Consider the following 288358-nt stretch of genomic DNA (forward strand, 5'->3'; position numbering starts at 1 on the left):
TAAAACCGTATTTCTAATAGAATTTGAAAATGATATAAAGAAGATTGCTTTTCGGGCACCGGGATAGGTCGTGTAGGCTGAGAGTATCTTGTGTACTTTAACTGCAGTACTTGAATGACGCCAGTCGTTAAATGTGATAAAATAAATATTTCAAAGGCTTCGGGCACAAACTTCAGAGTTACTTTATTAGAATCCCGTATTATGCAAATATCCCCTTTTGGATATACATCTGTTTTTTCGCACTTATCATGAGCGGTGGATGTCTTCCAGATTTCCCCACTGATATATCCCGCTAAATTTAGTGGGAAAGAAACACAACACACAACCTATTTTAAACATTTTCGTTCTGTAGAGAATCACAATTTTACATGCCAACTTTGTGATAAGTTATAAGAATAATTATAAACTTCTGATTCTTTATAGGCAGCATGCGCCTTTCTTTTTATCTGAAACCGTTGAAGATAGATTTATTGTGCGTTGCAACAATTAAAAACAGCTTAGTGAAGTGATACGGCACGTGACGGGAAGTTTCTTGGCACCGCAGGCTCGCCGCTGTTATCGAACCGGCAAACAGACTGCAATGATTAAGCTTCATTGACCTAAACGCGGTCGAATTGCCGCGCCTTAAGCGTTGCAAGCCATATTAGATACGTTTTGCGTGTGTTTGAATAGGAGGGTGTTAAGAGGAAACCTCTTGACTCGTTTTCCACATCAACGAGTTGAAATTGTAGCACAAAGTCGCTACTTATTTTGTCATCCGTACGCACCTGTCTTCCGAAAACAGCCTGGAGGAGGCATGGCGGACGGCGTCTAACAGCACCCACAACGTTGCCACGGCGACCGACGGCTTTGACATTGTTTCCCTGTCAACAGAAGCAGACGGCGAGAAGAAATGGTTGTCGTCCACGGCGAAAGCAAAATCGGCTGGCGATGGCTCCAAGGAAACAGACGATGAAGGCACCAAGTTGAAACAAGGAAGACACTCCGATTAGCGGATAGCTTGGCGGCTGCAAGACTTACTCTCAGCACTCAGCGGTAATTGATAATTCCTAAGAATTACATTGCGATACTACGCCCTAACCAATGAAGACTTCTTGACACTACACCACACGTTTAGCTTGCTTCAAACTCGAGTGAATTTTATTGGTCATAAAAGCTATCGCACGCATTACTACATTTGGTGAATGAACGCAAAACAACTTTCCTTTGATAGTTATAATAGATTACGTTCGCATATGCTAGATGTGCGAATGTCGGCACGCCGCATTAACTTACGCATGTTTTGCCCATAATCAATGCACAGTCAAAATACGCACAGTCATTTTCGCGATCATTTTTGCGATCATTTTGCGATCAGTCATTTTGTGAGGCTTACACATTGCTGAATAACGGTCAGGTCCGCTGCTACAGGGGTCTCCCGGATAAGAAGCAATACAGGGTTGGATTCCTAATCCGTGGCGAACGCTGTAGTCGAAGCCAAGCTTTATGGTTCGCTTTTCCCCTGCACGGCCAGCGCCGCTGACGGCGTGGATGCGCTGAGCCGAGCGCCATCTGGTGCTCAGCGGCGCACCCAGCGCGCGCCTTCCGCTGTGAATGGTTGATTTGTCGGCCCACGCAGACGGAGAAATCCCTGCATTTTAGTCATATACAGCTTCGATTTAAAATTAGAAGTAGGTGAGGTTAGACATGGCGGGGCCACAGGGGTCTATTCTCTCGCCCGGCCGTTGGTTCGCTGCAAAGTGCGCGGCAAGTCACAGCCAGACGGGCCGGACTCCAGCCGTGATAGCGTATCGCCCAATTCGCTCTGGTGGCATCGCATTCCTGCGTGGCTTGCCGCTTCTACACCATGGCCGCCTCCTCACGTTCTCCTTCTTCATGACAAATGTAGCATGCGACTCCTGCATAACAGCATTGCTGTCGCTGTGCCAGAAGAGTTTTCTGTCGTCTACTTCGTGGCGTCCGACGTTGGGACGCGCGAAGTGTCTCGAAGCTGATGCATCACCGGAAATGATTGGTCGCGCATTCGGGCCTTCTATACATCTTGCCTTTGTGTTTCGTGCGCCATCGCGGCTTACCGCCCTTATCGTCACCCCTGGAAAGCACTTGGCAAGTATGTCTTGCATGAGTCACTGGGCTCGTGAAAGGCTCCTTCTGCAGCTTTCTCAAGCGCAGTTTACATGCTTGGTGCACGTTGGCTGGTCCGCGTCGCACTTAGCTGCTGCGGCGTGGTGCATGCTGGTGCTCTGAAACCTGGGTCAGGAAACATGTGGTCGGCCTTTCTTCACAAAGAGCTGTGTACTACACAGCAATTGGTCGTGTTCGAGCTCCCGACGGCCACGCAACGCGTAGGCATTCGGGCAAAGTTTAACAGCTCTAATCCCGTGCGCAACGAGAAAGCACGCGAAGAGAGACACCCATCGACTTGCAAAAGTTGAGCGAGCGACGACACCTGGAAGCCAAGGCACAACTGAGAAATCAGCTGTCGTGTATGGTTCTCAAATTGAGCTTGAAAGTTGAAAAAAGGTTCCGAACTTGAGTTTGCGGGGCTGGATTCAACACGAAGAAAATGAGGCAAGACTAGAGGACAGCTCCTGTCCTGTCCACCTTACTTGTCCCGATTTTTCACCATGTTTCCCCGTAATGAAACGGTTCTGAAACTGACACCAAAAAATTGGAGGACGCTTAAGCTTCGCCTTCAAGAGTGGAACGCGACAGCGTTCCCATCGACCCGCCAAGGGGTGTAAGACAATGCGCTACGGCGCAGGGATCACTTACGAGGCGCCCCGCATCGGACTTTGCGCCCACCTATCACACGGAGAGCGTCGAGCAACGCAGCGTTCGGCGCGCCAACAAAACGTGCGCCAGAGCAAACGGAACGAACAAAAGAACTCGGTGTCTCGGAGGCGGAAACGATCTACGCCAGCCAAACGTCGTGATCGGCATGGGCAGAGAGATAGATAGATAGTAATCTAAAGAAAGGAACGGCGCTTGATTCTGCAACCCGCGTGGGAGCACGGCGAAGCGTCTTCAGGGGAGAGGGAGTCGGGGCTGCGACGCGCCTGGTACCGGTCCGCGCACAGCCCCAATGCGCGCATGGCGCGCCACATGTCGGGGCAGCGCCGTATATTGAGAGGAGGGGGTCTTCTGTGTTTGCCGCAAGATGGCTCTGCGTGTGCGGTAAGCGCAGAAGAAATGTAGAGGAAACGTACTTCGCTACTCGTGTAAATGCGACTTCTGTAAGTTACATGCTCATAGTTACCGATATACACCGCAGTATAACTTTCTACGGCAAGTTTTTAAGGCAACACCGCGTTCAGTAGAAGCGCGTTTGTACCGCTTTCAAGCATCGAACTCGTGGCTCAGTGGTAGCGCCTCCGTCTCACACTCCGGAGACCCTGGTTCGATTCCCACCCAGCCCATCTTGGAAGTAGCTTTTTATTTATGAAGTGCCTGCCGTGATTTATCGCTCACGGCCAACGCCGCGGACACCGACGCCGACACCGACGCCGACGACACCGGCTTTTCTGCGACACGAGCTCCTTAACGCTATCGCGTTAATACGCAATCACTACAGCTCACAGACAGGTGACCAATAAGAAAATTAGCCATTTACCAGGCCTGCGGCTTTGCCAAGATTATATTGAGAGTAGATGATGAGCATATATAGGTAGTTCAGACCTAGTGAAATTTCATTGCACTTGGCCTTTACTATGTGACGCTTCACTTAAATTCTGGTGCGAATATTTTGAAGTAGGTGTACCGCAACGTCTACAGAATTTGTCCGAACCGCTTGATGGATCCTCTAACACTCTTATCTATATCGGTATTCAATGTGCGAGTCTGCTTCTTTCAGGAAAAGTTGAAATCATATGTTGCTGTCTTTCCACCGCGATGACATGTCCACAATGGTACACAGTATGTCTTTCGACATCCGTCTATCTTCCGCGGGCTTGTTCGAGGCGCTATCACAATTTGAGAACTACGAGGCATTTAGCGCTTGCCATGATAGGAGACCTTATTTAGCGTTAAGACTGAAACTGTATCGACTGTTTCGTCGTGCTGTCGCTAGGTGGCGAGCGAGAACTTGTAGTCGCGAATAAGTGAATGCCAAGTGATGATTTAGAAACTGTGCTATTATGTGGTTCTGACTTTGCATGGCATACATTATAAATAACGTACCGTTATTATAAACGAAGTATATGGCGTTCTTCTCATTGTCCTTCCAGAAAAGTTTAAATGAAAATAAAATGTCTTGTTACTTAATATTACTTCGCTGTATATAGATATTGGTATTTTCTTATTTAGAAGGTTCTGCACATAAAATTTTTTTTGTTCATTATTGTTCATTTCCTGCTGGTAGTTTAAAGCAAACACAACCATTTTTAAATGTTTGAGGTTTTCAGTCACCGTAAAAGGTAGTAGTGCAGTTTACGCGTGAATGTTTTGAACGAGATATAATTAGGTAGTCACTACAATCATACTAAGTGTAGCATGTTTCTTGTGTCATAGCTAGCTCATAAACCAAGCTTATATTTTATCAGGGCAAAACGTCAGGGAACTTCAAGATGCTACAGGACATACTTGAAAGCGAAGCTCTACTATTACAACAACAATTCCGAAACACACTCGTGTTTTACTCTTTGATATTCCGCCGCTTTTAAGGCGAAAGCCTTAGAGCTCCATGTTTTGAGCTCGCATATTCACGTACAGAAATTCGGAGTGCTCGTGCCACTGCACCCACGTTCGTCGTCGTGTCCTTCCACATCTATGCCGCTAATCACGCAAAATAGGCACAGTTAATTAATACAGAGCCAATTAGGGCACACAAACCCACGACCAAAGGTGGAAGTCGAACCCGCAACCTTTAGTGTTAATTACGGTGAGGTTCACTAAGGCATAGTTAATTCATATAGAGTTAACTAAGGCACTTGACCTACGACATTTAGGGGGAGAAAGCAATTGATAAAGACTAAGGACGCGTTCGAATTAGAATGTCAAGTAATTTAGTGTATGTCTCTTGAGCGTGCAGGCTTTCGTGTTCGGTTTCTTTGGTTCTCAAGCAAATGCTCAAGCAATTCATTATTTGTAATATTCGCCCTCTTTTCCGAGCCCATTCTATTACCTCTTTGACTAGAGCATTCGAATTGTGCCCGTTCTCCAAGAAGATCATCTCATCCCTGTTCATGCATAGTATATTTGTGTGTTCGTGTATATGGGTGTATAGTCAGTGTACACATCAAAACACAGATGCAAGACGGGAAAGCTTTTTGGCCGTGTGAATAGACTCCAGACATCGAGCATGTAACGCCTTCTTTAGCTGCCAATATGATGGCACAAGTAAACTCAGATAGCTTCGGAGAAAATGCCAAGGACAATGAATACAACAAGCTTGTTACATGAGGGAAGCTGTACTGATTCGTGCTCTTTGCCATCCTCGTGTTCTGAATTATTTTTATTTTGGTTCGCCGTGTGGATGTCGTACTACATTACAGTACATCACTACTTCCAGGCGGAAGGTGTGTTGCTCTCAGCGGTAGTTAATAACACATTTCAAATTCTTCAGTTTCCTTATTCGCAACACTAATGAACAAATCAATCGTTAAAACATTCAGGTAGAACATGTTGTCTTCGGTATTCGCGCAGTCGGCAAAATATATAAAGATACATTCATGGAATATCAGAAAATAGACAAAGCAGCCAAATATGGTGTCTGCCCAAGCGATACGTCGTCACTCAGCTGTACACAGCCCGAAAAAAACGAACTGAGGCCTCACTTTATAAAAGTCCAATCTGATCCTGATGCACACCCATGTGGGAGACTTCCGGTTTAATTTTAACCACTTGGACCTCCTTACCATGCCTCTTAATGCAAGTGCACGAACATTTTTCTTATTCGCTGCCATAGAAATGCGGCCAGGGCCCGAATCGAACACACCACTTCGATCTAAACTAGGTACCGTGGCAGATCGCAAGGTAAATGGAGGTGAAAACTGTATGTAGAGAATATTACCACGAATAATAAAGACAACAGTGGCAACGAACTGTTGGAAACGCATGGAGGTGCATATAATATGGTGGCGCAGGCTGTAATTGTAGTAATCAGATGTGACCAAACCCCGGAGGTGGGACTGACGCGAAGACGTCCTCCTGTGCACGGTCTGGCTTCGAAATCATAGTGATGTACGCCGCGACAACGACTGTCAGGATCAATATCGTGGCACCGGCGATAGCCAAGCTCAACCGTACTGCGGACTCCCAACCAGGTGGATCTGGCTGAGGCAGGAAGGAAGTGTGCAGTTGCCTCTCCGAGTACCAGTAAGGCCGCCGCTCCGGTCGGATCACCTTGAACTGCGTGCAGGTGGGCAACAGTATCGGCACTTGCACCTGTGGTACCACCGATAACACTGCAGGGGCCTGGACTTGGCCGACGGAGCTCGGCTGGTAGTGTCCCTCCACTCCGGCGTCGGGGGCTGCGAGAACCCGAAATTCTACAGACATTCTGCGCGCCTACATGCACGACGGTCCACTGGCTATCCTTGAAAAAAATAATTTTAAATATCTCTCGCAGTTTCTTCAGGCTCGCAGCAAGAGCTTATTTCCTCTTTACGAAAAAAGTGTTTTTGTCGTTTGAGTGTGTGCGCATTCAGTGTTCGTCAACCTCGTCACGCAGTTTTGTCCATATGCATAGTGTGGATCATAGGCGTGCAAAACCTGTTCGCGTTACTTCTACAGGAATATAAGCTTAGTCTGGTGTCATAGCGCCTCCGCCATAGGCAATGAGCATGTCATGCACAAATGTTTTGAACATTATACTGCTCCGACGTTTCGTGGCTTCTGTTAAAATTGGTGTCAAGGACTTCAGCAGGTACGCAAAGCAAAATTTATTACTTTTACATTATTTTTCGTAAAGCGTGGTTTCTTGCGTCATAGAAATTTTATGTCCCTATTACAGACCCAGGTTACTTTCCTGTGCCAAGCCTAAATTAGTATGCAAACACATTAGTTCAAGTCCGTAACACTGCCGCGAGCAACGTTTTCCTGAAACACGGCGCTGGCGTTAAATTCTGTCCCCAGGTTTACAAACCTCGCGAAGAGATAGCGAACAGTGCCGAAATCGCGCTCCACGTATGCACCCAATGCATAAAATACGGCGCATTGTAGGCGCAAGGTGGAATCAACCTTAATCGAAGCTTTCGCCATTGTTTTCTTTAATGCTCACGGAAATTGACAAACTATGTGCGCACTACGAGCATCTCCGTGTCCTGTTAGGCGCACCGTATTATTCATGTTTTTCTCTCATCAAAGAAGATTTATCAATGCACTTCGCGCGCATTAGAGGCCCTCTGATTTACACTCAGCCGTCATACCGTCATACAATTATACATTTCATAAGTAGCGCATTTCGCGGCATTGTAGGGATACAGAGGACATGCTTACACATGAATCGCAATGTTCGTGTTTTAGGAAAGCTCCACGTCTTTCGTGAGCACGTTGCTCTGAGTAGCGTCCGAGGCGCGGACATAATTAAAGATATGGTGTGCAGTCACAGTTTCTGCAGTGATCTGCCAGGTTAACTTCTTACTCGAACCGAGCCCTCAGCACTCTGTACATTCTCTCTTCATTAGACCTGTCCTTCGCACTGTTTTTACCCCCTTCCTTCGAAACTCTTACCTAAAACAGGGCTGCTGGGTTGTGGAGGATACTGGGGACTGGAAGGCGAGCCAAAAGCGTAGCGGTAGATCCAGCCAGAGTCTAGTCCACTGTAATCCATTTGTCTCAGTTTCGCGGGTCGCGATCGCCTGCGTCGCACCTTTGGAGCCTTAAAGCTTTGAGAACCGGACCGTCGACGGGGAGATCTGGCTCGCCGACTGGTTCTGGCTCGCTTCGCAGGGCTGGCCCGTCGGGATGATCCCCGTCGGTTAGAGCTGGATGGTAAGGAAGATGAGCACTTCGCAGAGCTAGCCCGTGGGGAGCGTACACGTGGCAAAGAGCTCGCTCGTCGGAAAGATCCTCCGGTGGCTCTGAATTGCCGTGAGGTTACATATATTATGGTCCAGGGGCTTTAACCGTCAACGGCAAGGAAACATTGACAATATTTCTTATTAATGATTAGCATATACCACTGCTGCAATCTCGGTAAATCCGTCGGGCTTGTAATTGCATAGTTCTCTTATAGCAAACATCAAATAGCCCTTAAGCAGGTGACCCGTTCACGGGGCAGTTGACGTTATGGCGTACATTTATGTCCCAGCCCTCCGCCGCGTATAAATTTAATCGTGCCGTGGGCAACCGAGGGTGCTACCATATCCCAGAGGTCATACCCCAGAACCACGTGCTCTACGACATGAGTCATTTTCAGCTATCAGTAATCGCAGCGTTTCTTTTTTTAGTTATCCTACAAAAAAATTGTGATATCTGTGAGCTTCTCGTGACGGTTACGCTGGAATTTCAATCGTCAAGTTTTTACTGCGACTACTATACATATAAACTATCCTAAACAAGGCTTTTCACGCGATCCGAAACTTTGTTGCAGTTAGCTTTCAGAGATACAAGTCACCGCTAAAACCAGAGTACCTGCCATCGTGTCATGGCAATATTCCTTCACTTGGAATACCCCAATTATGAATACCAAATTATGATCAAAATCAAGTAGTAGGAATTCGTTTTTTTGTTATGACTTCTCTATGTATTCAAAGTACCCCTAAATCGAAGAGTCGCTTCACAGCGTTCCAGTGCGGCACCATGGCACTTGTGAGCTGCGTTCTTTGTTGGCTACGTTCTCCTGCAGCTTTTGCATCTTTCCTAGAAAACTTGCCAACCCAGTCTTCCTGAAGGGAGTTCTACAACGATAAAGCTGTGTGACCCTCATCGGCTCCTTCTATAGTGCATTAAAAATTAAATTATGGGGTTTTACGTGCCAAAACCACGATCTGATTATGAGGCGCGCAGTAGTGGGAGACTCCGGAAATTCGGACCACCTATGGTTCTTTGACGTGAACCTAAATTTAGGTAGACGAGTGTTTTCGCATTTCGCCCCAATCGAAATACGGCCGCCGACGCCGGGACTTTTATTGTGCACATGGGCATCTTCCGGGCATCAAAAGGTTGGAACATTCTTTATAAGACGGTGCGAGCAGCTCCGATTATTATTATTATTATTATTATTATTATTATTATTATTATTATTATTATTATTATTATTATTATTATTATTATTATTATTATTATTATTAATATTATTATTATTATTATTATTATTATTATTGCAACATATACAAACGCAAAACAAAGAGAAAAGTAAGCGGGATACCAATCTCCTCATGAAAGAGACGCCATGTTCACAATCCTAAAGAGTAAGCGAAAAAATGGAAATAGGAGGAAGGTACAACCCAGCACATCCTACTACGCGCAGAATATGAACACTGGGTACGAGAGTCGAGTCCCATAGCTGAAAATTCGATAACAACGTATCGAGATAACGTTTGTCTTTTCGAAAAATAGAAATAACTGAGTGCCGTTCGGACGCGGGGCAACAGCTGGAACTCGCCCAGCAGCACAGAGCTGCAACTCTCGAAACGTTGGGCAATCGAAAAAAGAGGTGCTGAAATCTTTCCGCATATTGGCCACAAGCTTACACAGCAAGGAAAACAGATGTTACGATATAAGCTTACGCAGCAAAAGGCAATTACTACGTAACATGTTAAAGCGAAGCTTTCTTTGCCTACACCGTAAAGTTTGCCGCGCATAAATGCGTGTACATGCGTTTTTTTTTTCCACATAGACAAGTTGGCCTTCTGGGAACGTTCCGTTTGGTACATGGCCCTGCTTGTGCGCCATTTTTTCCTAGTCTTCCAGAACGTATATGCTTCATTGTGCAAAATCTCACATAATGTTTACACATCGTTGAGGCACTAGTCTAGAATCCAGAATTGTCTTTAAATACATCGTAATCTGCTGTACATAAACGTCACTTCGAGAATAAGGTTCACATTCATTACACATTAATTCCACCTCACCCCGCACTGCTGTGTTCAGGTCGAAAGTAAGGGCTGTAGCTTTGTAACAACTGCACTGATTCGCGTGTTTTTTTTTTATATGGGCTAACCTGGGCAGTGACACCGGAGCTTGGAGTTCTTCTCTAAAGCAGGCGTGACAGCCCTGACATGCGACGGCCGACGTGCGTAGTTCGTTGCTGGCACCGAGAACAAGGGAACCGCGCCTGGAGGCGGTTCGGCGTGTCGGGGAATCCTGCCCCTTCGAAGCACCACACGTGCAGACGGGGGGCAACTTTTCGTATTGCCCATTCATAGGTCGACGTCCAGAGCTTGGCTATCTGAACGTGAAAGAGCGGAGCGCGAGACTTCTTCTTCTTCTATCCTACCGTTTTTACGTCTCCTGATGCACACGGGCCGCACGTAATGTTGATGGCAACCTGGCTGGCCATGGTGGTAGTCAAGTATGCCGCGCGCGTGCAACGGCAAAATAGGCCAAGAATGCCGAAGCAGGGAGGAACACTACGCTAACAGGGACTGGGACTCACTTTTGCTTATTTTACTGTGATAGCACTTAAGAGCCTAAGGCTGCGAGTGTGTTCCAATTCTGGCGAGCATCGCAGGCAGTCTACGTAGACAGCTAAGGAGACAGCTGAGAGGCCACGTAATGGAACGTGTTTCTAGCCGTCTGGAAGAATCACGGAAGGCATTTCTGCGACGTAACGCCGACTAGCGGCGACAAGAAAAAGTTCAGAAAAGCACACATTATTTGAAGTATTTGTGCTTGAAAACCTATGAATAACACGATGTAGCTTACATTAAGGGCGTACTTTCGCGTGTCTACGTTTTCTTACGCGCAGACTACCTTCCTGTCGAGTTTCCAAGCAGCCTGCTCAGCTGCCATCTTGTTTGGACCGGAAAGTATCCTGCATCGTTTTAGAATTCCATGCTGTCTTCGCGAAGCTGTCTACGTTGAAGTCTTCGTGAGAAGTGGAACGAGACTTAAGTAGCCGGCCGTTGTCAACATAGCTGTCTACTTAACCGTCTACAGCGAGTATTGGAATTCAGTCTTGGTTTGCTTTGTCGCCCGTTATTTTCGTTGATGGTGATAATAATCTTCCTCCGTGGCTTGTGCCCACTAAGGGGTATCACCCAATAGCCGAGTGGCAGGAGGAGAGAAAAATGCTTATCCTAACAGGAGTAATGAAAGATGCAATGATACAATGCAAGAATGGTTCCCAAGGAAGCAGTCACTCAAATAGTTGAAACAAGCTTATGAAAGAGAGATTATCGAAGGAGATATCAAAAAGCACATTAAAAGATGACAGTAACTTTAGCGTACACTAAAGAGAATGAAGGCGAAAGCTTATGCGCTCGCGATAGATTCATTACACTAGTTGACAATTTCATTCGAATGCGTTGTTACTGCCAATTACTTGCTTTCTCCCACCAAAACTTGCCGGTTCGAGTGTCTTAATTATCTCAATCTAAAAACTAGGCTTTTATTAACTTCGCCCTAACAAGAAAGGCATGGGGTTCGACTCTCGACTCCCACATGCCAATTGGTGGGTTCGCCCTCATCTCTAGTTGGTTCCCTTCAATTTTGGTGCGATAATGCTGGACAACGGATTTTTCGACCAATGGGCCACCTAAGGCTTTTGCCTTACTAAAGAATCTAGAGATTCAATTTGAGTGAAATAAATAGTGAAAGAGTGAGTGAACTAAGACGAAAAGTAGAGTTATGAACTTGCTGACTAGGTCATTGTTCTCATTCCAAAGATGTCATGTTCAGGTGACCTCCTGGACTTGATGTTCGCCATAAACTGGAGACAATCACCCTATTCATCCCTCTAACAAGACATCGCTGAAAGTAGGCTAAATTGGACGCCATCTTCCCCGCATCTTACCAAGGTTCCAGACGCAAAGAATTAGCTGACTTTTCATTTTTCTTTATTGAAGTGCGTAAATGCTGTAAGCAGAGCCACGTGGAAAAAAGCCTTAAAGTATAGGTAATTGCCCCACGTTTTCTGGGTATATCAGAATACAGAAGACAGCTTCAGAAACAGCGCTTCACAATACGTCCAGCTTTTCAGTTTTCTTTCCACCTGTAAGACAATTCATGGAGCACATTCATCAACTTCGCTGCGACAGTTTCGATGCGTTAACGCACTACGTACTCGCCTATCACCTGGCAGAAATATCGAATATCAATAGAGTTCATGAACACGCTATGTCGGCCGGACAACTCCGGCTTGTCACAGCAGCGCCGCCGTGTCTCCCTCTTCTTGGTCATAGTTCAGAAGGCCCTCGGGCTTGACAAAAGTGTCGGTGGCTCCGCTGAATTAAAGTGAGGTGTCGTTCATGTCGTAAGCCACCGCCACGGTTACTCCCTTCTCGAGCGCAGTAGGACGTCTGCGAACACATTTGATTCGTTAGTGGCGAAACGTGCTGATTCTCGGCGAAGGTTTGCAGCAGATATATATACTGGTAGGGGTGGTCAGACAATCTGAATTTCAACACATGTGGCATAAAATGAGCCTTAATACATCTCCCGTGCGACTGCCTCTCACAGGGAGATGAGAGCTTAGCCCTGCGGTATGTTTTTCTTGTACGCATGTTTGCGTAACACGAGATCTTGCGATGGTGGCCTCGTGTGCGTGCGACATGTCGTGTCGAAAAGACCCTGCTGGGTTTCACGAGATGCGCCAATTCTATGTCGTCGCTTGTGAAGAAATGCTACAGCTCTGGGCACTTTGCACTGACCGGGAGCTCTACGACACTCCCGTTCAGTTGTCAACACAACGTCACCCGGCACGACACCCGCGCGTAGTCGACCGTCTGTATGTTGGCATCGCGCTTTGCCGAGTTGTAGATCGGGAAAATTCACACATCCTATCTCAACCGCAAGCATTGCAAAATCATGCGGAGCATGCCCAATTGCACACTTTCGCAACTTGGACATTGTCAACTCGTGATAAGCAATCGAAGAAGTCCCGTCAAATGTTTATTACGTGCCTCCCATTCTGCTTCCACCACTCGCTACGCAATACGACTACGATGTCAGCTGGCAGGTCAAAAGCAATTTACGAGTATACAACTATACACTTGCAACGGCACTACCGTGAAGCTACGACGAGGAAATGACTTATGTAGCGAAGTATCTTAAATACAAATGACAAGCATCGTGTATCGGAGACAATTGATCTGCCGGTATCGTGTGTCTGCCATCTCAAATACTTATCGGCTCTGTATCTTGCATCTTTATCATGATACAATTGGAAGGTACCTTAGCACAGAACAACTAAATTCACGTACAATCATGTACACTTGTTCTCGTGCACATTGCTGAATCGCTGTTCGAGTGAGCGTTTAATTCAAAATCTACGTCAAGTGTGGTGCCTCTCAGCGGGGTAACGTGCTTTTCATGCGGTGCGCACTCCTGGTAGGCCTTCCCTGGACATCCTTCCCTCGTCTGTACCTATATCCCCTAATCAGTGGATGAAAGCCAGGAAAATAGGAGGCGACATGACGTCAGGCAACTCAAACGTTAGTCTCCTCAAAGAAACTTGCTCTGACGCCGTTCTCTCGCCGCTTCTACTCGCCAAATCCGCGCATCGCGCGTTGAACCCTGGGAAGAGCACGCCATGATGAGTGGCGTGCTTGGTGATAAGATTGAGTGCCACTCACCGCCGGAGTTTCGACCGATTTCACCAGCCCGCGCTGCTCGTTTACTAAGCGCCGCAATTTGAGACATTTATCTCAAGGCTTAGGTAATTCAAAAAAGAAAAAAAACTACTATCGCAACAACAACTCTAAATACGGAACATACGTACAATCAGCGCTGCGTTATGACTTCCGAGCGGCGCCGCAGACAAGGAGACGACGGACCTAGCGCAGCCGCCCACACCTACACAACTGCACGTCATCATTTTTTTTTATTTATTTGATTGTATTGTACCCTCAAGACCGAAGTACTACAGAGCGGAACGGGTAATGGGAATGGGAAAGGGTAAAGAACATACACGCGTAAATAACAAACCAGTGCTTGCTTGGCTGTTTGCTCCCCTATTTCTTATTTAATTGTTTCAATGACTACACAATTATTGCCGTCCGCCCGCTCAGTCATAGACGCATTTTTTTTTTATTTTCTACCTCCACGCTGTAATATTGCGAAGTGCAACGTAGCGATTCCGGAAGTTCGAATGAGTTCAAGCTCGCCGTAACACTTGTTGGTGCACTCACGTGCCGTCATTGGTGTTAATGTTGTCCCAGGGGAGAAGCATGGTCGTCTCGAAGATGTAGCCGAGCACCATGACGAGCGAGAATAGGGTGCCCGAGAGGATCACGGCCGCGGTGAAGCGCACCGCTGAGCGCCAGTTGTCGGGCGGTGGCTGGGGAAGGTTCCGCTTCTTCATCATGAGGATCACGTGCGCAGTCTCCAATGAGGAGGACAGAGGCGACGGCGAGGTTGCGCTCCTGCGATAGGATGTGACAGGGCATATTGAAGCGAAGTGACTGACAGGGCGAGCTGGTGATTCGTCACGAGCCGGGAAATGTGCAGAAATGCTGAAAAAGAAACAAATTGGCAGTGGCTTAGCTCGGCTATTGCAGGCCTGTCGGTGCATATATTAGGCATATCGGTGCTCGTGCTGTGACAGGAAATGCCGGGTGCACCCGCGTATAATTAAGGAATACGTACGGTGTCCCGTGGCATAGCCCCTTCCGACGCTTGTTGTGGTTCTCTGCAATACTCTTGCGTATGCTTCACCAAGTAACATTTCTGTAAAAAGGCGAAGCCGGCTTTCGGTAACCGCCACTATGCAGCGTTACGTGCTTTCCAAGCTTCTAAGCCAGTAGCGAGGACAACAAGGGCGATGTCCGTGCCATTGCTGACCGCGGCGAATACTTTCAATAAAAAACTCGGCACCCAACGGCAAGAAGGTTTATAGCGAACGTCGAAGCAGCTAGGCCTAGCGTTGCCGCAGCAGTGCCTACGGCTGCCAGTGGATCTGCGTGCGAGAGCGCCGGTTCGAGGCGGCGAGGTTATCAAAATAGCAGTGGTGATTGCTTTGGTTAATGCCGTTTCGGACGTGCTGTCACGGCAAAACGTCCTGAAAATCGCACGACGAAGAGACCTTGCGTCCGAAATTTCAGACGTTCTGATACATTGACTCTATGGGGTACGTGGTGGTGCCGCAAGCCGTCCAAATTATCGAGAATCCGGAAAGTCGGTCATTGACTGTACCCTGGCAACTCCTCCAGCCGACGAAAGGGCATCAAAGACGATTTATCACGATTTCTGTCTGTTACTCGAGCAAGCATTACCGCGACTTTCGATCCTTTCAATAAAATTGCTGCTAATTTTCCCTGATAGAGGCCTAAATACCCATGTTTTCCCTGAGTTTTTCCAGACTACTCAACATCCCTGAGAATTCCCGGTGTTCCCGGTTTTCCCGGTTGGTAAACACCCTGCTACTACTTATGAAGTCAGACATACGTCGATTCGTTTTGCGCGTGCTGTCCCTATGTGCGACCTATTCGGCAAGACAGAAGTAGCAGCTACAATTGCAGCCAGCGAAAATATTGGGGGTTCGCCTTTAAATGAAAAGCCTCGCTTTGTAAAATAAGGCACTAACCTTGCCGTCGTGGCACGCGTGCTGGCTCTGGTGGTCGTCGCCGCGGTCTTGTAGCGGGACTCCGCTGTGGTCGCCCCAGCTGACGTCCGGGCGTCGCTCTCAAAGCCCGACACGGTGCGGGAGCCTCGGCGACGGTGGCTTCGGCGCCGCCTGCCGCAGAGATGCAACGAAACATCTCGCAACAGTACGCGACATTATCGCGATCGTATATAGGCATTCCCCGCCCTGAAGTCACTGTACGATCTGTACGAATATTCATCTGCCATGCGCCCGTGTAACTGTAGCAAAATATTAAAATGTGCAAGTGTCACACCACTCAACAGAACCAAGGTAATGAAATCAAGTGTTCGACGAATACTCGTCTTGTCGGGATTGCTCATAGTCAATGGTAAAAAAGACGCCGCCAAAAATATTACAAGAAAAGAAACCAAGAACAACACGGCTCCCATACGGGGGCCCTTTTGCGGCCCTCGTATGGGAGCCGATACGTCTTGGTTTCTTTTATTATAATGTTTTTCTGGTAGGCGTCCGTTTTCTCCTTGACTAGAACCATGGCGGGAAATACCAAGCGCCGACCAATCGCTGAAGAAAGGAAAAGAAAAACGTTTCGGCCCCACTACGTGCCTCACTCGCAATGAAGGGAATGAAGTGAAGGTTGGCTGTATACGCTTCCCGGTGTGACGTACGCATCGGGTGTATATCGGGGGCAGGTTACCTAAGTGGCAGTTGAGCCTGTGTGACATCGTCTGGATATGAAGAGATTCCAGATAAACCCTTGCCGTCTTCTCGTTTTTTCGAATTATCTTCGCGCTATACCAGTCGATGTCATGGCACATGACCACTACGGTTTCGGCCAGTGCGTTTGTTGCCACATGCTTGCTGTTAACATCAAAGTTGTACTGTTTGAATCTTTTTTTTTCGAAATTGCCCATTTTACCGTTGTACACGTGTTCGCAACCAGCTCAAGAGATCTTGCACACGACACCCAGGAACGTCTTTTTTGCTCGCTTGTCTTTCGCCGTCACCATTGCGTGTCTGAGCCTACGCGTAGACGCATGTGGAACATCAACTTCGTACGAGCGAAACATTCGGGAGAGGCTTTCGGTGGCGCCGGGGCCTTAAGGTAAAAACATTATGGGGTTTCACTTGCCAAAACCACTTTCTGATTATGAGGCACGCCGTAGTGGAGGACTCCAGAAATTTCGATCACCTGGGGTTCTTTTCAACGTGCACCTAAATCTAAGTACCCGGGTGTTCTCGCATTTCGCCCCTATCGAAATGCGGCCGCCGTGGCCGCGATTCGATCCCGCGACCTCATGCTCAGCAGCCTAACACCACAGCCACTGAGCAACCACGGCGGGTGGGACGTAAGGCATCGGAATCCTTTTCTCTTTCTCTTGTCGCACGGGCTCTTGTGACACCAGGTGAGCCAAGTGGGTTGCGACAGTTTCCATAAACGAACTGGGGTAGCCCGAAGGGAATAGATTACAGCGTATGGTAGCTCGATCAGCCGCTCGGTTGTTCGAGGTTGAACCGAGTTCTTTCTGCAGGGCGTACAAGTGAGGCGACCACTGACTTCTTGTGACAGGTCGAGTGCACGGAAGTAAAGTTTAGGCGCATGCCGGTGTTCGTTTCCTTTCTAAATATGCTGAAGGACATCCCATTGCCGTCGCGTTTTACTAGGGTGTCTAGAAAAGGTAGAGGGCCATCGGATTCTTCCTCTGCCGTGAACTGAATGGCCGGTGCTGTGCTATTAAGATGCAAAACAGTGCGCTCAAGGCCGTTTTCTAACCTCAGCAAGCTCAACTGGAAGCACTATTTCAGGCAGATTCTAGAAGAACTAATCTTCACGCTCAGCTGCGAATACACTCCGAATGGTGTTGCATGAAAAATGAGTGCAAAAAAGGCACCATGTGAGCATCTTGTTGATACGTCACATTTTTTATGAGAACCGCCATAATAGAAGGTACAAGTGCCACGAGAGCTTTGTACCGCGTTGCCAGTTTGAGGGCCTAAAGTATTGCACAATTTATTCGGTTAAGGGCCAACTGCAACAAAATCTCACTTCGGCTAAATTCATTGTAATTGAGTGGTGCATTCCACTGAAGCAATCTTGGCCAAGCCGCAGGACCGGTAATTGTATAGTTCTCTTATTAGGAGCCTTTAGACAACTACTAAGCAGACGACGCCCCACCTGGTGGTTGGCGCTATCACGTCATTCCCAGCTCGCCATCTCCGAGATCTTCCAATGTCATGGCGGAGAGCTGGACGTTCTCCAGAGCCTCACTTCCGGAAAATGGCAACGATGGCGTTTTTTAATTCTCAATATAGAGAATGTTTGCTAGCTTTTCATAACGCTTCTACTCGTAATCTAACGTCCAATTTTTCCTGCAGGCTCCTCTATTTCTACGCTAGGCTTAAAGGCGGTCAAATATTTCGTTGCAGTTGGTCTTGAGATCTGTCTCCTACTGTTTCTCCTTTTGATCTGAAACGCAGTTCTTTTGTTGCGGAGGGCTTAACCAGTCTAAGGCTGATATTAGCAGCTTTACGCATTCTCACCTTGGTGAGGATGCTTTCGAAGTGGTCACCATGGAGTGCTCGTGTGTGCGCCGGGTCTTTGCCTTCGAGGTCTGCTCTTGCTTGGGCCGTGTGCCGAAGGGAAGCGCTGCTGGATACTGCGGCGTTGCCCCACCATATTGCTTCTTTAGTGGATTGTTTTGTTTCGTGCACATATTTGACTGTTTGCAGAGTCATGCGTTCGTTTTTGTTAGAGCCTCTTATTCCATTATTCCGTACTGCAATTTGAAAGCTGTAATGCATAATGGTAAATTATTGTGCCGCAGGAAACTTACTAATAACACCCTTTAATAATACTCGGTCATAAAATTCAATGCTAAATGCCTGTTTCAAAGCCAGCTTGCCGGGAGCTGATGCGCTAAGTTAAAGCCACATTGTCGCTTGCCAGAGATGTAAGCCAACAAACTGCGCCAGCCGCTCACATCAACAGACAAAAAAGAACAAGCGCGACACTAGCCTTGTGTCAAGAGTGACCGACAACACACGTACAATTATACGAAGACGACAACAGCGGCCGGCGAAACAAAGTGGAAGTGCACACGTGATGCGCGAGAGAAAATATAGAAAAAGGAGGCGAAGTCGTATTCGCTGGCATTACTGTTTTGGACGAGGAGCTGGGCAAACACATTTCCAGCCGTGCTCTGGAGGCGCGAAGTGGCAGCTCTCCTGTGCCACAGAGTGCAGCCATCCTGCCGGTCGGACAACCCCCTGCCCAGCTGCCCACTTGTCTACACAGCATCCACGCTGCATGGACGTCCAGCCATGTCGCTGCCCTCTGCCAAGAGCCACTTGCCCTGCACGAGCTCCAGGCGCCTCTGAGGCAAGGGAAACGCCGCAGCGCACAGGAGCAGACGGTGTAACGCCACAGACGCTCCGCAACCTGGCTACCAGTGAGCAACAGCGCCTGCTCGACTGCTTCAATGAGATCTGGCAGTCAGGGCAGGTACAGAGGCATGGCGCACAGCCATTGTGGCACCCATCCTCAAGGTCAGAAAACCGGCTAGGGAACTGTCATCCTATTGACCGGTCTCCCTCACCTCCGCTGCCTGCAAGGTGACGGAGGCCTTGGCTCTAGCACGACTGGACTCGGTGACCCGTGCACGCGGCTTCCTGGCAGAGTAAAAGACGGGCTTCCGGCGGCGGCGGTGCACTGCAGACTCCATCGCTGACATGGTGTTCATCCTGGAGGACGCCAAGGCCGGCGGGGACATCGTGATGTTCTTGCCGATCGACGTACAGGGTGCGTTCGACAGCCTCTCTCACGCAGTTGTCCAGCAGGGCCTGGACCTCCTCGGCATCTGTGGCAACCTGCGGGATTTCCTCTTGTCGTTCCTGCACAATCGCGCGCTCAGGGTTCTTTTGGGTCAATCGAAGAGCACCCCCCGTCCATTCGCTGCAGGTATACCACAGGGGTCAGTGGTGAGCCCCTTCCTTTTCAACCTGGCCATGGCACGGTGGCCTGCTGCCCTGCCCATCGACCCTCACTTCCCCGTGGAGTCCTCAATCTGCGCGGACGAGATCGCCCTATGGGTGCGGGGACCACCGCAACACATCAGCAAGGCACGTGCGGCCCTACAGAGAGCCCTGGACACTGCCGCTGCCAACTTGTGCAGCATCGGCCTCACCATCTCCGCCAGGAAGACCAAGGCCTTACAACTGCATCCCAGAGCATCAGCCCACCGCTCAGCTGCCCGGCTGCGCTTGGAGGGCGTCCAGATCCCATGGAACGGGCTACCTACCTAAGGCTGCGCACTGACCACCGGCTGACCTGGCGGCCGGCTACCGAGGCCCTGTGCGCCCAGACACTTCGGGTCCGCAAGGCGATCTCACAGCTCCTTGCCCTTGGACAGGGCTGTACCACCTGGTGGGCCCTGCAGCTATTTGAAGCTGCAGCCACTTCACGGCAACTGTATACCCTCCCTCTTGTGGCACTGCCCCCACCCCGCCTGCGGAAACTCGAGTTGCGGCACCGGTCAGCAGTACGGCTCTGTCTTGGCGCTCCCCGAACCTCACAAGTGGCCGCCACTTTGGTTGAGGCAGGTGCCCGCCCCCGGTGAATACTCTTCCTGCAACAGGGGCTACGATACATTGATCGCCTCCACCATGCCGCAGATGGTCAAGCACTCCTGACCCGCCTACGCTCCCAGCCAGCATTACACATAGAACGGCTGTGTGGCCTCTATAAGGAAGTCATAGGGGACACGCCTTCAAACGCTGTACAGGATCACCCACCACATCGGCCACCAATCCCTTTCTTGCCGGAGCTGCCAGGTATCTTGAAGAACCGTTCCCCAGCATATGCCCTACAGCAGACGGCAGCCTCTCTCCACCAAGGGAGACTTGGGGACCACCTTTACATCTTCGTCGATGGCTCCGTGATACCGGAGACGGGCTCATCCACAGCAGCCTGCGTTGCACTGGCCCTACAAAAGAGCAAGCTGTGCCATCTCCCGGGACATGCAGGCTCTACCACAGCAGAGCTAGCAGGACTCCACCTTCCTGTGGACGTACTTACAGAGGAGCTACCAGCGACCCCGGCAGCCATCTTCTGAAACTCGAAGGCGGCGCTGCTCTGTCTGCAGGACCCCGACAGGGCTAGCCTTGGGGTTGCGCTGCTCTCTTCAAGGCTGACGGCCCTTCAGGACGAAGGATGCTCACTATCCCTGCATTGGCTACCGGAACACGTGGGGATCCTGGGCGATGAAGAGGCGGACACTTGCAAAAAGTGCCCACCGCTCAAGCGCCCCGCCCCCCACAGTCCTGCTGTAACGGCCGCAGACTTCTCGAGACACAGGCTGCACCGGCACATCATCGCCTGCCACCCGGACAAATAGGTGTCCCTGGGCCGGCCTCCACGGCCTCTTCGACAGCACGGCCTCCTACGAAGGGATGCCTCATTGCTGCTCCGACTGCGAATTGGCTGCTACTGGACGGCAGACCGCTAGCACCGCCTTGGGAAAGCCACCTCGCCAGCCTGCGCCTCTTGTGGTGAAGCAGAGACTCTGGAGCACCACCTGCTGGCCTGCCCTGCTCACCTGTAGCACCACGGCCGACTTCTGCAAGAGTTCCACCGCCTGGAGCTCCCATGTTCACAACAGGAAGATATCCTCTTACCCTGTCGTAATCACCTACCAGCCTTCCTAAGCGTCGTCGAGTACCTCGACTCCTCGGTGCTCTCGGCGAGACTATAGGAAATTTCTACAAGGGTGGATGGCCGTTAGGCCATTCCACCATCTCGGACTCGTCGACGCCCACACCGCGTCAAAAATTCGCAGGTCAACATCCTACGCCAGCACGGGCGAAAGCCCGACGCAATGGGGGAGAGTCAGAACATTCGATTCATAGGGACCACGTGTCACTTGACTAGTCAAACTAGAAACAGTATATAGCTTATATCTATTTTCCTTTTCATGTAGATTGCTAGTTTTCGGAAGTTTTCCAGTGTTTATAAAGTTTATGGTGAGTGAGTTTACGTTTCCCTTCATTTTCATTCATCAACATCTTTTCTTGAGAATTCTTTTCAATATGTTTGCACCGTGTTTCTGTCTATTTCTCAAATGCAGAAATTCATGACCCTTTGCCTCGCTTGTTGAATCTTTTTCGCCCATGAAGGCTGCAACAAGTAGGCAGCATAAATGTCGCGTCTTTCGTACACCCGCCCTACACGTGAATACATGCTCCATAAACATTATTCTAGTTTATGGGGCTCAGAAAGTCAGCGTATAACATCTTAATAGAGATGCAATGCTTGCTCAGAGTGGAAGAATTACTTAAAGCGTGCGATTTTTCAATGAGCTGAAAGCGTGCGAACCTTCACAATTTTTTAATGAGCGTTCTCGTATATCAGCTCTGCCGCCAAAGTCAATATCAGTGATATGCAACATGTCATTCTAGCAGCCGCCCGATGTAGGAAATACTACAGAAAACATGGTGTCTGTGGTGATCCCCTCACAGCATTCCACGAAGAGGGTAAACCAGGGCAATTCTGGAAGCAGCATTCGACTGTTACAGTAAATACGAGTTTAACTCTAGTAAACCAAGCTCAAACAGGAAAGATCTGGTTGGCATTAGATTGTGTGAGAAGAACGAGTATATTGGGAAGTGCGTCGTTACACACTCTATTCGTCAAGCTTACGGCCTGTTCAAGAAAGCCTACCGTGACACCAGAATCGCGCAGACAAAGTTATATCCCATGTGACACAAATGGATCATGCCAACGCCATAGCAAGAAGTGTGCTTATTGAGCGAACGTAGAGTTGGACCTTTGTGCCCCGAAAAACATTATTCGGCCGCCGAAAGCAAACGAATTTCACGACCTTTGCCTATACAGTCTTTTTCTTTCATTGGGTGCGAACTTGCAGACTGCTCAGCGTGGTCGAAAGCCAGCATTAATATGACAACTTACCTTGGGATTCCTAAAAATGATGAAATGTGGTATGCGGCTTTGGCGAATGGTGAGATAATTAAGAAAGTGTGTACGAGAAGTGCATTTCTGGCGCACCTTAAAAAGTGCTCAGAGAAATAAGGAAGCCACAAGTGCATAGGCGCACTGAAGGCAAAGAAATCAGCGACTAAAAGAGACCTTTACCGAAAACTAGCCTCCTCCTGCATTATGATTTCGCAGGGAACTGGACTATTACGCTACCGGACAAAATTCCGCGATATCCCTGCAGTGAAAGTCAGCTCTCCATATTCACGAGAGTGGACACGTTAAGGAATGATACCCACGTTGTTTCTGTTTCACTTGATCTTCATTTTCGTTATTACGCTAACAACGCTTATCGCCTTAATAAACGGCGGCGAAGCTGTCCTTTCAGGCACATAGTCAATGTCACTATTCTCAGCGACCCAAGTTGTGTGCTAGGCCTGACTGCAGGCACAAGTAATATGTCAATCCTGCGATATAGGCAGCAGCCAATCCTTTCTCCTCGGCAGACGGCAGCCTGCAGCTATCTACTGGTGCAGGCTAGTTGCCAACTACGGTCACTGTGTGTGTGAAAGAGATAATTCACATACCACAAACTGCGTGAAGTTTCCAAAGAAAATTCTCTCATTAAAATTCCTAATCATTATATACTTTGACAGACTACCGTCTGGTATGTAAAATCATTGTAAAAATTAAGCAGTTTACTGACCAAGGTCTAAATAAAAAGCTCTTCAGATCATTGAAGGAGCGTGTAATCATTCAAGAGGACCTAGCAAGGAATGGGTACTCCGAACATTTTGTTGGGAGGACAACCAAGTTCCAGATGAATAACTAGCGGACTGAACGACAAGCCTTGGATGCTTCAGCATCGAGGCAGAAGGGCGCTGCTGTATCGTATATTCGAGGTGCGAGAGAGAGGCCCTAGCTCGTGTTTTTAAGAAACGTGGTCTAGAAATCCCACATTTACCAGCAAACAAGCTCAAAGGTGACTTGATGAACCTGAAGGATCCTCTGCTTGGGATACGTTTTCTTGGCGTGACATGCAAGGTTCCACGCGCCGACAGCGAATCGGTGTATATTGGCGAAAGCGCAATTTCGGCAGGCGTCATAAGGAGCACAAGAATGATGCCGCCAGAGTCTCCACAATGACGAAGGCCCGGGCAGAGCATGCCGAGAAGACAAATCGTGAGATAAACTGTGACACGAGATAGCTATACTGGGTCACAATATAGGTAATCACTGAATACTGAAGGTTTAGTTAAACCGTAAGAGCGCCAAGTTGTCTTTCACCAATGGAGAGGCATTCACCATGCAGGAGCCTTGTGACCCCAGAAGTTCAATCTGTTTCTTTCATATGGCTCGAATGCGTTGATCAAAATGTAAACACTTAAGCTGACTACTGCGACGGCAATCAGTAATCTTCCAAAGTTTCTTCTCTTATTACCTCTGTAGACGTACTTACGGAACACGTCAATGTGAGGAAAAATTATCAAGTGTTACAACTTTTCGCGTAATCTTCATCAGTGTCTCCACCCTGTTTCGCCTACACGGGAACTTTAGCTAAACACAAAGGTACGCGACACGCTCTCTTTGGTTACGTTTCTTTAGTTCCCATCGCGGGCGTTATTTAGTTTCATATGTTACAAACTGGCGTAGCTTTCTCTTCTCCTCAGGCGACAGCTACACAGTAATGTCGGCTGTCCATGGTATCATGCAGAGGGATCAAGCCCAAACCTGATACGCAGGCTCCCAGGTTGCGGCCGGCTCTGGGGGTGTGGCTGCAGTAATTGCAGGAGCAGGCTTTGGCGCGGGAATAGACGGCACTCTGGTCGCTTGTAGGGGCCAAGCCGCTGAAGCTGGCATAGACCGCGCCGCAGCCACTTGAGGTGCTGAGGCGGCGTGTGGTTGCTGGTGATGGGATTTCCACGTTATGGTAGGCGCTGCTGGTGTGTATGGAGGGGTCGGAGGAGAAGGTGCCTGCTTGTACACGAAAGGCAACGGCCGCGGGGCTGTCTCTGCGTCAGAAGATGAGAGCAGTGAAAAGACGTCTATAGGATAAACGCCAACAAAGACAGCAGTGCAGCATATTACTTAAACGGTGACTGGGTTACATTCGCCATGCCTTTTAGCGTGGAACTGGAAAGATGATAGTAAGAAAGACAGTTCTTGTCAAGCAAGGCTGCGTAGCTTTACGAGTTTTCTTATGCAGAGGCCTACCTCAGTATTTTGTGATATCCAGAACAATGGAGAATGGAATTCCTTTAAGAATTTTATGAAACAGACCTTATGAAAATATCACAAGCACCTTGATGAAGTCGCTGAATATGAGTGCAATGAAAAGCACTGAGGCATTTGTAAACTCCAGGAAGCCAACCCGCACGTAGTAACACTTAAAGTATAATCTCGGAAGCCACGCCAGAGCAGACGAAATCGCAGACCCCTGAAGATGCTGCAAGAATTGCATAGGCTACATCACAGGTGCCAATACAGACGCTTTGGTTCCACAAAAAGGTATCTTCCAAAAACGAGATTCTTGATAACCAGGCATGTGAAAACTGTTCCAATATTAAACTACATTCGCCACACCTGAAGCCCAAAGCTTGAATCTCTGCGCTTTATTTTCTCGCGCGAACGTGTACGGTGACATGAGGCGCGCGCGAAACCAGGGTTATCGCCATTAGTTTCGAGAGAACACAGAGAGATCAAAGTAAAAGTAAATTTAGGCAAGCCTATCAGTGAGAGGTGTGCCAAGTTCGCTGAAATCTAGGAAATGCCTGCTCGGTATACGCAGCAGAAAGACCACGGCGAAAAAGATGTGTCGTTGATAAGTACTCATCATTTCCTCTCGTCCTAAGCGAAAGGATGGCCAAACGTCTAACACAAGTCAAATGGACCTTCTTGCGCTTAGCGCTCTTCTCTTTGTTTTGACATTCGTTTACTACCCGGACAGACCACGTGTCGTCAAACCATCTATTTCACCTGCTCGGCGAGGAAGAACTGCGGAAGGACGAGGAGGAGCTTGGTACGCGGAAGCCACATTAGCTCCATGACGGGCCATGGGTTGTGGTTCCTGGCGCACCGCGTAGGGCTCTCTAGGAGCGGGCCGCGGAACCTCGTAGTACTGGCCACGGCCCGGAACTCCTGCCATGCCGCCATCGTGGAATCGCCGCTGACCAAGCTGCGGGTAAGCAGGATCCTCTCTCCACATGTCCTCGCCAGCAAACCTTCGGTCAGCCGGAACATGGTAGTAAGGGTGAGGCTGGGGTCGACGTCTCCAACGATTCCATTCTCCCGAGTCATTCATGTTCTGCGATCAAAAGGGACGTGGGTGGAATCGGTGTCTACGCGACTGGAGGAGGCGTACTCCTGTGTTACGTGTGTAACGCCTGTGTCAGCCGAGTGTCTTGTTGGCGAATTAATGTCACTCGGCTGGCAACAGAGAGATTGGAACAGAAATAAAGGTGCCACTTATATGCGCCAATAGAATAAGGAAACCAAAGGAAGGAGTGCGCCTTTCTTCCCCTTAACCGTGCGCGGACGATTCGACAATCGCGGAGTTTCAACTAAAAATAATAATAAACAAGCTTGCTCAAACGAAACCTGTGTGGAACTACGGCTAGTACTGTGACTTAGCTCAGCTGGTCTAGCGAATGATCCTGGGTATTGTAGCAGCGGTAAGAAAGCCAACAAATGTTTGTTTTTTGGCAAGCTTCGTGCTCCTTCTTCAATTGGTTACTCACATTTTTTTTTGTGAAAATAATTCCGCTATTTGATTGCAGCAGGGATTACTTGCTAAGTTCATCTCTCGCGGCGCCGTTGAGTAGACTGCATGCTTATTCCATACAGTGGCTGAATCTGCATTCTCTTTTGCTCCACTAACGTCACTCAACAGAGGTATGGCAACATCGCTGAAATTCTATTTTCCGGTGTAAACTATCTAGCAAAGCTTTAGCGTCCCGTTTTAGTGCTTGAAGAGAAAACAACGGTCACTTACGCGTCGTGATATCGGTGTGCCTGTTCTCGTTCGTTATCACGTTAGTGACGTCGGTGCTGAGCAAAAAACCTCTTGGCGAAATCCTCTTCCTCTTCTTCCTCGACGACCTTGTGTCGTATGTTATTCAAGTGCTATCTGCAGAGCTGCAGGCCCTTTTTCTTATAACGACAATGAGGACGAGGACTTAAAATTGGTGAAGAATGAGGCAGTGGGAACGAAAACGCAATGCATCAACAATTTAACTCAGAAACTAAACAAAGAAGCACTAAAATCAATATTTTATTCACTCTACCAAAACCGTTACGAAAACATACAAACAGCTCTTATATAGTCACAGTAGCTCTGGCGCGTGATATGTGACTATGGTAGCCACATCAAAATTACTTTCTATAGTTTCCATGTTTGCCTTATTCTAAAAAGCTAAAAAGAGCCTCATGTCATTAAATATTGAACATTTGCTTCGCGTAAGCAGCTAATGCCTGTGCCCCAGTACAGGTAAGTGTATTTGTCGCGCACTCTAGGATGGTTCTCATTCTTTGTAAGCGTCAACAAGAGGCAATGATAATATTATTATAGTTATCGGAAGTGCTAATGGCGCACACCTGAAAACCTGACAGCATTTGCATTGTGAGAAAAAGTTATTATTTTACTGACATTACCGGAATTAAAGAAAGGGTCTGCACTTGTTTCGTTTAAACTGCCAATAATCACAGCTCGCGCGGTTATTATTTCTGCGTACCACACCCTCACCTAACTACCAGCTGCTTTGCTCAACATAAAAGCAGGTTAATACTCAAAGATTGAAAAAAAAAAGAAAGACAAAGCTGCTTCATTGCGATTGTGTGTCCATCTGCGGCAGCTAAGATATTTGCTGCTCTCTTTAAAAGACCATCATGAGTTCCGTTTACATATATTGCGAACCAAGCTACAATGTTACATAATAGCTTTCAGGGTGGTGATTGAGTACATTGGCAAAGTATCATTTTTAGGGAATGTGGATAATCCTGTTGTTTTCTATAATCAATTTTCCCGCAAATAAAGCGTTAGAGCATGTTGACGTTCTGCTGAAATATATAGTGGCATAGTGATTCGTTGAAATCAATATAACGCCAGCCTGTGGAAGTCATGGTGATGGCACGTTCAACTCAAGGTGTGGTTATTAAAGAGAACAAACAAAATGAACGAGGCCCGTTTTCCTGAGCTGCGAAGGCTTTTTTCATTGGGGTGGGTGGCATTGGGGTGGATACCAAATTTACTTTTCATAAATGAAGGATATCAGGCAAAATATTATCTTTGCTACGCTGATGTACCGACGCATCCCATATAAAATTCGACCTAGAAGTATTTTTCTTCGGTAAATGAACATTGTCTCTCTTCATAGGGAAAGGGATAATATGTAGGGTTAACTTTTTTCATTCAAAACGCACCCAGTTTCTCGAGCACTGAGCGCAGCTTCTATTACCCCAAGTGTCACATTGTTTCTTTACAAATTGCGCCACGATCGCCAAGCTCCGAGATCGTAAGACATGTCTTACGTGTCGGCAGATAAGAACGCGTGGTTTTCTGAAAATAAACTTCACTTTGAAGTTAGCGCTCGTCCTGTTTGGTCTTCCTTTCCCCTGTGCCCCTTTTTTTGTGCTTGATGTATTTATATTGTAATCACATTTATCGCTTATCACCTTTGTGAGAGTAATTTTGTAGGTTCGTTAGGTACAGCAGGTCCCAATTCAGTCTGACTGTGGGACCTCCATCTGTATATTATGGCTTGTAAAATATTTCGTAAAATAACAAAAATTGATAGATAGATAGATAGATAGATAGATAGATAGATAGATAGATAGATAGATAGATAGATAGATAGATAGATAGATAGATAGATAGATTTATTATTTATTTATTTATTTATTTATGCCCTTACTGTAAAATTACACACATGCTTACATGCATATAATGATTGAAAGATAAATAGCTCATATTGTGTACTTTTATTTAATTTAGAAGTGAAGAAATGATCATTATCACCGAAGTATAGCTCACAAGATATAGTTCGTAAATGAATCGGGAAAATAAATTAGGCGGTTTGGAATCGGGATACTCTTCAGTGAAATGACAAACTGTTGCAATATGCAGAATGCCTACAAGTACGCCAAAAAAAGAAGCATTGAGAGGGGTTTTGTATTTGTATCCTTGGACTGATGTTTCTACACTGCTTTCAATTGGCCAGCTGGTTGTGACCGCTTTCGACACGGTCCAGAAGCAACGCTCACGTTATTCCTTCGCACGTGAGCAAAAGGAGCTCACACGCGCATTTAGTCGCACGCTCTCGAATTGCCAGACCGACTTATGCGACAAACTGCGCTATCGCGATCGAAACGCGTTGCCGGAGGTTTCGTTCGTGGAAGATGCCGCTGCCGCTTCCAGCATGGCCCGGAAGCTGACCGAGTCGCCGTCCTCGGTGTCCAGAAAGTACGCGGCGCCTACGACCACGGCGAACAGGAAGCCGACCAGGAAGACCACCACGAGCATCCTCTGGTGCAACTTGGACCACGGAGTGCGCGTCCGCCTAGGGTTCTGGACGGGGTCATCGCTGTCGCCAACGTCAGTGCAGTCGCAGTCCCCGTCTTCGAAGCCGCCGCCTCCGCCGCCCGCCCTGCGACGAGAGGCGCGGGGCGGCGTCCTCAGCTTCGTCGTCGAGTCGAAGCTTGTAGAATCGCTACTACCGTCCGTCGCTTCGATGTGCAAGGCGCTCGTGCTCGACGTCATGTCAGGCTCACCCGAGGGCTGCATCTGCCGAGTACGTACGCAAGGCGTGAGAAGCAGTTGCAGTGAGACTGTTCGCAAGGAAGCCAGTTAATGTGGCTATACTAGGCTAACGTTCGTATCGCCCAGTTTTGAAGGAGGCGCCCAGTACTTATTTGACGAATAGTCGCAACTCAGATATTGCATGAAGGCTCTGAAAGTGTTTGTTAATGCATAGATGTTAGCCTAATGGCGTCCGATCAGGCCTTATTTTCACTAGATAAAGCGGAAATAAAGTTGACTTTATTACCAGTTGGGGGCTACATTTAACACTGGACCATAGTGTTGACTAGCACACGCATTGAAAACGGGTAATGGAATCATATATACTAAGCAGAAATCCATGGTTCGGAATCTGTCTCCAGATGGATGTCCATAAACGACAATATATTTTATTTTCGTGTTTCAGCTAGAGTGTCCACCAGAACGAGAATGAGTCCTGTGGGAAACATTACTCAAGCCGTATTTTGCATTCATGTATATGCCGCCGACTTGCACGTTCCTTGTCAATCGTTCTCCGTGTGTCCTGCCCAGAACCCCATAATTTGATTTTATGCAGGACATGACCACCAGGGAAGAATATTAATCTGGTCAATTTGTGAATATTCGTGAATATATGGGAATGACCTAATTGAATATTGTCTATCATCACACGAGCTACGTCGACGTTTTGAACGAACAGGTATGAAGAGGCAGAACATTGCATAATGTAGATGGCTTTATGAAACATCTGATTGAGGTATCGGAAACGAGCCACTTGTTTCCAGCCAGTTGATCGCAGGTTAAACCACGTTGACAGGCTAGCTGGTTTGAATCCACGATAGAATATGGAAGCGCGACTGAACGAGGACGTAGAAAGAAGCAGATACACAGATACAGCTCTAACTTTCAACTATAGACCACACTTCAAGGTATAGCAGAACTACAAAGTAACAGAGTAGGAAAAAACAACAAGACGTTCTAGTTCAAATTATCTTAACGGGTGTAATATGCTTAACAGGCCTACGTCAAATGCAGCTAAGGGAAGGTTGCCTAGGAAAGTGAGAGGTGGTTGAGAGCTGCTGAGAGTTAACTGGAGAGGTTGTACTGAGAAACTTGAAGGCTGCTAACACACGTCCACGCGAAGTGTACATCCATCCGAGGGGCTTTTATCTTGTAGGAGAAATAACCAGACTGCCGACGGTGACACTGATGCGCTAATAGAATGCGTGACAAGTGCGTAAAAATTAACAACGCCCCTTATATACTCAGATATGGATCACACCGTGAGCCGTATCCTGAATGCAGACGACCACTTGCAGGTGCTTATTTCTGCTGTGCAATGGATAATGATGCTCTCTTGTGTGGACCTTTACATTTTTGGTTGCAGTACAGTCTACCACGCCCATAGCCCAACGCGGATAGCACTCCAGACAGCACAGAGTTGGATGACCTGGAGAAGTGACCAGTGGCTTTACTTCGTAACTAACCCTTTCGGTGGCTGCGTGAATCCAAATTTTTGACACTCACTTGTCGAAAGACAGCGCGATAACCCTAGCACCAAGGTGTCGAAGGCAATTTGTTGCATAGGGGTAATTATCTTTTTACACCAAAAATCATGCGTTTTCCTTATGGGTGGTAAGTTCTAGAGTGTGAAAGAGTCTCCGCTTTATGCATTTAGTTTATTTTCGTCTTTGAAAAGAAAACGCCGGCTACTCCAATGAAAGATCGGACTTACGAATTCGAAGCTCCTCTTCTTCTTCTTAAACTGCACTAAAGAAGGTGGAGCGCGCGGAGGATTTCCTGGATTCGGGCAGAAAAATAATATGGGCGTTTAGGATGGAAGTAAGTACCTCTTTTTACTTACATTTATGCCGAGTTGTTGGTAAACACTGCTAAGCTATGTACAGCTTGACGGCTTAGAAATTAGAAACTGGAAATCTTTCAGGTTGCGCTATACCCTACGTGATCAGAGCCAATAGCTGGGGTGGCTGTAGAAGTTGACAAAGATTTCTATTTTGATTCTGACGTCATTTAAGTTATTGAACTTTAATATCTCTCCCTTCTTAAAAATGCAATTGAAGCAAGAATGCACAACAAAGAACTTAAAAAAATAATTGTCCAAAAATTGGCCTTTTCCGAGCTCCCATACCGAAGTGCGAAGTGGTGTTCCGACACATCAGGGAAGGCTTATCTTTCTCCACATGCTGTATGATAAGCGTCAGTCGATCAGAATAAAGGTTGCCACTTTTGCTGTCGTATAGGAATTTAGGGTACACACCACAACTAGCCAGGTCGTGAAAGAACAGCACAAATAATTCACGTTAAGTCTAAGATTTCGACTGTCATTTCACACTAGCTTGAAGCGTTGGTATGGTTCAAGAATGAGTTTAATGTAGCACGAGTGACAGATTGTCGCTCTTGATTTTTGTATTACAACTGTGAGATCTCTTAACGCACGCATACGCCTGTCCATTAATGGAGATGCGTCTGGGTCGACCTGTGTGGTGAGACTGGTATTGATACGAATCCGTGGGCACCGATTGAAAGAAATGTGCAGAAACCACTGACCGTGATTGTAAACATTATGTAATGTAAATGTAACGTAATGTAACTGACTGAGTCTTTCTATGAGGTTTCTCGCTTTATTAAAGCAATGGTGCACTTCAAGGCATACTTATTGAATCGACTCGGTTTAGTTAGGATGTCTTGTTTCACCGCGTAATCTCGTAGAAAACAGAGCGGTTAACTAGCACATGTGTACGGCCAGTACAGATGGCTACACATGCGTAAGCCGATTTGTCACATATGTGCAGTCTTTTGCGGTGCGGGTTACGAAGGTGCCACCCAGTATGCGTCGTTGTGCTATCTATTACGCGTACATGTGGATGTTAAATGAAAAACAAATCATAATATTACCGAAATAGCTATCGAGTGCCGGCGTTGAAGGAGCCCTCTTCTTAGCCACCACATGTGGAGAGGGTGGCTGGATGAAACAGGGGCTGTCCTTCCACAGTTCACCACCATCATCAGAAACCTTCCGGTGCTTCAGAAGTCCAGCAGAGCTCTTGCCCAAGAGCGCGTACGTCTCAAGGAGCTTTAACAGCTGTCGTTCGGCGGCAAACGCTCCGCGCAACACCGCTGCGCGAGTGCGCGTCGCCTTTGTACCGGTGGCTTAATAGCGATGCACAAACTCCGACCACCACCAACACCCTCCCGCCATCCCCTCGCCGAAAAAAAAAACACGTGAAAAAGCTGAGCGAAGCTACTTCTTTAAAAAAAAGAGAAACTCTTCCCCTACTAGAAAATGGAGGTAAGCGAAGCTTCTCCTGCGCACACCTGGCCTTCGTCATGGTTAAGTGAGCCACAGGAAACCGGTGCCAGATTGCAGCGGCCTCCCGCTCCTTCAGTTCGGGATCTTATTGTCACATTGCCTCGGCTCACGCAACTCTAAAGGCGCGTTTATTGCCCGACGTTATCAGCGCGCGCGTGGGCGTTGGTCAGGCGTATCAAACGCGTTGGCCGCGTCTGGTTACGTTGGTGGCGTCGGTAAGTCTTACCACCGGTCAAACAATAGATGCTGCTGTTCTCGCCAACGTGACGTAACGCGAGCGCGCGTTCACGCTACCTCGGACTATAGTTAGGCCTTAATGGCTCGTTCCTCACTGTGACGGCGAGCTCTTTCACGGGCGAGTAGTCGCCGCCGCTCGTCGAACGCTGCCACTTCGTCGGGGGGAACGCACAATGCGTGGACGTACCATCCGTTTTGCGAGAATGAACTGAACGGAAACGAAGCCGGGGCAGCGTGCTAGAGACCCTTTCCTGCCCTTTCCCTCCCAGGCGGAAGCGAAGCGGCTCTGATTGGTCGCGGAATCCTTGCTAATGGCTCACGCTCCGCCAGCGGCGCAGCTGTCAACCCATCCAATCGGCCTTTCCCGCAGCTTTATTTCCAAGGATAGCTGAGCTAAGCCGCAGCCAATTTTTTGCGTTGCCAGTATAACGTCACTAGTGAGGCAATCCAAGTTTCGCTTGAAAAATAAACCCCCGTGACAACGATTGATAACTGTGATTAGTTTCGCAACTATAACGAGCGCAACGAGCATGAAAATACTCCTAGGCTCATTTGCACCTCAGAAACATAGCATGGCCGTTGTCAACCACCGAGAGATTCCACTCACACATTTATTGCGAAATCGTTTATATGCCTAATTACGATAAAACCCGTCTGCGTGATGGATAACATTGCACAAATATGGCTGGTGGCGGAAATGGTAAAATCACGCAAAAAAATCACCTACAATCGCGATACTCCCTAATGCGAAATTTCAGCACAGCTCTACACGTGTTTTTGTTTCGCGATATATTGAGGAAAGGAATTTGGCCTAGATGTATATACGTACGGTTACAGGCGACCCCTAATTTTAGACGACGGCGCTTAGCTTGTGCTACGGCGGCGCGTAGCTCTGGATTCACCTCATTTATCAACTGCGGCAGACGAAGCACTTCCACCGGTTGCGTCGCTCATTGTTCAGAAAGAACTGGCGGACACTACTTTCTAGTATGTGTATATTGTCACGTTGTATTGACAGTGAAAAACGACCCAGTGACAAAACCATGAGGTAAAAATTTAACTCCTTATTGGGCGTACGTGTGCCAAGCAAAACAATTGCACTAAGCACAACGGTAGCGAAGACCATGGTCGGCGATCGTCGAAATTTTATCTGCTGATCAAGCGCGTCTTCTTTGTTACAGTACTCGTAGATTGTTTCAGCGTATTCGCTTAGCTTTCAGTAAGTACGCGTTCTAGAGATTTCGCGTTGTGCGTGCAAACAGATTACAAATAATATGGCGCCATCCCATAGAAGGTGGCGCCACGTCATGTGTGCATAACATAAGCGCGTTCTTCCTAGGTCTAAAAACCGTATAATGCATCCGAATTCCCACACGTACGCAGCCTTAACTGTCTCTGCCTCTATTTCTTTTCGTACTTTTAATCTTCTTTTATAACAACTTACACTGGTCAATATATCGGAGCTAATGAAAGTCACGTCGGTGCCATGCACATGAGCACACACACACAGGCAGGCACGCCTGTACAAAGCCTCGATTTTTGCCACGTGTCTTTCGCAACCACTGCTTTGCATCTCTCCTCCCTTTCATCATGCTTTCGTGACTTCTTTCTTCCTTTCGTCTCCGCTCAGACGCAGCCTGCCACGTCCAAGGGCTCTGTGAGTACTGCAACTCGATAGTGCGTCGCGTTTCTTAGAGGCCCCCTTCTTTTATTTCCCTGAAGCGAGTCGCCTTATTTGGCCCTTTCGACCGTTTTCGTTGTAGCTGGTGGTAGGTCGGTCATTGGTGGTCAGACTGAAGGGCGCCTTCCCATACGCAGCCGCAGTTGCAGCGCTTCGGCGAACGCCAACTAAGCTTTTTTTTTATGGGGTTTAACGTGCCAAAACCACTTCCTGATTATGAGGCACGCCGTAGTGGAGGACTCCGGAAATTTCGACCACCTGGGGTTCTTTAACGTGCACCTAAATCTAAGTACACCGGTGTTTTCGCCTTTCGCCCCCATCGAAATGCGGCCGCCGCTGCCGGGATTCGATCCCGCGACCTCGTGCTCAGCAGCCCAACACCATAGCCACTGAGCAACCACGGTGGGTCTACTAAGCTTCTGAAAGCTTAGATTCTGTATCGCTGTATTGAAGCGCTCCGGTAAGTACAGCCCGCATCTTTGCCCGCCGCCCCCTCTCCTGAGTGTCAGTTGCTAAAGGGCTCACGCGCAGCAGGAGAGGTGCATGGAAGCTGCGTTCCATATCGGTGCTGTAGATGACACCAAACACTTGACGAAATGGCGTATATGTGAAGCCACCTACACTACCCCTACGCCTGGCCTGCTTCACGGCTCTTTTATCTGCATTATTACGAAGCCAAGCAACAAGCCGCACCTAAGCATTCCATTTGCAACAAATATGCGACTTCAAGCACACCATTCCATTAAAACAGCGAATCGCTTTCTAGCAGCGTTCGCTTAGTTGACAATCATGGCCGATCGCTTCCCTTAATATTTTGTTACCTCGTTTTGCCTCCCGGCCGCTGTCGACAGCATAAAACTGCTATTACGACAGCGGGCTCGTAAATAAATCTACACGCGTCGTATTCATTCATTTACAACTATACTTAAGAGCAAACGTAAATATCGTAAGTAGGCATAATCTGCCAAAGAAACTACAGTATTTCTTCTCTGGTATTTCATCAAGCGGCTTTTTCATGCTAAGAAACTTCCCTTCCTACACGCGAATATCCATATTTAGAGCCAACATAGGACTGATGTGTCTCTGTACGTGTGTGCGCATGCGTGCGTGCGTGTATGGTTGCAAATTTTCGGCCGTTATAAAATTCAAATAACCCTCCTTAATACTATAAGCCCTCTTCGTATTTCCTTACGCGGACACAAGGGAAAAGGCAAAAATACCACAGAAGCTAAGCAATGTGAATATGCGAAATTTCAAAAAGAAGAAAGGACACTTTAAGATATACCCCTCTAGAAAACCCTTCAGAATTATCAAAACTGGCGAATTTCGTTTTACATATTTTCAGAAAAATCACTTCTTTTTGGTTATGTGTATGTGCGCGCATCGTATTAAGACGCTTCCATCAATACATGAAGGTCTTCAACATATCAAATTGCATCAAAGGGTTCTTCCACAATACTTCTGGCCATTCCGCCCCCACGAACAATGGTTAGATACTCGGTTTTCCTGTGAATGCGGCTCATGGCAAGTAAGAAGCATTGGTTGAGAACTGGATGGCATTCTAAATGTCATTAGTGGAGACTTGAACAAAATCCTGTAAACATTTAGAGAAAATCAAATGAAGAGCAAAGTAGCAAAAGTTCCAAGAATTTAGCAAGATAATTGTCAATAAAAATGTAATTGCTCAATCACAAATGTATTGGTCGGTTGTTGCCCTCGTATCTTATGCATAATATTGCTTATCCAAGTTTTTTAAGTGCAAAATGTTTCTGGTTACAACATTTGTCGATTCCCTGCTCTATTACGTCTGAAAATATTTCTACCTTTCATTAGCGCCTCTTTTCCCTGTGGGTGCGCAGTTTTTTGTGCCTTTTTATTTCATTTTGGGAAAACCACCCCATGTTTGCCCGATTCCGCAATGTGACTAAGTCCTTTGTGCCCAGGAAACAATAATACCAAAATGTTTTACCTTCGTATCTTTTTTTAAATATTACGACCCGATTCTTGTTCTATATCTCCCATAGTAGGATTCGACGATTCCTGAAATGACCGTCATCATCATCAAAATGGGATTTCTAATCGAAGAAGAAGCAGAAGAAGAAAAGCGTCCGTCGAGCTTCTCGTTCTATGCAAGCCAGAAACGTTTTTCTGAGCAAAACCTCGTAAGTACGGACTTCAGGCGCTGGATAAATTTTGTCATAAATTATTAAAGGCATCACTAAATTTGTTTCTAAAGCGTAGCGCCAGCACCACAACAGACTAATTCATGCAGTCGATTGCATGTGGAGCCTCAGAGTTCATCGCCTAGGAAAAGTTCTTTGGACAGCTTTGTATTACAGCTGCTGACAACAGCTAGTATCTTTATGCCACGAGATAGGAAATCTGGTATTGGAAGGACAGTCGTCTTTTTAGATAACCACTTGTCGTAGCACAGAGTGTGCATGCAAGAATAACAGAGGTGCTTTCACAATTTCCTGGGTGCGGAGAAAACATGCGTAGGGATCATCGCTGACATGATCGCTGTTTTTGTTAGCAAGGGTTCTTAACAGCTTCTTCCAACGATGACTCGTAATCTTAAAGAGCCGCGGAAAAAGAAAGAAAATACTTGTTTGGTGCACTAATGCTGATTAAATGCAAATATAACTGGTAAAATGCACCGATTGTGTTCATTCCTTCATCATGTTTGAGCTTAGGCACAGAACGAGGTAACGCAGTGCAGGTGTGAGAGCATGCTGGTGCCTGAACTAGCTAACCACGTGCTTCAAGCCCAATGCTACATTTACTACGCTTTGGCCGCTTTGCACGATTGAACGGGCAATACCTGCATTATTACTATCACTCACAGTAGCGAACGTCCCATGTGAGCAAAATCCAAAGCGTCGAAGAAAATATTCATGTCTGCAATCAATAGTGCGACGTTAATAGTCCCTGTAGCAGTCTGGAACAGTGGTTGTGCATATTTTTCTCCACGGTATTATCTACAGCCCCATTACAAGGGCGTAAATAAATTTGGCGGGCTTTGCTAGGGATTGTCTCGTCACGCCGACTGGCAGAGGCTTTTATAACCTGAGGTGTTTTGAATGCCCTGCCTGCCAATCGATGGCGCTATGGGCAGCTTGTGTCTCCGGGTCTGCATTCATGCAGCATGTTGCTGCCTCAAGCCATACGGTAGACGAAGCTGAAGCCTGCGACAGTCGTGTCCCCTGCGTTAGAATGTTGCGGTAAACAATATTTTTTTTGGTGTGCCGTGCACCGTCTGAACTTTGTGCATGTAGTTGCACAACTATCAAGAAACCCACGTTTCACTTACGCATATAGTTAATGCATCGCCGTTTTTAAGGAGTTTGCGGGAGTTCGTAATTTCTCACAAGAGCTCTACAAATTTTGTATTTGCACTGTCCATGTTTAGCTGCGGTCGTGTAAAAAAATGGATAGGTACCAACTTGCTTAATTTGATATCCTGTTTTGTAGCAGTATCTTATTTATTTATTTACTTTTGCGCCACGTCAGAATCTCTAGGCGTAACGAACAATCGGGTTTCACAGCATCTGTGCATACTATTTGAGTTAAGGAAATAAATTTTACTAAAGGCAGCAGAACCTCGCACTTTTCATTTCGTTCGCCCAGCCTTAACAAACCATACTCGCGACATGTGCTCCAAAGGAATCGCAAGAATTTGTATAGCATGTTGAAATCTCGTGAATGCATGTCCTTAGTATAGTCCGCGAATATGGTTTTGTTACTAGAGGTACTTACTGCTCCATACTAACAATGAGACAACACTATTGTGGAAATCGCCTGTTGCGACGACGAGGACGGGTTTCAACGACCTGACGACAAGCAGACGTACTAATTCTGTTAACTAAGCAAATACACACATTGTATGCTCCCGCTTTCAATGTTGCCTCCTGTAAACAGATAAAAACATTATTCGCTCTATTTCCCACAAGACATGTAGAATATCTAGACAGCGAATTTTTGTAGTGTGTATCTACCACATAGAGGATGTTTCAGCGAACACTTTCAAAAATTCTTTAAAGGTTGCCTGTAGCATATAGCACAATTCTAGTTTATGAGCAGGTCTACTCGAAGTGGCGGACATTACTTCCAAAAATATGAATTGAAATGCATGACTGACGAATTACCAAAAATTCCCTAATTAAGTTTTTTTACGAATTACCTTATGGCTCATGTTGCAATTCACAAATTCCAACTGTGGAGTTCTCAACGCGGATCCGCTTGGAACGAATTCTCAGGAGCACACCACTTTTGACATAATAATTCTGGAACTTTGCACAGGAATGCATTGGCGTTCCGGTTACCTCTATGCTTGAATGCATAAAACGACGTTTTCTTTTAAAAAAATAACTGACAGGCCAATGCATTTCTCCACTAATTTCGGCAAATATTATCTTGAAACTAGTGACAGCCTGAGAATTCGTAAGTTGCAATGTGGGTCAACGGTTTTAGCGAAAAAGTGACTTGGTGAATTTTTCTCAATTGGTCGGGTATGAATTTCAATTTTATGTGCAAGTAATCTCCTCCTCGTCGTGTAGACCTGCTCGTGAACTAGAATTGTGCTATATGCGACAGGCAACGTGTAAAAAGGTATTGAAAGTGTTCGCTGAAACATCCCGTATATGTTGCCACGCATATTCGTGGTCACGTGATGCTCTTCAGGTGCAGCGATGGCCGGTGCCACGGTGAATTTCATCGAAGGCACTGAAGAACATCCAGGTCAACGTTCCGAGGTAAGGACCTCCTATTAGTGCCTGACTAATTACATATCGTGTCTTGCGAGTCCGCGGGCAGTGACGAATGGGAAGCTCGCTTACAAAGCCATACGGATTACGATAGCTCACGCTTTTTTTTTTTTTCGCAGACCTACGAGTTCGTTGCCGGTACAATTCGCATAGCTTGTCCCCTGCTAAAGTTATGGTCAGTTGGCCCATTTTCTCGCAAATTTGATTGTCACTGCGTCCTCTACAAAGAAATGTCGGCTAGTATATTCGAAGCATTAAAGTATGCGCTACACGCTTCTCCTAATCAAATAGGCTACCATTATCAAGTGTGGAAGTAGGGATAGATTGGACATTTTTATTCGATACAGAAGTCGTCTGGAAGTGCGTTGCCTTATTTTGCGACGTTACCGTGACGACCTCGGCACCATTTTTTTACTTAGTGTAGCTGCGTCCCAGCTGCTCGGTTTGCACCCGAATTGACTCAGTGAGGCTCAGCGGCGGCTATGGCGTTGTGCTGATAAGCTCGAGTGAGGTGGCGAGTCTGATCCCGGCCCTGGCACCCCCTTTTCGATGAGATCTGAATCCAAAGTCGCTCCTTCACTTGGATTTAGGTGCACATAAAGAAGCGGATGTAAATCAAAAACAATTCCGGAGTCCACCGCTACCAATGTGTCTCATGATCAGATTGTGGTTTGGCCAAGTCGAATTCCACAGTTAAATATTTTGTTCTCTCTTTGCTTCAGATTGTGCGACAAGGTAGCAGTTCCTGGTCTCTATCGTTAACATAACGCTTGCTGATGCTACTAGCCTAATTTTTCAACCCGAAAAATGAGAATTCACAACCGCCTGCGCCTCTGCTGCTGTTGCCATCGTCGCCACCCTCCTTAACCAAAAACCGGAAACCCATCCTGAAAAGCCGTACAGCAAACAAGAAAAAAATCGAAAGAAAAACGACCAGCTAGGTGGCTTTCAAGTGCCATGTGAGAGATCATAGACGAAGGCAGCATGGTATTTCGTTTTCTTCAAAACCATAGAGGTAACATGCAGGACCACGTGTTATGTATCGAACAATTTCTATGATGAAAAGCGATCTTGCTGTAAAATTTCAGCAAGATCCGGGCTGCGGAAACATCAAAACTGATTTTGGTGTCTACGATGTCAGGGAAAAACGATCATCTGCTAGAACGTAAGGCTGCTGTGGGAAATTGTAGCTTTCACCATACAGTTGTAGGCGCTTAGAACAAACTGGCTTATGCGCTAACCAGTTCGTTACATCAGACACCTCGGTAAACCCAAACACCCTTATTGCGTTCTTATGTAAACTTTTCTGATAAATTCGTTATTTATGGATTTGTTATGCATATAAAAATAAAATTCTTGGGTGTTACCTTCGAAAACCGATCTAATTTTGAGGCATGTGGCAGTGGAGAACTCTGGTACATTTTTTTATTGCATCTGGTACTTTGAGGGCACCTGAATTTATGTACACGAGCACATTTTTAAAATTCTGTTTGGACTTCGCTCATCCAAGTGCGGTTGTCTAGTCGGGAATAAATCCGCAGCCGTCTAGCTTTTGTCCAGTTCAGAGGTCGCTAGGTTTATATAATTGGAATGTCCTTGATTTCCTAATGATTACGTCCACTGCACATGTCGCTTGCATTATATAAACTCCTAGTAATCGTTGTTATTGTTTTGCGCGTGTACCCCACACCCCTCTATAATGCCTTGGCGCTTGAGGGTCTGTGAAATAAATAAGCATCGGCACGCTGTAGCCACAAAGCTACCGCAACAAGCGAATGACATTGCAGGGCTGGTAACTAAATGAAAGGCAAAGTTATAGTTTAATGCTAGCATTTAGTTTGCCGTGCAGGTTTATAGCTTTAGTTAGGTCAGAAATACAGTTTTAACTGGTTAAGCGATGCTCTCGAGTAAAAAAGTACGTCACGAATGCCAACCCCGATAAACGCGGCAAACGCACATTGGTACAGGAGAGTCCGTCGGCGGAGGTGCGTCAGCCATCGCCGTCGCAGGACCAGACCGACCTAGACGCTCGCCTCCGAAACGCCATCACAGTGGGCGTGGTGACCATGGTGATCCTGACCCTGTTCGCCATGGCCTACTCTTTCAATGAGGCACAGCGGCAGCTGGATTACCTGCAAGACTCGGACCACGTGAAACCCAATGAGTGCGTCAGATGCGCCGAAACTTTGTTGCACAAATCGCATTTCACGCTGGTGCTCTTTTGCAACGTAACGTGCCAATCAATGTCGCTTGCTTGACCGGCGCGCAATTCACGAGCAAAGTCATCAGAAATGATGCGATTATCACTGTGTATTTAACGTAAGTGCATCATTCCCTAAGTACCTCTGGCTGGTAATTGGAAGGAAGGCACTAGAAGCCGGCACATCTGCTGGTGCAGAGCCAAGCTGAGAGGCGTTTCAGGCCTCAAAGATAAGCAATTTCGTTTTACGGTATTTTGTGCTGCCTACAGGAAAGTTAAGATCAAGGTCGTCTTGGCACGTGTCATGTATTCTCAAGACGCACACCTAGCAACGGAGTGCTGTATCTGTAGTTTTTCATGTTACTCCGCAAATGTCTCATTGAAGCTTCTCATGTAATTATAATATTTCAGAAATTGAGTAATTAATGAAGACTAATTATGCAGTCAAGCGTATAGCAAAACATTGAGTATCTCCATATGACGCAAACAACATTACACTGGTTGTATCCAGCTACGTGGCACTTGCATGTCTTTAACTCTTGGTGCATGATTGCTTGTACACCCCATATATATCTCTGGAAAAATCATTGCTGCGGATTCAAGTTATTGCAGTAAAATTTAGAGGCCAAGGCGTTTGAGTTTGCCTTGTTTTTCAGTACTTATTTCTATAGGCGCACAATGTTGCTTATTATCCCGTTAAAAATACTTACTCATCAGTGCACGAGATAACATTATGAAAAAGAAATATGTGGTGGTGGTGGTAACGATGATGATTATGTTGCTGCTGCTGATGATCATGATGATGTTTGGTGTTTATTGGCGCAAAGACCAAGTCTGACCACAAAGTACCACGCGAGTGATAAGCAAAACGTGAACACCTTAAACAACGTATATGACGGCAGACAGTCTTGTGTTATGGATGGCGGCAACGGTAGCCAGAACATATTTCCAGTGGGCGCAAGGTCTTAGAATAAGAGAATTATTATACATGCTATTATGTAAATATTGTACAAGTCCGCTTTATCTGTGTTCTAAGAGAGGTGGAATGTTCCGAGTGGATGAACAAAACTATTTTGGAGACCGTGTATTTAATCAATAACGAAGGAAAGATTCCGATGGCTTTCGATATTAAACATCAGAGTTACTTTATGAAAATACTGTACTATGCATATTCCATTTTGGTTGTACATCTGTTTTTCTCGGTTGTCATGAGCCGTCGATGTCTTCCATATTTTCCCACTTACGTACCCCGCTAAATTTAGCTAGTCAGAGAAGTATTAGCCTCCTCCGCCAAATTTAAATATTTTTGTCCTCTAGAGTGTAGATAATCACAACTTCGCATGCGAAATTTGCCGTAAGTTATAAAAATAACATACTGTAAACTTACGATTCTCCATAGGCATCATGCGCCTTTCTTCTTGTCTAAAAACGTGGAAAATAGACTTATTGTGCGTCGCAAAATTAAAAACAGCTTACTAAAGCGATAAGGCACGTGACCGGAAGTTTTTCGGTGCCGCAGGTTCGCCGCTGTTATCGAACCGGCAAACAGTCTGTAATGATGACGCTTCATTGACGTAGATGCAGTCGAATTGCCGCGCCTTAAGCTTTGCGTGCCATTTTAGATACTTTTTGCGTCTGTTTGTATATGATGATAATAAAAGGAAACGTCCTGACTCGTTTTCCACATCAACGAGATTAAATGGTGGCGCAGAGTCGCCGCGTATTAAGTGATCCGTACACACCTGTCTTCCCAATACAGCCTGGAGGAGGCGTGGCGCATGGCGTCTAACAGCACCCACAGCGCTGCCACGACGACCGACGACTTGGACATTGTTTCCCTGTCTACAGAAGCAGACGGCGACAATAAATGGCTGCCGTCCACGGCGGAAGCAAAATCGGCTGGCGATGGCTCCAAGGAAACGGACGATGAAGACACCAAGTTGAAACGAGGAAGACACTCCGATTAGCCGATAGCTTGCTGGCTGCAAGACTAATTATCATCACTGAGCGACCATTGATAATTAAAAACAATTTCATTCCGATACTACGCCCTAATTCAATAAAGACTTCTTTCAAATATACGGCTGAAATCAGCCTATATTTACTATATATTTGAATTACTATATTAATATGGCTGAGTTTGCTTCGAACTCCAACAAAATTTACTGGCCATAAAAGGTATCACCCGTATTTTTCGATTAGGGGAATAAACGCAAAATAGCTTTTTTCTGAGTTGTTATAATAGATTATATTCGCATATGCTATACGTGCAAATGTCGGCGTGCCGTATTAACTAACGCATATCTTGCCCATAATTAATGCACAGTCTTTTTCGATAGAAACACAATATCATTCATTCAGTTTCTTTCATACCTGAGAATTATTTAGTCTGATATGCACCGGGTGATATGAATTATTGCCTATAAGGAATTATAGGGAATAGTTATGATTGGAATAGGTAAGGCGAGGATAATCTTCAGACATATCCAGCTATGACCTTAGTAGACCCAGCTGATTAATACTGTCTTCAGATTCTTTAGTACATTCTGCAGGCGGGAAGAATTATGGAGGCATAGTACAGAGCCTACACATGTACGGTTTATAATTTATTTGTTGCTTTCCTTGGGAATAAATTAGGCACTTGTTTAAACTGGCTTCCTATACACTCTTAGGCAAAATTACACCATTTTGCCACCACAGTATTCGTCATCTGTCTTGTCCACATTTCCTTTCTTTAACGCGGCGAGCCCAGTACTTTCCAGTAACGAACGGCATCCGCGTTATCAGCATGACATAGCATTCCCGACAGGAAAGTATCGGGCGCGGCGCTTCCAAGAAAGGAAACGCAAGCAAGGCAGATGGCGATTCTCGTTGTGTGGAAGAGATACACCCTAAAGCGTGTAACTTTGCCTAAGAGTGTAGACAGATAATTTCTTTCATCGGCCTCAACACCAGGTCGCTAAAAATCTTCAGCATTGCTTTCACTCGATTCTGCTCCTTTGTTTACAATTGCCGTTGGCGCACGACCGTTACCGATGATAAAGCGCAGCTCGGACGAGAAATCGCGAAAAGGAATAGAGTTGAAACAGAATCGTTACATTACCCAGGAACGACTTGGCTTTACGTACATAAATACATCATAGGCGTCCTACCTCTCACTGTTTCCAGTCGTCCCTGAAAAAAAAGAAGGAAAAAGCAAATGCATATTTCCTTGGCAAATTACCTTTTAGAACTTTTAGCACCGATGAATTCACTGAAGAAGGGTATAAGAAGCGTGGTTACCAAAACTGTGTTGCCCAGTCGGCGACTGCGGCACCGGAGAACTCTAATTAATGCGCGGACGAGGGAAAAGCGCACTGCTGATGCAAAGTAGAAAGTGAGTACTCCTTTCTATACAAGTCCACTACGTCTGAATATATCCAAACTCAGATGTCCAGCCCCGTATAGTGCAAAAACGCTTTAGCTGGCCATCAAATAACGGCTAAGCACTTTGCGCATAACCAAGCATCTAGTTGAACGTGTTTGGAGATTGACCAACTCCGCGAATCAACAATATAGAAATAGTCGGGGCTTTCTTGACGTCGTCCTACCTTTGTTTCCACAGAATTGTTATTTCCATCATTATGTTATGCGGGAAAAATACTGTGAGTTACAGATTGGCAAACGGCTCCGGAAAATACGCAAACCGCGAAATTCCGGCCACCACAAGAGTATGGCGAGGTAAGAAGTATAGGAATGCACGGGAACCAAAACGGAGCACTAATTCAGTTACTTAAACGCGTGGCACATGCTCGGGTCTCTGCAGAGAGATAGTGCTTAAAACAGAATGCTTCATAATGAGAGAAGCTAACATAAGTGTGGAGATCAGAAGATGGCGTTGGAGCTAATAACTTCGCGAATAACTTGCACTGACTGTAAAATATTGCTATCCGTGATTTCACTGCATAGTTGAACAGATTTTTTTTAAAAATCTGTATTGATGGGGATAATGTGCCGCGCAAGAAAGACAAAGAAGAAGACCACACTCTAGGCACCGTAAGTGCGTTTCTATTACCTCATTGCGTACAAATGTGGTATTCAGTAGTGCCCGCAGTGTCACTTCTGTATCTCTCAAAGCTTTCAGCGGAGCGCTAGCTATACCGATTCTGAGGTTATTTCCCCAAATGAATGCGTGAGGTATCATGTTTGTAAGCAGTGTAGGACTTAGCACATGAACATCTGCGCAGATGCCATAGATCTAAGTGTAAATTTGTTAAGGCTGAAAATCATTTTTGTTTCTTAAGTAAAGTTTACTTTTCCCATCTTGGCGCTCGAATGGTCAAGCTAAGTGAGCATTTCGTTGACAGCTTTCCTGCTCACACACTTTATACATGTAAAGGAGCACTAAATATAAACATTAAATTATTTTTGATTGATAAAGTGACCTTTCGAAACACTTCCTTCGTTAACTTCGCGGCCATAGCTTGTTTATTAGAAGAAAAATTTGAGATCGAAATGCAATATCTTTTGAACTGCAGCTCCAGTACAAGTACGCTATAGCGTGACGTCCACAAAAGGTTTGCTTCTTTTTTTTTTTGCACTTGGGCAGCTCAGGTCCAGTAAACATTCTTGAAACATACTGAATTTAGCCTTTGCCTCATTTCAATTTCAATCCACGATAGACTGTATAAGAGCCATTGTACGAGGACGCCGAAAGAAATGCACTATATCATGGATTCTAACTAACTAGCCCGCCAACGTGTTTTAATCAAATTCAATGCAGTCCATGTTTACCGTTAACAAGTTACACGAGTATCGACATTATATTTTCGATTCTTCATTTTTGTGAAGTCCCGGGATTGCTAAAGGTTCGAAAAACAAGACTCGCAAACATAAGAGCACCGTAAATAATCTATCACGACAGCTTTTCTCCAGCTAGTTTTGGTTTACTTTCTACTGCGTCGTGACGTCATTAGGCGCAAGGTAGTAATGCGCGAGCAGGACACTGTGAGGTTTCGGCACTCGCTCCCACTCGGCCGTCAACTAGGGCTCACCTCATCCGTGAGGTTCCATACGTTCAATGTCCTGCTACTGCGTCACCACATTTTGCGTCTTCACGGCACGATGCAGTAAATACCTGGGTAACGTAACCAAAGAAGGCAGTAGAAAAACGACAATATAGAATTATTTGAGGCGCCCTGAGAATGGCGAACATATTTTTATAGGGTTTACCGGTGCAATGTCTTAATTTAATGCGCCAAATTAGCAGTCCAAGATATCGCATCATTTCCGGTTTAACTAGGCCGAAGAGGCGCCATAGATATTCATGACGTCATGGCCGGCAGATGCGAGTTCAATGTGGCGTCGCTGGCCGTGACGTCATAAATATCTATACGTCCATAGGTATCCATGAATCCCGACATGTGCTTCACCTACTTCATCATGGTTGCTTCTTCTTCTTCCGCTTGGAATTAGTGACTCAAGAAATCCAGGAAAGATGTCTCGGAACGACTACGCTTTTTCGCCGAAATATCAGCAGCCAGGGGTCCTCCGGTGCGACCTGCCTCGCTACACTATCGGAGAGTATGGTGTGCTTGAGGTGGAACCCCTCAGGACAGAAGATTTACCCGAAGTACGTTGAGCGCAGCTCGCGTACGCTAGTTTGCGAAACATCCGGGTACTTTGATACATAGTTAACGCTTACTGTTAGTTACCGTGCCAACTGTGGTCGCGGTTCTATTTTCTGTGGCACTGAAGAGAACGCTTCAGGTGCGGAGCTTCCGCACATGTCTTATCGCGCCTAGTACTGTGACAACATTGGACAGTGCTATATTACACTACACCACCGCATTTGCATTTTTGGAAGAGACACTGAGTCGGCGCGGCTTCCACCTTCGAAGGTATCGCGTTTGCCCAAACGAGAAGAAGAAATGCAGAGAAAATAGTTGAAAATCAGCATTCAATGATGTACGTTGTCCTATTTTGAGCGTTGTCCTATTTTGAAATGTTTACGTTTACTCTTACCCGGCTCCAGCTAATGTGGACGTCAATGTGGGACTTTTTGTAAGACGCCCTTTTTTTTTTGTAAGACGTAGCTTTCCCTTTGATCATTGTCTCCGAAAGTTTTCCGCGATTATGAGCCTGCGACAACGTTGGATAATCCGGTCTCTGCTCCCGTCAGGTAGACCCACAGGTGCAGATTAGCGGGGGTGTAGATCAGCCGGGCTCACAGGCGGCCGGTGTAGCAGTGCTTGCAAGAGTATGATTCAGCATTATTTAAAGCATCGCATTGTGTACAAGGAGTGGCGTGTTTTACGTAATAATAGACTGCGAAAAAATATTGCCTTAATTATGCGTGAGCTACGCATGGCGAAAAACCGGCGTCCAAGCGACGAACTTCGTCCGGCGGCGAGCGCCGGACGGTCCCAGACTCCCGGTGTCGACCAATTCTGAGGCCTGTCTCGCCTAGAAATTTCGCCCGGCGAACTACGTTGCCAACAACATCCACCACGGGGCGTTGGCGGAGAAGAGCCAATGAGCACCTATAATGTCACATCCAGACTTCCACTCCGTTTGCTTGCAATGGCGGACAGCCTACTGCCTGAAACGACAGGCAATGTAGCGAGCGCAAAAGTTACTGATTATCGCGCAAAAATAGGCTTTGTAAGTAATATTTCAGACTGTACTTTTTTTTTCTTAGGAGGAGGGAGAGAGTGAATAATCTTCCCGGATATAAGCAGAAAACAATGGTGTCAATCATCGAGGCGGTGTACATATTGTAATGTAACGGGTTTATAACGCCAGCTTCAGTTTTTCTTCCCTGTAAGCGTCGGTATTGTGACGTCATGACGCAATAGCTGGTCACATGGCAGCAGCTCACTCGGTCACCTTATACGCGGCTACGCCTCGCGAGGCCCAGTATAGCAGCGTCGGAGCGACTGTCAAAAAGTCACGATAGCCCGCTCCCACGTGACCCCCTGCTGTGCCATGACGTCACGACATCATCGCGTTCTGGAAAGCTAAACAGAAATTGACTGTACCAAAGTTACTGTACCGAATTATTTGGGGTACCTTAAGCCTTGCATGCGCGTTTTCGACATGTTTTTGAGGTCCCACACCTTTAATTAGCGCGGAAGCACGGGTCGAAATTCACATCTCAATGCTAACGCGAAATTAAATTTTAGCGACGTACAAATATTCGAAACTTTCCTATAAGGAAACCAGTATTCTCCTATCGGATTGGGTGCTGGAATCAAATACTTGCCATTCGATACGTACGCAATTACCTTAGAAAAGTTTCGGAATACTACTGAATCTTCAACTGTGAAAAATCAGTAATTAAAATTTATTGAAGGTACGATAGCTTTAATGCTGGCGGCCATGGTAGGCGTAAAACACGAGAAGTTACGCACAGGAGCAGGCTTCATCCCTCAGTGAGGCAGGCTTTATCGACTGAAGGTCGTGCTTATGCGAACTAACAACTCATTTGTTCCTGATGATCCGTTCGTTCTTTTAATAAAGAAGTGTTCATAACGTGTAACGCGATGAAAGAAACTCGCCAACGCAACAATGCTACGATGCGAGCATTACTTCATAATAACGGCAAAAACAGCTGCTCAGTATTGAAGCGCGGGTCGCAGAGTATCCTAATATCGATTCGCTTCTGGCAATGTCTGATCGGAATTTGACGTGGTCTCGAAATGGTACTGTTCGCGCACCCGCGATTAATAAATCATTCCGCGTTCCTTGAATACCTGCTGCGCTGGCCGCCGCTTGCAGCCTCCGCCGCGGAGCCCTGGCATCTGGGACACCCGACTCGTACTCACGCTCGGCGGACTCACGTTGCTCGTCATCAGCACCGCCACAGCGGTGACACTTATCCACATACGCTCGGTCGCCATCTTCGGCATCGCCGATGAAACGAGCGCGACCATAAGGGAGCGAACCGCAATCTTGTAAGCGCGCCCGTGCAATCAATATCGGTGACGAGGCCGATTTACAGTGCCACAACATCTTTTATTTGGACATCTTTTATAGACTACTTTTATGTGTGTCTTGACACGCCGCCATCGTGATTTTTTTTTTACGTGGGCGTTTTCTGGTGGTAACAACCCGTTCACGCTAAAGCGGCTCTGCATGAAAAATGGTCACCCACGTCCTATCACTGCGTCACCCTCGAGTAAAAGCCATGACCGTGCAGAAAATTTATATATATATATATATATATATATATATATATATATATATATATATATATATATATATATTGTTTTTCAATTACAGCAAAGGATGGCGGCGCCAGTGGACCGAAAATAAGATTGGTTATGGAATGCAATTATTGAAATTGTGTGGAGTTGGACAGTATGTAATGTAGACAACGGACACCGTATAGTTAACCGTGCTGAAGACAGTGTGCAGGCTATAGACGGCATGTAACGCTTTTTTTTTCGGGGCAGCTTACACATATAAAGAACAATTTCAAAATTCCGGCGATGTAGGATCGCTTCTCGTTAATCTAACAGGAATAGGCCAGCTGGCAATTCGAGTCTAGTTTGGACGTTTGCTGTTTAGATTCAGTTTAATTATTTAGTTCAGTTTGATTTATTAGTTTAGGAATAGTTGGGCCAAACACTCAACGCCAAGACCTCAATCGACATATACTACAGTCAAGAATACAATCTCCATAATCACAACGCCCCCTCTTGTCATGGGCAAATGCTTCATCTTAAGCTTCGGCACCTCCCATGAACGAGCGGCTTTCAAGTTTACTTAAGACCGATGTGCGTGGAGTCGAAAGAAAAGTGATTAATATAAGATTTATATAATTAGGTATTTCAATTGAGCTATACATTTACATAACTTTTTCGATTTGCCTTTGAAGGGTCAAATGTCTTGACAAGAGCTCTCAGAGTTAGCCCAATATTCGACCTATTTCATTCAAGATAGGCATTTGTCCCATCAGAAGGCAATTTTCGAGGTGTCAATACGAGTTTAACTATCAGCTTCATGGACACAACCAGCCATTACACTGTGGCGCTCCAGAAACGCTCATTAGCCAGGAAGTATATAACCGCCGCACTGCAAGCATTGCCATGCGAAGAATATATGGGTTTTGCAGTACAAGTGTAGTAAAACGCATTTAAATGGTGCTAGAGGCGGTGAAATCTCGAGTTTCGGAGACTCGTTGAAGAGAGAGACAAATAGGAGCGTTTTCTCCCCTCTGTCTGCGCTGTTCACCATGTCAGCATTGCGACACTTAGTGTGCGTGATCATCGTGTCAGATATGTACGTGTTTGGCTGTGAGCGCGTGAAACCCTGTTTGTTGATTTTATTAGTTAGCGATTGTTTACGCCATTCTTAACAGAGGATAAAACTAACAAGCTGTCTTCGTGTATTTGTCTAATACCTCGCTATCGCTATATATGTTTCGCCTTGCGGGTGACCCTGCGACTTTTTTTTTCCATTTGAACGTATTGGTTGTTGCCAAAGAGAGTCCCTATGTTGGTTTGTCTGTGCAGCTACAAGGTAACACGGGAACCAATTAGCGCAACTTCGGATGCGCCAACCTTGGAATCGAACAGCACTTTTATTGCAACTGAAGCCCTGAACGAAACCGGGTCCGTCGAATCACGCCGATGACGCTGGTTCGTCTACGCGCCCACGCATCAGTGGCCGGCAACGCTGACACTGACCGCTAGGCACGTGTCGGAAATATGAATCTTATCGTTCTTATGATGTACTAAAGTAAAATATTTTTGCGCTACCCAAACACATTTTCTCTGTACTTTCACTCTCGAGTTTATGAATGAACTTTTCGTCTCGCACCAACTTAGATGTCTACAGATATAAAGTTTAGTCTACGAGAGATAACATCTATTTAAATTTTTGGCTTCCGTAACCAAGTCCCGTTAAGAGAGCGGGGCATGTCCATGCACCTCTATAATTGGGGATTTATTCGCATGCGAGACAAATGTAGAAGTGTATCTAGGCTTGCAAAAAAAGTCTTCGATAGATAACATCTATTTAGATTTTTCCTTTCCGTAACCAAGTCCCATTGAGAGAGAAGCATGTCCACACATCTCCATAATTGGCGATTTCTTCGCATGCGAAATAACAGTGGAAGTGAAAACGGGCCATTTTTACTGAGTATCAACAACATGAAAACAAGTGAACCAGCGTCAGCAACATTGGTACACCGAAAAGAAAAAAATAGGATCAATTGCAATAGTAAGACACGAGTTTACAATACCAAGAAAGCAACTATTACCATGTCAGGAGGTTTGATGAAGCAAAAAAGATGCCTCCCCCCCTCCCAAACAAGGAAATGTAAATAAAAACAAAAAAAACATATACGGAGAGTGTTTCTGGAAAGTGAAGCATTGAAAACAGTGGCAAGGTTAAGCGTGACGCTCGCGCTTCTCCCGCAGTGTTGCCGAAACACGCGAGGAGCAACTCGGCGTCACGCAGAACGTGAGACAAATACTTTGGCGGATATTTACTCGCGGACAACTTCCTGTGACAATGAAGGGAAAGCTACGGAGGCAAAGGGAGCACATGTGACAGCGCTTCCGAATGTAGTCCCACGTTTTAATCCACGTTCGTTGAGGCCGGGGAAGACAAAACATAAACCCCTCACTAGCAACAGGTAAATAAGACAGAACACCCCACTGAGTGTAAAGGTTTACTTATTTTGCCGCTTTTCCCTTCCGCGCATAGGGAAAAGCGAAACCGTCGCACGTGCAAGCTGCGTCGATTCAGCGTCTGTCCCGAGCAACCAACGGCACTCACATGTGCATCAGGCACGCGCCCGTAACTTTCCCTTCATTGCCGCAGAAAGTTGTCCACGAGTATAGACTGTTTCACACGCGCGATAACAGCAGCGAGAAAGCGGCCCCAAGAAACTTCCCGCGACGGACCTTACCAGTTTGCTGCGCCGGAATACAGAGCGTGTTCTTGAAGTTCCTACACTGTACTAAAAGTACATTCTTAAGTTTTGGTATAAAGGACATACGGATTGCGCCTTAAAATTAATACGCAACAGTTCTCGTATAATTTGCGGCGACCTCGACTTGTAAAATTATCGCCATGTACAGATTTGATTGGATTGGAACCAACTTATTTTGTGCCTGAAGTTGCGCGCTCGCGCGCCCTGACAAGAGCCTACGTCATCTACGAAGTCGCCGTTACTCGGTGCGGGTCTCCGTTCACCGTTGCCGGCTCGCTGGCTCCCTGCATTTCGAGCGCCCCGAGGGCCTGCTGGACGGTCCAGAGCTGTTCGTCTCGGTCGTAGCTCTTCGCGGCTGCCTCGAGCCGCGGTGGGATCATTCTTGATTTTGCTTCTTCCGGATTTTTAGTGCAGTCCCACTAGATGTGCACGTAATCTGTCGTCTCCCTCCGGCAGACTCTGCCCTTATCGGTCGGATATGTCTCGGGCTACATGCGATGAATAAGTCCCGGGCTCTGTAGCGATCTGGTCTGGAGCTGTCTCAGTAGTACTGCCTCCGCTCGACTCAGCCTTGGGTGCGGGGGTGGGAGAGTCCTGCGAGCCAGGTGGTAGGCCTTCGTTATTTCGTTGTAGTCCGTCATGCGGTCCTTGATTCCGAACCACGTCGGACGGTCATGAAGCAAAGTGTTTAAATCTTTAACGCTTAGATTTTAACGCACTCCAGCTACTTGACATAGCCGTCACTGCTTTTCTTGCGCGCTAGATTTAGCGGACTATGGCAAAACCGGAACCCGTCCCAACGAAAGGGTCTGTAGACGGGTTGCAACGCTAAAGAGTGACGAGGAACACCGGCAGCCTCGTTGTAGGCGTCATAACGTTGTTGGTACTTGAACTCAGACCGACGGAAAAACTGTCGGCGTTTGTCGGCTGCGTGTCTCTGGAGCTTCGCAAACGCGGGTCGTGACTGCGACGTCGATAACGCGACAGTACAAATTCGCCTCTAGCGTCCGTACATCTGGTGCGTGCTTCGCAGTTCTCATCTTGACGCCGTACACTTTGACAGTGCCTTCTCGGGCCATCATAACTACTTTATTGGTAAAGAGATACTTCGTTGTATTCTAATGCGTCCAGAGAGAGCTTAGTGAGTTTCGTGAACCTGTACTGCGTTACGACGGTCAACGCGTAGAGGGTAAAAATCGGGAGCCATTCCGCTCTGGGAAGATGGATCACCAGCGAAGCTGTAGCACATCACACAGGGTTAGACAAGGTTACGTGTATTAATTTCCACAGTTTGGTAATGGTAGTGACGACAGCTTTGTGATTACTGTGATGTGCACTGATTGGTTTGGTTACAACAGCAGATTACTGGCCAAAGTAAAATCTATGCGCGACCGTTGACGAGTAGTTGAAAGACTTGCAGTAGGGCACCGCTTCAAACCAAATTCTTCCAAGACAAATCGATTGAAGCATTTCTCCTTGTGGGGTTTTGAAGTTCCCACGCTGAAGTGTCAAACACTGATCACAGCGGTAGTGTCGTCACAGCTAACCAATGCCAAATGCGTGGCCATGAACTGATCGGTAGTACACTTTGATGTGCCTGGAGATATACATCGACATCAGACATCACAATTCCGTCTTTCGATTGTACGGCACAGGCATCGTCACAGTCAGTGGCATTACCCTCTTGCGAATCAAGGGTGTACAGTTTTACAGGCACTTTGTCCTTTGCGTGTATGGAGGCGCCTCCACCTCGTGAAGTCCATGTGCTGTTCACAAACGATTCCGGTATACCAATCAACTTGAAACTATGCGTCTTCATTTATTTCGTTTAGTACTATTTATTATTACTTTTATTATCTAGGGGCTCAGTGCTTGAGGCCTGCTTCACTTCCGCCACGGGTCGGCCCGTTATTGGACTATCTCCGTGATCGGCCCCCGTTCACCTATTTTTTTGTTGTTGGCGCACAGACACGAGGAATACACGCAACACTAGGCATATACAGATTCGCTGTAAAAAAAGAAGTTACCAGTTTTACCGAAGGGCGAAGCACTGACGGCGATAAGCGAAAGCAAGGGTTCAGTGTTGCGCTTGGCCTCCTTGGACGGTGTTCTGAGTTCACGCGGGTCCGACTAAGGCGGACGTAGCATACGCGGGTGCGCCGAAATTTGTGGCACCCTTAAAAGCTTGAATATGCCATGGAGGGTCTGCACTGACTTCGGAACAAGTCAGTAAACTGCCGGTGGCCAGATGGCCCTTTAACACAGCCCCACTTTCAGGTTTGGGCATTGATAAGGGTTGCTGCTTTTAGCATTGGTTAGTCCCAGAAAACCTAAGATAAAAGCCATGCGCTCATGATATTTTTAGTGACGTTTGTCGCGCGATGTCCTGCTTAAAACTTCTGACCAATAATTCAGTCAAGGACCTAAATCCTTGTCACAGCAACTGTGGCGCTTGAACAGAGTTGCACCTACCTGAAGTATAGGGCACGCATCAACATGTAACACTAGGGCCTTATTCTCGTATGCTCGCCTTCCGCGACAGTTTCGCCGCTGCGATAGTCGTGTTCAATAAATCAAGTCACTGCTTGCCCGTGACATCAGCGTGCACTATCAATACGCGCTGTTGAGCGCTTCACATCGCATGAGAGCGCGAACCGTGTGAGTGCAGAGCGGCGAGAATGTGTTGTTTTGCCGCAGTACGGGTTCCGCGCACTGACGCCGCTTTAGGTTACGGCCGTTTTAGGTTGGTTGCGGCCGCTTTAGGTAAAATAAATTGAGTAAAGAAGTGCGAGATGTTTTATTTTAAATGACTCAACAAATATCGCTGCGAAACAATGCGTGTAAGACGCCACCAATAAGGCTACTACAAACTACCACCTACCTTATCTCCACTACACTCCACCACCAACCGAATGCCAAAAGACGCCAAAAGAAGTGTTCGTTAATTCAATATATGTCAAGAGCACTCGTCGAGACCATGACGTTAAAATGACATAGGCCGGAACTACTAGATGGCGTTCTTTACTTTCCTGTTTTGCTAAAACTTCCAATCAGCGCGCACCGTTGGCGAAGGCGTGGCGAAGGCGTGGCCAAGGCGCCAGTTTCGTGGTAGGCGAACGTTGCAGAATACGAGCCATGATTTCGATAAAATATATTCGGTTCCTCACGGCAATCTCGACGGTGGTCATGACGACGAAAATTGCTACCGTAATAACACTTTGAAATCGATGACGTCAACTTGACGCACCGGTGTTGGCACTTTAAGAGACCAGAGTATTGGCCTTCATATTCTTCGACACTAATCAGCCTCTTTCTTCGAAATTATCGAGAGTAGAGTTTCAAGGAAAAAAAACGCGAAACATTGTTTTGGGACGAAAATGAAATCATGTAACGGTGCGATCCAACGACCAACGGTGCCTTTCCTCTGTATGCCTCCTTTTGTGCCCCAAAACAATTCTTAGCAGACCCCCGCAAACTGGCCCAAGAAGAATAAATTGTTTGATCTGACCTAATTCATTCTATGCTTAGAAGAAGAAGATTGGTTGATCTGACCTAATTCATTCTATGCTTCTTATAATTTACCTTTAATTTAGATGAGAGTGCTGTTAAAGAAAGCATCCTTTTAGAAGAATGCAATCGCTACAATTTTATTGATCATATTCCCAGGAGAACACATAATGCAGCCTGTCCGAAGCCAGTTAAGGCTTCTCAAGAGAGGCTGGTCAGGTAGCGACGAAGATACTATAGTTTAGGAAGACTGTTTCAAGGAAAAATGAAATGAGCTTTTACTATTTTGTCGAAGCAGTGCGAGCTATTTTTTCTTTCTTCTTTTTTGCGACAGTAGTCCTTAGGAGGCCGACATATTGAAGTTGAGCAGTAATCATGGCACAAGATGAAGAAGCGCGGCGCAGGAGAAGTTCCAAAAGGAAGCTTCGTGAGGAAAAGAAGAGGTACGAAGTTTCACGTACAATGTATGTGCTGCGACTTTCTCCTTGGGTTGTACGTATAGCTACCGGTTACACGCACAGCTATTTACTGCCTTACACTTTGGCGTTCCAGAAGGCATGGCCTTGGCTAAAGGTGCAAAGTTAGAAAAAAAAAAGATAGCTGGCGCCGTAAATGCTTAGGTCCAGTGTCCACACAGTGACACGTATGCTCCGTGTACGTTTCCACGAAGGACTGACCCCAATGAACAACTCGCAACCAGAGTCAGGCAAACACAGTTTTTGTAAGAATCCATTCAATCTTCAAAAATTATTGAATTAAGCTTCCAAAAACTGACTAATCTGTAACGTGGCGTAAGAATTATTATTGCCCCACGGGTAAGGCTTCTTCCAAAACGCACTGCAGAAGTCCCAGTGGAGCTATCGGCAGCAGCCGCAAGAAAGGCGGTTGCAGAGTTGAAATTTACATAAAAATATCTTGAGCTGTGCGATGAAGGGCAGGGACGGCTATGGGCGACCCGTTTGCAGCAACTGCATGAATGGAATGAAACAGAGTGACATATTGAGAAAGTTATGTCTTCTATTATTTTTTAATTTGGTTGTTTGCGTACTTACTTATTAGGTAGTTTATGTAGTCAGTTTATTAAATAATGACTAAACAACTAGATAAATAATTAAATGATTAGTTTCCCACGCTGTAGCCTGTATCGTTAGTGGTGCAATAGAAGTGCAGAAAATTAAAACCTGCAAAGGACAATTACATGAATTCAGCATTTGTACTAACAGAATCAGGAATGGTCGAATCGATAGCGCACGTCAAGGGGGAAATGGGAGGAGCAGCGGGAAGAGGAGGCTGCTGAAGACAAGTGTCTCCCACAAGACCATTACATTCCGGGCAATTTCACGCTCTCTAGGCTGATCCGCGAATTTAGAACGGGACCATCGCCAAGAACGGGGCGGGAAAGGGGGAAGTCACAGCGCTCGTTTCTCGTTCTTAGACCCGTTGATCGCGCTGTTTCCGTTATAAAATAGTATGAACGGGTCACTCCAATGGGACACTTTCGGCCAGTGAACTCCTCCAACCCCTCTTCCCTTCCCTTAAACGCTGTTCTTCCTTTCTTTCTTTCTTTCTTTCTTTCTTTCTTTCTTTCTTTCTTTCTTTCTTTCTTTCTTTCTCTCTCTCTTTCTTTCTTTCTTTCTTTCTTTTTTGCGTTGATAATATAGAGAAAATAAATAAAGCGAAGCGTTAGATGGCTATAGCACGCGCGTATACGTCGAAAGCGTCCATCGTATGGTGGGCGCTGAGTACCCACCGCGTGTGTCCACTGCTGCCGTCAGGGTCCCGACCTAGGACGGCGCTTGCGGCGGAGGCTTCAACGCGGGCGGCGCGCGCCCACGGCCGAGATACCGCCTGCGGTGCCGCTCCCTGCGAACCTCGACGGACGCCACCAGTGGAGGACCCTGGCCCTGACGCGCCAACTCGGTGCCCAAATTCATGTCCAGTTCAGGCGCCTTCATTTTGTTCATGCGAACCTGGCCACGGTACACGACCTGTGGTGCGCAGGGATGCGGCAATGCGATGTGTGGCGCGTGTTCACATGCGGGTCACTCGCAGAGCGAGCTGCAGACAGATGCGGCGTGCGGTTCGATGTTGGTGCAGATTACAAAGTGGCCTGGCATACGTCGAGGTGAGACTTGTAGTTTCGATGTTGGTGCAGATTACTAAGTGGCCTGGCATACGTAGAGGTGAGACTTGTAGTTTCGATGTTGGTGCAGATTACTAAGTGGCCTGGCATACGTAGAGAGGAGACTTGTAGTTCACGTGGCAAGTGCTTAGGCGATGCAGCGCGTATTAGATGGTGGATCGTAAGGCTTAAGGGAAACGTTCACACCGTGGTGTCGTCTCAGATTTCTCGATTCGCGTGCACGTGAAAGGCAGGAATGCTGTTATCAGACGATCCGCTGGACGAATTTCGATGAGACTTGCTGCATATTTTTTTTTAAAAAGGAAGCTTCCCCTCGGCGCCACCTATGTAAACACACGGAAAAGGAGAAATCGTTTCTCCCGACAACCACTGCACAAAACTTGTCGAGGTTTGCTGAATTTGTCGAGTTTTATGAATGTTTGTTGAAAGTGTGGTGACTTACGGAAGGGAGTGTGTGATTTAGGCCACCACTTTTTTTTATAAGAACGGTGAAAGATGCACATTTTGACTCCCCGTAACTATCAAGTTTTCAACTCTGTAACTCAATCATCAAAAATTATATCCAAATTTTGTACATCGCAAATAAAATACGTCTAATGCGAACAATATTGATGTATTTTACATGTGTATTGCTCCTAAATAAACCACTGATATGCCAGCAGGACATTTGCATACCGTTGTAAACAACGTGATAAATTACTATATTTTAATATATCAATTTTATCCGTTTTGGAAGTTCTAACGGATGAAGTTTCCATATCTGTGATACAGTACACAATGAACAGGTAGGCAGTTACAGATTTGTAAACGCTGTGCGTCTGTTATTTTTTAAAATTAACAATTTTTGGCAAGCCTTGTAAAATATTCAGGTCCTACAGCAAAAATCCGCTTCCAAGAGCCACTATAATTTAACTTTCTCTCTCACATGCATATAATTTCAATAAAATCGGCGAAGGGATTATATCAGAAAAGCATTTCTGTGTTTTTTGCATGTATTTGAATGGGCGGTATCGGATTTGCGCTAGAGCTAAAGCTTGCTCTTAAGAGCGAAAGCTGTAAGGCGAGATTAGGAAGCTAGATCTAGATAGTTGGCTTTTCATCTTTTACGAAAATTGTAAAGAGTTGGGAAGGTAAAGAAAAAAAAGAACAAAGTTTACAAATCCCTAACTCTGCACCAACAACCGATATTGCAGTTCTGTAAGATGCGCGTACTAGACGATCAAAAGCTAAAACGTTTCCATGTTGTTTACACCTTACGTGCAGTTCTTAACGTATTTGCGCGGGTTTTACAAAAGTAATAGAAACAAATAAGTGGTACATTTCAGAGTTGTGTATAACACGTCAATTTCACCTGATTCGATTCTCGCATTTGGCGCATCTCCCGCAACTGTGATATGGCTGCTCATTGATCAATTACAAAGTTGTAAACCTTACTTTTAAGCTTTCTTCAGTTATGCGATTTTCAACGATATAAATAACTTTCTAGATAAGATAGAGATCGTGCAAGTCCTCCACATGGTGTGGACCGGTCCAAGCGAAGGTGTGGCAAGCCGGTAAAATTAAACGGCTCATTTCGAAGGGAGATTCGCCTCGGACATCGGCAATGAACGCATCTCACAACCGTCCGCCAACGAAATTGGGTTGATGATGAATATTACGATTTTTATTGCCAGCTTCTTTAAAACCGGGCGGCAGGAATTAGTCAGCTGGCCTGCTCGATCTAATCATGTGCTACTGCGTCTTGCAGTCTAGCATATTGTCTATCGTATATTTGCGTCACAGGTATTTATGAAAACGTTTCTCGCTATTATGTACAGTTACCTATGCCCGCAATGACCGTGGCTCTGTCTACCTCTACACGACATTTTTTTTTTCCTAACCGATACTCGAAACGTGTCTTGCTTATTACAACCAATAATCAGCCAACAGCCCCGGCAGGTTTGAATCCCAACGTTTCGAGGAGGAGGACGTTCCTTAGGCAGTTGGTTCCATTAAATCACATTTGGGATCGCTGGTGTCATGGTAGGGGGGGGGGGGGCGGCGAGTGCGTATTCACGCGTCACTTTTTGTATGCGGTTAGCTGCGAGTAATGCGCGGGAACCATATTTAACCAGTTCTTAGCGCACTGAAAATGACTGGACGAGCTCTGTTAGGAGACATTAAAAGGTTTTCGATGGACTGTGACTCGCTTAATTAATTATTTTTTACCGTTTAATCAGTCTTGGCGGTATAGGCGTCTTGGTGGTTTGATCAGACGTTGGTGGTACAGGAGTATTGGTGACTTACACCGTAGGTGTCCTCATGGTATATAGTACTAGCCTTTTCATCGTTTATTTATTTATTTATTTATTTATTTATTCATTTAATTATTTATTTATTTATTTATTTATTTATTTATTTATTTATTTATTTATTTATTTATTTATTCATTGCGTGCGTGGTGCAGGTGGCAACGTACAACAGTGGCCGCGTTCACACGAAAGCAGCCGTTGAGTGTCGTAGCAACCATTTGAACGCATCGCGTTAATTTAAACGGGGATGATGCGCTAGAATGACGCAATGTCTCGATGCGCCAGCAGGGGGTAGGTAAAGTTGGTGAAGTTGGAGCGACCGAAAGAGACCGGACGGTAGACGATCAGATAAATCACTCTATTTTTACCACGAACAACTTTTAGCGTCTTGTAAAGGTTACACCGGGTGTGAAAATCTACGCCCAAGCGGTGGTTGTCTCTGAGTAACAGAAAGTGATCGAATGTCATGATTTTGCTAACAGCACCCGCCGGATGCAATTGGAGAGCCGGAATCACGTCACGGACGTCATGTTAACGACGTGACTTACTAATACTTGCCTAAACGGGCGAGAGGTCTGCGAAATGAAAGCTTACCCGGTAGTACTTGTCGTAGACTTTTCCTAGTGCACGAATCTCTCCCTTGACGGCGATGGAAAAGATCATGATGGTGAGGTGGAAGAGCATCAGAAGCAACGTGTACAGCACCACCTCTACGACGCTAGATTCAAGGTAGTGGAATATGGCGTAGCCACAGCCACGAGTGTAAACGCGCTGCGAGAAATAGCGAGACATCGTGAACACAATCTAATGCAATGCAGGAGCAAATATATTTCATGTAACCTCTCCACAGAGTTCAAAGTCTATAGGCACACCTGCACATTCGTCAAGGCAATTTCGCTGAACAAACTCTGACCCGGCTTAGGAGTGTTGGAGATTCTGACGCCCTTCAACGAAATGATAGGCCATGCCCAAATCCGCGGCCCAGTGGGCCTCTTCGATTATTCGTCCCTCACAGTCCCCGACCGCCAGAGGCGGTGCTGTCAGCCAATGAGCGTTGCGCATGCAGTGACTTGGTCACTCCTGGGCAGTGCGGGACATCGAATCGAAGAGTCCCAGTGACGGCTCTCTCTGGCCGACGAAAACTCATCTCGAAAGTCATGCTTTTGTGCACTCCAAGCGCAGGAAGCGATCGCAGAATCGCAAGGACATCATGGTCACCTGCTTATGGAGCACGCACACACACACGCACACACACACACACACACGTATATATATATATATATATATATATATATATACGTGTGTGTGTGTGTGTGTGCGTGTGTGTGTGCGTGCTCCATAAGCAGGTGACCATGATGTCCTTGCGATTCTGCGATCGCTTCCTGCGCTTGGAGTGCACAAAAGCATGACCTTCAAGATGAGTTTTCGTCAGCCAGAGAGAGCCGTCACTGGGACTCTTATATATATATATAGTGTATTTAAACAGGGCACGTCAGCTGTTTCGCGAAGCCCTGATCATGATCTTTTAGCTAATATGCTAATATGCCGCGCAGGTGTCCGGCCTGCCTGTCAAATGCGCGGACCGCGCCGAAGAAATCTGAGTCCCATAGTTGACAGCCGAGAGTGAGTACCGCTTATAACACGCTGACTTCAGTGAAAGAAGGTACGTGTTCATACTAGCGGCGTTGTATTACACACGCGAACGCATACGCACACACACACATACGCACGCACACACACACACACAGACGCACGCACACACGCACTCTCGCACGCACAATGTGCCGGTACGATGCCTCTTGTTAGTGATCAAGCGCGCAAAGAGCCACGCATAGCTATTTGCTGTAACACTATCTTGCATTATACTATTCTGTTAGGCGATATAACACAAACATCGATGCGGCATCCCGGCGCACCTTCCAAGCGTCAGCGTGCGCGAGCTTCATTACGCCACGTCCGCAAAGAGTTGTCGGGACAGCGACGTCGTCGACGTGATCACTAGTAGCCTTGGCGGCTCTCGACTTATCTGCGCCGGCTCTTGCACTCGCTTCTCCTGGCACAGCTACATCGTCGTAAACGTCGGGTGCGGCGACCTTGCAACAAGATGAGGGCACGGAGCAGCGCTCAGCACTCGGGTTAGTGGGGCTGCAGTTGAAGTAAGCGTTCGCGTTCCAGTCCAAGTAAGACTCGTCCGTCACACCGCAGCAGTGCAGAGACGACTGCACGTAGTCGATTTCCTGCGATCATAAATAGAGACAAAGAGACTGTTGAGATATGATGCGCACGACAACTGTAGAGCCGGACACAAATATTACGGCACAGCGCCTAGAATGGGCGCACGACGCACTCGAGAGATGGCTAGAGACTGCGCCTGTTGAAATCCTATTGAAGACTTGACGCATCTTTTTTTGTTTGTGCCACTAGTCGTGCAGCGTGGATCACGCTTTTCTGTAGCGGTCAGTCGGTCGATTTGGTGGGTCACCATATGCTCCAGAATATAAAATCACATGCTTATGCAGTAATCAGACAGCAAGTGGCCAATGCCGCACGCTCGTTCCATGCTTTAATCTGGAACCCAGCAGCCACCGCTACCTAGCAGCTTCGACTCCCACGCAGTCGGCCATTCGAGTATAGCAGACAAGTGTGACTCGCGCTTTACATTACTCGCGCTTTTCGTCGCATCGTACACGAGACCGTGTACAGCCCAAGCGCGCAAACGAGGTCCGCACACATGAATCATGCGAATTGTCGTATGGCTTCTCGTACTAAGAAAGCATCCGGAAGTCTGTCAAGATCCGTGCAACGACTGGAAAACAGGTGTCGATAGTCCAAGCATTAATTGTATAGAGACGCGTTGCGTAGCGTATCGCATGCTTTCGGCGACAATGTGTGTTTGCCCTCTCAACTTGTGTCGGAAAATGGGCGTATGACGAATCAGAAGTATTCGATACGACGTGCGACGTGCGTATTCTAAATGTGGTTGCTCCGTCGTTTGGGACCTCTCTGCAAACAGTATTTCTCCGTACGAACACATTATAAATTATATTAGCGTCTCTGCTGCGCTCGCAGAAGGAACGGCAATATAACAAAGCCATCCAATTTGCCTGATGGCGCGCTGGAACTATTGCTGCCTGTCTGGTATTCCTGCAGTCTTTTCAAAACTTGTGGCGAATGCTTGTTGCGAATGCATGTTGAATGCAGTCTCGTTTTGCGGTCAACCCGAGTACCTCGCTTCGCTAGTAGATTGACGCTTGGACACGGCGGCGTAAAATTTGTGACGCACGTACAAGACGTCATCAATGTGTGAGCATCCAGGATCGTCATCTATGGATGTATTCAATCGGAATACAAAAGCCGACGACCGGGTCGTCATGCGTGAACAGTGTCACATTTTTCTCTGCATCGGGGCCTGCCTGTTATAGAGTGTGGGACATGGTGGAAACGGTTACGTGGTCAACATGGTTAAACATGGCTAACTGGTGGGACACGACACGACACGGTGCACGACACGACATGCGTTCAACGCTTCGGAAAGAAAGCTGTACCATCCACACACACACAAAAAAATGTATATATAGAGAACAAATAAAGTTTGAAAACATTGGGTAGTTGTTTCATGTGGCGACGAGGTACTACTCGTACTATAGTCGTTCGTCGAGCCGAACCATGTATCGAGCTGTTTCATGCTTATTAAGACTGGAGACACCACGTACAGCGCGATAGTCGGCGCCGTCCCGGTAGTGGACGATGAGGTCGGTGGTGATGTGCGACAGGACGAACTCACGGCCAATCAGCGGCAAGAAGGACACGACGAGCGTGAATACCAGCAGGCAGCTGATGATGGATCCCTGAAGCGACGCGTAGAGCTCCAGAAGCGGGATGTTTTGCCGCAGGGCGCCCAGGAAGCCGACGGAAGCGGTGACGAAGTAGACGACGGACAGGAACATAAACACCAGCTCCAGGTTCAGCAGCAGGTACACCAGCCACGTGTTGGGCGAGGCGGAGTGGGTTTCGGTCTTCTCTTGGCCGAAATACGCGTAAACGGAGCCCAGGAAGACGATGGTCGAAACTGTGCGCGGGGCCAGAGGAAGAAAGCGTGACTTAGCTTTTAGTCAGTGCCTTTCCGTGGTGAACGAGCGACAGCGCAAACGGAGGAGACGGGACAAACTATGCGACGACGACAAGCATTGCCAGGTAGGGATGTGGCGAATATTCAAAAGCTTTCGAATATTCGAAGCTTTCTAAATCGTACATTCTACTATTTCTATTCGGTCCTCGAAGTGAATAGTCCTTATTTGATTAGCTAGGTCCTCGAATCGAATAGACCCTCTGCAAAAATACTAACATTTCTCGAGTACTTTTTCGAATATTTTACATATTCGGCTGTATACATGATGAAACATAAAATTGAAGGAGAAACGCGTTATTTTTCACCGTACATACAGTGGTCATGCCATACTAAAGCGCGCTGCGTCACTTGGTCAGGCGGACTTTACGGCTAAACGCGATCCCTACAAACAAAATATTTTTTGGGGCTCGGCATTCAGCAGAGGATATTGTTTGGATACTATTTGTAATGTAGCGCATGTGTGCCCTCTTCGGAATAAATCAGAATACATTTCATTGCAACAAACTTTATACGATAGTGACCTCATCTGCAGCGACAATTAGAAATAGAGCAAAGTGGTTTGTTTTCTTTTTTCTTTCACTTGTCTGGTCGCGACGATATGCGGCTAATAATTGAGCCACAAGGTAACCATCTAAAACTTTACATCATAATTCATGATCATGCATTCTATTAAGAGACCTGCGTTCACGAAACACCTGCTGATATGTTACTAAGCTATCTTTGCGCTTTTCAATAAAGCCCGATTTATAATATGCAGTGAAATGACAAAATCTTTTAATACTGCCAGTAACACGGTGGTAAACGTGCTTGTTCTAATGGTGAGAAGGCTGTGCGTAATTCGCAATCTATACGACAAAATTACGACATTCGATTGGGGTCACATCTGGCACAATTCTATTCATACTCGATGATCTCGAATGCTGCTATTCGCACTCGCTTAATGGGCACCCAGTGCTTGTCCTCATCGCATATGTTGTTATGTGTCCCGCATTTGTGTTCTTACCTAAATAGAGAAGCTGTGCTTATGCGGAGGGTTGGACGGCTCTACTGTGCCCGGCGAGCAGTACATAGATCTTTGGTAGACGCGGAACTAGCACCAAGTCGCTGTCTCGAACAGACCCCCACCCCCTTATTTGCACAATTCATTTCTTTATCAGTATTATTTTGTTTTTTCATTTACTTATCTATAACGCAGCTCTCACAAGAATTTTTAGCCCGCTGGAAAAAGAGATAATTACTTTACATTTAGGAAAAATTCCGGCAGATCCCATGCCCTGTGGGAATAGATGTAATGCGAAGTAGTGTGCGGGGAGACGACCAAGTTAAGGAAACGACCATGACATCACCAAGATGTAGGCGGCTGTTTCATGACCCACATGACACGCATGTCATGATATTCGTCTCAAGACCGATCATTTATGTTCGTCATACACTGTTGTCAGAGTAAGCTAAATTTGATACACACCTAGTTAACGAAACGACCATGAGTGCCCCAAGACGTAGACGGTTGCATAGATACTGTCAAAGTGGCAAATGTTCGCCAGGAAATGCTTCGAATTTAAAAGCAGAAAGCAAACAGTAGAACAAAGAGGAGGACAAGCAATGTGATAAACACAATGACTAACACAATATTAAGGGAAAATCAGACATCCACCCGTTCGTAGCAATTGCTACGAACGTGTGGATGCCTCAGTTTTCTTTAATTAATTACTCATCTCCACCTTGAGGGTTTCCGCAGAACTATTACGTCAAACTCTTGCCTAAATTTGCTTCGAGTTGTTGACAAATTCGACTTCGCCCTGCTATCTCGTAGCCACCTGGTTAGCTCAGGTGGTAGAGCGGCTGCCCCGGAAAGGTGCTGGTCCCGGTTTCCAATCCCAGATCAGGACGAATTTTTCTTCAACTGCGAGGCTTTCCTTTCAGGGAAGCCGTATTGGTTTCCATTGTGGCAATTGCTACGAACGGGTGGATGTCTGATTTTCCTTTAATTACTACTCTTCACCTTGCGGGTTTCCGCAGAACTATTACGTCAAATAAGAAATGTTATAACAACACTTCAATATCATGAATCGACCGAGAATGCTATACGTTTGGCTTACAAGACCTGGCTGGCTGTTTGTGCATTGTAGTCATTGACAGAGGCAAGATCGAGTTGTATTCATACGTGAGAACTTCAAAAAATAACTCGCACTGCCAACTTCCGTAGAATTGTTTTATACAGGAAAAGGCCCAGCGACGTTAAGCCGCGATATTTCTAATTTCAATATAACGCATCTGTTTCTAAGCTTCGACGCGAAATTTGCTAATGAATGATCGCCCTTGTCGTTTTTTTTCTGGCGCTTGTAAATCTTTTAGAAAGAAAAGGAATGACAGTGAAATCAGAGGAGTGTGGCAGACAAGAATGAATGAAATGTTGAGACCACAAGCGCTTACTAACAATTGAATTGTAATCAGATAAACAGAATGGTAGGCGACCCTAATCTTTCACTTAGGTGTCTCTCGTTGGCAATGGCACCTCGGCGTTGGTTTTCTTTTGGTTAAATTTAGGCGAACGCAGCGCACGAACTGAACTCAGAGGCAAATGTTTTCCATTAATTAACCGGTTCACTTCATGCCATCTCCTCGTGTTTGACGTTATTAGTGACCCCATAACTTCAGCTTTCTAATTCCCATTTCTCAGGAATTTCACATAGTCATTCTAACGTGGCGGGGCTCTAGTGTCTACGTTCCTGTGCTTTGGCGTGCGTTAATCAGTGATTTATAATTCATGCTAATTATTCCAGACACTTCAGTAACTTAACGTGTAACTAAACTTATGCTGTGATATCGTATCTATGAAGAAATCCGTGAATTATGTACTGTACAGTTTTTTCTATTCTTTCCAACTTATCTTCAATTTCCTCTCCGGTCGTCTTAGGTCGTCAACCGAAAGTTCTACGCAAGAAACACTCGATGTTGGTGGCTGTAAAAAACCGCGCGTATTCTAGAGCAAGCAATACCAACTACGCAGGCACTATAATTGAACCAATTCAGAAAAACATCGTTTTTTCTTGCTATAAATTTCTTGCTAATTTTTTTTTCCTTTTTCTCACATTCACTTGTGCAACGGTTTCTTTTGTTACATTTTTCGGACTGAGAAGTTACTGCTTGCGTCCATTTACATGTTTTCGAATAACGCTTCTGTGCCGAGTGATAGAGTGACTCTGGTTTCCATTCTTTGTTCGTCCATCTGGCGTGCTACCCTCATTTCACTACGGATCACGCACTCTTAGTTGTGTTAAGTGGGTAGAACGTATTTGCAAGTAATATTCCGCCTGTGAAGTTAAACCTGCGCGCGACGAAAATGTCCTTTAGCATCCGCTCTTCTTTCGGCCGACCTTTTCAACATTGTTACTGTTATACATCATTCTTAACCCTATCACTGGCGGATTTTCTTGTAAGCGACGCATCCCCAGTGCCGAGATTTTTTTCTGGAATAATATAAAATGAGCAAAACGGTTTATTTTGCTTGTGTTGCGCAAAAGGGAAAACAACGACACATAGAATGGCGAATGCACATTTGGTATGGTCCTCACATTCCCATCTTTGATTACTATCTCCTACCTAATTATGTTTGGACTCACAAGCAGCAACGTACCCGTTGATCAGTGACAATGAAAAGCTTAGGATCGTTCCGCGCATGTTTCACCACAGCGGAACATCTTAATCTTGTGCCACGTAAGTGTTGCCAACAAAGTGGAACATAATATTCAGCGTACTTAGTCGAACGGTGAAACTTTCGTAGAAAAAGACTAACCGCCCGCATTCCAGAGCGTTCCTTCACTCCTCACTTCACCTCGACCAAGCAAAGTGGATGGCAGCGCCACCCCTTCTTAGAAGCGGTCACTGCTCTGCATTAACGTTCGACGCAATTCTAGAGGAGAGCAGCATCTTTTGCTAACGAGGGGCGGCGCTGTGTTCAACTCGGTTGACTGGAGTAACAGTGTGGAGTGGAGAATTGTTTGAGAATGGAGGGTGGTAAGTGTGTACCAACTCGCTGAAGTGCCCTACGGCACGCGCAGATTGAGGCAAGCTTTTTTTTTCTCTCGTTAGCGTCTCTTCAGCGGCAATTAGCTGTAAAATTCACGCGTATTGGGACAAAGCTAGCTCACCAATTATGATGAGGAAGTTACATCCCGATAGCGGCAGCAGGAGGCTCGGGTTGACGTCCAGTATGGTGGTGTCCGAGAGCTCGTACTCGGGCTGCTCGTAGGACTCAGACCCCTCAAAAATCTCCGAATTCAGCTCCGGTGAGTATGGCGTTATAGGAGTGCCAGGAATCGTTCGCAAGGCCGGAGGAGTAATAGCGGCGGGTGTCCTACCACCCGCCACCGAAGCAGCTGCAGACGAGAAAAAAGAAATACGCACATTTCATTCAGCATCGCCTATGTTACCCCTCGGTTCGCCATTCTGTGCACAATAGGTGTAGTTGCATTGAAGCGAGATCGAGCGGAGTCGCCCCCTGGCGGGCACTCGCTGACCCACGCATAGTGTGGATGGCGTGTCGCTTCGATCGCTAACGCCTCCGCGTTTACGTGTGCGCGTACCGCGCGCACATTCTCTAAACACTGGTTGTTTCGTGGTCATAGCGCAGTTATTAATGCTGGCAGCCATTTTCTCGGCAATGCACCGGTACCATGTTTTTTAGGCGTTGCACCGTATTCCTTGAGCTGTACATCAACGGCCACGTGCGTCGAGCGTGCCAAATGCCGTCGAAACACGCTCGGCTGGCCACGGCGACTAGGCCAAGATCATTTCAATTGTGTGGTTGCTTTGTGTTGCAAGCACGTCACCGAAAAGCATTTTGAGTTGTTCTAAACAAATGACGAGGTCGCAGCAAAACGCGAGCGCTGCGCTTTAGCGATTTTTGGTCGCGATGACTTGGTGATTTCGCAACCGTTGTGATACCACGTAACATGACGTGACGCGATCAGTTAATCGCAGACTACAAAGAAAGTATCTTAAGCGATCGTACCATATCGAGGGATACACTTGACCTTAGGCGTGTGGCTGCGTGAGTGTCGTTTAAGGGTTACGCGACCAGCCTTATTTGTGCCTTAGGTGTCATGGTAGAAATATAGAATATGAGGGCAATATATTAGGCGTTCGCCACAGTTGGCACGTTTTAAAAGCATAGAATTGGCTGAAGTCGCCAGAAGCGAAGCGCTATAGTTCAAATTTCAATCCGTGTTGCCACCCACTTATCGACACCAACGCGCAGACGGTGCTTATGTATGTATGTATGTATGTATGTATGTATGTATGTATGTATGTATGTATGTATGTATGTATGTATGCATGCATGCATGCATGCATGTATGTATGTATGTATGTATGTATGTATGTATGTATGTATGTATGTATGTATGTATGTATGTATGTATGTATGTATGTATGTATGTATGTATGTATGCATGTATGTATGTATGTATGTATGTATGTATGTATGTATGCACTGCAGTATCTAACTACCCGCTAGTGTGCCTGTCAGTCTATCGAGCCACTACTATGCTAAATCTCCATAATTCGAAATTCTAGCTAAGACAAAAAAAAAACAGTGATGCGAGTCACTAACCTTGCACCACCGGTGAGTTTTATTAGTGATATTAACTCGACGCTTGCGGGACCACAAGGATATGTTTGAATTATCCGAAGGCTTGAATTACCAAACAGCAGCAAAATTACAAAATCTATTTTTATTGCTTACGCAGCCTGTTACGTTATTTTGTTTTTTCTCTTGAAACACGAGTCGATCAGCACGAGGCGAAGAGCGCCGACGTGTTTCAACAAGAGCTCAGTGTGACGCAACACGAAACAAGCGGCAGTCGCTTCACAGGCGCAAGAAGTATCGACCAACAAAAGATAATGATAAACTTATAAAAAGCAGCTCCACACCAATAGAAGCAGTACCGTCGCCTCTCTGAATTTATTGTGCCTTCAAACTTACAATAAACGCAGCGCGCCTGAAGGTCGGTGCTGGTGCGGGTCGGTGGGAACCGAAGCGGCGGGCTTTCGAGTTCGAACTAAAAGAGTTTTTTTCTTCCATAGCAATGTGGAGTTTTTCGCATGGACTCTTTATTTGGTTAGAAATAAGTTAATAGCCGAATAAACAAAGATTGGCAGCAGACTGTCCACTGCTGTTAGAAGCCAGCCAGAGAACTCCCCTTACCACTCTTCGCGAAAGTGAACCCGCGACCATAAATCCGTAGGGCCACAGCGCAGATTGGTGTCTTTTTTTCAGCGCGGATATAAAACCCATCCACTGGATAATGTGAAAAGTCAATGAAACATATGCAAAAAGATTTCCTTAGTGACAACTTTAAAGCAAAAGTAATTAATACATAAAGACACTTATTCATTTCAGTAGTAATAAAGTTTAATTTTTAGAAAACCTTATGCAGGGCCTGGTTAGAATGTAATTGAAGCGACACTTTAGTGAAGCGTTTAGCTAAATGTTGTAGAACGAAAATACCATGCCCGCAGTTCTATTCATTTTCCTCATGCGCAGTGGCTAATATATAGCAGTATTTGTGCTTATACATCGCTTAAGTCCTGACTTCATTATTGTCACGTTGTTGCGACGGGGAAGAAACAGACTGTGCCATAACTGCGAGCGGCGAGTCTATCTCATTATCCGGCAAACATGTGCACAGGAAGAAACCAGTAACGCTGAAAGCACCACGATAAAGGCGAGCACAAACGTCTGTGCTCGAAATCCAATCTTGGGTTCAAGGTCAAACGAGGAGGTTTTTTTTTTTACAGATGACCCCACGTACCTTCCTGCGTAATGGCAGATTCTCGTGCACATTTCAGCGGGTGTATACGACAATATTCGTCTCGCGCACGCAGTCTTATTAGGCAATAGTTTCATTTCATATTAGAACCGGCGAGGTCACTTCAGAATGTCCCAATGCAAGACGGCGCGTCTTCCGCCAAGCTAGAACGCTGTATCATGCGTTACATAGTTAAAGACGGGCCACCGTGAAAAAAACACATAAGCAATGTGAGAGTGTCAATATGCGGTACACGAAGTTGCTTCTGTAAGCGTATTGCCACAAAAAACGACTTTGCTACTGTAAACGTATTGCTACAGCAAACGTTCCTACGGAAAACGTTGCGGTATGAGTTAGGCATTGCTTTCGTCACTGAAGCTTTACAGCACCACTCGCAGCCGTGACTCAGTGCCTAAGGCGATGGTTTAGGTTTCGATTCCCGGGCTTGAGCTACCACATTTAGATGGGCGCGGAGTGTGACCTTGCTTTCGGTGCACCATGGTCTAGGTGTACGTAAAAGAAATACCAGTGGTCGAAATTAGTGGCCAAATTTCATTGCAATACTATACTTGGTGCTTATTAAATATTAAAGTTATTATATATAAATATTAATATATAAACTATTAAAAGAAGCTGCTGTAATCACAGGAAAGATCAGGGTGCTGTGTACAAATTTCTTCTATGGCATTCTTTTTTCTATGTCTTCGTTTTCGTTCCAGTAGCACATTGCAATTTATCTCCGCAAATTTATTGGTGCTCCGTCTACAAGGCATATTTAAACTGAAAGAAATGAGTGCTGGCATCAATTCATTACCTCCACGTGATGGCGCCTTAGATGATTGCGGTTCTTCAAGTGACTGCTTTCGGGAAGTCGCAACTTACCTGGGGCTCTTCACCGAAGCTGGCTTGGCTGAGGGTGCGGGAGACTTGACTTTGTAGTCTTCTTCCTGACGCAAGGGTTTGGGAGTTCGAACACCCGTCACTAGGTCCATGACCAGCGGTTCCATGTGGAACGCGCTGGTCCAAGGCGACCAGACTTTCTCGAAGTTGACTGTACCGACCGTCGCTGGTGGCGCTGCATCTTCAGCATTGCGCGAGGGCACCTAGGTGTAAGGTACGAACGCGATGTCTATGTCTGGTGAAATTGTCATCTTTAAGGAGGTGCTTACGAACAAGACTTTAGTATAATTTATCTGAAGAAGTATTTTGTTCCAAGGACAAATTACTGAGTAAAACGTTGTTGATTAGGCAAGAGAGGAAAAAATACACGTTTCTCTTTGTGAAATTTTCAGGCCGGATGACCATGAGGCTACGTAAGCGAGGCATCACAGTTTTCGAAATATTTTCGGACATTTCTGGGCCTATTTCTTTCACTAACCATTCTAAAAATCTCAGTAGCCTGATTTTTGACGCCTTTAGAATGGAGCATAATTTTTGTTCATCGATAAGGTACAAAAACTGTCTCGAACAACCATTTCAGAAATCTCACGGTGGCACAAAGGGCGTGCACACATACAAAAACTTGTAAGCCCGTCCTTCGCTTGTGCTTATTCTTTTGGCCATATATATATATATATATATATATATATATATATATATATATATATATATATATATATATTCTCTCTAAACAGCTTTACCACAGCCGACCTGAGTGGTGTGACGACTTCTGTCATGACTGCCACTCTTCTCCACAGAACCCTCGTACGTTGCTGTTAATGAGGATACGAAGAGGCCTCGACAAAGCGGTTGCAGCGGTTGCCTTTTTGCCCTTGCAGACGCAAACGTATTGGTCGATTTCAAAGACAGCATCCCTCCAGACATCCGAGGATGCGTGGACCACTGCGGTCCCAATCGGGACACCACAGATAAGCTGGATTGGGCTAGAGATTCGAACTCGCATTGAGGTCCTGAACTTCGTAGCAACACCTGTCTTGGTACGGAGGCCGAAATATCGGGCACTGTCTTCACAGTCCGACATCGTCGGGCCTTCAAAGTGCTTCCCAACTGCGCCGGTAGGTCTTGAGATACCCGACCCAGCATGTTCTTCAAGCTTTCTGTTTCGCAAGAGGAGTGTCGTTTGAAGCATCCTCGCGTCGGCCTGTTAAACAAACCCGAATCCATCTTTTCGATGTATTCGAGTATCTCCAAAGGCGAAGGCCTCCTGGGAGGAATCGTCGAACGTGGAGGCCACATCAACGCGTTTCTTTCTCCTGCCAACGACACGGCGTTAGGCGTTCGCCGTGCACGAGTGACAATAGACCGGCACCGCGTTCGCGTCTCAGGGGCCACAGTCTCTGCCGCTGTTGCCGCTAGTTCACGTGGTTCTATGAGGACTCCAGTGGTCTCGCACAGCGCATCGTGCAAGACACGCCAGGGTTCCTCCTCGGTGTTGGTTCCTGCTATCTGAGGCGATGTGGCCGACGTCATCTTCCGAAAGGACGGTGCCGCCTGAGTGTTCTTGGACGCGGCTATACGCTGCACGACTGGCGTGATGGAGTGCCCTGTTTGAAACGCGATAAATTTTTGTATTATGCACAACTTATAGTGCGCGTTCCACGCTTCAGAAAAAAAAAGGATTACGCACAATGTAAAATAAAATAATCATTAGGACGGGCATGTTCCTTTAGTATTTAGCTCGACAGAGAACTATAGTTAAACGCCTAATAGAAGCTGAGTTGACCTTTCGTAATAAATTCCTGGTAAATAACTGCTGCGTCTGCGTATTATTAAGCTATGGTCTTCGAGCACCTGCCATTCATTAGTCTTGTTCTGGACGAATTATTTTTATTTGTAATGTCCTTCAGGTACAGCATCATCTGAGAAATTACGCTCGGGCAAATTGGCGGCAGCACTTGCAAAGCTATAGGCCCACCTGCAGCTGACACCAATCTTCTTCCTCCTGAAGTGAATGGCCTAAAGGTGAATCACCCGGACTTGGGTACTTGTGCGAATCAATACGCAAGTATAGCATTTACAACGACAGCATCTTGATGCGCATCAGTAATGCTCTTGGAGGGGTGCAAGTGCGGAGTTATGGGCGATTTTCGTAAATCTTTCGAAACGCTACAAAAGAGGGGTGGCATTTGAGCTGTGCCCAGACGCTTTACACAAACACTCTTGAAGGATCCTCCAACTGATTGCTGCTAATGATATGGTAGTACTCACGGCGACTTTTGTTTCCCCTTGATGCTGAGGGCGCTGCCCAAGGTCGCTGCAATGAGATCCCCTCAAAACGCGGTCGTCTCAACGTCCACCCCTCTTCGCCGCGTAGCTGGGTTCAGCTGCCCGATGCTGCAGAATCTGTTGCTTCTGTTGGCGTTTCCTAGTTTCACAACGGATTATTGTATGAGACCAGATAAAAGAACGCTTTCGCTGTACTCGCGCCTCACTTCTTCTTCTGGAGCTGACAGAACTGGCACGCGCATTCACGAGAAGCCGATCAGAGCGTGCATGAATTTGTTGCTTTGCACCAGCATCAGCCCTTGTTTAAAAGGCCTGTGGAACGAACCTGAGTATTGGTAAATACCTTGAGGTAGGGGGCCATAAAGAGGCCTGTCTTTCTGTTTGATTTATTTAAAGAATTATATTCCTCATTTCATGATACCTTGTGGTTAGTGGGTAGGTAGGTAGGTTCCTGTGTCGTCTCGTTTTGGCACTCTTTGATAAAAGGAAATGTGTGACCCAGAGCGGAATTAAACCTCGGCCTTCGGGTACAAAACCGTCAAATGCACTAACCATTAAATGATGATGACGATGCACTTTCAAAAGCATGGCTCATGGAAGATGATAATGACCATGACGAGATGTCCCAGTGTCAAACCGCAAGTGGCACATTCTCAGTGGCATATAACCAGCGACTCAAGTTCGTTCGACAGTTGACTTCGAACCCTGTTCTTTCCACAAACCAGCTCGATGTTGTATCCTTTCGGCCGCGGACCACCTAGCGACCCAAGTTCACGAGAATTATTGTTATAGACCCAGCCAGACAGAAAGGAACGCAGAAAGATAGCCCATAAATGCCCTTGAAGTTCTCAAATGATGCTAAGTGTATTCAAAAGCTCTCGACAAGACGCATTGCAGAGGGCGCGTCAAATAATTCCAGCATTCGCTATCCGCGGGCGTCGTTTGCAGTTCCCCAATAAATGTTTCCTGTTCCAAAAATCTCGTCAGTAGATAGATTTAAATCAACCGTATAGACCTTTTTTGTGGCGAGGAGGAACGTAGCGTCGAACAAAGTCGAATGGGTGTTCCAGTTGGCGCACTTTACTGGTTTAGCCGCCATACCGTTTTATTCCTTGCAGTGGTACGTGCGGACCTTAAGGCTCTCCAGCAGCCGCTTTTATCTTCAGTGGGGTCATTGTTGATTACGTTGATGCTAACATGTTTCCAGTGCAGTTATTGTGAAACGAAATCACTCAAGACTAAAAGCTAACTATGTGCTCCTTTTGTGACAAACAAAAATGAAAACCATTCCACTCTGTGAATGGGGAATGGCGGCGAAAGCTGACTACAATCAAAGCTCTCAAACGAAAAGCAAAGTGCTTTCGCTGCCATTCCATCTTCACAGAGTGGAATGGTTGTCATTTCTTGCGTTGGGAGTCCGGCGTCGTTGCTCCTTTGCAGGTGCTCAGGCTTGCGGTTGTAGTTTTTGTTCAGCATTGCGGGAACATTCTTCGTCGGTGGCCGTTTCCCACCGGCGCCATTTACATTCTCGTTGCTGTTCCCTCCGGCGCTCCTGGTACGCATGTTGTTCTTTGGGTGTACGAAATATACGTGCCCGCCCCATCGATAACCTAGCTGTGTTTAGCGTCGATGCCTCTCCTGCTTATAAACCGTGATAACCTTGACGTCACGCTATTGTTCACGGCGAGCGTTCTAATCAGTTCCGGATTTTGACATGAGTGCCGCCCCACTTTACCCGTATGGGTTTGAGAGAAATCGCTGAGTCCGGCTCTGTTATTGGACGCCGAAAAAGCTACGGAAGGTTCATCATATACAGCTTTCGCTGTAAAAGGAACAGTTAGAAGCGGAAGATAGTAGCAGCCTAACCACGTAGAGTTCTTCAGCCATAGCGGCCGTTTGAATTATTTAAGGTGTCAGTGCGCTCATCGATTTGGTGACGTGCAGGATGCAGTTCTGCAGCACTTGCTCCTTGGAAGTGCAAGTATCTGCTGGGCTGGCTGGTAATAAATCGCTTATGCATTGCTCGAAAACACGGGCCTACAGCCGTAAGAAAACTTTCTTCCATATTCCTCAGTCGTCCTTCATAATCAATTTTACTGTAAGCTTCCCTTCCCTCACTTCAAAACTTGTCCACCCCATATCACCCTGCACAGTTTCACTTGTAGTTTTCCCGTGGTCGCAATGGAGTCCTGATTGTACCCCTGATTTCAAGATTAACAACTGCATTTCCAAAAGTAAGTCCTGGAACCATTACACCCTTTCGCATACTACGGAGTACCTCGTACATAATGTATCCTCATAGCGCACTGTGCTTCATTATGGCTGCATGTCACTTCCCCTTTACTGCCATTGCTTTTTCCTGTGTTTCCATATATGTATTGCGTTCGTTTATCCATATGATAAGATATAGATATTATTTGAACCGAGGCATTTCCTGGCCCTGTATTGCCACTGTTTGTTCATTGTTTTCATTGAATACCATAACACCTGATTTTCTAACGCTAAATTTCAAACCTAAATTGTAGCCTTCCTGCCCACAGATATTTGCCAGACGTTGCAAACCACTTTGCTTCCAGCAAGCAACACAATGTCGTCCGCGTAAAAGAAAACTGGAAACAGCTGCTGTACTACTGTACCAGCCTCTTTGTATGAGAGGTGAAATCCTATATTACTTCCTCTACATCCACCACATTCTCACCATGTACATCATAAACAGCAGTGGGGATAAAGGGCACCCCTGATCAGTCCCGTGTTGATATCAACTTTCTCCTCCCTCCTCATCCTTTCCCATTCAATGCAAACAGTATATATTCTAGCTAAATCTCTCTCAAAAGCTGTAGGCAATCGTCGCCTAAGCCTTCCCCTTCCAGAATATCTCACAAAATGCTGCGTCCACAACTTCATACGCTCCTGTTATGTCTGTAACGTGACGTCAGTGCCACTTCCGTCGCGTACGCTCAAGGTGACGCCCAAGATTAAGACCTTCTTGACGCACACACACTCTAGACACGTAGGACAGGCGCTCGCGGCCTCGCAGACGTACCATAGCAGTTTTTTTTCTCATCTTCTATGTCTCATATACGACACAATTCGGCGGTGGGAGTGCTGTGTGTCGTTACATTGCGTCAATGCGATGTCGAGATACATATCGTGATCGGTTCTCCGACGGTTTGTCTGATGCTGTTTTTCTTCAATTTTATTGCTTCAGCAGTGTGATTAATATTTCGGGATCGCCTGCCCTTGGGAATCCTAGCTTTCAACTTCCTACATAAAAAAACACATGAACAAAACGACGCCAGCAAAGTCGACGACGACAACAGTAACAAGTCTGATTACAGACGACAGCCCGCCAAATATCTGGCCTAATCAGACGAGTAGCCACACGACACCGCGGTATGAAGGAGGCCGATACCTGCCATCTGACGCAGGCTTTCCTTATCAGTCGAATCGTGTATTCCTTCCCTTACTACCACCTCCCCCTTTCTGACAAGGAAAATGTTAACAGCGTCATTCGCACAGCTTATAAAGCTGCCCTTGGTCTCCCGACGTACGCGAACACTGAACGATTACTTGAGCTAGGTATATACAATACCCTAGACGAACTCGTGGAGGCCCATAATACAGCCCGACGTGAACGACTCTCCAGCACCGCAACTGGCAGGGTCATTCTAAGTAAAGTCGGGCTGAATCCCGCTATGAATTCAGCAGGAAGAACAACATTACTAGGTGTGGTCAAACGCCGTTTGGTTATAAAACCGTTACCCAAGAACATGCTCCCTGGGAGACACGACAAGAGGCGGTCTGCCAGAGCCAAGGCCCTTCAAGAAAGGTACAAAAGCAACCAGCACACCGCTTATGTCCATGCAGCAAAGCAAACTTACGTAGTGAGCGTCGTGACCAGAGAGGGAAGTATCCTCAATGCCGCGACCATAAAAACAGTGTCCACCGTGGAAGCGGAAGAGACTGCCATTGCTTTGGCCATCATGAATCCCTCCGTGCAAACTATCATAAGCGACTCAAAAATGGCAATAGTCAACTTTTCGAGAGGCAGCATAGGCGTCTGGGCAGCGCGAGTCCTACGGGACATTACAAATGAAAATACTGTAGAACTCGTATGGGTCACTGCCCATTCGGGCAATCAAGTGAATGAGGAGGCGCACTGGGTAGCCCAGGTCTAATCAACCGGGAGGTGTGCCCCTCGGACTCGGATCCCATGGATGAGGCACCGACGACATACCACGAGATAACAAACTACTACAAGCAAAAAAGGCGAATCTACCCGCCTCCAAACGCAAGCCTCAATCCTGCGTCGAATCCAAACTAAGTCGTTCCCCAGTCCACATTGGCTCGCCATAATTACCGACGAGCAATGGAACCCAATATGTCAAAATTGTACAAATCAAACATTGGCTGCCCAAAATCACATTCTTTGGGGGTGCGCGGGCTTACCCCCTCCCAGGTCGCTCCTGCCAGCTCCCTCACAACAAACGTGGGAGGAGCTGCTCAGAACGCCGGATGAAAAACGACAAAAAGCCCTCGTGGCCTGGGCCGAAAGGGTCGCTCCTCGTGAGGGGCCATTCTAGGACTCGGGCCTGCCAGGTCATAACTGAGCAGAGTGTCAATAAAGTTGTTACCACCACCACCGAGCGAGGGTCTTGGCCCATCTCCAGTAGTGGGCTTGTGGCACACGTTCGGAGCACAAGACGTAGAATAAGGAGAGTTTTTTGAATAAATTTACTTGATCACACTTGTTTGCTGTCTCTTGTGTTTTCTTTACTTTCCATCTGTTCCTTTTTGGAAGGTTGACCGCTGTATTACGCATTACTTCATTTGGCATATGCCCAGCTTCTTTTGTATTTACATTTACATATTTTGTCTAGTTCTCGTGCTACCAGCACATACCTTACCTATACACCACAGTGGGTTTTTACCCTTTTAGCAGCAATCATCACTAAGTCCTAGCAGTTGCTTGAAATCACCAGAAGAAGAAGGCGAAGCACCGGTAGCAGCCCAACTAGGCCGGCCCGCTGCAAAAATGGGTGAGTGTCGTGTGTATTCCGCGAGTTTGCCATGTATATATCGCTTGCGCCATGCCGTTCGCAAGCGTTACCGCCGGCAAGCGGCGCGTGTTCAGTAAGTGTGCTAATCAAAGCTGAAAACGTATCTGTTGTCCACCGAAGCTACCGGCCATGGACCATGGGTGTCTCGGGAACGATACTTGTGCGAATGCTTTGGCTAGGCGAACAAGCAGCGTTCTTACGGTGCTTCGTGCACTTTCCTGAGGCTGTCTCTGTGTCTGTCCGTGTCTCTAAACGTCATCCGGCATACTTAGGTTCATGGCAGGCACGTACCGAGGATTTGTTTCTTACTTTTTTTGGGGGGGCGGGGGGGGAGCAAACCGAGGTAACGTTTCTATACAAATGAGAGGTGGGGTACCTTAAGTTATACAAATGGGTATGATGCCCACCATTTGTAATAAAGACGCGTAAACCCGCAATAGAGAAATGAAATGAGGTGTCTCACAGGTACGCCTGTGAGATACACCTCTCCTTTATTTGGAAAACAAGGAACCACATCAAATGAACTCGCGCCTGAAAGGAGCACCGGAAGAACATTGCCAAGAACAAACAAACAAGCGAAAGTGTATAATAAGGATTTCTAGCAGCGTTGCTATTAAATAACGCTGCAAGAATTATAGAGAAATATATATTTGGGGAACAATCCGAGGGTATTCTTGGATCCCTCGTTTACTGCTCTACCTAGTTAAGTGCCTAAACTAACTTGTATTGTTATTTGCGAAGTTCAGTAAGGATTCGTGGGCGCCTGTCCCGTACAACCGCGTAGAGTGCAGGGCGCTGCGCTTCTGGACGTACTGCGCCCACTGCGGAAGGTTATAAAAACACCCACACCAACACAGCAGCCAATGGCTACGTCACGCGGAGAAATGTAAAAGCGTAATTCAAAACACACGGAATTGTTGTCCACTTCCGGCGGTGTTTTCTCTACTTCTTTTTTAATAAAAGGATGTTGATCCATAAATACTTTACCAACGATGTTGAGTTTGTTAATTTTCGCTTCTCCTTCCTGTTCGACTGTTGCCTTAGTTCTCTCCCTTACTATATCGCCTAATTTAGAAACTCTTTTGGAATCTTGATTTCAGGTGCCAATATTGCACGAAAAGTGCTGTACATTTAGGGAAAAACCAGACGAAGTAATGGGTTACAGTCATACTAGTTATGGGTAAAAGGGTTATTGCAGGGCGTAGATATGGGACACAGTTACGCATTATCTAATTTTACAGATTATCTAACCCACATCGAGGGTATATGGTTCTAAGGATCTGCCAGCGTCGCGGCAAGCCTTCACTCGAGGAAATTATGACGCAAAAGTAAAAGTTAAACGCAACTGGCGCTTTTTCCGGCCGCAACTCGTTCCACAAGTATAGAGACCAGTTCACTACGAGCCGAATCCCTTCCCTGGTCCCTGGATCAGTGTAACCAAAGAAGGTTGACCTAGCGAAGCAACAGAAGCAGGTGACCGCTGAATAGATTGTGATAACTAAACGCACCTCGAGTTATTCACGCGGACAACAAATCGGCGAGAAAACTGGCCTTCACACCCTAAGAGACGCTTATAACTACCGCGTTCGAAAAGCAATGAAAGAGCCAGCAAAATTTCCGCCGCCTAGCTGTCAAGTCTCAAGTGTCAAGATTAATATGGCGGCGCTTAAAGAATGTGTGTGAGAAGCGGTGGCGTGGGGGGCGAGGCGGGGAGGGTATGCCGCTGAATTTAAGGGAGGGGGAGGGTTCGGGATCCCCGGGCCCATTTGTAGGGCCAATTGTCGGGCCTAGTTGAGTGATGGGAATGTGGCATTGCGTTTGCGTCCGTTCGTGTCTCTCGTAAATTAAGCCGCTTCACGTGAACTTGTGTAACAGGCTATTTGCCACTCATGTGCTGCTTTTTAATTAGGAACTCAGTACGGAGACGGCGCACGCCTTAATAGTTATACCTTCGTGAGAGGAAAGCGCAAACCAGTCAGATTGGAGCGACCGTCTGTATACTATTCCACAGTAGCAACCACTAACTCCTTCGTCCTCGTAGTCCAGTCCTAAAGTAGAGAGTGGCCATATGCTATATAGTGGGGCTCCATCATCGTCTACTCGATAAACTCAGGGTCCCTCTTTTTATTCCGTCGCATGTTATGTGAACGTAGTTTTGCTAGTCAATGAAGGAAGGAAGTGTGGGAGCCATCTCAACTACGGGCAAAGTAACAGCGTGAAAACGCATCATTATTCTTACGTCTGAGGCCGCTAAAGCAACATCTACCGAAAGCCCCTACTCCCTTCTGCTGGGCTACGCATCAGGTTGATTCGCTGCCCTTGGTACAAGACTTCCGTGTCAGGCATGGTAGTGAAGCTCAGGACAAAACAACAAGCAGGTCGAAATTGAAATGACAAAAGAAAATGCAGCCATCCTTTAAAAAAACCACAAAGCGATCGAAGCCCAGAACCTCCCAAAGACAAACCAGAAGCTCTTCAGCGACGCCATGAAACCAAACAGTAGCGTTCGCTATTACAAAGGTTCTGGGTCGGCGGCTATGGTTAGAGTGAAGGGCCCCATCACTATAGTCAGTTTCTTTCATTGAACTTCGTTCGTACCAACATTGGCTAATGGGTACGTTCAACTATAGGTGTGCCCCATTTCAAAAAAATTATTCTTAATTTGGGTCACTGGACAAATGCAACTGGATATGTGCTGTTGTTCAACGGAAAATAACATGGCGTTTAAAGTGCCAAAAGCACTCTGTGATTATGAGGCACGCCGTAACCGAGGACTCCAGAAATTTCGAGCACCTGGAGTTCTTTAACCTGCACATTGATCTAAGTACAGAGGTGTTTTCGCATTTCGCCCCCATTGAAACGCGGCCCTCGTGGCGAGGAATTGACCCCGCGACCTCGTGCTCAGCAGCCCAACATCGTAGCCACTGAGTAACCACTGCGGCTGTTCTTCCATGAACAATTTTAGCAGAACCTTGGGTCACCCAGTGGTCCATGCTTTAATCTGACATCATCGGGCTGCTTTGTGAAGAGGGAAACCAGTTTGAAGCTAATGGTGGGACTAACTTAGGTCATGAGTACATGACATTTTATTTGTGTCGCTCGTAAGTGAAGCAGATTCACGGGAAGTTGTGTTGCTGGATATGTGCCGCTTCTTATCTGCTTCTTTCAATTAACCTCGTTCACCGCAAACATGGATTATTGAGTATGTGAATAAATGTGTGCCCCATTTCGATGAACCCTTTTGATGTCAAGTTATGTCACTGGGTAGGAGCAACTAAATATTTGCACTTCATGAAGCACATTAACGCGAAGGTAGGTCACTCGGTATGTACTACACGGTATACCAACAATAATAATAATATAATATTTGGGGTTTTACGTGCCAAAACCACTTTCTGATTATGAGGCACGCCGTAGTGGAGGACTCCGGAAATTTTGACCACCTGGGGTTCTTTAACGTGCACCTAAATCTAAGCACACGGGTGTTTTCGCATTTCGCCCCCATCGAAATGCGGCCGCCGTGGCCGGGATTCGATCCCGCGACCTCGTGCTCAGCAGCCCAACACCATAGCCACTGAGCAACCACGGCGGGTTATATACCAACAAGGCATATGTCGCTTTTCAATTATCCTGCTTAATTTCAACTTGGATCACTCGGGATGTGGGTTGCTTTTCAACGATCGTCTTTTAGACTGATCTGAATCTCTACCTCTGTGTAATTAGGTATTTGCCGCTATTCCATGATCGACTATGACGCCAAATAGAGTCGCTGTACCTCGGCCACTGTGCCCATCTTCTGTGACAAAAAAAAAATTAACTTGTGCTGTGGTCGGCGGAGTCGAACACCCGTCGTGTAAATTCAGCCAGTGTTGTCTGATTAGACATTCACAAGTTCGCCCCAAGGGGACTTCGGTGCGGCAGTGTTAGACGAGGCAGCATGTTCAGAGGGAAAGCGCGAGAGCTGGCTGCGTGTATGCAGCCTGGGTGCATACGCACTTCAATCGTGCCGCGTTTCAGCGTTTAAATATGTGTTTACACAGTGATCGAATGCTGATTGCACAAATGTAGATATCCACAAATATTCACAGCGACAGGGGTTCTTGCCATGTTTCTCTAAGGTAAAATCATAGTTTTCCGTCTAACGCGAACTTTTGACGCGTTGTCTTGCCGCGTCGACAGCTTGAACTGGGCATGTGCAACAACATACATGGGCAATTCGGAATATGCGACACAGCGATAGCCGGTCCGATGTATCACAAGACGACGCTGTTGAAACTCCGACGTGATGCAGGCCTTCTGTCGCTGTCACTTCATGGAGATCGTTTCTACAGTGGCGGCAATGCATCCGTGATCAACGTGGCACAGGTAGGGGTGGTATTCAGTTGTGCGCCGGCTGGACGATGTGGCCCGATTATTGCTTCCACCACAATGGGCGATGTCAGCTGACAGATTCACAGAACTGGACAGAGACCGTAGAGAACTGCCACGACAACGTAGCTGGGGCTCAACAGCCGGAGTTGTCGCCGGCGAACTCCCAGACTCTCTGGACTGGGTGTCCGGTGAACCCAGAGCACAGCTGGCGATGCGCCTGTACCACGTCAGCAATGGTCACTCATCTGCCCTTCGACTTCCCTTTTCCTTCATATTCCCACACTTAACGTTCTTCACGCATCACGCTTCCAAAACATGCTCCCAACTTTGTTTCACCGACTGCCGCCGTCGTCTTCGTCGCATATTCTGCCCAAGTTCGCAAGCGCTTTGCCCGTCATTCGTGACATACTTCTAATACTGGTTTGAGATTGAGTACCTTTACTTAAAGGAAGAAACATGCGCCTCAAATTGAACGTCAGTTGTGCTTCCACATTGCGATTTCCTATGGATGCAGAATTTGTGCAGTTCTACGTAAAGGTGATGCTGTTAAATAAATTTGAACGTGTGAATAAATAAATCTTACGAGTAATACCATTATTTTCTCGCAGTAGTCTGTACTACACTTCCCATATCAATCCTGGCTGACTGCATTTCCTAAACAGCGCGAACACAAAAGAACGACGTCTTTGTTGCACGAAGCCGTACTTTTAACTCATGTAGCAATGTTTTCCACCACACTGACAGGGACAATGGAAATGAATCCATTATTTATAGCTGATTGGCAACTTTTGTCGTATTAGCAATGTATCTGATGGCTGCTGCTTAATTGTTGAAAATATGCTTCACATTTTAATTATTATGAAAGGCGGCACATATCTAGCGATGCATATTTAGTTAACCTAACTTGTACAATGGTGGGTTTTGAACATGGCTTCCTCAGCACAGCAGCCCGATAGTCTGCCCATTTAACTTCGACAACCCATGACTCATGTTGGCGGGAGAGAGGTTATGTGCGGACATACTTATACATAAATAAGTATATACATACCGGCATACCACTAAGTGGGTGAAAATACTAAAGAATGCTAATAGCAATAAAAAATGGCCAACCCTGCCCCTACCGGAAAATAGGGGTGAGCGGAGCTTGTCCTGCGTGCACTTGACCTTCGTCACGGTTATGTAAGCCACAGGTAATGGTGCCGGATGGCTTCGGCCTCCCGCTTCCTCAGCTCGGGATCTCCTCGTTGCTGTCGGATTGCCCGAGTTCGGGGGGCTCCAACAGCTGGATCGGCGCTCTGAAGATCCAGCTGCTTTCACGGGCGAGTTCCCTTTCCAGAGACAGAGCCCTTTCACGGGCGAGTTCCCGTCACCACTCGTCGAACGCTGCCCGTTACTCGGGGTAACGCACTAAGGGTAGCCGTACCATCAGTTTTCCGCGACTGAACTGAACGGAAAGGAAGCCGGCGAAGCGCGCGCGAAGCCACCTCCGGCTCTTTCCCCCTCCGGCGGAAGCGAAACCGTTCTGATTGGTCGCGCGTGGCGGGAGCGCGCGCCTAGGCAGCTGGCGTGCTAGCTAATGATTCACACTCCGGCACCGGCGCAGCTGTCAACTCATCAAACCACCCTTTCCCGCAGCTACTCTGCTCTGGAGCAACTGTTCTTTTTTTGGCATGACCACGACAATGCCACAAGCGATCCAATACAAGCTCCGCTTGAAATGGGGAATGGCAGCACTCGAAGTCTACAAGCCGGGTTGGCGGTATACTCGCACAATTCCCGGCCCCCATTTCTATATATCTCTTTCCTTCATTGGTCGATGTCCTTGTAATTTGGTGTTGATGGCGAAAGTTAGGGAAGCGCGGCATTGCGCACTACGGCTTTGGGAAATTTTAGTTTATTCGCTATTGATTTGCCCATAATAAACGCTTGTTAGAAATTACTGGCTTTAGAATGCTTCCTCCAGAACGTCTTATATCGTCTAGTATAAAATTATATTGCTAACAGCACGTGGTCGGAGTTTTTCGCGGAAGCATTTAAGGCATCACCTCTTCCTTTTAAGCACTTTTGAGTCCAGCAGACCTCTGGCGGAAGTTGAATCCGCCATGACTGGTTGCTGGCCGTATGCATTTCAAGTATTGGAATTTAGATGCGATACACAAGAATCTAAAATTAAAATCTCAAACTTGCTAATGGTCACTTTCCTAAGAGAACGTTTTTCTAAATAATATTTAACGTTATTTGCATGCAATGTAGTTAGCAAAAGACATGAGTTTTATAATGTGCTAACGACGTTAAGTACATATGGCTGATCGTTTTCACATAAAATTATATATATTAATAATTCAATAACCCTGTCTTGATTAGACATTTTTCAGCTGCCTTTGAAGTATTCAATGCAATGGCTGCCTAAACAACTTTGCAATGCGTGATACCGCGAATAGGCACTGACCGATTTTGTTTTCTTTTTCCTTAGGGGAGCAAGTAATGCCGGAGGCGCCGCAGCCGGGTAAGTAAAACACACGTCGGTGCAGCAATTACAATTTCTACACGACGATTAATTAGTTCTGCTTTAAACTAAACATTGTCCTGCACCAGCAAGTTTTTTATATGCAACACGCGATGCAGGAATGCGGAAGTTGAATTAGCAACAATAACTTTGTAAATGACAGCAGCGTGAGCGTTATTACCCCACCCATCCATCCATAAACCTTTCTACCCGTGTTGATTTTGTCGTCGTTTCTGTAAGAAAATTGGTTATGGAAAACTCAAAGACCAGAGAGAAGTGGTGGTTTAGTATGTGACTAATTTAGGAATAATCCAACGAGACATAACATACGAAGAAGCACTACCACACTGCCCTGTCGTCTTCTATTTCTTTTTAGACAAAGTCTTCAGCAGTTAGCCTAAGCCTTCAACATAATAAAATGATTTTTTTTCACGTGCAATAGAGACACGCAAAAGAAATTCGAAATGAGCCACGTAACCTCACTTTCGTACGACCACTTTTTCTGGAGCTTTCATTCGCGCGAGATTTAACGTGACGAACGCAGGACGCCGGTGTGTTCAATGAAAGCCACACATTCATAAATGTGGCTCTACGAAGTCCCAAGTGACCGCTTTAGACATAAACTTAATGATTTCTTGAAGTCATTCAGTGGCCGATTTTTCAGCTTGTGACTGGACTCACAATGCTGTTAAGCCAATCAGCGGCTCAAGAGCTTGAGGTCGCAATACGGTTATGGTAAGTTTAGGTTCTAATAACTGATCGAGCAGCAGACGTACGAGAACGGTAACAAGGATGATGCATTTTCATTTCGGCGTTCGGACGGGCAGGCTGCTCTCGCCCCGGGTGATATCGGTCAAACTGCTCAAAAGTCAAAGTCGCGATATTTCAAGCGATTTCACCCAGTCGCCGGCCTAAGTGCCGCCTGCGAGCGGAATCATTCTTGGCGAAATGTCAAGCAAACCCTCTTATAACACTTTGTCAGGTACGCTGTAACAAGCTCACGCCGACGTAGATACCACTTGTCGCGCGAAATTTGGCAAAAGTATTCGCAAAGCTATTCGCCCGAAAATAACGCCTCGCAAGGCGAGAGCTTCAGTGTTTTCAGAGGAAATGCTTTTGGCTATGAAACCCTGCAGTGTTACATTCACACGTTTACGTATCTATTGTTTTTTTCCCGTCGACTGCATTTCACGCGCTAACAAAGTAATGTTATTTCTCGGCCCGAGACGCGCCAGCATTATATTGAGCTTACTCTAATATCGTACATTCTACCCGCTTTGTACGTTCTTGCCGCACGTTGTTTATACAGCTTATATGTGCGACACGAATTGTGCAGTACTTTCTGGAAGACACGCACGCACCACCGACTATGTTGGAACCTTTGACGAGTCATGTATAAAAGCCGATGTGCTTGACCTGCAGAGTCGATTTTTGACGATCGCCGACTTTTCTCGCCGCTATCGTTCTGCTTGAGCATTACTATTTTCGTTACTGGGAAGAAGTTCACGTAATAAAGTGTTAAATTCGTAACTCGGTTTTGGCAGTGCGTCGTTTTTCACCGTCACTACAATGTGACAAAATAGCAGAGCGATTTACGTCATATGTCTCACACATGCTTACCTCTCGGTCCACTCTAGGTTTTGTTTCTTTTTTTTTTTTCTGGTGATAACTCTTGGCGAAAACATCGAGTACGCGGTCGTGGGACCTTTGAAAGTACTCGTTGATTCGTGACAGCCCTTAGTGAGGCATCACTGAAGAGCTGTTCTACTCTTTTTCCCCTCCACCTTATGAAACAAATATTCTTGAAAATTCACTACCAGTACCCGCATCTTCACCAACTCATTGTACATCAACTACATGACAAAGGCCTCTCTCTACGATCTCCACGCAGTTACCCTGTCTTAGAAAAACTGGCAGTATCGCACGCCGGCTAATTTGCTAATTGCATCACGCCACCTAATTCCCTGTTGCCCTCGGCTGCCAGTTTTTTCCGTCGGCACCTATGAGGTAACTCTAATGGAATACCGCTCATCCGGCCTACGCATTAAATGGCCTGCGAACTCTGTTTTTATCTCAGTATCTCGACTATAAATTCGCTACCCTAATTTTTTTCAAAGCGATATGGCTGTCATTTTGTTTTCGATTTAAACTTCCACCTGCCATTTTTTTTCCTTTGCGTTGCTAGTTGCGTGGTCCCTCCCAACGAATAGACAGCAGCTAACTTGGCCGCCAGAATGTGTAAGGCGGTAAACTCCTACAGAACGCTGGAAACTGGCGGTGTTGGAGCCATAATGGACCGTAGTGTAGCGCGCCCAATAGAGCCAGCCCCGCTGTTAGTTTAACGGGAAGAAATCGTACCCCGAGCCTTACGTCCTACTGTCTTCACAATTGGCGTTTGTACATTCTTTTTCTTCTTCAGAAGTGGCCCCTTCGGGTGGTAAGTACCGACCATGTTTTCTTTTCCGCTTCTTAATGCACGTAGTTTGCAAACCTGTTCCTTCTCAGTATACGAAACAATTGCATATACTTAGACACCTTTGACAACCTTTAATCATTTCCGCGCCTGAGTTAACGACACAATGACGACACAATGACGGCACCGTGAAACCTGGCTGACTGACATTAATAACTGGTGAGGAGAAGTGCCGCGCAGCAAACTACAAATACATGCAATTACGTCATAAAATTGGGGAACTGTAATTCCAACTACGGATAATGTTGTTTTTTTTTTATTCCGTCGATTTAGTCTGCGGAAATCAACATTATAAAATACGAATCAAATAAGAATAGTAATTATCGAATGCGGAATAGTCAAACGCAGACGCGTTTATTTACAGCAGGAATATTTATTTCGGTATAATTAGATAACACGCTTGTACTGACAAGAGAAAAATAGACGGCCAACTATCACGGACAACTAGGATCTCTTTTAGGCACACGAGAGAGAGAGAGAGGTAAAGGGACATTTTGTTGAACGATTGGCAGAGAGCTCCGCCTGGGCTAGCGTGCTCTATATCCTGCTACTACTCTTTAGAAAGGAAAAAAGAAGGGGCACAAGATCGCAATAATGATTATTAAAATACCTGCAGGACCATCTGCTCCACATCTTCAGAGCCTGCTTGCAAACCAGGTTTCTAAGAATGACAAGTTGCTGCATGATTAGGTTTGCAGGAAAAAAGAACGTTGACGTTAAATAAATAGCTGGAAAATATATGGCAATTTGCAGGAGAAAAAATAGAAGAATGCTGCTGAAATATTTGCTTACCGTACACGCAATAAAGGACCCATTACAAGGAAAACGTTACTGGCAGTTGCGCAGAGGATGAAACTGCCACAATACTAAAGACTGTACTCCACACATGCCTTGGCAAACCAGAAGTAAAAAATAACAGCTTGTCATGTAAAGAAAGAGAGAGGGAAACAAGGGGCCTGATTTTCATAATTTACAACTTTCTGAAGACAACAAATAATGCAAAAAAGAACACATAGCGCAAATTATTTTTAATTCCGGATTGAAGTGTAAAAGTTATTTGCTCGAGATCAATAAAATTGAAGGAAAAATGTCGCAGTTTGCCCGAAAGGCACTGCATCGATTGCGATAGCAATTGAATGGACAGCTACACAAGTAATGACAGTAGTTTTATCTGCCTCGTAAACTTGTAAACGTAGGCATACTAACTAAATTACCAACTATACTGTCACGCGCGCAACCGCAAACATGAACAAATCATACTCGATGACCGCGGGAACTCGCTTTCAAAACGATGGAATGAGGAAACGCGGCAGTAGCAGCGAGCGAAGTGCCATTCTTGCTGTCTGTCGCTTCAACGCAAAGTGAGCGCCGAGAGCACGCAGCACGCTCGATGCTACGAGCCGCCGACGCACTTACACATTCTGCCCCCAACACAGATCGCTCAAGATACGGCCGTGCGACTGCGGGCAGCCCCCACATGCGCATTTGTAGCCGGAATAGAATGCCCCTTCTACCCTCTCTCTCCCCTCCCCCCCCCCCTCTGGTGCCTCGCAACGTTCGCTGTGTCGCGCACGAGGGCAGACTACGCGCTTCCTGCCCGCTTTCGCCTCTTTCGTGCAGACGAGATACAGCAGCGACCGTCGGTTCCCCGTTCCACACCTCCACGTGCACATAAAGCGTATAGGGCGCGCGACGACGGTGTTGTCGCCCTTGGACTGTATGCGAAACCTCACGGCGACGGTGGCGGCGACACCGACACCGACGGCAGAAGTGCGCTTGGAATGTCCGTATAATCGCTATCGCAATAAAACAAGAAAATTATTTTGCTGCCAGTGGAAGCCGAACCCGCAATCTCCGCATTACTCACACGTTGCATGATTAATTGCGCTACGCTGTCGATTTTCCCACTTCGATATTCTCGCGTATTTATGAATGACTGCCAGATCTAATCCGGAGAGTATTAGCCAGCACCACGCTTTCACTCTGACAGCCAAAACGAAGTTTGCAATAACGATTTTATGTCTGCTTTGCATTGAAAAGTTTGCCGTCGTTATACGTCTGATAGTTTACGATACCTTGCTTAGGAGACGGAGAACAGTAACTTGACTTGAACAGTCGTTTGTTGCAGAGTATTTGTTAAGTTTTGATCATTAGAAAATACCGAAGTGTTAAGTTTTGAAAGCAAGTGTAATTTTACACGCTATTTGAATTAATATTTCAAAATTTAATTATTCAAGCACCCCTATTATTTATTAAAATACACTATCGAAAACTGTCGTGACAAACAGGTTGCCCGAGTTGATTTTAGCCCAGCTTTAAAAATCACCTCAAGCACTCTACGCACCGAAACGTACGCTGTTGGCTGTTATTTGACGCAAGTCACACTATTTTTTGGTATTACGTCCTGCTGCATATTCAGTCCAGAATAATTGACGAACTTCACAGGAAATAATTTTAGGGCACAACTTCAAAACAAAAAACAAGTTTGAGAACGTTCTAGGAAACATCTAACTCAGCACGTTACAACTCCCTACTCCTTAAGCTGTCATTTTTATTGCGATAGCAATTATGGACACTCCAGGGGCTTTTTTTTTTTGCCGACACCATCGGCGTCGGCCTCGCCGTGAGGTTCCTTATGTGTGAAAGCGTGCGAGGGTGAATCGGCGAACGCGGTTCAATCTCGCGTGCGCAAGCGAGGAACGCCACCTGGATGCGCGTTCTCTCCGGTGGCGCGCGAGGCAAGGGGGGTCAGGCGATGGAGGAGGGGCGTTTTTCTCCAGCTGCTGCCGGGGTGTCTCGATGTTCCCCTCGCCCGCTGCTCCGTACAGAGTGGAGACATTGCGGCGTCTACTACGGCGTTGGCCACGCGAATCGCGGACGATGGCTGCCGTTTTGTTTTTGAATTAAACTTCAACCAGCCACTTTTTTTTCCTTTCCATCGTTAGTTGCGTGGTCTCTCCCAACGAATAGACGACACCTAACTTGGTCGCCAGAGTGTTCGGCGGTAAACTACAAGCCAGGAAACTGGTGGTGCTGCAGCCACAGTGGCCATGGTGTAGCGCGCCCAATAGAGCCACCGCCGCTGTTAGTTTAACGGGAAGAAACCTTACCCCGAGCCTTACGTCCTACTGTCTTCACACTTCGCGTTTGTACTTTTTCTTTTTCAGAAGTGCCTACTGCGGCTGGTAAGTACCGAAAATGTTTTCATTTCTGTTTCTTAACGCACGTAGTTTGCAAGCGTGTTCCTTCTCAGTATACGAAATAAATGCATAAACTGGACACCTCTGACAACCTTTAATCATTTCGGCGCGTCAGTTTGCGGACGCCGTAGGGACGTGTTGGTGGTGCTGACAACCTTTAATCATTTCGGCGCGTCAGTTTGCGGACGCCGTAGGGACGTGTTGGTGGTGCTCGTGTGTCTTGAAAGCAATCTGCGACTTGACCAAACTGCGCGCTCGGGCCGGCTTCATATTAAAAGCGATGTGCGAGGTTCGCGGAGTGCGCGTTTCAACGCATTTGAACGTTCCATTCACGTAGAAGCGACAGATGCACGGAGTTCAATTGGCTCGCGGCTGCGATTCCTAACTCCAGCCTTTCACAGACAATTTCCGCTGTTATTGAGCGATATTTGTTCATGTTTACCTGTGCGCTCGTGATACCGGGCTGGTTAATTTATTGTTAACAGGGTGAAGGGCTAGTTGATTTCAGTCGATGACGGAAGGGGTAAGCGCGTCTGAACAAGGACGTAGAAAGAAGCAGACACACAAAGACAGCGCTCTCTCGGTTTGTCTGCTTCTTTCTACGTCATCGTTGAGTCACACTTACATATTCTATCATTGTTAATTTAGTTGCTAAGCAAATGTTTACAAGTTTATACGGCCGATAAAACTACTCTCCTTACTTCGTACAGCTATCTACTAATTCTATCGCAATCGGTGCTTCGCCTTTCGGGCGGTACTGTGAATTTGTTGTTCGACACCTCAGGCAAAGCCCGCGAAACATTGAAAAAAAGTAAACAGTCGCGTGACATGCCCGCGTGCGAGCTGAGATTGCAGTGCTCTCACATGTACCACGTATGAAGGAACAGCAGATATTGCCTGCGGCTCTATCTCGTCTTATCGCAATTACGAGCCGCCCGGAGACAAGCTCATCGCTGCACTAAACCACACAGAGAAGTTATGTGTTGCTGACCTGTAGCTAATTAAGCGGCAACTCTCCCAGGCTAAATGCGGTGTTCGTTCACACGTGACGGGCTTGAAACCAATGCAATCGCGGCGCACACACGGGCATGTGATGTGATTTTTTATTGCGAGGGCTCTGCTTACGACTCATAAAAATTACTGCGCAAGAATATATAGGAAGTTGGATTTGGATTTGAGATGAGACCCGAGCAATAGATAGGAAGTTAGAAGTTGCTGAATTACATATTTTGCAGAACGTCCCACAACTTTCTCATTGAAAGCTTTGTTCTACGCTATACTCATGAAGTTGGTTATTTATGCTTGACAAGCGATGCAGCAAAGCAGAAGCGATGGAAAAAAATGTCAAATTGGCTGTGTGCAATAGACTTAGCGTGGAAGCTTGGGCTTGTTGGTGATTCATTGGAAGAAGGACACAGCGCAAAGCAGACAGGGACACGAGATAGCGGCACCCACACAGCGATGACTTACAACAGTTTACAATAGTCTACGGTAGTTACAATAGTTACAGCGGTTACAGTAGTCTACAACATGAATTTGGTAGGGTCCTCCCAGAGTGCTCCGGAATAGTTTTTATACGATGGATAAGAGTCAACTGCAACACCCTGTTTAGGTATGCATGGCTCTGTGATCGAAATACCGAGGCTGTCAGTGTGCGCACTTGTTTTCCTTCATCCAACGGGCAGAGTGGACTCGAACGGTATACAGCTCCCTCGAACATTCGGCATGAGTTGGGCCTCCTTCAGCATCGTGTGCGTAAGATTACGGAAGCTAGAACTCAAGCACAGGGCATTTGCAGTGCGCACACGGAAGGAGACGAGCCGGGCAATTAGAATACAGAAGCTTATCAATATACGTGTGTCAGCTTGTACATGGCAGCGATTTAAAATTAACACGCTGACCATTCCCCTTCCAGGTTCCAGCGTACCGTTTCAAACGGCACACCCAAGCGAATAATTATCACCCTAATTACGCTGTGTGCCTTGCAATTTCACAAATACTTTCCTCAGTGTTTCGACTAGATTAACGCTAAATACTTTCTACTTTAGTACTCTGAAGCAACCCACAAGGATGAATTAATTTCTGGCCGTATTTGGCCATGCTCAAGCTGGTTTCATTTGGGCCACACTTCGGCGCTAATTAAAATAGTACTCAGAATCCACGTCTGCAAGAGGACTGACAATTTTTCTGGCTCGAGGGGCGCTTAGGACACAGCGCATCAGGGCACGTTGAGAAGGAACGTGCTGGAACCGTCAGTATCTTCGTCGCAGTAACAAATGCCGGCGGCGATAAACGCGATTCAAGGGCGGAACAAGTCTTCCAGGAAGTAGCGAAATTATGTAAAATACCACATACCTCATGTTTTCCGCAAGCTAAACTAAACTATCAAAAGAGTACATCGTGCTTAATTGCGACCAGCGGAATACTGTTCGTATTCATCCTTAGTTAATTACAGTTCATTATGAAGTGCAATTACACGTGTTTACCTATTCAAATTTCAACATTGTTTTAGGCCATGAATGTCATTGTCAAATCTATAGAAATAGTTCAGAAATGCTTATTAAAGTTCTGTCCATGACGTAAACATTTAAGTGGTTCTTTTCTCTGGGCTTTGACGAAATCCCACTAAATGAAAAAAAGTTACGTCACTGAGTGCTTGCGCAATTGTACGCAGAGTTCTTCCTTTTTTTAGAGTAGAAGTTTTCTGACAAATCGAGTAAAAAAATTGCATAGTCAAACTGAGCTAATTACCGAACAGATCGTATTTCAAAAAACACGATTGCTGAGTTGCTGAGTTTGTCATTGCTGATATTACCTAAGACGTACCACTTTCTGTTTAGCTTGGTTAAACTTGCTTGAAACACACTCGAGGTCACTTCCTAAAGTGCAATTAGCGTCAATTTTTTTTCGCATTTAAAATTTGCCGAGCATCTCAGGTAGCTCGAAGCATTTCTTCAGATTGGAGTGGAACTCTTGTAGAAGACCCCTCCTTAGAAAAACAGAAACATATTTCGAAAGCTATGCTTTTGCAGACTGCATGCGCCCCAAGTGATCGTAAGCCAGAAACCCGTCACGGCTGATATATTTCCCACACGACCTACACTTGAAGCTATGCTTCAGTTGCTTCTAACTAAGTGCATGAGAACGTAGAATTCGTTTTCCTTGGGATTCGCACAGCGGCAGACATAACGTCAGACATAACATTCCAAACCAAAATGTAATATCCACTGACTCTAGGATGACATCTATTTGATGCCATGAGGTCCTTGTTAACGGCACTTGGAGCGACATTAAAAAGCGGACAAAACTCATTGGTTGCACAGAGATTTCAGACCTGCCAGTAAACCGGGACTAGAAATTTTTCAAAACGTTTGTAAAGGTAGCCACATTCTCGGTTAAGCGTCAAACTCACAAATTGCTACTGAGGCCCTGGCTACGTATGATGGGGCTAAGCGTGGCCACACGTGCCCTACCTTCAGAATTATCTGGGGGCGAGTTCGAAGGCTACCCACGCGAGGCAGATGATGGCTTCGTGTACGCGGCATTTTCGCGCATGTAGTTTGCAATGAAGCGATGGGAACCAAGAAAAGGAATTCGCTCGCCGCTTCTGCCGCATTTCATCACGACATTGTTGCGACAGCCAGTGCCGGCATTCATCGAGTGAGGTGCGTTTATGTTTGCCTATGCGCGCGCCACATTGTGCTCGTTAACTTAGTAAACGAATGTTTACAGCTGTTTATACGGCTAGTAAAACTACCAACCATACTGAGTATAGCTATAGAATAATTTGCTATGCGAATCCATGCTACTTCTTTAATGACAAACAGCATTTGTTTTCTAAGCGCGCCCGCTTTCTTTCAAATCGCTACTGCAAATGTTCACAGAAAACATTTCTAAGTTTTATAACTATATAAATAGATACATCAAAGTTTGCAGCTAGCTAACGCGTCCTCTTAAATGTAACCGTTTGGCTGCTAAGCACGAGGCCGGGGAATCTAATTCCGGCCACGGCGGCCGCATTTCGATGGAGGCGAAATTCGAAAACACCTGTGGTATTTAGACTTATGTGCAGGTTAAAGAACACCAGGTGGTCGAAATTTCCGGAGTACCCCATTACGACGTGACTCATATTCAGAAAGTGGTTTTGGCACGTAAACCCCATTAATTAATTTTTTTAAGTGTAACCGTAACGAGCACAGAATCCACCAAGGCACGGATAGTTACAGGCACTTCCATTGCATATACGAGCTACGTGTTTCTTGTTCGGTATTTTACACCGAAGCTCTTAGGCTCTAGGTGGTTGGCATTTTTAGTGCCCCTGTCCATTACCAAAATTGTGGGCCGATTCCGGTGGCCGTGCAGGGCAAGAGGCAGTGGCTCGTACACTCGTAAGGCAGAGACTTCAATCGCTGAGCAAAGGGAAGCGAACAGTGCGTACATTATTTGGAATAACACATACAACATACAGAAGAGCATTCGTTCCAGTAAAGAACAAGCACAAAACAAGCATTTAAACCACATAATTCATCCCAAGGCGCTCCTTATAACTAAAGGAAGCACATTGCGCTCCCCACGTACGTGTTCCGGCAAAGATTACTGTGGCGCAAGCTGCCGCGACAACGGCAGCCTGTGAGGTGGAGAGTGACGTCACCAGCTTTTCGTATGTAAGAGAACCAGCGTATAGCAACCGTTTTCAATCTTGTTGCAGCACAGCTATTGGTGGCAGCGTGTTTTCTAAATTAGTATTACTCCCATTACTCACATTCTTCTAAATTAACATTACTACTACTACTCTAAAGCAATAAGGCATTGCATACCCCACTCAGCAGTTGTAGTGGGGGACGTTTTAAAAGCTTCGCTCGACATGCACTTTCGCAAGGCCAAGATGGCGAGTCAACTTTCTTTTTTTCACTTCCAGAAACAGTCGTTGCTTAGTAACTTATGAAAGTTCGATGGCGCTTATTATTTGTCAGTAGAGTCTGTATTTACTTTTCCAGCGCGGAATGGGATAGAAGCGCCGCCAAATATTCCTGGCGCCACGCTTTGCAGCAAGTCTGCATGTTGCGAGCGTGATCGGGTGCCCTTATACTTATGATTATTCACTAGGTGATCATAGGGTCCATGTGCTGCAAACATGAGCGATGCATAAAGCTTTACTGCTTGAATGGGGCAGCTTCAATGGGACTACATTAGTGCTTGACATTGGTCAGTTTTCGTTCATTTTCAATTCAATTCACATTATTTTTTTCGCTTATAAAACAAGCACCTCTCAAAGCTAAAGTGTGCTATTTGGCAAATAATATTTTGATTTGCGATTTTTCTACAAGATTCAAGTGATTACAATATTGCTTGCACTTCGCCCTGCCCACCTCAAAAAAATAGAACATATACTTTATGAGCTTCTTGGAGTATCGAGTGTAATGTTAGCATTAGAAGTTCATTTAGTTTGTCAGAAATAGCTTCTGACCGGGAATGTTCAGGCTATGACTTCACCTTCGTACTTTCGTCCCTAAAATTTAGCTGAAATAAAAATTATATTTCTTGTTCTTTTCAGGTGGGGAAGCGTAAGCTACACTTTCCATCAACGTTGTCTTGAGGAGCGCGCATCGATTAATTACTGTGAATTAGCAGTTTCTATAAATACAATAAAAGCAAAGTGACATGAATGAAATGACATGTGAATTAGGCTCACCAGAAGGTCCCTGAAAAAAAGTAGTGCTTTGAATCTTTGATGTTCGAATATTTTTCTTATTTCTTTGCATGAATATAACGTGTTTGGTTGAGCCAGGAAGGAATTCACGTACTGCGTCAGTATGAACGCAGTTTGTCGAGAAAAGCACGCTCTTCAGCAATGCCAGTGGTCGCTCCCTGTTTACTTACAAAGACCGCATCACGGCGAGAAGACTCCAAGCTGACGACGCGGCGCTGATGAATACATCCTAAGAGGAAGCTTTAGCTCGGGCCCAACTCCGACGCGGCCTATTCAAATACATGTAAAACGCAAAAACATTTTTCTGAGATAAACAGTGGCACGATTTTAATGAAATTTGTTGCATTTGAGCGATAAAGTTAAATTATAGTGACTATTGGAAGAGGAATTTCGATTTAGGTCCTGAATTTTGTTACAAGAATTTTCAAAATTTCGAATGTTTGAAAAAGGTAAGAGCACTAAGTTTACAAATTCATAGCTCTGCATCAAGAGCAGATATCTCGGTTCTGTAAACGGCGTCCATTATTAGAACATTGAAAGAGGACAAATTCGATATGTCATATTATATATTAAGTGAATTTGTTACGTTGTGTACAAGGGTTCTGCAAAAACTACATATACGTATTACTAAATTTTTTTAGATTCATGTGTAACATGAATTTTGTCCGCTTTAGATGTATTATTAGATGCAATTCACATAATTGTATTATCGACTTTTGTTGTTCAGTCACAGAGCTGTAAACATGATAATTTCGTTTTTTGAAAATTTCACATTTTTGACAATTCTTTGTAAAAAATTGAGGACCTAAATCGAAAATTCGAAACCAACAGTCACTAGATCTTGAGCTTTTTTTTAACTGCAACAAATGTCGTCAAATTTGGTGCAGTGGTTGCCGGCAAACACGAATTCTCCTTTTACATGTATTCAGATAGAAGCACCCGAGCTGAAGCTTCCTCTTAATGGGCTGTCGTCCTACTTATGCGCTAACAGCTGTAGCAAGATAGGGACAATCAGATTGATGGAAAGGTTTTCGACCTATGGTGAGTATAAATAGAAAGGTGATGACGACGATGATGGTGGTGATTATGGGTTACGGACTTACACCTCCAACACGACTGCAAGAGTCTACTGAGACAGAGTTTAGACGCACTCGACGTTATCGGATTTGGCCACTTCCAGCCATAGCAGCGCCGTCACACGGCTTGGAACTCCTAAGACCGGGACGTACGTGTTTCTTTCACTAACTTAAATATTTAATTGTGGTGCATTGTAGTATTGCGAAACAACGTAAGAGTGGGTAGACAAAACTACGTTGACGTTTCACTTGTTGAACGACGCGCAAGCTTATTGGTGCTAAAGCGCACACGACGCTATCGGCCCTCGGTGGCCTAGACGCCTACACCGTCCGCATGGCAGATCGTATTCAAGACACGCCTCGCGTGGCCGCGCCTTACGGAGCAGCCGCCAGAGCAGAAGGCCCCGTTGTAAACATTTGCGTACTATCTAAATTACTTAGCGTGGTGTCAGCGCGTAGTCAAACAAACCCTTTACACTCGATGACTGGAGACACTCGCTTGGAAAACTTCGGCGTGAGGAATCGCAGCAGCAGCGATTTAGCTGTTGGAGAGCTTGGAGGGTCCGTATAGTTGCTGTCGCAATAAAAGATAAGATAGTACATGGCCGTTGTCATGACGCCATCGTGATCGTTGCGTCGTTTGCGTTTCAGCTACGACGTCCAACACGTCATATCGTCATTGCATCGAATTTTAGGCCAATCCAGTCAAGTTTCTAAAACCTTCTGCCAGTATAGCTACGCGCTCTTGGTCTTGATGCCCTCTCTCTCATTTCACGGTTGTCATTATGGATTCATCATCCCACTTTCACCGTGCCCTCGTCGTCACGCCGACCATGGCATACATAACACCTGCGTCCTTTGTAACACCTTCATTCTGATGCTGCCATGGACATTTTATGATCGCCAACGCAGCCTCATCAGCTTACACTCGTCATGCCCTGTTCGTCATGTCTTTCAGCCCACCCCGTTTCCCAAGTTGTCTAATAGCTTGGCGCACTTGCTACGGGCTCGCGGCCATGATAGCTTCACAGCCTTTGCAGCGTGCTCACTCCAGCCTTGTCATCCGACTCTCGCCATGTCGTCATCTTCATGCAGGCCTTTCACAATTGTTCTGATTCCGTCGTGATGATGCCATCATAGTGATTCCAAGATCGTCAGTCCAATGTCATTCCCATGCCGGATTTGTCACGGAGTCGTCGTCATGCCACCTTCGCCATACAATCCTCATTGCGCAGCCGTTGTCACTCCATCGTCGTCCTGCCCTCGTCGTCATCACACTCTCCCCGTTAGTTGTCATGCCATGTTCGTCATTCTTTCGTCGTCATACACTGGTAGTCATTCATTCGTTGTCACACCGTTGTGAGATGTCATTGTGGTCGTTTATTCATCATCCTCTCAGCGTCGTGGACTGACTTTCGTCATACCGTCATCGTCATGCCATCGTCGTCAGACAGTTGTCATACCATTGTGTTCCTGCCATTGCCATCATTCTGTAGTCTTACCAGCGTCATCATTTCACTAACGCTGTCCCATTGTGACCACGCAATCATCGTCATACCACCTTTGTCATTCGAAGGACGTCTTCAGTTCTTTCTTATTTTATTGTAATCATGTTTTCGTCGTTAAATCGTTATTATGGCACTGTTTGTTATGTTCACGTCATCATTCTCTCGTCCTCGCGGAGTCGTCAAGCATCCGTCGTCGTTCCCTCATCGTATTCAAGTTTAGTCATGTGGTTGCAATTATAGCGTCATTGTTCCGCCTACGTTATCCTATAGACTTCGTGATAGAGTCGGCACCGTGCGATCGTCGCCATACACTCACCTTCATCCCATTCAGTCGCAATGAATAGCGCGCAGAGGACGGGACAGTAAAATTTTGACATACACGAACAGTAGGAGCGCTAACTTACAACCTTAGGCGAACTTCCAACCTGGAAGTTGGCGCTCGTACTGTTCGTGTGTCTGAATTTTGCTGTCCCATCCTTTGGGTGTTGTTAACCTGGAAGTTAGCGCTTGTACTGTTCGTGTCTGAATTTTATTGCCCCATCCTTTGTGCGCTATTCACTGCTATTCAAATCTTCCATCAACAAGCCCAAAAAGCTATGCTGCAGAATTCATCCCACTGTCGTGACTCCGTCGTATTCACGCTGTCATCGTCATAATAAGGTCTTCATTTTAGAATCATTATCTCATTATCAACCTGCCGTCATTGTCATAGCTCCTTCGTCGTTCTATCAATGTCGTTCTTTCGTCGTCATTGCGTCATCGCCATGTATTCGGCGTCATGTTCATAAGCTCATGCTCATGGCCTACCTTGGGAAGGGTCGGTAATAGCAAATTGGGCCGATACTGGAAACAATATGTTTAACCGAATCAATGAAGTCTTGAAAATAATACTACATATTCTAAACTCACCTGCCCTAAGTGATATGGTGTGTCGCTATATTGCTTGAATGTTAATCGCAGAACCGGCGACAGTCATCGCGAGATGAGTTCGGCCAGAGGTATTAATAATGCCTTCAGTCTTGTTCTTTCACTAATCGCGGAACATTTTACATAAAAGAAAACAGAACTGAGCTATCAAGCAAACAAACCTATCATACGAATAAAAACATCAAAATTCTGTGGAGTGCAGCTACTGAGGGACCAGAAGCATTAAAAAATAATGTATATGGCACTCGCTCTTTAGATGCAGCAATAATGCGCGAGTTTGTCTTTTGCAAAATCCCAGTAAGCACTAAGGCAAGTTCATGTTAGCTGTGAGCTTGTAGTTTATCATGTCTCCGCTCTAGCAGATGCATTTTAAAAAGGTGCGATAGCTTTTTTTTTTTTCTCATATCGGACTTGCGGATTTTTTGTAAATTTCTTGTCTGAATCTTTTTAAAATGCCAATTTTCTACAAATGTTGCAAGGACTCGTTGCCCCAATCTTAAATCTGCTTTCTACATATAATAGAATTGTTTATTTTTCTTTAACGCGGCAAATTTCATTCCAATATTTCGTGGTTGTGACTCAGGACATTTCCGCATTTTACACGTATGACTATAGAAATCATACTTGGCTACAAAGAAAAGTTTCTTCAGGGAGCGAGAATGCGGTTTCATTTCACTGATGGTTCAATTGCTTAAGCAGAGGGTGAGGATTAGGGGTGAGGATCACGCACAAAAATAACAACGTAATAAAATAAGAGCATACTCAAAACCTGCTGATCGAGCTGGCCCACGTAATGAGCTGTCAAAGAAAATTTCAATTTAATAACCCGTAAACATGACGTGGTGGCGTATTCCATGCCTCCGGTGAGGCATTGATGCGACGTTCCTGGGGCTTCTGTCTGATCCACTATCCCAAGAAAAGGGCAGTGCCAGCAAGGTGCAGTACGTGTGTGACATTGGTGCCTTCCGACGATTAGGCACATGTTAAAGAGGGCAAGTGGAATCCGACTGATTCTTCACCAATTTCTTTTAACCCTTCGCAGGCCTGTAGACGAAGGCCTGTCGAAAGGCCTCATAATTGTGCTGCTGTTCGTGCTACTGCTCCTGGGGACCGTCCTGTTTTATTTCGTGACATCCTCCGGCGCGGAAGACGGTATGGAGTTTTTTAGATCGTAGCAAGCAGTAGCAGATTGCTGCTCTGATTGATTGATTGATTGATTGATTGATAGATTGATTGATTGATTGATTGATTGATTGATTGATTGATTGATTGATTGATTGATTGATTGATTGATTGAGTGAGTGAGTGAGTGAGTGAGTGAGTGAGTGAGTGAGTGAGTGAGTGAGTGAGTGAGTGAGTGAGTGAGTGAGTGAGTGAGTGAGTGAGTGAGTGAGTGAGTGAGTGAGTGAGCGAGCGAGCGAGTGCAATGTTTCTAGTTATCCAGAGACAAAACGTAGGATATGAAAGTTGTTGTATCGGGGAGAAATTGGAGACGAATTTTTGCCATCTGATGATTTTTACGTTGCGTTGCGATTTTGCGTTTAATTGAGCTACGTAGCTTACCTAAAGTGCTCGAAGTTGCATAAATGGCTCTTGTTGTACTTTATTCTACATTAACGCATTTGTACTCTCATCCAGGCAACTTGACCGGTGAAGGTGGGGCCACTAAGTCAGGCGGAGGTGGAGGTGGAGGAGAAGGTTCGACTCAACCATGTGAGTAGCGTTGTTGTTATTCCCCACACGCATTTGCTTCTTGTTTCTGTTCCTTGTTTTCCATTTCCATTTGTGGCATTTCACGCTGCTTCGGAAAAAGGAAATAAGTGCATAAAGGGCTTTGAAAACTACTGCCCCCCTCCCCAACTCTCTGTACTTCATTCTCTTACAGGCACGTATCGCTTATAACTGAAAATTTCCTGCATTTTGGTTGTCGCTAGGCGGTCATTTCCATCATCGAACTTTTCGCGCTAACCACCAAGAATCATAAAAAAAAGCAACACAAAGAACTCATTGCCTTTCGTGTTTCGACCATTGCCCTTCGTAAAGGGTGAACCGCCAAGACATGTTGCGGGTCGTAAAGTGCACATTTATCTTATGGTAATGTATAATTATTGTTTGTTATATAAGCGACACATACCCGGGAAGTGTAGTTTATAATAAATAGCGGCAGCTTTGCGTGATACGTGATCCGTGATACGCAACATGATAGGCCTTCCGCGCATGTACCTCATGTCCGCGAAATCACAGTGGACATGCCGACAAATCAATTTTTAGGCATAATGCCTTCATATACAGTGCTAGACCATCGAATGAAACAACTGAGGCCGCGCTGAATCACGATTTCCACAATAATGGTGCGTTGCCATCTACCAGGTTTAAGTCGCAGGACATTCGTGGCTTGGTGGTCTCTCTCAGCCCATAGTAGCGTCAAAACAAGCAGTTGATTTCAATAATTACAAACGGAAAAGAAAAAAAAAAGCTAATGCTTGGTTCGCAGCCTGAGATGCGCGTGAGCAATTCGTTTTTTTAATCATTTTTTTCTTGCAGTTACAAAGCCTGCCACGTAGATGAGTGAGCTGAAATTGGATTGAGGCGGTTTGTGTGGGCTCGTGAGGGTTCTGACAAGTTTTTAGGCAATCACGGTAACCTCCCACTGTACAGTCGGTGGTATTTGACACACCCTTAGTAGTCTTGATCATACAAGTATTAAGGCAACCGATCACGTAGCACACTAAGCTTAAACACTCAGATAAACAGTCACGTATACGTTTCCTTCAGGTTTGCACACGGAAAGACGAGGTGGGGGGGGGGCGCAGACGTGAGGGGGCATGTTTGTATGTTGTATGCCTTGCCAGCGTAAAGAAATTATATGATATTCGTAATAGGTGCGATGCGCTGCGCTCTCCTCGTATGTTTTGCGAGATCACCCACCGTGGTGGCATAGCAGGTGTGGCACTGCGTTGCTAATCCCTAGGGTACGGGTTGTAGCCACGAATGCGGCTGCCTCGTTTCGATGGGGTGCAATGCGAGGACGCCGCTCTACCACGCACTGCAGACAAGTTAAGGAATCCCAAAGGGTCAAAGTTTACCCTAAGTTCTTCCGCTACCGCGTGATTCGTAATCTTGCATTCGTTCATTGTATTGCGACATTGGCAAAGGAAAGGCACCGCAATACGCGGGAACTTGGTCGAGCCTTCCGCGGCGTAGCAGAGCAACGCAATCCACAACGCAGTCGGACCAGCGGGGATGAACAGAAGAAATTTAAGCGCGCTCTACAAAATCTAAACTATTTCGCTCCCTCTAGAAAAGTGCGGATATTCGGCGATCTTCGTTTGAACATCCTATTGCGTGAAGTTGTTGTCGCAACGTATACTGCGATACATAAAATTATAACTTGATCACTTTTCCGTGATTACGTTGTGCTATATTTTACATTGGCAAAAAAAAAGAAGAACAAGGGAACAAGAACACGGACAGATGAAGCTTCATCTTTCCGCGTCCTTCGTTCCTTTGTAACGGCGCGACTATGGACTACAGAGCCGCTGAAGCAGAAGCTGGTTCACGAGCGTGTAGCGAGCGAATAGAACACGGAGCCATGCTCGACCTGAGCGGCCGCGTAATCGGCCGCTCCAGAGATCTGGCGGCGCCCTGACGGGCCGGCGTAAATGAGGCGCGGCAGCGGCGCCTACGTCTTCTCGCCGCCTCCCACACCTTCTTCGCTATTTTCTGCCTTTGTAAAACTCAGCGGAACGATATCGTGAACGCGATCACTAGCCCCTTTTATTGGTTTCCGAAATAATCATCAGCGTTTTGAATGAATTTATAGCGCTGATAGTTACTGAGATAATTGATAAGAATTCTTGTGCGCAACTTAAAGAAGCACCTCGAGGAACACGAAACAAAGTAATTATTTGCTATTTTTGGTAGACCCACAGAGAGCCAAAAAAACTTAAATGTACGAAATATGCACGCGATTCGACGTTCTCAACTTTGGTAAGTCAGATCAGGAAAAAAGTAATTAGTATGAAGATTTAGGTGCCTTTAACGTAACGCTATTCTAATCTACTTTTATTCCAATACATTGACGTCAAATTTACGTTACACAGACGCAAGCATGTGCTATAACCCACAGCGTTGTTTGAGAAGCCCAAGCAAACGCCCTTGTTTAAAGCTGTCGCTTTCTTTTGCTTTCCGAGCGAATAGCATTGTCTACATTGAGTTGTTTTTCTTATCTAACTTGTTGAGAAAAGGTAAGGAGCACGCTCAAGTGGAGAGTGTTTCAACGGGGCCGAGCCAGCCCCGGGAAAGGTTCTTAGAGGATGAGGAGGGCCATGCCCGCGTCTGTGATTGGTACACTTGCCATTGGTTTGCTGTGGCTGGTCGAAAGTCGCGACGGCGTGCAACGGAAGGTTAAAAATTCCGCTAAAGCGGATCCTCAGCAAAGTAGAGCTGCCAGAGCAATGTTCTATATGTACCGAAAGGTGTCAAAAACCTTATACTGCCACGCAACATCTTCTGTTACACGCAAATAAATTCGTACTCCCTGGCAACAACGCGTAGCCAGTGCCACAGCGATCAGCGGGCAGCCATATTCTATTCTTACACAACGGGGCATTGCCCGACTATTGAGAAAACTTTCAGTTTTGTTCGGCATACTAACGCGTCTTTAACGCGTGCACATCACTTTGGCGCGGTGGGGTTACGCCGCTTTGTCGCGTGGCGTGACAGGCAGGCAAAGTGGGCGCAAGGACGAAAATATTTGATCAACAGCAATAGGCCAAGCAATGCCTTTCTCACTAGTTACGAGGAAAGCGTCGAATGAGTAATTGGAAGTTTCCTTTTCTTCCATCTACTCATGGATAATCAACGTGCACATACCGTATCAGAGGAGGAGTTATCGCGGCTTTCCTGACGTCGCCTGACAGACAGGCGCAGTGGGTGGTGGCTCAAAAAATGTCTGACAAATCATGGAGACCTGATTGCAGAGTTGTAATAGAATAGTTTGAATTAGTTTAACGTTGTAGCGCCCTTGTTAAGGGCAATACTAGTCACAATGATACCCTGCTATGCGGAAAAGCAGCAGCTTTGCAAATGTGCAAACGGCAAGTCTGTTGTGCAGGGAGTATTTGCTGTATCTCAATTTTACTGCATAATTCAGACTCTCGAAGCAATTGTTGTGAAGTCCAAGAGCATGCAGAAGCCTCCCCCACTTGCTTATTGCGTTCGGTCTGCTTTTATGCGCATACAAAGTGGTCTATACTCACGGATAACTTTCTGTGACAATGAAGGGAAAGCTACGGAGGCAAGGCACGCAGAAGTGACAGCGCTTGTGAAAAGAGTCCCGCGTTTATATCCAAGTTAGTAATTAGCTTAAGCTGGGGAAGGGAAAACGGAAATGCCTTATTAGCAACGGTCAAATAAGACAATGAGATAAACACCGACCCCCAGTCCTCAGCAGCTGCGAAGCAACTGACCACGGAGGCGGTCTGACCTGTGACGCAGCAGAGGGTGCTAAGAATCTCTGGGTCCAGACAGGCCACCATTAGAATCTGAACCTGGCAACGTTTAACGCTACAACGTTATCTAGTGAGGCGGGTCTAGCAGTGTTATTGGAAGAATTAGCGGGCAGTAAATGGGATATAATAGGGCTCAGTGAGGTTAGGAAGACAAAAGAAGCATATACAGTGCTAAAAAGGGGCACGTGCTGTGCTACTGGGACTTAGTGGAGAGATGACAACTAGGAGTCAGAATACTCATAAATAAGGACATAGCTAGTAACATAAAGAAATTCTATAGCATTAACGAGAGGGTGGCAGGTCTTGTGAAATTTAATACGAGGTACAAATTGAAGGCCATACAGGTCTACGCCCATACATCCAGTCATTATGACCAGAAAGCCGAAAGCTTCTATGATGACGTGGAATCGGCGATGGCTAAAGTCAAAACAAAATACACTATACTGATGGGCGACTTGAATGCCAGTGTAGGCAAGAAGCAGGCTGGAGATAAGTCAGTGGGAGAATATGGTCTAGGTTCTAGGAATATCAGGGGAGAGCTATTAGTAGATTTTGCTGAACGGAACAATATGCGGATAATGAATGCTTTCTTCCGCAAGCGGGATAGCCGAAAGTGGACGTGGAGGAGCCCGAATGGCGAGACTAGACAAGAAGTAGACTTTGTACTCTGCGCTAACCCCGGCATCATACAAGATGTAGACGTGCTCGGCAAGGTGCGCTGCAGTGACCATAGGATGGTGAGAACTCCAATTAGCCTAGACTTGAGGAGGGAACGGAAGAAACTCGTATATAAGAAGTCAATCAATGAGATACTTGAAAGAGGGAAAATAGATGAAGTCCGAATCAAGCTACAGAACAGATATTCGGCTTTAGCACAGGAAGAGGACCTTAGTGTTGAAGCAATGAGCGACAATCTTGTGGGCGTCATTAAGGAGTGTGCAATAGAAGTCCATGGTAACCTCGTTAGGTAGGATACCCGTAAACTATCGCAGGAGTCGAAAGCCCTGATTAAGAAACGCCAATGCATGAAAGGCTCTAACCCTAAGCTAGAATATGGCTGCCAGAGCTTTCCAAGTTAATTAACAAGCGTAAGACAGCTGACATAAGGAAGTATAATATGGATAGAATTGAGCATGCCCTCAGGAACGGAGCAAGCCTAAAAGCAGTGAAGAAGAAACTAGGAATACGCAAGCATCAGATTATGCGTAAAGAGACAAAGCCGGCGATATCTTTACTACGATGGATGAGATAGTTCAAGTGGCTGAGGAGTTCTATAGAGATTTATACTGTACCAGTGGCACCCACGACGATAATGGAAGAGAGAATAGCCTAGAGGAATTTCATATCTCAAAATTAACGTCCGAAGAAGTAAATAAGGCCTTAGGAGCTATGCAAAGGGGGAAGGTAGCTGGGGAGGATCACGTAACAGCAGATTTGTTGAAGGATGGTGGGCAGATTGTTCTAGAAAAACTGTCCACCCTGTATGCGGAATTCCTCATGACCTAGAGCGTACCTGAATCTTGGAAGTACGCAAACAAAAACTTAATCCATAAGGAAGGGGACGCCAAAGACTTGAAAAATTATAGACCGATTAGCTTACTGTCCGCTGCCTACAAAGTATTTACTAAGGTGATCGTAAATAGAATCAGGAACACCTTAGATTTCTGTCAACCAAAGGACCAAACAGGATTTAGTAAAGGCTAATAGAGAATAGACCTTATTCATACTATCAATCACGTGGTACAGAAATGAGCGGAATATAACGAACCCTTATATATATATAGCTTTCATTGATTATTCACTCGAAACCTCAGCAGTCATGGAGGCATTACGGAATCAGGGTGTAGACGAGACGTATGTAAAAATACTGAAAGATATCTATAGCCGCTCCATAGCCACCGTAATTCTCTATAAAGAAAGCAACAAAATCCCAATAAAGACAAGCGTCCGGCAGGGAGATACGATCTCTCCAATGCTATTCACAGCGTGTTTACAAGCGGCATTCAGAGACTTGGATTGGGAAGAATTGGGTATAAGAGTTAATGGAGGATACCTTAGTGACTTGTGATTCGCTGATGATATTGCTTTGCTCAGTAACTCAGGGGACCAACTGCAATGCATGCTCACTGACCTGGAGAGGCAAAGCAGAAGGATGGGTTTAAAATTAATCTACAGAAAACTATAGTAATGTTTAACCGTCTCGGAAGAGAACAGCAGATTACGATAGGTAGCGAGGCACTGGAAGTGGTAAGGGAATACGTCTACTTAGGAAAGGTAGTGACCGCGTTTCGGGATCATGATACTGAAATAATCGGAAGAATAAGAATGGGCTGGGGTGCGTTTGGCAGGCATTCTCAGATCATGAGCAGCAGGTTGCCATTATCCCTCAAGAGAAAAGTGTATAACAGCTATGTCTTTCCTGTACTCACGTACGGGGCAGAAACCTGTAGGCTTACGAAAAGGGTTTTACTTAAATTGAGGACGACGTAACGAGCTATGGAAAGAATAATGATGGGTGTAACGTTAGGGGATAAGAAAAGAGCAGATTGGGTAAGGGAACAAATGCAAGGTAATGACATCTTAGTTTGAATCAAGATCAAAAGAAATAAGCATGGGCAGGACATGTAATGAGGAGGGAAGGTAACCGATGGTCGCCAAGGGTTACGGAATGGATTCCAAGGGAAGGGAAGCGTAGCAGGGGGCTGCAGAAAGTTAGGTGGGCGGATGAGATTAAGAAGTTTGCAGGGAGCAACATGGCCGCAATTAGCACATGACCGGGGTAGTTGGATAAGTATGGGAGAGGCGTTTGCCCTGCAATGAGCGTGGCCAGGCCGACGATGATGAAATAAGACAAAACACACCACGTAATGTAAAAGCTTACTTATACTTTGCAGCTTTTCCCTTGCGTGTCTGGGCATACGCGAAACTGTCGCTCTTGGAAGCTGCGTCGGTCCAGCGAATGCTCCGAGCAACGAAAAGCCCTGTCGAACGGTGGCGGACTACTTGGCGAGATAACACATGTGCAGGAGCTCCGCCCTCGTAGCTTTCCCTTCGTAGCCACAGAGAGTTGACCGCGAGCATAGTGTGCGTTCAACTGGTAATGGAGCCACCACAGGCTTTGTACATCTCTTGTCTAGGGCTTTAATGTAATGTGGAGTGCTGGACAATATCTTCCAGTAATGAATGAGTGCACATGTACAGACGATATTCATAATGTAAGAATTTAGTTGGCTGGTACAGTTTCGGCCGAAGGTGAGTTTGAAACCGCATGCGTGCTCTCGTGTGAGTAAAATCCCTACACATAATAATTAGCACATTTGCTCTCAAAATTCTGATGAATAAAATCAACCCACGGAGGAGAAAATGAAGTTGCCATTCCTAATAGTTGAAGACAATTACCAAACAAACACGCACTCATGAGCATCTACCATTTCTTTAGGAATAGTTAAAGCAGCCTATACGTCGGGTCGGAAATTCACAACCCAAGGGAAGTTTCTGTGCCGTTACTGCTGCTGTCAATTAAAATTAGATGCCAACACGACCAAAGCGCAAATATAGCTTTTCAACTGAAATCCTATTAGCACTGACGGCTAATTTCGACGATACTTTAATTAGTTTCCTTTTTCTAAACGCTTCAGTATGCCGAAAGTTGTCAAATCTGACAAACAGGTTCAGTTCGGTTGTCATTCCAGCGGTCGCGTATGTCGCTAGATGAAGAATTTCCGCAGAAATATTCATTTCATTCCGTAGAAAAGCTTTCATTCAAATTGACCGATTTCTACAAACGCGTAACGATAGAATTAAGGCCAGGTGACACTTGGCCGATGCGACAACTATACCGACAAGATGCCTACCAGACACTGATATTTATGAGTGGCTGACTAGTCGGCATGCAGGTTATGTAGCCTAGAGGCATTCTATGAAACTAGGCCGATAGCGGTGCCGACGCGGCCGACGACTGCAAGTCGTCGTAGTGTGACAGGCTTTCGGGCCGCCGACGCCGACAGAACGAATCTGTCGAGCGTCATTTGGCCAGGCGCGCCATAACGTAAAGCTATTCCAAACTGGTTCTATCCCATTGCAGCGCAATCGGCCCACCTCCACTGGTCAAACATATTTTTTTGGACCACCCCTACTGCGCCTGTCAGTCACGCGACGTCACAAAACACTGAAAACTTGCCATCTGATATTGCTTTTACGCAATGACTATCCGTGATTATACATAAGACAAGAAAAATAATTATTTCCGCTTATAAACGTTCTTGCCGTTAGCTCTTGGCTATTCGTCAAAAGCTTTCGGCCTGCGCTCCCTTGACCTGTCTGTCACGCGGCGTTAGAGAACTACGAAAGTTGACCCCGTCAAACTGACTTGTACGAATTAAAAATGCATTAGTATGCCGACCAAAATTGAATTTTTTTTCCAGAATATCCCTACACTGGCTGGTTCCGAAAGGTATAGAAGATGTCTGCCTACCGATCATTCGCACATTCTCAACTCTAAGTTTCCGAAGATAACAAATTTATTTGTGGATAATCAAAATTCGTTAGCCATCCCATTCTGTGAAGGTGGAGGACCAGCGAAGCTGATCCGATCGGCGTTGAGCTTCGCAAGATGCGCCGGCACATGCGGGTACACGTGACCGTTCTTCGTCGAGAAACGTGGAACTGCGCTCTGTAGCACAGCCTCTGCACACGCGTTGTAATAAACCGAGGCATTTTAGCCTTCATCAGCGCCTCCTCGCACGTGCAGACAACACGAAACTCTCCAACCTTCTCACCCGCAGAACACCGCGTCGGCACATCCACCACCTTCTGCCGTCGCTCTTCAGAGCGTATGCCGTTGATTTCCGAGACGTCGTTATCGAACCATAGGCAAACACATACTCGGCAGCTTGATCCGAATTTGCGATCCAGAAAGTCTCTTTAGTACCTTGCGCAGGCGCCGTACAATCCTGGCACGGTGCCCTCATGACGTCAATGCCTCTTTGCGTCATTCTCGGCATCCCGATATTTGTCGTCGGCTCTAGCTCGTCGGTTACGTACCACATTGGGAGCACGCTCGTAGGCCCAATCTCTTTGATTGCTCCAGTGACCCCCTAAAGACGGAACCGAGTCGGTCCAGAAACTTCGGGAACGTATTAACCTTGGCTGGAGAAGTTGTCGTTTCTAATATCTCCTATCGTCTTTCCGGCCAATACTGTATTTTTTTTAATTATGGGGTTTTACATGCAAAAACCACGATTTTAAATGAGGCACACCGTAGTGAGGCACACCGGTATCATTTGGACCACCAAGGGTTCCTTAACGTGCGCGTAAATCTAAGTACACGGGAGTTTTCGCATTTCGCCTCCATCGAAATGCGGCCGCCGTGGCCGGGATTCAATCCCGCGACCTCGTGCTCAGCAGCCGAACACCACTGACAGTGGAGGAAGTACGTTCAGTGCCTCTGATGTCACCCGCTACCACCGTAGTTTTGATAAGGTGTGGCAGTGGACCAGGTAACATGCATGGTACGTTCCGCCAATGCCTCTTCGTTTCAGATTGTCGTGTCTTCAGGCGCAAGTTGTGAATTCAATACTCGCATATTGTACACATTTCGAATCGAAAAAGAATGGTAGTCAGATGTACAATTTCAAGAATGCGTCACTTTCTGAACGTCCTTTTGGATTTCTTGCCGGCACTCAAACGTTTTGTTATGAAATGGAAAAACTGTGTTTTAGAAGCATGTGCAGCAGTAAGGTTAGCTACAAATCAGCCCATTGAATGTGTAACTACAGTTTGCAGACTGATAACTGCCTTTGGAACAGCATCGTCAGCCTATTGCAAACAGAAACAGGCATAGCCAGGAGAATACTCATTGACGCATAAGTTAAATAACAATGGATCTATTGATCACGGTGGAACCCAAAGTTTTCGTTCAGAAAAAGATCTTCAGAATTTCCAGATAGATACACATAGATGTCGGCCATGTAGAAAGTTTTCTAAAAGAAGATGGAAGTGCTCTCTGTATCCCAGCAGTGAAACATTATTTAACAAAGTCGCCTGACACGCACTTTCGGACGCACATCAAGAGGTAATGCGCAGGCTCAGTGGGCTCAAAAGCAAAATTCAGCTTATCAGAAAATTCATCAAAGAAAGCTTACGTGCTCCTGCCTGCAACAAAAGCGTAATTTTGGGAGACAGAATGCTGTGCTTATCTAAGGAGCTTGTCACAATGAGGAACAAATGTTTTGCTAAGACTTGAGCTAAGCATAGGACTGTGGAATCAGTCTGTGACTTTTGAAGCTTGTTTCGTGCACCACGCTCAAGTAGCGGTGTAATTCTGACAGTTGGGGGGGGGGGGGGTCATCAAGTGCGCAGTTGTGCCTCTTAAAAAGGTCGTATTTCTCATTTCAAACAAAACAATGTGGAAAATTCAAATTTGCTTCAGAAATCATCAAAGCCAATGCCATCAACTCCAGGGCACTTGTTTTGTTTGGTGGGTGGAAGCGGGGGTAGTGAAAAAGGCTTCTCGTAGGTTCATCTACTAAGGGTAGGAAAATGTAGGACGATTCGAAAGTGCCACTGCTCAAACTGCAAGCATACGTTTGCCGGATCTGAACACTTGTTGTAAAAAAAAAGTTTATTAATCTTGACCTATGCTGATACCATCACAGCAAATCTGTGTAAAGAAGTAACGATTGAATTCGGCGCGCATGCCGTGGCTCCCAAGTTAATTCATTAAGAACCAATTTTTCCTGAGTGTCACGTGGTTATTCGGAAAGCTTAAGCCGAAAGTTAACGTGTATTTCCGATCATATCAGCGCATTCATTTTATTTCTAGTACGTTTTTATTTCAGCCTTATGACTTCGCAATCAGGTACACGCTTCGACTGGCCACATAGTAAATCTTTATTTCTTGAATAGCAACAACAAATTCAGCCCTTCAATGTTTAGTTATAGCTGTTTGAGTATGCGTTGTAATAAATTCAGACAGTGTCTAACGAGATCATTACCGCCTTTCTTCTAGTGCCGCCCAAGAAAACACCGAAGCGTAAGTGCTTTCAAGGCCATGGGCCGCAATAGGTTTCAAAACCCTTTTTTTTCTTTATTCTGTTTCTTTAATGTTAATGCGCGATATATTTAGAACCTCTCTCTAAAGCAAAAGCTCTAGATTCATGGACTCAAGAAAGCTGATTCCTGTAGGCCTTCAATATTTTTCTGCGAAATTTGTTGAAAATCCAGCTATTCAAGAACAACTAAAAAATGAAGTTACAATTCTGCAACTGGGCAATCGAAACCATACTACAGTTTTTTGACCAGCACCCTTTGAGACATATTTCTTTACTTATTTGAACCTGTTCTCGCAAGTAGAATTAGATCAATCTCAATTCAGTCCACTCTTGTTCACGCCACCAGCTTACCATCTTCTAAACCAGGTTGATAATTTCCAATTCCACAGTTGCCATACTTTTCAGCCGGGGAAGACGCGTGCGTTCTAAGCTGAACATAAAAAAGGAAGAAGAAGCAGTAAACGATGATACTGATGATGGCGATGATAATTGTGGTGGTAATGATGACTTAAGAGGAATGTTTACCTCAGTGCCTACTGCTTGTATACACGTGATCGAATAAATCGATTGTCTCCGCTTTTATTGAAACGATTTTGAAAGCTAACCGATGCGTGTATGTTCAGATGATCTGCAAAGGCCTACCGAGAGTATTTCTTTCTGTCACTTCAAAAAAGCAGCTGCAGAAGTTGCTCGCTATTACGAGAATTGTTTGGGTTTCTATGTTAACAGATGTCTGTTTCGATTTCCGTCTTTATGTATATTTATTTTGCTAGTTAGTATTTTGTTACGTTGCCAGTTATAGATACATTATTACAGTGTTTCTTGTCTGAGCATGCCAAGTTTTCCAAAAGGCAGTTTCGCGTGGCGAGATTTTAACTCAGCGATACAGCGATTTCCGCCGCTCTCCAACCGCTGGGTCGTCACATTTCTTCTCGACTTGGGTCCGCTATCTTGGTCGCGGCATCGCGGATGCGTAGCGATCGACTCGATTTCGGGTGAGCTGACAACAAGCGCCGTCTAAATTGCGATTATTGGCCGACATCGATATATTACGACGCCTTCGGCAGGCCTGTCCACAGCTGAGCATGAAGCGATAGTAAATGTAGAGTGCTACTAACGGCAAGTCAGCATTAATACTTGTTATATTTTTAAATGAGTAACAACATTCAACTGTATCACTGGTTTTCGTGTTGTTTTATTGCAAGAGTAGAGGCGGACGTGAATAAAATGAGATCTGGTGTCTACCTTGGGCGTCGCTGTGTCGGGAATCGCGCCAACGCATATGAAAGCTGGCCATGAAAATCGCTCCGCGAGTTACACGGCAGCGATGAATTTTGTCGCCCCAGTTTCCACATTGGAGACATCCTTGAGAGTTTAACGACATCATCACAGCCGACTTCGCCGGGCCAGGTCACGAAGTGTCTGCACACTTCGACAGGCCACCCTAATTGTAGTGCTTCATGTGGTGTGCACATAAAGTTTATATTATTTCGTATCATTATTAGTAATGGTATTAGTATTATTATTTACTCCGGAACAGGCGTTTCTGCAATCGCTTGCAGAAGGTAGCAATTCAGACTCTCAGCATAGATTACTCGAACAGGCTACATTTTATCTAAAACAGACAGCTATGATAGTCAAGTGTTCGACGAAAACTCGTCTGGCGAGGAAACATACTGGTGCCAAAAAACGTGCACTCGCCAAGAATAAAATAAAAAATATAGAACAGACGTTTCGGGCCCCGTACGGGTCCCGTGATCACAATGAAGATATAAGCATGGACGCACGGCAATTTATGGGTGAGGTGGCGCAGCGTGCGGGCGTATATCTCGGGAAGATTGCCCCGCGTCCTCTTTATCTTGCGTCTAGATTATAGAATGTAAAATGATTCGAAAAGCAAATGGGCAGATAAGTGTTTCCCTTTAGCGATGATGGCTGCCGTATCCCTGTCAATGATGTGCCCGGTTAGTCCGTGATGTTCCGCCAGGGCGTTCGCTGTTGTGTGGCCCTTGCCGACGTCATGTTGGTATACGATAATCAACATCAAAGAAACACGCTGCCTTGATCCGTGATCCTGAGATGAACCACAGAGTTACGTCGAATTGCTAGAGCGAACTATGGCGCTAGTTTCTACGGGAGCTGCAAGCAGGGCGGTCCAACCAACATGGATGCAGGTACTAGAAAGGGGTAAGTGTGTTCAGCAACGGCGTGGTGCCATGCTTTGACGTGAGGCGGCAAGCGTGGAAAAGTCCGTTACTTGGGAGCGAGCCCACGCGACAGCAACGCCTCCGTCCGCATACATCGCTCCTTCCTGATGTTGTCAGCTGCGCTGTAGGGGCGCTTCTCGCGTGTGCGTCAATGTTTGCGTTGTTTGGGAATTTATTTGTTTTTTTTTTGTTTATATCAATTAAATGACACATCCACTTAATTAAAAACCCGATTTTCCCCGAGTTATCTTAGTTCTAAATATATGCAGCGCTTGCATACAGAGTTGTCCGTGCCTAAATAATTACCCACCTACCGAAATGCTTAATCAAACAGGTTGTTAAGATTTACTTGATAACAGATCATAATTGAGTAAGTTCACATTTTCATTGGTTTTCGTATATCAATGACATCGCTGTACCGGTGATATTTACATTGAAGTAAGGAGACGCCTTACTGTATTGTTTGAGCGGTATCTACATGGAAAAGAGTAGGTTTTCCTTGACACAAGTTTTCATACGTGCCACGTAATTGTAAGAAATGATTGTGCATTTCTACAGTTGGGTTTTTACAGCCTGATGATGTACAAACAAAAATTCTGTCGGACACCGCTAACTGTTGCAGAACATTTGATTTCATAACGCTAAATTTTATGTAAAGCGTCATTTATAACGTCCCAAGCTCCCCCACACAATGCTCTACTTCCTACCATGTTTTATTTTACCTTGAATAAAATAAATAAAGAGAACTACAAACATTAACTGCTGCAGCAAGCGGTCGTTGCAGAGCGTCTTGGTGGAAACATTCCGAGCATGAGAGAAGCCCGCGGCTACACGCAAAGTGCCTCGAGCAGCCAGTCGCGCGGCAATTTTGCGTGCATTTGACGGCTTGTTTCACGCTCGCAAAAAACAAAAACATTTACGTAGCACGTACCGAGCAACAAAAAGCGGTATCGCGAGTATCGGGAGTGTATCTGGTATATAGCCGAAGTAATCAGCCTCATAATTAACACATCGGGCATTAGATCAACGTGATTTCGTGAATATGGTTTTCGGCTACATTGCTCGATTGCTATTCCCATTACTGTCTACATTTGGCGTGTGATAAATTCAGCCTTAATGTCTTTGGCTGCACCGTGTTCGGAATCGGTATTAGAGAGGCCAGAAACACACAAACAAGGTACGGGCAACTTGTATTAAATCGGTAAAAGTTATCATTAGGATTACAGATGGATATTTTTCTAGCGCACTTTATGTGTCCACATTTTGAGAGGTTGATCTGTGGTGCGGTTTATCATGCGGTGCATAATTAGAACTTCAACATCTCAGGTGACTACCCCGGCTAAGAACATGCGCTCCAAAGCTTGAACGTAGCAAACAGAAGAAATTCGGACTGTACAGCGATCAAGAGCTAGCGGATTAATCCACCCAATGCCACCCCTCTTTTCGTTGCTTAGTGCTCTCAAAACATTGAGGTGCTCTAGCCGATATGGAAGAAGACACTCTCAGGAGTGCAGAGGCGTAATGTCGCTGACAGAACGCAGCTTCCTTGTCTTTCTTTTGTTATTTCAAATATTCAGTTGATGGTAAATGTGAAAAAGAAAGAAACAAAAGACAGTTAAATTAAATCCGCACGCCAAAATTGTACAAAGTTGTATTCAAACTTTTCACGAAGTGCAACACCTGCTTGTTATCTCTTTCTTTTAGTCCCACTCTGTACAAACCATAAATACGGGTTCACAATATTTGCACGCAGACCTCAAACTGACCTGCACGTTCGGCCCGACTGGAGTGCTGGCGATTCAGCTGCCCCCCGACAAATTGTGCGACTTCATCTTCTACACGCACATGATTTACGACATCAAGACGAGGGCGATCGGCCCTCAGTACGGATTGACAGCCTTCTCACTGTTCTTCAAAGCCTCAAATTCTTACAATTTTACCACATTTGGCGTCTCGTTGGCCGTTAGGTAAGTAAGGCTAAAAGGCAGCAAAGGTTTTGTTCTCATAGCAACGATACGGACACTACAGGCATGATTTTGACGTCGTATACACCGGGTTTTTGACATTTGCACCCTTGACCAAATATTAGGAGTAGAGTCGTACAGCTCTCAAATATCGTATTATTCTCACCGTACCCTCGCCTGACATATCACTCAGCGTCGGAGGCGGAGCGCGCCTGGGAATGCAACGGCGATACTTTGCAAAATAATTATACAGCCGTAAATGTGAGCAACGGCGTAAGTTCAGCTAAAACTGACAGCTTTGCCTCCAAAAAGATTGAAAGAGCGCGAGTTATAGGTATATTTGCACGCTTGTTTATTTTTGAGGCTGGAAATTATTTTACAGTATATGTGTAGAGGGGCAGAGCATCCTCGTGTCCGGGCTACGTCTGCTAGGCTCATCCAATGAACCCTGCGTAGCCTCTACTGTTTGTATCAGACCATATAATCGGTCTCTTCGACGTAGCTGCACTTCCTTCACTAGTCCTGGAAATTCGGCGCTTTTGCCCCTGATATTATAGTGCAGCGCGGGCTGCCTCACTGCTGTCTTTGATTTGACTTCGTACAAGCCAAATTATGCTCGACTTGGCGATTCTCCTGCGCTCCCTGTTTTGGAAGTGCGGGTGCCCTCCAAGCTTTCAATAGCAGACGACATGGCGAAGTGCCACTTGATTCCTTGTGCTCGGAAGCAGACGTGTTCCGCTTTGCTTTCAATAGGTGACGTAGCTGGCAGAGGAGTGGAAGGTACGAGTTCGATTAGTGAATTTTTGCAATGGGACGTTAACGGACGTTAGTAAAATTATCTGTAGCGTTAAACTGCTTTCGATCGCACGTGTTTCTCTTGCAACTCTTTCTACAAAGAAAAAAAGAAAAAGAAAACCCACACCCACCATTTCGTCCTCACGACCTTGGACTATCCAAGATCCATTTGCGCGATAAAGAAAAGGAAATACTCTCCCTTATCCCACGGGCATATTTGCAGAAAATGTTTAATTTCATTCTGGGGTTTTACATGCCAAAACCACGATACGATTATGGGGCTCGCCGTAGTGTGGGACTGCGTTTCAATTTTCACCTCTAGAGGATCTTTAACGTGCTCCCTATGCACGCTTTCTCAGCTTGTAGGAAAGGTTCACGGTAGGCCTGCAGTAATTTGTATTGAGGTGGTGCTAGCACACTGCAGAAGCCTGTCCGCACAGGAAGCAAACTTTGAACGCAGCATGCATATTTGAAGGCAAAACATTTCTGGAGCCGCGATGAGCCCGACCAGGTCGAAAAGTGCTCGTCAGACGATTGGCTACAACAAACATCACGACACCCCCAGCAGCCTACTGTCACGCCTAACAAAAAACAGACGCTCAGATACAATGTGCCAAATGCACAAATGAGCCGAAGGTATGGCACTTTTCTGTTCATGTTATAGCGATAGCAATTATAAGGACACTTCAAGCGAATTCGTCGTCGTCGTCGCAGTTCACGTCTACTTCGCCTTGGGCTCCCTATACTGAGGCATATTAATGCTTGCTATATGCTTGTCGCTGATGCATATGCCGGTTATATTACACCTATAGCGTTATATGCCCCATTATGCGAAAGTTCGTCGTAGCCGGCGTAACCGAAAGATGGTACCAAGAACAGCTGATAGCCCAAAGGGTAAAGAACACGTCAAAGAATACACCGATTGATCTCAAATTGATCTCAGGGAAGTTCCTGTAAACAGCGTAAATTAAGACCTTTGAAAAGAACATTTCCGTCTTTTCGATCTGGCTGGCAAATACATCCGGGCCTCGGAGCGGCGAGATGAGCCCGCTTCCCCTATGCCATGGTTCCCAACGGTTCTGGCACACCAAAGATGTGGACTAGTGCCTGCGTCATTTGGCGCGCGAAGGCGCAGCCAATGGCGAAGAAGGAGGTGGTGCAACGCTATTACTGTACAGAACTAGCGCTTTGAGAATGTTCTTAGCTGTACAATTGATATATTGCTTTCACACTGTTCACATGTAAGCAGTCACAAGTGTCTTTGCCGAATTTAACACAGTGTTCAATCAAAAAAGTGGTCCTATCAGTCGGGTTTACGTTATCGACTAAACTTTCACTCAAAACTTTTTGAGCGTGGCATCCCATAAACGAATGTCAAGAGACACATCACTCAAAAGGGCGCGTATTTTATCTTAAAACGTCCAAGTCCATTATATATGAAAAGTGTATAACAATATCGGTGCCAAACCTAGAACATGTAATTTTGCTGGCGTGCCCTCTTTACCGCAGAGGCGGTGGAGCTGTTGGATTTCATTACACGCGCCAGACACCATGGTACAGCTTTTCCTTTAGGATGCCAGAAACTTTGGCGCACCCGCGTGTTTCGCGCCCACGTAAGTCGAACCCGCATTTGATTATAACACCAATCGAGAATTTCGAGCGCGACGCTAAACCTTCATATCCCAGCTAGTGCTTGGCGCTTTGGGCGACAATGGCAATTAGAGAAGAAAAAAAGTTACCGTGTAGCGCTATTGCAGTGCCTGTGCTAGCGGTGCGATCTTTATTTCGAAAATAAAAGAGCATGCTTCGTTGACTGCTCAGCAGATGTCCTTTGTTTAGCGTATTGTTTCGTTGCGTGTGCTCTTATGATGCGCCACCCCGTGCATCCGGGCCTGTCGCAGGGCCTACTGCGGTAGCCACATTTCTCTACGGGTGATATTGAGTTGGTGCTGCCGCTCGCGGTTCTGAAAATATTTTGCTTCCAAGTATGCTGTGCAGAAGTGCCCGCCCACACGGGCGTCATCTTCCAAGTGATCTGCGAAGTTTTCAGAGTGCAGGTAGTTATGGTAGCTTCGTATGCGCAGTGCTTTGGACGTTTCGTTCCCGTTGGAGCGAGAGAAGTACGAAGATCTATTCGGTCGCTGCTGCTGCCGCGATTCCTCTCTCCAGCATTTCGACAGCTTGTTTCCGCGCTCATCGAGCGAGATGTGTTCATGTTTACCTGTGTGCGTGTGACACCGTGCTCGTTTATTTACTTAAAGTACCTCACCGGGCTTTAAATAGGACTCAACGAGGACGTATAAAGTAATGGACATGTCTGTTTCTTTCTACATCCTCGTTCAGTCGCGCTTAAGCTTTATACATTGTTTAATTAGTAAGCAAATGCTTACAAGTTTATACGGCCGACAAGTCTCCTATCCTTACTTATTTTAGCCATCTACTAATTTGCTATCGTGATCGGTGCTCTGGTTTTCGGGCATAACTGCGTCTTTCTCCTAGCACACCCACGTGCTCTTAATTTTTACTTTTGTTATCATCATTCCTTCGAAAATGCGCAGGTTTCAGTAATACGCCGCAGAAATGAAAAGCGCCTTGCAAACAGAATACCTTCAGGTACAACAATTCACACGTCAGTGTTTCACAAGGAGGACTGCGTAGATAACGCTGTGCGTCTTCCTGATCTGAAAAGCGAAGCGGATGATGCTCATACCAGAATCATCTTCAATCGCTTGCGGATGTTGTCGCCTATGCCGCCACTTCTATACCCAGCGATATAATGATGCTGCAGTGGAAGGGATGCTCTTTATGTGAAGCCTGTGCTGGCATATTGTGCTACATGCATACGAATGAGTTGCATAGGCAGCTTTGTCCAGGAAAGATCATTGCTCAATGCAGTCGTTACACACAATCCTGCGGCTACCAAGCTTTCTGCCCACCACAATATCCCAGCGACTGCCATGTGCTGTGCGAGCATGGTTCAATCCTATGTGTTAGATGAACCATGCTCATCATTCCAAAGTTTATGTTGGCCCAGGTGCAAGTATTGAGCTGGCACATCCTCAATTTGAAGTTGGTCCATCTCCATATTACAGTCAGCCAAGCCACAAATTTTAAGTTGACCCACTCCCAGTCACGTTTGCCCACCCCCATTCCAGGTTGAACCACCCCCAAATGTTAAGTTGGTCCACCCCAAAATTCCACTTGGTTCAACCCTGAGTTTTAGCTGGTCCACTCTATTGACAAGTTGAGACAGCCCGAAATTCACGTAGGGTTACCCACAATTTCTAGTTGGCCGACCCCCAAATTGCAAGTTGGTCCATTCCAAAATTTCAGTTAGCAAACCCCCTACTATAAAGTTGGCCAACCTGCAACTGTCAAGTTGGTCAAGCCCAATTTCGAGTTTCACATTTCGAGTTGGCCCAGGCCCAAATTTCAGTTAGCCCACCACCAATTTCAATTCGGCACACCCCCAAACTTTAGTTGGACGACCCAAACTTCAACTACTCCCATACTCATACTGACATACTCCCAAAATTATTCTTCGGCAACCCCTAAATTTCAGTTAGCCGTCCCGCATATTTCATTTCGTCCACCCGCAAAGTAAAGATGCCCCCCTCAAATTTCTACTTGACTACCCCCGATGGGCCAAGCAAAATTTCAAGTTGGGCCACCACTAGGTTCAAGTTGGCTCATCACAAGACTGGTTAGCCCACCCCGAAATCGCAAGTTCAGCCACCACCTATTTCAAATCTTCCCACGCCAAAATTTCATTTCATCATCATCATCATCATCATCATCATCATCATCAAGATCATCATAATCATCATCAGCCTGGTTACGCCCACTGCAGGGCAAATGCCTCTCCCATACTTCTCCAACAACCCCGGTCATGTACTAATTGTGGCCATGTCGTCCCTGCAAACTTCTTAATCTCATTCGCCCACCTAACTTTCTGCCGCCCCCTGCTACGCTTCCCTTCCCTTGGAATCCAGTCCGTAACCCTTAATGACCATCGGTTATCTTCCCTCCTCATTACATGTCCTGCCCATGCTCCATTTCTTTTTTTTTATTTCAACTAAGATGTCATTAACTCGCGTTTGTTCCCTCACCCAATCTGTTCTTTCCTTATCCCTTAACGTTACACCCATTATTCTACTTTCCATATCTCGTTGCGTCGTCCTCAATTTAAGTAGAACCCTTTTCGTAAGCCTCCAGGTTTCTGCCCGTAAGTGAGTACTGGTAAGACATAGCTATTATACACTTTTCTCTTTAGGCATAATGCCAACCTGCTGTTCATGATCTGAGAATGCCTGCCAAACGCACCCCAGCTCATTCTTATTCTTCTGATTATTTACGTCTTATGATCCGGATCCGCCGTCACTACCTGCCCTAAGTAGATGTATTCCCTTACGACTTCCAGTGCCTCGCTGCCTATTGTAAATTGCTGTTCTCTTCCGAGACTTTTAAACATTACTTTAGTTTTTTGCAGATTAAGTATAGACCCACTCTTCTGCTTTGCCTCTCCAAGTCAGTGAGCATGCATTGCAATTGGTCCCCTGAGTTACTCAGCAAGGCAATATCATCAGCGAATCGCAAGTTACTAAGGTATTCTCCATTAACTTTTATGCCCACCTCTTCTCAGTCAAGGTCTCTGAATGCCTCCTGTAAACACGCTATGAATAGCATTGGAGAGATCGTATCTCCCTGCCTGACGCCTTTCTTTATTGGGATTTTGTTGCTTTCTTTATGGAGGACTACGGTGGCTGTGCAGCCGCTATAGATATCTTTCTGTATTTTTATATATGGCTCGTTTACACCCTCATTCCGTAACGCCGCCATGACTGCTGAGGTTTAGACAGATTCAAACGCTTTCTCGTAATCAATGAAAGTTCTGTCCATATTATACTTCCTTATGTCAGCTGTCTTACGCTTGTTGATTAACTTCGAAAGTTCTGCCAGTTCTATTCTAGCTTTAGGGTTAGAGGCTTTCATACCTTGGCGTTTCTTGCTCAGATCTTTCGTCTCATGCGATAGCTTACTAGCATCCTGTCTAACGGAGTTACCACTGACTTCTATTGCACACTCCTTAATGATGCCCACAAGATTGTCGTTGATTGCTTCAACACTAACGTCCTTTTCTTGAGTTAAAGCTTGTAGCTTGATCTGGAATTCCTCTATTTTCCCTCTTACCGCTAACTCATTGATCGGCTTCTTATGTACCAGTTTATTGCGTTCTCTCCTTGGGTCTAGGCTAATTTGAGTTCTTACCATCCTATGGTCACTGCAGCGCACCTTGCTGAGCACGTCCACATCTTGTATAATGCCAGGGTTAGCGCAGAGTTTAAGGTCTATTTCATTTTTAGTCTCGCCGTTCGGGCTCCTCCCCGTCCACTTTCGGCTATCCCGCTTGCGGAAGAAGGCATTCGTTATCCGCATATTATTCTGTTCCGCAAACTCTACTAATAACTCTCCTCTGCTATTCCTAGTGCCTATGCCATATTCCCCCACTGCCTTATCTCCAGCCTGCTTCTTGCCTACCTTGGCATTGAAGTCGCCCATCAGTATGGTGTATTTTGTTTTGACTTTACCCATCGCCGATTCCACGTCTTCATAGAAGCTTTCGACTGCCTGGTCATCATGACTGGATGTAGGGGCGTAGACCTGTACAACCTTCATTTTGTACCTCTTATTAAGTTTCACAACAAGATCTGCCACCCTCTCGTTAATGCTATAGAATTCCTCTATGTTACCAGCTATATTCCTATTAATCAGGAGTCCGACTGCTAGGTCTCGTCTCTCCGCCAAACCCCGGTAGCACAGGACGTGCCCGCTTTTTAGCACTGTATATGCTTCTTCTGGCCTCCTAACTTCACTGAGCCCTATTATATCCCATTTACTGCCCTCTAATTCCTCGAATAGCACTGCTAGACTCGCCTGACTAGATAACGTTCTAGCGTTAAACTTTGCCAGGTTCATCTTCCAATGGCGGTCTGACCGCAGCCATGGTCAGTTGCTTCGCAGCTGCTGGGGACTGGGGGGCCGGGGTTTGATTGTTGTGCTCATATAGGAGGTTGTGGCCAAGTACTGTACCAGGGGGGCCAATCCTGCTCTGATGAGGCAGTGCGTTACCGGTTCTCCTCACTGGGATGAGGCCACACTCCATGCATGTTTATGCAATTTTATCAACACGCGGTTTTTTTTTTAATTTTTAATCCGGTGGGAAATCGCGGCACCGGGATTCGAACCACGGACCTCTTGCACGCGAGGCGGGTGTTCTACCTCTACGCCACCGCTGCACTGCACCACTGCAATTTCAGTTAGGCCACCCCAAATATTAATGTGGCCTATCTCCAAACTTCAGTTAGCCCACCACGAATTAAATTTAGCCAACCTACAAACTTTACGCCTACCCCTACAATTTAAGTCAACCCACCCCCAAATATTAGTTAGCCCTCCCCCAAATTTCAAGTTGGCGTAAAGTGAAAGTTCTAGTTAACCCGCCCCCAAATTTGAAGTTGGCCCATCCCCAAATTTCAGTTAGCCCACTCCCAAACTTCAAGTTGGCCATCCATAAATGTCAAGTTGGCACACCCGCAAATTCCAAATTGGCCCAGCCCCAAGTTTCTGTTCGTCCATCCCCGAATTTCAGTTAGCCCTTCCCCAAATTTCAAGAGTGCCTACGCCCGAAATTAAAGTTGGCCTTTCCCCAACTTTCGGTTCGCCCATCCGCAAATTTCGGTTAGCCCAACCCCAAATTTCAAGTTGGCGCTTCCCCAAATTCCACTTGAGTAATTTTGATCATTTGCGGGGCAAAAGGGCGGCGAAACTCGCGATATGCTATGCGGCCGGTCTTCTGCCCACCACTCAATGGCTGCTGGCGGCTTCACTGTGCGTTATGGGTAGGCAGAGGCGGCTTTCAGCCTAGCAATTTTCTATATCTTCCTAGTTCTAGAGCTTAGAAAGCACTGACATGACATGTGCTCGATAATGACGCCTCTTGGCTGAAATGTCACAAGAGGACGTGTGCACGGAAACCTTGAATTTCTTCTCTTATAACGGGGAAAACTGGGGGAATTCGGGAGATGGAAATTCAAGGCGATGAGGAAAACGAGAACAAGGTGAAAGCAGGAGCCAACGTTTCGACAAGTAGACTTGTCTTCTTCAAGGCGACTTATCGCCTTGAAGAAGACAAGTCTACCTGTCGAAACTTTGGCTCCTGCTCTCGCCTTGTTGGCCTTTTGCTGATTTTCTTATTACAGAAGTTCTATCCCGTTTAACTTGGATCTCACGCGTACTTAAGTGGTCACTTCTTCAGCCCCGAGTTTTGCAGCGTACCGAATACATGCCTACCAGACAGGCCATCACCGCACGAATACTCCCCGCGGCGAGATTAATGGGATGCAGGGTTCCGCTAATTACGCCATATCGGCGATATGACCGGATTTGATTGCACTGTTTCTAGTTTAGAGCCACTTTTCCTACGCGCTCTTTATCCCCCATTGCTCCCGTTCTGCTCAGCGAAAATCAAAATTGGCGGAGGAAACTTGGCAAAGCAAGGGGTTCAGGAAATAGATCTGTACGCTCATGTAGGAAAATCATGCGCCTAGGTGCACGTATTGCTCTAGGAAACTTTTTTTATTATCATTTGTCGCACCATTTAAGTAATTCTTCAGGGGCTGAGTCCGTAGTGGTACAACTGTAGGGTTATACTGTATAAGGCTAGATAGGGTATTTCTTTAGCTGTACCATATGCTTAAAAACTGCATGGGAGAGTATTACAATTCTAACTATCCTTCTACCTTACTTGATGAGGCCACCTTTACTTAACGTTTTAACCTAATTATGTAAATTATTCAAGTGAGCATCTTGATTTTTTTTGTAGAATGGCCGGCTCATCGAGTAACTTAGATAAATGGTTAGAATTGTGCTATCTACCACGGGCAATTTTAAAACATTCGGTGCAACTAAAACAAGAACACCGCGTTTAAGCTGACTGAGCACGCATGCGCTGCCCCATGTTCAGGTATTGGGCAACACGAGACGAACAACGTCGAGCAGGATTCGCTTAGAGAACTTCGCTGTAGGACGCACATAACCGAAGTGTCCGTGCTAATATCTGCCTGGATAATTTTAGTTACCGTGGCACATTGCTTCGTATGTGGCACTGAACGTATTTCCTTTCTGCACAGCCTAATGCCTGCCTTTCCACCGGACGAGGAAGTAAACATCCAACATGCCTTGACAGATCTGTTTCGCGAAAAAGTTATGCACTTCGGCGCACTGGACGTGGATGTCAGCGACTACCCCGTCGCCAAGTCGGGCGGCCTGCAGTACCTCAAGGCGAGTACTTAGCGGCGGCTGCTTTCGCAGCCATATAAATTATATTCTGCGTATTTCCTTTCTATATGCACCATCAAATGCACTCGTGCCTACATTCATTAAAATATTTTGTGCTGTTTCTGCGCATAAAATAGCTTTCCTAAGCGGATGCACGCGCAAAGCCTGCCGGGGTCTGAATGCGGAAGTGCACTGAATTCCCATATGCTCCAGGGCCCGCTTTGCACAATGAATTGAAGAAAACTGACGCAGCGCGTTGCTTATGCTTGAAGCATGTAAAGGGAAATTTATAGACTGGCATGCTTATAAGTAATAGTCTTTAAGTATTATTTTGCACGTTAACAATAGTCAAGTATTCCTTTAGAAGAACTTGAACCAGGCCGTGTTGATATTTGCCCGATAACGTGCTGACCTCTAAAAAAACGAAGACAGTGAAATAAAATATGTACTACAACACGTTTCTGCATTCGATTCATGTTGACATTCATGACTGTATTTATTCACGTTTATGTAACAGCGACATATCAATATATTGCTACTCTATTGGCTGTCTTTGTGGCGGTAGGCGACAGAAAAAAATATTGAAGTTTTGGACAGGATTTGAACAACCTTTTTTTTCTGAATAAGCATGTGTTATTTAGCTTATGCAACTCTTTAAAGTGCAGAAAATGGTTTATATTCTTTTTCGGTTGGTAATTTTTACCATAATATGTGGTAAAAGCGCTAGCTGCGTCAGCGGTCATTATTAACTAACGAATTGCTGAATTGAGTAAAGCGAATGAGATTTACGCAGATAAGTGGGCTTTTTTGAGCATTTCTGCCGTTGACGACGGTATAAATCCTCCTGGAGTGTACACATAATAGCTATCGCAAAAAAAGAAGCATAGATTGATAGGCAAGTATCCTTAGCGACGCATCCTACGCTCGGGGCTTGTAATGCTCTAGGACACATGCAATGTGATAAATAATTAGAAAGTCATGGCCGAATAACTAAGGGAAAGGAAAAAAATGGCAAATTTAAAGCACATTTATTTGCAAGATCATCTGTGTATGCTAAAATGTTGCATTAATTCTGTTTGTCTAGTTCTTTGCACACATCTATATGTTAGGAATGAATGTGCCAAACTTCATATCAAAAGGCTCCTTCAAAAGAAAGTTATCGAAGTCTGCGTAACATGAGGTGGAGCAAAATCTTGCTTTGAGCAAAACATAAACAAACATTTAAACCACGTGAAACAAGTAAAAGAAATTACACAAAGGGCCTAAATGCACCATCCATAGCCTGAGCCCCCATGAGATGCTCCAAAGTCTCTTTTTGTTCGTGCGACTACTCGCTGACAACATAACAAGACGAACTATTTTCAGTAATAATTATATAAAAGAAATTAAATTGATTTTCGACTTCGAAATGAGAGGATATGGGCTTTAAAACTCACTGTAACTCCCAAGATAATAATGGTAAGAAGACATTTTTTTCGGAACCTACGTTGCCAAATGTGTGAGTATACATAAAAACTAAAAAATCAGGAAATCAATTTGCAGAAAAAAAAATCATTTTTCAATGATGCCTACTATCTTAACGTCTCAAAGTGTAAAGGCATAATTAGCGAAAGCATACTTATAATGCCCTTAATTTGGGTTTTCGCCTCTTGGGACCCCTTAATCGTTCACCTATAGCTTTGGTACGTGAGCATTACATTAGGCTCGCCTGCCGATGAATCGTAAACCATTTGCATTCAGTTTCACATAGCAAAAACGTACTCGGAGTTACACATAAGTGCTCACCAATGGCTGTCGCCAAGGTGTCGAAGCAATATATCTTTAACTTTGTTTTAGGTTCGGGCTAAAGCTTTTCATTTATGTGCAGGTTTAGCTCCAGAGTGAAAATAGAGCAACTTGAACCAGTTCGGGGCCTTCTGAACCGGTTCATTTGAGCCCAAACTGGTTTGAAGAAGAAAGCTTCGCCTGGCACCAGTTTTCGGCACAACGTGCAGCAATTGCAGTGAGATAGAATTTCGCTTCGGTGTTGTGTACAAGTGCTCTGGAGCTTCCTTAAGCATAGGCTTCTGCTTGAAAGAAAAGGCATTAGAAAAGTGACGTGCCATGCACTGTTTCTTTGGCGTGTCAGAAGTGGAAAACCGATTTATGTATTTATTTATTTCTGCATACCGCAGACCAAAATGGGCCATAGCAGGAGTGCAAGAAGACAAACACCCAAAACAGTGTAGTAAGATACAGTCAAGTGGCAAGAAAAGAACTTGCACAGTACTAACATTCTAAATATTTTAGAAGAGCAACAAGTGGCAATTTGTTAACGCCGTCACGTAACGCATTGCATTTGTCTGTACTGTAGGAAAAATGCACTTTTAAGCGTTCCTGAAAGGACTAATTGCTGCAACGTCCAGGTGGTGGTGGTGTCTTGATATGGAAAGTTTTGAATATTTGGCATAATCTAAGGAAGGCTAAGTTGGTGAGCGTAAAAAAATTCTTTATTTTAAGCGTTCAGTGCGGCATCGGGATTGAAGCGAGCTTGGACCATATAATTATGGCTCTCGCAACAAGCTCCATTCTTTACCCATGCACGCAGCTGTCAGCACTGCCCTCAAAGCGGTACCTCAGTTAGCGGCACTGCTTTTACCACTACCACTAATTGTGAGACATCCATACAACCCTGACGCTGCAGCCCTACGATCCAGCCGCTCACCGGCACTGATAAGTCAGAGGTCCCTTTCGCAACCTTTCCGCCTTACTGCCTCCCGTTCCCCGTCACCTCACCATCTGCTGTCTACGAACAACCGTGCCTCCTTCCCTACGGAAAACTAGCCGATGCGGTGCGCGAAAGTAACACCTCACCCGCCGTGGTTGCTCAGTGGCTATGGTGTTGGGCTGCTGAGCACGAGGTCGCGGGATCGAATCCCGGCCACGGCGGCTGCATTTCGATGGGGGCGAAATGCGAAAACACCCGTATTCTTAGATTTAGGAGCACGTTAAAGAACTCCAGGTGGTCAAAATTTCCGGAGTCCTCCACTACGGCGTGCCTCATAATAAGAAAGTGGTTTTCGCTCGTAAAACCGCAAATATTAATAAAGTAACACCTCATCGACGGCTCAGGCCCAGAACCCTCCAGTTACTCTGCCGACTCGACGATGTATGTTGAAAGCTAGCGTTGACGATGGGCCCACCTCTGCACTTGTCGACACCTGGGCTCGTATTTTTGTCCCGAGCTCAGGCCTTAGCCGCCGCCAAGAGTAGGTGGTCACTCGTGCTCTATACCCCGGAGTAAGAGTGGCTGTTGGAGGAACTCCTCCTATGCTTGGAATGTGCACGGCCCGCATAACCATCGCCGGTAACCCAACTTCTGTTTCATTTGCTGTTCTTGAGCAATGCTCTTATTACTTTACACTGGGTATGGACTTTTGGACAACGTATTCAACCTTAATTCACGGTGCTATTGGCCTCTTGCAGCACGAATCTCCTGACCTAGCCGATGCTCCAACCACACCTTATCCCTGTCTACCGCCGTCCCTATCGTGCGTCTCTCAGCAAACATCGTGTTATCCAAGACGAAGTCAACAAAGTGTTTGCAAAAGGCGTCATCGAACCTTCTTCCAGTTGATGCGCGTCCCCCGTGGTGCTAGTCGAGAAGAAAGACAGCAGCTGGCGGCTTTTGTGTTCACTGACAACACTTCAACAACATCACGCTAAGGATCTATACCCACTGAATTCAATCGATGATGCCTCGACTGCCTCCACGGAGCCGCATGCTTTTCCTCCATGGACTCGCGCTCCAGTTGCTGGCAGATTCACGTTCATAAATTGCACCGCGAGAAGATAGTGTTCGTGGCACCGCATAGACATTACCAGTTCAAGGATTTGCTTTTTGTATTGTTTACTGCTCCCGTAACCTTCGTGCGGATGGTGAATTCTGTCCGTAAGGGCTATAAGTGCTCCACTTGTCTGTCTTATGTCGTTCACGTGATTCTGTTTAGCCTAGATATCAGAGTCACTGACCCACCTGTCGGCCGTTATCGATGTGTTTCACCGTGCTGACCTGCAACATAACTCTTTTAGTTGTCGTTTTGCTCGACATCACATCACGGTTCTCGGTTACGCTGTTAGCGCTAGCATTGACCCTTTCTTTTCATCTATATGGAGACCCGTCCCCATATCTTCTCCATCGTTGCATAAGTTGATTGTTAATTCATATTCGCCTGCCACTGTTCCTTGGGACGTCTTGAAATGCCCCTCTAACGTCATCAGTAGTTATATACAGTGTTGATCACTTCTTGTAATGAAAGTTGCGTGGCTGCTCTGGATAGTGCACAGGTCAGTACAAACTTGTTCTGCTGTTTTTACTATGTCATCCAAATTGCTCATTACATTACCCAGCGTATCTTTCACTACATACATCATGCCATGTCCTATATGAAGTTATCTTCTCACTGATTACATGCTGCGGCCATCTTTAACTACTTTCTCAATCTTCCTGATGCTGTAATTTCGAATACTCCTTACTGTCTTGTCTCGCGTGAAACATTGCGTCCTTTGTCGTTTTTTTATTAGGCCCTGTATTACTTGCGAGAGCTCTCCTACTGGTTGCATTGGTGCCTTACATTCTGATTCAAATGGTCCTTCCAATGTCAGCCCTGCTACGGTTTCATTTATTACCTGAATGTCATCTTCATATCTCTGTTCTAATTATAAAATATTTGCTTGCGAGCAGCAACTTGAATTCGTCTGCCTTCATGCTCACTGTGTATAGGTCGGCCTCTTTGTTCTTGCCTAATTTTGTTCTGTCTAAATCGAAGGGAAACATAGACCTCAATAACTTGTGATCGCTGTCCTATACCTCAGCTAGCAATTCTACATTTTGCACTGTGCTGGAATCAGCAGAGAATAAATTTTAATAATGAAAATGCAGCACCTGATTTCAGTCAACCAAGAGAACAGGCTGACTTCAGGATGAGATATTCTACAATGAATTAAGTTCATGTCATCAACGAGGTACTTGAGAAATCTTCGGAGTACAATCAACCCTACTATATCGCTTTCATGTATCATTGAAAGGCGTTTGGGTTAGCAGAGATTCTAAGAATCATGAAAGAATTCCGTAAACAAATAGTAGACAATGCATACCTTATATCTCAAGTAATATCTACAGATTACGCAGCTACCTTGTTTCTCCTCAAAAAAGCTAGGAAATTACCTATCACTAGAAGGGTCAGGTACGGAGACACAATCTCTCCAATACTATTCACTGCATGCTTTGAAGTAATAGAGATATTAGACTAGGAAGGCTTAGAAGTGAGGTTCAATAGAGAATATCTCAAAAATATCCGGTTTGTAGATTATATTGCTCTGTTCATCAACACTGGAGAAGAATTGTAAGAAAAGTTTGAGGACGTTAACCACGAATGTATTAGAGTAGGGTTGAAGAACATTATGCACAAGACATTGTTTATGTTCAATAGACTTGCAAGAGAACAAGAGTATATTATCGCCGGTTTCCCTGTAGACAAGGTGCACGAATAGGTTTATCTAAGTCAAGTACTCAGAGGAGCCCTGATCACGCAAAAGATATATACAGAATAAAAATTGATTGCAATCCATACACCAGGCATTATCGAATCATAATATGGAGGTTACAACTGACGAAGAAAAGAAAAGTGTATAATCATTGCATTCTACGGATGCTAACATATGGGGTAGAGGCTTTGAAGTTAACAGAGAAGCTGGTAACAAGGACCGCGCAAAGAGGCGATGGAACGGGAAATGGTAGGGGTAATGTTGAGAGACAGGAAGAGAGCGGGGTGCATCAGAGAGCAAACGCTGATAGCTGATATCTTAATTGACATTAAGAGAAAAGGAGGGAGCTGGGTAGACTATGTAACGCGTTTGGCGGATAGCCTGTCGACCGTTAGGGTTACCAACTGGGTGCGAAGAGAAAGGAAGCGTACTGGAGGACGGCAGAAAATTAGGTGGGGTGATGAACTTAGGAAATTAGTAGGCGCAACTTATAATGCGCTAGCACAGAAGCAATTGGAGATCACAGGGAAATGCCTTCGTCCTGCAGTAGACATTAAATATAGGCTGGTGAGGATGGTGATATACACGGGGTTAATATATTACGTAATCGCGCCCGAGTTGACTAAAAGATTTGAACGCACTAGTTGTTTTCTGCTATGGGTCACGCTAGGACATGGGCTTGTGCGCGCGCGTGACGTTATAGCTGTCTAAACTAACGCATGGCGAACTTTGCAGATCATGGGGGAAGTGCTTCAAGAACAAACGCCAGACCATCATTGCGCCTTGGGAATTTTTAACGCCAGTGATGGATCCTCCCTTGTTAATGCCGCGAAATCGGCTACTACGTAAGTGATGGCACTAGCTGTACACTTCCTCGTGTATTTCAGTGTGAGCTTGTCTGGATACGTATTTACCTTATAAGAGAGAATTTCACAGCTAGACGGAGACTTGAAAATGGTTAACGCGGATCGAACAAGAGATGGGTAGGGTACGAGTTAGCGTTTATACTAGCGCATTTCTCATCGACACTTGCGAATGGATCTCTTGATTGACCGCTGTTGACCATGCGTATGTGCGTGGGCTAAAGCGGTGGGGTAGCGGAGGGGAAGGAGAAGGGGTAAGTTCACTCGTACAATCAGCTTCCTAAGCTGAGGTTGATTGGGTATATTGGCTCACTTATCCTATCATGTCAAGCCACTGGAATTGCAAAAACACAATCTTGCAAGGCCAGGAGCGCCAACGAAATGCTAAAAAAAGAAACATATATAGAAGTATGCGCAAAGTTTGGTGGGTACATGGATGCATGGATGCACAAGATTGGGAGTACTTTCGTGTTGTAGTGACCGTGCAGAATCGAAGACTACCAAAACCGCAGGTTTAGAATTTGTGTCTTTATTGAGCAAACTTCTTCTCAGGTAAGCAAAACGGAAAGCACAGGGATAGCGACAAGCACACCTGTCAGCCGTCAAAATCTGATCTCATGGATCAACTCCCTCCGCTGACTAAAATGTACCACATTACACTCCAGAATAGTGACTCGCGCTGGCTTGCATTCTAGAATGCACCCCTGTATTCACGTTACGCGCGCTAAGTGATGAAACAAGGCGCCCTCGCTACAAAATCCGTGACAATATTAAACATACATAAACATACACTAGGTGCGTCTGGACCCGAGAGATCTATTACTAAGGCTGATAACTTTTGAAAGCCAATCATCTTCAAAAAGAAAAATTGCACTCCAGTGTCAGCATAGTCGCAGCTTTTAAAAAATAGGTCGGCTTGGGTTTATCTTGCCAATACAGCTCTGGCTTAAAGGGACACGATAGGCAAATATTAAGTCAAGCCAAGGTGACAGATTAGTGCTCGAGAATCGCTAAGACGTCAATATTATCGTGAACAGAGCCTTTATAACCGAGAAATTGAGGGACTCGCGATCAATTTTGAACTCCATTGAAATGCTCCTGCAGTAGACTGTGTGCAACCGACGACTTCAACTTAGCAGCGTAACACCAACGCCACACAGATATATTGGGACGCGTGTACAGCTGTTAACGAGTAGCTTTAGGCGACATGTAACTTGAATCAGTTCTAGCGCGATAGCAAATATATCGACACTTCAGGTACATTTTTACCATCGCAGTCGCCGTGGTTGAGATGTTCCGTATAAAATCCAAGGGCCATAACACCGTCGGCGCACCGTACGCTGTATGTGCGAGTGAAATCACGCGTGGGTTGCCGACGATCGCGTCTCAATCTGGCGCCCGCGAGGGAGGTGGAAAGGAGGTGGATGGAAAGGAGGGATGTGGGCAGCGTGGGGCTCTGGCAGGAACTAGGTAATTCACGATCGGGCGCAAGGGGAACAGCCCAACGCGGCTCAATCTCGCGCGCTACTCAGAGGAAAGTGGGAGGCAGTGCTTGAGGGAAGGGGGCGGGGTCACTTCTGCTCTGCCAGCAACTGCATACTTTACGCGAAGGAGCGCGGACCCTCGTACGTACCGTACCGTGAAAGCGATCTGCAGAGTCCTGATACCTTTCGGTCTGCTGTTTTCTCGCCGTTCACGTTGAAGAGATAGACAGCACGGAGGTCACTTCGCGAGCTGCTACTGCCGCGTTTGCTCAAGCCAGCGCTCTGACGGCGAGTGTCCGTGGTCTCCCAGTGTGATGTGTTCATCTTTGCCTGTGCGCGCTGACGCCATGCTTGCTAAATCTGTTAGCAACCGAATGTTTCCTAGTTTTTACGGCCGATAAAACTGCTATCCTTACTTCAAATAAGTGTCTATGAACTTGCAATCGCAATCGATGCTTCGCCTTTCGGGACAAACTACGACTTTTTGGGAATACGCGTTGATATACACAACGTAAAATGCAGTCTCGTTGTACGTAAGTTCTTCACAAGGTGCATTGTTGAACAGTCTATGTCAAAATTTATTGCGGTACTGATATACACTGCTGAGCGATTGAAACGTGGTACTCAGACATCATGACGAGAGGCGCTTCTTACGCTTCGACGAGCACCCGCGGATGAACGCTGGAGAGCCAAAACCTATCACACAGCATCCCGAATGCCCTCCATTTCATGGTACATCATAATGCAGAAGCACAGCGCTCTGAACACTCAGCAATGGTGCCAAAAGCGCCGACAGCAACGTGCTCCGGGTGTCGCATCCTAATTGCTCAGCACGCAGCTTTTCACAAAACTTGCGCAACGTCGTCATCCTGAGGACTTCTTCTCAGAAGACATGATCTGCTAACTCACCGGCCTCAATACGTGAATTGCGATAAGTTATCTAAAGGAAATGGTTGGAACTTTAACTAGTGAATGCTCGCTAATAATTCGGCTTGCATTTCGAGCTCTCCTAAATGTAACGTCCGCATACTTCGAGCGAACCTGCTCCAGTAGTCAATGCTGCCGTATTTCTCGCATGAGAGTATTGAGAAAAAGAATCCCTAAATGTAAAATAAAGCAACGCGAAATAGACGTTGATACAAAATGCGCGTCAAAACTTGGCACAATGTAAGAAAGAGCACCGCCGAGCGTAGTTTGTCTCACTGCATAGGTACCAGCACGCCGAACTATTAACGCTGTCCGCCTACAGTTTACGCTTTTAAATGACCACTGAAGACAAAAACAATGTCAGCTCTCTTACTGCACAAAACTTCTACAATCCCAGAAACAAAATGAAAGGTGGGGATTACGTCTTCCTGATTACGACGATCACTGATATTGACGTCTTCTCCCGCGGCATAGTTACACGTTTCATGGGTAGGAATGAACCTCACTGCATTTTAAAGAACCAAACAATTAACTTGCCGATTGAACTTCAACCACGGTTGCTGAGAAACAAAAGGCGAAATATGAAAGTATACTTTGAAATTGGTTACGTGAAACTGACTAATTCCTCGCAAAATTAAAAAAATATAATTATGCCCTTTTCTTGTTTCCTATTACACTTATCAATGAAATATAATAAAAATACACTGGAAAAACTGTCCTTTAGCATCCTGAGTTCATTCGGTATAGCTATAACTGTATTGGTGTTCGTTTACTGTAAGTGCCAGCTTGACGCATCTAAAGTGCGCATTCAGAGCAAGCGTCTGCACAACATTTGCGAGATGTCTAGCCGAGTTCTTGCGGGAAACTGCCGAGTTAACTGGACGGACAAGAGCTTGAATAAACACATTCCGCAGTTGTTGAGTTCTTTTTTGCCTCTTAAGTGCGGTTGCAATAAAACCGTCTTGTCAGGTTCCAGTAAACGTGGCACAGATATACCATGAGCGAGTCACTTATGCGGAAAGCCGCAATACTTGAGAAATGATGTGTGGCGTTTAATGCCACAAGGGTATGGACGAAGAGCGCCACGAAATACTTGGAAAATTGGAAATACATGCGCATTGCTAGTAAAGAAGGCTTCACCATTGAAGAAAAGCTATAGAAAAGCATTGTTCTCGTCCATGAGTTTAGCCTTAAGCCAGCGAAGTTTTTTCAAGCACATGATTATCCAATTGGACTTGTAACTTACGTGACCTTCGTTATGACGAAGTGCTCTATATTGCTTGATTTACTGAATGGTTGTCTTTTGATGTTTGGTTAAATAGCGCCAAACTGTCGAAAAACGAAGAGAATGCAGCCCAAGAAGCACGCATAAGGAAGAGATTTGTAATTGCTCTTTTCCAACAGGGATTTCCCAGAAATCACGATGCTTATCCTCAAAGTTCACAGCGAGAAGTCATCCACCCAAGACAAGCTCTATACTATGGCGCCGAACCCCGACAACGCCGACGTCAGTCAGTACGGCATGATTCCTCTGGTGAGCCTGCATGCACTTTCCAGCAAATAGCCACATTGTCGTTAATGCTATAGCAGAGTCGTTAAATACTTTTCTACTGGTCAGGCAATTTCAGGCTATGTTTTGCTATAGGCACAGATGCTACCGCCAGAGAAGCCGCTGCAAATGAGAATGCTACGATCGCCAGTGCCATCTGAGTGTTTGGCGATATAGAACAGCTTAGATTGGTTTAGGCCAGGTCACACCATGCCGACCCGCTTTAGGTCTTCAACTTCCTGAGACAGCTGTGTTATGCCGATGGCGTGTCGGTGGTAGGGAAGTCGTCAGCATGCAAGTCGGATGATTTCGTTGTCACAGTGCAACGACACGCTGGTCCCCCGATCCGACGCGACCGCTTGCAAATTGTGCCGCTGATTTTCCACGGCAACATAGTCCATCTCATTGTAGCTGGAACGATACTAACAGCTCTTCGTCATCGGTTCTTCAAGCTGGTAAACGCCATTTGAGCTGCTCTACACATGGTAAAAGACAGAAACAGCCCGTAAAACGGCGACAAAAACCGCAAAAACGCACTGGGCATTGGCTCTGCCGCTTGGTCAATGGCGCCTCAGAGCTGGTGGCGTCGCCGCGTGGTCATTGTTGTGGGATGTGGCGGAGAAGTCTGGTAAGCGGTACAAAGTATTAAATGGATTTAGTTCCACCAGTCATCTCGGCTCGCAACAGCTTTGCCCCTGTCAGATCCCGATTGATGCGCCTTTCGGTCAGTCACACACCTGGGGTCTACGATTACAGCTCTGCAAAAGCTCATTGAAGCGTCGAAAAATTACGCTGCTATAGTGCCCAGGCGAGGCGGAAATCCTTGGCCGTGTCGAAAGTTACCCTGAAAAGACTTGTTTTTTTTAAAAATTGGTAAATTATTTCAATAAATACTTGAGGGCTGTTGCTTATATGGAAAACTTAAAGGACGTCACAGTATATCGCACACCCATCTTTAGGACTATGAGAAAAACGAGAACTAGGTGAAAGCCGAAGTCAACGTTTTGACAAGTGAACTCGTCCTTTTCAAGGTGACATTGCTTCCCTCGCCACAGTGTATATAGGTGGGGTTCATCTAAAGGGAAGAGGGCGTTAGGCCTGTGGGGACGGCAACGAGCAATGGTGTGTTAGGGCCGAGGGTGTCGAATTGAGAATAAAGGAGTGCTGTGCACACGGCCAGGAACACGGCCCCCCGTCAGTCACGTGTCAACGCCCTGTGTCAGCCGGCGTGTCTGGTGTTCATGGGCTATCGTATCTCGGAAAGAGATAATAGAAGGAGCAGAAGAAACCGGTGCTCGTAAAAAAAATTAAAAGAAAGCCCGCACATAAAATCTATGATCGCAGTGTTGTCCCTATGACAAATATGAGTCAACCAGGCCCCAAAACGTTTATGCAATACCAGAAGCAGGGTGGTATGCTGCTAAAGTGTTTTGACTTATTGGGAAGATGGTCTGCCTCCCGCGGTGGACGTTAGGTCAAATTTAGAGTCCAAAAAGATAACCTTTACAACGCAAAAAAATTTCGTCGGGAACGGAATTGATACAGCTCATGGTACTAACACCATATAAATTAACTGTGCTCAGTCTAGCACATGAAGGTCTCCTGGCACGTGACCAGGGAACTAAAGAGCTACGGACAAGTTGACCCTGTCTTCTACTGGCCGGGTCAACTACCATTCAAAGTCAACTAGTATTTCAAAGTGAATGTCCGTGATAACATGAAGATATTTGTCAAGTCGCGCGTTATATGCCAGAAAACAATTTCAGGATACCTTGAAGTCATTGTAGCGCAAATGAATACGGACAATGAAGAGGGGAAGACATCATGGGTGCCCACGGTGTCTAGTCCTCTTCATTTTCCGTGTTCATTTTGGCTACAATGGCTTCAATACATATATACCAACTTGCCCAAGAAGACGCTATATTGCGATACCAGAATACATTGTTCCGTGGACACCTTTGGGCAACATGACGAATATTGTAATCCCTTTTCAGAGGGTTGGAATCTATATTATGGAATAGGGTGGTTGCTTGGGCTAGTTGGTCATTCATGATGAAAATGACGTACAGCGCGAAGGAAAAGTACTGCGAGACTTCCAACAATATTTTATTGCCTTGCCACATCGTGTGTATATATACGAGAGGTATGCTGGATGCTGAGGCTTTTTCAGCAATAGAAACCAAACTTATAGCAATACTACTAAAATGTTTGCGAGGATTGGTTCCCCTGCTAAGATTTCGAAAGTCGCGGCTGGACATTTACTTCAAAATTAATGGCGGAGACAAGCCGCCTACTCTCATCCATCAGGTAACTACAATGGCACATCAAACTGTGTACAATGACCGTGTACAGCGATTCAATGGTACGCTGAAACAAATGATCTGTCCAATGTGTCAAGACCTGCCAAAGCACAGTGACAGAAATCACATTCATCTCCCGTTCCCATGTCGAGAGACCACGCGAACTTACGATTCTCTCCTTTATAGTTGTCATATGGCTGCCACGTCCGAGATCATATCACTGTGTTTAACGCACTCTGGAAATAGACGCACTTGACTTGGAAACAAATAATACATATGAATATGTTTACGACTTGCAAAATCGCCTAGAGGTGACGCAGCTGAGAACAGGAGCAGGAAAGTGAAGTTGCCTTGGTTGGCCGTCAGCATTCGCGAGATCAAATGTCGTCGGTACCCAGACAAGTAGCGACGCCCGAGGTGACAGGGAAGCGACACTCCGTCCCCTCCCGCCTCACGGCAGGCGCCCAAGATTCTTAACTTCATCACATGGCACTGTTTCTTTAGTGCGGGCTGTGTGTTATAGTTATGAATAGATATGAAGATGTACCGACTCGCCCAGCTAGCTACCGTACTCCTGCCCAAGATTCTGCCAGAGCCTGCTTGCCGTCTCTGCTCGAGCAAATCATCCACTGGTGTCGTCACGTCAGGTTAATAGCAAGCCGAGTCGTGAGCTTGCTTGCAGTGCCCGTATGAACACAGTATAGGGACACTGCGCATTGTTTGTCTAACGCCTTATGTTCGTTAACCTTGCTATTCTTCTTCAATATAAGCTTGCTTACGTGGAATTTTTTCCCCGTTTCGTCCCTGTTGCCCTCGCACGTGTCTCTGACATTTACAATTATGACTACTGCCGGAACGAAGTCATAAATACCACGCATATTTGTCCTAGAAACTAAATCAAAATATCTCAACAGTGAACAAATAAAGTCTGATAGTTGTCTGCCCATCTCGTAGTATATACCAAAGGTATTAACGAATAGCTAAAAAGTAATCGATACCTAACAGTTCCTGTCCGCAATTTCTCAACTTAAGCATGCGAAAGGCGATCATATATCAGCACTCCAAGTGGTTCTCTAGTGAGCCATTTTGCTTATAGCCAAATATTCTACCAACAATAGGCAATAGGGCTTATTTCATGTTCGCTTCTCAAGTGTTCCCAGCCGAGAGCTACAATTCCAGGTGCGTTTTGTAAATATAAAGATGGGCAAAGAATTGCAGTGCTGTGAGTTCTCACGACGCCAATATTTCAATGTGCGCGTCTTTCGGCGACTGCATCTTCCTGCTACACCTACAGAAAGACGTCACGGCTCATCTAAGCGGCCTAGAAGACATTTACAGTCAAGGTCGGTTTGTGATGCTCTCGATGGGGCTGTTCGCACGCGCTTATCAGACCACGAATGGTGCGCTGGGCCTCGCTATAAACAGTGTCGTCCTGGACTACCCTTCGGTGAGTGGCACGTCCTAATACTTATGCCGCCTATCTGCATTTATCATATTTTCTTGCACCACCTGTATATGTTTCATAGTGGAATGCGCAAAGTATTCTACGAACCCGTCCACCTTTGCCATCCCGCGTTTGCCATTCGTAAAAGAAGATGTTAAACCTAGGCCATAAATGCCTAAGCCTTTACTAGAAGGCTGATGGCAAGCAGTATGAGGTGCCCTGGTAAAAACCCAGCCAGCAAGGATGCGAAGGGACTACTGGGGACCCAAAGTGAAAGGATACGTTAAACTAAGTCAAAGATACATTCAGTAATGTATCTCTAGGCTCGTGCTTCTCGCGCCCATGTAAATAGATAACACATGCTCTATCAGAATCATTCAGACCCATATTTGCCCCGCACAACCTATTCCGCAGCGCGTCCTCCGCAATACGCTGCAACGCCTGTCTAGCGCAGTGCCCGTTGAGGCGGGTTCCACTTAATCTTTTCTTTTTCTGATGTTGCATACCCATTTTTGCGTTGTAATAAAACACTGGGAGTACATATGTATCAACAGGAAAAACACTCCGTAGCGCCTTCATCCATGCAGTATCATGCACTTATGAGTGGAGCTATACAAGAGGACCAATTTTTCAGATAGTAAAGGGTGCACACAATTTCGGGTTGAAAGTTCAGATTTTGTTTATATATTTCGTACTGGGATAATACTCAAACCAAGGTGGAAATTCAAGATACACAGATCATTTTTCTTAAAAGAAACGGTTCATAAATATGAAGTAGTGATACGGGCCAGCCCATACTACATTTTCTAGACGTTTTTTTTGTGTCTGAAAAAAATAACTGATGTGGCAACCATTAACTACGGCTAAGAGTCGCTCAAACTGACTTTTTTCTGAGGCGTCTAGTAACTGTCTAAAAAATCGGGCAAAGGAAGTTACTTATATCTTCGTTAATGTCACTGCAGCGGCACATGAAAACTGAGCTAATAATTACGTTTGCGCACGATTTCATGATTGCTGCTCTTAAAACTGAATGATATAGATACATGGTGCTTTTCAGTTTGTTTGGTCTTGACAGTATATGTGGACAAAGGAAATTGCGATGAAAATGGGTAGTCCTACTAAAGCTAAACTGAAGCTGATCAACACAAGTATCAACACCACTAAGACTGGCGAACATCATGCGGAATAAACCAAGTAACACCGCCATTATGTCCCTCAAGTTTTCGCAGAAACTTAAGAGCACGTGCCACACTGTTGCACACACGCCAAACAGGCACTTGTTGAGAAATTTCGGAAAGAATTTCTGCTTACATGTCATCATTCTGAAATCTGGGAAACTTCATAGAACTAGGACTCCTAGGACTCCACAGAGCCGAAATTAAGTTGCCGTGTTCGGCTAATGCTTGGTTGCCTTGCTTTCCTGCCTCTTCCGTCCCTTGACACCTACAGTCTTTGTCTTATCTTCCTCATCTTCCCTCTTTACACGATAATGTTGGAAGAACATCACGTATTTACCGACCTACTGTATCGGTAACCTGCGGTAACTTCTTTATTAATGCGTATTGTTCTTTCACTAGGTGCCTGGTGTTTCCGCTTCCGCCCCCCCCCCAAAAGAAAGAGAGCCTGCAGCGTCGTCTAAGCTTGAATCGATAAGTTACTTACCGCCATATACGCACGGGCGCACGAATCTCCGACGCGGTAATTTGTCAGAAAGCCGCCAGGTGATGCCACACATCCGCCCAAAACCCAAATCTTAGTTTCATGCAATCACTACACGGAACTATGGCTCTAGTGTCTATGTACGGTAGCTGCAAGCTGGGTATGACAACCAGCATGAGAATCGTTTGTAGTACATGGATGTGCCTGAACTTCGTCCTTCCGGCTTTAAATGGCTTGGCGACTTTGCAATGGGATCATTTCTATGAAAGCACTGGGTTCAATAATAATTGAAGAAACACCATTATTATTGTCCGCAACCATCAATCCCAAAGAGTTAATGTAACCAACTTTAGATGTAAAACTCCCATACGACCCATTGAGGTAATTTAACGAACTGTAGAGGTAAAACTCCCATACAGCCCACGAATTGAAAACCGTAACCAACGCAGGCGCAGACGACGAGATGCGATTCAAAGGAGAAGCGCCGTCAATCCAATGTCTAGTTTCCTTCGGCATGGTGGCGCAATCATGCTCAGGAGCCTGCAAACGCACCCTATCACGCACCGTGAATTTTACTTGAAAATTTTGTTATTAGTTATCGGATTTTTTCGATAAATGTAAGTAATATGCTTTCCACATCGTCCATACGTATGTGCCTCGCGTGAACGCTTGTTTTTGCATAATTTGATTATTTTTGGCGTTCAGAAAAATTAGAAATAGCAACATGGGCCGCGTTCTTGCTAGGTAGCCACTTCCCTTTTGCCCAGCCGATCCTCTTGAGTCAGTATTTTAGCACTATGCGACCGGCTGCTGGCGGTGTCACAACGAGGCGACAAAGCGTCATCACCCACCGTTATCACCTGCTCGCAAATACGAAAATGGCAGATGCCGCGATAGGTGCATGTGAAGTGCAAGTGCGAATTTCGCGGTTGCCGAAATCGTGGCGGCGTAAAGCATTGTGCGAAATTGCAGCGTGTGAAACAAGCATAGCTAGCGACATTATACACTTCGAATAATTTGAAATTTTTGTTCTCACTTCAACGGTAAAAACCCTACAGTGACAGTAAATTATTGCCGATTTAAAGTGAACCCTCCCGCTCCAAGAAAGTACTGCTCCAGATTAACGAATTCGATGTCGAAGGCGATGTTTTATGTAATGCGAGCAGCAGAAGCGAATAAAGGAGCCCGAAATCGTCAATTGGTCATGGCCGCCATGCGGCGTTTATATTTCTCATATGCGTCCCGGTGGTCTGCTCCTGCTGTTTATCATGCAAGTAAATCTATTAGCGGGCCGAATTTAACTGCGAAGCTCTCTCTTCGCCGATTGGGCCCATATTCTGCAGAGTAACACGTCTGCTGGTGGCCGCAAACTGCTTCAGGGCAGACGAAAAAACTGTAGCGTCGCAGTACTTGATGCGCACAGTTTATGCCGAAAGGCCGTCACTACACGACGGTGGGAGTCGGTTAGAGGCAGCCGTTTGTGCACTCAGAGCCCGGTATACTTTATTAGGTATAAACATGTTCGGGAGCTCCCTCCTCTCCCTTACAATGTTCAACACATGAGGGGGATGCCTTTGTCAGTGCGCCCTGCAAGCGGACGCCACAAACCTTTTGTTACGGTTGAACGCAAGAACCATGCTGCAGTCTCAGTAGGTGCCAGAATAGATTAGGGTCCGGCGCCAGCTGTTAATCAGAAACTCACGTCCCCTATAGTGAATAAATCTTTCATTACACCAAGGTCACCCGGATTTCGCTCGATACACTTTTGTATTTCCTGCATTTTCAGGCATGCCAGTGCGAAGCTGGAGAGTGCGAGCGGCGTACGGGGGACCCATTTGACAAAGTGGACGCGACAGTAGTAGCTTGGCACCAGACAACGCTGGTATTTTTTGACGACAGCAAGCAGATCGGGACAAAGGTGAGTGCCCATATACCATGGTTGTCTTCTAATGATTCTGGGTACCGTACTAAGGACCGAATACCCAACAAAGCTAAAGGGCGCCTACTAGTCATTACTGAAGTCGAAAAATTCATTTCACGTTGAAGTAGACCACTTCTGAGATTACAATCGGAATGCACGCAATGTGCTAAGAAATCGAACACGCAACATTATGCTCAACACCAGAACGCCATAGTCTCTAAGCAACCGCAGCGTGTCAGGTACGATCATCATGACATGAATTTTACCATCTTTCTAAAACTTGTCCTGCATTGCAACTTGAGTCTAGTGTATCTAGAGTAAGTGCTGCTCCTCAAAACCTTATCAAGGTGTCCTGGACCACTTTTTGTTGTAGGAGATAATTGTATTTGACGTTAAAATATACTATATAAAGAATTGCAGCAAGAAGTACTACGTTGCGTTCAGCAGAAGCGAAGTTATAGGCACTCAAAGAGCCTGTGTGATCTTCTTGCGCTGCTCCCGCTCCTTCTTTAATGTGTAGCATTGCGAAGACTACGGCGAAGCGGGGTGGTGCCGCCAGCGTTTCGTGTACTGAACGTCACCTTGGTGCTCCTTTCACATTTGATTCTGGATGTTCAAACAGCCGCAACTACTTCCTATGTTGGCGCCTACGACACGCCCAACTCAGGGCTGATCACTCTCCTTTAGGTTAAGTTCACGCTGTCTCATCCCTTTGCAGTGGTGTTGGGTACTTAATAGCTACGCACAGCTTACGCGGAGTCACATGACGAACACTTGGTTTCACACTTATCTCTAGGATAAAAATTAGACACTTGGGTATCTCTTCGGGGATGACTGCAAAAGCATTGCGGCGTTCCTACTATGACGCCTCGCCTCCGTCGCGTACTTGCGTGGACGTACAAAGATTACAGATGGAAAAGTTGGCGGATGTTGAAGGATTTTCCATTGGAGCGCACGACAGAACTCAGCAGCATCAGGTTCCTCTATCAAGCGCGTGTTATTTATTGCCTAATGTCATACCTATGTTAACAAAACAGAAAAGAAAGGAAACGACCTAGGATGAATTCCCATCAACAAGTTTCTGAGCCCCTATTGTAAACTGTTTTTGTAGGTCTGATAATTAATTCGCATGAATAAATCAATTTCCTAGGACCGCACAAACTTCACCTTTGCGTTCGCTCGTGCAATGAGGTCAGCAGCGCGCACAAAAGGATTCCCAACGTAAAGAGCACGCTGTTGTCCTCAACGAACCGCACCGAGTCAGCTAGCGCTCGTCGCGGCTCCACGCGGCAGCCGTGGCACTTACGCTAAGCTGCAGACGCAGCTACATGAAACTGTAATGGCTACCTCTGTGCACAGCAACGCTGGACTCGCGCTCGTTTGCTCCAGTCTGGCCGAGTCATGTGGTGCGGACCAGCTTTGTCCTGTGCCAGATAAACCAACGGTTAGTGTAGACAGATCCAAATTTTGCAACTTCCACAATAGCTCAACAAGAAGCGGTCTGCCAAGACATCTAACCAGGAGAGGCCAGGAGTGAGAGCGCACTGACAAGGGTACGTCTGGTCTGACCTGAATTTTCGCGTGGTTCGACACCAGTCGAGTGTTCAAAGCGAACGGAAATTAACGCGATCTGACGGCTACGGCACTGACAAGCATTGTGGCCGAAGTCTCATTCCCACGTGGGCGGGAGCGACTGAGAGCTGCTACTACATGATAGTCAGCGGAAGTACGATAGTCATACTTCTGAAAGTACGCAACAGCTATCCGAATTCGAAACGCATATTTTCTCTTACTTTGAGCCTGTTTGTTAAACAGCGTCAGTAGATATGCGCATTCAACGCATATTTTCTCTTACTTGAGCCTGTTTGTTAAACAGCGTCAGTAGATATGCGCATTCAATGAAGTAAGAAGTGCACTGAACCAAATGCCCCTCGTGATCGATGTCATTTACAGCAGCCGCATAAGGGAATCCGCTATGTAATGAAATATTTTATGTTTATTCCCTTTTTCAAGCAATACATTGTATTGCCTAGGAGCCTGGAACGGTAGAAATGTTAGTTTTCTAACATATCGAAGCCCCAAAGAGAGGGGAGGAGGCTTCTGTTGACAAGAGTTCTTAAGAAAAAGTGGCCCGCCCCAATTCCAAGCTTCAGGCGACGCGCGCGACGGCAAAGTCTGGCTGAGATGTTGGTAGCAGCGTATGCTATTCGCGGTGTGTGCTTATTCACTAATTCTTTCACGGACTCAAAACCCGCGCTGCAAATTTTGGGATGCTTCCTGCATGCGCCACACTGCATATCAGGTTCTGGCACTGCAGATCACCGAGCTACTTTCGTGCGCCCAAGAAAAACACCACCGCATACTGTTCCAATGGATCCCGGGACACTGTGGGCTGAGCGGTAATGATACGGCCGATGCTGCAGCAAGGCGCGCCCTCAGCAATGGCCAGCGAACTGTAGTGCCATTCTCCATACAGGACATCACATGCCTCCTGTCGGAATTAATGAGGAGTGCGACGACAAGATACTGGGCCCAGCCAGACGCTCGTCACGTCCGCCTTAAAAGTCTGGATCCCGATAGGAAATTTCCTATTCTGCATGGACTTCCACGCCCTCATACATGCCTGTTACACAGACTGCGATTAGGCGTCGCCTTCACGCGCAAATATTTACGCATTATCGGATGAACAGACTCCCTGGACTGTTGAGTGTGTGGCGCTGTAGAGACTATAGAACATGTGCTCGTGGTGTGCCCTGAGTATGCGCGCGAAAGACTGACAATGGCAGATGCATTGAAACATTCACACAATGGACCACTGTCGGAGGACCTCTTGCTAGGCGCATGGCCACAGAGTTGGCAGACGACAGAAACAATGCGTGCACTTTCACGTTTCCTAGGTGACACGGACCTGGACTCACGCCCGTGATACCAGTTGGGCAATGTGTCCTTCAGCTCGTTCCTCCCATTATCATCCCCCATGATGTCTCTGTTTCTTCCCCTCTTCCCCTTCCCTTACGTAGAGTAGCAGGCCAGATGCTCCATTATCCGGCCGACCTCTCTACATTTTCCAATCATTAAAATACTTCTTCTTCTTCTCTTAATGGAAGTTCAGCACCCTTTTATGGCCCTCTATATAAAGAACACCTATGTAGATATGTGGGCACGGATCTTTTTTTTTTCAGCATCCACTACACAGAATTCGACGATGTTCTTTTAATGTAAAGGAACGTGACCAGATATACTGATCGCAGGAAGCATATTTCTCCTTTTGCCCTTCAGTTTTCACTCAACCATAGATGAAAATAAGGAGACTTGAGAAAACCGCAACGCCATGTCTACAATTGTCTCACGCGCAAATAAAAAAACTAAACGAACCTGAAATAGTAATTCTCTAGAGTGCTGCCACTCAAAGAGAACAGAGAGTTATACATTGCTCTCTAGTATTCCAAGTGCTTCATAGTAGGATATTTTCGAAGTATTGTGTAAGCCCTGTAGCAACTTCCGTTGATGTGTAGTTAGACTTATATATCACAATTTGTCCGCTTCAGACGTTCTAACACATGCAGTTGCATGACAGCGGTATCTGGTTTGATAGCATTATGCATTTTTACTTTAGAATTTAGGTTACTATGTTTCAGCAGTTCTTTATATATGATGCATTGCTAAATCACATATTTCTTCATCGAGTTGGTAGGATACAGCTGCCTCTTTGATTCCACATCACCAATATTAGTTTAGTGGCTTTTTAAAAATCATAGCACTACTGCACACCGCATGTGCCTAAATGGTAAATTGTAGTTCGTCCTGAAATACCGCTTAAAGCGTCCTGCTTGAGGTTTCCGGCACTCAACAACTATTCGCCAAAATTTCTCTATCTCTGAACCTTTCGCACTTGTGCTGAAATGCAAAACTGATACATTATTCCCTGAAACGCCACACAGCAAGCAGTGCTGTTATCAGAGACGTGGTGGAAGCTCTTGGTGTTGTTTCTGAAAAAAAATAGGCTGCTATCGTACAAACTTTTAACACTCGTTATACTTGAATGCCCATCTGTAGATTTAAATAATTTTATCAATAACTATATCAACAACGCTTACTTGACATCGAAAAATACGCACATAATATCTGTCTTTGTTATCACAGGAAATGCTCTAACTTTTCTAGCCTAAACTTTTTGGCCCTCAGTCAACACGTCATCACATTGCAAGTATAATGTTCATGTATACTGTAGTGCACTCACGTCAAATAGGGAAATACGGAAAATTTGCTGATCTTTCCCGTACGCGTAGTTTTCGCGTCGTAAACCTTGCGCCGCCGTTACTGGCTATCAAACCGGTGACCTCGTTCTGAAAATCAATGTGGTTCGAGCAGCCGAGTCACTCTGTTGCCTCGTCGTGAAATCCGCAAGGGCACTTCCACTGCTTAGAGATGCGGATAGCACAGTGCCCCTTCCACAAGTCCACATGACGCTAGCTCAAAGTTTGTGGTTAATGAAAGCAGACGTGTTGCGAGTTTAGATTAAGAATGATAAAGTAGCGCAATAAATTTTAGGAAGATAAAAGCGTGCATAATAAATGCTTCTTTTCGCCTGTTTTTCGCGCAACTATACCTTTCCTGGGGCCCTATAACGTAAGTCTATTGTAATCTGCTTTTATTACAAACTCATAACGTCAAGTTTACGTACCAGCCGATGCATTGATCGGGAGGTGACCGGCAGCGTTCTTTGAAGAGCCCAACCAGACACTCTTCTTCTTTGTTCGAGATCACTGTTGTTTCCTTTCACAACTAATAGTATTGCCTGTTTCGATTGTTTGTTTTTTCATTTATTTGGCTGACAAGAGGCGAGAAGCGTGCAGAAGTGATCTTTTTCGGTGAGGCGAAGCTAGCGTAGTTAAAGTAAACAATCGGCTGAAGACAGTGGTGCCTTTATCAGAGATTTGCTTGATTCCCCTTGTTTAGCTTATGATCGCTGGTCGAAAGTCGTGGCGGCGTGCAGCCCCAGGTTAAAATTGGCACTAAAACAGATCCTCAGTAAAGGTGTGTTGGCAGAGCAATACCGTATATGGGACCGAAGGAGCTCAACAACGTTATAAGGTTCCATAAAAGTACCATATTTGCTGCTCAGAGTACTCTGAGGGTCTGGCACTCTCCCTCAACACCGGAGTGTGGCCCAGATCCGGTCAAGTTGTGGTCCCTAATGTGAAAAGCATTGCGAAAAACGATCGACAGACTACATCTATACTTGTAGGTGTCCTTTTGCACTGTTTACACATGATGGAGGCGCACCTATTAGCCCAGCTCAGAGTCCTGACACGGTTTCGGGTCGCGTGGCTGCTCCTACTTCCCTTCCTGTCTCGGTGCCTACCATGACGAGTGCCCATTAGATCACCTGGAATATTTATTGAATAATGGAAAGTCCCAACGTGTTTCGACTTCCGGCCTTATACTCTGCACTGGCATGCTGCTTAAACTTGCACCTTGCACATGCCTTCTCTGGCACTAACCCAGACCACAATCCGCATCGTTGCGATTAGAGTCGTAGATTGTTATGAACCAGCCATGGGTTTAACCAGTATCGGTTGTTCAGCGAGCATTCGTCAAGCACGCATGCTTCTCACCCAGTAATTAGAACCACGTGCCGTTCCACGCAGGCCCAGTCAAGAATCGATGTACTGCCCAAGAACTACAGCGGCATTGCAGCCTACAACATTGAGATGGATGACTTCGGTGGCGCATGCGACGGCTCAATGTTCGCACGACTAAATGCGATCAGAGGACAAATCGAGGCTGCCAGAAAACCGAAGTGATGTCATTGTGGAAGCCATTCACGACAATTTTGCACACGTGCCGGAGCTGAACTGTATTGCATGCGAGGAGCACAAGCAGAAAATATGGGTTTGGAGCGAAGGGTTGCCGTTTATGGGACTAAGGGTTAAGCCATGTATCCTGGAGCTGTAGTGGCTGTAGTGTGGTGTAAAAAGAAGAGGGGGGGGGGGACGAGATAAGCTCAAGGACAACTGTTTGCGTCTGGAACCGCGATCAAGAAGCACACACATTTGCGTGCTTCGTTTTGTTTGTTTTTTTCTTGTTCTCTCTCTGTCTTCGATAAGATATGCCCTTTTTCTGATTTCCCTCATTCACATCAACTTTTCTTGCAATGGGCAAAGCCCTTGCGTATTCATGCGGCTTCTTAAACTGTGTCGCTGTTGTGGCCCGTGCACGGTGAGTCTTGTTACGCCTAATTTCCAGCCATATGGTGAACATTTTGGCGTATATAGTTCATTCACTTAAGTGGAACGGTGCGTCACATACGATACGAAGTATATCAATGGGCTGCATTTCGTATATTTGAACATTCTATTGCTCAAACTCGCGTATTTGAATCTTTGATGCACTGAAACAGCCAGCCACATCAGGGAGAGTATTCCGTATACTTGCACCTAAGACAGAACTTGTCCACAAAATTGTTACTACTTACAGATTCCCGGGGCACTAGAGCCGTGGACAGCAGAGCATAAAACCCCTCAATCTCAAAAAGTAGCGCCAACCACTTCCCTCCTCCTCCGCTCTATTCCACTCCACGCTGCCCACGCATTGGCGCTTCAGTAGTTTAGTCGACTTAGTATTTGCTTTTGTTGTCCCTTTAATTGTGACGCGCTAAAAATATCGTGCAGCGTGATATCCAACGCAGCACTTTGTTGAAGCGCGTTTCGCAGGGAGCACAGTTACAATGTTTGAATTGGCCATTTTTTTTGTCTTAACGTTGCAGAATGCGCTGAAGGAGACGATCCAGGCCACGGACAATACTGCAGACAAAAACCACTTAATGCAGATCGTTAAAACTATAGAAGAACCCCCGTACGGCTTCATAGGACGCCTCGACATCGTCTTTCTATCTTTTCTTTGTTTATTTTTTTACTAATAGCCTATTACGCAGTCGTATAGAATTCTTATGGGAATTTGCCGTCGTCACGCTGTTGCGATTCTTCGCTAAAGATATCTGTTACAAATCTCTTTGTTCCAAGATATTTATAGCGTGATTTTGATGTCTCATGCAGCATATCAACTTCGTCTTGTCTTTTTTTTTCTTACCGGGCGTGGCTATATTTTGTTCCACTGTGAGATGGTCATGGATATTACGTGTGGAGCATGTGAATTATCAACTGGTGCAGTTACGGACCCGTACTATCACTGGTTGTTGGTTGTGCTTCTGGAAGTTCTCATGCTAGTTCACTTTCGTTTAATTAGTTCTGTTCTTTATCCTACTTCGCAATTTGACGTGTGTAGCAATTTGTAGCACGTATCCTAATTTGTGCTGCTTACGAGAAATTGCACCGCCAAATATAGATCGTCAACATACAGTTACATATGTACTACTAGATCGGCTACTGTCCCCGCTGTAAAGCCTTGGTGCGCTGGAACTACTAAATAGGTAAAATGCAACTTGTTTTCTCTCAAGCTTCAGAAAATATCAATATTCACTGTGTAATCCATAAAATTTCCCCATGACGTGCGTTGAAGGTCCTGCTGTAATAGTAATAGCCTCCTGTGTGTTATAACCTATGCTTACGTATTATTTGACAATAAATTACGCTAGATGTAGAAAAAATAGCCTCAACGCTGATAACATTAACCAAAACCGTCACGCTCTCGCTTTTAAGGGACACGGTAATGTTTGTTGAGCGAAGCTCTTGATGCTTCCCCGAAGCGGCGAAGCTCATCTCTTTTGAAAGTCTTTAAAGGTTCTAGACGCGTTTCCGTCACTGTAGGGAGACTTTCAGAACAGGGTATATAGTGCGAGACGATGTTTGAAAGCTCTGAAGCCACGAATCCATTGGTCCAATGACTATGTGACATGTGGTGCGCGATAATTGCGCATTGTTAGTCTCCGGGGCTATAGTTTAAGTTGAAGCGTATTCAAAATAGGTAAAGTACACAGGAAATAATGTACAGGACATCTGAGCCCCTAGCTCCAGGCTAGTTGGGCTCCATGCTAATTATTATTTACAATCATAACGGCAATACGACAAAGTATAAATTATTCATATATGCAAAAATATTGATTTTTAAACACAAGGCAGGGTACGTCTTATAGCTACAAAAAGGAATTTGTGTGTAGTAGCTATACACTGCAAGTAAAAAAAAATATGCGTACACCAGTGAGATGAAAACCCTATGCAGATAATAGTAGTGAGTGATAATAGGATTTCACTGATATCAAAAAAAACTTTTGCTTTATTTACTTCCAATGGTAAGCTGCTCCGTAGGAGTGCTCCAGTGTTGTTAAACTGTCTCCTTCTATATGCATTACGCATTTTTTACAAGAAAAAATTTCCCCTAAGCCCGCGGCGTGTATTGCTTCTGGAATGTTAAAAATTTGATGAACTCAAAGGGCAATTGGTGGTTGTGCTATTGTTACGTAAGAAGACGCAGATGAAAAGCTATATACAAGTATATTTACAACGTAATACGCCGCACTTGGCCAAGAGGCAACAGCCCGCGCTAGCCTCTAATCGTAATAATATATAATATTTGGGGTTTTACGTGCCAAAACCACTTTCTGATTATGAGGCACGCCGTAGTGGAGGACTCCGGAAATTTTGACCACCTGGGATTCTTTAACGTGCACCTAAATCTAAGCACACGGGTGTTTTCGCATTTCGCCCCCATCGAAATGCGGCCGCCGTGGCCGGGATTCGATCCCGCGACCTCGTGCTCAGCAACCCAACACCATAGCGCCTCTAATCGTCGTCGTCGTCTTCTTACTGTTCGCCTCTTCGTCATTGCTAATACTATTCCGTAGCACTATTATGGGTATGCAGTGCAGTTTTAAAATTCAATAATAAGGTGAAAGCCAGTATATTTAAACTTTGAAACAGCGGCGTTGATTTAGCACTGTAATCCGAAAAAGTCATAAATCGCAAGGCATTTTCCTTAAGAATTACAATAGGTTCTACATATGAAACGTACGTGTTACCCCAAGATGCAATGCAGTAGGATAGATGGCTACGGAATATGCTAAAGTAGATTGCTCTAAGAGTGGCAGCGTCGAAGTAATAACGGCATTTGTACAGCATAAAACAAGCCTTGCTCAAAATTTTACAAAACAATGCAATGTGAGGCTTCCAATGAAGATGCTCATCGAGTGTGTCACCCAAGTACTGAATTTAACTGACCCGCTCAAGTATATTATGGTTTACAGAAAGTGGATTACATTCCCTTCGAGGTGCTTTCCATGAAGAAGTAAAGAGAATATATTTCGTGTCCTTGGCATTCAGAGTTAGCTTATTTGACGCGATCCGCTGGTTAACACTTCCAAGTTCATATTAGCCACTTGAAATCTTTTGTCCAAGGAGTCTAGCGAACAAAGTAAAACAGTGCCGTCTGCATACATCACAGCAGAGTTTTCCAAGGCATCAGGAAGATCATTTACAAATAAAGAAAAAAATATGGGCCCCAATACTGAGCCTCATGGAATCACTGTACAAGGTCAGAAACTTCAGATTTGATATCTGCAATGGTAACCAGTTATTTTCTGTTTTGAGATAGCTACGGAAAAATGGAAGGGTTAGACCTCGGAAACCATATCATTCTAGCTTATTTAGCAGTATGTCATGATCTACAGTGTCCAACGCTTTTCGCACATTTATAAATATGCCTAGGACACTTTTGTTGTCGTTCAGGTGCGAAGTCATATAATCAGACAATGATAATACTACTGTGTTTCTCGATCTTTTAGCTCTAATGCCATGCTGGCAATAAGACAAAAATGTGTTCACGTTCAAGAAATGAAGTGATTCCTTAGGCGACAAGGTTTTCAAAGACGGTGTTTAAGCAACTTAAGACACATATAGGACGGTATTTTTCTTACAAATTATGGTCCCCATTTTTGTAAAGTGCAATAACCTTAGCGATCTTTAATAAGTCTGGATAGGTTGCAGTATAGAAAGAGAGATTGAATATTTTTTCTAATGGCTTGTACAGTATATCAATACATTGCTTTAAGGCCACTGTGGATATTCCATCGTGACCAGCAGAATGTTTGAATGGCATGCCGTTAACTACAGACACTACTTCCTCGACCGTAATGTCATCAAAACCAGATGAGTCTGTCGTCCTTTCCGGGTAAGTGATTCCTAAGATTTTCAAGTCTTGCATTGTATACTCTCTGACCAACGGCTTAATTACCGAGTTGATAATGTGCCATGTACCTTGTGAATTGCCGGAATTGCGGATTATTAAATTAGTGTAATACCCTATTTTACTGATACGTGTAGCGCTAGTTACTATATTTCGAGCCATAGGAAATTTTTGTTCGTAGTATTTGTTACCCCTATGTGACTTCACTTTTGTGTGCCAAAAGTCTTTATCTTTAATTTTATTAGCAGTCCTTTCATCATCGAAGGACAGATAAAAGTACTATAATACATTTTTTCTAAGGTGCTTGACGATTGCGCTAATGCATCACGCAACGCTTTGATAAAAGTGTCAAATTGCTGATTTGCATTTTCCTGCGTATATATAATTAAAGAGCAAAGACACTCACGTATTACTGGGTAGGTAACTTGATGAGAAATACGAGAATGGACCTGAGAATGAGTGGATCGTTGAAAAAAGATAGCGGTAGCAGATTGGTCTGTTACAGCCGAATCATAAACATCACACCAGCTTGCATTGGTGCTAAAGTTCCATAATATATGATTAATCAGTGTGGATGTCAATGAAGTTATACGTGTTGGGGTTTCAGTGACGTAAGAATTTTACTGTCATGTTCCTTTGTAGCATCACTTTTAAAGTCTCCAGATATTATTATTCGTTTATTTAAATTGGTTAAATAAACTAGTAAATGTTCAAAATGTTCCATCAAAGCTGATTTATTCTTGTTAGGAGCACGATAAATTACCGCTGCAACAAAGCATTGAGAATTCACAAGAAGCATATCAAAATCATTCGTGTATGAGTAAGAGTATACCTTAATGACTGAGCACGATATAGAAGACCTCACAAATAGTGCAACGCCGCCACCCCTTTTTACCGTACTTCGTGGAGTACGGTATGTCACTACTTCAACGAGGTTTTCATTTCATGTTAAAGTGGGTCCCTTGATTTCCCAATTTTCTTGTCGTGTATATTGCTTTAGCTCGATTATTTCATAGCGGGTGCTTTCAAGCTTGTTTCGTAGTCCATTATTTTCTTTATTTAGCAACGCTTGTTTTTTTTCATATCATCGATCGTTGCCTTGAAACCGTCACAGTGGTAGTTCAGCAAATGAAGGGATTGCCTAATCTCTTGCATCTCAACTCTCAGAGCAAATCCATGTGCGTGAACCTTGCTTGATAGATTGGTAAGCAACTTCACCAATTCCTTAATTGTAGTCGGTGGTTTGTCCGTCATTATCAAAGTCAATTTGCACAGGTCAGACAGTCAAACAACTTAATAAAAGAGCACTCACGGAGCGATCCAGACAATTCTGCTAAGCGATAGTTGCGCATTGGTAGTCTCGGGGACTATCGTTCGTCATAGACTACTATTGCTGAGAATTGTAGAAGGAAATCTGACACTGGCGCCTACCACCTCACATAGTATGCCTTTCCGTACAGCGTAGCAATGATGAGCTGTACACGAATTTGCCTAAACATTGCCCATCCAGAAGCCGGAAGAACTTGTGTGTTCCTAAGTTTAACCTCCTTGAGTATTATCTGCTATCGCGACGTTGTAATTTTCCAGAAACTAACCTAATTTACGGTCTAACCAGCGCGACAATATGGTTTACATCACATTACAAACTAAAATTCTTTAAAATATCGAGCTTTACTCATTTCGGAAATTAAGTCCGGAACTATAAAATTTGGGCTCAGGCGTGACTGAAAGTATCGCGATTTCTTTACTCGTCAGAAGTTAGACGACCAAAATATCATTGTCTATAGTCAGACAGTATACTGCTCTGAAAAGAAAAAAAATGTAAGCTGAACCGTAAAGAACTTAAGCTACAAACAGTTGGCGGATTCTGAAAGGATGTTTGTGAACTAATTCGAGGCAATCGTGTTGGAAAATGTCCGTAATGTATTCACCACTCGGAATGCAGCTGCACGACTGCAAAATCAAAATTTTTGCCTTGCGATTCCGTGGGAAATACGACGGGGCCGTTCAAATCAATTACCGCAGGTCTATAATAGATGCAGGAGCTGAACAAGAAAACGGAGGATGCCGCAAGCAGACCCGATGTCAAAGTGCTCAGTACAAACCTTCACAAAGCCTCAATGTTTCTCAAAGAGGCTGAAAAAACGTCCAGCGTTTTATGCAGCCGGCGGTGGAGGAATCGCGTCGTTCTAGCAATGAGTGATCTGGAGAAGTTCGATCAGAAGAGCGCAATCATAATGTCTTGCTCCTTTCTTTTAGGTTAAACGTGTACAAAAAAGCAAAACTGACTTAACTGACTATTTCTAAGCCTCCGTACCATGTCAGGCAAGATTTCTTCTGTATAGAAAACCAAAAGGAAGTACATGCAATTATTTTTTTGTTAGTTTTTTGTGTTATTAATAAATATTGAGACCCAAGAGAGATTCACCACTGCACAAACCAATACATGCACATTAAGAATAAAATTCAGCGATAATCTAAAAATAAACTGAATGTTTGGACGTGAATTGTGGGGTTTAGCATCGCAAAGCCACACGAAGGCCACGAGATGTAAGAGCACGAGATCCTAATGGAGGAAGCTCCGGGTTAACATTACAGGGTATGTTGACAAGTGCAATAAAATGTTCCATGCAGCACAGCTTGTTAAAAACGAGTATTTCTACTTTTTTTTAGATAATAGAATAATTTTATGCTTACACTGAGAAAGTTTTATTTTATTACTGCTAAGAAGACATTGCACAAAAACGCCTAATCATACCCAAATGAATGAACATAATTCACCTTAACAATTGCGCATAAAAATAGCAACGGGATTTAGCCAGCAAGCAGGAAGTGTAAAGTACGCTTGGCGATTGAGAAACAAGATGCATCGTGGTACAACTTCTCTTTCCACTTGTGAGATTTTAACTTCTTCAGAGCAAAATATAACCAGCATTTATTCTCAGCAAAAGTATTGTGTAGCATCAGGTGAAAGGAAATGTAGAATTCTTGTTTAGCTGCACTGCGGCATTAATGTTTTTATTTTTGTCACTTGCGTTGCCACACGGCATAACGTCATAATGCAGTCAAAGTCGATGATGCAGGTTTGTTTCAACGATATACTGCTACAGTGACTTATAACATCTATTGGGCATACTTCATCTTTCGTAGTCTTAAACGTGACCACTGTTAAAATTCACGCCTTTAAAAACACTTCCGCGCATTGGCCTTGTCCCAGGCCACATCCGAAGTAGATAGCGGGCATCCGCTACAGAGGCAGCAGCGCAATCAACGCGACACGTTTTGAATGAGACATATAGATGGCTATTCGGTAACTAAGCTGCACAGACTCATTTGCATACAGCGTGCGTGACGTCTTGAGATGGAGTTGCTAGATCGCTGTCCCGACTATGGCGGCTTTTTTTGGCAATATTGTTTATATAAAAATATGTGGTTCTGGTGGCCTGCAAATGCTTTACACTTCGGTATATATATATATATATATATATATATATATATATATATATATATATATATAACGAGAACAAAGGGGGTTAACCGAGGGGCCCGATTTTTGTTAGTCATATCATAAGAAGCCAACAAACACTGACACCAATGGCAACATAGGGGAACTTGTGCTTAATAAACGAAATAAGGAAACGATAAATTAACGGAAATTAAAGTGGATGAAAAAACAACCTGCCACAAGTGGGAACCGAACCCACAACCTTCGTATTTCGCGTGCGATGCTCTACCAATTGAGCTACCGCGGCGCAGTTTTCCCATCCACTTTCTTGGGTATTTATGTGTCCTAGTAGAACCCTGGGAGTGTTAGCCAGGGCCACTACTCAGAGACCTTGGCGGCGGACGTGGAACGTCTTTTTTGCCGCAGGCGTCACGAGAACGTGATCTTTTAGGGTGAAGGCAACTGGTCAATAAACCCACATATGCTACCTGAAGGCATCAATGTGGCCGGATTCGAGACCCTCGTTATGTAACAACAAGAAGAAAGGGGGTTAACCGAGGGGCCCGATTTTTATTAGTCATATCATAAGAAGCCAACAAACACTGGCACCAAGGACAGCATAGGGGAACTTGTGCTTAATAAATGAAATAAGGAAACGATAAATTAATGGAAATTAAGGTGGATGAAAAAAACAACTTGCCGCAGGTGGGAACCGAACCCACAACCTTCGCATTTCGCAGTTGTTTTTTCATCCACTTTCAAGAAGGCGAATAATGGCGGCCGTTCTGCCACCATGCGTTTCGAGAACAGGGCCCCTGGATCGCGCATCTTGAACAGAAAAAGACAATTTTTCACACAGAAGCCTTGCACACATGTTGCTAGAGCAAGAAAATTAGAAGCCAAAGGGTGTGTTGAAAACAAGAACTGAAAGAGGAAAACAATGTGCAAATAAAAATGCAAGCGATGTTGCGTTCCATTGGCGCCTGGAGAGAAAGTCGTGTGCTCGTCCAGTGCATAGCAGACGACAACCGGGATGGCGTTTCCCGCTCGAGCATCAATAAACTGTTGCCATGGCAGCACGCCTGATTTTATTTCTTCTCACGAAATTTTGGCCTGCCAAGCACACGGAAGAAAGTGGGGCTCGTGAAGGGATTCCCATTTAATTAGGGGGTATACCAGCAGACATGGCTGTGCTGAAACTTTCTAATAGATGCCAGTAAAAGGAACACTGTTCCTGTTGAGGCTGACTGAGTATAACATGGACTCCCATATTTAATATGTCACATTAAACATCAAGGTGCTCAAATATACAGAATGCCGTTGCCCGATTCATTTTTTTTTAATTTTGCGACACACCTATTCGCTTACGTAAGAGAAAGGTATTTGAAAGAATGGTCAGCATATGGCTGGAGTGAAACAAGACTAATAATGCTTGGACGGCCACCACCGTGGGACAGTTTAATATTCAAATATGCCTATTTTAAGCAACACGCATAGGACAACGGCTTTGCACATTGCAGATAAAGTCGATGTGAATGGGACAATAGGGAAAAAGAGCACTCTTATAAGAAAAAGAGCAAAACAAAAAAAAACGAAGCATGGAAGTGTATTTTTTGGTCGCGCTCCCTCACTCAAGCAGTTGTCCTTGAGCTTACCTTCACCACAGTTTTTTTTGACGCCACACAACAGCCACTAATGCCTCCAGGCTAAATTACTCAACCCTTAGCCCCACAGACCGGAACCCTTCACCCTACACATTTTTTCGCTTGTGCTCCTCGCATGCATTGCTGTCCAGCTGCGGCACGTGAACAAGAGTGTCGTGAATGGCCTCCAGGACCACTTCACTACGTTGTTTTGGAAGCCTCGATTCGGTCTCTGATAGCTTTGAGTCGTGCGAACCTTTGGACGCCGCATGTGCCGTCGAAGTCATCCATCTCAACGTTGTACGCTGCAATGCCGGAGTAGTTCTTGGGCAGTATGTCAAGTCTTGACTGAGCCTGCATGGAAGGGCACGTGGTTGAAATTATTGGGAGAGAAATATGCCTATTTGACGAATTCTCGCTGAATAATCAATACTAGCTGTGCACACGGCCGGCACCTAACGCGCTCCTACTCTGATCGCAACGGTTCGGAGCGTGGTCTAGGCTAGTGCCAGAGAAGGCATGAAAAAGGTACAAGCTTAAGCAGCTTATCATTGCAATATATGAGACCAGAAGAAGAAACGCGTTGGCACTTTCCAGATTTCAACAAATATGCCAGATGATCTAATGGGGCACTTGCCGTGGTAGGTAACATGAGAGGAACTGAAGTTGGAGTAACCACGTGACCCGAAATTGTGTCAGGTCTCAGAGATGGGCTAGTAGGTTTGCATCCATCATGAGTAAAGCAGCGCAGAAGGGATGACAAATATGGTAGTAGTCTGTCAGTGGCTTTTCGCGCGACTTTTCACATTATAGACCTGAACTTGATTTGGGTAGCAGTCTCCTGCCTAAGGAGAAAGCTAGTGCCTCTGAACGTTCTGAGACAAATATTGGGTGCTCGGATAGAACCAGCAGAATGCATTCCGAACGCTCAAATTCATCCAGTGAAATGTAACGCGCTCGAGGAGCGCGCTATTGGGGCTCGAAATAGACGAACGAAATCGACGTTTTTCATGTGCCAGTTAACTGACATACATGCTCGTGCTGGTTGGTTGTACACAAAGGGCGTTAGGTATTCTAAACTAATTCCGTTCCATTTCACAAATGTGCTTTCTACGATTGCTGACGCATTTTTCGGGCCGCACCCACATCACTTGTCTGTCAAACGGCATTTCGAAAACCAGGAATGCTCCCCACTTGATATGATTTCGACCCAGTAACCACACATAATTTGGATGAAGGAAAGATAACTAATTATTTGGGATTGTCCGTTTTTTTGGCCATTACATAACTGGGAACCCTCACCCTTCAAGCTGACGCGCACGCATTTAAAGATGAATCATCATGCAGTATGAAACTGAATTGCTTTCGTAATAGCTGGAGACTGCCCAGTTCCAAAAGAAATAGAACAAGGTTGCCCGCCAATTCATCTGCCACTGGCTGCTCGAATCTGCCGTGGAAAGTAGATTTCTTTGCGCGGAACATTTCTTTTGTACCAGTATGGTGGTTATCGAGGCCCTTCGGCCACATATGCGACATTGCTCTGCCAACACATCCTTACTGAGGATCTGTTTTAGTGGCATTTATCACCTCTTGTTCCATGCCGCCGCTATTTCCGACCCGACACCGCAAGCAAAACAAGGGGAAGCGGACCAATCGATGCCGCCGGCAGCACACCGCCTCATTCGGTTATCTGCTTTCACTACGCTAGTTTGACGCACAGAAACGCTCTTCAATTCTGTGCACTTCTCTCCTGTTGTCAGGCAAATATTTGAGCAAAACCAGTCAAAGCAGGAAATTCGAATAGCTGTGAATGCAAAAAATAATTATCTCCTATAACAAGGAGAGTTTTTGATTGGACTCTTCAAACAACACTGCGGGTCACCGCACGATGCTCGCATCGGCGGGCACGTAAATTGAACCTCAACAATTTAAGCGAATTGAAATAGATTTATGTTACAGGGCTTCAGGAGCAGAACAGCAGCGCGTAAACAGGCGAAGAAGGAAGCAGAGATTCTGCATGGTTTTCGTCTTCTTAAAGCTTGTTCAGCTACTTTATCATTCTTAATCTAAACTCTCAACACTTACGCTTTGATTAGCCATAAACATTCACATATCGTCCTGAAGTGTCACACTTGTGGCTTGGGCACGGCGCGATCCACAACTCTGAGGGGTGGAAGCAGCGTTGCGAATTTCACTACAAGGCACCAGGATGATTCGGCTGCTTGAATATTTTTGCTTCTGAGCACGAGGGTCACCGGTTCGATACCCTCAAGCGGCCGCGCAAGATTTAAGACGTGAGAGCTACGTTTGTGTGAAAGTTCCGCAGACTGTATGTTTTTTTTCTCCGAGTGGGCAGGATATGACGAGTTAACTACGATATGCCTGAAATCTAATCTTACATTGTCGTGACGTGTTGACATAAGGCTAGAAAATCGAGCCTAGAAATGTTAGAAAAGGACCTGTGATGTCTATGACACACAGCAATATGCGCCTTTCCTCAATATCAAGTTAGTATTGTTAATATAATTGTTGAGAAAAGGTTCCTATATATAGATGAGTGTGAAGCGGTAATGCGTAATAAGGCTTTGTAGTATAGCAGCTCCTTTTATTCAGGAATCACAGCAACAGCTTCTGCCACGTCTGTGTTTGCTGAGGGGCATTGCAGTCGATAAGGTTTTCCATTTTACCAAAACGATGAAAGGAATAAAAAATGCGAAATATTGACGTATAGTTTTTTAGTTACTGAGGCTCTAAGTTTATCATCCTTAGGACTTAAGCTTAATACCTCAAGCCTTAAAAGCTGGGGATTTAAAGCTAATGTCACGACCAACTACAATTTGCTAAGTAAGTACATGTGAAACGCAGAAATACCACACCAAACAAGAGCTGCTAAATTAAAGATAATGTATCCTACCGAGTCTATGAACAAAAATTTTGATTTAGTTCTGCACCATTTGTAAAAAACTGGTGCAACTAGGTAACTTTATTAAAAATTTACAAATGCGCAATACTACCAAACCAGCAACCTCAGTTATATAACTGAATCTGTTAGATATTCTTAAGCGAACATATTATGGTATATTAGTTTGTTCACAGATTAGTGGAAATTGATACACGACGCTTACACAAAGTTTTTCAATATATCCTGCTATGAAATAATTGGAATACTTGAAAGCAAAGTCTAATATATCTGTTTTCTCCGCTTTAAATGTCTCAATGACTGCACCTTACAAAATTCATAATTCAGATTTCTTTATTGCTTGGTGCGACGGTTTCAAACATGGCGTTCCGGTTTTCTCAAATTTTGTTATCTTTATCTGTGGTTAAATGGCAACTGCTGGGCGAGGTTAAAGATCTGGTTCCTGCTGCTGTTATATTGAAAATATTCCTTTAAATTCAGCGAACATCGTAGAACTCGGTTCAGTGGATGCCGAAAAGCACTATTTTTCCGTGACAACGCATTTAAATAGGTGTCCTTGCCCTAAAGCGCCTCAGAGGGGTCCTAAAGCTCCTTTCGGCCTTGGCTAAAAAATAAAGGCGGCCGATAGCGTTCGCGGCACCGAACATCTCAACCAAATTTGGTTGTCGTGCTCGGCCCACGGAGCTAGCAAGCGGAGCCCGCAGCTAACTTTTTCCGGATCGCTGTCTTTTCAACATAAGCCTTCTCTTCCCTTTTTTCGGGCTACCGCTTGTTACTCTAGGCTCACAGGCAATACAATGTTCAATAGAATCACAGGCAATGCAAAGATTCCCTTTGGTGGCTGCTATTGGCCAATGGATGACATCACTCACGAAGGGCGCTTGGATCAGTGCACTTCTTTGCAATTTTATTGCGTACATTTCTTGACGCAGTTTAAAAAAGAGGCGTAAGAGAAAAGGAATCAGTTTCGAATTTCGGTGGGAATTGCGTACTTCCGAAAGTTCGACTCCCGTACTATCGGTGACTATCATCTACTAAACATCGGTCGCGCCCGACTGCGTGTGAATGAAACTTCGGCCGCAATACTTATCAGTGACGTAGCCATCACGTCACGTTAATTTCTGTTGGGTATGAAACCTCAACTAGTCTCGAACCACGCGAAACATGGTGTCAGACCAGACGTGGGCTTGCCAGCGCGCTCTCACTCCTGGCCACTCCTGGCTAGACGTCTTGGCAGACTTCGCTTCTTGTCGGGCTGTTGCGGAAGTTGCGAAAAATTGGACGCCACTATTCACCTTTGGTTCAGCTGGCGCAGGACAAAGCTGGTCCGCACAACATGATTCGGCCAGGCTGGAGCACAGGAGCCCGCTGTTGAGCGCTGTCGTGCACAGAGTTAGCTATAACAGTTGCATGTAGTTGCGTCTGCAGCCTAGCATAAGTACCACGGCTGCCGCGTGGGGTCGCGATGAGTGCACTAGCTGACTCGGTGCGGCTGGTTGAGGACAACGGCGTGTTCTGATTGATATCTACGGGCGACGTGACTCGAGGCCCGAGCGCCAGCATTGATGAAAAGGCCGTCTGCATCTCAGATGGCACACCATGTGGGTGTTGCCATCATGGCCGAGGTTCCTTACGTTGGGAGTTCTTTCGACGCGACTCCGTAGTGCGGCATTCATTGCTAAGCCGATGTAAAGTCGCGAGCAAATGTTTGGGGTCCAAAGGTGCCGCGATTTTAGTGTGTGTATTTTGTTTTATTTTTTTGCCACCTGGGCATTCGGGCTGAACTCTAGAGCGCCCGCCTACGGGCACGTGTTTCACTAATACAATCTATTTAAAAAAATCCAGGCCACGGAGCTGTTTTAGAAGATCTTTAATTTTTTGCGGATACCGTTTCCTCCGAACTATTTCTCGTGACTGTACGCGATGGCGGCATACTCGCACGAGCGAACACGAAGATGAAATTTGTTCGACCATGGGAAATTATGTTAATAACTTATGTTATTGGTTTATGCTATTGATTTAGCTTATTGATCATATTACAGATAAGTGGGAAACGAAATCTGCTACTCATGTCACTCGGCGCGAGAACCGTCGCGGGTAGCTATTTCGTACCCAGCAGCACAGCAAAGGGACGACTCAAGCTGAACTCAACCGCAAGCTGAGGTATAGCCTCTGAGCTTGGCGCGTCGCAGGCGCCAACATGGGAAGTAGTGGCGTCTGTGCGAAAATCGAAAATCAAATTTGAAACTGCACGCCATGGGGACATTCAGTACGCGTGGCGTTGTGGGGACCACCACGCTTCGCCCTAGCCTTCCCAGTCGAAGTCATTTGAGAAAGAGCGGGAGCACCGCAAGGGAATCAAAGAAGATCTTTGATTGCCTACAACTCCGCTTTTGCCGAATGCAATGAAGTACTTTGCTGCTGCAAAAATACATCTTAAATCGTATCTTTTACCGTAAAACGTAATTCTCAACTTCGATAAAGAATGGTCCAGGACCCCTTTATTAGATTACTGTGATGAACACCAGTGTCTCGGAACGGAACGAAAAAAAAGAAGAAACAAAACGATTCTCTTGACCGGAACAAAAACGTAAGAGAAACGTCATGTACCATTTTGTTCCGGAGCGAGACAGAAATATTTTTATCGGTTTCCGGTTCACGGAGAAAGTCGGCAATCGGAAAAAGCCAAGGTTAATCAAAGTTAGCAATAGCGCGTATCTTAGGGAGGGATTGTGCGAGCAAGAGCAGGTCGAGCGCTCTATTCAGCTGACCCGCTCGGTGCACTACGAGATTGGCATCGCAACGAAACCCCATGCTTGCGCGCTGAAGAGCTTACGGTTTCGTTTTCTTCGTGTGCAACGCTTTGTTACGGAAGCTTTATGGTTTGTTTACGCTCGTAAAAGTACTTTTTATCGATACAGCGACTTTGCATTTTCGCAAGTACACTCGATGACGTGCAGCTTCTGAGGGGATGCTCAGTGCCGTGACTCAAGGCACTGATCATGATATCAGAATTCTTAATTCACTTATTGAGAAAGCTACGAGTGTGAGCCATAAAACATCTGCCCCTGTTCTTTAGTAGCCAATACAAGGTGCATGAAGGTAACTCCAAGTATGCCTGTTAGTTTACGCACTTTACACAATTTTTCCATATAGTCCGCGCACCTCTTCTGACATTTGTCCCATGGCGGCCGTAAATTTGAGGTGCCCCTGTCGTCAGTCAGCGATGCGCGCGGCCTCCTCGAAGGCTCATCGTCATGCAAGTCTTCACGGGTTTTTGCGAACTCACAACACCACCACCTCACGCTTCCGACAGTCAGACACCTTTCCCCATATATGGGCTGTATTCGCCTGCGGATTTCGATGGGCGTTCCTTCCTTCCTCCAAAAAAAAAATTAATCAAACATTGTTGCTCGTACGCCGCTGACGTGTGAAGCACAACCACGATCTTCAACAACTGGCAGCAGTGCCGCGCCGCAAAGCTGCCGGCCGATAAGGACGAGCGGGTACAAGAAAGGTCAACTGCTGAGAATGGATATGCCGACTACGCATTTAGACCTCGAATTTGGCTAAAAAAGAAGGGGGGGAAACTATATAAATCGCCCTATATGCAACATTGAGCATCCTTGCTTCGAAAATTTTTGCATGCGAACCAAAACCGTTATGAATCATTAGGGATATGTTTTTTTTTCGTTCATGAGTAGAACCGGAACGGTACATTCAGTTTCAGTGCAACGAAAGTGAAACCAGAACGAAAAGCTTTTCGTTGAGACACCCTGAGGAGCATTATCCCTAGCTAGACAGGACTGAAGCCGTAATGTGGAACACGACGTTAAAAGCTAACGTCGAAACTCTTGTCATTACAATCATTTCTTGACACGCCGCGGTTACTTGAGGACTGTGCCGGTTCTGGCCTTGAGCATGCTGTTGCGTGTTCCATCACCAGAAAAGTCGCGCGAATTCTTACTGGAATTTCTGAAAAAGTAAGTTTCAACGGGAAGTGCCTTTCTTGACTTCGATAAAAACTTATTGAGGACCCTTTTAAGCTTGAGGGATATTCGGTCATTGGTACAGTACCGAGCGTCATTAGACGACTACGTTGGTACAAGGGCATTCACCTTTTTCTTTATCTGCATGGCGTCGTCAAAAAATGCCAGCGTGTTTGGGGTAAAGACTAGTACTGTCGCATCCACTTTGCCAAAGTCGCCAGTCGCGCGTCGTGAACACTCTTTAGGTCCGCACGTGCATACCTGAAAATGCAAGCAAGACAAAATTATATCGACTGAAATACAGGCGACCTTCGAGTAATGGAAGAGTGAGCAATGCGACGGCATAGATCATGTCATTTGCTCTGAAGCAGTTTGTTGCCACCACCGGACGTGTTGCATTGCATAATACGGCCCCCAGTGTCGATGCTTGCGCTTCACGGTCAAATTCGGCCCGCTATTCTATTTACTCCCACAATAAACAGTAGGAGCCTATCGCCGGGGCGCATATGAGAAAAATTGACGCCGCATGGGAGCCATGAGGTTTTCAGAGTCCCGTGACCGCTCTCTGCTGCTTGCAGTATACGAGATCAGGCGGCGTGCTCGTAAGCACCGCCAGATCTCGGAGGTCGTGTTTAAACACAGCAGCTTTCTACAGCATCCACTTTTGCCGCTACATAGGACGAGTAGCGCTGCTAAGGGCCGGCACAGTATGCAGCCGAAGTGGTCGCGCGCTGGAGGGGCAACATGAATAAAGGAACTTACTTCCCTGCCACACATTCTCTCGGCACACAAAAGCGAATTTTGATGCGTCTGTTTTGTCGCGTCAACACTGGCGGCTGTTACTGCGTGATATTGCTGCGTGATGTTACCGCTTGAAATTCCAAGAATACTTGGGCTGAAAATACACCACGTTTAATGTACGAGAACATTTATTATGCCATTGATTTTACTTGTCACTCCTACGTACTTCTTGCTAAATATTCTCTACGTTATTGTAAAGTTGTTTCTTTTGTACCAATGGTATCAATGGTGTACTGAAAAGGAAAGATGCATGCATGAATTTTAGTTGCTTGATCCTCTTCGACCCCTGTTGCATTTATGTTGTCTCCGTCTTTCAATCCTTTTTTTATGCTATGCACATAAGGGCTCCGGAGTGCCTAAGTGAAATGCTCTCACTTTTTCACGAGTAAGCCTGCATCGCAATGATGGAAATGAGAAAAGTTTGAAGACGAACCATATCGTCAAGTGCTGTAGTGATTGCAAACTTTTCCTTTCCCTTCTTGAGTTTCTATCCTCCACATTAACGAAAAATCGTTGCAAACTGGTCCTTATTTCTCTGTGATGCATATACAGATGGTATATGACAATAGAATAAGTACATATAGCTGGTATAAGTATCAGGATGTTGCACTCACCGAAGCGTAGTCCAAGACGACACTTTTCATAGCGACGCCAACACTTTCATTCTTGGTCCAATAACCGCGTGCGAACAGACCCAACGAGAGCATCAGATAATGACCTCCCATGGTGAAGGATTCCAGGGAACTCAGAAGGCCCGCGACATCCGCCTGTAGGCACAGTGTGAAGATACAATCGCCGAGCGATGCACTCATTGAAGTATTGGTCTCATGCGAACTAATAATTTTGCACTCCTTTGGCCATCCTGCAATTTACAAAACGCACATCGAATTGGAGCTTTCTAGAAGGAATACTTCGGAGGCCTAAAAGACATAATTCCATTACATCAAATTGATACAATATATTATTATTAACAAAGCGGATTAGCGAACGATTTACAGTGCTGATTTGTCATAGCAATTTCAATGCTTAAACTGCGAAATCGCTGACAAAGACTCGTATGGAATTATTAAATTTTAGTTATTGAAATAGATGCTTATGCCATACAATATGTGCACACAACTGGCAGCGTTTATTTGCTTTCTGTTTCTTTTTCTTTAGTGGAGGTTCTGTTTTTATTAGTTCAAAGGACAAATATATGTGGTTCTTAAGATTACGTTCGTCTAATAGTCCAAATTGTAAGAGTCACAGAGGCCTTCGAGGTCAGCAAGGAAGAGACGGGGAGAGAAACACCACAAAAACATATATTGAAACAGAAGAACAGCGAGCTACTCGTACGTAAGTCGTTAGGCACAGAATCGCAATGCGACGCGTCCCTGCACAACGTTCATACGGCCACGGCGTTCTATGAAACTGACGTGATGACGTCACTCGATTAATTGTCCCAGCAGACACGGCCGGTAGGCATCTGCTGGGAGACGAGAGCGGAAAGACTGTCGCTTCCAGGTTACATTGGACGTTGTCGTGCGACCGGGTCTCCCAAATAGGTGGCATTTCGAACGTTGGCGTCCCACCAAGCCAAAGCGTCTTCGCTGCTCTTTTCAGCGGCATTTCTGCTAGGCGATTCCGCAAATCGACAACATGTTCATATTTGTTCCTTGTTATCCGGTCAAGTGCGTAACCTGTTCGTTAAATGCGTTAAACGTAGTGATAGAATGTCGGACATGGCGGCAATATAACAACTCGAAGGGAGAGAGTCCTAAGTTGATGTGGAGCATCCGGATATGCGAACAGGAGTTGAGTAAGATATATCTGTCAGGGTGCATTGGCTCCTATTGCCATATATTTCACAGAACATTGGTTTCTGCACCCCATTGAAACGATGTACGAGGCCATTGTACAGACTCTAAAAACAAAGAGAGTTCCGGAAACTCCCTTTGATGAGGTATCTTCTAGTCCCATATTTCATTCCCTTTTCGAGAGTAGATCGACTCCCTTTGAGAAAGAGTAGAATAACTCCCCCGACAGAGTTCTAAAACTCCACCGCAAGGGAGTGCTAATACTTTCCCCACAAGGGTAACAGCACTCACCCAGGCAAAGTTGTTCTACTGCTCCACACCAAGTGTTCCTACTCCCTATACAGAGTGCTTGCACTCCTCCAAGCAGAGGAATTGCACTCCTTTAGAACAGAGTGGTAGTATTCTTTCCAATATTGTGAAAGTCCTCCGATGTACAGCCATGGTTTGGTTAGAACGGATTCGCAGTATTTACATTTGGGGAATATTTCATTTCTTCATAAGCAGCTCGTTCACTTATGCTTGGTGAATCGGATGTAATCTGTAGTCGCCGAGTTACTCAGATGAAACATTTTTTTTTCTCGTTAAACGTCAAAATGTTTATTGCTCAATCACAAGACAAACTGAATAATAAGTTGAGGAACATAAGGCTACATAAAACCATATTATAGTAATGCCCATGAACTTTACAACACATCTTGTAATCATCAGTATATGATCTAAAGTTTCATCCGTATTAGTGTAGAAATAACCTTTATTTGCAATTCGCTCTATCTTTTCAATAATAAAGTATACAGTGGGAAGGTAAACATAAAACTCAGAAATATTTCCACTAAGATCGAGGAGAAATATGCGCTCAATTAGTGAACAGCGAGCGCATATCTAGCACAAAACGCACGCACGTATGTGGCGGAGGTTACCAGATGAGCTGGTAAAAATATAGCCGGAAACGTAGATAAATTGCGCAGGAAACGTTTTGGTGCCCCATTCTAAGACAGCAGCTTATTTGACAACGTCCTGTGCAACGTATGGATCTTCCTGACGGAAAGTACTGAGCATTTCAAAAATGTGTAGTTTATTCTCATGTGAGGTCGCCGGTCTACGTTTGGTTATAAATGTTTTACATCAAATTATTCATGTATGGCCTGCACAAATTATTCATGTATGGCCTGCACTCCATCGTTTCAACGCATGTCTTCTTGTGGTTCTGCGGCTATATCCCGCCCAGTCTCAAAGTAGTCCAGAGGCGTATCATATTTTCTATTCTGTTGGCGTCCTCACGAAAGTAGTGTCCTGGTGCTGTTGGATTGATCTGTTACACTTTCTCACAACTAAGTAAAATTAAATTTACAAAATTATCTAGTGTGTAGCAAATGAGTATAAGACTGCAAGGAGCATTGGTATTAAAAATATTGTGCATCAGATTTCTCCTCAACTATTGTAGCTGTTCATCTTGTATTACGGTATGAACGCTATACTTCTAAGCAGCAGCTTCCAGAATTACGTGATCAATGATTAAGACTAGTTGAACATGTAGTGTAAGTAAACTATAGCATGGCTTCAGATGTGAACCAAAAATCAGATGTGATAAATATGGTGCATCAAAGGCGACATAAGCATAAGCACAGGCAAGGCAGTGCACAAAAAATAAAAAAAGCAAAGCATAAATCGGGAAAGGCACCATCCCAATTTACATATCCCTTCCATGCACATGGATTTTGCATGCGGCTATGCATATAATTGCACAATGAAGCAACTCCTTGTAATCAAAACCTCTTTTCCTACTGAAGTGATTAAGCTATGCTAAAGTAAGAAGAATTATCGCGCTTCAAAGAGTCTTCGTCTTAAAAAAAGTACATGTATGTCTGGGAAGGCGAATACAGTGCCTCACCGTGCACTCTACCTTAAGTCCAGATATTTACTATGTTTAAAAATTATTTATGTTATTTTGTTCTATAAATGTTATCTCTGCAGAAGCCATTAAACTAGGGGATTTCGCTTGTATAACACTATATGGTCACATCGACGAAGTGAACAAGTGTTCCACGCAAATGCTCCCAGTTCTTTGCATTGAACACATCCCTGCTTCCACTATCATACTTCGGTCGCAAGTAGACTTGAGTCACCTTGCTCAAGATCTCTAATACCTGCCAAAAGCACGCATGACTATTTCACAGGAGAAACCATGATTTTACTTGTTAAATTAATTTTTCAATTCAAAGCGACTCTGTGGCTTCTACTTAAGATGTAAGGTACGCACCGGCGCCCACGCAGTTAAAGGCCTTGCTCCCGCTTCGGGAGCCGCCAGCAGTTCTAATGAACTGGTTTCGTGAGCATGCGCGTAAACAATAATTACTTCTCAAACCTGAGATACTCTGCCCCCATTGCTTCCATTTTCTGGGACCGAAGAGGAAGCCATACTTCTAAAATTAGGTGTAAAAATAGATGAAGGCGAAGATATTAAAATCTGTCGTCTTGATGTCAGCGTTTAAAATATAGAATGATAGTGATATGGCATTTGCACCCTTGCATCTACATACTGTTAAATTATGCCAGCAAGCAACCAAGCATGTGCTCTTGCTTTTTATGGTGAACACAGGCAACGTGGTCACTGGAAATATGTAATATGTCACTAAGAAAATCTGCAATGTTATTATACCATTATTTCTTTTTTATCGCACGGATATGTCGGTAGAGAGACAAGACAAAAAGCAATCACTTCTGACAAAACTAATCAGCTTTTTTTCGAACACATTTCTAACTCTTCAGTCACATATGCTCCCATGTGCTTGTCTCCAGAGAGCATTGCTGATCTTACTTTCCCATCAAATACATCGCAAAAAAATATTAAGTGAAGATGACTTCCTAGAGCGCGAGTTAATTTTCATCTTGGTGTGACATACTGTACGTTGAAAGTTTCGGTGACAATCAGTCAAACCTTGCGCCCATATTCTCATATTCGAGTTTTCTCGTCCAAATTGCATGGTGGCAATGTATTTTGATACTTTGGAATGCGCTGCTCTGCACCACGGGGAGTTGTGCTGGGCTGGCTCTTTGACATTCTTGTATCCTTGCTGCAGCCTTCTTGCGGTACATAAAGCGGAGGCCTGAAAATATCGTGTGCAGAGGTCAACACGAGGACAAGGTGTAAAAATCTTCAGGACTGTCAAGAAATAAGGTCACTGCACTATAAGAAAGTCGCAGATCTTAATTTTTGTACTGAAATGCATGCGAAACGTCTAAATGAGTGCAATGGTCAACTTCTAAGCTAACTTCAACTTTTAGATGCAAAGAAGAAAGAAATAACCAATTTTACAATACTACTACTAATAAATACAATATTGGTCATTGTCAGATGTCAAAAGTCTGATTAGTCCACACGTGTGCATTGTGCTCACGCACCATCTCTTGTGTCACTGCTCAAGACATAATTTGAGGATTGTATCTGCAAACATGATGCTCAGTACGGATGGAAATATGGTACTCTAGTTCAATGGATATTACTCGATGTGCCTATAAGAACGGGCAACGAGGCTTGTTATGGCAAGCTTACCCACATTTCACGAATAACAAAAATCGCTTCATGGCGGCCTGCATCTAAGCGTACTAAAAGGCATGAACACATATTCATGTATGAGGTGCGCAATGGAGATCATTTTTGACACTCAATTATTGCTCGTTTAATGGCCGACATGATAGTATCGACCTTTATATTTTAAGTGTTCTATTAATGACCGACGTGTTAAACATTCCGAAAACTCAAGTTCATGCAATCGTTACAAATGATATCGGCATGCGGAAGGTGTGCGAAAAAATGGTTCCAAAAGTGCACAAAGACGACCAATAGTCAGGCTGCGTTGAAACGTGCTAAGAAATCTCGACATGTGCAAACGTCATCGAAAATGTTTGGACATCATCATTAGAGCGGACGAGACATGGGTATTTGAATGGGACCTCAAGACCAAAAGTAAATCATCAGAGTGGCACACGCACTCGTCTCCTCGACAGAAGAAAGCCAGGATGAGCAAATCAAAGATCAAGATCATGCTCATCATTATTTTCTAGATCCGCGGACTGCTTCATCACGAGTGTGTGTAACCTGGAATCACTCTTAACGCCAAATTTTTATATGGAAGTCCTCAAGAGACATTTAACGCAGGGTTCAACGCATCCGGCCTGACATCGCAGACAACTGGAAGTTGTGTCACGATAATGCGCCGGCTCAGTGCCTTCATCGTCACCGACTACCTGGTTAAAGCAGGGGTGCTAAAGATCGCCTAGCCCCCGTAAAGATCTGACTTGGCTCCCCCCAACTTTTTCAGTTTCCACGCTTTAAACCACCCCTAAAATGGAAGCATTTTAGGACAGTGGTCGGGATCAAAGTAGCTTGCACCGCAGCATTGAAGGCCATTCTAGATTCTAGAGAAGGACTACCGCAACGTAATCTAGAGCTGGAAACCTCGCTGGAGCCGATGTATCGGCGAAAAAGGAGAGTATTTCGAAGATTTTTAAACGCTTGTAGCAATAAATTCAATAAATGATTTTTAATCGCCTTACAGCGATTACTTTCAGGAAAGACCTTGTAGACGCAGAAAGTGCTCGTAAGGTAGAATTCACTTACCGTGGAGGGTTTTATGTTATATCCAACGAATGACGAAAGGCTGTCTTGCTTTCGCTGCGACGTGAGACGGCTGACAGAAGGTCTTCCTTGGATGGCCTTCCTTGCACCTCGCTGTACGGATCACTTTTCTCAAGCGCTGTGCTGTTCCGCGATGTCGTGCGCGAACGCGGTGAGGCAACTCCGAGTGAAAAAAGAGATCGGTGGCTACGCTTCGCATTGCAATGTGGCTGCCTGTTCTCTTTCAAGCAAAACGCTGTTCTCCTTGCTCAGCTTGCCTGAGTAACACATCGCTATGTTCGGAGCCAGCCTCCTACAGTTGAAGCAGTAACTTGCGCTACGTTTTGTTCTCTATTGCCCCAACAGTAAAACGGGTATTCTACTCTCCTCAGAAGTGTGGAGTGAAAAGAACATTTCACTCTCTCCTTGCGTTTCGAGGGAAGAATTCATTTCACTCCACTCGACATTCTCAGACACTAAAACAATGCTTTCAAGAGGAAATCGGCCCCTTTACAGCTGCGATACCCTCCCTAGAATTCAAAGTCTATAGGTTGATATCAGTTTGTAGTTATCTGATTGATGAAAAGTAAGGAGTTTGTCTCTGCCATTAATTTTGAATTAAATATTCCGCTCCCAAAGCTCGAAATATCTCGAGGGAAGCTAACCCTAGGAAGCATTTCTAGTAGCGCCCCTGCCACTGCTTTTATTTCTATTGCCTGCAAGGTTACAGCATCAGTGCATTGCTTAGCAAATCGACCGCAGTGAGAACATGCTTTTTCTCACTCTAGGAACATGGCACACACATCTGCTCTTGACGGTTGTGTATGAATCGGTCGTTTTAGTAGGGAGACTAAGAATGTGGACTTGGTGCTCTCAATCAGTGCCCATCATTTGGTCATGGAGGTAGTGACGATGCCCTGGTGGTCGCTATGGTAAACATTGATCGGCTCTGGCAGAACCTCACAAATATTCTTTGCCAGAGTGAGAACTATGCACGACCATTGGTGTGTGGTTGGAGTTGCACAACTTCTGTGGCAGTCCAAGCCAAAGCGTTCGAACGCAAACTGTGGAAGCCACTTCTTTTCCGGCCTCGAGTTATCGATGTTATAGTCGCCGACGACGATAATCGGAGAGGTGTTATCTTTGCTGACGCAAGCAATGTGCGACGACATGAATCTCTCGATGTGTCATTCGCGTGCACCCGGCGATATATATATACAAAAAGTATGCCACGACTCCGTCCGTTGTCCGCACGGCGCACACATAGGCCCATTCGGTGACACTATCCTGCGGTGGTTCTTAAAGGCTGTAATGTCGCACACCCAAATTGTCTGTCCAGAAAGTACCTTTTGAATTTAGGGTTCGCTCATTTGAAGTTGCGCAATGTATCCGCGGGTTACCCACGTCTTTCTGATGCAATCACCGCCTCAGGGCGTTGGGAGTCTTGCCTGACTTGCCACATGCGCTTTGGGTTTTTTGCACGCTTTTCATAGGTGGTATTTGCCGCTAATCGCCGCCGATCACATTCTTGTTTTTGTTGTCGTCGTCGCTCTTCGTAGGCACGCTGTTCCTCGGGAACGCGCACTATACGCGGCCTCGCCATGGCAACGAGAGAAGACACGCCAAATTGAAAACGAAGAACGACAGCCTGTCTTTGTGGTTTGGATCATGTACCCGCGTGGTGAGACCGGCCACCGGAGCCAAGTAGATACGACGCGCATGGCGGTGCCGCCGACTCAGCAGATCGGAAGGAAGCGAGGTGCGCATGAGCTTAGAGCGATGGCCAAGAGACGGCGGTGTGAGCATAGGTGAGGCCGCCCGCGTGGGATAGCGGTAAGTGTTTGATAAGCATGTATTATCTACCTGAGAATCTAGAGACCATGAAAATGACGCCTATTGTTAACTAATTTACTCAACATTCATATGCAAGTGTTGAGCCATATATTGCTTTGCGTGGAATGAAGCGGTTTATCTTCAATTTTGAGACCAGAATTCTTGCTCACACACATGAAAATTTCACGAAAGGCTCTCACTCTCAGCTTCATTGTAAAAGTGTTTTAGGGACACTTAAGAGGCCTGAAAGCAGCGGCGTGGATTAGAGATGTGACCGGGACAGGAAATGCTATTCCAGTGAACAATCTGAGGAAACAAGGAACGAAATTGGGCAGTGCACCTAGTGCATGTGACCGTTAACCAACGGTGTGTTAAAGATTTAGAACAGGTACCAAGGAAAGGGAAGTGTAGTGGGCGATAGCTACAATTAGGTACTGTGATCCAATGAGGAAATAAATTCACAAGTATAAAATTGTGTCAAGTGGCAGATGACGGAGATAAAAAAGGACATTGCGAGGAGATGGCTTCATCTCGTAGGAAATCTAAGTGTGGCGATAATGAACACGATGATGTCGATGATGTTAACGAATCGAGACGCCCTGCAGCAATTCAACACCAACCTTTGCTCGCACTTATGCGTGCATATTATTCCACGCTATAGCCAGAGCCATTTCATACTTTTGTACTGGCTATACAAATTCTCCACCACGCTATAGCAGAGCTTCACACGCAGCCAACAATGACCGCTGAGTGACGTCACCTGTTCGGAGGTGGAACTGAGCGAGCGGTATACAGGCACGGACCGGTTCGTTCTTGCGCTTTTTCTCTCACATTTTACCATGTGCAAAGGAGCTCGAATGGCTCTTAGGAGCTTGAAGAACGTTGCTGAAGATCTGTTATATACAGCAGTGTCGTTCCGCGGAAGGATGAGATGGGTAAAATGGTCGGGGAAAAATCAGCCGCAATGTTTGCACGGCAGCCGCATCGGAGCGGGGGACATCTATGTCGTTGTATTGTGAGAACAAAGTCAGATGACTTGCATGCCTATAACTTCGCCCCAGCGACATGGCTGCTGGCACAATACAGCTGTTGCAGTAAGGCGAATGTCGCTCTATTGTAACCTCCCCTAAATCCATCTCCCAAACAAACAAGCACCCAAACAAGCACTCGATACTAGCGACCGTGGCCTCCTCATCTGCAGTGGCGCCCCTAGAGGCAGCTTCTGTGCCTGTCCGCGACCAGTAGAAAAGTATCGTCGCTGCAATAGCAGCGACGACACTTTGGCTGGTTTTTGTAAAGCGTACGCAGACTCACCAGCGTGACCATGCCGCCCTTACTGATGACTGCATTGTCGGGGTTAGGCGCGATGGTGAAGAGCTGGTCTTGGTAGGGTGACCTCTCGCTGTGAACTTGGATGATAAGCATCGTGATTTCTGGGAAATCGCTGTTGGAAAAGAACAATTATAACTGTATTTTTCTTGCGTGCATTTACGAGTGCATTCTGTACGTCTTTCGACTGTTTGGTGCTGTCCAATCACGTAGCAAACGCCAACCATTGTGCCAATTGGGCAATATAAAAAAAACATCGTTATAAAGAAAGTAGAATGAAGTCAGAAGTCAAATTCGATACCCCTGTACTTAGAAAAGCAGCGCTTGTTCAAGGCTAAATTCACGGATAGAGACAAAGCTGGTTTTATTGCTTTTCAACAATGGTGAGGCGTTCTTTAGCAGCAACCTGCATGGATTTTCAGTTTTCCAAGTCTTGCGGATTTCCGCGTAAATGACTCGCTCACGTAATTGCTGTGTTACGTTAACTCGGACCCAAGAACACCATTTTACTGTAACCGTAGTTAGGACATATAAAGAAATTGCGTCGGGTGTATTTAATCAAGCTTGCGTGCGTCCGGTTAACTCGGCAGGTTTCCGCGAGAACTCGGCTGGACTCCCCGCAAATGACGTGCAGACGCTTGCACTGAGTGCACACTTTAGAAGTATCAAACTGGCACTTGTACTAAAGGAACATCAATACAGTTAGAGAAATACCGAATCAACCCAGAATGATAGAGTGCTATTTTTGTGCAGTCTATTGATTATTTTAGACTCGTCAGTCTAATAAGAAAGAAAGAAGGCACAATTGTTTTCGAATTTCGCGAGGAATTAGGTAAGTGTCCCGTGGTAGATTTCAAAGTATACGTTCGTGGATTTCGGCATTTGTGGCTCAATAATAGCATTTCAAGCTCGACAGGGTAGTCGATCGTTTGCCATTTCGAAATGCCGTGAGGTCCCTTTTACCCATAAAGCATTTAACTATGCCCCAGCAGAAGATGTCAATGTCAGTGAGCCACTGGGAGACGTTCAAAACGTATTCACTACCTTTCTTTTATTTTTTCTGGCCTATCAAGCCTCCTTTGGTGGTAAAGCTGGCTTTTCTTCTGGCATTGTAGAAATGGTATATAGTAAGAGCGCTGAAATTGTTTTTATCTTCAGTGCCCTTTGAAACCCCTAAATCGTACTCCCATAGCATTAACAGTTGGGCGAGCTGGCACGTATATAGTGACTAAAACTGCGATTGTCTGTGCCCTTACTTACCTTGCGTGTAGTTTTGTCGCGGAGTTCATACCAACGTGTATTTAATGTTGCTTTATTTTAGAGCGGGAGATTTCTTTCCATAAAATTACCTGCGAGAAATACCGCAACGTTCTACTCCTAGAGCGGCTTTGCTCGATATATGCGGAAGTTACCTATAGTAAAAGTCGAAATACACAGTAGATTGATTTGCGAATATTCTTTTTAGTCATATTTCTAACTATATTTACTTTACCTCACTTATCGCAATTCACAAACTGGGGCCGGTGAGTTAGCAGATCATGTCTTCTAAGAAACAATCCTCACGTTGACAATGTTTCCCCAGTTTGGCGAAAAGCTACGTGATGAGCAATTAAGATGCGATACCAGGAGAGCGTTGCGGTGGGTGCTTTTGCGCTACCGCTGAGTTCTGGGAGGACCGAGCTTGTGCCTTAAGATATACTATGAAAGCTAGAGCCTTTGGACTATTCTGTTATAGATGTTCGCTCCCCAGCGTCCAACCATCGCTCGCAGAAGCGGAGAAAAAAAAATCCGGCCACGTCCGTGTTCCACGTTTGGATCATTCCACACTACACAACGGTGCCGCAATAACATTTGACCTGGGCTGCCTAGCAGTGCACGCTCTGCTTATGTCCAACACGACTCAATTTTACTTTATCTTTGATGGCGCGTATCTAGAAACTAATTGAAGCTTCATGTCACCCAAAGGTATAAGGTCGCCGGTAAATCCCCGCCCCACATATTTTGTTGCGTTGTTACGCTGGTGCTAAACTAGAAGATGTTGCTTGTCTCTCACATTCGCATAGAATGAAATTAGGTTCTACGCGCCAAAAACACAATTTGATAATGAGGGACGCCATAGTGGGAGTCTTCGGTTTAATTTTGACCATCGGAAGATCTTTGAAGCACCCCCAACGTATATGACACGAGCGTTCTTGCATTACACCCCCATCGAAATGCGACCGCCGCGTCCGGAATTCGATCCCGCGACCTCGTGCTTAGCAGCGCGGCACCGTAGTCGCTAAGCAACAGCGGCGGCTTGCTTCCCTTCTACGCCAGCCGCACGTCAACGAGGGCGAAATGAACGAACGCGCGCGTACTTAGCGCACGTTACTGAAGCCCAGGTGCTTAAAATAGGTCCGAGTATACCACTACGGCATTCATCATAATGATGTCGTCCTTCCCGCAGGTAATAGCAAGAATTTTCTTTTTAGAAACAATTTTATTACTCTTTAGGTTTTAATGGAAGTAATGTGTGCCTGTTGATTAACAAAGCCTAAGGCTTAGGAGTAGTCTAACAAATTTCTGCTGATGGCCCCTGCGAGCCGACTTTATACTTTTGGCAAAAAAGGGAACATGTTACTATGCTGAATCCAGAGCTGTATTGTCTAGATAAGACATAGTCCGGTGATTTTCAACAAGTTGTGACTGTGCTGTCACGCATACAGAGTCTTGCCTTTTACAGTGATCATCTTACGCGTGGTTGTCAGCGTCTGTAATTGACCTGTCGGCGTATCATGCACCTATTGCATATACGTATTTTTAATATATCAGCAAACTTTGGTGGTGAAAGGGCTTTGTTTGACGAGATCGAGCGGGTCACGGGAATGCAGCGGTGCATTCTAGAATGAAAGTGAGCATGGGTGAATATTTGAGATTGCACTTTTCTACGCTATAAACAGCGCAGGAAGTTGACGCGTGAGGTCTGATTTAGACGTCTGACACCTGTGCTTGCTGCCATCCTCGCGCTATGAGTGTTGCTTACGTGTGAAGTTCGTTCAGTAAAGACACACATCCTAAACTAGCGCTTTCGGCTGTGTCTGGATCTTCACCTTCACTAACCCCCCCCCCCCCCCTGTTTTTGTGCATCCATGTATAGATAACCACAAGACATTTATCCTATTTCTATATTTTGTTGGTTTACGATTTCATTTTCGCCCTTGCAAGGTTCTGCTCTTGCAGTTCAAGTTCCTCGAAATGATATATCAAGTGGACCCATATTCCAAATAAGACCTTGCTTAGATAGACGATGCTTGTGCTGTCGTTAACTTCGTGTCTGGCCCTGTCGTCGGGCTGTCTCCACGAACACAAGGTAGCCATAAGGGAAGAAAACAACATTCCAAAAGAACCGGCATCACCCCTCCTCTTATTCCTAGCCTCCCCTCCTCTAGTCCCATCACTACGGCCCACGTGGACACGGATGGTCAACAAAGCTCATTCCAGAGATGCATTGGCCAATGTCAATGAGAAATCGACTAATCGAAACACTGGCTCGAACGAGACCCATCTCTTGTTTGATCCATGCTGATCATTTTTGTCTCCGTCTAGCTCTGAAGCTCTTTCTTGCTTGGTAAACACGTATTCACACAAGCTCACACTGGATTACTAAAGGGAATGTACAGCACTTACGTGGTAGCTGACTGTGCTGCATTCACCAGGGAGGGTCCATCACTAGCGTTAAAAATTCCTAAGGCGCAATGATGCTCTTCCGTGCTTCCTTGGAACACTTCCCCGATGAGCTGCAAAGTACCCTGTGTGTTAGTTGGGATTTCTATAACGTCAAGCACGCGCGCACCTCCAAAAGCCCATGTCCTATTGCAACCCATTGTAGAAAAATAATAAGTGCACTCAAATCTTTTTCTTGGAACACGGACGCGATTACGTAGTACATTATTGCCGTATGTATCACCATCGTCACCTGACAGTCTTTATGCCCACTGAAAGACTATGGCCTTTCCCAGTGATCTAGAATTACCGCTTTCTTGCGCTAGCTGACTCCAGCTTGCGCCTGCGAATTTCCTAATTTCATCATCCACCCTCTTTTCTGCCGTCCTCAAGTGTTACTCCCTTCCCTTAGTACCCATTATGTAACTCTAATGGCCGGCTGGTCATCTGCTCAACGCATTACTTGCATGCGCAGCTACATTTTTTTTCTCATAATGGCAACTATAATATTGGCTATCCACCGTTAGCTCTCTCATACACACCTCTCTCTTCCTGTCTCTTAATGTTGCGCCTAACATTTATCGTTCCATCGCACTTTGCGCGGTTTTAACTTCTTGCGAGCTTCTTTGTTGGCCATGTAGTTGTGGCACCATATGTTAGCATTGGCAGAATCCAGTGATTGTGCACTTTTCTTTTTATCGACAGTGGTAAGCTCCATATTATGGTTTGGTGATACATGCCGTATGCAATACAACCGATTTTTATTGTCCACTAAATTTTCTTCGAATAATCAGGGACCCAATGCCTAATTGACTATGATAAATGTATACCTGCACAGTCTACGGGCAAACTGGCGATAATAAATTGTTGTTCCTATACCAGGCTATTAAGCATAACCTTTTCTTATGCATAATATAATTCAAACCTACTCTTACACATTCTTGGTTAAGGCCCTCAGTCATTGTTTCCAATTTATTGCCATTGTTGATGAACGGAGCAACACTATCTGCAAACAAGATTTTGAGATATTCGCTGCGGAATCTCAGTACTAAGCCTTCCTAGTCAAATAGCTCTATTACTTCTGAGCATGCAGTGAATTACTATTCACTGCATGCAGAGATTGTGTGTCCTTGCCTGAGCTCTTTACAGAAACGTAACTCACCTCTTCTATGGAGCAAAAAAGAAGCTGTGGAATCCGGGAGTATCCTTTGAGATATAATGCATAGCTGGCGTACTGCTGGATTACGCAGTGCCTTCATGAATGTCCTAATCTCTACTTAATCAAACGCCCTTCAATAATCTATGAAAGTCATTGAGAAAGGTTGATTGCACTCCACACATTTTTCAATTGCATCTTTAGTCACGTGGACCTAAGGTATTTCAGAATATTCGTTCCTAAAGCCAGCCTGTTCTCTCCCTCGACCCCATTCAAATGTTGCCTAAGATTCAAGTGTTGCCTAAGAATTAACCGCGTGGTTTTGGGCGCCTTCTTTTGCATTACCGGCCCCCTTTCAGTCAATCTTTTTTTGTTGTTTGTTAGGCGGTATGCGCGCGCGTTATGGATCCAGGAAGCGATGGTGAAACATGCTTACTATATGAAGCAAAAGAAAGTGGTATGCCGTGTACCTCCACTAATACCACTGAAAATGCAACACGATAAGCGCCAAGCGCCACTTGGAGTATTTTTAAATGAATGTTCTTTACATATCTTTGCGCTTAGGCGATGGCTTTACACCCTAGTTTTATTGGTATGTGTTTGTTAAGTGCTACTATTACGTACGTTATATATTTACCCTTCAATTTCATGTAAAGAATTACGCGCTCAGCATATTGAAGGAAGAGTTCATAAAGTTGTGTTAATTGTGGCTGCTCATTGTTTCAAAGTATACTATCTATTCAAACTGGATGCTTTTCACTCGTAAAAAATCGAACGCGTGAAACACGGGTAAGTAATTGCATCAGCAGATCTATAGAAGTACATTAAAATTTGTTTTATCTTTCTCTCTTTTTTATATATCTGGCGAAACCACAGCTACATTGAGGCCAGGATTTCTCAAACACTCAAGAAATAACCAAGAACGTGCCATGGGCTTCTGATTGCGACCAGATCAAAACTCGCACCAATTATAGCGTGGCTCCTGCGAGTTGAGTTCAGTGACAAGGAATCCTGCACGTGACCTGAATAATGGAGACGTTGGTAATAAGGTTAAGACACTGGTGACTCATGCATCTGTCAGTCTGGTGCAGTGGTTGATAGCGGATACAAATGAAAAAAATATATGTAGCCGAAAGCTGGATCCACAGCATACATTCATTGGTATTTCACTTAACGACTTTTAGCATCTGACAAGGAAAAATGAGGTTACACCTCGGCCGCACCTTCTATCAGAATTAGCTGCAGCATTGTGGCCTCTTCCCTAGTCTTGTCTGAAGCTTTCGACAAGACGATCATAATGCGACATTGACGACTGAATCAACTCGTGCATCGGCGGTACCTTGGCATCACCACGCCTCCATTTCAAGACGTCTCGAAGAGCCCTTGTGTTAAGCCATTCATAAAAAATCCCGCACGGTATTTTGCACGCGTTTTCAATTAGTTGGATATAAAAGATGGCATGGTTGGATATTTATTACGATTTGCATAATTTAGGTCATATAGCATGTGTACGAAGATATTAACTACCTGAGAAAGCAAAACAAACCAAATCAAGTATGTAGTGCCAGTAATAGTAATAATAATGACAGAAAATAAGGCTGTAAATTGTCGTAAGGGAGCGCATTACTTGTGTCACCGAACACAATGAAACCATCGAATGAGCCGTATGATTTTGATGTCAGGTGTTACAAGAAATTCTCACCTTCGTCCAGCCTTAAATATATGGTCCAGCATTGCTTTAATCACGACGCCACAATTAACGCTTAAGAGATCTCTGTTTCTAGACTCATCACGTTAGCCTTTCTTAGATTACGCTAAATATTCAAATGTTTTAATGTCAAGGCACCACAACTACCTGAACGCTACAGCACTTCGTCCCTGAAGAAACGTTTAAAGGTAGTTTTTCTGTAGAGCTAGTATAGACAACTCAAATTTCTTACATGGTTGCTGCAACGAATTGCCACCTATTGTCCTTCTAAAACTTTTTGAATGTCATCACGGCGCACCTTGTTTTCTTGTCATCTGAATACCTTATATTACACTGTTTTGTACGCTTGCATTAATTCACTCCTTCTGTGTCCCAAATTTCGGCCGCCGAATGTAAATTTAATAAGTAAATATATAAAGCAATTTTCAAATTTTAACGCTAAGAAATGAACAGTGCATGGCACGTCAATTTGCTAATGCATTTTTTTTTAAAGCGGAAACCCATCCTAATGAAAACTCCAGGACACTTATAGACAACACCGAAGCGAACTTGTATTTAACTGCAAATGCTGCTCGTTTTGGCAAAGACCGGTGCCACGAGAGCCTTTCTTCTTTTTTAAACCAGTTTTCACACAAATGATCCAGTTCAGAATGCTCCGGACCGGTTCAAATCGTTATAATTTTCACCCTGGAGCTAAATCTGAACAGAAGAGAAAATCTTCAAACCAAGCCTGAAAGAAACCTAAAAAAATTTGCTTAAACACCCTGGCTAAAACCATTGCGGAGCACTTTTCATTTATGCGTACCTCCGAGTGCTTCTTCGAACGTTGAACTCAATGCATGTGGTTTAGGACACATCGGCAGGCGAGCCTAATGCACAATGCTCACATGCAAAAACTAAGTTCGGACAATTAAGGAGCCCCGGGTAGTGAATACCCAACTGGAGTCCTTATAGCTACGCCCTCCCTTATCGTGCTTTTACAATTTGATATGTTAAGGTTGTAGGGCACATTATAAGGTTTAATTTTTTCTCAAAATTTATTTCTTTCCCATTTTATGTATGCCCAAACGTATGTAGGCCATCCAAGGTAGCAAAGAATTGTCTTTTTATCATCATTACTTTGCGAGTTACAATGAGTTTTCCAACCCATACCATCGTATTGCGAAGCTGCAATTCAGTACTATTTCTTTGATACAAATAATGTTCAAAATAGTTTTATCACATCATATTGTCACCGAGCAGTTACACAAACAAGAGGAAACTCTAGAGCATCTCATGGGGGATCCTATTATGAAGCTGGTGAACTTTTGGCCTCTCTGTAACTCTGACATATTTCACACGGTTTGAAGATTTATTTACGTTTTTTCTCAAAACATTTTTCTCCAACTCATGTTACGCAAATCTTGATAGTTTTCTCCTGAATAAAATTTTTCATATGAGTTCCGCACACTCATTTTCACATGCAGATGTGTACCATGAACTAGAACAAAAGAAAATGATGCATCATTTTTGCTTATAAATTTCAGCTGGCAAATAAACTTGCACCCGATTGGCGGTCTTTTCATTCCTTTGTTTTTCGAAGATTACATTCCTAATAATTATCCCTTTGCATTGTTCCTAGTTCAATGGCCAGGTCTCCCACGTAGCTAAATAAATGCTGCAGCATTACTGAATTCAGAAGTACATTAGTTACTTATCACGGCTGGTGCCTGATGCACTTTTACCATATTGTATGACACAAATTGCCTTCCTGAAAATAAAATTAACCATTTTCTGCAGTTTTGTTAGCTTAAAAAGCTGAATGCGACATGCGTATCAAGGAAAAAAAGTTTTTTAAATCCTGTCTTTTATGAGTGGCCTGCCACCAAATAGTAATCCACTCAAGGAATGCATGGGTATGTCGCTGGTTGGTAGATAAACATGAATAAATACGATCATTTAATGAACATCAACAGAAAGCACAAACAAGTTGTAGCGCATGTTCTATTACGCTGTCTTCCGTTCTTTAGTAGCCAGTATGTTATGCGATAAATAACAACAAGGCCTAGTTCAAGTTCTTCTAAAGTAATACTTCAATATTGATAATGTGCAAAATAATGCTTGAATACTGTTAGTTATAAGCATGCTACTGTACCAATTTCACTTTACATGCTTCAAGTATCAAGAGAGCACTGCGCCTGCTTTCAACAATTCACTGCGCAGAGTGGGCCCAGAAGCAAATATAATTCTCTTCGGCATTCAGAGCATGGCAGGCTTTGGACGTGCTTCCGCCTAAGAAATCTATTCTATGCTCAGAAGCTGTACAATATATTTGGATCCGTGTAGACACGAGTGCATTCTTATTGTGCATAGAGAATGTAAATTCGTAGAATCTAATTTCCATGACTCCAAAAGCACCAGCTGCTGCGAAGTACTCGCCTTGAGGTACTGCAGCCCGCCCGCCTTGGCGGCGGGGTAGTCCCGGATATCCACGTCCAGCGCACCGAAGTGCTTGTATCCAATTTGAAATTGGCTTGTCATGGAGTTTTTGATGGCATCCTTGTCCCCCGGTGGAAAGGCGGGCATGAGGCTGCGAGGAAAAAAAATCCACTAATTGTCAGTTAGGAAGCCATGCGCCGTGGTAAATAAAGTTATCCGGGCAGATATTAGCAAGAACACCTCGGCTACGTGCGTCCTACAGCGAAGCTCTATATTGGAATCCTCCTCGACGTTGTTGGCGTCGTCTTGCCTAGTACCTGAACACGGGGCAGCGCATGAGCACTCAGTCGGCTTAAGCATGGTGTTCTTGTTTTAGCTGCAACCAATGTTTCAAAATTGGCTGTGGCAGATAGCACAATTCTAACCATTTATCTAAACAATTACTCCATGATACGGTCCTTCCTTCTACAAAAGCAATCAAGATGCCTAGTTTATTATATGACATAGTTAAGCTAATGACCTTAAGTTGAAGTGCCTCACTGAAACATTTAGAAGAATAGTTAGAATTGGTGTTATTGGTCACGTGCAGTTTTTAAGCATTCAGTGCAGCTAAAAAATACCCCATGCAGCCATATGCGGCATACGCGTGCAGTCGTTCCCCTTACCAATTCTGTTTCCTACAAAATTATTTAATGATAATAAATGATACTAAATTATCACTTAGAGAAATACGCGCATATAGGCGCATAATTTCTCTCTCGGAGCGAAGGCTCCTTTCTCGTGACCCCTTGGTCCAGCAAGTCTGCTCCCCACGTTTTCATTTGGAGCGATACCGGATGCAGCACGCGTCGAAAAATTGGTTCGCAACAGGAAACAATGCAATCAAATTTTGTCAGATCGCGTATATAGCATGATTCGCGAAAGCCTGGGTCACGTGAATCTCGCGGAGGGAGTATCCGCGTGGTGACGGCCTGTGTGATATGCATGGATTCGATGAGCTTGAAAACTCGGTGCTGAACAAGCGACCTGTTACGTACGCGGGAGATCCAAACCAAGCAGCACAAAACGTCGGTTATTTGAAATGCAAGATTTATGTGCACACACAATCATCACACACACTTTTGATCAAAACACGCGAATTCCGAGCGCGTGTCATGTCATCGCTTTATAAGGTCTAGAACAAGCAGGACATAAAATATAGCTAGTTCGGGAGCCCCATATACCTACCCCTAAAGGATATTGAAACCAGTGGAAACCATCGCGTGCTCGGCAAAAAACTGGCCGCTTAGCTGTCGTTCGCTGTCGCCACCGTTTTTCCCCCAATTGATCACAATTACTACACTGAAATTTGGAGGTGGGCGAACTTGAAATTTTGGGTGGGCAAATAGAAGATTGGGCGTGGGGCAGCTTTAAATTCGGGAGCGGGCTAATTGAAATTTTAGGTGGGCCAACTTAAAATGGAGGCGTTGGCCTGCTGAAACTTTGGCCAATTTGAAATTTCAGGTTGGGTTAGCTTGGAATTTGGGGGTGGGCTCACTGAAATTTCGGCGTGAGCTAACTGAACTTAGGGAATGCGTCAACTTGAACTTACTAAATGGCCGAAATATATATTTGGGGGTGGGCCAACTTCAAACAGGGGTGTGGGCTAATGATATTTGGGGGGGGCGGTAACTTAATCAGGGGGTTGGGGTAATTGAAATTTGGGGGAGGGCGAACTTGAAATATGGGGGGCGGTAACTTAATCATGGGTTGGGGGTAACTGAAATTGGGGGAGGGCGAAATTGAAATTTGGGGGTGGGTAAAATTGGTGGTGGGCCAACTAAATTTTCGGGGTAGCCCAACTTATCAATTGGGGGTGGGCCAACTGGAAATTTGATGGTGTCCAACTGACATTAGGTTGTGGGCCAACTTGAAATTGGGGGTGGTGTAGCCTGGGTCAATTGAAATTTGTTGTGGTCCAACTTTACAATTGGAAGTGGGCTAACTTGAAATAGGGGGTTGGCCAAATTGACAGTATGGGAATGGCCGAATTGAAATTGCGTGCGGGCCTTATTCAAATTCAGCGATGGGACCTTTTGAAACTTGTTGGATGGCCAACTTGAATATAGGTGTGGGTCAACTTGAAATTATGATGTGTGCCGATTGGAAATTTGCGGGCGGGTGAACAGAAATTTGGAGATGGCAATCATGTTTCCACAAGCACGCAGGACTTAACCATTTTCGTAACTGCCGGGCTGCTTGCATAAGAAGAGGGCGCAGGGGCACCTTGGTCCGGAAAATGTCGCCGTGCACTGCAGTCACTTCACACAATCGGGCGGCTGCCGCGCTTTTTGTCCACCACACTATGGCGGTGCTAGCATCGCTTGAAGAGCGTCCCTTTCATTTGAGTATTTTTTATACCCCACTAGGTCTAGATGTGGCGGCATCAGTGACAGTATGCGCAAGGGCCCGAAGCACTCCGGTATGAGCACCGCCTGCTTTGTTGTTCCCATCAGGACACACACCCTGAAGCGTCATATCTGCAGTCGTGCTTGTGAAACTGCGGTGCGAGAATAGATGTGCCTTAGGATATCTTCTCTGCAATGCGCTTTCCATTTGTTCGGTGTTTAACCGAAACCCGCGCATTTTCGAGGGAATAATAATAACAAAAAGAGCGAACTTATGAGCACATCACACTCCTAGGAATTAAAAAAAGGAAGCATGGAAGCACGTACTGGGCCGGCACCTAAGCCTTTCACATCAGTGGCACGAACCCAATGTTTGCCCAGGGTTGTCGGATCTATATTGGCACTCACTTTAAAGCGGGATGGTGTCAAACTTTCTCTTAGCCTCCTTGAACTTCTCCGACTGTGTTCTCATAAACGTCCTGCCATGGTTTCTTAGTTTCGCGTTCCGATGGGGGGAAATGCGAAAACACCCGTGCTCTTAGATTTAGGTGCACGAAAAAGAACCACAGGGGGTCCAAATTTCCGGAATTGCCCACTACAGCGTGCTTCATAATCAGATCGTGGATTTGGCACGCAAAACACCATTTTTTCTAATTAAATGCGGGTTGGACTCACAAAGACGCGACACGAGCGGGTGTAGCAAAACTTCTGACACGCTTACAATAAAGCCCCTCAAAATTCGTAAAGTAGCGCCACGCCTTGAAGAATGCCACCTCCCCGTCGCGCGCTCTCGCTATGGTCGACGCCGCGTAGCTATGGGCTTAATGCCATCACGTGGGTCCTCGCGCCGGCTTCGTTTGTTTACGGTCGCGGTTCAGTGGCATTTTCGCTTGAGAAGCGTTTAGGCAGTCGCGAGGAGCGCATGATGGCGCCGTTGCTGTTGCGTGTTGCTTTGGTTTGAGGACGCATTGAAATAACTTTTGTGGCAAGTGCGACGTCGCTACATGACATTTTCTATCACCCTAACCTGCGGCGTCTTCGTATGCCAAAATTGTTTTAGCTAAGACGAGAAGCTGTTCTCGATACCGTCTGGTAAGCGCTGCGGTTTAAGAAGAAAGGCATGAATTCATCGAATTGGGAGGGAGAATTTCAGACAAACATTCCTCACATTACTATACGAGGTAGTTGCGAGTCTCTCACAGCATAGCATCTGTCAGGGTTGCGTAATATGTTGCGCGCTCTAACTTAGCAGATATTGCACAGTTAACTGAGGATGTTACGATATGTTTGCACGCTTTACCACGATTGCTGCGCGGCGCGTACTTTGTTTATATAAGCCGCACGTGATCGTATGTGGTGCGCTTGTTCGTATTGTACGCCAACAGGCTTCAATTTGCAGGCGAGGCTACGTGCAAAAACGCGTTTACGCAGGCTTTATGATTCAGCGCATTTCTTTTTACGAAATTTGAGCCTCGAGCATGAAAACTCACCTTAGGAAAGCAACTCTCTGCATTTCTGTGCTTACTGGCCAGCTTTCTTATGCGTGAATAGCTTTGTGTGCCTCTTTTGTTCGTGTCCGGTAGATTTGTAACACAGAAGTAAAGTGCGCGTGCTCTCCTGAAACCGCGTTCGTGGCCGAACGACACAATCATAAGTCTTGGAGACGTCCGTATTAATTTGTGTCAGCTCTAAGGTGTGTGTAGGTTATGATGCGGTGGTGGTGCGTACATATAACGTGCGCACGCCGGCTAGTTCATTGTGGGGTTTAGTCGATCTTCGTAGACTCGTTCGTTCAACTATTAGCTCATTCGTCCACTTTCTCTCTGAGGCATACGTAATGAGACAACGAATGGCGCTCAATATGAACGACTGCATCATTTCACTTACGGAAATTTTGGCCGCGTCATGGCGCGGCAATTCTTTGCGCGGTCATCACTTCATTAAAGTGATATCTCGCAAATATTACTTCGCAGCGAGCGCAACCACCCTCAATGCATCCACATTGGTGTAACTCGGTTCGCGACAGGTATGTTACGTCGTCAGCGGGCGAGCTAAAGCGCACTATGAGATGTCATTCGTGGATAGCCACTAAGCTGAAAAAATAGTGCAGTTGTTTGAGCCTGACTGAAGTGCTGTTACCGCGCTCCCACTTCGCAAACGAATACTAAAGAAAATTGATTTCATTTTTTTATATACGCTGAATCCCGACTCGATGATCGGCCACGCCTATTTCTGTCGACCTTGAGGCATGAGAGACATAACACAAGCGCCCACGTATGAGCCTTTGCGCGTGCTTAGAAGATTGGCGATCACGCACGTTGGCGCCTCTGTAGCTTGTAATACTCTTTCGAGCCTGCAGAGCAGCGTTCGTTCGTGCTCTCTGTCGGCCTTTGTACGTCATAGCTGATACGCGCCGCGAATTCACTTGATAAGGACGGCGCGGATTATTCGGGCTACTGGGGTATTGCTGGAGGCCAGGATGTTGGCATTCAATTGTACATATGTTATTTACAACCATTCGCAACACGATCTTGCTACACGCACTTGAAAATGTTCCGCACCTAATTGTAGCGCACGCGATGCATTCAGGGTCGTCATGGCACAGCGTGAACGCTCGTTCGGATACTTTTTTTAAACATAACTATAAAAAACGAGAAAGAAAAAGCTGCCGCCGCTGAATACACCTCCGTGTGGAAATTCTATGCTGTATACGAAGTTACTCGGAGCTAGAAGGCGAACGCTTGAAGGGCACCGCCTTACTATGCGTGCATTCACTCTGCGAAAGTTCGTCTGCTGCGCTCGAGCGGTGTAGGCGGCGCCACGGTCTGTGAGGGAGCGTGAAGGACAAAAGAAACGAGAAGGACTGAGGCTGAAGAAAGTGAGTGCTGTTACTTTACGATGTTCAAGGGATTTTAGTTTGAAAAGCTTTACCAGGCTCTCTGCCCCCCGCAACGAAATCTGACAGCGCCATGACGCTGCCCGTAAAGAGCTGCGCCAGCATAATCACATGGTTTAGGTTGTAGCCCGCATATTGTTTTGCACTTGTAATGCATAATAGAATACCATGTTTCAGGATAAAAGGCATGCGGTGTGAATTTTGTTTCGTTAAATTTGTTTGTGCGGTGCCATTTCAAAATTTTTGAGAGAAACTTCAATCAGCAACCTTAGAGCTGACTAATGTGACCATATTTAGTAATTGAACCGCGCCTCGAATTCCGTTGAGACACTTACAACTGCTTGCGTCTGGGCAGCGCGAAAGCATTATACCATGGGTAGACCTCGGAACGTTATGAAACCGCTCATTTTATACACTCATGGCGTGGCGCAACCTTCCTCCTCCCCATTGTCTGCGCCGTGACTTGCCCAATGACGCACGCATTAGGCCACACCGTGTGTCAGCCAGATAGCTGCGACGTGATGTGTTCACATTTAGTCAGGCAGAACCGCGGAGCCGCTGTAGTGTAGGGGAGGCATGCTCTTCTCACACCCCGGAGGCGCGGATGCGATTCCCACCTAGTCCAAAATCTAGTTGATTCCCTTGTCAAAGCTGTCAATTTATGTCGTCCACAGGAACGTCCCTGAGAAATATTACGTGAATACGCGTGTTGTTTGACGTCTCTTTTTCTCTTTGGGCTATCGGCCATTTTCGGTACCATCTTCCGGTTATGCCAACTGCGATGAATTTTCGCGTAATGGGGCATATAATGCTTTCGCGTTAATATAACTGGTATATACGGCAGGGACGCGCATATAGCCAACATAAATTTGCCTCTGTGTAGGCGGAGCCAAAAGCTGAAGTTGAAGCGTATGGTGACAACGGCAAAAATTCGCTACAGAATGAACTGAAAAGTGCCAGTTTCGCCTCATTGCAAGCGTTTGGCGCATTGTATCTGAGCTTCAGCTTTTGTGACGCGCCACAGCACGCGTCCGGGCGTGTCGTGATGTCTGTTGTCGCCAGATCGTCCTACGAGCGCTTTTTCGAGTTGGTGAGGCTCATTGCATCTTGAGAAATACTTTGCTTTCAAGTATTCATGCTGTATTTACAGTATGGCTATTCTGTGGACAGGCTTCTGCTGTCTGCCAACACCTCAATTCAACTTACTGCAAGCCTGCCGTGAACCTTTACTACGAATTGAAAAAGCATGCATCGGGGGAACGTTAAAGATCCCCTGGCGGTCAAAATTAACCCGGGGCCCCCACTATGGCTGGCAGCATAATCAGATCGCGGTATTGGCACGCAAAATCTCACAGATAAGTTCAACCCTTTCTACGGGGGTGCCCGCAGGGTAAGAAAAAGTGTTTCCCTTTCTTTTTCAAAACAATCGATTTTGTAATAGTCCTACCTCGTGAGGGCGCAATGATGGGTGGGGATGATTTTTTTTCTTTGTAGAATGCGTTGCAAAAGAAGCACGTGCGATCGAAAGCAGTTTAACCAGTCCAGTAACTTTACTAGCGTCCCACTGCAACGATTAGTTGAATGAACTTGCATACGTCCCTGTCTTCTTCAAGCTATATCCGCTATTGCATCGAAAGTGGAACGTAATAACTTCCGCGCATAATTAATTAACTGGCGCTTCGTAATGTCGTCGGCTATAGAGAGCTTGTACGGCACCTGCACTTCCAAAGCAGTGAGTGATGGTGAATCGTTAAGTCGAGTAGAACTTGCCTTGTAGGAAGTCATATCGCAGAGCGCAGTTAAGCCGTCCCGAGCTACGCAATAAAATCGAGGGCAAAAGTGCTGAATACCAGGGGCTAGTAAAGAAAGTGCTGACAAATCATCGAGAACGTTTATATGTTCTGATAAACAGTAGGTGCTAGGCGGAATTGATTGGAAGAGTCTAGCAGGCGACCCTCGGACACGAGATGCTCTACGCGACTGCGCCTAAATTGAAAATAATTTCCGCCCTTTAAAATAAAAACGGGTGCAAGTGTATTCATAACTAACAATCTTACTATCTTTTTGGGAGTAACGCTGTCAGTTTTATATGAAATTACGACCGTGTTCACTTTTATGGCCGTATAAATTATTTTGCAAGGCATCGCATCTACATTTGCAGGTGCACTCGGTCTAACGGCGCTGACTGACGTGTCGGTCGAGGTTACTGTGAAGATTACAAAATATCTTAGATCTCTACCGCTGTATTCCCTATGTTTGGTCAAGCGTACGTAAAACACCTGGTAAATGCAACGCCGCGATCGTGCCTGAATTGTCCGCATTGTTGCTGTGCCAACGAAACCGCCTTAGGCATTTCTTCCCTTTGCTGCGTTTTAGCGTAACTCACCTCAAGGCCATTGACAGGCCTAATGTCGTAGTGTTGTAGGAGCTTGCAACCTTTTCCAAATTACGGGGGACGATGGGTCCATACAGAGATGTGAGCTTCTTCTCCCTTACGTCGTAGTATATGTGCATGTAGAAGATGTAGTCGCACATTTTATCGGGTGGCAGCTGAGTCTCCAGCACTCCACTTCTGCCCAAGGTACAGGTCAGTTTGATGTCTGCGTCGGAAGATTGAGAACTCGTATGTATGGTTTGTGCAGCGTGGGATAAAGAAAGAGATACCAAGCACGTGTTACACTTTCGGAAATATTTGAATACAGCTTTGTACAGCTTTAGCGAGTGGATACTTAACTGTGTTTTCTTTTTTTTTCACATATTACATCAACCTAATGTTTGGAAAAATTTAAAAAAAAGAGGAAGAAGGCATGTGCTGTGAGCGACGCTACACCTCTGCACTCCTGGGTGACAAGAGACGGCTTCATCCACCAGCTCTTACTCATTATGAAGGCCGTCTTTCTTGTCTTTGTTCTTGTTCAACCTTTCGAGCGTACATTCCTTAAGGGGACAATGACATAGAATGTTAGAGTTTCAATTATGCGTCGCATAATAAACCGCACGCCCCACAGCAAGCTTACAAATTTGGGCGCGTTAGGTGCGGAAGAAAAATTCGATTTGTATTTAAGGACAATGTCTTTTTTTTTTGCGATTTACTCCCATTCTGGCCTGGCGGGCATGCGTGTTTCTGGCCTCTATCGTGCCGATGCCTAACATAGTGAGGCCAAAAGCATTGCAACACTTCTTATCTCACTATAACTGTCGACAGCAATGGAAAAAAGAATCGAGCAATGTAGCGCGAGGCTATATTCCTCAATGCGCGCCTATGTAAGACGTGTTATGTTAATTATGAGGCTTATTACTTCGGCTACATGCCACTTAATCCAGTTTTGTCCCACTCTACTACGGCACTCGCTCACATAGGTTGCCCATAAACAAGAAGGCGTGCCGACGAGTGTACGACGCCGTCGAAGTGACGAGCAATGTCGAAGAACAAATTATTAGTGCAGCAATAAAGGCGTATAACGACGATGGTATGACGAGAGAGTTTTCGATTCCTAAATTATGACGATGTCATAGCAACAACAGCGTGGTGTCGACGTCACGAGGACATTGAGGTGGCGCTGACAACGACAGCCTGGTGAGAACCGCATAAATAAGTGGGAATGACGACATTTGCACGACCATGACTCCCAGACGACGATAGCATGATAACGGCATGAGGACAATGGAGTAACGATGATTGCATTTTGACGATGGCGTCAAGATGACCACGAATGATGTATGAGGCCGATGATGTGACTGCGACGGAATAACAAAAGTCTGATGAAGAAGCTAGAGTCACGATGATTGCAGGATTACGACAGCATGACTGCGACGACATTACGACGACAGTCTGACAACCGAGGAATCATATGGACTGTCTGACGGTGGTGGTATGACAAGGGCCGACTAATCCCGATTTAATAACGAAACTACGATTACAACGCAATGACGAACAGAGATTGACTTCGACGGCAAGACAAAGGCGATATGGTGACGACGGCATGAAGACAATGAGATGACGTTACTGAGGGGGTGACCGTGCTAAAACAGTGCGACGATGGTGACATGACAACGACTGTGAGTCGAGGACGGTGCGATGACGACACCATGATAGGTGCCGGACTGCAAAGCTGAAATGACGATGAGGACCACGGCTGCATTTCGATGGCGGCGAAATGCGAAAACACCCGTGTACTTGGATTTAGGTGCAAGTTGAACAACCCCAGGTGGTCGAAATTTTCGGAGTCCTCCACGACGGCATGCCTCATAATCAGAAAGTGAATTCGGCACGTAAATCCCCATAATTGTTTGAACAAAACCTCCAATCTAATTGCCAAAGCTATTAGACAACTTAGACCACAGGGTCGGAGATGCACACCGCATGAGTCAGATCATGAAGCTAGAATGAAGACGACTGAGCGCGCATAACGGCACCACTATGGCGGTGTGACAATGAATCCATGATGACTGTATGAGGATGGTGTATGTGACGACCACGGCATGAGGAGCGCCGTTGCAGAAAGCTGTAATGACGGTGTTGCAAAGACCACGACGGCATAACGGCCACGAGCTGATGCCTCGTATCCCAAGTTATTAGACAAGTTTGGCGACCGGATCAGGTACGAAGGCGCGATGACGAAGTCGTGAAGGGATTAAGGTAACGAAGATGGAATAACGACAATGAAAACGACCGTGACGGCATCTCTACGGCAGTGTGACATCGTGCGCATATCGACTGTATAACAATGATTTCATGAAGCTAGTCGCATGACAAAACTGGAACGACGTCGATGGAATTACCATTACCGCAGCACGAATTCGAGCACTTATCTAGTGGCCAAACGTCTTGGACACTTTGGGCGTGTCGGCGTGCGTGACGACGGCGGGATGACGATAGCAGCATCGCGAAGCTGGTATGACGACAATGAAACCACCACGACGGCATCGGGATCATGAACTTTGTGAAGACTGGCCGTATTGGTGAACATTTTCGGCCGCACCGCCAAACCCACAGCGAAATCCCGGACGCATCAAGTACGCCGAGCCGCTTTGAAAAGCGCCTAAGAGGTCGCAGCTAAGACAAGAGGCTATTTCGTACGCGCACTTTCGCTCTCTTCCCAACGGCGCGCGTGATGGCCTCATGAATGCGTTAGCTCGCCACTGCTGTCTGCCTTCAGTGAGCGGGACGGTTAAGCGGAGAGTTAAGCTGGCCTGCACGAAGCATGAGAAGCGTGGACAACTGGCTCGTTTTGCACAAGAAGATGTAGATCTGTTGTCTTTTTCTGGCCTTCAGACAGTTCTATTATTGCGGAATCGTTTGCGGGCGCAGTCATTTTGTGTCACTGCACGTTATTTTAAGCGTATTTCCTATCCTTCCCTCGCTAACGTCGTGACTATCTTTTCGTGTCAAAGTTTAAATACGATTGATTTACATTTAATCCATTTTTGATTTCTGCTCACTTTATATAACCCTTACACTGTTATATTGCTGGAACAATTTAGTAACCATGAGCCACTTTTAAGAATTTGCGTAATCATTATTGTTTCTAACGTGAAATGTAGACAATAGCGCCTTAAAGACAATGCCATGGATTAGCTTCTATGCGCTTTTTCATGTTAGTTGTACAGAAAAACTTATTTATTTTGTTTTATTGCCCTTATACTTCTATTGTAATGAGTTTTTATCTACCGCATATGCAACAATTCATATATATTCTGGCCTATTACATCCGAAAACTGCGATTAGATTAGGAGGCACGTCGAAGTGGTGATCAGATTTATTTTAACCACCGAAAGTTTTTTAACGTGCACCTAAATCTAAGTACGCACGTGTTTTTGCATTATGCCGCATCGCATTGCGGCCACCGTTGCCTTCAATCGAACCCACGTCTTGGAGCTTAGCAGCACAGCCACTTAGCTAATGAACCACCGCGAGGGAAACATTTCAATGCGTGAGCACACCGGTTTTTTCGTTTGATCGCCCGCTAAAAAGGGCAAGGTACCAATAACAATGATTACCGTCACCAAATTTGCTCCGGCGCTGCCCGGGCCTAGTCCGGTCATGCATACGCGGGCCCTGGCTAAGCTTAGTAATAAACGCCCGGGTTCGGACCGAGCCCGAGCGTAGTAACACTGGCCCGGGGTAGGCCCGCGCTTGGAACCAAGGGCGCGGGCCGGGCTCGGTCAGGGCTCTGTTATGTACGTCCAGGCCTGCGCCGCGTCCGGGCTGGGCTCGTGCTCCATAAAACAAGCCCAGACAGGACCGCACCGCAAAATCAGAGCCCTGCGGTGTGTGCGCGTCGATGCCTTTCGCTACGTGGGGCCATTGGCGTTCTACTCGCCTCCGTCCACCGAGCGGCGGCCAGAAGCGTGGTGAGCGTTCGCCCTCTCCTTCTTCTGAGCGAGTACGTTCTAGAGACTCTATAAAAGACCAACGAACTTCAGCCTTCAGCAAGCTTGAGTACAAGCTGGAGAGTGTGTCACTTTCTGTCAAGAAACTTGTAGCGCTGACCGCTCCATAACGATGTAATTAAACGTTCATTGTTCATCACTACGTCGCGCCGCCTTTTCCTATGCGTGAGCCCCTGAGGACTCGTTAGCCGCGGCAAAGCGGAGTCAGCCACCCGCTCCAGATGAACTGGGCGCACAGATTATAACTGGTGGCTGCGGTGGGATGCGACATCAAATGGCTGTCTGCGTGAGATGCAACAGTGTGTTGGGATGGCCTTCGCTAGACTTTTGCCTGCGAGGCTTTTCACGACTGAGTTTTAGCATGCTCTTGCCAGTATAGGTAACAACGCGGGTAAATGCTGTCGTGGTCGCCTACTATGTTGGTGAGCGTGAAGGCATTAGCGTTTCCAGTTGAAGAACAGCACAACAGCAAAAAGACAGGCACGACAGCACAAGCGTGCAAGGCAAGAGCGTGTATGTGAAAGTAAAAAGCACGACTTTGAAAGGCAAAAGCGCGAGTGCACAGGGCTGGAGCGCGAATACGCACTAGGAATAACGTGACTTGATGCCGAAATAGAACGCATTCGTGTTGCACGTTTGGACAACAAGGCACGAGGGGCACGAGAAAGCTTTGAGCGATGTCCCCTAAATATGTGCGTTCGAGCTGAGATGGTTGGGAAAGGCACAGCTGTCCGAGTTGTGTTGGGATCTTGATCTAGATGTAGGGGCAGATATTTCGATTCAGCGCTCGCAGGAATTTAAATTTAAATTAAAACGTGCTCTAAGCTGTATTTCGTATTATTACATTATAGATGTTACGTGTGAGTTCGCAGCAAGGTAATCCGCCAGTCGTATCGAATTCCAATTTTGGTGCCAGTACTCCTTTACGAGGTCTTAGGGTTAATACGAATAAATCAATATTCAAGCTGTTCCAGTGATCGTGCAGTGAGCTGTAATAAAGAGTAATCATGTGCGATTAAGACCCCGTTGGTGTTGTTGGGAGCCAAGCTGAGAAAGCGCGCCAGGACAATTTTTTCCCCGTAAGGTTCAACTAGTAATTTTAAAGTAATTCGGCAACTTCTATATTGTTTTGCCCAAATGTCAATTAGGCGGTTGTAGATAATTGTATAAGATACGTAGAAGACGTAATCTTTCCAGCAATCTTCGCGTGTTTTTTTTTTCCGCCAAGTACAAATAGCATACGGAATATATTATAGCGACGGATTGAAACGGTATAGTGGGTTGTCTTCTCCCGAGCATAGACGACGCAATTGACAGTCTACAAGGCACAGAATTCCTTACGTCATAGATTTGCGCTAAAGGTATCGGTAAGTACCCATGGCAGACGCTGATCGGTCAGACGCTGATCGGTCAAACGCAACTATTGTCACACCCAACGGCTTATAGGAATTTGACGTAATGCCTTTAGGATATTGTAAAACACCCACAACTTTCGAGCGCATGATGGAAACAGTTCTACGCAGCTTGAACTCGCACACGTGCTTGTGCTATGTTGACGACGTTGTAGTTCTTGCTCCTGACTTCACCACGCACCTTGAATGACTCCGGTGTGTTTTCACGTGTTCAACAAACGCTGGCCTACAACTAAGCCTAAAGAACTGCCGCTTCGTAGCTCGGCAGCCGACAATTCTAGGTTACCCCGTATCGAAGGACGGAATACTCCCCCATCCAGCCAAACTTTGGGCTGTCGCCGAATTCCCTAAGCCAACGCCCCTCAAAGAATTGTGCAATTTCGTAGGTCTCTCCCTACTTCAGACGCTTCATCAGCAGCTTCGCCTCCATCATATTGCCCCTAACGAAGCTAATTAGAAGCAATGGACCCCTAAAATCGTGGTCGTCCGAGTGCGACGAAGCCTTCAACAAAACTACATCGTTTGCTAACGTCTCCGTCAATTCTGCGCCATTACGACCCGACAGCCCCTACCGAGGTGCCCACAGATGCCAGCTGTGTTGGTCTCGGCGCAATAAAAGGGTTTCCTGAGAATGCGGTGGCTTACGCAAGTCATGCGCATACGAAAGCTGTGACCAATTACACTGCGATAGAAAAAGAATGTCTGGCCATCATTTGGGTTCTTACTAAGTTCCGACCTTATTTATACGGCCGTCCGTTTCATGTAGCCACGGACCACTTTGCACTATGTTGGCTGTTGTCCTTGCGAGATCTCTCAGGGCTTTTTGCCCGATTAGCACTTCGCCTGCTGGACTACGATACCCGCGGGCTGTAACGCAGCATTCTGATGCCGACGCCCTTTCGCGCTCTCCCTTACTTGACGACAATGGCTGAGGCCCACAATCCCAATTTACTGTTTCTTTGCAAGGCAATACCACCGTCGCTTCGGAGCAGTGCAAGGACCATTCGATTGTCTCCCTTATAGACGTCCTTTCTGGTTCATCAGCAGAACCATCCACTCGCAGGTTGCGTCGTCAAGCTCACCATTTCGCCCATTCGCGACAACCCGCTTCATCGACGCAATTATAACCCGGATGAGCGCCAGTGGTTATTAGTATATTACTCGTGAAAACGGACGTTTGGGTGAGTTGGTAGGCCATTCTGCGCCTTGTAGACTGTCCGTGTCATTTCTCCCTGCTTGTTCCCGTCAAAAGCGCGCTATTCTGTTTCAAATAGTATAGTACCACGCAGTCTACGTACCGAAATATATGCAGCTTTCACGCCGATTCACAGTGTGCACATTCAGGAGTTTTCCATATGTACCAGCGCCTTCTACAGTGGTACTACAGGCGAGGGATGTAAAGCTACGTTCACAAGTTCGTTCGCTCTCGCCCCAGTTTCTTTCCGAATTTCATTTTATCCTCTGAACTAGTTACTCATAGCAAGATTCTTTTCCTTTGCCGCCACCCATGAGATTGTCTTAGCCTCTCTGACTTTCCGCTAGACTTTTCGTTTCACGTCCTTTGTTGCCCTGCTGCTCACCATACCGGTCGCACGCTTGCTGGTAAGCTTCCAACTTCTTTTCCTCCACTGTGAATCAATGTTTTACCTCTACAAATATGTGAACACTCGCCCAGCCTATTTGCCTTTTGCGGTATTCCTCAGTCGTTCTTCATAATCAATTTTACCCTGAAGTTCCCTCACTTCATAACGTGTCCAGCCCATATCACACTGCCTAGCTTCAGTTGTAGTTTTCCCATGGGCGCCCAGCGCGATGCGTCCCACTGACCGTCGGTTCCCATCGAGTCTTGATTGTACTCCTGAGTTGAAGCAAACAACCGCAATTAATAATGCAGTTGCTTGAACCCTTACACCTTCCCACATACAACAGAGCACCTCGTATTTATTGTATCCCCACAGCGCTCTGCGTTTTGTTAGGGCCGCGTTTCTATTCTCTGTTGCTAATATTGCATATGTTCCATTATTATTATATCTAGTGGTTTTGCTTATCTGTATACCAAGGTACCTAAATTGTTTTACCCAAGGTATTTCTTGTCCCTGTGCTGATACTGTCACTTCACTGTTTTCGTTGAATACCGTACCACTTGCTTATTTAGGTCTAAAATTGAGACCTAAATCCTCGCCTTCCTGCCCACAGATATTAGCCAGACGTTGCACATTACTTTGCTTGTTAGCTAGCAAAACAATGGCACCCACATAAACAAGGAAGCTGCTGCTCTACTGCTGTATCTGCCTGTTTGTGTGAGAGATCAAACCCGACATTTCACCCTGTAGCGCCCTTTTCTTCCTCAACATGTACAACGTAAACAGCAGTGGGCATAAAGGGCACCCATGCATCAGTCTCTTGATGATATTAACTTGCTCCTAACTCCTCATCCTTTGCCATTAGACGCAAGTGGCATTTTGTTGGTTAATCTCTCTGAAAATCTTTATACAGTCTTTGCATATGCCTTCGCCTTCCACAATAGCCCACAACATGTTACGGTTTAGGTGTTAGGTTCCGGTGTCGTCTTAAAGGCCACATGTCGCGGTCTCCTTTTTCCTCTGGATATTTAATTACGCTTAGTGAGAACAAATAAGTCATCATCGAGACGCCTACCGATACTGAAGCCATTATCGAGCCTCCCAACATGCCATTAATCTCGACCCATGCTTGCAGCTTTAATACATTCTCCAGTAACGCTAACTTGTCTATTATCGATGCAATTATCAGCGGTCTATATGAGTGAATTCTATCTTTCTCGCACTTACCTTTATAGATGAAATTACTTCTACTTTGTCGCCAACTGTGTGGTATTCATTTTTGTTTCAAGGTTCTTTCTATTGCTTTTAACAGAGCTTTCTTACTTTTTGATAATACTTCACTAATGAGCCTAACGGTAACATCGTCTAGCACTGTGGCTGTACGCTCAGTAATTTTCTCTTGAGCATCCTTCCACATTTAGGTTGTGAGCACAGTTCCTTTTCCACCTGATTCTCATTCGTGCTCCTTTTTCCCCTCAAATACAACCTCGTCGTTGCCTTTGAAAGATTCGGCGGGTATTGTTGGTTTGTAGTTTAGTGCCGCGTCCCCTTCCAATTGGTTTCCATCTTTGTGTAAGATACATTTTTGTATTGTTCGAAACCTCCTGCGCAAAAAAATTTTGTCGTTTCAATATATTCTAGGTGCGGCCTTTGTTGTCTCACGCACTGCTGACAACAACTTTCCCTACACACATTTTCTCTTTGCTTAAATCACTATTTCAACTATAGCTTTTGTCTCCCGGCACATTTCTCATTTTCCGGCTACCTCATTCTTCGAATGCATTCACGCCCTCTCTATTGTTACCATAAAACAACACGGACACCAGTGATACGTTTGAATGCTGTTCCTAACTTCAAAAATAGAAAGATTAGCATGCTTTGTGGTCGCTAATGGCGTTATGCACATTTACAATCGCCCTGTGCTCAACTTCAGAGGCGCCGGCAGAATACCTGCAACATGCATGCCGGCAGAAAAATCCCAATTCCACAGCGCTTGCTGTCTGTACACGTGAAATAACACGATCGCAATGACTTCGCGAGGAGGTGCAACGATTACGACGGTCCTGAAGCGACGGAAATCGCTGTCACTTAGTGAAATCGTGCCACATGAAATTGCCGTCAGAAAAACCTAATATGCTCAGGCAAGATACACTGCAACAATGCAGCTATAACTTGAAGCGTAACAAAATACCAAATCGCAAGAGAAATATATGTAATGATGAAAATAGAAACAGACATGTGATAACACAGAAAGAAAATACAGAATTTTGAAATGACAGAAAACAAACCTGTTCATGGGCCACTAAAGATATTTAGCAACTAGGAGCATCTGCTGAGTTTCAATATCGCTGCAGTAAATGCGGAGAAAATTTATTTCTTCGTTCATATGTATATCATAGGCAGCTACCGAGGTAAATATTCCTCTTAAGTCATCATCCCCAACGCACTAATCATCACCATCGTCAGTATCATCCTTTACTTGTTGTTCTTCGTATTTTATATTAAGGTTAAGTAGAATGCATCAGCTCCCGGCTTAAAAATGTGCCACTATGTATAAGGGTAAGTTGTCTGCCTGCGTTTCGACGATGATAAGGCGATGGCATGAATACGAGAGAGCTAAATTCAGATAGATGATATTCTACTTGCGAGAACAATTCATCGTCGCCATCATCATCATCATCATCTGCCTATTTTATGTCCACTGCAGGACGAAGGCCTCTCCCTGTGATCACCGATCACCCCTGTCCTGCGTCGACGGATACCAAGCAGCACCTCCGAATTTATTAAATTCATCACCCCACCTAGTCTTCAGCCGTCCTTGAGTGCGCTTTCCTTCTCTGTATGTCCCCCTAATGGTCCACCGATTATCTAACCTACCCATTACATGACCCGATCCAGATCCACTTTTTCCTCTTAATGTTATTTAGACTATCGGCGACACCCGTTTGCTCTCCTATCCACACGGCTCTCTTCTTCCCTTTTCACGTTACCCATAACCTTCTTCGTTCCATCTCTATTTGTGTGGCTCTTGTTTTCGAGATTCTTTGTCAGTCTTATAGAATTTTCTTTCTCATATGTTAGCGCCCGTAGAATGCACTGGCTGTGCGCCTTTTCTTTCAATGAAAATGGTAAGCTTCCTGTCAGGGTCTCGCGATGTTTGCCGTATGCGCTCCAACCCGTTTTAATACGTCTGTAAATTTTCTTCTTATGATCAGGCTCCCCTGTGAGTAATTGACCTGGGTAAATGTGCGCCTTCATAGACTCTACAGGCTGAGTGGTAATCCTGAACTCTTGTTCCCTGGCCTGGATTTTGATCTTTGCTTTTGTCTTCTGCATAATAATTTCCAACCGCGTTCTTACTCTCTCTCTGCTATGGTCTGCAATCATTTGTTCTAACTCGCCCCCAATATTGCTGTACAGTTCAATGTTATCTGCAAATCGAAGGTCGCTGAGATGTTCACTATTCATCCTCACTCCTAAGCGTTCAAAGTTTGACAGCTTGAATGCTTCTTCGAAGCACACAGTGAATAGTATTGGAGTGATTGTGTCTCCTTGTCTGACCTCTTTCTTTAGTGGTCTCTTCCTACTAGTGGAGAATTAAGGTAGGTGTGGAGTTTCTGTAGATATTTTCCAAGGTATTTACCTAACGTTCCTGCACTCCTTGATTACGTAATGCCTGTATGACTGCTGGTATCTCTACTGAATCAAACGCCATTTTGTAATCTATGAAAGCCATATAGAGAGGCTGATTGTACGCTGTGGGTCTCTCGATTATCTGATTGATAACATGTATGTGATTCATTGTAGAGTACCCCTTCGTGAAACCAGCCTGCTCCTTTGGTTGACTAAGTCCACTGTTGCCCTTATTCAATTGGAGGTTATCTTGGTGAACATTTTGCATAATACCGGAAGTAAGCTAACGCACCTATAATTTTTCAATTCTTTACCGTCTCCCTATTTGTGGATAAGTATAATGTTGGCGAGCACACTTAGGTTCAAATAAATGAAGATGTCTTAACAGATGCAGGTTACAGAACTGAGGTATCATGTTTATTGCCGAGTTGCAGAATTGCAAAATTCATGCTTTAGTTGTTCTTGAATGTGGATGTTATAAAAACGTTTTCTAAGAAATTATTCAATGCTTATAGAAATCGGTTTGCTTGAGTCGGTAGGTCTTAGTAGTTCCTGTATTTTACAAAGGTTCGAAATATAAGGTTCATGAGAAAAAAACTAATATTTAGGAATAACGGGCTTGGGAAGCCACTGCGGCACATGCCTTTGGAGAAAGTGTGCAATAAAATTTCGAGGCCACGTACGTTTCTCCGGGCCCTTGGTTGTTGGGGGTGGCTGCGTGGTCTTGGGCGGCCCTAGAGGAAAGCAGATAATCATTTCGTTAGTCACTGACTGAGTTTATTCAAATGCGTGTAAAAAGATCTATCACTAAACATTGTTGAGCACAAATTGTTTCCGCCATTCAAGAAAAAAAAACAATTACTATGCGGCCAGTACAAGCGTGCACCTTGTTGTGAGGCACTCACGCTCGAATATAAACAGACAAGAAATAAATTGAATGCACTGATATGATCGCCAAACGCATTCACTTTCGGCTTAAGCTTTCTGAGGCACAACGTTACGCTTGGAAAAATTGGTCCTTAATCAATCAACTTGTCGGCTCCGGCACGCGCGCCGATGTCCGTTGATACTTGCGTACACAGTTTTGCCACGATGGTGAAAACATTGTACACGGTCCCAACTTTTTTTTTCGAGAATAACAGGTGTTCAGATCCCGCAATCAGATGCCTGCACTTTGAGAAGCTCTTTGGAATAAGCCTACGAGTCATTTTGTCTGCAGATGAACATAGGAGACTTCTTTCTTGAATACGTAAAAAAAAAGTGGCCTGTGGTTGATAGAGGTAGCTTCGACGATTTCAGAAGGAAATTTTAATCGTAAAAATTATTTTCCTTGAAATCATACATACAGCCATTTCAAGTGGCCTAATTTGCAATGATGCACACGGCCAAAATTACACCCTTACATATGGAAGGTGTTGGCAACAAGGTTGAAAATCGCAAACCGATTTCATTATCCCATGCTTAGCTCAAGTGCTAGAAAAGCATTTGTTACTTATTATGACCCACTTCTTGGATAAGCACAGCCTTATGTCCTCCCCAGCAATACGGCATATCCCACTGCTACATTATCTTCACACATGCAGGTCCTATTGCTCGCTGTGCAAATATGAACCTTGAACCTTACATCTACAGTGAAATATTTCAGTATTTTGCTCGACAGCGAACATCCAGGGAGCCCGCATCTAGCTGACATATTGTCTTTTCTTTCGTCCCTTAAAGATCCTTCGGGGTGTCTTGGCCGCTGGGCTCCGCGCCTTCAAGAATACAACTATTCAGTTGTATACAAGACTGGCCGGTTACGTCAAGATACGGACTGCTTGTCGCGCCTTCCTGTCGACCCACCTGACGTCACTGCTACCGGCATACCTGTCACTGTTTCTCTCTATGAGCGCGAAACAACGTCGGGGCGCCTCCTTACGAGACCTTATTCCAGGGCAGCCTTCAAGGACGCCCGATCCTTACCTTTTCATGTTTGAAATTCAAGATGTCATATTGTACCGCTCTTACTCTTTACCCGCACCGCCGTGACCGAATCTTCGTGGCACCTGTGCATCTGCGTCAGACATCTCTCGCTCAGCTTGATGTTCCGACCTTCAGTCACCTTGACGTGTCACGTGCTTATGACCACGTTCTTCGGCGCTTCTTTTGGCCTGGTCTTTACCGTGACGTCTGCCATTATTTTGCTACGTGTGGCCTTTGTCAACGATGGAAAAAGCTGACCACACTGCCTGCTGCCCGACTTCAACCACTTGACGTAGCATCCGAATCATTCTTCCGTGTAGGTGCTGATCTTTTAGGCCCTTTTCCTACGCCTGTTTCCGGAAATAAGTTGATTGCTGTAGGAACAGACTACGCCACCCGATACGCCATCACACGGGCTCTTTCGACAAGCTGTGCAGCCCATGCCGCCGACTTCCTCTAGAGAACTTCATCCTTCACCACGGTGCCGCTCGACCCGCCGTGGTTGCTCAGTGACTATGGTGTTGGGCTGCTGAGCACGAGGTCGCGGGATCGAATCCCGGCCATGGCGGCCGCATTTCGATGGGGGCGAAATGCGAAAACACCCGTGTGCTTAGATTTAGGTGCACGTTAAAGAACCCCAGGTGGTCAAAATTTCCGGAGTCCTCCACTACGGCGTGCCTCATAACCAGAAAGTGGTTTCGGTACGTAAAACCCCAAATATTATTATTATGATTACGGTGCCGCTCGAGGGCTCATCAACAACCGAGGCAGCTACTTTCTTCCTAAAGCTTTTAATGTCATTCTGCACGCGTGCGCGACTGAACACCAACTTCCTGCTGTTTACCATCCACAAACAAGCGGTCTAACCGAGTGCGTCAACCAAACCTTAACGGACATGCTCTGCATACATGTCCCTGCTAACCATCGCGACTGGAAGACTGCAAATGGTCATACGTTACTTTCGCCTATAATCCTTCTCGCCATGATACCGCAGGCTTTTCTCCATTCATCCTCTTAATTGGCCGCGACCTTACGCTACCTTTCAACACCATTCTGCCTGCTAGCCTGAATTTCCGTTCTCCCTGCTACGACACCGTTCTTCCTGCTAGCCATATTCAAAGCACAAGAACCGCGCCACATTGTCCGACGCCGACTTGTGGAGTCGCAGGAACACCAGCGGCGCTTATATGACGCTATCCATCGTGACGTCCGCTACACACCGGAAGTCCTGGTTCTTCTTTGATCAGCGTCACGACGCGTTGGCCTTTCGGAAAAATTACTTTCACGCTACTTAGGCCCTTAACGTATCTTGCGTCAAGTAACTGACGTAACGCACGAAATCGCACCTCTTGCCTACACCGTGTCTCAGCATCGCTCCCACGTTATCCACTCCTTCAGTCGTATCATTCGACCACTTCCTAAGCAGCACTGGGTCGGTGCTTCAGCCACCGGGGGTCATGTGACAGGCTGGCGAAGCATATATATTAAGATTAGTCCGAATAAGACGACGATCTTAACATGGCGAGCTGTCTTCCATCTTGTCAGCTGCTACTGTTATTGTAACTATCCTTCGAATATATTTCTTACTCCTTTTACCCCTGTAAAAATATGTCAAAAGATGCGTGCTGCACCATGCAGCGTGTATTAGATAAGATGTCTTACGCTGTTATCGGCCTGAAAAGCAATAGGAGATATTAGAAGTAAAAAGTAAAAACTAGTAGTAAAAGACATTAGAAGCAACGTTTGAAAAGTTCCCGATCGGCGTTTCGGGACCGGCTCGGTTCCCTCTTCAGTGAGTGACTGAACCTGCCGAAGAAACAGCGTCCTTTAGGCTCCCGTCTTCCTCCTAGCGTCGCTAAGGCCGTGGGTGGGCACACGAGGGATGGTCACTCGCGAGCGATTGGTGTTGCCGTGAGAATTTTAATTGGAAACGACTCAATCAAGGGTCTTCTCGCCGCGTTGGTTTCGATGTCGCTCGCAGAGGCACCGTCGAAACCGATTGCAGGGTCGTGCTTGTCGCAGCGTTCGACGGGAGTACTGGCCTATGCTTACAGTTACTCTACGCCGTTTTTTTTTTGTGCTGGCGTATTCTGCCAGAAAAGCTGTTGGTTAAACCGATGTCAGCGATGCGGCACTGAAGGTGCGACACTTTGTTAACGATGTCTGGACATTTCTCTTTAGTTGTTTGGTTGTTCGACCATGGGAGAAACCTGGAGAGCGTTGACAATGACTTGTACGCGAGGTTGCACCTTCTCACACCAGCACCCGCAAACGTTCTTCGCTAAATAACCTGGCGAGCGTTGGCAATTACTTGCACGCAAGATTGCACGTTCTCATTACAGCCCCCGCGAATGTTCTTCGCTAAATCTGGGAATAATAATAATATTTGGGGTTTTACGTGCCAAAACCACTTTCTGATTATGAGGCACGCCGTAGTGGAGGACTCCGGAAATTTTGACCACCTGGGGTTCTTTAACGTGCACCTAAATCTAAGCACACGGGTGTTTTCGCATTTCGCCCCCATCGAAATGCGGCCGCCGTCGCCGGGATTCAATCCCGCGACCTCGTGCTCAGCAACCCAACACCATAGCCACTGAGCAACCACGGCGGGTGAATCTGGGAACAAATAGAATGCCGACACCAGGAGTTTTCTTTGTCTCTTGTCTCGCCGGCGCATAGGAGTCGGGTGGGTAGGGGACGGGAGGGGGGACGAGTCGGACGACCCTGCCGGTGCTGCATCCGACGAATTATACCTATGCTGTGTACCCATTTCTCCATATCTCAGCAGTTACGGTGCTTTCATCTTTATTCCTATCCTCCTCTGATCTGACGATTGTTTTCGCACAAAAAAGAAGCGTTGAAAGCACCGAGGCCTTGTAGGCTCCACAGTGATAGGAACTAAACTACGAATACCGAACGGTAAGCGTCGACTTTATCGACAGGTAAAATTTCACCCGCGAATCACGTTGCCGGACCAAATCATTCATAAATGGCAAGATACCATCTTCGCGCTCAACGACGAACTGGATCGCCTGGACTATGCAGCTGAGATAGGCGAGGAAGCCGCCCGCGGCTGATTTCTTAATGACGCGCAAAAGCAATTGCCGACATACTGGCAAATAATCTCGGCTTGTCTAGAAAACTTCGCAGTGCCTTCCCTTCGGTATGCTTTATTGCGTGTTTCGCAGGTGTGACCAAGATCGCGACACCCATCGCAGTTCCGCTTGCTTTCCTGTAGAACTCGCTCTTGATACCAAAGGTAGGTTCCGCTCAATCAGAACTCTAGCAATGGACACATTCTGTCATGTTTAGGTTGGTCCTCCCGCTCAGAAGTTTTTCTTCGTTTGAGCCGACTCGGGCAGCTGAGACTGCAAGTGTAATAGGCACATTTGTGAAAAGCGAAATGACACCGAGTGAGGTGATACACTCGACATCACCTACCGCCACCTTCTTCATGCATTCTACAAATTAAGCTGCATTGCGTATGTGAGAGGATGCTTTTCGCACGAGTGGAGCCAAAGTCTTCTGAATATACTCGTACAAAGCCAGAAGTTCGGAGGTTGTGAAATCCACTATTGGGCGGAGAGGAAAATTGGGCTCGGGGATATGGGAAGCCCATAGAACTCCAGCATGAAGCCGTTTTGACAGATGAGCCGTAGGTACGTGATTCTTCAGGCAGAGTATTCTTTGAAGGCGTCCGCCAGGAGCGTGTTCACTTCTTTTTGTATTCTTGGCGTGGAGTTTGTTTTGAGAGTCTCGTAGGCAGGGCTTTGCCTCGCTCGCACAACGCAAGCTTTCAAAACGCATGTTTCGAGTTCAAAAGTGCTACAAGGTAGAGCGCTGCCACCATGGTTAGGGCATGTTAGTTGTTTGGATTAGCCTCCTTACGGAATGCCACATATCTACATACCTAGAGAAAGTAAACATCTTGTGTCTGCCTGAGCGGGAAGCGTCGGGAGCTTCTTTACCTTGGCTTGAGATGTTCTCATTTCTGCCACCGTTAAATTTGTCACCGAGCAAGACAGATCTCTGTCGCAGTTGTTAATATTCATTAGGAGATATGCAACATTCGGCATACAGATCTTCCCAGTCAACTAACTTGCCCTAACAATGACGGCCGCGTTCCGGCTAGTAGCACTCTTAAACCTCAGACGTGTGTTTCCAAAGCTTGCCTTCTGTGAGAAACGGAATGCAATACGAATAGTGTCCGCCGCCCACGCCCTGACAACTTAATTACGATTCTAACCTGATGTATGCCACCATGATTAGGTGAAACGAGGGGCTTTGTAAAATCTGCATACAGAATTTCGCTTATCCCCTATTGTACAAATCTTAGTTTACGCCATGTTCGTATGGATTTCAAGGCGCTGTCAAAGAACACATTCGATTTGAGGCACCTATGGGTAAGCCGCTTCAAGGTGTCATACGATGTTGCTCGTAATTTTAGGCCAAAACAAGGCTATCGGATTCGTATACTCCCTCTCACGAATCTCGCCAATCTCTCACCAACCCTTATATATAGCTTTCATTGATTACGAGAGAGCGTTTGATTCCGTCGAAAGCTCAGCAGTCATGGAGGCATTACGGAATCAGGGTGTAGACGAGCAGTGTGTAAAAACACCGAATGATATCTATAGCGGCTCCACAGCCACCGCAGTCCTACATAAAGAAAGCAACAAAATCCCAATAAAGAAAGGCTTTAGGCCGAGAGATACGATCTCTGCAATGCTAGTCACAGCGTGCTTACAGGAGGTATTCAGAGACCAGATTGGGGAGAATTGGAGGTAAGAGATAATGAAGAATACTTCAGTAACTTGCGATTCGCTGATGATATTGCCTAGCTTAGTAACTAGGGACCAATTGAAATGCATGCTCACTGACCTGGAGAGGAAAAGCAGAAGGATGGGGTCTAAAGAATTAATCTGCAGAAAACTATAGTAATGTTTAACCGTCTCAGAAGCGAACAGCAGTTTACGATAGGTATCGAGGCACTGGAAGTGGTAAGGGAATAGATGTACTTAGGGCAGCTAGTGACGGCGGATCCGGATAAAGATACTGAAATAATTAGAAGAATAAGAAGGGGCTGGGGTGTGTTTGGCAGGCATTCTCAGATCATGACCAGCAGGTTGCCATTATCCCTCAAGAGAAAAGTGTATAACCACCTGTGTCTTACCAATACTCACGTACGGGGCAGAAACCTGGAGGCTTACGAAAACGGTTCTACCTAAACTGAGAACGACGCAATGGGCTATGGAAAGAAGAATGAAGGGTGTAACGTTAAGGGATAAGAAAAGAGCAGATTGGGTGAGGGAACAAACGCGAGTTAATTACATCTTAGTTGAAATCAAGAAAAAGAAATTGGCATGGGCAGGACATGTAATGAGGAGGGAAGATAACCAATGGTCATTAAGGGTTACGGACTGGATTCCAAGGGAAGAGAAGCGTAGCAGCACTCTCTAGCAGCGTAGCACTCTGTACACAGCGCCGGGCGAGGAGGACATGGAGACACCCCGGCAGCCGCCGGAGAAGGACGCCCCTTCTCCCTCGCCTGAACCCCCTTGCCTCACGTGCCACAGGAGAGGGCAAGCATCTGGGCTGCGTTGCTCGCTCGCGCACGCGAAAGTGAACGCGTTCGCCGGCTCACCCTCCCACGCTTTCAGTCATACGGAACCTCACGGCGACGGCGACGCCGACGGCAGAAATGCAACTGGAGTGTCCACATTATTACATGCATATTACGTGTAACTTGTAGACGATGCACGCGAGCGCCCTGACGAAGACGACGAACGCTCTCTGGCTCTCGAGTTGTCAGCTGAACTGGCCAGCGCTGTTGTCAGCCTATGTAAATATACTTTCCAAATAGTATCTAGTACTTAATCCTTCGTTCGCGTAACAATATATTTGCTGTCGCAATAAAAGGACCGTCTGCCAGCTCACGACTTGCGTAGAGATAGCGCAAATGTTAGTCGCTTGTGTACGCAGAAGTTATTCTCGAGCTAAAGAAACTAGTCGGCGGAGCTTCTGGATAACTTCGGTTGGTCATGTAACCTGGGAAGGTGCGAGCACAGAGCCGCCGTAACCCCGATTTTTTTCAGGCCGGCCGGCCATGGCACCGCGGTATCCCTGAAGAGGACGACACCGCGGCCACTCAGGATGAGAGCGGCAGCGTGTTCTATTCACGCTCTAAATGCCCGAGAACCATTCTTCTTCTTGGCCGATTCTGGAGGCGACAGCCGCGTAGCTGCAAGGAGAACAAGGCGGCGCAAGGAAGAAGCTTCATCCGTACGCGTCCTTGTTCCCTTCATATTTATTTCTTATCCGCTGTGGTTGCTCAGTGTTGGGCTGCTGAGCACGAGGTCGCGAGATCGAATCCCGGCCACGGCAACCGCATTTCGATGGGGGCGAAATGCGAAAATACCCGTAGCTAAACATTTCGACAGAATTGCCTGTCTGGTTGGGAAATTGATTAGGACTTGACACTGACTGCAACCAAATAACTGAATTTTATTAGCCCGTCGTTTCGGAGCCCATTCGGCTCCTTCTTCATGGGGGTTGTTCTTCGGGGGGTGGCGTGCGCAGCTTCTAAAGCGTCTTTTGTAAAGAAAGGAAGGGAGAGCACGGGAGGGGGGGGAGACACTTCACAAATTATACCATGTGTTTGGCGCATGACATCCTGAGTTGCTTATGCGCTATAAAACCCAATACAATACAGACGCGAAGGTGGGGGAAACAAAAGGGGGGGGGTGTTGACGGCTGCCGTGGTGCTGGGATGACCGGTGTGCTGGGGAATAGTGCCCGCGAGGGTGCCTTTGATAGGAGGCGAGGAGGGGTGGGGGAGGTTACAGGGTCGCGCCGACGTTTTTGTGTTGGCGAAACAAGCGGGAGTCTACCTGGCTGTGCGTCCTTCCCTTCTTTTCGTCATGTCACCAAGGCCATGGACATACACCGAGGGTAGGTTGCCCTTCACGCGGTTTATGTTATTCGCCGTATTCTGAATGTGCCATGACTCCAGTAGTAGTCTCTTCCGCGAGTTCGTCTCTGTTTGAAGGATTTCAGTTTCCTGGAAAGCAATTTTGTAGTCGGCGTCTTCAGAGTGTTCAGCGACGGCGCTGCGAATACGGTTGAATGTTCTGACGTCGTTCTCGTGTTGTCTGATCCTTTCTTTTAGATTTTTGGTTTCCCCGATGTACGACGCCGGACAGTCGGCACAGCTGATTTTGTAGACGACGCCTTGAGCTTTCCTTTAGGAGGACTCCTATGGGGGCCTCAATTTACGTTGCCATGGCTAACTTGACTATGGAGAGAATCGAGGAGAGAGCTCTAAATATTTTTTGCCCGAAACCAAAAGTCTTCCTCAGGGACGCAGATAATTGCTTCTGCATTCAAACTAGCCGAAACTCATTCCTCATCGGAATCGGATCAAAAGAAAGAAAAGAGAACGGTTCTCAACGAACTTAAGAGGAATGGTTACACAGATGGCTCCATTCGAAAAACAACCAGAAAACAATGAAGTAGAAGCAAATTGCGGGGCCTTCAGCCGTTGACTTCTCCCTAACCCCAGAAGCGAGTGTCCATTCCGTACGTCAGAGGTACCAGAGAAGCGCTCAGGCGAATATTAAATAATGAAGGCCTCACAGAGGCGCACAAACCAATAAACACTTTCAATATCCTCCTCCCTAAACCAAAAGATCGTCCAACTAAAGAAAAGGCTCATGACGTCGTCTACAAAATCAGCTGCGCCGACTGTCTCGCGTTGTACATCGGGGAAACCAAAAATCTAAAAGAAAGGTTCAGGCAACACGAGAGCGACGTCAGAACATCCAACCGTATTCGCAGCATCGTCGCTGAACACTCTGAAGACACCGACCACAAAATTGTTTTCCAGGAAACTGAAATCTTTCAAACAGAGACGAACTCGCGAAAGAGACTACTACTGGAGTCATGGCACATTCAGAATACGGCGAATAACATAAAGCGTGTTTAGGGCAACCTACCCTCGTTGTATGTCCATGGCCTTGGCGACATGATGAAAAGAAGAAAAGGACGCACAGCCACGTAGACTCCCGCTTGTTTCACCAACATAAGAACATCGGCGCGACCCTGTAACCTCCCCCACCCCTCGCCTCCTATCAAGGGCACCCTCGCGGGCACTCTGCCCAGCGCCGGTCATCCCAGCACCACGGCAGCCGTCAACAACACCCCCCCCCCTTTTTTTTGTTTCCCCCCGCCTTCCCGTCTGTGAAGTGTCTCCCCACCTCCCGTGCTCTCCCTTCCTATCTTTACAACAGACGCTTTAAAAGCTGCGCACTGCCACCCACCGAAGAACAACCCCCCTGAAGGAGCCGAATGGGCTCTGAAACGTCGGGCTAATAAAATTCAGTTATTCGGTTGGAGTCAGTGTCAAGTCCTGAAAATAGCCGTGTACCTATAGATTTAGGTGCACGTTAAAGGACCCCAGGAGGTCGAAATTTCCGAAGTCCTCCACCACGGCGTGCCTCAAAATCAGAATGTGGTTTTGGCCCGTAAACCCGCATATTTTTTTATTTCTTGCCTATGTGAAATTAAGCGCAACGTAATCATGGAGCAGTGATCAGGATACATTTTTTTATGAATTGCATTACACCTTGTGACAACAACGTCCCGCAGCAAAATGTTCAAACATAAAATGACCGGATATCAGCGCTTTTCTAGAGGCAACGAACGAGTTAAGAATTTTTTTAAAGCTCGCTAAAGTTACCTATTTTCATTCCCGCTGTACAGACTGCGTTGCGGACTGCGTTGCTTTTCGAGGCCTGGGATAGTTAACAAATTTCGCGCGTATGACGTTGCCTTTTCTTTGCCAATGCCGGAAAAGAAATAATATTGGGAGGATTGACCAATTCAAAACAAGGAATAGATTACCAAGCACACGGTATTGCGGACTTGGCGTAAATTTGGACCCCCGGGAATTTCTTAACGGCCACGCGGTGCGTGGTACAGCGACGTTTTCTGATTTCTCCCACAACGAAACGAGGCCACCGCGGCCGTCGCTTCAGTCGGCACCCTCGGGGTCAGCAACGCAACGCCTCACCTATTACGTCGCAACGACGGGTAATGTCGCCAAACATATAACAGACAGAGCGCAGGGCGTGACAGCTATTACGAATATCATTTTACTCCTTTACGCTAGCCCGGAATACACCATATAACGATGGCCCCTCACGCCCTCATCCCACTTCCATCTTTCCGTGTCGATGCGTAAAGGAAATGAAGGCGTGACTGTTTATTAGACTCTTTAAGCTTAGTGTCATACGTGATCGCTTACCCTAATACTTGAATGAGCAAGACGTGTCACATACCGCGGAATGTACCGCGGCAGGTCACCATCCTTGTATAAAAACATGTCAGCGCCTCGACGGGCCCAGATAAACCGCCTCGATCGAATTTCGTTGCACTCAGCTATGTGGTATGCTTTGTAACAGCCAAAAAAACACGCACAAATAAGAATGATAAAATAACGAATTGCTCACGCGCAACTCAGGCTGCGAATCAACTATTGGCGTTTTTCTTTTTCTTTTGTAGTAACTGAAATCAGCTGTTTGTTTTGCCCCCCACCCCTAACGGCTGCATTTATATTATTCTACGCTCTAGTACTGTGCGTGAAGACACTATGCTTAAAAAGTTGATTTCTCGCGATGTCCACTGCGATTTCGCGGAAATGTGGCGCATGCGCCGACGGCCTAACATGTTACGTATCAAGCATCACGTCTCACGGAAAGCTGCCGTTCTCTAGGAAAAGCTCTCTATTCCCGCTGTCTATTACCGGGCATGCATCCCCTCATATAAAATGAATTGGAAATTTCCAAAAGATAAAAAGAGCCGCATGTTGCGTGCCTTGCGACACGCAACATGCCTGGGCAGGTCGTTCTTTACTGAGGGCAATGTGTCGTTCACGTTCGCATTTTTTTAATGATGATTAGTGATTACCGTGAAAAGCTGGAGGATCTAATTGACCGCCTAGTGATCACAAGAATGCAGGAAATAGCCAATAATGAGCGATACATGCCTGTAGGACAATAAAGCACGGAAAGGGACGGAGAGGTGCGGCCATAGTTTTCAATACCCTTTATGCAATTCCATCTCTTGTCCAAAGCTTAAACATAAGAGTTTGGTGCTTCACGAGTGTGAAATGCCAGCAGTGACTCCATAGAAAACAAATGGAACAAGAAACAAAGGCGTGAAGTGAAAAAAAAAGAAGCTACTCACCCGGTAGATAATTGGTGTCTCCAGAAGAGTCACCACTGAAGCCTCCACCTCCGTCGCCGCCGCCTGAGGTAACTTCGCCTTCACTCGTCACATTGTCTGGATGTGTGTACAAATGCAATAACGTAGAATCAATACAACTGGAGCCATTTATGCAACACGGAGCACTTGGATTGAGCTACACGTTGTAAAAATCATCGGCTGGTAAAATTCTGTCTCCATTTTCTCCCCGATGCATCAGATTTCGTTTCCCATGTGTTTACTCGAGATATAAAACTAGAAACATTGGATTAGCTCGCTCGCTCGCTCGCTCACTCACTCACTCACTCACTCACTCACTCACTCACTCACTCACTCACTCACTCACTCACTCACTCACTCACTCACTCACTCACTCACTCACTCACTCACTCACTCACTCACTCACTCACTCACTCACTCACTCACTCACTCACTCACTCACTCACTCACTCACTCACTCAATCAATCAATCAATCAATCAATCAATCAATCAATCAAGAGAGCAATCCGCTACTGTTTGCTGCGTTCTAAGAAATTCCGTACCGCTTTCCTTGCCGGAGGATGTCACGAAATAAATAAGGATGGCCCCCAGGAGCAGCAGGATCACCACCACTGCAATTATGGGAGCCTTCGATCCCCCTTCGCCTCCAGGCCTGCGAAGGGTTAAAGAAACAGTGGCGAGGATTGAAAAGGACGGACTGGTGGGCTACTTTGTATGGTAATATTTACACGATCGCGAAGAAGCACATGGACGCGGAAGCACAGCGCTGTGTCCTGTTCTTTGTGTGAAAAAAGTGAAGAATCAGTCGGATTCTATTTACTCCGTTAAGATGGGTCTAACAGTCGGACGGAAACCTATGTGACACGTATACTGCACGTTGCTGGAACTGTCCTCGTCTTCCGACAGTAGACCAGATAGAAGCGCTAGGAACATCGCATTATAACCTTACTGGAGGCACGGACTACGCCACAACCTGATGTTGACGCGTTAGGAACTGTACATTTCCTTTGACAGTTCAATACGTACGATCAGCAATACGATCAGCAGGCCGTGGGTGCCCTCTTGTTTTATTTCGTTATTTTTGAGCATGATCCTCGCCTCTGACCCTCATCCAATTGTTTGGCCACTAAACCATCCATAAGATGAAACTGCATTCTGGCTGCATTAAGAAGCTTTGGTTTGAAGCCAACTGACTTTTTCTTCAAATACATGTAAAATGCCGAAATATTCCGAGTATTCCCAACAGCGAAAGAGAGTTGAATAAAATTTGGTGTGTTTAAGAAAACAATTCCAATTCTACTATATGTAGAAAGCAGAGTTAAGATTGGGGGCTACGAGTCCCTGCTAGATTCGTCGAAAATTGGCTCGTTAAAAAAGCTTAAGCGATAAATTTTTATTGTAAATGCGCAACTCCTCACTAAACGCAACCGGACCTTTTGATAAATTGCATGTGCTGGAGTGAAGAGATGTGATGCACAATGAGCTCACAGCTAACCTGAAGTTGCCTTAATGCTTAACAGAATTTTGCAAAACCGAAACTCACGAATTGTTGGTGCACCTGAAGAGCGAATGCATTGTACAATAATTTTTTTAAGCTTGAGGATATATTTGTATACTTCTAGTTATGTTTTTATGGTATATTATCAACAGTTACTGAAGAAGAAGACTGAAGGCATTATTAAAAATTCTGGCAGAACTCATCTCCCGATGACTGTCGACGGTAATGCGATTAGCCTTAAAGCAATTAAGCGACACGCCATATCACTTATAGCACGTGTATTTAGTATACGTAGTAGTCTTTCTGGGACTTCCTTGATTCGGTTACATGCTACATACACTGTTTCCAGTATCGGCCCAATTTACTATTACTGACCTTTCCCAAGGTAGACCATGAGAATGAGCATATGAACATGACGCCGACTTCATGGCGATAACGGAACGACGACAGCAGGACAACATCGACGAAACTACGGAGGTGCTATTACAATGACTGCCGGTGGATAAAGAGATAACTATTCTGAAATGAAGACCTTAGAACGACGATGCCAGCGTGAATACGACGGAATCACGAAAGTGTGATGAAGCTTAGTGTATGACGACGATCGCATTGTGCTGACTCTATCACGAAGACTATATGATGACGTATGGGAAATGATTACCGTATAACTACAACAGCATGACGAAGCTTGAATAACGACGATGGAATGACCACGGCGGCTTGACAACGCCTCTCCTGCGACGACAAAATGATGACGATAACACGAGAAACTGTGTTACAGTCACGACTGAACGACGAAAACATGATTACAATAGGATAACGAAGAACTAATGACGCCGATAGGAGGACAAAGGCGGTATTACGATCACTGCACAATGATAATGGGACAGCGTTAGCGAAATGACGACGTTGGTAAGATGACAGAATAATGAGAATGGCATAACAACAATGGTATGACAACTGCTGACGATGACGGTATGACAAAAGTCGGTAAACAACGCTAAAAGGACAATGAGTAAACGATCACTACGGCATCGCACAGTGGTGTCACAACGAATGAATGGCGACTAGTGTATGACGACGAAAGACTGACGAGCATGGCATGAAAACTAATGGGGAGAATGTGATGACGACAAAGGTAGAACGACGATGGACTGACAACAGCTGTGCGTCGACGATTGTACCGCAAAGATGGTATGACGACGACGCCGTGAGGAAGCCGGCATGGGAATGGAATGAAGCAAAGCAGTGACGATCTTGGAATCGCTATGATGGTATCATCATGACGGAATCAGAACGATTGCGTTAACGATTGCATGACGATGACGACATGACGAGAGTCAGAAGAGAAATCTGCAGTGAGGACGCTGTAAAGGCTATGAAGGCATCATGGCCGCGGTCACGTAAGAAGTGTGCCAAGCTATTCGACAACTTGGGACGCTGGGTGGGCTGAAAGACGTGACGAACACGGCATGGCAAGTATAGGCTGACGTGGCTGCGGCGGCGATTATGAAATGTCCAAGGCATCATCAAAATAAAAATATGGCAAAGAATGCACGATGTATGTGTGGCGACGTTGTCGTAACCACGAGGGCAGGATGAAAGTCGGATGACGAGGCTATATTGACGGCAATGAAACGACAAGGACAGCATGAGGACCACGAGCGCAGAGCTATAGTAGTAGAAGGTGTTAGACAACTGGGCGACTGGATTAGCTTAAAAGGCGATACGACGACGACGTGATGAGTCGGTCGAGAAAACTTGAACGCTGACGATGCCACGACCACAATAGCGTCACGTCCACGGCCAAGTGCCGTCTCGATCTTTTGCAGCGGGAACAAAGCAGCCCGTGGCATTCGATGCTATCAGCGCCGTCTAATAGGCGTGCTAAACGTTTTGCACATGTTCGGTGAGTGCAGCGTAATTAAAACTGTGTGGGCGTAGCACCACTGCATCGCGCTTGTCTTCTGCTACGCCGAGTGTTCATGGCTGACAAACAAAGCATTAGGCTTTCGAAAACGTATATCGTGGCGTCTGAAAGAAGCCATCGTGGTACACCGATTTGTTTTCCTGGTGCAGACTACCATAAAGAATTTGTTTGTAAAGAGTTGAGAAATCTGAGGGCACACGTAAGCTTCGTACCTGTTGTATACAAGTAACTCTTGTATAGAATAATATAATTGGTTACGCCCGAACAATGTTTCACAAGTATCCCGAAGGCTGCAGCTATAAAGGTTGTAATTGTGCGCAGATTATTCAGTCAAAAATGAACGAAATGAAAAAAGGGGATGGGGCTTCAGCCCCCCCGAAATTTTTTCGCGCTGTCCATGCACAGCCTACCAAAGCAACCTCCGGCGTCGGAAATCATTCTGGATTTTGTCTAGAATGGTACTTTTCCCGCTGGAAGAGACATTTCACCGCGAACATTGCAAACTCGGGCTGGATTTCGTGGCAATGCTCATGCACCTGGAGTCACATAACGCAAGGAGCCCCATCCGAGCACCAAATTTCAAGGGCGTTTTGATGGCGAACGAACTCACCGCGGCAAGTCGCGGAGGGCGCGGAATCTACGGAGCACATGGATGTCAATTCCGAAACTTTATGCGTATAAATTCTCATAAACTTCTGATGCGAAAGGTGCATTGAGATTTCCAAAGTTGGGCTTCAGATTTTCAATTGCGGGACATTGTGGGTTTAATGTAGTTAGAAACATTTGACGCCAAAGATGCATTGACTTTTCTAATGTCTTACATCGGAACATACAACGAGACAAGCCTAATCAACACACTATCAGGAAAAATAAACGAATAAAGAACCAATCAGTAAATCCCTCAATCAAGTTGGCAAAGCACGCAGCGAGGTCCGATGAGACGAAGTGTTGTGGTGGTTCGTTCGTGCCGTCATGTCACATAAAAATATATCAACATTTTTTTTTCACCCACACCAAAACATCCATTTCGAGACACTATAGCCAGCCAAAGTAACTACGTTCCTATTTATTTTTTTCTACTTTGATTTTAAGGGGGGAGCGGGTGGAATGGGTGAGCCGACGATGGTGGCTAAGTCTTGTGTGCGCAAAGGAGAAAAGTGGGGAGCAAGCGCGCCACCTTCCGTCGCGCGCGATACATCGGGGAGACTGGATGGAATGGGGGTGGGATCTAGGATTCTGTGAATCTGTGATTGCGCAACATGTTCAATTGCGTTGTCTGACGCATTACATACAATGACTTTTTCTTAGATAGGTAGATTTATTGGATACTTATGCGCATACTTATATATCTTGTTGCCATGTTTTGTGTATACGTGCAGCGAACTTTGTTTCTAGTGACACTTTCTTGCCCTTTATGAAGCTGTATCTTCGCATTTGTATATATATTCAATTGTATCTTTGCATTTATAATGTACGAGGGCGATTGAAATGAAAGTTAGCCTAGCCACCCCGCGCAATAATGGTTCGATTCATTATCTGCGAGGCATGCGTGTAGCACACAGGCATCTATCATTTACGAAAGTGACACGCAGGTGTGGGGATGAATGTTCTTTAATGCTCTTTTACACTGGGTTGAACATGGTTGCGTGACGTAATGGATGCTCCAGAAGTTCAGCAGCGTGGTGCCATGAGGCTTTTGACAGCTGAAGGTGTTTCCCAAAAAGAAATTAGTCGCCGTATGGCTGCCGTGTTCGTTGAACATTTCATTTGATTGGCCACTGTGAAGCGTTGGAGTGAACGGTTCAAAGAAAGACGTGAAAGTTGCAAAGACGATACAAGACTGGGCCAAAGCCATCGTGCAATCACCCCCAACGAAATTCCAAAGCTTGATGATCTGATGAGACAAGAACGGATCATAAGCACCGATGAACTGGCAGAGCGTGTGGACATCAGTCACGGTTCGGTTCACGCCATAATTCATGAACATCTCGGTTATCGGCTTTTGTGTGCGCAGTGGATACCCAATATTTTGAACCACCGCCAGAAGGCGGAGAAGATCGGCGCTACCTTGACTCATCTGATGCGGTATCATAATGAGGGTGACGACTTATTGTCTGCAACTGTAATCCGGGGCAAACCTTGGTGCCACTACTACGAACCTGAAAAACGACCGCAAAGCTTACAGTGGAAACATTCTAATTCACCACCCCCAGAGAACGCAAAGCCGCCATTACCACCGGAAATGTGTTGTTGAGTTTTTGTTTTTTGATTGTCAGGGGCCATTACTGATAGAATTTGCTAAGTCTTGAGAGACTATCAATTATTTCCGATATTGTGAAACGACAGATCGACTGCGAATCTCAATCAGCAACAAACGACGTGGAAAATTGACGAATGGGGTCATCTTGTTCCACTACGATGCCTGTCCCAACGTCGCTGATGTGGTTCATATAAAAATGGCAAAGTTCAAGTGGGAAACGCTGCAACATCCGCCACACAGCTCACACCTGTCGCCTTGCGACTTCCACGTGTTGGGGCAGCTGCAAAAACAGCTCAAGGGTACCAGATTCGTGTCCGACTATGACGTGAAAGAGTCAGTTGCAGGCTATTTGAAGCAGCAACCCAAGGAACTTTATGAGACGGGAATCACGCAACTCGCTAGTCAATGGAAGAAGTGTCTAAATGCTCGTGAAGACTATACTTTTAAATAAATACCCCGTTTGTCATGTATTCCCACTGGCTCATTTCCATTTGACTCGTACCCGTATATTTTGTAGAACTCCCGCTTTTTATACGTGCTGTGTGTTGCGACTATAATATTGATGCAATTACTCACGGCACACGACCGGACACGTGACTGCTCCGGCGTAATACATTCGAACAAATGACAGCGTCATTGAGATTTTCCACTGGCCGTTTCATACGTACAAGAATGTGAACAAGGTTATTGAATGACAAAGTTTCATTAACACATTTGTCATCAACTTGTTCATTTCATGGCCTTTCCATTTTTCATATCAGCGGCATGGTACTGCTTTGCTGGTTTGAAATTGATATAGTCTTAAAGTTCGTGTGATATTTTCTTTACTTATTAAATAGACAAAAACATGGAAGCATTGATATAAGGTATCTTGCGCACAATTTTTGGCAGGTATACGAGTCTACTCTGTTATGAAAAAATGCATATTTTAATTCTTCAGACAGTGTGCAGCGTTCAAGAATTCGCTTGCAGCATCTTTGGCAATGACAATGCAGTTATTATTCGTGTATTTGAAAACTTGACAAATTGCTTAAGAGGAAGCTTTAGCTCGGGCCTAACTCCGACGTGGCCCATTCAAATACATGTAAAACGCAGAAACACTTTTCTGAGAACTCTTCGATCGTCTTTCTTGAAATCTGTTGCACTTGAGTGAGAAAGCTAAATTCTAGTATCTGTTGGAAGCGGAATTACGATTTAGGGTCTGAATGTTGTTTAAATATCTTGAAAAATTCGAAACTTCGAAAAGAATAGAAGCACGAGGTTTAAAGCTAATAGCTCTGCATCAAGAACAGATATCGCGGTTTCGTAAACAGCATCTATTATAACAGTCAAAGCGGACAAATTTGATATGTCAATTACGTGAACTGGTTACGTTGTGTACAAGGGTTCTGCAAACGCCGTATTTCCATAATACTAAATGTTTTGAGATTCATGTGTAACATAACAATTTTGTCCGCTGTAGATGTACTATTCGATACATTTCATGGAATTGCGATATTATTTTTCATTGTTGAATTACAGAGTGTTAAACTTGATTGTTTCTTTTTCTGAAAATTTGTGATTTTTTCCAAAATTCAATAAAGAACGGACAACCTAAATGAAAAAATCGAACTAAAAGTGAGCAGAATTTAAATTTTTATTTTAGATGCAACAAACTTGGTCAAATTTGGTGTAGTGGTTGCCGAGAAAAACGTATTTTCATGTATCTAGATGAGCACCCGAGCTTAAGCTTCTTAAGGAGGAGGCCGAGCTGCAATGTCAGCCCCCTCCGAAAGAAATTTCTGGCTACGCCACTGTACCAACTGTAGGCCGAAAGCCTCTCCAATCGATGGAAAAACAACCCTTGCGTTGCGACAGCTGACGCTAGCGCACAGGCAGGACGAAGGCCCCTAAAGTTGTGTACATCGGCGACTAGTCGTATGCATGGCGTCTTCTAGCCACCCTGCGGTCTCTGTAATGCTCGCAGTCCCTATCGCACACAGGGTGCGATCGGTAGCGTTGGTGAGAAATGCGGTTTTCTCGATAAACTGGGTTCGTACAAGAGCTCTTCTTGAATTCATTTCTGGCTCGACCGGACACGTCTGATGTTCCGGCCCAGAAATAAGAAAGGTAGTGGAACATGAAGGTTTCAGAGCACGTTTTTTTTTTGTGAGGACCTTCTGGTCAACCTAAATTACATGTAATTTCTTCGATGTCACTTCCCTTTTATTGCCTTTACAAAAACTGCACAGTCCCAGTAATTAATGAATACGCGTTCCTCAAGACAACATTGATAGAAAGTATGACTTACGCTGCCCCACCTGGAAAGAACAAAAAAGGAAGTTACTTTCACGTTCAGCAAATTTTTTGGGCAAGAAGCACCGAGGCGAAGTCAGACTATGAACATTCGCTTTCGGGAGCTATTTCTAACAACGTGAACTTCTAATGCCAACACAACACTTCATACGGTCGCAAGCGCACAAGATTATATATTATTTTTATTTCCAAATACTGTTGGCCGTCTTGGCCGTAACAGGGTGGGTACAGCTGGTTTGCACATAGCGTAAAAAAATGAAAACACTTTACAAACGTAACTTGGACATGAAGCAATGAATGTTGGAAATACAATGCAAAACAAATAATGAAATACAAAAAACAATAGTTTGGCTACGAAATACATGTTTCTAACATTGTGACAGTGATATTGGAAGCAGCATGAAAGAAAGACTATTGTATGTATTTCTAGAATAGTGTGACAATGTTTGCATGGCACTACTAAGATTAAAATTCATAAAAGGTTTTTAACGTGTTCCTCAAAGATTTCAATGCTACTCGACTGCAAAACAGACGCTGGCAAACTATTCCATTTCTTAATCGTTCGCGGAAAAAATGAGTAAGCGTACATGTCCAGATATGCTTTTGGAATGGTGAACATGCAATGATTGCTTGATCTGACGTTTCTAGCCTGCCTGGGAGCAAGATAGGAGTGGTTTCAATATTGAAGTGGCCTTTCGACAACAAAAAAAAGAAATTTAAGTCTAGCTAACTTCCGCCGTTGAGCCAGTGGAGGCAAATCAAGCAACCGAAGCATTTCGGAAACAGAGTCAGTACGATAATACCGGGAAAGAATGAACCTTGCAGATTTTCTCTGTGTCTTCTCAATGCGGTTTATAATTCCGGATTGAAACGGATCCCAAATGACACTGGCATACTCTAACGTTGGTCTAATGTAAGTTAAATGTGTAAGTAGTTTGACGGGTGTCGTTGCTAGTTTTAATTTTCGACGAAGGAACCATATCTTTTTTTCTGCAGCTCCACAAATTCTGTCTATGTGTGATTTCCAACTTAAGTCTTTCGAAATTGTTAAACCTAGGTATTTTATCGTTTCAGCTTCGGTAAGAATTGTTGAGTTCATCTCATATTTACACTCAATAACACGCTTTGTTTTGTTTGCAACTCTGAGCATGACTGATTTAGATTCGGTAATTTTCATTTTATTTTTTGCGGCCCAGACTTCTACAGCTTTAAGGGCTTGACTAAGTGACGCCTGATCGCTTTGGTTATTGATTTCACGATATAATAAACAATCGTCTGCAAATAACCGGATGGTTATGTCGTTACTTATGTTATGAGCAATATCATTTATGTAAACTAGAAAAAGAAGTGGTCCTAAAACGGATCCCTGTGGAACGCCTGAGGTTATTTTTAATTGGTTAGATTTTGAACGTATTGTGTCCGATCTGTAAGATATGAGCGGATCCACATGACAACATCATAATTTATATTCATTTCCATCAGTTTTTTAATTAATTCATTATGTACAACCAGGTCGAAAGCCTTCGAGTAATCTAAATGTATAGCGTCGACCTGCTTTCTATTGTTCAAGGAAGCTGAAAAATCGTTGATCGTTTCTATCAACTGTCTGACAGTCGAAAGGTGCTGTCTAAACCCGTGCTGGTTGGGAAAAAAAGCTTTCTTGTCTTCAAGGTAGGTGTAGATTGACTTTGAAACTATGTGTTCAAGTAGCTTGCAGCATACACACGTGAGTGAAATTGGCCGATAGTTTCCAATATGTTGCCTTTCACCAGACTTGTGAACCGGAACCACTTTTGCGACCAGCCAATCATCTGGGACCCGTTTTTGTTTCAGCGAAGAACTAAAAATGATCTCTAGATAGTGAGCTACCCATTCCGCATATCTGAGCAGCAAGGTATATATATATATATATATATATATATATATATATATATATATATATATATATATATATATATATATATATATATATATATGGCGGGGGCGCAGGTGGAAAGATTTTCCTCATTCATGTTTGCACACAATCACAAATCGGACAATTTTTTGCGTACTAGCACACCTTGGCGTCAGGAAATCTTTGTGTTATTACACTAAACAATTTATACGCTCTCATGCGTGAATTGAATATAACACGATCAAAAACTCACCAGTGTCATGCACTGCTGTAGTCCGTTTTAAGGTGCCCCATTCAAGCAGTACACCTTTATGTATCGCTTATGCTTGCAACACAGCGATGATAATTTTTGCTATCGCCTGATGAGTAATCATTATCAGCATAGTTAAACCCGATCACCAGGCAATAGACTAGCTGCAAAACGTGACGCCACTAATATTTGGCGGCGCTTCTATCGCGTACCGTGCTGGAAAAATAAAGACAAACTACAGACAAATAATAAGCACGATCAAACTTTCAAAGGTTACTTAGCAACAATTGTTTCTGGAAGTGAAACAAAATTGACTCGCATTTCCGGCCCTGAGAAAGTGGATGTCCAGAGAAGCTGTTGAAAACTACTGCTACAACTGATGAGGGGGATGCACAGTACCCTATTGCTTTAGAGTACTGGCAGTAATGGTAGTTTGGATCAAGGGTTGTAACGGGAGTAACAGTAAATTTGACAGCGCGGCATTGCACATAGCGGTGCTATAACGATATTAGTTGCTTCGCTGGTTCGTTTCTATATGCAAGTCTAGGATAGTAACTCCGTACGTCGTAAGCAGCCACCGCCGCAGGATCTTCCGCAACAGCAATCTTTAACAGGAAACGTATGCGTGCAGCGCTACGTGCTTCCTATAATTATCAGTGACGCCTTAACATCAATGATGTGGTTCCGATGCTTGTTTTGTGCTCGTTCTTTATTGAAATGTATGCTGTTGTGTATGTGGTATGCGTGAATCCAAGTAGTATACGTAATATTTTCGTCACTTTGCTGAGTGCTTAAGGCATCTGCCTTACGCGGGTACGAGCCACTGCTCCTTATGCTTCCCTGCCGCCGAGATCGGCCAACATGCTTGACAACGGACTCGGACGAAAGCAGTCGTACATGCACACTTGAAGTGCCTGTAACTATGCATGCTTTGGTGGATTGTGTGAAAGTTTACTGCTACATTTAGGACAAAGCTTTAGCTAGTGGCTCAACTTCGGTGTATCTATTCATATTCGTGTAAAGCAATGAAATATTCTCATTAAGATTCCCAGGTGAGAAATCAATAGAATTTGTTTCACTTGGGAAATTGCAGTTTCGCAATAAAGGGGAAGCATTGACTGTGATAGCAAATTAGTAGGTAGCTTTACGCGGAAAGGTTGGTAGCTTTATGAGCCGTATAATCAGCTGTACACATTCGTTCACTAACTAAATTAACAAGCGCGGTTCGACGCGCACACAGGCAAACATGGACACACCTCACTCGACCAATGCGTACACTCGCTGCCCGAACAATCTCGTGAGGAAAAGCAGCAGATGCCGCCAGCAAATTCACTGTCGTTCTTCATCTCGCTTGAACGCGAACCAGATGCGCGAAAACGTCACGTGCTCGAAGCAATCAGCCAGATCGGGTGAGTACAGTCTCCGAACCTACCGCACATGTCCACGAAAGGATGCGCGCACCCGCGCTTAGCCATGCGGGCACATACGGACCCACTCGCGGAGTTCAAGCATAGACGCGCGCTGCCGTGTCTCCCTCATAGTGCAAGAACACCTCCTCGTTCCCGCCCCCTGCCCTCCCCCCCCCCTCCTTTCGCGTGCGAAAAGTATGCGCAATCTGCCCGCCTGCAGATTACCCACAGTTGAAATTTGCAGCGCTTCAATGTTACGAGGTAATTGGATGTATTCTTTGTTCGTTGTGTGGCTTTTCGCTCACTGGTTAATGATCTCAGCCAGCCACGTTTCTTTGTGCCATCATCGTTTGCTTAAGTGAGGCGCGGAAATGACTAAAGGTTGTCAAAGGTGTCTGAGTTTACGCAATTCTTTCGTATATTGTGAAGGAACACCTTGGACAAACTACATGTGTTAAGGAACGGAAAACAAAATACGGTCGGTACTTACCGCTCGCAGTAGACACCTCTGAAAGAAAGAAAAATACGAACGCCAATTGCGAAGACAGCAGGACGTAACAATCGGTGCAAAGTATTTTCACGTTAAATTAACAGTGGAGACGACTCTGTTGGGCGCGCTACACTGCGATGTATCCTAGCTCTAACACCAGCAGTTTCCAGAGTTTCCTTGAAGTTTACCGTCTAAGACACTGTGGCGACCAAGTTAGGTGGTGTCGTCTATTCGCTGGGAGGGACCACGCAACTAGCGACAGAAAAGGTTAGAGTGCCAGGTGGAAGTTTAAATAAGAAACAAGACGATAGCCATGTCGATTAGAAAGCAAACGGGGTTAGCGGATACTGCAGTCGAGATCAAGAGTAGCGAAAAAATGGAGCTGGCCTGGTCATGCAATGCATTCGGTGGATAAGCGGTCTTCTATTAGAGTTACATCATGGGTGCTAAGGGAAAGGAAGTGCAGCTGAGGACGATAAACACTTAGGCTGCGTGATTAAATCAGCAAATTAGCCGGCGAGGGATGCTGTCAGTTTTTGTAAGACAAGATCGCAGGGAGAGGCCTTTATCCTATAGTTAGTACAATAGGTTGATGAAGATACTGATAGCGATAATGAATTTTCAAGAATATTTATTTCACTAGAGAGAGTGAAAATGAGTAGTACAGCTCATCAAATGTGCATCAATAAGGGCTATCACGGATCATCCAGTACTTGCATAGGTCCTAAGGTCACGTGCAGGGCCGTTGAGCCAAGAGTTATCACCAATACAACAACAAAAAAAGCCTGAATGGGCCGAGACGTAAGCATATCTTAGGGATGTGACGAAAAATGAGCGATTATATCGCCTCATTTTAGCCACAGTGAAGCACGACGCATTGTCGAAAGTGAGAGACACATTTAGCTCTTTTCGGATCAAAATTCTGCCAGCACCTTCCCCCCCCCCCCCGCAAAAAAAAGTATGAAGTAACCCTCAAGCAGAACGATAGCGGCGAGCAAATTCAGTTTTCGTTGAAAATGTGGTCTTCGGGTCAAGAACATTGGCTTTCGTGCGTCACTCATCAAAGGTTCCAGCGTAATCGGCGGTGCCCGCCTGCCTTCCGAAAGGTGCTGCCCTATTCGTGTCGGGCGTGCAATATGATTAATCAACGTGCGGTGAGAACATACACAACTGATAGAATCAATGATAGCATCCGATGAACTTCCCAATAATTCAGTAATGTGGAAAGTAGGGCGAGTTGCTGATTAATCATGATATCTGGGTGGCGAAGCAGCGCACTGGCAAGCAGAAGGCGAAGACACACAAGAATACATGACACTCGTTGCGTTCGGGACTACTTTGCCAGCACGTCTTGCACTGCGAGATAACACAAAGCCGTTATCGGGCGAAATGGAGTCCCGGAATAGACTTCTGGGCTTTCAAGTGCCAAAACCACGATTTGCTTGTGAGGCACGCCGCAGTAGAAGACTGGGGATTGATTATGACAACGTGAACATGCCCCCAATGTAATGGACACAGACGTTTTTGAATTTCGCCCCCGTCAAGATGTGGCTACCGCATCCGCGATTTCATACTGTGAGCAGTCACTAAAAAAAAAAAAGACCAAGTGCAAATGTCGGTATGACATCACTAGGTTTCAAAGCGTTTCCTATAAGAAAACTGAAGCTTTTGATTTCTGTTGCCAAATTTCGTATGACAAGTGCCAGACCTGTCGGCGTGCAACTGTTTCCTGCTTTCTGAACGATATATATATATATATATATATATATGTATAGATCAGCCGCTGCGATTCTTGTAAATATCCTGTAAATATTCGTCTGACTATTTTTAACCCCGTAACATTTTGGTAGAGGTTGCGAGATCATTATCCAGACGCATTTACGCAGCGGGCGTTCCTTGGCTGCATATACAATGCCAGCACAAGGCGAGGATGCTTCGGGCCCGTCGGCACCCACGCCCACCGTCATTCTAGCACAACCCCGCGACCCAGGAACCTTTTCTGGCACCGACGACACCGATGTTGAAGACTGGCTTCAACTATATGAACGGCTGAGCTCCAGCAACCACTTGGATGAGACCATCATGCTCGCTAATTTGATATTTTACCTCGCGGGCACGGCACGCGTCTGGTTTCAGACCCATGAAGAGGAACTTACCATTTGTAACAGAACATTTGTAAACAGAAGCTGAAAGATTTGTCTGGCAAGCCTGTTGGGCCTCAGCGCGCCGCCCAAAAAGACCTCGCTTCGCGTGTCCAGACGTGCCCTGAATCCTACCTCACGTACAACCAGGACGTGCTCGCTCTGCGCCGCAAAGTGGATACGAAGATGTCTGAACCTGATAAAGTTGCACACGTCATTAAGGTCATAGCAGATGATGCCTTCCACCTTCTTGTTTTCAAGAATTCTTCCACTGTGCAAGCCATTATTATGGAATGCCAGCGGTTTGAAGAAGCCAAGAGTCGCCGCATTGCCCAGCCATTTCCCCGCCTTCCCAACATGGCTGCTACGTCCACCTGCAAAGACCTCCGCCGTCCGCCCACGACTTTCCCGTGCCAATATGTGCCAAGGATGTTCGCAGCTTCTTGGGCCTTTGCTCCTACTTCCCTCCGTTTGTTAGAAATTTTGCGAACTTTGCGCGCCCTCTCACTCGGCTCCTCAAGAAAGATGCCGAATTCATTTGGGCTCCTGAGCAAGCTGGTGCTATCACCGAGCTCATTGGGTTGCTTACGTCCCCGCCCATTCTCGCTCACTTTGATGCGTCAGCTCCAAACTTTCGCTTATAATTCGTCTCGCCACGATACCGCCGGCTTCTCTCCATTCTTCCTCTTGTTTGGCCGCCACCCTACGCTACCTTTCGACGCCATTCTGCCTGCTAGCCTGAATTCCACGTCCGAGTACGCCCGTGAAGCCATACTCAAAGCTCAAGAAGCACCAAAAATAACATACAGCGCGAAGGAGAAGGACAGCGATAGACGACATACACAGCGCTTGTCGATATCCTTCGCGCTGTATGTTATTTTTGATCATGAATTACCAACTAGCCCAAGCAACCACCCTAGTTCAAGAAGCACGCCACATTGCCCGACATCGACTTGTGAAGTCGCAGGACAATCAGTGGCGCTTATATGACTCCCGCCATCGTGGCGCCCATTACACACCGGACCCCATGGTTCTTTGGTCGCCGTCGCGCCGCGTTCGCCTCTCGGAGAAGTTACCTTAACGCTACTCTGACCGTTACCGTGTCTTGCGGAAAGTAACTGACGTCACGTACAAAATCGCCCCTTTTCAGCCAACCGCGGCTCGGCATCGCTCCGACGTGATCCATGTCGCGCACCTTAAGTTGTATCACTCGCCCGCCTCCTAACCAGCACCGAGCCGGTGCTTCCGCCACCGGGGGTCATGTGACACGCCGACGAAGAAGATCTTGTCGGCTTGGTCGGAAGAAGACGACGCTGTGGACTTCACGCGCTGTTTACCATCTTGTCAGCCTCTACTGTTACTGTAAATATCCTGTAAATATACGTCTGACTGTTTTTAACCCCGTAACAATATATATATATATATATATATATATATATATATATATATATATATATATATATATATATATATATATATATATATCATAACAGTTGCACTTCAAGAAAGTTTGCGTGGTATCAAAGAACTCTTCATTTAAGGGAGGTCTTTATAAGAGTATTTAAAAGACCTCATACTAGAGGGGACAGTTCAATTTTACATCCTGAGTCCCCTCGCACCACCAAGAGACAGACGTCCTTCAGATTTTTCTTTTTCTTTCTTTTTTTTTTACTGTGAGTTCCAGCATAAGTGCTGCTGCACATGACTGCTATCTATTCTGATTTCGAGTGAGTGTGGCTTGGCCTCATTTCGATTACTGAGTGAATTACATGTATTTATGACCTTTTCATGCAAGCGCCAAAGTTTCATTCCCCAAGTTATGTTGTAAATAGTTAAAAAAGCATTTTATTTTCTGGAGCCCTTAGCATTGCTACTGGAATACAAGCAATAATGAGACACATTTAATTCACTGGCATTTCACACGCCGTTGGTTCCTTTCCCCGCGTGCTTGACATTGTGCCAAGAATGCTTTCGCTCGTAGGCGGCAGGCACACACTGGAACAAATCGCGCGAAATACCGGGACTGGCGATATCGCAGGCCCTCACTGTGACCCATGTTAAGAGCGGCGAGAGCAACATGCCCGTCCGAACACCGAAATGAAAACGCATCCCCCTTGGAACTGTTCACGTACGTCTTTCTGCTCGCAAAGTTATTTACAACCTAAAATTGCTATAAACGTATTTCGATGTCAAGGTCCTGCGCCGCAGTTGGTTTAATAGATTTGTGATTCCACTCACATAGCTGACGAAAAAAATCGGTCATTGAATGACGTCATGAAATTATTCACTTTTTATTAAAGCGACCAGTTAGGGCTCTTGCTTTGCTACAAAATTCGTAGCGCGGCATTTATGACTTTGCACTTGTCAATGAACACGTTGGCGTCCGGCGTTACTCACGTTAAATCTCGCGGGAATTAAAGCTTCACAAAAATGGTCGTATGGCAATGAGGCCCTAGGTGCATGGCCCGTTTCAAATTTTCCGACCAAATCAACACCAAACCAAACCATTCATCCATAAATCAGGTTTCTGGATGGATAGTTTGAGTTACTATCACTCACGTTGCTATAATTTACAATGTTATGGTTGAAAGCGCAACTTTCGTATTCTCGTGTCGCACTAAAAAGCGTGCCGGTGCAGGACAATGGTCAATCGAGATATTATGTTCAATCAATGTTCAATCAATCAATCAATGTTCAATCAATGTTCAATGTTCAATCGAGATAGTACAGTGACTCACTGTCGTGTAAAAGTTGCGATTGCTGCATCGGCATGTGTGTTTTACTTACCCGACTGCGACACCTCGGACATCATTGATTCCTCCCCTAGAAAAGAAAGAGAACCAAGAAACCGGTCAATGGATATGCGCGGTTTAACAGGTTGCAAAGTTCTTTAAGACAATCAGTATTTTCAATACTTTAGCGAAGGTTGAAAACAGGTATTAAAGACGGGGTTGCAGTGGCGTAGCTAGGTCGTCTGGCACCCGGGGCCCATAGGTCTTCTGTCACCCCCCCTCCCCGGAAGTAGCCGGCGGAAAGAGGGGTGTCTTCAGACGTATCTGACACCCCCCCCCCCCCCGTCACTGGCCCCTTGCAACCGGGGCCCACGGCCCCCCGGCCCCCCCTGTTGCTACGCCACTGCGGGGTTGTCAAATTATTATTATTATTATTATTATTATTATTATTATTATTATTATTATTATTATTATTATTATTATTATGGGAAAATGATTAGTCAAATCTACCTAAAGGGCCAGCACATTTTAAACCTCATATCTTCTTCCAACCACACTGCAGGCAGATAACATCAAATTAGGAAAAAAAGACATTTTATTCTCAACGTGAGCATAAACGAATTTCACATTATAGTTTCAGATCACTGTTTTTTACAACTAAAAACCATGCTTGAAATACATACCGTTAGCAATTGTCCTTGCGCACGAAAATACAGCCAATGGTCAGCTGGTCTTAAAGATACTTAAAAACCTGTCGCGTTATATGCGTTATATACCTGTCGAATATTTGATTTTATAATAGAAGTTACAGGGCGTTCGCCGGGTATCATTCGAAGGCAAGTAATTTCTAAGAAGGGTATAATATTAGCAAAGTAATAGCGATAAAGTGAAATTTCGAGAACCCATAGTGCCTAAGGCGGCGCTACCTTGACCTTCACTATAGGAACCCAATTAAAGCACCGTCTGCAATTAAAGGGGAGAGATATACGGAAATTGGGGCAGGTGAAGTTGAGAGTCTATCGCCATGTGGGTAGGGATTGCATGTCAGCTTGGCTTGTAGGCTTCGCGAAGTGCCGCCATTCACCTTCCCCTTTTTTTTCTTTTTTTCTTTTTTGGCTGTTTGCATCCCTTAGCATCTGTTCCCACTTTGCGGTATATCAGTATGTATCGGCTATTTTATGTATAGCTAAGTCCGCTCCTAACCTCTGCCCTCCCTACATGGGTCACTGGTTAATCGACGGTCAAATGGGCAGAGCACGGCCACGCTGTCCTGGGGGAGCCCGGCTCAAAACCGACTATTGTACCAGTTTGGTTCGCTGGGTATGCGTCCCTGGATATATGCCGCGTTTCACAATAGTTATTATATGAAGCATATTTTGGGCTATTACGAAGTAGCAATCAGATGTATTACTAATACCCTTGAAGTTGAAAACCAGCTATAAGTTATGAATGCACCACCAGCGTCCCCGCCAACGTGGGGGAAAACACTGCCACAACGAACCCGGACGCCCGGGTTGCGAGACGAGCAGGCTTCCCCAATGTCGAGGCGGCTCCGCGTTTGTAATAATAATAATAATAATATTTGGGGTTTTACGTGCCAAAACCACTTTCTGATTATGAGGCACGCCGTAGTGGAGGACTCCGGAAATTTTTGACCACCTGGGGTTCTTTAACGTGCACCTAAATCTAAGCACACGGGTGTTTTCGCATTTCGCCCCCATCGAAATGCGGCCGCCGTGGCCGGGATTCGATCCCGCGACCTCCGCGTTTGTGGCTTGCTAAAGGTGCGCCTAGTGCGTGCGTGATTTCACACGTCACGTCGCAGCGATCTCGCTCGCTAAAGGTGGGGCCTAGTGCTTGCGTCACTGGGAACGTGCGACGCAGACAATGCGGAGGAAGTGACGTCATGTCATGACTGTATAAAGTGAGCTCGTTCATGACGTTCCTAGCTGCATAAACGGTATAGTGCTTTCGCATTCCACCACGTAAGCAGTCGTGTCTGTGTCGAATTTTACGCGCGAGCGTAACTGGCCAGCTCTTAAAATCGGCGGTGTTTGAGGCCACGAAGCATTCTATACGGCATTAAGGTGTTCTTCTATCACAAAAGTTGATTATCATTTGTCTTAGATTCTATACAATGTCATTCCTCAGAATTTTGAGAATGGCAGCCAACGAATAAATGTCATGAAACAAAACTGCGACAGCACATGCCTTCTGTATTAAATCTTCTCAGACGGAGATATTAAAAGTGCGAAAAAATAACGAAAGATAGACCGACGCAAGACGCCGAGCTTCTACCCGAAAGCTCGCCTTCATGCACAGCGTTCGCCACCAGCCGTTCCCGGTTTACATTACGTTTACTTAAGCGACTCCTCACGCCAGCCTTTCGACAGCGAGTGTCCGCAGTCAATGCGTGTGAAGCATTCATGTTTGCCTGTGCCCTCTGACACCATGCTAGGTAATTAAAATATTAAGCGAATGTTTAGAACGGGGCGTTCTACTCCGGTGGCTGTTGCGTATGGCGCGGCAGAGCGAGCCTTGTCTTGAATAAGATCGGCGATGTGCACAGTGTAGGCGTCTAGGCGCACCGAGGCTCCATAGCGTCATGGGCGCTATTGCATCCATACACTTGCGCGTCAGCCGCGTCACGAAGTGAAGCATTACTGTAATTTTTATTACCGCTGTGTTCTGCTTTACTTTTATAAAGATGCCGAACCCTTGTAACGCCCCCTCAAGGATGATGTAACCTTTATTTAGGGTCCAGAGCAATCTCACGCTTTCCACGAACTTCAAAAATTATGGCAGACACCACCGATCCATGGACTGTTTAACAGAGAAGCAGACACACAAGTATACACTGATTATAGCAGCGTTGGTCTAGAAGACATGCTCGTGTAATTTCGAGCAGTTGTCGAGCGTGTTACTGAGCCTCACTTTGCACTATGGTGAGAAAAGTTTTCGACAACTGAAAAAGAGTGTCCGGCCTTCGTGTAGGCTATAAAGAAGTTCCGGCCAAACTTGTACGGACGCCCCTTCCGAATCGTCTGATACCACCACACTCTCTGCTGGCTGGATAATTTCACGTATCATTCTAGCTGCCTCGCAAGATGAGGCCTTCAGTTACAGGAACCTGATGGAACAATTGTTCACAAGTCCGGCCAGAAACACACCGACGCTAGCTGTCTTTCCCGTGCCCGCATCGAAAAACCACTTCAGCAGATACTGAGGAGAAATGGGGGCTTCCTTTCTGAGCTTACATCTTGTAACCTTGTTGCACAGCAATCCAACAATCGAGGGCTGAAAACACTGATTGAGTATCACAAAGGACCACCCGAACCCATTGCATCAGTTCGCGCGTCACTTGTCACCTTTTTTTCTTCGTAACAACGTTCTCTATGCTGGAAACTTCCATCCTACAGAGAACATGTAGCAGCTCTTTGTCCCTGGTACACTTCGTGAATACATTTTACGTGCATGCCACAACGAACCATCTTTCGGACCACCTTGGTTTCAAGCATACTTTCGCGAGGATCAAGCAGAAGTACTACTGGTGAAAACTTAAACCATCAAGCACTGCGTCAGTACTTGCCACGACTGCAAGCGCCACAAGGCTCCACCCATGAAACCAGCTGATGTTCTCCAGCCCGTATGTCCCGCTCATTTACCCTTTGAATAAGTCGCGAATGATTTACTAGGCCCGTTTCCCAAGTCAACTGCTGATAACCGCTGGATTGTTCTAGCCACCGATTACTTGACACGGTACTGCGAAACCCAAGCCGTTGAGAACGCTGCAACTTCCAATGTGGCCAACTACTTCATAAAAACATCGGGCTCCGCCATAGTGCCCCAGCTGTAGTCATCACAGATCGCTGTTCATCGGTCACAGCATAGCTGCTGCGAGAAATCCTACAGCTCAATCAAGCCCCATACCGTACAGCAACTGCGTATCACCCGCAAACCAATGGTTTAACTGAGTGACTCAACAAAATGATTGCAGATTTGATTTCCGTGTGCGCCGCCACTGATCACAAAAAGTGGGACAAAGCGTTTCCACGTGTCACATTCGCCTGTAATACTGCGCTCAAGGAAACCACTGGCTTTAACCCGATTCGTCTGGTATGCGTCCACGAAGTCACAATGCTGGATAGGATACCTCTTCCCACAGCGTCTATTGCGACCACGCCAAATACAAGCTCCTTTCTTCAGAGTGCTGAAGAGACACGGCGGATTGCGCGGTTCCATATCTTGTTTCAGCAAAGCAATGATGATCCCCTATACTACAGCCGCCACACAGCCGTAACGTAAAATGCAGGTGATCTTGTCGGGGCATGGGCTCCTATTCGTCAAAGCGAACACTCCGAAAAATTACTGCGCTGTTACTTTCGACCTTAGAGATTTCGGCACCGCCTTAGAATAGTTTGCCACGAAGTTCCCTCAGCTTAAACTTGGCATCGTACCCGTAGATCGCTTAACTCTGACGTCGTTCACGTCGTCGCGTTGAAGCCTTATCACTTGCGTCGACTGAAGTCTTCAAACATTGTGGTATTCTGCAAGCAATTGGGATCTTTTTTTTCTTGTTTTTGTTTATTTGTTTACTGCTTGATGCTTTACACGCAACAGAACTTTCCTGGCTTAGTTCATTCCCATCCTTATGCGCCGGGGCATCGAGGCCATGCCGTTTTTGTCGGGAGGGGATAATATCACGCTCTTTTTTGCGACTCTATATAGATGACGAGGACGAAGAATTATTGGCTGCTTCTGTTGAATAGTAGACCGCCGTTCGCTCCTATCTGATTGGTCTGTCGTTTCCTCTCGCGGCAGTACAGATTATTACGACGGGTTTTCTCACGGTAGTCAGTGCCTAATGGAAAAGAAGCACATCAGTGGCATGAAACAGCCCGAGAGTTTATATTAAATTATGGAGCTTTACGTGCTCAAACAATATATGATTATGAGGCACGCCGAATTGGAGGACTCCGGAAATTTCTACCACCTGGGCTTCTTTAATGTGCAGCTAAATCTAAGTGGACGGGTGTTTTCGCCTTTCGCCCCATCTAAATGCGGCCGCCGTCGCCGGGATTCGATCCCGCGACCTCGTGTTAGCAGCCCAACACCAGAGTGACTAAGCAACCAAGGCGGGTAGCCTGAAAGTAGGCGTAAAATGGCTTACTTTATGAGCGACACATACGCAATGTCACATTCCCATGACCCAAGTTGGGCCGACGCTTGCTTTCAAAAACGTTTCGCTGAACATAAAGCTGGCCGATCATGTAACCCTTAGACCATGGACCACCCAGTGACCCAAGTATGCGGGAAAACGCTTAAACAAACAGACAGGCCAATAGGCAGCCCCCGGAAAGTGAATGAAGTACCGTAAGAATGCTAATCGCTTTAAAATGCTAATTGTTCACCACTTGGCCAAAACATTCGCAGAAGAATTAACACTCATGGCCGGAAGCCTCGGTGCATAAGCGTAATCGATAGGCGTTGCTCTTTAATTAGCACATGTATAGAATTGGCGCCGTTCTGCGGCAGTAATGCTTGCGCCGGAATAGCGCATGCAATATAAAAATGATGAAGTCGCGGAATGTAGACCACACTTACCCATGGTTGCAGCTGGCCGAGATGAACCGCTTGCTGCTTGGCCTTCTTCTTTTGTCAAGGCCTGGCACCTGCTGGGACATAAATGATGATTGCTTGGGAAATGACTCAAACCCACTGCGGGGCATAGGTAAAGGATGACTGCCGATTTGATTTCCATGTGCGCCGCAATGGATCACAAAAAGTGGGATAAAGCGCTTCCACGTGTCACATTCGGCTGTAATACTGCGCTCCAAGAAATTACTCGCTTTAACCCTTTTCCTCAATACAAAATAAGGCGGGCATAAGCCAAACAAACTTATCCTTAGCAGTGCTCAATCTTGTAAAAAAGGAACAGAAGGAAATTTTTAAAAAATTGTGCAGAAACTCCACTGGTCTGCGCATGCGTAAGCACTGTGCAACTTGCTCATCTCCACGCAGACCGGTGTCATTATCAGCGTTATGGAGCTTCATACGACCAGCATAAACCCTTATCAACCCTCATCGGCCTTTCGCTCATGACTTTCAATAGCAAACATGATAAGGCAGGTTTGATAAAGATAGAGTTTATTACGGCACTCGAACCCACAACCATTAATGTTAAGGTGAAGTTAATTAGTCACAGGTAATTTAGATAAAGCTTATTAAGGGACTCGAATCATCGACCTTTAGTGGGAATTGAACCCACGATAATCGGGGGTAGTTAAGGTAAATAAGGTTAATGACAGCGTTTTTCCCTTATCTCTTTTTTTTCCTTCTCGTTTTCCACCTGCCCTGCTGCTGCCGTTTTAAACGGAACCTGGCGCCAGTCAAGCTACTTTTCCGCAGCTTTTTTCCCCTTGTTTTTCCGCCACAACCATGTACCTCCTTGCTTGTGGAAACAAATAAATGAAATGAAATGAAATAATTTAGCGAAGCTCTTGCAAGAACCTCACTACGTTTGTGGAAGGACATTTGCAATGCTTTATTCTTGATTCGGATGTTTCTTTCTTTTTCTAGTTTGTTCTTTAGTGAACGTATGTTATTCTGTGTGGGTGGATGGAATCAAATTTATTTTAAATCCGGCAAAGTTTGACGACACGGGCTCAGGTCTCCCATGAGGGGACTTCATGGCCTTGCCTATTCGCCGCCTCTGGGGCCTGCTGGACAGCCAAATCATGCGTCTTGAACTTGGAGCTGCGCAGAGCGGCGGCACATTTCGACGCAAGAGCCTCCGAAGCTACTGCCATTGTAGCTGATGTAACACGACAGTCCCCCAACATCTGTCAGAGCATCGCTGTATTTTTCTGACGTAATTTGCAAAGAGCACTCAGGTATTGTGCGGGGAAAATGTGCCGCAATCGCACCGGACTGGGGAAGGTTTGTGTCTTCAGTTGTCGTCAGACGACTGCCTGGCGACGTTTCAGTTTGGGGTGAGGTGGGGAAGTAACCGCCTGCTTAGCTGGTAGTGCTTGGTGATGTCATTGTACCTGACCAAGCTTTCTCGAGTGTTTTGAACCAGGAGTTCCGAACTCGAAGAGGCGGTCTCCGAATCTGAGCGGCGTGTCAGTTCTCGCGCAAAGCGGTGTGCTACCCCGTTCAAGTTAGGGGGGCCCTCATCGGTCGGAGCGGCCACGTGCGCTGAAAACCATATGATCGCGGTGCTATGGAAGAGCTGTACACGAACTTTCCTTAAAATCTGGAGAGCTTCGGGGGAAATGCACCCCCGCGCGTAGTGGTGAACTGCGAATTGTTAGTCTCTAAAAACTACCTAGCAGAGGGATGGTGGTAAGCGCAAGCGTAATCGCTACCTTTTCCGCTGCTTCGGGGTATTCCGCTGCGCCACTACACTTGTAAGCCGGGAGTTAACGTCTACGGCTACCACCATGAACCGGCGTTCTCGTGTTTATTCTGTGGCGTCCACGAAGCGTGTAGCCCTCTTTCCAACCAAGGAGCGCCGCAGCGCCTTGGCACGGGCCCGGCATCGGCGCCGATAATATTCGGGGTGCATGTTTCGAGGGATAGGGGCGACAATCACCGTGTTGCTGAGGTCGGATGGAATGACCTGTTTCTGAACGTGTTGGACGTTGTAAATGAAGCCGAGTTTCTGCAGGATGTGCCGGCCCGTGGCTGTCAGAGACATTTGTTCGAGTTGAGAGGCTCTTTGCGCGTCCACGATTTCCTCAAACGTGTTGTATACCCCCAGCTGTTCTGGTGATTTCAACGAATGTATGCAGCGCTCGCTTCCCTTTGCTGAACGCTTGTAGCCTCAGCCCTACGTGGGTATGAGCCATTGCTTAAGGGGACAGAGGCAGTATGAGCCATTCATTGTTTTACGTAACGGATAAATTTCTCGTAAAAGAAAGTTCCAGAAGCTTGAAAATTTGGAAACAATTCATTGCTGATATTTCACCTTTTTGCACTTCTCCTAATTATTAGGGTGGTCGCCTGACTATCCTATATTTACAACATATTACGGCAGGTTTCAATATTTACATAAACAACGTGCATCGTATTGCCTTTCTGCAGACAATCAGTGCTCCCACACTTCTACCGTACTCTTTCAAAATTATTAAATACCTACGAGGCACGGATCTCGCGATGCTAGAATCTTCTTGAGCCTACTTCGGTAGAGTTGTGCGTGTACTAATGTCGCGCGACACGCCTCCCTTCAGTGTTTTCGTTAATATGGCAAAAGTGGGGGGGTTCCTTTCGGCAAAGCCGCAAATAATCTTAATATGCAAAGAAAGCATGCTGTGCCGGATTATGATTGTTCTAGAGAAGCTGAAATGCTTTCACTTCCTTATTGTGTCGACATCGAAATTGTCATGACGGATGACCTCAATTACTAAACTCGTTACATAGCTCTGACACCTGTCATATGCTTCAAACAGGTCGCACGAAACTGAGCCTATGGGCTCTTCCAATGAAAATGCATAATGTACGTTCACCGTACTAGAGGAAGACCTTGAAAACCATTCCAAGGAGAATTCTACTGAGCAGATGGCTGTGATGCACTGAATGCGGCCGATTCGAGGTACTTAAAAACTTGTTTTTTCTGTTTAGCAGCTACTCCTTCATTAATACGTTTGTGCATCACACTGCTCTTGCCCGACCTCAACTGACGACTACCCGCCGATTAACACATAGTTCTCATGTATGCACTGTTTATCGCACAAAAAGAAAATCGGTGCTACGTTCTGTTTGTTGCCTTGGAGATGTCCCTTGATGATGATAGAACACGCTAAGGATATTACAAATTTTAAGAAACACATGCAATAAACTCCTGCGGAATTTCGTTATGATACGTTATTATGTTTATAGCACCATATTATCTCGACACAAAACCAAATATTAAAAAAAGCTACAGACATTTTCAATATAGTTTGCTAATTATTTATCAGCGCATTGCATCAGGAGATATGGAAGATATCTATAGCGGCTCCACAGCCACCGTAGTCCTCCATAATGCAAGCAACAAAATCTCAATAAAGAAAGGCGTCAGGCAGGGAGATACGATATCTCCAATGCTATTCACAGCGTGTTTACAGCAGGTATTCAGAGACCTGGATTGGGAAGAATTGGGGATAAAAGTTAATGGAGAATACCTTAGTAACTTGCGATTCGCTGATGATATTGCCTTGCTTAGTAACTCAGGGGACCAATTGCAATGCATGCTCACTGACCTGGAGAGACAAAGCAGAAGAGTGGGTCTAAAAATTAATATGCAGAAAACTAAAGTAATGCTTAACAGTCTCGGGAGAGAACAGCAATTTACAATAGGCAGCGAGGCACTGGAAGTCGTAAGGGAATACATCTACTTAGGGCAGGTAGTGACGGCGGATCCGGATCATGAGACGGAAATAATCAGAAGAATAAGAATGGGCTGGAGTGCGTTTGGCAGGCATTCCCAAATCATGAACAGCAGGTTGCCGTTATCCCTCAAGAGAAAAGTATATAATAGCTGTGTCTTACCAGTACTCACGTACGGGGCAGAAACCTGGAGGCTTACGAAAAGGGTTCTACTCAAATCGAAGACTACACAACGAGCTATGGAAAGAAGAATGATAGGTGTAACGTTAAGAGATAAGAAAAGAGCAGATTGGGTGAGGGAACAAACGCGAGTTAATGACATCTTAGTTGAAATCAAGAAAAAGAAATGGGCATGGGCGGGACATGTAATGAGGAGGGAAGATAACCGATGGTCATTAAGGGTTACGGACTGGATCCCAAGGGAAGGGAAGCGTAGCAGGGGGCGGCAGAAAGTTAGGTGGGCGGATGAGATTAAGAAGTTTGCAGGGACGGCATGGCCACAATTAGTACATGACCGGGGTTGTTGGAGAAGTATGGGAGAGGCCTTTGCCCTGCAGTGGGCGTAACCAGGCTGATGATGATGATGACGATGATGATGCATCAGGAGAGCTAGGGAGAAAATTTAATAGATATAGCATGTTCTTTTGGACTACCAAGTATACCCGTTGTACGAAAAATAAAGGAAGTTGTTTTTACTGGAATGCGAAAGATGTGGATCAGGGCCTCTTGATAATCCGTTTATTATTCGTACATAACTGTTGCGACAAAAAGTAGAGTTCTGTTGCCTACAGCAAACAATTTAGCTATTTTCTGCCTGTGAGAAATTGTAGAAAACTGGCTTATATATTGACACGTGAACTCGTTTATCCTTTACGGGTGAGCGCTTTTAGCGTCTATGAAATTTTATCGCTCAGCGCGGGACCCGTCTACGTCTACTTGTATCGGAAGTTTCTAGAATGTAATCGATGCTTCTATCCGCTGTTTGTTGTCGCAGAACCTTGTGTAATCTGATTGCATGTATGCGCGACGCGAATGCTGTAGAACTTTGTGGAAGACACGCGGTTCCCAGCGGTTACTCTGGAACATTCGACGAGTGATCTATAAAAGCCGGCGGGCTTGACCCGCTGATCAGAATTTGACGATCGCTGACTGTGTCGCCGTTGTCGCCGTTCTTTAAGTGTAGCCTGTTTTTGTGGGCACAGGCTCGCCCAATAAATAGTTTCGCCTTTCACAGTATTGCTACTCTTTTCTTCATACATCAATCCACGTGACAATATGTATGATGGTAGTACAGAATGCGCCTATTTGTATACTGAATAATGAGATACTCGGCTCTACATTGCCCGGTCGTTTATGAATGCTGTAGGCTGCCAATAAAAGTGGTGGATGAACCACATTTTTCTGCCGACTCACGTTTAGGTGAAACAAAATAGCCGCCGGCCGTCGCATGCTGGGGCGCTATTCTGGACATTCCGTGATTTTCTTCGATGCATGACGTAGACGCGACAAGAATAAAATGGCGCTGATGGCCCCATTTTGCTTTCCTAACGTGACGCTAACCTGACGTTTAGACTAAGAAACTGAAATAAAGGCACCGGAACGAAAGGTTTTCCGCAAAGTAAAACAGGGGTGCTATGTTGTAGGAATTCTATTCCTTTCTTTATGCTTTTTGCCGCCATCACCGCGCATCCATTGGTCGAAAATGACCGGGCCGCGCCCATTTCGTCTGTCAATCACGCGACGTCAGGAACCCGCGAAAACTGTAATCGTCATAGTGACGTTGACGCACTCATTATGCGGAGCATAAGGCACGGATTTTTGGCACGGCCAGAGGCAGGTTCTTTTCCGAAGGCATAAAAAAAATGGCCGCCCCTCTGATTGCTATGGCCGTGGCTCTTCGCCGTCGCCGACGTGAACACGGAGAGCCAGACGACGCGTTTGACATGCCGGATGACCATTTTCGACGGCATTTTCGACTCTAGAAGGGAACGGTGCGGTTTTTGTTCGAGGAACTGGCGGGGGAACTAGAAGCAGAGCGAGCGACGGGACTGTCAGTGGAGCGGAAGGTGTTGTGTGCGCTGCGCTTCTTTGCCACCGGGAGCTTCCAAGCGTCCGTTGGGAGCGAGGAGACGATCCGTGTGTCGCAGTCGACAGTGAGCGAGCGCGTGCGACGGGTGGCAGAGGCTGTTGTGAACGCCGGGGCGCGCAACAAGTGGGTGCATTTTCCTAAGGCGGCCGAGGAAAAGGCAGCCGTGAAGGAAGGTTTTCTTGGGCGAGGTGCTATCCCCGGCGTCATAGTATGCGTCGACGGCAGCCTCGTAGCTATTGTCGCACCGAAGGGTGAGCGCAAGGCTGCGTTCATGTGCCGCAAGGGATACTACGCCCTCAACTTCACGTTCGTAAGTAAACCTCACGTTTTCTGGTGCCGATCCTTTTTGACAGTTATGTTGCTCATGTCAAAGGGCACTTTCTCTGTTTACGTTTTACCAGATCTGCGATGCGGACATGAAAATCTTGGCCGTGGACCCTCTGCGACCGGGGTCGGACCACGACGCCTTCGTCTGGCGGACGACATGGCTGCGCCGGCGGTTTCAAGCGGGCCGCATCGTGAATCCCGGGGAATACCTCCTCGGTGAGGCAAAACACCTTTTTTGGCGCAGTCACGCTTCAGTAGCGCAGTACGCCGTGTCCGCTCCAACCCAAACTTTTAACCAAATTACAAGCACATAAGTCGGGAGTAAAAAAAATATGAAGTCACCTTTGTCGCCATTGTGACTGCCACCATTGTCAATGTTCGAAGTGTTAGGTTACAAGCACATTATGTGCGTGCAAGGAGCAGATGAAAGCAACACGTATTAGTGCTGCTACTGCACCCAGTGCCTGCCAGAAGCAGAAGAAATGAACAAATATTAGTGCTGCTACTGCTACTACTGTCATTGATAGTACCAACAAGTGGTGATTTCTTCTGCTTGTGGCAGGCACCGACTAGTGCACTTGTAAATTTGTTAACCATTTGTGTCGGGTATGGACATGCTCAACTCATGCTTTTACTTGGGATTCAACTCTGAAGCCTGTTGTAGACTTCCTAAGTTTACAACTTGCTTCTCGTCAGAGGAGTACTGAATGCACTATTTCCATCTTCTTGCAGGTGACAGTGGCTACCCCTTGGAGCCGTGGCTCCTGACCCCAGTTCCTGGCCATCCTCCAGCGCAGACAGCCGAGGGGCAGTACAACACAGCACATGGCGCCATGCGTTCCGTAGTGGAGAGGTGCATTGGGCTCTTAAAGAGCCGTTTCCGCTGTATTCAGCGATACCGCACGCTCCTCTACAAGCCGGAACGTGCAGCCAACATTTTCGCGGCATGTGCTGTGTTGCACAACCTTCGTCTTTCTGAGGGCGACATAGAATCGGGCGATGATGACAGCGATGACGACAGCAGCAGTAGTACTGAGCTCTGCGGTAATGGCGCCCCCATTCCGCAAGGCCTGCCCCGAAACACAGGGTCGAGAATGAATTATTTGAGAGGCCGGGCTGGTCCGTGACTTTGTAATCGGCATGTTTGGCACAACCCGTCGTAACACATGCATTACCTGAGGAGTGTTCGGCGGCAGCTGCGACGTCAACAGCAGCGTCAGCATCGCTAGGTGCATGCACACAGTTGTAGCATAACATATGCCAAATAATTGCATTGCGCATTTCATGCTGTGAAATTGCAGACAGATTTCCCAGGCTAACTTGTGGTTGATGTTGATGTAATGCAAAGCATTCACAACTTGTCAAGAAATGTAAAAGTTGTGTAGTGAAGCGTTATTAAGGCCTGCATTTATACTAAGTGAAACAGTATGTTTAGCGGTGACATATAAGATTGAAAGCAAGCTAAAAATAAGTGTATTTTCAAAGTGACTGCCAAGATTTGCTTGTTGCTGCTGTCGTCACCTAGATGCCCTGCGTGCCATGCATGTAGCCTGCAGTTGTCAATTATTTTTACTCGTATCGGTGAGAGTTCTGTGTTCCCTTACGCATTGACGGACATAAGCGCATGTCTCCTCGCTTTCTACTCGTGCAGAGAAGCTCACAAAAGCCAAAATGTACAGTGTACGTCACACCTTCCGCTCCAATGAACGTGCTGTTACACGTGCACCTTCTAGTTCCTCCACCATTTTGTCTCGCAACAACCGCAAAGTTCCTTTGTAGTGACGAAAATGCCGTCCAACTGGTCATCCGACATGTCAAACGCTGTGGCTCCCGTGAAGTGTGTGCACGCATGAGCAGTTGATAGATTTCAACAAAGTGTCCTAGATTGTAAATAGCTGAACTCGGTGAATGGAATATTGCAGAGTGTGTAATTACACTTCCACAGTGAAAGCTAGCACTGCAAATCCAGTAGCGCCATGCAAATAAAAGCACCAGAGGAACACTGCACCTTTCTGTATTATTTCACCCTTCAACATACAGACATGCTTTATGGTAACACTTGTTTAAGTACACATCACGTGCGACAGTCTCTACATTGAATAAGCGCGAGAATAGCGAATATTGCAACAGTAGAGACATATGCAACATATCACAGACAAGTTCCAATAAATATTGCATCGCATTGTTCTTGCATCTGAAAGATTCACAGGTAACTGCATCATAAAATATCACAGGTAACGGCAGGCATCGTTTAAGGAAAGTGTTGTACGCTGCACAAATATGCAGAAATAGCAATTGGCTTAAACTGCACCAGAAAAAGAAAAGTGCAGGTGCTTGAATCACGCATCAACAGAAGAATATTTATTACTGCGAAATGTGTAGGTACATCACTACGTGTGAAAGGAACATGCTGGAGTTCCATACTGGAAAGGAAAGCCATAACATCTTGCTTTGATACTGAGTAAGAGAAACTGCTTAAATATTGCACATGATGGGTAAACGTACAATGTATCACAACCATGAAAGAACACTGAATGACAACAAAACGTGGTAATGAAAAACAAGAAAAGAAGACGTCAAGCCCTGTATGTCACGACAACAAAATATATAAACCATGAAAAAACACCGAACGACAACAAAACGTACTAATGAAAAAGAAGAAAAGAAGACATTAAGCCCCGTATGTCCCGACAAAAGAGAAATATCAACCATGAAAGATCAGTGAATGGCAACAAAATGTAATAATGAAAAACAAGAAAAGAAGACATTAAGACTTGTATGTCAGGACAAAAGAAATATTGACCATGAAAGATCAGTAAATGGAAACAAAATGTTATAACGACAAACAAGAAAAGAAGACATTCCAGCCCTGTATGCCAAAAAAAGCATGTATAATATGTACATAAATATGCAAAAAAATACACATTACAAATGAGGTGAAGGCGCATAGGCAAGGAATTTTCAGAACTTTTTCTTTTTGCTGTGCATATTCAGAGGTTCCGTTTGACATTACATTAAGGCGCGAAACTGTCACCATTTGATGACACAGGATTAAATTGTAGAACATTTGCAGTGTTGCTTTGTGCTTAACTTGACATGACAACAACTAGGCACCTCATAATTGCAATGCCGCAGTCAGACTAATGGACCATCAGGCTTGCTGGCACTTGTGCAGGTGAGCGTGATAGTGTGGGCGCTCTTATTGCTGAAGTACAACTTCAAGCAAAAAAATCATGCTGCAACGGCTATGCTACTTGTGGTTGCATGAAAGGGTGACTTGAGCAATTATTTCTTGCAAACTAGCAATATCCGGCCTTCATATCATCATTACTACAACAAAATTTAAGCTAATAAAAAATGGTGTAAAATTCCTTGTCTATGCTAGTACTTATTTAAATATGTGAGTCCTGAGAGGGGGGAGGGACTTGGCTGCCACCATGGCCCGGTGCAGCCAGCAGCAGCTGCAGGAGACGCTGGTTTGTATCCTGTGAGCGCCGTTCCACTGCCAGCTGCTGCTGCTGAACGTCGCGCATGCTGTCAACCACCTCCCTCAGCTGTTGCAGAAGAATAAGAATGGGCTGGGGTGCGTTTGGCAGGCATTCTCAAATCATGAACAGCAGGTTGCCACTATCCCTCAAGAGGAAAGTGTATAACAGCGGTGTGTTACCAGTACTCATGTATGGGGCAGAAACCTGGAGGCTTACGAAAAGGGTTCTGCTGAAATTGAGGATGACGGAACGAGCTATGGAAAGAAGAATGATGGGTGTAACGTTAAGGGATAAGAAAAGAGCAGATTGGGTGAGGCAACAAACGCGGGTAAACGACATCTTAGTTGGAATCAAGAAAAAGAAATGGGCATGGGCCGGACATGTAATGAGGAGGGAAGATAACCGATGGTCACTAAGGGTTACGGACTGGATTCCAAGGGAAGGGAAGCGTAGCAGGGGGCGGCAGAAAGTTAGGTGGGCGGATGACATTAAGGCGTTTGCAGGGACAACATGGCCACAATTAGTACATGACCGGGGTAGTTGGAGAAGTACGAGAGAGGCCTTAATTTGCCCTGCAGTGGGCGTAACTAGGCTGATGATGATTATGATGATGACGACGACGACGACGACGACGACGATGATGATGATGAAATATTCCTGGCACATGCTGTGACAGATGACATGAGGCAGATGAGTTTGTATTTGAACAAATTTTGAAGCGACACCTGCCACGTTTCAACTGAGAACTTGTGAATTCCGGTTTCCAATGACTTATAGCTGCGAGAAACAGGAGTTTGACACTACTTCGGTGATCGCCAGCTTCTCGTGGCCGGCTGCCACTAAGGAATGAAGAGGACGTGAGATTGAGCGATCCTCGCCTGCGAGGACAAAAAAGCTCTTTCATTGGCAAAATCTTCAGATTTTTTACACTTAAATTATTCTTCGAACCGGCAATGGTGTCCTAACCGGAAATTTGAAGTTTCATTTATTAGGCTGCGTTGCCGTATTCCAACACTTAATTTTTACTTGCACAGATGTGGTCTGGCCGTATCCCCTCAATGCTACCTCTGCAATGAACCAGAAACTATAGATCATTTTTTTAATATCATGCCGGCGGTTTTCTAATAACGAAAAGTATGTCTAGAAATTCCACTTCAAAATTTAGGATTACCTTTAAGCAGCACTGTTATACTCTCCCTTGGAGCAACAGTTTTGGGATATAGCCACAGGAACGTTTGCCTAGCCATCTATAATTTCCTATGTGGCACAAAAAGAACGCCTTGTTAATAGTGCTTAGTTTCAAGAATTGATTTATTTCTACTGCAGTTTAGAAAATTCAGAAAGTAAAAGCGCAAATTCACAGTTCAAATCTTACTATTATTATTCATAATTTACCTTACTCAAGTTAAATATATCCTTTTTTTTAACATTCCTGTCAACGCAAGGCTCACTATAGTATTGATCAATACTTCATCTCATGCATTCATAGTTTATTTCACATCTTGGAGTATTTGTTTTCCTTTCTTTTTGCGTGTTATTTATTTATTAACCAACTTATTTTATTTTATTTATCTCGTCATATTACCACCCGATTCATGGCCTAGCCCCCTCAGTGGGTTTGTGCCATTACCTGAGGCTTCATCATTATCATAATCATCAACGATCACCGAACAGCAGCTTCTAGCAGTGCTCGGTCTCTCCACAGTTCGCCATGGGTAAGAGTTCACCGTTTTTGCCATCGCACTTCCTTGACCACAATAGCTGCTGATATTGAGCGTACAGTCCCCTGGAGGACAGCGTCTAGATGTAAACTTCTGTCGAGGCACACCATGAACTGGGGACATGCCTCGATTCTTCCGGCCCTCTCTGAGAGCAAGTTAAAGGCACAATACCAAAAGCAGTTAAGAGTTTCCGCGAACCGAACTGAGTACATTATTTCTGCAAGCTGAGTGACCCCTCGGAATCAAGTAGCACTACTGAGAAAACGGGTCAGTTCGAACTAGGGATACTAGGGACCAGCGGGCCGGTACCTGCCTTGCACTGTTCGACTATAGTGTAGTATTATGTAGCTGCTGCCTTGGCGTAGCAACCATCGGTCACGATATTTTTTCACTAAAATAAATGCCTTCACAGCGGAAAAATTAATACGGTGGATGCCGTGCTTATGTGGGAACCGGTGCTACACGAAGCTCTCTGTGATGCTTGTGTGAATGTTGGAACAAATGCAATGCAAACGTAAGGCTGTGCCTGGAAATTCGCCAAATAACCCTACTGTAACATAAATGTACGCAAGCTGAATGTTATCGGTGCAGAAACAGAGCAGTATTGCTTCACGCTTCCCACGCTTCAAACGTAACTCCATATAAAAGATGTAACACATTGACGAAAATTCTAGCCTTTTCAGTACCCGACTTCTTCAATTTTCGGTTGCAGGCCCCTTTATTTCTTCCCTCTTGTGCTTGCACCTCCTGACGCATGTGTAGTGCCAGATACCCATCCAGGGTCATTGACCAAGGATTGGCATGCACCCCATGTCACATATCTTCTACGTACTCGGTCGACCAAGTTCTCTATTCGGTCACATATTCAGTGTTGCATACCCAGTGGCGCAATCAGTTGTCAACTCTGAAATCTAGAACTCGCAAAGTGCGAGGACGATGCAAAAATGGCTTCTGCTTTAAATAATGACTATGACAGGGTAATTTATTATACACCTTATGCCAACTCTGAACTGTAGGCTCAAGGAAACATGAAAACAGGACAAGTAGTTCTCTCTCACCAAGTGGGCAACAAGAAAGTTGGTGGCGTGCCATTTCTTCCTAAACTATAATAATACTTGATTGGTTGTTTGCCCACGGTGCATCCTGGGTGGCCTATTTTATTGGCAGAATCGTATCGCCTGTTTCACCTTTAAATGAGGTTCCTAAATCACAATACTGTCGAGTTACTTACTTTCGCGGATACTTAACGCAACTTGTCTAACCTGTCACCTGTTCTCTCTATGTTCTAGCGGAATCAATGATGTCCGAAGCTCCTGAGTCGCGTAAGTACGAGGCATTATTACCAGCATTGCTATAACCAAATCCTTCCGGATTCAGTTATAGTATGGTATGGTACGTACGAACTCATCGTTCTTACGTACTATATACCAGTTGCTGGTCCAATTTGTAGAAAGAGGGCGGCTGCAGCGCGTGGTCGCTGCTTTTCCCTACTGACAATTAAAAACAATAATTCTGGGGATTTACATGCCAGAGCCGCGTTATGGTTATGATGCGCGCCGTAGTGCGTGACCCAAAATCAATTTCGACCACCTGGGCATTGTTAGCGTACCCTTCAGACATGGTACACGGTGGTTATGAACACTATACGCCCCCACCGAAAGGAGGCCGCCACGACCGGGATTCAATCCGGCACTCCGTGTTTAGCAGTGCAGCGCCAAGGTCGGTAAGCGACCCCGATGGGTTCCGCACTAACTGTTCAACGGAGAGTGAGCCGGTTCGACAGTCCGCCATCAGCATTCCCAATCGAAGCGCCTTTGGGTGACCGCGACTAATCAGAGCAATAGGCAGGATATCAATACTGCAAACTTTTTTTGTTTTTGCAAGCCCGGAAGCTTGCTTAGAGGCTGAATCAACCCAAAGTGCTTACGTTTCAGGTGCGTTAGACCCCATACGCCATTCCATAACTGTTTCCTAAACCCGCGTTGGTGTTCTTTACTGCAGCAAGCCATGGCGCAATCGAGGCATCTGACAATCGAAGATTTCAGGCTGCAGCTTTAGCAAACGTTGGTTTTGGCATAATTACGTTGGTTCGGTTGCGTATAGACGCATGCCTAACTGATTTGCTGATGCTATACGCATTGAGACTTTAACAGAGCGCTCCTCATTTGGGCCCCCACTCTCCCGCCATGTGTGGTGAGCGAGGAGCACATCGAAGAACCTTAATCCGCATGGCTAGAAGTGACCAACGACAAATGTTATGGGGCCGCATCTAGCATACAGTGTGTCCCAGCTAAGATCGGGCCAAGCTAATTAAAAATAAAATAAAAGTGGAACGAGATACGAAGCTACGTGTAAAGGCGTTATGTTTGTGGTATCCTCGCGGGTACTAATAATTGTTTTGTTGTTCTCATGAAATGTGCGAAAATAATTGTTTAAATAACTAATTATTTGCATAATTGCAAAAGTTCGGCCGTCTAATTCTACATCGCATTCCAAAACATCACGCTCAAAAATTATCAGCCTACTAGATGATTCCTAATTACTTATACTAAGTTACAAATTTGTGATGCAAAAGGCGAAGAAAGAGGCATAGTGAGCACGACACAGCAGGGGGCTCGAAAGGGGTTTTAAACAACGAGCACTACTCATTGGCTGCTTGGATCGGCGCGAAAAAGTGACAAGGCTGTGCTGTCCTTGATGGCCGCTCGAACGAGCAAACTTCCTTGGGACGCTGCCTCTCACAGTCGTGAACCACGGTTAAGGCCGCAGAAAACAAGCGGGACCGAAAATAAAGCAGAACAAATAGGGGGGGGGGGGGTCTTTTTATCGATTGCTGCTTTCTTTGGGTAACAAGGAAATAAAGAGGGAAGAAAAAAAGCTTTCGGGAAAATACTGTTCGAGTGACGTAGCACGGCGAAATTGCAATTAGATCATCAGCCCGAATAATTTCCCACATACGTTGTCTCGAGAGAAGTGCGAAGAACTTTACGTGCGATTGCAACGCAGTTTAAAGCAACGCGCTACAATTCTGAATACTTTGGCGTGCTTGTCTTGTAAAAGAGAACATGCCGCACTCTCACAAAGAAAGAGCCAGCCTAGAGAAAGACATCCAACACCAGCGAGCACTCTCATAAAGCCCAGCGGCCAAATTGTCTCTAACGCACCAAGCAGAGGGGATTAACCCCTGAACCACGCTTCCGATATCGGTTTTGGGCGTGCGCATTTTGAACGCTAGCTCGCACTCGTTGCGCAGGTTGCGCTGATTGGCGCATTTATTTTATTTTTTTTTTCATTTTTTTTTTGTTTCTACTGCTCAACCTCACGCGCGGTCTTTGTGCGGAATCGTTTCGTTATTGTGTAGAAATTACTGCGAACACTCTTTCACAAGCCTCCATCGAATGTGTGCCACGTCCAATTTTCTAAAGTAGATGCAATACGTCTTGTAAATGAGGAAATGCTTATTTTTCTCTCTATGAATGTTCGCTCCGGGCTTTATGTGCATTCACCCATCACTGTGGCACCCAGTGAGCAGCAGTAGTTTTTTTACGGAGCTCCACAGGATGGCATCAGCTGAATAAAGTATATTGCAGGCATGCGTCATTTTGGTATTAAATCATTATAGGAAAACTGCGTGTAGAGGCGATACGTGCGAAAGTGTTGAATGGGCGACATCACAAACAAATATCATTCCCCACTCATCCCAAACAATGGCATAATACATGAAGAAATTGTATGTTTTCTAAGCATTCCCCCATTCCAGGGCATTATTTCATCGCCCTAATGAGCACAAACACACGGCTGACTGCGAGTTTCCAAAACTTGTCCTCAGCCGACGCGATGGTATTGCCGGCGAAGAGTTACGAAGTCGCCATCTGTCGGAAGCGCCTCCCTTGAGTAGTATGAGGGATCACGCGGCGCGCTCCTCATAGGTTTTGCTTACGGCGCTCAATAAAAACACCACGTGGCAGCCCCCCTGGACACTTATGTAGGTGCTCTCAAAACGAGGGAAGTTTTTGGCTGTCGATATAATAATCTTGGGCATACTGAAAGCACACAATCGTTTACAGATGCTATCTCTTTACCGAATACGTACACGAACACCACTGCGCGCGGTCGCCGCGATGGAGTCTCCCGAACCGGCTTCTGGCGTGAAAGGTAGCCAAATGCTGAGAATAGACTATGTGAAATATGCTTTTATAGTGGGCTGTCTGTATAACTGAATGGGGCATAACAGTATAGAGCCTCAATCCAGCGATCGCATGGGTTCGCAGCAACCGACTGCACGTCTGCATGCATGTCCGCGCACAATATTCTGCTTTCGCTGTGAGCGCGTTTTCGCACCATGGCGTGAGCTTTAGGCCGTAGCATATCAGCATTTGACAGTACACCAGCAACCATTGTTGCGTGGACGCTATCAAAACTGTTCAAAAATAATTGCGTTAAAGAGATTTCGACGAATAGCTACGGCGACTGTGATGTGCCGTCGCGACGATTAAATGTTTTTTTTTTTTTTTGTCTTCTAAATTCTTCGACATTTCAATATTATTTCTTAAGTTGCGTCGCACTGTATGTTTACCGGTTTTCTCAGCGTGCAATTTCCCTCTGCTTGTTTTTCGTAATCGAGTGCATTAATTCATAACAGAAACATGACCATACGCCGCACCCTTTTTTAATGTGCGTCTTACCGCTCCCTTCCCGTTCCAGTGAACTTGCCAGAATCTAGCATCAACAAGTTCATAGACAACAATATCATGACGTTAGCCGGGCAGCGGGTGCGGGCGCGGGCGCGCGTCTCAGTGCGCGTTTTCTGCTACTCACCGAACATCGCACAGCCCCGGCGCCGTAGCAGAAATGCTCCTCGCGTCTGTGCTTGCTGCATACCCGAGTTGTAGCCGATGTCTGTCTGCTGGTTCTAAGTTTCGCCAGCCAAGCTTCCCGCAGCTCCTTGCCCTGCGGCTACGTAAGAATAAGGCTGACACCAGGCTCCGTTGCGTAGGTCCGGCACCATGGCACCGAGCAATTGCCTAACATGCTGCACGCCTCTAAAGACAGCCACTTCAGATTATAGTACTTTCAAATGTTGTCAAGCAGGCACCCAAGGTGGCAATGTCTCGCCACTTAATCAGAACCGCGGCGCTGGTCGGACTTTAAACTTTCGTTTTCAGCTCGCTTCGGCGCTTCCGAAGCAGCCGACGGGGCCGCTGTGTCCCCGTGATCCGTCATGTGATGACAGGATGAGCAGTGGGTTTGAGCCACACCTGACGTGGTTCGCTCGGCTCCCGCGTTTTTCCATCGTTTTCGGATGTTTTTCGAGTGTGTACCCCTGAACTTTCCACATTTCCGGATCTGTGAAGTCACGAGGAACACGCCGATACCCGACTTTTGTGGGTGGGTGGACTTTTGTGACATTTCTTCCCGTTTTTCTTTCGACTACGCCATCACTGTGTGCTGAGCCTAACCGTGTTAGGGTTCGCGAGGCGAGGCATCGCTCGCCCACCTCTTCTCGTCAGAGGCTTTTTCCACGGAATTTGTGATGGAGTGTGAGGTGGAAGGGGAGTTTTTATCCCCCGAGGACTTCACTAAAGACTCCGGGTGGCAGCTCGTTGCCGCCAGACGTTCTTTAAGGAGCAAGAGAAATGCGGCCAATGCCAGTGCGGCCGACGTTCAGCATAACGCCGGTTCCAACGCTCGGCGTCCCGCCGACCGCGCGGGCATTGAAAGCAAGATAATTCGAGGGGCCAGGATGCCTCCGCTGCCCAAAGAAGAGGCAAAGATCGTCGTGCGGCCCAGGGGAGGCCTGTGTATCAGCAAGTGTGGACCTACCGCAGTCGCCGACGCCATATGGCAGGCTGCCGGGCTCGATCCGGCGTCGCGAGACACGGACACGATGTGTCCCAACTTTCAACAAAACATAATGGTGATCAGCACACCAAACCGGGACAACGCTGCACGCTACGTCGGCATCGAAGGCATCTCCGTCGCCGGTCAACGTTTCGAGGTGAGCGCCTACGAGGCCGCCCCCCACTACACGTGCAAGGGCGTCATCCGAGGCGTCTCCCTTACCGACGGGCCCGCGGTGCTCGACAAAAAACTCGTAAACCTGAGAAATCCCACGGCACTGGGCGCCAAAAGAATCAAGAACACCGGCACCGTAGTGGTCCTGTTCGAGGGGTACCGAGTGCCAAATTTTGTCTCCTACGGCGGCACTATCGTCAGGTGCACTTTATTTCGCAAGCAAATGGACGTCTGTTACAGCTGCGGCAGGCTCGGGCACCGCTCCGACGTCTGCCCTTCGCCCAACGACGCCATCTGCAGAGGATGCGGAGAAGCAAACCCTGACGCCCAGCATAGGTGCGATCCCAAATGCAAGCTGTGCGGTGGCGACCACCTTACCGCCGCCAAGGAGTGCAAGCGACGATTTCAGACGCCATATCTCGTCAGGCGCAGACGGGGGGAACGCTCCCGCGCCCTCAACGCCGAACATTTCCCGCCCATGGAGGGCGCGAATCAAGCCCGGCAAGCATCGCCTGAACGCCAATACGGTCGCAGCCGCTCCCGGTCCAGGGGGAGATCCAAGTCTCGTGGCCGCTCCAGGGGTCGCACCAGGAGCCGCTCCGTCTCCAGGGCCCGGTCGATGTCAAGATCCCGAGTCCGATCAAGATCCAGATCCGGCTCTAGGGGCCGCCCAGGTTGCAGAACCCAGCCAGCATCTGGACCTCAGCCGGCCTCCACACGTTTGGGGAAGCAGCCGACCCTCCTTTGGGCCGATCTGGCACGTCCCAAGCCCGATGCCAATATAGAAGCTGCTCAGGCACCTCGTAATGACCCACACCCAGAGCGAGCTAGGGACGCGGAAGTCATTCGCTTACGAAAAGAAAACGACGACCTCAAGAGCATGATCAAGAGGCTAGTTAACGAAATGGCAGAGATTCGGAAACTCGTTACGAATGCGTCTGATAACGGTGCGCCAGGCAGGGCCACAGAGACTCCAATCCCAGCCCCAGTAGACGGTACTGCGACGTCCTCCAAACGCAGAGCAGTAGTAAAACAAACAGGTGAATCGGGAGCGATGTCCTCAGAAGTCAGCGAGATTAAGCAATCTCTCTTTGGGCTGGCAGATGGCCTCAAACAGGTCACTGCTAGCGTCAATTGTCTCACCGATAACGTTCGTCAAATTCAGGTTGCACTCGGAGACCCCAACAGGGGCCTCGGAGCTCTCGCTGATCGCATAGACGCCATTGAGGCGCGAATGGCTACACCCGCCTCCGTCGTACAACCGCTCACCGTTCCCGCAATACTAAAGGAAGCTAGACTTCAATATCCAACCAGAGCGGCGTCAGGAGGTCCCAGTCTTTGCACAGCCCTAACTGCCCCGTTAGGTGGTAGTCCATCCGGTCCGCCATAATGGATAGGTCCAAAGAGAGTTTTCGCATTTGGCAATGGAACTGCAGGGGATATTCTAACAAAAAAGCCCCTCTGCAGCAGTTCTTCAGGTCCTTCGCTGTCAAACCTCAAGTCATTGCTCTCCAGGAAACGTTAGTCTCCGCCGCCTCGCTCCAGGGCTACAGGGCCGTGTCGGGCCTGCCCGGGGGGCGAGGGATTTGCACCTTGATTGATAAAAGGCTGACTCATCTCACCCACGACCTCAAGCTGGGGTGTGGTAGAATTGAATATGTCATGATTGAGATCCTGCTCGACGTACCACACCAGAATCAGCGCAGAAACAGCGTGTTCGTCCTCAATATCTATAGCAGCCCCAGGGACTCGCGCCAGCAGTTCAAGACCATCCTCAAGAAAGCGACCGACTTGGCCGGCCCTCGACCCTTGGTCATCGTCGGTGACTTCAACGCACCGTACGGCATCTGGGGTTACGTCTACGACACTACCAAGGGGCGCAACCTGTGGCAAGACGCCAACGAGATGGACCTCACTCTGGTCACTGACAAGAATTTTCCTACTCGCATCGGCAACTCCGTCACCCGGGACTCGACACCTGACCTAGCGTTCGTCAGGAACGTTGAGGACGTAGGCTGGGAGAACACCGCCATGGAGTTCGGCAGCGACCACTACATTCTCGAGACCAACTTCAAGGTGTCTCGGAGTAGGATCAAGGAATTCACGTTCATCGATTGGGACCACTTTCGCAAGATTCGCGAAGAACCCAGCAGAGCCAGGGCACCCGCCACCCTCGAAGAATGGTGCGAAGGCGTCCGGAACGACGCTTCCGCGGCTACCAAGAAAGTGGAAACCGATCTCGACGTCGAGCGGATGGACAGCAGACTTGCCCACCTGATCGAGGCCAAAAACGCCCTGCTCCGCCGATGGAAGGGTCAAAGGCTCAATCGCAGACTCCGAAAAAAGATCTCGGAGCTCAACAAGGTCATCGATGACCACTGCAAGGCGCTATGCCAGCAGCAGTGGGACGAGCTCTGCGAATCCATCGACTGACAGATGCGCAACGGCAAATCCTGGGGTATGCTGAAGCACCTTCTCGACGAAAGCGGCTCAAAGTCAAATCAGAGGCATACGTTGGCCAGGGCCCTTCACGAGGCCACCAGGTCTCACACGGTCGATGAGCTCGTCGCAAAACTGGTACAGAAGTACTTGCCCGTCCGTGGCGACGGAGATCCAGTGACCCAACTCCCAGACTACCGAGGCCCTCCACGCCCCGAGCTCGACGAAGACTTCTCCATTGCCGAGGTTAGACAGGCCATCTTCGCGCTCAACCGCAAGTCTGCGCCGGGTCCAGACGGAGTCACCAACAGAATGTTGAGAAACCTCGAGGACACGTCGATCGTCTTCCTGACCGACAAAATCAACGAGTCCTGGAATAGCGGCGTTGTTCCTGCAGAATGGAAGATGGCCTGCACGGTGCTCATTCCCAAGCCCGGCAAGGCCCCGAACATCGAGAACCTCAGGCCGATTTCTCTAACCTCCTGCGTCGGCAAGGTCATGGAGCGCGTCGTCCTCAACAGGGTCAACGGGTACCTCGAAGACAACGAGGTTTATACGTACAACATGGTCGGCTTCCGCGCCGGACTCTCGACGCAGGATGCAATGCGCCTAATAAAGCATCAGATTGTGGATGGCCGTTCCAGAGACGTCAAGGCTTTGCTCGGTCTGGACCTCGAGAAAGCTTTCGACAACGTGCTCCATAGCTTCATCGTAAAGACGATTTCAGATCTGGGTCTCGGCTCCAGATTCCATAGCTACGTCAGCTCTTTCCTAACGGACAGGAAGGCCACGCTTCGCATTGGGGACTTCCGCTCCAACGATGTGCCCCTCGGAGGGCGGGGCACTCCTCAGGGCGCCGTCATCTCACCCACCCTGTTCAACATCTGTATGATTGGTCTTTCCGAGAGGTTGGCACACGTAGAGGGCGTCAAGCACACCATATACGCCGACGACATCACCTTATGGTGCTCCAGCGGATGCGAGGGCAGAGTCGAAGAATCCATGCAGGAGGCGATAGACGTGATCGAGGAGTATCTCCGCCCCACCGGACTTCGATGCTCCCCCGCCAAGTCGGAGCTTCTGCTTTACAGAAAAGAGAAGGGAGGCAGACCCAAAGACTGGAAGCCAGTCTCCGAAAGCAGCATCAGTCTTCGCACTTGTGACGGGGGTGTGATACCCAGGGTTGACGTTATTCGGGTCCTGGGCATGTTTGTCGAATTCAACGGCGGGAACGGAACGGCTCTCCGCAAGATCATCGCAAAGACGGACAACGCTTTCCGCCTCGTTCGCAGAATAGCAAACCGGCACCGAGGAATGAAAGAAAACAATCTCCTCAGGCTTATCAATGCATTCGTACTATGTCACTTTACGTACACAATTTCTATGCATAACTGGCTCAGAGCGGAGCGAGACAAACTCAACGCTCTCATCCGCAAAGTGGTCAAGAGGGCTCTCGGGCTACCCATCAGGACCCATACCGAGGATCTCCTTAGGCTGGGGGTGCATAACACTGCCGAGGAGATTGCCGAAGCCCAAGAACGCGCGCAACTCACTCGCTTGAGCACCACAGCGGCAGGTAGACACATCCTCGAAGAGCTGGGTTACCAACCTGCGGGATTCCCGATGGTCAGTACCCCGATCCCCAGGTGCATTCGAGACAAGTTCGAAGTGGCGCCTGTGCCCCGAAACGTCCATCCCGTCCATAACGAGGGCAGACGCAAGGCCAGAGCAGCAGCCATCCTCAAACAGATCAAGCAACGAGACATTAGAGCAGGCTTCGTCGACGCCGCGGAGTACAGCGATGGGAAGACCTTTGCCATCGTTGTGGTCGACTCCAGCGGCAAGATTTCCAACTGCGCCTCCATTCGCACTTCAGACCCCGGTGTCGCCGAACAAGCCGCCATCGCCCTCGCCCTGCTAGACGGTCGTGGATCCGAGATATATAGCGATTCCAAAACAGCAGTTAGGGCTTTTGAGAAGGGTTGCATCGCCAAGCAAGCTGCTCGTCTTCTTAGCAGCTCGAGTCGAGATGCTCTCACGCATCATTCAATCCACTGGTTTCCAGCTCACGTAGGGTCGGTTGAGGGTGCTCCCCCGAACCTCAATGAGTCTGCTCACGAGGCTGCGCGTGACCTCACCGACCGCGCTTCCTCTACAAGAAGCACCGACTCCCCTCCTCCCTACGGCCACAGGGACGCTCCCGCTACTCACAACGAGCTTATTAAATTCTTCTACATGTCTAGAAGGATCTTTCCACCCCCTCACCCCAAGTTGAATAGGGCGCAAGCCGTTTCGCTTAGGCTTCTGCAGACCAGTACGTATCCGTGTCTGTCCGTTCTCCACGAGGCTTACCCGGACGTGTATCGCGACGACGCCTGCCCCTCCTGCGGCCAGACCTCCACTCTAGCGCACATGCTGTGGGAGTGTGGGTCGGCATACCCCCAGTTCATCAAGGAGGAGTGGGACTCGCTTTTGCGTAGCCCCGCTCTAGAAAAGCAAATCCTGGCCGTCCAGCGTGCCCGCGACCGGGCCGGTGGGCTAGACCTGCCGGTCCCGACGTGGGACTAGCCGGGTGCGCGACGAGTTCGCGTCCTCGCCGGACCTACAATAAAGTTTATTCACTCACTCACTCATCCGTCATGTGATGTCACGCCGACGGCGGCGCCAGCTTTTCCAGTGGTTTAGCTCCCCCCCCCCCAACTTGTACGCTACGTACGCACAAGTGGCAACAGTCGTTCTCAGCCAGACCATGCGAGACGCTCGCAGAAGGCCTTCCATTGGCACTCAAGAAAAATTCGTAGGTGCAATGCCTGATTGCAGTCGAGCAGAAGTGAGAGTTTTCAAGCTCCTTGTTTTACAGCTCCTCAGCGTTATCTTCTGTTCGTTCTCCCGGCGTAAGCAACCAATTCCCGTGTTATCATTCTTGTCAATCGCTAGTTGCGTTTTCGACAAGCGTGAATACCGAAAGGTAGTATATGTTGTGGGACCATAGAAAGCGTCACAAACTTGTCCAACTAAGCTTCATTACACGCCATATTAAATGTCACCACGACCAAGCTGGGTTTTGCTAACTGCATCACAACGCCGGACGCGGCAAAAGTGCCTCAAAAGTAGCACAAAAAGTAACGAAATTTACAATAGTGTTGAGAGTCAGGGAAAGCGTCACGAGCACGTCCTAGTAAGATTCAGTTCACGCTAAATTAACACCGTCACACGGCCGAGCTGCTTTCCGCTAACTGTGTGGCAAACCAAAGTGCGGCGAGTGCGCGCGTAAACTGCCGAAACAAGTTACAATAGGGTTGGGGCCCATAGAAAGCCTCAGAAAGCGCTCCCACTACGAGTGATTAACTCAAATTAACTATGCCAGACACCAAAGATATTTTTTTTTACTAACTCCGTCGCATGTTTTGGTCTCACGCCGTGAAGGCCTAAATTGCGCGAAATGCGTCGCAGACTGTCAAACATAATTTCTAAACGGGCCGTTGTCCACTAGTGCAGTGGTGCTGTGTCGAAGGGCAGAAGGAACGCAAGAATACGCCCCAACAAACAGGTTACACGCACAAAAAACATCAAGAGACGTGGGTAGCCGAACAGGCGAAATTCACATGCGCCGCCGGCATCGCTCGCTTCGGTGACGTGATGCGCATGACGCATGACGCATGCATCTGGCGCGTCTGCCGTGCCGTTAGCTTGTGGCTAGGTAACGCAAGAAAAATAAGTTGCAGGGTATAAGTATATACACGGAAAACGTTTTAGTTTCACCGGAAAAACGTTTTTAAAAAATCCATGAGCCATTCTGTGATTCCACTTCATTCCATTATCGCACCAGCGAAGCTTATCCGATAGGCGTAAAGCTTCGGAAGGCGTGTGGGCGCACAACGGTACACGTAAGCGTTCGTCGTTGAGCAACGTGGAACCGCACATTTTAGCAGAGTACGCGCTTTGTAGTCAACTGAGGAACGTTACACTGCACCAGAGCCTCCTTACACCTTGCGCAGACTCGAAACTCCCCAACGTTTTCGACAGGAAAGCACGGCGTCAGCACATCCACTGCCTTCTGCGGTCGCTATTCCGACCGTATGCCGTTAATTTCCGAAAGGCTGTTATCGAACCATACACGATCGCATACTCGGCAGCTTCGTCCCAAGTTGCGATCGAGAAAGTCTCTTTGTAACCTTGCGCAGGCACCGTCGATACCCGGCAGCGTGCCCTCCTGGCGTCGACGTCTCTTTGTGGCATGTCGCGGTATTTGTTCTCGGCTCTTGGTCGTCGCTTACCTGCTACATCGCGGGCCCGCTGTTCTTCTCGGGTCGCCGGGTTCGCGCGACGTCGACGGTCGCTCTTCTTGGTTACACTGACAACACTGATCTTCAGGCGCACGAAACAGGCCCTTGTTCGCGTTATCAGGCACCCACTACGTCACGCACTACGTCATACATTCACAGAGAGAGAGCTGCGACGGAGCGCCGTTTTAGACATAGGTGGCCGTTAAACCCAACCCCGACGCAAGCGGCGATATGCGTTTGCTTTTGTTGTTGGCTTTTTCGCTCTCACCTTTTAGGGGAGAGTATTTAGCGGAGAGTTATTCCGCGTGGACGCTATAATATCCCGGACTCTCGCCGTAGACACCTGCGCTGTAAAAATAAACCATTGTCCGTAAGTTTATTTCACAGTCCTTTTTTTTTTTCGATGTTCGCGTGAGCTAACGGATGGGGCGAACATTAGGCATGACTTGTATTCTGTTTCTAGTTTTCGCCGAGCGTCCTCCCTCGTTGAAATTCTTTCTCAATGGAGCCAGTACGATTCTTGCCTTAGGAGCGGCGGGGGTAAAAGGAGCAACTTAGCGGCATTGTTTCATACATGACATCCTGGAACGCGACTAAGGCCGAGGACACTCTTTCGACGCTACGACACACTACGTCAGAAAGGCATCTTAATCCATTCACTTCTGCAGCCACGGGCAAGGACGTAGGGAGAAAATTGTTAGCGCCGGTGCTCTGGTCCCCAACTGAACAGTATGGAGGATCTTGAGATACAGCAACCTCCGTCCTTACCTACCGGAAGATCACACCCTGTGGCTGTGATCTTCCTGAAGGCTTGCGGCAACATAGGATTTCAAACACGAAGTGTCGCTTGAAGAAAATATCTGCGTGTCTTTCACAAGACCAGCACATCTAAGCATGAGAACTTTGGGTGTAGTATGAAAGCGCGAAGTGTAGTTTCCAAGCACCGTAGAAATGCTTCCGGCACTCCCGTTGCATCCATACGTTATGCTCACTTCATATTGTTTATTTTTATTCGTTTTTTTTTTTATTTCAGAGGTGTCATCCATGAGTGGTGAGTTCTTTTGCATAAGACCGTTACATCCTCAGTCTGTGCTTCATTTATTGGCACAATTTTTCGTTCTTTTTTTTTTGTGGGGAGATAACTGGGCGTTGCTCGTCCCTCCTCGTCCCTCTGTTCTTTAATGTTTTGTAGACTTGATTGAACAGCGCAATACGCTTCACACACTTTCCCGGAACCAACAAAATTCTCAAAAGCTCCTGAAATAGTCTAACGTCATGAATGCATATATATATATATATATATATATATATATATATATATATACTAGGGCAACTATGTGAAACACGGATATTTTTTAACAATTATTCGTACAGTCGATACTATGGACATGCAAAACAAAAAAAGATTCAGAGGTAATACGAGCCAAACCACTATCTGATCATGAGGCACGTTGCAGCTGGGGGCGCCGCATCTCATTTGAGCGTGTGGGGATTTTTACCGTGCACGCACCCGATGCACGGCACACGGCCATTTTATTGTGTTTTGTTTTTGTTTTTTTTGTCGCAAACATATGCGTCGCTAAGCGTGTTAAAATCATTTTCGCTCTCTTTCAAGGCATGTCCGAGTAAGTGATACCTGGCTTTTACTTCAGTTACTTTTTCCTGTGGGTACCTTTTCTTTCGTTAACTCCATTATCGTCGGCACCAAAGTGGTGGCAAAGCTTTAAAAGAAAAATCAAGTTGCAGTACTTACTACTGTGCTGCTTCACCACGATGTCAGCTGAGCTGAGTTGTGTGTGCATATATCTTACAAACAGCGTCTGTTATTTATTTGCGTTTGTGTTTACGTGTAGTTGCCGCGTACGCACCGTTCGCAAAAACAAAAAAAAAAGCCACATGCTACAAAGGACTGCCAATAAGCCTAGAGTGAGTACAGGTTGTTAATTGCATAACTGGAAGCATGCACGAATTCGAAAATCGAATAGGCGTTGCTTTAATTTGAAGTATCATTATCAAAAGTGCACCGGTGTCTACCTTGTGTTAAAGTGCAGCTGCCAGCTCATAATTAGGTAGGGTCTACACTAAAAGCCTATCCGACTAAAGGAATGATCAAGGCCTTCTTGCACCAGTTTAATGAAGTATTAGTGCTACATAATGACAAACGCAGAGCTGTACGCTCCATATAACATATATACGTGTAACGCTGTGAGTGCTAAACACACACACACACACACCTATATATATATATATATATATATATATATATATATATATATATATATATATATATATATTAGTGGAGTCCAAACATGACCTGCCATAAGTGTTTCCGGCGCCTGCAGGTTCCTTTTTACGCGTGCCGTAATGGTAGACGTCATCAACATTACGAATAAGCACTTCTGTCGAGTATACATTGTTCTGTCACATGCCATAAAAGAACGGGCCCTAGCGGAAACTATAGTACTGTGTCGTTACTACGACTATTGCATTATAGCTGATAGCTAAAATTAATCGTATTTACACGATTCTAACGCGCACTTTCTTCTAGGTAAAATTTACTTCGACAATCATGAGCATTAGAATCGTGTACGAAACCAACAATTCAATAGCGACATGTTATTTCTCCGTTGGCATTCAAGATTACTGTGGTCCAAACCAATGCACAGTCGGCGCTATATGGCTTTCACAGATTACGAAGGAGCACTTGATTCAGTACAGATATCAGCAATCATCGAGGCATTGCGTATTCAAAAGTAGCGAAATCAAGTAGTGAGTATATTATTAAATATATGTAAACGCTTCACAGGTACACTAATTCTGCACAAGAAAAGCGAGAAATTAGCGATGAATGGTCAGGCGAGGACACACAACCTTCCCAATTTATAACCTGCACGCTTGGAATAGGTATTCAAGACGTCAGACTGGGAAAGATTAGGAGTGAGAATTAACGGCGAACATCCTGGATGCCTGCGCTTTGCAGATGGTATTCTCTTATTCAGCAACGCCACTGATGACTTGCAACAAATAATTCATAGCCGAGAAAGACTAAGCGCAGGGTTAAATAATATTATGCAGGAAAAAAAACTGTAGTATTCAATAGCCTTGCAAAAAGAGCAAGGATTCGGGATTGGAAGTCAGCCGCTAAAGTCTGTGTAGGAATACGTGTAGAAGTCAATTACTCGCAGCTTATTATGAGAAGCAAGCTCACAGAGGAATCAAATTAGGTTGACTGCATACCGCAGGCATTGCTAAATAATCACTGGCCTAATAGCGATGTTCTTGCAAGGAGAAAAGCACGCGCATTGCACTAAACCAGTACCAGCATATGGGGCGGAAACTTCCGGGTTAACGTAGTTTGAGAACAAAAAGTAAGCACCGTGCAAATAGCCATGGAGCAAGTATTAGGCTTATTGTTTAAAAAAAAATACGGGAAGAGAGCGATGTGGATCAGAGAGCGAACGGCGTTAGCCGGTGTTATAGTTGATAGTAAGAGCAACGAGAAGTGACCGACGCAACGCGCTCTTCCGGGGATCTAAGTGAAAACAAGATTTACAAGAGCCGGTTGAGGAAATGCTCTAAATTTACCCGTTTTTATTCGTGCGTCGCTGGCGTAATGGAGATTGACGTGCTCGCACGTGCTCTGCCGAAACCGCGCTACGCAATTCGACACTCGTGTTTTGGCTTGCATTTATTCGTATGTATCTGTAAGTGGTACCACCCACTTCTTGGCCCATCCCGCATCATGGGTACGTGGCCACAGTATGATAAGTCTTCATCATAATTCGACACGCGGGGATCATGTCCGAGAGCTCGTTCGCATTGGCAGCAAACAAGTATCGTGCGACTGTCGCCTAAATGTTGGGGCATCGCTCTGCTGCACCTGATCTAACATAAGCCGACCGTTGATCTTATCATTCGGATTCTTGACTCACTGTTTTAATTTTCTGGTGCGAAAGCGTCAACTGGCGTGTTGATCGAAACCGTCGGCGGCATCTGTAGCAGCGGAGCTACCCTTCGGCTGCGACGCCACGTGACGAACGCGCCTCGACTGAGCAGAGTGGGAGAAAGGGAATTGCATGAGGGGAGAGGGCGTCGCCGCAACGCCACGTCACCCTGGCACTGCGAAGGGAGTGTTGTCCGCACGTTCCTTGTCAAAGCAAGTTTTCGCTTGCGTTAAACTTCGTCTCGATAATCGCTATCCAGAGATGATGTATAAAAAAAAACTGAATAATTTCGGAAGAATAAACCTTAACAGCAGTGAATTTCGAACCTACATGCTCAGAAGCCGAATGTTTCTCACTGGACTAATTTAACGCCTCCTAGATAACAGGCCTGTACCCTCTGCTTTATGACATCATGCTACTTGGACCGAAATTTCCACTGCCAAGCCCGGCGTGAGGAAAGCGGTGACGTCAAAATTACCGCTGTTCACTTGGGAGCGTCACCATTACACACCATGGGAGTCGGGCAAGGTAGCATGACGTGGCGGATTGAGGTGCACCGCCTTTGTGCTATTTAGGAGGCATTGACCAAGCGTCTGCACTTGTTCGTTTGCCCGCAAGGAACTAATTACTCGGAGGACCATTCAGTGGTACATTAATGCTTTCGCATTCACAGCTCATGAGAAGTGCTTAGGTGTCATCGCATATTTTTTTTTGGGGGGGGGGGGGGGTTGGGGTGATATGAACTATTTGGAAAAAAAACCAGCAGCATTACCCAGCTAACCAGCAGCCACGGTCAGCAAAATCCGCGAGAGCTCGTAAACGAAGCATCGCTTTGAAAATGCGCTTTTGCAGGCCGTGAAATGCGTAGAGCAGATAACTGATGGTATATTAGACTTGCACAATGGGTGTTAAAGCACAGCAGTTGTAGTCGAGGATGGCAGAGAATCGAGTGGTGTGATAAAATTAAGTAATTTGTAGGCCTAAGGTGGAATCACATGCTGCAAGACAAGTTTAATGGGACATGGCTGGCCGAGGCCGTCGTCCTGCAGTGGACATAAACATTTGATAATGATGATCATTAAAGCGTGATGTATTGGTGTATAGCGATTTCGGATAACTAAAGTAAAATGTGTTGCGATTCAACCAATGATATAAATTTTTATTACGAAAACATTATATACCTCATCAGGCAAAAATCCGTAGGCGTCTGCGTGATCGAAAGATAATACCAAAAATGGCAGACGGCGCAAGGTAAAAAAGGAGAGCAGATCCCACACCCTATGGGAATTATTCGACAATGAGAGCACCCAGACGTAAGCGGGTGTTTCGGGACCTACATGACACGCATATGTTGAGACATTTCATGTTATTACCTATCATTTATGTTGATCGTACACTCTTGTCATACTATGACTATTTTTCTACATACGAAGGCGCAGCCGGCTGTTTCATGACCGGCATGACACACATGTCAGGATATTCATGGCATGACCGATCATACTATGCTACTTTTGGTACCTTTCAAGACGTAGGCGGCAGTTTCAGGACCTTCATGACAAGCATGCCATGACGTATCATTTATGCTCGTCATGCACTCTTGTCATGCTATTCCAATTGCGGTACATATCACATTAACGAAACAACCATGAGAGCACCAAGACGTCGGCGGACCTTTCATAACCCACATATGATAATGATGTAATGACCTATATGATTTATGTTCATCATACACTCTTGTCATATAATGTCACTTTTGCTACATACCAAGTTTACGAAACGACCATGAGAGCACCAAGACGTAGGCGGCTGTTTCATGCCTACATGACACACAGGTCATGAATTTCATGTCAAGACCTCCGATTTACGTTCGTAGTACACTCTTGTTATACTACACCAATTTTGGTACCTATGAAGTTAACGCAACGACCATAAGAGCACTAAGGTCTAGGCGGCTGTTCCATGCATTACACGACACACATATCATATGCCATTACCGATTATTCATGTCATGACCGATGTTTTATGTTCCTCATACACTCTTGTTATACTATACCAATTTTGGTACTTACCAAGTTAACGAAACGACCGTGAGGGCATCAAGACGACAGAGAGATACTGTCAAGAAATGGTTTGCATTTAAAACATGTGAAAAGATGCTCGGATGGCCGGCATATCTAAAAGAAAGGTTGCTTTAAACAAAGTAATGAATTGGAAAATAAAACTTGGTACATTTCCGTCTCGGTGAGAACTGAACCTGGGCCTCCGGGGTACGACCCGAGCTCGCTTCCCTGACTTCGCTGCGGTTCCTTGGTTCTGGCTGATGGCGTGACTTTGGGATAGACGATGAAAGACGGACTCTTTCCGCAGACGAAGAAGAAACGAAACGCTTTGTACAATATTTACAGATAGTGGATGATAGCGTACAGGTAGCAGTCGGAGCGCATCAGACCGACTCAGGCGGCTGCAGGCGACTCTCTTTGTTCGCAATGGGCCGGTTCTCCCTTAAATCCCTTCGGCGACCCCTCGTCGGCAGGAACCGGTTTGGGCGAGTTGTCGTCGGCAGGATACCAGCCGGGGCAGGGTGATGACCTCGCCCGCGTCCAATTCTCGATTCGTCGCGGAGAAGTGGGAGCTCTCGCCGCCTCGTGGTAGCCACGTGGTGCATGTAGTATAGCAGCTTCCGTCGCCACGTGGTGCTCGTAGTATGGTAGTTCCCGTCGCCTCGTGATCGTCACGTGGTGCTCGCAGTATATCACAACACTGACTAAAGGTGCGGCCTACTGCATTCAGCAGTTGGCACGGGACGCCGCAGCAAATGGAAAGGGGGAGGCGCCAGGTCACGAGCGTGTAATTTGAACGCGTTTTTGAATTTAGGAGGTCTACAGACGTAGAGTGCTTTGACATTCCCACGCGTAAGCTGTCTTAGGTGTCTTTGAAGATTTTTTTTAATTATAAAAGCTTTTCTTTGGCTGCATTTTAGGTGATAACTAAACCGGGAAATTTCCAAGGCTCTGGATAGGCATTATTTTGCTGCTGCGGAAACCGTGAAACCGGAAACCTGTGAAAGGAGAACACTAGCAACGTTGAAGACAGGACGCAAGAAGTAACGCTATCCTTTTCCTTGCTCGGCAACGAACTATTCGATGCGTGCGCAGCAGCCGTAAAGCATTTATCTTGGAGGCCACTGGCCTCGAGCGACGCCTTCTCGGAGCCGCTCGTCAGTGTGCGCTGCCAGCCCCCGCAAGCACAAGCGCGCATCCCCTAGCGCGCGCCTATGTGGCTAGATAGGGGAAATAGAACAGGCGTGGAAACAGAAGTCGACGGGAAAGTTACAGATGACCTGCATGGTATACTGTATCTAAATGCGCTGAAATCGTGGGACATTAGAGATTATCCAAGGTTGCGCAGTTGCATGACAATTTTCTTTTTCATTATTGGCATTATTTTCTTCGTTCCATTGTCAGGCGCTAATTCTTTTCCGGACCCGTTGGTTTCCGTTATTCCTGTGCAGTCCTATCATTCCCGTTTTCCTTACGCGCATGCACGCCAATGTTGTCTTCGTTGGCGTCGACTTTGGTTGGCGCGCCTTTCTTTCTACGTTTTTCTTTTTGTTTTTCTGACCAAGAGGCCAGGCTCGCCGATAGCGGAGATATAGAAGTCTGTCGTGCACAGTAGACAATTTTCGCCTGCATTGGCGTGTAACGCATGTACAGGCAATTTTACCCACGGCGCGACCGATTATCGCTCCATGGCTTGCTGAGACCCACATTTTAATAGCTCGACTCTCTGTGGTTCTCTGGAGGAACGAAGAGACCATTTTTTTGCGGAAAGTTCAGGTATAGGTACCCAAATTTCAGGCAGGCTAAACCCGCCTGAAGTCACCTAAGAAGGCCTAGTCTTCAATAGACGTCGATGTTACATAGAAGTATCGATCTTCGCTCTTTTAAAGTCACTCCAGCAAACGCCAAAAATGGCGTACGCGAAAGCGTGCGCGCTCAAGAGACATTCGTTAAATTACTTGACATTTTCATTCCGATGCGCTGTTCCTTATTGTTTTCTCCCACTAAAGGTGGGGGTTCGATCGCCAGAACTGACGCTAATTGAATTACCTGTAGCTCAATTAACGTCACCCTAATTAACATCACAGTGCATGGGTTCGACCAGCGCCATAGCTAGAGGCGGCGACTCCCAATGAAGGTCGTGGATTCGAGAGCCTTAATTAGCTCTGCCTAAATAACTTTGCCTTGACACCAAAGGTCGTGGCTTCGACTTCCACATAAGCTCGAGGGTACGACTGCCACGCAAGGTCGTGGGTTCGAGTGCCTGAATGAACTCTATCATAATTTTGGCTTAGTTTTATATGAACAGCGGCATCGGGGCCATCTGTGGAAGAAGACGCGAGCAGTGGCAGGAGCACGTGTCTGCGCGAGATGAGCTCACGTGACTTTCTGCACCGCACGCCGTATTTTCTACCTCGCCGGGGCTATCAACCACTTAAGGCTTTCGCCTTACTAAGGCATGCGTAGCAGCTCAACGTAGTGCAACAAAACTTGCATTTTTTTCCCCTTCCTATGTTGCGAAATTCATATAGATGTAGCAGGAAGAGGCTGCACCGGCACAATTTAGGATAGAGAAACCGACCATGTCCTGTCCCTGAGGCCACGTATTTACACTTATGAATCGAAGCTGTTAGTGGTACGTTGATCGAAATTTTCTGCGTCATCGCCATCGTTATCAGAAGAAGAAACCGACCACTGTCACCATCTATATCTCCGAGTACGTGAAATTGAATGGAGAAGAGATCGAAAAAGTCGAGATGATCGAAAGGCGAAGAACTAGGAGAGGGTCCACAAACTCATAACGCAAAACCTGTAGCAATAACTTTGTTCTCGACGGAATCGGGCAGTAAAACCATAAACGGTACCTCAGCACAGCCTCCTTTTCCGAGTGTGTGGGTCGGTGCGCCTGTTAGTGCTGGCTCTAGCAAGTAGAGTGAACTATCTACAGGATCGGCCCACCTAAGTAGGCACACCAACCCTTCGGATGCTGCAAACTCTTATGGAATTTAGAGTTTCTTGTTACACGAATAGACGGTACAGCCGCAGTGAATCGACATGCATTGAGCTAACATTGTCTAAGAATATCGATAAAATGGTTAAGAAGGAACAAGTAAGTGTGCACTGTAGTTGTCACAAAGCAGAAATCAATGATCTCGAATAAACGTATTCTCAACATTGCAATCCGGAGTGTACGTGTTTCATTTCGCGATGCCCATTGCCATGGTGTTTAACAACTCGCTGACCAATGACCTCCACATGGATCAGTGTTCGACAATTTCTTTTCTTTTTCCCCGCAGAGCTGGTGGCGCTGGTGAAAAGGGCGATTCGAAGACGATGTACGTTATAATTGGACTTCTGCTCCTGCTGCTTCTGATAGGACTAGTCTATTTTGTTGGATTTTCAGGAACTTCAGCCGGTGAGTGCAACCGCTTTCTTTCATTCTACCGAATGGTGGTCGTTAGCCCTTTGATTTGCAGTTATTACATTCGTGACAGCATGGTTTAGACACCTACAAAAATGCACCAATCGAAATGCAACACAAAAATTATGCAGATCCAACGCGGACGTTGGAATCTGTGAAGTCAAGCTTTATTGTGGTGAGCCTATTACTCTATGTGAAGATTTATTTGGTCATCTTACAACGTTTCTTCGAGATTCCGGAGAATATTATAACCGTGTTAACGTCAGGTAAAACGAAGTTTGAGTGACTTGGTGAGCAAGATATGAGTCATGACTAGGGGTGGGTCATCGCATGGGTCGCAATTTCTAACAAGATGTGCATGCGGCAAACAAATATGAAAGCAACACGGCGATGATTGGGAATATTAGGCTTTTTTATTGCGTATGCATATATCTTCTCTTACAAATGATTATGACGTAAAAACTGCTAATCATGCAATTAATTTCACACACAATTTCGATACTCTCTATTTCGAATTTCGAGCGCTGCCGCTTATATCTATTGAATTCGCGATGTAATATGGCAAATAATTTTATTCTGAATGCCAGAGAGTGGCCGTTCCGTAGCAGCAGATGACAAAGCATTTACACCGCTTGCGTCGGCCATTGTTCAGCAAGAAAGGATAACCACTGGAACCGGTTGCTCGCGCGGAGCGCATTCGCCAGGGGCTTCGGCCCTGCAGGTGAAGTAGCGCATGCGCATTGTGTCCGAAACTCACGTCAGCGCTTTGTTTCCGTGCGGACCGCATGCCTAATTCTGGACCGCGCCGGCTCTCCCCTTTCCTCCTCTCCCTTCACATAGTCTCTTCCGGTTTGCGCCTCATGGTTGCGACGCATGATCCTCTCCTCTTTACTCCTCGCGTTTTTCATCTCCCCCTGCGCTCCGCGTTCGCTTTCATCTTTGGCTGGGCTCGTTCGCGCCGCCGATGAGGCTCGCCGCAAAGAGGGCGCTTATAGTGCAGCTCCGGGTGATTTTTTGAACATGTCAAGGTAATGAAATATTCAGGTTCTCGATACCTCCCCCCGTCACGCGTCTGATAGAATTGTTACGCAAACCGGAAAATAATTTTAAATAAGCAAAAAAGCGCAATAACGAAACCGAAATGTGACCAAGCAGCCCAGCGAATATCATCGTGTGACGTTAGGAGTGTCCCCACGGGGAAAGGTGCTCAAGGCATGCCGGTCTCGCCCGCTGGCAGCGAAGAGCAGGCGCTCCCTGAATCGTGACCGCGCCGGATCTCCGGGTGACAATGTCAGCTACATCAGCTCTTCGGATCGGTCAAATATTGACAGTTATGATTCTGACGAATTCAACAGCCACGAATCGCGGTTGGTGACCCGCCACCTGGAGAGCCAGGTGGCGGGTCGAATGCAGCACCGATATGCTACATATCGTGCTGCAACATCATGACCAAGGCTAGCCCTAACCACTGATTTTATACGTGTTGCTTGCTGTTTTAGGTGCCTTGCCCCTTCTCAGGGAAGCGCTTAGCATGCTCACTGTAAGATGTGAAGCATGACTTTCCGCATTTGCATACCGCAAGAACGCCGCTGACAGTCCAAAACACCGAACGGTGCATTTGTTCATATCGGCAGGTACAGCGACCACTCCTCGTTCGGTTGAAATATAAGGCTAGCCGCTCAGCGGTGACATCAATTAGTGTCAGAACATATGAGAACAGGCAGATTTTGTGCATGTAAGCACGGTTGCATCCCTCTGAATCGCACTGATATGAGGACCACACATCTTCAAAAACGGCGAGCGTGAGACCGTACTACGGGAGCGGTAGTTATGCTGCCTACTTATCATTCTTTGTATTCCCTTCATTTACACAATGTATTCCGTAAAGTGGACATAGATGATGACTTTGTGCGTATGACCGTTCATTTAGAGAAAACGTAGTTTTCTCTCCGAAATGCCAATGACTGTATAGACACCGTTGAATGAGGCGCTTGTTTATGCTGCTGTATCGAGGGGCCTACGCTTGCTGCCCATTTGGGATGCTAGGTAAGCAGTGCACCTCGGAAGCTAAATAATTAGTCTGCATGACAATACGTAAAAATAATCTCATGTTCGTAGTCGCATTTAATTTAGGGAAGTGTCTGTGAGTGTGGCGGGCAGCTTTCCGTCGAAAACGGCAACACACCTATATCGATATTGCTGGGTGTCGTCACTTCTCGCTTTTTGTGTGTGCGCTCTACGAAATGAGGAATGGTTTAATGCAAATCCGTGTAGTCAAAACTGAACTACACAAGGAATTTTCTTCATCCTGAAGACTTAACTTGTTTCATGCAAGTCGCTCAGATCCGCCAGCAGCAGACGCATGAACTAAGCGACTGTGACATATAGGCTTAACCTCCGCTGAATCCGATCGCCACCGGCTCAAATTGTTTGTGCACATGGCTAGGGCTTGAAGTTCGTGCTGCCTACGTCTACAGGGAACGCAACTTCTCGCGACAGCAACTTCTCACGCCATGCACCAGCTCACGATCGTCGATTCCTTGACGCTCTCGTAAGTGTCGTCTGCATAATCCCGGCATGATCTGCATGGAGCGCTCCTGACGTCACACACAATGCCGCTTATAATTAAGGAGGAGGCAGGGTATAGGGTGTTCAAGGCAATTAATTAAATGCGTTTGTAAGATATCTGTGCAACTCTCAGACTTGCTTTCTTGAGGACGTGTCGGAAGTGTTCAGAGGAACGTACCGAGTGAATTTCATCGACTCCCGTTAACACCGAAAAATCGCCGGAGTTGTCTTCAAGAACTGCGCTCTAACATTCGCCAATATATGCTGCAGTGCCTTTTTGGCAGTTTTCCTGTATCGGACCCAAAACGACTTTGTTTGGAAGGAGTCAAATTTTTTACAGCTGTGGGCTGAAAATTTGGTATAGAAATAATCGAAAGACAATCTCGAGTGATTTCGCTTACCACGTCATATAATTGATCTATAAATTGTGCGCTCTGTACATAATGAAGTATTTTGAATAGATTCCGAGGATTTCTTCACCCGAACCGTGATTTGATTAGGAGGCACGCAGTACGGCGGAAATAAAGAAAATTTTGTTACCGCCCGGGGTTGCTCAGAGTGCGCCTAAATGAAACGACATTTCGACCCCATCGGAAAGCCGCTGCCGCGGCCGCGTTCGAAACCGCGGCGTCGAAATCAGCCGCGCAACGCCGTTGCCACGGAGCTACTGTAATGCGTGTTATTACTTTCGCGCTCTCGCTATGAGGAACCGACCAAGTATTCACACGGCGTTCCTTATGTGCAAAAATTGCCCTTAACCGGGTTCGTGTTAACAGAAGCTCACCGCATGGCCTCAATAGCATTGATTGCACCGATCAGCAGCTGTACCGTATTGCAGATATTAGAGTGTTCTAGCTTGGCGTTTTTACGCTCCGCTCAGCAGCTGAGCGTGAAAAAAAAAAAGCGATCGATTGAGCGTTATAAAAGCGATCAATGGGTGTTTTTTTTTTCATTACCCTGAATTTGGCGAGAGGATGCTGCAACCGTGAAAGGTTCGCTGCGCTACGCTGTGGCTTAGCCGGGCAAGTCTGAGCGGAGCGGACCGTAAGGACGCTCAACTAAAACGCACTATTAAGACCAACTGGCTCGCTCAAATATATCTGTCTGCCTACATATACGTAAGGGCGGAAGCTGTACATAAATGATAGCTGAAGATAGTAGACAAACGAGCACAACTTATTTCAATTACTCTGTTCTCACTACCTGTGTTGTAGAAATTAACCATAGTGTGTCTATTTAACCGGGAGGTATCTTGGCTTGCTACCGACATCATACACTCAATGACAGGTAAAACTTAATAGAGCTTTATTTTTACTTTCACGCGAAGCACTAAGCATTGATTTATAATCAACTTAAACTTCTTTCTTTATCAATTCTCACATTCTGCGGCACGCGTTTCGCTGGCAGCTGATGCACAGATTATGCTTTTGTGCGCGCGAGTGTGTATTGTTATGTGCGAGCACGATGCAGAGCGTTCGATTCCGGCAGCATATCGACGATGTGATATGCGACAACGGTCATATAATGAATTTCAGATACACGTTAAGGAACCCCTGGTGGTTAAAATTACCCGCAGTGTTCCGTTAAACACCGCGCCAATCGATCTACTCTCCTCTTTCGCTTGTTTTAATTTCAGTGGAGCCGACCGGCGGGGAGGCCGAAGGCGGCAGTGGCGGCGACTCCGGCGGGAACGTTGGCGGCGGTTTTGGCCCCCCCTCGCATCCCCCTCGGACCACGAAAGCAGGGTCAACAGGTCAGAGCACACGTTATAACACTCTCCAACATTGCAATGAATGGACACTGAATGTGAAAATTAGGGCTTCTATACGTTAAGGCAAACGACAGATAAGTCCCTCTTGGCAGATGCGACCTTCAAGGAAGACATGTGCTCAAACCCCGGTTTAGCATGCGACGACGACGAGCGAGAAATGGGCCGTCGGGTGACCGGATCGCTCGTTGCCGTCGCGTGATAGCTCGGTTTCTCGCCCACAAGGTGCTCCAGCGACTGGCCAGTGGGACGCCGGTGGACCTAGTGCGGGCTTCCTTCACGTCGTCACTCTTCCGTGTATTGGGGTTGAGCACGTATTCTCCTCGTTAGACGCAGCTCGGTGTGATTTGGGTGCCCGTCACCGAACACAATGCGAACACTGTTGCTGCTTTCATGGCTTGTATGCAGGGTTGAAAAGGTACTACGCTTTTTCACTAAAATTGTGATTATACTGTTATTACCTAAACAGACCTACAAGAACTTCTTGTGAGGCTCACGTTTTAAGTTCAACGAAAGGCTGGAGATGCTGCCGTGATACGCGGACAACGTCCGCGTTATCACGGACGCATCTCCAGGCTCGAAACGTTGGCACACGCCGCACGAGCGGGCGTTGTGAAGAACGTCTCGCTTCATGCCTAACGAGGTAGCGGGGCCGCACAACTTTTGAAAGGTCTTGAGGCCACTCGCGTGTCCGGCGAACAATGAGTGGTGGAAATAGCTGAAGGTGGCTTTCCTTAGACTACGAGGTATCACCTTGAAAGACTCCTGGGGAGCCTCCTCAGATGGGATATAGCACAGGAGAACTCTATCGGCGCGAAGAAGATTCGTATCAAACGTGCCCGCAACAATACCAGCTGTCCGTGCGTTACCGATGGCTTTCCTGCCCCACTTCTCATGGGATCTGGGCTCTCCGATCCGGTGAACGACTTGTCGATGAAATACATAGCTCTGCTGTGCCTTTTGTAGTTCTTGCCTGCTGAAGACGATGCCAGAGGATGTAGTGGGGTCCGCCAGGTAAACGTTCTCTCCCGAGGCTGGCAATCTTGGGATCGCTTCGCCATCGGGGGTCGCGCAGTTCGAGTCATTGTAGACACAGCTAAGCTCCGGTCTGTGCTGAGTATGAATCCGCGCCGTTGGAGTCGTGGGAGACTGGCTTCGGTCTCTCCTCGGTGCGAATGCTCATGGGAGTGAGGGACCAAAGGGTGAGACGCCGAAACGGGGGCGCGCGAAAGGGCGGCAGTCATCACGTTCGAACTACCTTCCCGGTAGCACCCAGCACAGTGGTATCGCTGCAGTGTCAACGCTCAGGGCGCGAGGGGGCCACAGGGCTCGCGCAAGTGCTTTGACCAGGTGAGTGCCACGAGGTCCATATGCACCACAAGCGGCACTCCGCCTATGTGTATCAGTCGAACTTCCGAAGAGCAAAAGTTCTAGCGAGACATTCACTTTTAGTCCTGCGTAGTTGCACTTGGTGGCGTTAAAAGATCTGCTGGCAAAGGCGACTGGTCGAGGAACGCCATCGTGGTCCTGAAGCAGCACAGCCCCAATGCGCAGGTCGCTCGTTCCAGCTTGGATAATGAACTCCCTATTTAGGTTGGGGAGCTTCAGTTTGGCTGTGGCTACTAGTGCTCGGGATAGTGCATGGAAAGCACCCTGCTGCTCGGGACCCCAGCTCTATCATGCCCACGTTTCCAACAGTGCGGTCAAGGGCCCTTGGAGAGCGGCGCAATTCAGGATGAACTGTCTGTAGTTGTGAAATTGCAACTCACGCCGTTTTTCCACGGGCAAGGAGGCTCTTGCGAAGAGCGGCGCGCTTTGCATAAACGGGCAATATGGCCGCGTTCGTTAAAGTGGTAGCAGACAACGCCTCAGTCCAATTGATGGGGCGGTGGCGTGTCTCGAACGCTAGGTGGTATCCGTTCCGTAGCCAAGGCGGCACAGTGATCGGATTATCCCTCGCACGCAAGAGGACGGTGCTCGCGTTCTCGTTGACCGCGCGGGCAAAAACAGTGCGCCCGGACGTGCGAGTACGGGTTGAAAGCGTGATCAGAAAGGTCACGCGCATTTAGGTTCTCTTTCGTGGCCGAGGTCACCTTGTATTTTGGAGAATTGCGGGCTGACGAGTCACTACCAGCCCACGCACGACGAGGTTCGAGAGAGGCGGACGGCGGTGGCGGCCGGTTGTAGGCTGTGGCTGCCAGTATGATTCCGCTTCGCATCGGAGGCCAACTCCTCTAAGTCACGATAACAGGCGCCCCGGAGGTAAGCGGCGAAGTTTGGATGGGCTTGACGAATGGCCCGCTCCACCTTCTTGGCGTCCGACACCACGGGGTCAGCGAGAATACAGAGCTCCTGTATAACCCTGACAGAGAAGAGCAGAGATTCTTCAGAAGGTTTGGTTGCGAAGCTCTAGCTCACGACGTATGTGGCGTTCATAGGAGGGAGCAATTCGTCGAGGAAAAGCGTCCTAAACTCCTCCGTCGAACGAGCTTGGTGGCCGACAAGTCGGTACCATCGTTCCGCGTGAGCTATTAGCGAGACGGGCATTAGAGTGCCTAGCATCGCAGCTGCCGTCCAGCCGCGCCACCTGTTGACAGCAGTGCAATGCCTCAAGGAACTCCGTCCCACACATGCGGTCCCAATAACCGCCGCACTCCGGGATAGGTGCTCGTAGGCTGTCTTGCACACCTGGCTGAAGGGACTGGAGGTCTCCCTTTAGAGCACTAGGCTACGAGTTTCATCAGGACTTGTAGAAGCTTTGCTGCTGTGGTGTGCAGCGGCGTTTTCTCTGGGGCGAGGCACGGCGGTCAGAGAAGGGCCAACCTGCACCTCTTCTCCATAATGGGCGCCTGACCCGGAGAGGCCTGTAAACTGCATTGAGGAGAGCTGGGTGGCCGCTACGACAGGGACATGAGGCCTCACAGGACCGGTGGACGGATCGAGGGCAGAGCGGGATAGCTCACGCGCGTCGAAAATGTCCTTCAGCTGCGCATGGGCCACGCGGTAGCCAGACTGCATTCTTCGAGCAGCGGCGGCAAGCGTGGAGAGCGTTCCGAAGACTATAAAAGAGGCCCCACCAATGGACTTCAGCCAAGGTTGCCAGGTTTCGCTACTTTGAGCAAAATTAGCCACTTTTGAAGGCTTGTGGCGGGAAAATTTTCTGTTTGGCTACTTGGCTGCTTTCTGGCTATTTTTGAAAGCAACATTTTCCTCTGAGAACTGCAAAGATAAACTATTACAAATCAGTGGTGTAATTCGCTTTACTACGCTTCTTATGACAAGCGCAATGTATAACGACTATTATAACCTTGTATACTTGGAAGGGAGGACGAAACCTCCATCTTGCATCCTACTAAACTTATGCTACGCGAATTTCTGATTTATTTCGTGGAACGTCTGCTTTTAGGTTGACTGCTAAAAAATTATACGGTGAAAAATTTTTTTACGCCTCCATGATGAAGTTGAGTAAATGCATGCGATAAGTACTCTAAAAGATAAAAGTACTCTAAAACACTTTTCTTGAGGGATAAGAAATCCTGACTAGTATACCATATTCCATTGCAAAGTTTAGATATGGCACAAGGATACATTGACAAATCATTCAAGAGCGAGAATTGTGAACACCACATATTCACAAGCATTAGAGTTCAGTGACAACTACTTGTGCTTACTTAATACGAATATAGGGCCACCAATTCTAGCATGATCCCGGAAAGACACGTTCTAAATACGCCGAAGGGCACTAAACGGAACAGCTCCAACGGTCAAAGGTTTAGATGTTCCGGTTATTTTTGTTTAGTCTGTCAATGTGATTAACATTTAACATCTTAGACAGATTCAGGGGAAGGCGCAATGTCACATTTAACATGATAGACGCAACGTTCCCTTCCATGCATCCAAGTACGATTGATATCATATTTCGGCCTGGCAACAACACTGAAATAATACCAGTATAGCTTAGACATCTAAAATATTCGTGAAAAAAAAAACAGTACATCTGTTTGCAATCGTGAAAGCTGCGCTTGGTTCCCTTGCAAATAAAAATGTAGGAAAGTTCATATAATTAAACTATCACTCAATGGAATTCACTGGAGCTCAAAGATGAAGCCATGTTTGTATACCAAATGTGTCTGGACATTTCCAGCGTGTCTTCAAGGTGTGTGCGTGTCATCAACGTGCTGTAACTCGTCTTATTGCGACCTATTGCGCCTTATTGCGACCTATGATGCAGTCACTCACTGAATGGTAATCCGCTTGAGGTGCTCAATTTCTCTTACAGGACAAGAGCCAACGGTCGACAACGTGGCGAAGCCCGATAACTTAACAAGTAAGCACACTTGAGACATGCTCACACGATAACTTGACACGTCAGTCGAAAAGCTAATTAAAGTAGAAGGTTTGATCATCTTATATGGCTATAGACACAACCGATAGACCATAAAATCTGCACTACACGCTCCTCGGATGGTAAAGGATGAGACTATGTGAAAATGAAGGTTGGAAAACAAACCATATCACAACAGCATAATAAATTTGTGTTGGAAAGTGTGTAGCCTAAGGTTAGTTACGCTGACGTTGGCCGAAAAGTTATTTACACACTCCGTAGTGGGACTTTTAGATTATGCGTGATCATTCTTCCGCGTCGCAAAAGTATATATATATATATATATATGTATATATATATATATATATCAGGACAGCATAAGGCAAGTTACTTGTGCTTAATAATTGAATTAAGCAAATTATACTTTAATAGAAATTGAAGCGGATGAAGAAAGTGCTCTCTCGGGGGGCGCGAACAAAGGTCATCGGATAATTTGCGCGATGCTTTTACGAACTGAGCTACCACGGCGCCGTTTTTGCATCACCTTTCTGGGGTACTGAGGTTTTTACTGCTATAACTAACCCTTGGAATGTTAGGCGGCGCATCTGGAACATCCTTTCTGCGCAGGCGTCGCGAATGGGGGATCTATTTGGGAGGGCGGGAACTCGTCAATAAACCCATACATGCTACCTGCAGGCGTCAATGTTGCCGGATAGGAGAGCCTCGTAATGTAATGTACGAGCCGAAAGTGAACCGACGGGTTCGATTTTTATTAATGATGTCATAATAACAAATTATTAGAAGTAATATATGTATATATACACTCATTATTCTGAATAGTCACATGCAGTCATAAGTCATTCCCATCCATGCCGCGGTAGGAACCCATGTGTAGCCAAAGCGTGCATTGTGTCACGCGTTACAGACAGACAGCCGGACCGAAAGATTTCCGAGGGGTGTAGCCTTAGAATGCTTAGCAATTAACAAAAGCAACAAACAAGCGCTGCTCACTTTCCTCTGGCTCCGCGGAAACGTGGAAGCCGCAGCAATCGTACAATCCGAGGAATCCAACGTGAGGGCGGCAAGAAAGAAATAGCAGGGAGCTTTGCGCCACCGACTGATGCTAAGCGAGTAGGCCTAAGACGTGACCGTTACGTACGAGCATGCAGTGTACTTGAGTGCGTCAAAGTGAAATTTCCGTTTTACTTTGTGGAAAATATATTCAACTTCAACAGGCAAATCCGCGGCTCAGTGATGTGATCTTACGTCGTAAATGACTGCTCGCACCGACGTAACCTTTCTCGTTCTCATCTACTTATCTGCATCCATGGTTGACTGGGTAGCCCAAAAATGCGCAACGAAGAACGAGACATAACGAGCGCATCGGAAATACATGAACAACTTTGCATTTCCGTACCTCGTAAACGATGCAACTATTTCATATTCAGAGTGCCCCTCAGAGGTCCTCTCGTGGTGTAGAAGTTATTTTTTTGGAATAAAAAATTGCTATGGCGGTAATACGGCAGTGTTTGCTGAAAGTATATAGTACCAGCAGAAATGTGCCATACATGTCGCAGCCGGCTTGGTGTGAGCATCTCAGTCACAAATCCCGTAAAGCACGCGGTATAACGAAGAACAAGAAAAAAATGAATTTGTGCAGAGGTGTACAATTTCTCAATCATACGTAGCCGTCGCCTGCTTAAAAACAACTTATTACAACAGAAGCGCCTGTTTACATGTTGCGGTTTCTTTTGTCTTTGTTTGACTTGTGATTGTAACTAAAATTTAAAATTTTAGGCAGTTAGCATAAGCGGAAGGCACAATGTCACACTTAACATGATGTAGGGAAAGTTTGCTCCACTAAACTTAAGTATGGTTGATATCGTATTTAGGCCCGATAAAAAACATCGACTACATCACACAAGGCTGGATGTTTCTATAAATGAGAGAGAAAGTAGCTGTGATTGCAATCCTTAAAAACTACGCGCAGTTCCATACTAAAGAACAGAAGTAGGAAAGTTCAAATAGCTAAGCTGTCACTGATTGTAATTCATTGCAGTGATAATAGGTGTACCGCGAGTGTAATAGGTGTACACGCAATTCTGCTGGACATTGCATCATTTCTGTGAGCTCGGTGTGTGTCAACAACCTACTGTAACTCAGCTCGTTGCGACTTCTGAACTAATCCTGCAATAAATGATAACTGGGTTCATGTGCTCAATTTCTCTTTAGGCTGAAATGCCCATGGTGCATTTGCACCAAGTAAGCCCGCTCGATACATGATCACTTGACCGGTTTTACGTCTGTCGACAAACTCCATAAACGAGAAGGCGTGATCATGCTCAAACACTACACAGACACGAGGGTGAATCCGAAAGTCTATGCCCAATTTTTATTAGCCAAAATAAAATACGTGCACGGAAATAAAAAACCTATGTACTATTCTACGTACGTTACATTATGTTTCGATATAGTCCCCACACTGATTCAGACATATTTCCCATCGCAGCTCTAAATTTGACATGGCACTGTGGTAGAACTCCTTCGCCTGACTGTAGAACCACCGTCGGACTGCTGTATTGGCTTCATCGTTGCGTATTAATCGCTATCCTGTCAGGAACTTCTTCAGCTGACCGAAAATGTGTCAATCACTAGGAGCGAGGTCCGGGCAGATGGTTGGTTGTTCAAGACACTCCCAGTTGTGGTAAGTCAGCGATGCACGCGTACTCCACAAACGCTCGTTCTTCGGCTAGTCTTCATTTGGTTTTGGGAACTCACAACACACGCACCTCACGCTTCTCAAATCGAGACACTTTTCTCTATGCACGGGTTGCATTTCCCTGTTGATTTCGATGGGAGTTCATCCCTTTCTACACGCAAAACGAATCACACTTCGTTGCTCGTGCGCCGTGGATGTGTGAAGCACAACCACCATCTTCAACAACTGATAGCTGTGCCGTGTCTTTCGGCTACTGCCAGATAAATCCGAACCTGTCGGAGAGAGCTTCACCTATGAGAATGGAAATGTTGACTTCGCATATACTTTCGCACATGGGCTAAACAAATAGGGGCAATGACTTTATGATTCGCCCTCGTATATAATCATAGGGCATTTTCATATATACCACCATAGTACAGCGCCTATTCCCATGGCGTGCATCCTCCAATGCGCTACAGACTGAAGCGAGGGCTGACGGAAAAATTTCCGAGGGAAGTAGCCCCATTAGTCCCTGGCTTTCGTATCTTTACTTCTGGCAAGAATCTGCGCGTCAGAAAAGCATAGCCCACCGGTTCGCGAGGCGCAGCCTGTAATAGGCTTAGGTAAATTTGGTCCCTCTTGATTTTGGTCAGCATTAGGTTCGCGTTCCCTGAACCACTCAGTTACGCAGCGTCCTGATTGTGCTATATAAGAACGACTGCAGGAAAGGAATATCACGAAATACTCCATTCGCACATGTGATTAATACCATAATAGTATGTCACTCATGCAGGAGCATAATTAACATCCGCACATGTGTCTGATCACATGTCAAAGGTCCTGGGAGCTAAACGTATTTCACTTCTCTGACAGGCGTTTTAAGCATAAAGTGTTTTTTTAATTTAAAAAACCACTTAAAGTGCTGAATTTCTCTTTCAGCTCCAAAACCCACGCCGTCGACGCCGAGCGGCCCGCCAGCACCGCCACCAAGTAAGCTAACTCAACACATGCTTACCCTATCTGTTGATACGTCTATCGGCAAACCCAATAAAGCAGAAGGTGCGATAATCGTGAATGACTACAGGCACACAACCGACAAGTTATAGAAGGCGTTACACTATGTAAAAATGCAGCTTTGCAATCCTACGATATCAAAATAGGGCAATAAATTTGGCTTTAAAAGTTCAGGTTATATGGTAGTCACGTGATCCTGGCTTCATGGCACAGAGCGAGAATCTGCCGAAGTTTAGTAATAAGGTTTGCTACGATCACGTTGGTCAAAAATGCTGCTGCACAAAATCCCTAGTAAGGACCTGCCAGATAATGGGTAAGCATGTTTTCCTACATCTCATATATATATATATATATATATATATATATATATATCTATATTTATATATATATATATATATATATATATATATATATATATATATATATATATATTTATATTGTAGACCCTGACGAAGATCGGTCCACCGATCGAAACTGTTGACATTAAAAACTTGCTCTGTTTACCTTGTAGCACCGCTCAAGCACTATATATGTACATAGGGGTATTTATACCAGAAATGTCCCTCCGACTGTAAGCCAGTTCGACCACTAACAGCCATGGCAGTGGATGTAGAACATCCAGCCTACCGCAGGTGTCCCGTAGAGGAGCATTTTTTTAGTCAAGGCAACTGGTTTTTAAGCCTTCATGCAGGTACGCTAGCTTAAGGCACCGATGCTACCGGGCTGCGACCTTCACTATGTAAGGAATGAAAAAAAAAAGGAAACCGAGGGGCCCGATTTTTATTGCTCATATCATAAGAAGCCAACAACAGATGACAGAAAGGACAGCATAAGGAAAATGATGAGCAATCCTTAGTTTAATTGAAGGTACGTTAATTGAAAAGTGAAATAAGAGAAAGTTATGATCAATCGAATTGCCCTAGAAAGTGGATGGGGGAATGGCGCTGCGGTAGTTCGAGTCATAAGAGCGTCGGACGCGGAATTCGAAGACGTGAGTTCGTACGCAAACTGAGGCCCTTTGTCTTTCCATCCACTTTCACTTACGTTTATGTATGAATAGTTTCATTCAATTAAAAACTGCGGATAACTTTCTCTTTGCTGTCCCTCGTGTCGTCGTGTGCTGGCTTCTTATGATATTGGCGCGATGCAGAAGAGGACGTGCCGACAAGAGACAATGGCGTAGAAATGTTGTTGCTGGGGCTTGGCCACCCTGTTCTAGTGTCAGCTGGTGCCTTCAGCCTTCGCCTTGCATAAACAACATTCGTGCTCGTCGCCGCCTCACAATATATATATATATATATATATATATATATATATATATATATATATATATATATATATAACCCCACAAGGGCACCTTGAGACTCAAGATGATGGCGCTTGGCGCCACCACGGACCCTTAGCCCCCATACCGAAGCTGTAATCCGCACCGTGGCGACAGGTTGTAAGGTGAAGGGTAGAAGCCATGAACGGTAGCGGTCGGGGCCATGGTGAAGCCCCGGCCGACGGGCTTCCCGTCTGTTTATCAGGTGGGGGGCTCCAGGACCTTCTTGTGTATATAAGGGTGAAACACAGGTGACACAATAGGAACCCTTAATCCATGCATGCCGCATGGATTCTCAATTTCCCCCTTTAAAACGATCGGAACCGGAAACGGTACCGCACCGAAGGAATCAAAGTTACAACTCAGAAATGTGCTGAAAATGTTCCACAGTTCCTGGTAGTTCACGCTGTTGAGCAAAACGCTCCTGTGGCCACTCTGTCAGAGTTTGTACTACAAAAGTGGCTAGTAGCTAACATAGGCGAAGAATATGAAGCAAAAAAACTGTCCTCAGGAGATCTGCTTGTAGAAGTCAAATCCAGAAAGCAGAGTGATGCGTTACTCGCACAAAAGAAGCTTGCTGACCTTAACATTACTGTAACACCTCACAGAAGCCTGAACAGCGTTCAAGGAGTAATTTATGAGCGGCTGCTAATTACAGAGAACGAAAATGAGCTCCTCAAGAATTTGCGAGACCAAGGAGTAACGTCCGTTCGCCGCATAAATGTAAGGCGCAACGGCGAAGAAAAAAGAACACCTCACATCGTGCTAACATTTGGCAGCACTCGCTTGCCCGAGTCTGTCCGGGTTGCATTCATCAGGTGCCCAGTGCGCCCATATATCCCTAACCATAGGAGATGTTTCAAATGCCAAAGGTATAGCCATGGCAGCAAAACATGTAGAGGCAAGGAGACCTGTGCCAAATGAGCCGAAACCGAACACAATACTTACAACTGCCAAGCAAGTGAAACAAAGTGTGCAAATTGCAACGGTCCACATGCAGCGTGCTCACGAACCTGTGAAGTATTCAAAAAAGAAAAACAAATAATCAATTTAAACATACGAGAAAACATATCTTACCCTGAGGCAAGGAAAAAGTTCAGTCAAGAGACATCGAGGTCATATGTTGACGCCGTGCGCCGGGGCGCGAGCGGCGTCTGGTGACAGTGGGCACAGAGTACACCATTGTTGATGTGTGCCTGCGCTGTCCCCCACCTGAACGGCATTCCAGTGTCGGCACCATTGACATCCCGGAGGTTCACCTGACGGCGGCCTCTGGCACAACCAAAGTTAGTGGGAGTGGCGACACACCACTCCAACTTCAGGCCACTGCCCAGGCAGGGTCATCCACAACTCTGACAGGTGCAGCCAAGGCTGCCATACTATCACACATAAAAGGCTCGCTGGACCGTGAGCCGGTAGGCCGCATGGCTTCCCCCCATCGGGAGAAGCCAGAAATCCGTACCGCTGCGGGTTCCCCGCGGAAACCCATCACCTCGCTGGAGGCGATGAATATAAGCAGTAGCCCGCCTCCGCAGCAGCGGCGGCGCAACTCCCTTGATTACAAAAAGGGAGGAAAAACTCCAATAACGGGCCC

The 288358-nt window shown here is 46.0% G+C and overlaps 5 protein-coding genes across 5 annotated transcripts; 3 read left to right on the forward strand and 2 right to left on the reverse strand.

Annotated features, from left to right (window-relative positions):
- The first annotated feature begins 39343 nt into the window (after positions 1 to 39343).
- LOC142588833 (uncharacterized) lies at positions 39344 to 43689 on the forward strand. The gene is made up of 3 exons (XM_075700653.1): positions 39344 to 39406; positions 41386 to 41582; positions 43378 to 43689. The coding sequence occupies exons 1-3, from the start codon at positions 39344 to 39346 to the stop codon at positions 43583 to 43585; spliced, it is 468 nt and encodes a 155-aa protein (XP_075556768.1). The 3' UTR covers positions 43586 to 43689.
- Positions 43690 to 95662: 51973 nt separating this feature from the next.
- Positions 95663 to 127324, forward strand: LOC142588834 (uncharacterized). The gene is made up of 5 exons (XM_075700654.1): positions 95663 to 95754; positions 102484 to 102593; positions 103080 to 103154; positions 117967 to 118180; positions 127162 to 127324. Exons 1-5 carry the CDS (start codon positions 95663 to 95665, stop codon positions 127322 to 127324), a joined length of 654 nt encoding a protein of 217 aa, XP_075556769.1.
- Positions 127325 to 141257: 13933 nt separating this feature from the next.
- On the forward strand, positions 141258 to 150938 carry LOC142587112 (uncharacterized). The gene is made up of 3 exons (XM_075698001.1): positions 141258 to 141405; positions 144848 to 144979; positions 150634 to 150938. Exons 1-3 carry the CDS (start codon positions 141313 to 141315, stop codon positions 150787 to 150789), a joined length of 381 nt encoding a protein of 126 aa, XP_075554116.1. The 5' UTR covers positions 141258 to 141312; the 3' UTR covers positions 150790 to 150938.
- Positions 150939 to 159852: 8914 nt separating this feature from the next.
- Positions 159853 to 181259, reverse strand: LOC142587113 (uncharacterized). Its single transcript, XM_075698002.1, has 5 exons — positions 181160 to 181259; positions 177479 to 177608; positions 168535 to 168687; positions 167249 to 167380; positions 159853 to 160564 (listed from the first exon to the last, which is right to left on the reverse strand). Exons 2-5 carry the CDS (start codon positions 177587 to 177589, stop codon positions 160412 to 160414), a joined length of 549 nt encoding a protein of 182 aa, XP_075554117.1. The 5' UTR covers positions 177590 to 177608; positions 181160 to 181259; the 3' UTR covers positions 159853 to 160411.
- Positions 181260 to 185515: 4256 nt separating this feature from the next.
- On the reverse strand, positions 185516 to 239635 carry LOC142588835 (uncharacterized). Its single transcript, XM_075700655.1, has 9 exons — positions 239511 to 239635; positions 233962 to 233997; positions 229034 to 229051; positions 217550 to 217659; positions 216989 to 217084; positions 205465 to 205515; positions 194147 to 194360; positions 186478 to 186628; positions 185516 to 185539 (listed from the first exon to the last, which is right to left on the reverse strand). Exons 1-9 carry the CDS (start codon positions 239633 to 239635, stop codon positions 185516 to 185518), a joined length of 825 nt encoding a protein of 274 aa, XP_075556770.1.
- Positions 239636 to 288358: the final 48723 nt, after the last annotated feature.

This window comes from Dermacentor variabilis, chromosome 7 (assembly GCF_050947875.1).
Source record: "Dermacentor variabilis isolate Ectoservices chromosome 7, ASM5094787v1, whole genome shotgun sequence".
In the NCBI taxonomy this organism is placed as follows: Eukaryota; Metazoa; Arthropoda; class Arachnida; order Ixodida; family Ixodidae; genus Dermacentor; species Dermacentor variabilis.

What these genes read in the sequence shown, in the direction of transcription:
- LOC142588833 (XM_075700653.1), top strand. Translation starts at nt 39,344, where the DNA reads ATGGCCGGTGCCACGGTGAATTTCATCGAAGGCACTGAAGAACATCCA. An exon ending in ATCCAGGTCAACGTTCCGAG is followed by an intron (nt 39,407 to 41,385) that starts GTAAGGACCTCC and finishes ACATTGGTACAG; the next exon opens with GAGAGTCCGTCGGCGGAGGT. An exon ending in GACCACGTGAAACCCAATGA is followed by an intron (nt 41,583 to 43,377) that starts GTGCGTCAGATG and finishes TTCCCAATACAG; the next exon opens with CCTGGAGGAGGCGTGGCGCA.
- LOC142587112 (XM_075698001.1), top strand. Translation starts at nt 141,313, where the DNA reads ATGCTCTCGATGGGGCTGTTCGCACGCGCTTATCAGACCACGAATGGT. An exon ending in TCGTCCTGGACTACCCTTCG is followed by an intron (nt 141,406 to 144,847) that starts GTGAGTGGCACG and finishes CTGCATTTTCAG; the next exon opens with GCATGCCAGTGCGAAGCTGG. An exon ending in GCAAGCAGATCGGGACAAAG is followed by an intron (nt 144,980 to 150,633) that starts GTGAGTGCCCAT and finishes CGTTCCACGCAG; the next exon opens with GCCCAGTCAAGAATCGATGT.
- LOC142588835 (XM_075700655.1), bottom strand. Translation starts at nt 239,635, where the DNA reads ATGCCCCGCAGTGGGTTTGAGTCATTTCCCAAGCAATCATCATTTATG. An exon ending in GGCCTGTCAATGGCCTTGAG is followed by an intron (nt 186,629 to 194,146) that starts GTGAGTTACGCT and finishes TTTTCCTCGCAG; the next exon opens with CCTCATGCCCGCCTTTCCAC. An exon ending in GCGGGCTGCAGTACCTCAAG is followed by an intron (nt 185,540 to 186,477) that starts GCGAGTACTTCG and finishes CTTTTGTTCTAG; the next exon opens with TTCATGGTACACATCTGCAT.
- LOC142587113 (XM_075698002.1), bottom strand. Translation starts at nt 177,589, where the DNA reads ATGCTTATCATCCAAGTTCACAGCGAGAGGTCACCCTACCAAGACCAG. An exon ending in TCGTCTTGGACTACGCTTCG is followed by an intron (nt 167,381 to 168,534) that starts GTGAGTGCAACA and finishes TTGCATTTTCAG; the next exon opens with GTATGCACGTGCGGACCTAA. An exon ending in CCATGCAGATAAAGAAAAAG is followed by an intron (nt 160,565 to 167,248) that starts GTGAATGCCCTT and finishes CCTTCCATGCAG; the next exon opens with GCTCAGTCAAGACTTGACAT.
- LOC142588834 (XM_075700654.1), top strand. Translation starts at nt 95,663, where the DNA reads ATGGGGCTAAGCGTGGCCACACGTGCCCTACCTTCAGAATTATCTGGG. An exon ending in GAGGCAGATGATGGCTTCGT is followed by an intron (nt 95,755 to 102,483) that starts GTACGCGGCATT and finishes AACCCTTCGCAG; the next exon opens with GCCTGTAGACGAAGGCCTGT. An exon ending in GGCGTCTCGTTGGCCGTTAG is followed by an intron (nt 118,181 to 127,161) that starts GTAAGTAAGGCT and finishes CTTTCTGCACAG; the next exon opens with CCTAATGCCTGCCTTTCCAC.